The sequence below is a fragment of the Capricornis sumatraensis genome, chromosome 6 (genome assembly GCF_032405125.1).
Source record: "Capricornis sumatraensis isolate serow.1 chromosome 6, serow.2, whole genome shotgun sequence".
Lineage (NCBI taxonomy): Eukaryota > Metazoa > Chordata > Mammalia > Artiodactyla > Bovidae > Capricornis > Capricornis sumatraensis.
This window is the reverse complement of record NC_091074.1, coordinates 70661999-70950356: the sequence shown is the minus strand read 5'-3', so window position 1 is coordinate 70950356 and position 288358 is coordinate 70661999. Positions and strand designations below refer to the sequence as shown.

The 288358-nt window shown below is 43.4% G+C and overlaps 4 protein-coding genes across 7 annotated transcripts; 2 read left to right on the top strand and 2 right to left on the bottom strand.

Annotated features, from left to right (window-relative positions):
* The first annotated feature begins 95224 nt into the window (after window positions 1–95224).
* Window positions 95225–134204, top strand: XPA (XPA, DNA damage recognition and repair factor). The gene is made up of 6 exons (XM_068973775.1): window positions 95225–95398; window positions 102752–102862; window positions 106300–106405; window positions 110006–110171; window positions 111834–111951; window positions 131323–134204. Exons 1-6 carry the CDS (start codon window positions 95227–95229, stop codon window positions 131469–131471), a joined length of 822 nt encoding a protein of 273 aa, XP_068829876.1. The 5' UTR covers window positions 95225–95226; the 3' UTR covers window positions 131472–134204.
* A 285-nt stretch (window positions 134205–134489) lies between these two features.
* NCBP1 (nuclear cap binding protein subunit 1) lies at window positions 134490–170829 on the bottom strand. 3 transcript variants are annotated; one of them, XM_068974484.1, is made up of 23 exons: window positions 170740–170829; window positions 162750–162838; window positions 162099–162199; window positions 160174–160330; window positions 158038–158145; window positions 157564–157685; window positions 156556–156625; window positions 155871–156086; window positions 153015–153112; window positions 152219–152282; window positions 150534–150644; window positions 149758–149822; window positions 148178–148240; window positions 147878–147952; window positions 145888–145991; window positions 143622–143744; window positions 142591–142693; window positions 141686–141779; window positions 140769–140872; window positions 139015–139129; window positions 137641–137769; window positions 136742–136855; window positions 134490–135048 (listed from the first exon to the last, which is right to left on the bottom strand). In XM_068974484.1, the coding sequence occupies exons 1-23, from the start codon at window positions 170771–170773 to the stop codon at window positions 134935–134937; spliced, it is 2373 nt and encodes a 790-aa protein (XP_068830585.1). In that variant the 5' UTR covers window positions 170774–170829; the 3' UTR covers window positions 134490–134934. The 3 variants fall into 3 exon arrangements, with proteins under 3 accessions (XP_068830585.1, XP_068830586.1, XP_068830587.1); XM_068974485.1 differs by lacking the exons at window positions 162750–162838; window positions 170740–170829 and having other exon boundaries at window positions 162070–162141; XM_068974486.1 differs by lacking the exons at window positions 157564–157685; window positions 162099–162199; window positions 162750–162838; window positions 170740–170829 and having other exon boundaries at window positions 160174–160205.
* Window positions 170830–171110: 281 nt separating this feature from the next.
* Window positions 171111–199145, top strand: TSTD2 (thiosulfate sulfurtransferase like domain containing 2). 2 transcript variants are annotated; one of them, XM_068973935.1, is made up of 10 exons: window positions 171111–171262; window positions 176535–176746; window positions 180874–181187; window positions 183240–183360; window positions 188750–188875; window positions 189690–189795; window positions 193302–193420; window positions 193903–194061; window positions 194602–194740; window positions 196509–199145. In XM_068973935.1, exons 2-10 carry the CDS (start codon window positions 176579–176581, stop codon window positions 196796–196798), a joined length of 1542 nt encoding a protein of 513 aa, XP_068830036.1. In that variant the 5' UTR covers window positions 171111–171262; window positions 176535–176578; the 3' UTR covers window positions 196799–199145. The 2 variants fall into 2 exon arrangements, with proteins under 2 accessions (XP_068830036.1, XP_068830037.1); XM_068973936.1 differs by lacking the exon at window positions 171111–171262 and adding an exon at window positions 171381–171387.
* Window positions 199146–199588: 443 nt separating this feature from the next.
* On the bottom strand, window positions 199589–265589 carry TMOD1 (tropomodulin 1). Its single transcript, XM_068974299.1, has 9 exons — window positions 265470–265589; window positions 246030–246186; window positions 237540–237659; window positions 229035–229124; window positions 227976–228106; window positions 226246–226353; window positions 220176–220319; window positions 206442–206586; window positions 199589–199653 (listed from the first exon to the last, which is right to left on the bottom strand). The coding sequence occupies exons 1-9, from the start codon at window positions 265587–265589 to the stop codon at window positions 199589–199591; spliced, it is 1080 nt and encodes a 359-aa protein (XP_068830400.1).
* Window positions 265590–288358: the final 22769 nt, after the last annotated feature.

Below are 288358 nucleotides of genomic sequence, written 5' to 3'. Positions count from 1 at the left end.
TTTTCGTGTTTGTTCTATTTGGAATTTATTTGGCCTCATGGGTCTGTATATTTAGTTTTCAGTACAAATGATTGGAAAGTTTTGGGCCATTGTTTTTAAAACAGATTTATTGAGATAGAATTTGTGTGACATATAATTAAGCCATTTAAAGTGTACAAATAAATGTATGTTATTATCTATGTGTTTGATGCCTATCCATCACTACAAGCAGTTTCAGAGCATTTTCATTATCCCAAAGAGAAGCCCTGTTTTTTAGCTGTCTGCTTCCAAACTCCCTGGCCCCCTCACAATTGGTTTTTATCCCTGTGGGTTTACTTATTTTAGATATTTCATATACATGGAATCATATAATATGTAGTCCTTGGCCATTATTTCTTTAAATATTTTTTCCTGTCCCTTACTCTTTCTTTCTCCTTCAGGTACTCCCATTTGTTTTAAAATTATATTTCAGTATAATTAGTTTCTGTTGTAATCCTCTATAGTATTTTATCTTATGCACTTAAACACATCATTCTAAGATGTCTGTTGGCTCTGCTAGACTGCTAGAGAGGTCCTTGGCACACAAACGTTGAATAAAGTATTTTTATTCTAGATAGTATTATACATGAATGTTTTAACTTTGGTTTTTCAAAGAAAGCTATTCCTCAGGATATTAATAGTTTCTGCAATAGAGGTATTCTTTACATAAATAAACTTGGGAAACACTGGGTAAAACAATATTTGGTATATTTTTCTGTTGGATTTCTCAGAGCCTTTTATTTGATAAAATGCCATGGGTGTGCATGTATCCTCGTCCTGAATTCCCCTCCCACCTCCCTCCCCATCCCATCCCTCTGGGTTGTCCCAATGCACTGGCTTTGAGTGCCCAGCTTCATGCATTGAACTTGCACTGGTCGTCTGTTTCACGTATGGTAATGTAGATGTTTCAATGCTATTCTCTCAAATCATCCCACCCTCGCCTTCTCCCACAGAGTGGGACTGACCTTTTAAGGGGAAGGTTCTTTGGGCTCCATCTGGCCTATACGACTGTGTGTGTGAGATGACTTAGTTCTCCCACAGCTTTCTCCATTTGAACTGTTGTAAGCTTACAGGCCTATGATACTTCAGTCTTCAGTTAATACCTTGGGATTAGGCCTGTCTCTCTCTTCTCATTAACTATTATAATTAAAATACCACTGCCTAGTTCCACTTCCCTCAAAAAGTGCACACATGGGCACTGCAGTGGTTAATTTTACATGTCAACCTGACTGGCCATAGGGTACCCAGGTATTTGGGCAAACATTATTCTGGTATTTCTGTGCTGGTGTTTTTGTAAGAGATAAACATTTAAATGGATAGACTAAGTAGAGCAGATTGCCCTTCCTAATGTGGATGGGCCTCATCCACTCAGTTGAAGGCTTACCTAGAATAAAAAGGCTGACCCTTTCCTGAGCAGGAGAGAATTCTTCCTACCTGACTGCCTTTGAACTGGAACACTGGCTTTTTTCCCCCCTGAATCTAAAGCCTGTCAGCCTTTAAACCAGAGCCACACCATCGGCTCTCTTGGTTCTTAGGTCTTTGGACTTGGACCAGAACTGAACCACTTGGCTCTGCTTCGTCTCCAGCTTGGTGCCTCACCCTGTAGATCTCTGGAAAACCCTGCCTGATACAAGCACTGACATCATGTGGAGTAGTCAGGGATAGGCTATAATTTTTTTGTAATAAGTATGTCCCATGCAATAGCTGGGAGACATTATACTAAGAAGTCATTTATCTGAAATTCGTTTATCTGTGAGTCTTGGGTTTCATCTAGTAACCCTGCCTCCAGATGAAACTGCCCGCTGCAGCACTGCACGACCCAGGAGCTAAGTGACAGACCATGGACGTGTGCTCCAAATCTCCACTGCATTGAACCACCAGGGAGAAAAGTTGACCCTGAGGCTCTGGTTTCAGGGCAGGTGGCCCCTCCCCAGGAGTCTTCACAAAGAACTCCAGTGCTGGCCACTTGAGAGAATAGTCCCCCAGGGGCTCGCTTTGTGGTTTCTGCCCCACTTGCTGGCACTGAAGAGAATTGTTGCCCACTGTGTCAAATATGCCTTCCCCTAGGAGACCCTCAAGACTAATCCCGAGATGCTTGGAACACTGTTTAACCTCAGTCATCTTCAGAAACCCAGGCTCCTCAGGGCGATGGGACTCTAATCCCCATGGTACTCTGAACAGTCTCTAATCTGACTCAACTTCCCACCCCTTCTGGTATGCCCAGACCCTTCCTCTGTGGGTTTGGGAACTCATGGAGTCAGTTACACTCTCCAGTATCCTCAACTTCTTTTTTGACTGTTCACTTCTGTTTCTGTATCAAATGAAAGCTGAGTATCTACTTATGACTGTTTTCTCAACCCTTTCAAGTGGAGGGTGTTTTTCCTCTTAGATACTGGGTACTGAAGAAGAAGGAGAAGGCAATGGCACCCCACTCCAGTACTCTTGCCTAGAAAATCCCATGGATGGAAGAGCCTGGTAGGTTGCAGTCCATGGGGTTGCTTAGAGTCAGACATGACCGAGTGACTTCACTTTCACGTATTGGAGAAGAAAATGGCAACCCACTACAGTGTTCTTGCCTGGAGAATCCCAGGGATGGGGAGCCTGGTGGGCTGCTGCCTATGGGGTCGCACAGAGTCGGACACGACTGAAGTGACTTAGCAGTAGCAGAGGGCCCAGAGGTGAAGGAAGTGGGGTAGGTGAGGTAAGTGTGGTAGACTAGATTTATGTTGTTGATTCTAAATCCAGTTCTTCTCCCTTTTCCTTTAAAACTCCACTCCCTTGAAGTTCACATGAACCCACTCTTTATCCCCATTCACTAGTGTCTTTAGCAATGGCATGCTGTCTTCCTATCTATCCTTTTTCCTGACATCATTCCTGGTGACTTCCACATCCATGTGGATGAGCCATCTAACATGTTGGCCTCTTGGTTTCATGCCTTTCTTTGATTTTTTTTCCTTTGATCTGTCCCACCCTGGTCACTCATTCCTTTGTCACACTCATGACTATATCATCACCCGGAACCTAGACATCCTGCTCTCTGACCACCACCTCCTCTCATTCCAGCTCCCAGAGGGCAATGTTTCTCCACTGTCTCATCAAGACTTCTAATGCACTCCCCCTCCCACTTTTTCACCTCTGTCATTTCCCTTAAGTTCTCTGTCTTCCTTAACCAGCAAGTATTTCTGCATTTGTTGCCATAACTAATCTTTTCAGTTCAGTTCAGTTGCTCAGTCATGTCTGACTCTTTGCGATCCCATGAACTGTAGCACACCAGGCCTCCCTGTCCATCACCAACTCCTGGAGTTCACCCAGACTCATGTCCATTGAGTTGGTGATGCCATCTAACCATCTCATCCTCTGTTGTTCCCTTCTCCCCCTGCCTTCAACCTTTCCCAGCATCAGGGTCTTTTCCAATGAGTCAGCTCTTTGCATCAGGTGACCAAAATATTGGAGTTTCAGCTTCAGCATCAGTCCTTCCAATGAACACCCAGGACTGATTTCCTTTAGGATGGCTGGTTGGATTTCCTTGCAGTCCAAGGGACTCTCAAGAGTCTTCTCTAACACCACAGTTCAAAAGCATCAATTCTTCTGCGCTCAGCTTTCTTTATAGTCCAACTCTCACATCCATATATGACTACTCGAAAAACCATAGCCTTGACTAGACGGACCTTTGTTGACAAATTCTTTTCAAACACTCCTAATTCTCTTACCACACTTCTCTTCATTCTTATTTGCTCTCCTTAAAGCCTACCTCTCTTCCTTCTACATGCTGGAACTCAAGCATAAGAGAAAACACACACCCAAACCAACTGGCCTCACTTTAAATTCATGACAACAGATCTCAAATGATCATTCAATCCTGTTCAGCAATCCTACTACCCTTCTCTAGGTGTTGACTTCCCATCCCCAAAGACAGTTTTTTCACATCTTGACCTCCTTCTTGGTAGGAGCCATCCATTCCACACCCCTCTTCCATCTTTGTCTGATCACCTCATCTCCTATTTCATTGATAAAATAAGAAGCAGCTACAAAGGAACACCCTTATCTTTCCACCACACCTCTTAATCCATCTGAATTTGTGTTTCCTTTCCCTCCTGCCTTCATATTGCTATAGTTGTAGTTTCCTTACTTGTACTTGTGAGCGGAATCCTCTGGCCTCTAGTTTTTTCAGTTCTCCCATCTCTGATGCATCCCCAGTTTCTTTCTCTCCACTCAGCATTTCCAACAAAATTCATACCTGTTCCATCATTTCCACTCTCTGCAGAGCTCTCCCTTTACCCTGTCTTCCTTCAGCTGATGGCCCGTTTCCCTGCTGTCTTCACAGCAGCTGTCCCCACAGACTTGTCTCCTGTCTCTTCTTCCTCACTTCTGTTTTCTGCTCAGCCCTCTGTAGTGGGCTTATCTTCTCTCCAGTCTGCTGTTTTTGATGAGGTCAACAATAACCTCCAGTGGGCACTTCTCTGTCTTCACTTGATCTCTCAACAGCACTTGGTGCAGTAGGCCACTACTTTCTTGAACTACTTTCTTTACTTGGTTACTGGAATATTGGGCTTCCCTGGTGGCTCAGACGGTAAAGAATCTGCCTGCAATGCAGGAGACCTGGGTTTGATTCCTGGGTCAGGAAGATCCCCTGGAGAAGGCAATGGCAACCCACTCCAGCACTCTTGCCTGGAAAATCCCATGGACAGAGGAGCCTGATAGGCTATAGTCCATGTGGTCGCAAAGAGTCGAACACGACTGAATGACTTCACTGGAATATTGTATGCTTTTGGGAGCCCCTCTGTGGTCTGCTTAGCTGGTGATCTCATCTGCTGCTTGACTTCCAAGTGTCAGAGTGCTCAGAGTTTTGGCCATAGTCCTCTTCTCTAGCTACTACTTCTCCGTTGGTGATCTCCTCTGGCCCAGACTTTGAAAACACTCTGTGTAGCCATGTCTCCCCAAACTCTATCTCCAGCTCTGTCTGCCTCTTGGAACGTGACTCAGAAGCATCCAGCCTCATATTGAATACCTCCACTTGGATGTTTAATAGGTGTCTCTATCCTGACTTGTCCCAAATCAAACTCTTGGCTTGATACTCTGACGTGTATCTGTATGACCAAAACTGAGTCACTGAATAATGGTCCCACTGGGAACCAAAAATCATTGATGTGACCTGAAAGGGGTAAATGAGTGAATGAACACACACAGAAACAACTCAAGGTTTTCAGTCTCAGCCAGACTCTTAGTGCCACTTGTTAATCTTTGTACCCACTCCCCCCCAACTTCTTTCAACTTTTACTCATATCCCATTTTTAGTTTCCCATCTTCTTTGTGTAGTCTACTTCATGGAGAAATTGAGATCGTCGAGTGTGATCGTTGCTGTCTTCCTAAGTTCCTGTTTTCACATCCAGCACTGCTCCCTGTATCTCATTCTCAGAGTATCCTTCCTTCTTTTCAAGCTAATGTGTCCACCTATGTTCTGGACCTCTTCTTTTCTAACTCTCTCTACGACCTTGTTCCAACAATTATCTCCTTTCTCTCCTGTATCTGCCTTTCAGCTGGTTTACGAATCTTACCAAATTTCTTCAAAGAGTGGCCTAAAATCACTATTTCTACTTCTTCACTGCTTATTCACTCCTCGACCCACTGTACCCTGTCTACTGCCCCTGCTCTAAGTTTCCCTAAGGATACCAAGAGCCCCAGTAGCCAAACCCATTAGAGACCTTTCGGTTCTTATCTGATTCAACCTGTTCACTGCACTGGACAGTTGAGGAGCCTCTCCTTTTGGTACTATTCCTTTGGCACATACAACACTGAATTTTCCTGCTTCTACTCTAACTTGTCTGCTTTGTGGGCTCCTCCTCCGTCCTTTCCTTAAATTTTTTGTTCTTCAGGATCAGTTCTTGTCTTGTAGCTCTCGTCACTCTACAGACTTTCTTTGGGCAATCTCACTCACTCCTGTGGTTTTAGCTACTGTCCATATGCTGAGGAGGCACTGGAGTACATTAGTAATCCTATGAGGGCAGTTGTGGCATCCTTTCCATTTCAAAGATGATACAGTTGAGGCTTAGAGAAGGGAAGAAGGAAGGTAGGAGGTTAGAAGCAGAGCCGGGTCACAGGTTCTTTCCCCCACACCGGTTGTCTCCCTAGACAGGACATTCTTGGCTTTCCAAGCACTATACGCAGAGGGCAGCCAGGGGCTTAGTTGTGCACACAGAGTGAGACTCCCAGGGGTCCTTCTAGCGCAGTCCTGACCAATCTTCCTGCGTGCTTGGTCTCCAAGCCCCTAGTTCCACTGCTACCCTGACAGCACCTCTGTAAGACAGCAGCCCCCAACCTGCGCTGGTTTTTGGCTCTTCCTTTGTTCTGATCTTGGAAATACCCTTACTTTCCCGTGACACTTCCTATACATTTCAAATGACTAAAGCAAACACTACCCGGCATTCCTGGATGTTTTGTAGCAGGGAGCTTTGAGAATACTTAGTCTCCATCTTTGCCAGTAGCCCCTCTTCCCAGGCTTAGTCTTCATCTCCTCTACCACTCCTGCTCCATCTTGGTGTACTTTCTCCACAGTGAAGGGCAGTTGTGCAGAGAAACCTAAAGGGTTGCCTCTCTTGACCCTAAGGTTGCTGATGAAGCCATTATGGAAAGATTCAGTCTCGAGGCTGAGGAATTTATAGTTGGGGCTTTCTAAACCTGGGAGGGTGCTGGGCAATATCCTGGGAGAGAGTGTGGGCAGGCCCTGGGAGGAGGGCCTCACCCCGGCTGGTCCTCTCTCTAAGACTGTTCCAGGCCTTCGGCTCTTTACTGGCTCCCCGCCCAAGCCTACTCCCGTTGGCCTGGCCTTAAGACCATTGCCACCTGCCCCCAGTGACTCTCTAGCCTCACCTCCTGCTTCAACCGAACGTGTGGTCCGCCTGCTGTTACTGAGACACAGCCTACATTTCCTGCCTCCAGACTCTGCCTCTTGCTGTCTCCTGAGCCCAGATTACCCTTCCCTAATGTCTTGCCCCCAGGTCTTCTCTGTCCTCCAAGGGTCAGGTTCAGTATCATCACCCAGGAAGGTGAGGGCACTCTTTCTCTCCCTTGCTCCTCATAGTCCATCTCTGAGCCTTCCTGTGGCCCTGTTGACCCTACTTAACTGTGGCTGGAGTCTGCATCTGTGTGGTCCTGGGTGACCCTGAACTTGATGGGAGGTGTCCCTTGAGACTGCCCTCCATTTTCTCATCCAACTCTGGGGCTCAGGGCTCAGAGGCAAAGGAGGGAACACAGCTTTGCTCTGAATGGAGGAAAACTTAAGGCTTTCGTGTTCTGGGTCCTGGATGGAGACAAGATAAAGTGTCCTGAAAGACCCTTCAGCCACTGTCATTCCGTGGTCCAGACCATGCTGCTCTTTTAACCAGCAGCATCTTTGACAGCACCTCTGAATCGAGGAGCAAATGATCGGGAGGTCTGTTGATGGTGGAAGAAGTCTCAATAGAAATTTTGAGTATGCAGAGTTTTTGCTTTATATGCTGACTTTACTCCCCAACTCCCATATTAGCACCAGCACCTGGTGTGGGACTTGGAAATAAATGGTTTTTGCATAAATGAATGAATCCTCAAACCCTGGAATTAAGAGGAACTATAAGGATCTTCATATCCACATTTTATGGAGAAATAACTAATAGTAATAGCCTTTTATTGAGAGCTGATTCAGTGGTAGGATCCACGCTGAGTCCTTCACATATATTGATTTTATCCTTTCAGGAGTAATGTGAGCTGAAAGTTATCATCCCTACATTCTTTTTAAGGTTAAATTTTTTTTTTTTGTACAACAAGCTAGCATTGTTTTGTCAGGTAGACGTCTTGGATAATCCATTCAACAAAGATCACTTAGTTCTACTTAATGATGCCTATATCCTTCGTGGGCTGATGGAAATACTGGTGGCCCATAGTTAGGCTGTATTTCCTGATCAGTCAGTGTCAGTTTGAGCAGATGCAGTAAGAGTTAGAACTCTGGTTGACTTTTATGGGTGGCTCCAGTAGAGCTACTGATGACCTATATAACTTTCAGGGGTGCAATAAGGTACATTTGCACAGCTGGTGACTTGCAAAACCAGTTGTGTCCAGAGGCCACTGGCAGACCCTAGGCTATACTGCTTCTCATTGCATGTGCAAAGACAGAAACTTGGCTTGTCCCCCCAGCCCCTAGAGCTACTTTATCCACGGCGCCTTCTTTCCTAGTCTTTCCAAGAGCCCTGCCTGCAAGGACATTATGAAGAGGAAAAAAGAATTTGAAGTGCATTCTAAGAAGCCCCTCTGTTCTCTTGCTGTGGAGGCAGGAGCGTGCACTCAAAGACTCAGCCAGGGAGAAAGACTTGATCTCCTGGGCAGGATCACTTCCCATGGCGACGCCTTCTTGAGTCGAAGCTCTGGTATGAAGTAAGACTCGTTTAAAGCAGTTAAAAGCAGCAATCCCCATTGTGTCGAGTGGTGACAGTATAATCCTCCTTAATGATTTCGTTCCCTCTCCAAACTCCCCTCCATTATGCATCCTTAAAATGTGACTTCAGATGCCTCTGTAGGTTTCTGTAAGTGCAAGGGAATTTGGTGAGAAGGGATGAGGAAAGACCATCTCTGTTACACTCAAACCACTCAGAGGTGCACCACAGGAAACCCTTTCCCCCGCTTTTTTTTTTTGGCTAAGAGCCATGTGTGTTAAAGTTTTCTTTTAAATGAAAACTTTATATATATATTATATATATATAAACTATATATATATATTAGTATGGAATATATTACACCTCCATATCCCTATCACCTAGCTTTAAAATATCAATATATGGCCAATCTTGCTTCATTTATATCCTGTCCACTCTTACCTGCCCCATGCCCCCATTGGATTTTTTTGAAAAAAAAAAAAAAAATCCCAAATATGTTGGAATACATGTATTTATCTCTAAAACATAAAAGGTCTTTTCAAAATTACTTATAAAACCCATCACACTTAAACATGACAATAACAAATATCCAGTCAGTTATCATATATATATATATAATGCATATATTTCAAATGTATAAATGTTCATAGGGCTTCCTGGGTGGCTCAGTGGTAAGGAATCCGCCTGCCAATGAAGGAGACAGGCTGGATCCCAGGTCTGGGAAGATTCTATACGCCATGGGGCAACGAAGCCTGTGCGCCACAACCACTGAGCCTGAGCTCTAGAGCCCGTGAGGTGCAACTACTGCGCCCACGCACCGCAATTACTGAGCCCACGTGCCGCAACTACTGAGCCCATGCGCCGCAACCACTGAGCCCACGCGCCGCAACTACTGAGCCCAGGCACTGCAACTACTGAGCCCACGCGCCGCAACTACTGAAGCCGCGCATCCTAGAGCCAGCGCTCTGGAGCAGGATAAGCCACCCCAATAAGCCTGTGCACTGCAACTAGACAAAAGCCCCTTGAGCAACAAACACCCAGCACAGCCAAAATAATAAATGAATATGTTCAAATAAATAGATATCAGAATCCGGAGATAGTCTGCACATTGAATTTGGTTGATATATCTCCTGAGTTTCTTCCAATAAATAGGGTCCCTTTCTTCCTCTATTAAAAAAAATATATATATTTTGAAATTTAGTTGTTTGTCCTGTAGAACTTTCCGTGTTTTGGATTTTGTGGATTGCATTCTGAGGGGATCATGTATTGTGTTCCTCTGGTCCCTAGGATGAAATCTAGAAGTGTTATCAGGCTTAGGTTTGATTTGGGGACAGGTTTAAAGTTTGTGCCATACACTTCTCGATGCCTCACATCAGGAGGCACATAATGTTTGGTTTTCTCTCTTCTTGGCTTATTAAGAAGATATTGATCAGCAGGCTGAGGTATTTTTAGCCTAATCTGTTATAATGTTCCTCGTTGGGGTTTTGCCTTATGATTTTAGTAGTCACTGATGATTGCTGTTATTTAATCAGGGATTTCAAAATGGTGATATTCTAATTCTGATATTCACTATTTATTAGCTATAATTATTTCATAAAGAAGAGCTTGATCTCATCAACTATTTGGTTATACTGAAGTACAATCCATAAAGGAAAGGCAAGATAAATGTTTGATTCTTTACCGTTACCTATTTCTGGAATTATGAGTTTATTCTTAAGCATCCTCCGAAGGTGATGTGCTACTTAGGTACTATTGTGTTTTAATTACCCTAGAACTTAGTGGCTTAAAACAACAACCATTCAGTTATGTCTCATTATTTTGGTCCAGGATTAGCTGATCGACTTGTCAGCTCTATATGGTACTGAAGTCACTTGGAGGCAGATTCAGCTGTTGGATGGGCTGGTCTGAAGGATGTGTGACGCCTTACTGGGAATGACTGAAAGGCTGAGTTTTGCTGGAATTATCAACCAGGATACCTAAAACTGACTTCACTAAGATGGCAGTCATGCGGCTCCTTACATGGCGGCCTGTGACTTTCAGAGAGTGTTCCCAACAGAAGATTGAGAGTTTTTCCTAACCTCGTTTCAGAGGCACTTTTCTTAACCTAGTTTCAGAAGCTTCACTTCTGCCATATTCTGTAGTTACAAGTGAATAAGTACCAGGACCAGTCCTGTACAAGCACATGAATACCATGAGACAGTTCATGAGACCCTCTTACAAATGCAGGGGGTCCAGTGTCAGACACCCCTCCTCCCCCACCTAGTGTCTTTGAATGCACTTGACTCCTCCCCAGGGAGTCTGGCCATCCTCTTGATTTTGGCTAGGAGCTGGCTGCAAGAGACGCAGCCTTGCTCCAGGTGTCCTTAGTCTCCCTCAAGGTCAGAAGAATATGGACAGCCTCATCATGAACAGAGTCGGTAGTAAGTTACCAAGCTCCTGAAATATTAGTATGCCCATTGCCACCACTGCTAGTATCGTGTAGACTCTGGATTTAGGTGAACACTTTCATCAGTAACATCTTGGAAAACTTGGCCCTGAATGCTTGAGGACTTGAGAAGGGGTCTGTTCTGAGAGCTTGGCCTTCCCTTGATAATGAAGAAGCCGTCAAGCAGGACTTACAAGGATTGTTTTTTTCTTTGTATATATTTTATTGAAGTATGTATATATGTGCTTAGTCTCTCAGCTGTATATAGTTGACTTACAATGTTACAGGTGCACAGCAAAGTGATTCAGTTATACATATACACATATATTGTTTTTGAAATTATTTTCCATTATAGGCTATTATAAGATATTGACTATAGTTCCCTGTGCTAGACAGTAAACCTTTGTTGCTTGTTGCATATCTATTTTTTTTACACTAGAAATTAGCATTCTATTCATACTGAGTCAAACAAGTGAAAGCAAAATGTCATGAATTTTTTAGCTGGGCAAAAATTCATAAGTTTTCTAAAATCACAGGAGTTTTATGAGCAGGACTAAGAGTGCTGGGGCCATGTCTCCAGAGAGATCGCTTTTAATGGTATAAAATATTTCATCCCATGGATGCAACATGCTTTACCAAACGGTTTCTCATTGTTGTAGTTGTTTGCACTTTCTGATGATTTATGAGTAATACTATATGTTTTTGTGTACAAAACCTTATTATTCTATTAAATTCTTCCCTTAAGATAGATTTCCAAGAATAGAATTATTTTTGGCTCTTGATGTATTTTATCGATTTGCTTTTCAAAGAAGTGAACAGTTTATATTCTGACAGCAGTGTGTGTGCCTATTGGCTCTTCTGTAACCTCAACTGCATGGAGAATTATTTTAAAATGTTTTTTGTTAATTTAGTAAGTGTAAAACTAAAGTTAAGTTTTCTTTGAATATTTTCTTTTACTATTCTCTTCTAAATTGTCTGTTTTCCCTCTTTTGTCAGTATTATAAAGGATTAATTTGTTTAATTTATATCAATTTGATATTAGTCACTTAAGTGAAATTTAGATTATTTTTTATTAGTGCCTCCAGTACAGTGTTCTCTAAAGCATTAAAAAAGATCAAAACATTTAACTTCTACCCTTTTCAGAGATGAGCAGCAACAACATATTTCTTGTGTTCTGTACCTACAGGAAATTCCCAAGTAGGATCAATACCTAATTATATTTAAAATAACCAGAGAAAATGCAAAAAAAAAAAAACCCAAAAAACTCCAGAACATTTAGCAATAACTCCTTAAATGTGTAGAACAACCCAGAGGTTGTAAATAGCTTTCACATTTATTATCTCATTTGTTTTTTATATTCAGTCCTGGAGGTAGACTGGGAGGAATTCACAGATGAGAACATTGAGACTCAGAAGTTAAGTCCATGGTGACCCAACTAGTTAATGGCAGATCTGAATAGAATCCAGGCTTTCTGACTTCAAATGAATTTGTTCCTTCATTTGTTTAAAAAGTTATTAGTCATCAATTCAGTTCAGTTCAGTTGCTCAGTCGTGTCCAACTCTTTGCGACCCCATGAATTGCAGCACGCCAGGCCTCCCTGTCCATCACCAACTCCTGGAGTTCACTCAAACTCATGTCCATCAAGTCAGTGATGCCACCCAGCCATCTCATCCTCTGTTGCCCCCTTCTCCTCCTGCCCCCAATCCCTCCCAGCATCAGAGTCTTTTCCAATGGGTCAACTCTTCACGTGAGGTGGCCAGAGTATTGGAGTTTTAGCTTTAGCATCAGTCCTTCCAATGAACACCCAGGACTGATCTCCTTTAGAATAGACTGGTTGGATCTCCTTGCAGTCCATTAGTCATAACTTACCATATTTCAGGAAATAAGCTAGGAGCTGGGGATGCAGCCATAAACAAGAACTCACTCTCTTGGAATATATAGTCTAGCAGGAGAGACGAGCAATTGTCATAAATTAGGAAGCACGGGAAACCTAAACTACCCAGAGAATGGACACTCAGCCCAACCTGGAGGGACAGGAATTAAGGTAGACTTCCTAGAGGAGGTCACGGTTAAAGTATACCCTGAATAATGAGCTACCCAGGATATGAGGGGTGGGGCAGGTTTGATTTAAAGGCCAAGGGAAGTAATGGATTTATCCAGAGGTGATGAAACTTGATTGGATGTGGGTGGTAAGAGAAAAGGATTCATTGAGGATGATGCCCAGGTTTTTAAACTGAGCAACTTGGAGAATGGGGGTAGGGGTGCCACTCACTGAGAAGGGGGGGATAGAGGAGAAAGAACTGGTCTGTGTGTATGTTGATCGTCAATCTCCCCAAATCCTCAGGTATTAATAAGAGCCTTTCCTTTTCTTGGAGGAATCTGTATTCCAATGAGAGAAGCAGAAACATAGAAAATATTTCTGACATAAAGTGAGAGGTGCTGAGTGGTAGAGATCTGTGTGAGGTTTGGGGACTACAGAGGAGGCCAGGGCTGTGGGGCAGGAGAAATCATTCAAGGAGGTTTCCCAGAGGCAGTGATACAAATGTGGAGAAGGCAGGAGGCTTCCATTTAGAAGAGATGTGAGTGAACTAGTGAATTTGGAAGTAGCCGTCTGGCAGCTTCTGTTTGATGAGGTGTAGGTTATGAGTGGGAGTTCTCTTGGAGCTGGAGAGGTTGGCACAGGACTGAGAGGTATGGACTTCATCTCATTGATGATGGGCTAGGATTTAAAAAATCCTTCTTCCACTACTAGAATATAGCTATATCTATTAGAATGTGAGTTACACAGGGGCAGATTGTTCAATAGTGTTTGGCACATTGTAGGTACTCAGGAACTCTTTGTTGAATGAATGCGTGGTTGGAGATATTGAAATATTTGCCTCATCTTCCATATTGGTGGAAATTTCCCAACACCGTCTATTTCTTTTGACTATGTACATTTCAAAATAATGATTAATATAAAATGTATATACCAACTTGAAAGCAGATTTTATTCATATATATTTTTAATTTATTTAAAAATAAAGCTCAAAAGAGTCAGACACTGCTTACTGACTGAACAACAACAAGACTATATTGTATTCTGAAAACAGCAGTTTAAAAGCTAGGTAGGTTTAGTAAGTATTTTCAAGTGTCATTGTTGGAAACATGAATAATACTTAACAACCAGTCAAAAGTTATCAAATATTTTCTTTGTACAGGTGAGAAACTGGGGCCCAGAGAGGGAAAGGGACTTGTCCAAGATCACGCAGCAAGTTAGAAGCAAGCCAAGAATAGTATCTAGATGTTTGACTGTTAGTCCAGCACTTTATTATTCCATGCTATGGTGGCTGGTGTTTTTCTCTGTCCAGAACCTACTTCCTTCACTTCAGGAAACAGATTTCATCCCTCCATCCGCAGGTGTAGGCATTGACCCAGGCTAGGTCAGTCATTGTAAAGAGCATTTCACCTTCTCTGGCCTTAGTTGGTTCAAGGGATAAGGATGTGATCCAAGTTTGACCAATCAGAATCCTTCCCTGGGATTTATGATTGTGGATATGGGAAAGGAAAGGATCTTTTCCTTTCTGGTTGTGAAGTTGTGAGGATATGAGCTCAAAACTAGAATGGATAAGCCTCTGTCATATCAAAAGAATGAAAACAGAAGGAAGACAGAAAGGAGAGGTAGTCCAGATGGGAGCTGAATTACTTATGCTGATTTCCAAAGTGTATCCATCCTGAATTTTTTCTTAGGTCTCTCTTTAAAAAAAAAAAACCGTGATAACATTCTTCCAATAATTACCCTGCTTTTTTTTTTTTTTCTTTTTCTTCTTTTACTAAAGCAAGTTGGACTTGGGTTCCTGTCCCTTTCAGCCAAAGACGCTAACCCAGGATTTTTCAGTAGCAGCAGTATTGACATTTTGGACCAGATAATTCTGTGTTGGGAGGGGTGACTCTGTGCATTCTAGGATGTTTAGCAGCACCCTGGACTCTACCCCACTAGATGCCAGTATCACTCCATCCCAACTGTGGCAACCAAAAGTGTCTCCAGTCATTACCAAATGGCCCCTAAGAGTGAGTGAGTGAAGTTGCTCAGTCATGTCCGACTCTTTGCGACCCTGTGGACTGTAGCCCACCAGGCTCCTCCGTCCATGGGATTCTCCAGGCAAGAATACTGGAGTGGGTTGCCATTTCCTTCTCCAGAGGATCTTCCCAACCCAGGGATTGAACCCAGGTCTCTCACATTGCAGGCAGACGCTTTAACCTCTAAGCCACCAGGGAAGCCCAATGGACCCTAAGAGTTGGGGCAAAATTGCCCCTGGTTGAGAATCACTGGTGTAGTCTAATACTCATGGTGATTATTACTAAAACAAACAGACAAAAAAACCTAACCAACCAACTGAACAAACAAAGCAGATAAGGAAAACTGAAATTCAGTGAGCTGTGGGACTTTTTTCAAAGTGGCAAAGATAAGACTACTAAATCGGGCAAGAGAGATCCAGGAAGTGATACTCCACGGAGATGTCGGTACATGCAAATGTTGGCTCTCATCGCTGTTGGAATAATAACAAACTCCACAAAATGATTTGGGATTTTACACATGACACAGGCAGTAACTCTCTACCTAAGAATTCTCACGCACCTCATGAGATGGTGAGACAAAGTAATGCCAATTAGTTTTATTTCTGTTGTTTTAAATCTTTCTGGTGAATGACTTGGAGTTTGGGTTCAGTGAACTTTTTTCACTGGGTGTCTCCAGAAAGCTCACTGCATGCCCTCCTAAAGCAGATATCCAGGAAGCCAAACATTGCTACAATTAAAATAATAATGATTCATTGCACAATAATGATGTGTCTACTTGAGGTCAGTAAAATACCATGAAGAATGAACTTCATTTTTGCTGAACTACTTTTTGAGGAAGTGCTCTTCAGAGGCGGGATTGTGAGGGAAAGATGATTACAGGAATCAAGAGGTCTGGAAGTGAGCCTGACTCTGCCACTAATGCTGTGTGACAGTATGCAAGTGTCTGCCTCTCTCTGGGCCTCAGTTTCCTTCTCTGTATATTGAGTAGTTGGATCAGACAAATGCTGAGGAACTTTCTAGCACTGAGTTTCAGTGATTCTTGTTGGCAGGCATTATGTCATATCCATTTTGGTTCCTTTATCCCCAACCTAGACCTGGTACAGCACCAGAAACAAAACAGGTACCAAGCAAATGCTAATTAGATACACAGATAAATGAATTAGGTATGAGATAAATGACAAGGACACCCCAGCTTCCACAGATGTATGGAATTAGAAGGGATCTTAGAATTAAAAGGGATCCCTAAGCTTATTTAGTAAAGCCCAGTCAAAGCTAGAACTCTCTACCTTATTTCTGACAGATGGATATACAGTTTCTGTTTAAATGCTTCTAATGACAGGGAATTCAATATCTGCAGAAGTGCTGTTTTTGGATAGATCTAGATATTAGAAAGTTCTTCCTTATCTGGAACCTAAATTAGTCTTATTGTAGCTGTCACTTGCTTCTTTTTTTAAAATTAAGTTTAATTTTAATCTAAGAATATATGCACACAACTTGAAAAGTAAAATAATACTAAAAGTCTTATTATAATAAGAGTCATTTTTGACTCTTCCTCATCCTTTCTCATTCCCCAGGGCTGCCCCCTCCAACATCTTATACTCTGTTTCTCCTGTTACTTATGTCTGCATTTCCGATTGGTATGCTTATACTGTTATTTCTTGATGACATTGTCTGCTGAATTTCTGTTTTAAAGAAGAGGATGTAGCCCTCTTAACTAACCTCCTCTAACTCCCCCTCCCTTTATCCTCTTACTATACTATCACAATATTTGCTTCAATCAGTGTTCAGTGTTTTCAAAAGTGTGACTTCATAAATATTGTTTAATGCTAAGCCAAGTAAAATTCTGTTTCTCTTCTTTGTACTTAATTTTTCCTGCTTTGATTAGTTTTCTATGTACTTTTCTCTCGTGATTCTCTAATATTTCAACTGAACTGTAAAACAGCTATCAACACGTAATTTTAAAAAGTTTTTATTTTTATCAAAGTTATACAGTTACAGGCTAAGAAATGGAAAGTCAGAGGGAAAATGCCTTGCCTAAGGTCACACAGAAGCACCTAGAGGAGCAGAGCCGTTAATGCAGCCCAGCACTTTCCCAGCCACATTTGTGTTTGGAAATGTCACTTTGAGTCCAAACTGGTCAGTGGCAGAATGTGTCCCAAAGATAAGGGGTTCCTGGCATGTGACTCATTTTTAATAGACAGGAATAAATCACTTCTCTGCAAAGCAGGGCTCAGCAACTGGCAGGACTGAGTGGGCTTGTCCAAGAATTGTGAAAGGCCAAGAATGTCTCCACACCCTGTAATCCTGTAAAGAGGGTCTCTACTTTTTAAATTCCTAAACAGTGTTACACAAACCCTCCAGGGGCTTAAACTTGACATACAGACAGGTGAGCAGGGGCAGGTAGGTAATCTCCTCACACCACCTCCCTACCTGCTAGAGAATAGGATGGCTTTAATCCCCACCAGGCAGATCTCTTCTTGCTCCTGTTGAGAACCAGGAGGGAAGGAGTGAGAAATGGCCCCAGGCCTGAAGTCAGATCATTCTTATTTTGCAGAAGTTCTACAATATAGAAAGGAAGCCACGTTCAGAAACAAGCAGAGCAATCCCTGCACAATTAGCACTGTGGAGAGGGCCCCTTTGACCCATGACTGAAGGAGTTGCTTGAGAGCCGCTCCTGAGTCCCTGGAGGTAGCAGGGTCTTCGGCTGTTTTTGCCAGAAACAAGGCCGGAGGACTGGACTCCCTGGACCTGTAGGGCAGCACCACCCGGCAGCGGCACCTGATGGTGCCCTTGCAGCCCCTGAGCTCCCTTACCTGATCTCCGCGTGCTCCCGAGCTTTGCAAGGCCCGTGGTCTCATGATTTGCAGTCACTTGCAACCCTTTGGAACAGCACAGGATTGACTCAGCACCAGCCGTGAGGATGGACAGACTGCCTGCTGAGGGGACTCACACCCAGAACATCCCAGAGCAGGTGTATGGAGCTGAGGGCAGGGCAAGCAGCCTGGCCTAGAAGGTGACAGAGCCTTCCAGCCCACTTTGCTGACTCTGGAGTCTACAGTTTCATTTAGGTTGGGAAAGGCTGGTGGCAGAGGCCACTGAGCTCTGGAGTTGGAAGAAGCCTTTGTGACGTCTCATTAGAGAGAGAAGACTAGGAAGCTTGGAGTGGTCGAGGGCCCTGCCTCAGGCTATCCAGTAGGTCCAGTAATCAGGTGCCTGCTGTATGCTAAGCACCGAAAAAAAATGCTTTCTATCCATCCGCTCTTTTGATCATCCCAGCAAGTCTATGAGTGGGGTACTATTGTTTGTTCTGTTTTTGATGCAGACTGAGGCTCAGAGTGGTGAAGTAACTTGCCAAAGCCATGGGGCTAGAATGAGATGGAGACAGGACTTGAATCCAGGCCTCTCTGCCCCTGAAGCCTGTGCTGTGGACTCTAGTGAGATAACAGGCAGAAAGTATCTACTTTAGATAGAAAGTAGAGCATTCCATTTCCCTCTGTTCCAGTGTTCACATGTTACTCAGCTCTAATTAAAGGAAGAATCTGGGAGGCTGTGGTGGAGCGGGGAGTCAAAAGGTCTTGGGTTCCAAACTCCTGCCATGTGACTTGGGACAGGACCTTTCTTCCCCTCCTGAACCCTCGGTTTCTTCATCTTGGAGGCCATATCATAAAAGTGCCTTCTGTGCTATAAGTGGGGATGGTCATGTGTCATGGACATACTTCTGTCCAGTCCTCAGTGGCAAAAGGGGAAAAGGCCACCAGAGGAGATACTGGGTGGCACAAGGCCTGGCCTCCCAAGAGGCTAGGCTGCTTCTAGCCCACCAGCCAGGCCAACACAAAACCTCAGCTTTTGTTTGACTTGGCTTCTTGCATCTTGTTTAGTCTGCAGAGCAGGCTCTTTATCCTACTGCCTTTGTCACAGGCCATTACTACACACATAATCCCTGGGGGCTTACTGCTTTCTCTAGGAATTCAGGGAGGGCCGCAGAGGGAGCCCAACTCCTGAGAGCCATCTGTCACCCCCCAGCCCCATTCAGAGCAGCCTCAGCTGAGAACCCATGGAATAGTGTGCTCCTGGCTCTGTGACTTTGGGCCACTCTCTCTCCCTCTCTGGGCCTCCATCTACCCATCTGTGCACAGAGAGAATTGGCTCAGATGCCCTGGAAGGGACTTCAACTCCCTGAGGTTCAGAAGTACATTTCTATGTGGTTTTTCCCCTTTGAGGCCTCCCTTATCCCTCTACTGAGCCCTCCCCCAATTCTGAAGCAATTTGTAGCATTTTCACTGATCCCATCCCTGCCCTGAGCCTGGGGCCAATCCCTCTCTCATTCAACTTCCTGCTTGTAAATTGGGGATAATAATACCTGATAACTCACGCTGCTGCTGAGGGGATTAAGTAATTAGTGGTTATTAAGGGATGGAGCAACACAGTGCACTCTTTCCATTTAGGGCACTTTTCCTCCTCTGAGCTCCTGCTGCTGCACAATTTCAGAGTTAGTTGAAAAATCCTGAGTCTGACTTTTTACTCCCACTTTACGGATGGAGAAACTGAGGCCCAGGGGAAGGAGTAAGAGTGTACAGCCGTTCTGCAGCACAGCAAGGACCAGAGCTCGGGGCGCTGGACATTGTCCAGCGTGCCCCTGTCACGCACAGAGGTCGTGGTCCTGGTCTGTGGCGGTGGTCCCTCTCCTGGGATGGAAGGTGAACCAGAAGACTGCCACACCTTTGACCTGGTTCAGAGGGGTTCCGCAGCTTGGTATCAGGGAACAAAATTTGGCTTCAGCCAGTCCTGGGTACCACTCCTGGTATCTTGGCTTACTCAGTGAGCTGGGGCGTGTCACCCCATTCACTCTGAACTGTCAGTTTCTTCATCTGTAAATGGGGATAATGACAACTTCCTCAGAGGTTGTGTCAGGATTGGCCCAGAGCAGGAATTCAGGAAATAAGTATTATGTTATTATGAGGTTGTTTTTGTTGACTGCAGTGATGGCCAGAGCTCACTAGACAGCTGTTCGGCGATGCTTCAGGTGCAGATCCTCACTGGGTGCTCCCGTGGGCGACACCCTGGCTGGGGGCTTCCATGTAAGCAGCTCCTTTGTCCTCACCCTAAGACAGCAAGAGTGTTGTTACCCCATTTGACAGAGTTACACATGGAGCCTCAGAGAGGAAGAGAACTTGTCCAAAGTTGTGTTTGCTTTAGAAGTGAGATATCCTCATCTGTAGTCTCTCTTCTTGCCAGGTCCGGTTCCCTTATCCTTTATTTCCTTTGTGTTCTCCTGTCTTTTCAGTGGAGAAGTACGGGTGATGCCGGCTCATCAGCAGCCCAGGCCCTCAGGCCTCCTCAGGCCCTATCCCCATTAGCACATCTGAACTCAGAGACCAGGCATTTTCTGGGAGACACAACAGGGTACAAGAAGCCACTGGGTCTGACCAGACTCAGTGTGGGAGGGCAATACTGTGACGTACATTTGCCTCAGTCCTGGGTATGGTGTCTCCATAATAATATTGATGATAATATTGGTATTAGCTCCTGTTGCTGAGAACTTACTGGGTGCCATGCACAGTGCTAAGCATTCACTGTATCCTTGAGTTCTGTGTCCCATACTGCTGGAGAGCTGATGTGACCTTGCTCAAGGTCATACAGCTGGTAAGAGGCTGTGTAAACCCAAATCTTTTGCCCCTATAGCCTGTGCACATTACTTTTGCACTCCTACCCTCCTTAGAGCCTGGGGACCTGGGACTGACTCAGACCCAAATCTGGGTCATCTCGGGTTAAATCCACCCTGCAATTGTCCTCTCACCTGGGGTGACAGACATGTACACAGGCAGTCAATTCATCTTTGAAATGGGAATAGTAATGATCACCTTGCAGGGTTTTGGAGATGAAAGCAGAGCACTTTGAAAGTTGCCTGGCATATGGTGAACACATAATAAATGGCAGAGATTATTATTGACATGATGTTGGCTTCCTACGGGGCCCATGGAATAACGGGGGTGTAGGGGGTGTGGGGGGAGGGTTCACGTGCTAATGGGAGAGGGAAGCCAGAGGAAGAGGTCATGTGCTAATAGAGGGGAGCATCCTGTCTCTGATGGTGTGTATAGGTTGCAATCAGGACAGAAGCAAAGCAGGGGGCATGGTCATTGTTTCTGAGGGGGTGCCCTGGGTAGAGAGAGCAGATACAGTCTGGGACTCAGAGGGCAAAGCCAGTGGAGAGAGCTGCAGGATTGAGGCTGGTTTTCAAAGGACCAAAGATGGGAGGGGTTTCCCTGAGCAGTGTTGAGCTCCCCAAAACTGGAGGTGTACAGGCAGAGGCTGGAAGCTAACTGGTGTTGCAGAAGGCCTGTTAGTGGCTGTATCATGTGATTTCTAAGGTCTCAGGACAGAAAAGCTACAGGAAGTCTGATTTTGACTCAGCATAAGCAAGAGCTTTCTAGCAGCGCTATCTGAAGGTGGATGGCACTGCTTCAGGGGACGGTGGTGAGGTTCACGTCCTCGGGAGCACTTGAGCAGAAGCTGGGTAAACACTTGGAAGGAATGTTGTGGCATGGGTTAGTGCCTCAGACAGCAGGTTAGATTAGGTGACTCCTTAGTGATAGGCGATGTGACGCTGGTGGAAAAGAAGGGCCCAGAGTCCAACCTGAGGTCTGTTTCAGATACCAGCATTTGCCAGCTGGGTGACCTTGGGCAAGAGTCTTCACCTCTCTGAGCTTTGGCTTCCTTACCTATAAAATGAAAATTATAATCTCTATCCTGCTTAGCTTCCAGGAATGGAGTGAAGGGTCAGAGATACACAGACAATAAAAAGGCTCTGAGAACTGTGAAGCCACTGTGAATTATTCTTGTGAGCCTGTGGGGGGATAGGAAGATGGGTGGAGGAGGAGGCGAAATGAAGAGGCGTCTGGCCCTGTGCTGGGTGCTGGACTGGAGGAGAAAGGAGTTTGTGGCAGATGGTCCGCTCCTCTCAGAGCCGCAGCAAGTTTGAATCTCTTAGAACAGTGTTGTCTGCTAGAACTTTCTGTCCTGATGGAAATGTTCTGTATTAGCCCTATCTAATCAATAGCCGCTGGCTACAACTAGCTACTGAACCCTTGAAAAGCAGCTAGTGTAACTGAGGGACTAAATTTTAAATTTTACTTGGCTACCATATTGGACTGCTCAGCTCTAAAGGAACCTCCTTCCTTCCATCTTCTCTATTCTTTCATCCTAAGTAGGTGCTGTGGCCCCGCACTCCCTGGGCACTGCAGAGGCCACCAAGGTGAACAAGGCAGGGTGCTGCCCTGAAGAGCTCACGTCTCATTCTGGACAGATTGGCATGTACTGTAGACAGAAACTACAACCCAGGGTGAGGCATATAGCTCTACAGCTGTGTAGGCCTAAGGGGAGGGAGCCACTCACGCAGGGGGTGCTCCAGAGACTGCATATGAAGGATGGCATGGGCATCTGGGCAGGAAAACTTTCCTGTGGAGGGGCAGCATTGGCAAGGGCTTGAAGGCAAGAAAGAGCACAGAATGTTCGGAGAGTGACGGCTGGTATGAGGATGGAGGAGGGCACATGTGGCAGGAATGAAGCCCCAAATTCTCTGTTGCAGTCACCCAAGGTATGCCCAGTGAGCTGATGGGTGGAGGCCGTCAGGGGCAGGCCTGGTGAGGGCCTGGCAGCCTTCAGGACAAGTTAAGGAGGTGGCTTTGGAGGGGGTCCCCTCCCTCTGCCCCTTACTCAGAGTCTCATCTCCCTGCCTGGCTTTGATGAAAGAGCTCAGGGTCCTGCTGTTCACCTTTCACAGAACCCCTGAGAGTCCTCTTGCGAGAACACGCCCTTTTTGCCCTCACTCTACCCACCAAAAACTTGCTCATGACTCAGGCTTCTACATTACCGGGCTGGCCCGTTTCCTCATTTCCCAGGTCCTGGGCCGACAGCCTGGCTGACTTCCTCACTGGAACTCTTGCCCCTAACACTGCCTCACCCCAGTCCAACTTCTTGCAGAAACTAGTAGGAGAAAAGGATTAGCTGTGGCCCAAGTTTAAGGAAAACTTCAGCGTGGGTAGCCTTTGGATGTAGGGCAGCACACATCACTGGCTGCCAGCTCAATACCTGCCTCTTCTTGCTCGCTCGCTCTCTCTTTTTTTCCATTTTTTATTGGAGTATAGTTGATCTACAATGTTGTGTTGGTCTATGCAGTACTGTAAAGTGAACAACTTACACACACACACACACACACACACTCACACTCACACTCACACTCACTCACTCACTCACTCACTCAGATAATAAAACATCTGCCTACAATGCGGGAGACCCGGTTATTCAATCCCTGGGTAGGGAAGATCCCCTGGAGAAGGAAATGGCAACCCACTATTCTTGCCTGGAAAACCCCATGGACGGAGGAGCCTGGTAGGCTACAGTCCATGGGGTCGCAAAGAGTCGGACACAACTGAGCGACTTCACTTTCACTTTTCATATACATATAAAACCACTCTTTTTAGATTCTTGACCTATATAGAGTATAGATCATTATAGCTATTGAATAGAATTTCCTATGCTCTACAGTAGGTCCTTATTACCTATTTTTGCCTCTGGCTCCCTCTTAATAGAAGCCCCATCACACACACAAAGTCACAGCCGTCTGCCCTTGGGAGACTCTGACCTATGCCACATTCAGAGATGAACCTGATTGGTGTCAGGAAAACTCCATTTTACTTGCTATTGTCCCTGCCTCAACTTGCTGGTTGAGGAAAGGCATGAGATCCAGTTTTGGCTGGTGAAGCACAGAAAATACCTGCTGGAGACAGTTTCAGGAGAAACTTACCACCACGGAAGAGATATAGTAAAAGGTGGTCCCTCTACTTCCTTAGGTTGATGTCATGTGGATGTGATATCTGAAAGCAGATATCGTCACCTTGTTTCTGAGCAGAATGGGGAGCTTGAAAGAACCTGAAGACATCATTAAATCCTTGAATCAACTCACCCTGAAGTCCATCCCACGTGAGATAATACATTTCTGTTATTTGCAGCTAAAAGCTTCTTAATCATTTCAGAGAGATGAGGTACACTGGTCAGGACTTTTTCAGCTTCAGTTGATAGAAACTCAGTTCCAACTGACTTGAGCCAAAGAAGGGATGTGATACTGCTTTGCATGATAATATGAGATGGATCCCCATGTGGGCAGAGAAATCCAGTCAGATTACGTGGATTTAGAAAAATGACTTTCTTCTAATGGTCTAGAGCCTATAGTGACTTTGGGAATTATGATTTTCCTTTGGCAAATGATATGTGTGTGTGTGTGTGTTCCAAGCATTACCATTTGGAGGACGATGGGAAGAATGAGTAGACATCTTTATCTCATACTAGTGGAGACACATGGATGAGCACCATCCTTTGAGGGCCCAAGCCCACACCATGATTTGCTGGGGCCCTACATGGCTATTCTAGATTCAGATTCCGGGAGAGATACTGTCAGAGGGTTACTGCGTATTGTGGATCTCCTTGATTCTGGGTTAGTGCCATCCCTGTGGTCAAGGCTGAGCTTTTCCTAGCCGCAGAGGCTCCCCTGGTAAAGGACTGACAAAGTGGTTCCTCTCTCAGAGAAGGGAAAGGGAAGTGGTCTTCAAGGCAAGAAACACAAGGAGACCACTTGTAGAGGGTTGATACTACTATGCTTTGGACTCTTGGAAGAGTTCTATTTGAAGTTTTATGGATGCAATTCCATTGTTCTTCCTGACCTTCAATAGACGCTGTTAGACATGCACTTTGTGGGTGGGCTGTGGGGTGCTAAGGATGGGCTGGGGGTAGCTAGATGGCTTTTCAACAGTTCTCATATGGTGAAGCCCTGCAGTGATAGGTGACCAGAGCAAAGCAGATAGAAGCCCAGCAAGATGCTGAGAGTAGTGGGAAATTGAGATCCCCTGAGATCCATTCCTCAGCCCCTAATAGGCCTCCAAATAATTCCTTTTTAGGCGTCAGGGTTAGGGTGGGGCTCGAGGGTAGACACAAGATCTGAGAAGACAGATCTCCCCACCCAGCAGCTCCTCTGCCCTCTTGCATTCTCCGAAGCCACTTCCCCTTGGGATCTGAGCTGGGGCCCAGGGTCTCCATGAACTGGGTTATCTGTCTCCCACAAGGGGCAGTGATGCCTGTTACTTCCCTTATGCCAAGAGGTTTAGGGACTTATATAACTGTTGAGAAATAAAGCTGATTAAATGATGAGCATTATATTTTGATCCACACCAAGTATGTTTCCAAAATTCCCTTGTAGATACCACCAAGCAAAGTCTGGCAGGTATCTTCCTCATCCAAAGGTTGCTGAAATTGCTTGGTTAGATATGATGCAAGAAACCATTTTCTTTCATGTTGTTGGGTTCCTCTCTAATGCCACCAGTTTGGAAGCTTTCTGGGTGCAAGAGGAGGGGGCTGCTCCTTGATCCTTCTGCCTTAGCCTGGTATTCAAGGCTCTTTTTCATAAACTGGCCTTCTTAGACTTAGCTCCAGCTACTCCCCAGAAGGTGCTCTTTTTTGTTTTTTGTTTTTTTAAGGCAAAGATGTTTTATCCTTGAATCTGGAAAGCCATAGTTACCCTCCTCCCAGTGCTATTCCTTTAATTTATTCCCTTCCACATCCCAGTTTTCCCTTTTCATGTCCAAAGTCTAACAGCTTTTAAAGCCCAGTGGGAATACCGCCTGTACTACATACCCCTGCCAGAGTAGGGACTGAAGGCATCAGAGAGACCTCTGTTCAAATCTCAGCTCCACACTGTTAACCGTGTGACTCCAGACAAGCGCTTCCTCTCCCTGAACTTCATTTTCCTTGTCTGAAAAGTGGAGATATTTACCTCACAATCTAATATCCACCCAGCAGCCAGAGGGGTCCCATGAAAATATAAGTCAACTAATGTCACCTCTCTGCTCAAAATCCCCCTATGGCTCTCGTTCACCTGGAGTAAAAGCCAAGTCCTTGCACCAGCCCTCCGTGCTCTGACTCCCATCTCTGAATCCCTGACTCCTACTTTCCCACCCCAGATTCCTCACAGAGCCTCCAACGTGCCTGGCATTTTCCTGCCTTAGGAACTTTGCACCAGCTCTTCCCTCTGCCTGAAACACCCCTCCCTGTGAATGCTCTCGACCCTTTCTTCACTTCCTTCATGTATTTGCCCAGATGTCGCTTTCAGGGTAAAGACTTCTCTGATCAGCCTATTTGAACTTATAAACTCTCCCCTTCTTGACTTCCCTTCCAATTCCCCTTACTTGCTTTATTCTTCCCATACACATGTCACCTGTAACAATGCATGATTGTCTTATTTGTTATGTCTCCTCCTACTAGGAAGTAATCTTAAGGAAGACAGAGAGTTTTGTCTGTTGAGTTTTCTGATGTATCCTCCAGTGCCCAGAACAGTGCCCTCATAGTATGGTACTCAATAAATATTTGCGGAATGAATGAGCAAATGAGAGAGTGACTGATCTCTGATGGCCTTTGAGCCCCATGAGCCACTGAGAGCTGTCCCTGGTGCTGCCCTGGCCCGGCCTCTTCCTGCCCTTCCTGCAGTTCTGTGCTGACCTTGATTTGTCTGGTCATTCTCAGCTCTTCTGGCCCCATCTGTATTTACTTCCTCAGCTGCTGATCCAGCCAGTCAGAGGGCGGAAGAGGAAAATGCAAGACATAAATCGAAGGGTTTGAGACCCTATGAATTCAGCTCCCGAGGACCCTCAGGATCAAGTCCAAACTCCTTGGCATTTGCTCCAGGGCTCCTCCCTCCTTCAGCCCATCTTGTACTGCTTTCTCCTGGTGCCTGCACTCCCGGTCTCTTTTTGTTCCTTGAACTACGTGTTCTGTTATGTTCCTTGACCACCTGTGGCTCTGGGTTTCATGCTGTTCCCACTCCTCCTGATCTTGTCTGCCCAACTCTCAGTCAGCCTTCAGATTTTGTCGCAAAGACTACTTTCTCCTGAAGGCCTCGTTTGATTCCCAGGTAAGATTTACATTCCCATGAGGCTCTGATCCCCTACTTTGGCAGTAGTTGCTATGCTTGTTATTATTCTTCACTGCTTTCCTTCCCAGTAGACTGTGAAACTGTGAGGGAAGGCTCCAGGTCAGTTTTACCTCCAGTGTATCTTTGGAGCTTAGCACAATGCCTGGGACATAGAAAGGGTTCAGTAAGCCATTGCTGAATGAAAGACTGAAGAGGAAGAAGGAAGCCATAGAGGGCAATCAAGAAAGAACACAGGCTCTGCAATCCAGATGGCCTGGGTTCCAACCCCAGCTCTCTCACCCTCAGTCTGTGTGGCCATGGGTAACTCACCACCCCTCTCTGGGCCTCCATTTCTCATCTCTAAAAATATAGCTAATAATAACATTGTCATTATGGTTGTAGGAAGAATTACATATGATACTGGATAGACACTTGGCACTTTGAAGATGCTGAATAAGTAGCCTTTACGTTAATGATGAAATTATGAAACAGTAGTAATCATCTTCAGTTTCTGTCTGCAGAGTACTTACAAGCTGATTGTTTTGTTTCACTTTTAGAATAGCTCTTGGAGGAAGGAAACTGAGATTAAGAGGTTAAGAGACTTGTTCAAGGTCACCCAGCGTTGTGGGGTAAGGTGGAGACTGGACCAGGCAGCATGATTCTGGAGTCCCTCTTCTAGGACCCTGCCAGTTTCTGCTGTTTTTTTTGGCTACTTGGGCCCAAATCTGGCTAGACTATAAAGAGCAAATATCATGCTCAGTTCACTACAGAATCCCTACCCCCTCATGCAGAATCTGACAGAGAGCAGGTAGTCAGTGAATATTTGTTGAATGAAGAAATACATGAGTTTATCCATGACTCTCTGCTCACCCAGACCCTTCTGACTGCTTAGTTCAGGCAGGACCCCTCTCACTACCTCCCACTGGATTCTTTTGGCAGGCACAAAGGCAGTGTGCCCTCAGAGGAAGCATCCATGGGTGTCACTGGAGCATGTACCTGGCTCCACTGAGAGACAAGTCAAGTGTTCCCTGGAGCCCTGGCCACCTCTTTCCCAGCACCTGCTTGAGTATCCACTCACCTGTGACAACTGGTCAGGGGCAGTGCTAGAGAAGGCATTGTGTGCAGCCAAGTGCCCTGGGGCCCCATGCTTGGCTCTACCCAGGGACTCTGTGGTTGAATGCCATTCCTGAGCCTCATGGGCAGAAGTGGGGTAGCCAGGCCCAGCCTCCTGGGAGACATCTCAGCCTTGGGTCCTTTGTGGTGAGGAAAACCCTGGGCATTGGTGTGGCAGAGTCCTTGCCTACGAAGGGGCAGAGTTTGTAGCGGAAAGTGCATTGGACTTGGAACCTGAGCAGCTGGATGTAGTCTCAGTCCACAGATGACTGTGTGAGCTTGGACAAGTCATTTAGTCTCTCACAAACCTCATTTTTCTCATCTGTGGAGGCACTGATGTGCAGTGGTTACATAGTCCCACATATGAAGACTTGGATTATTTGTACAGAGAAAGGACTCCATAAATGTTAGCCATTATCTGTAAGTGGGATGAAAGTTCCCATGTGGCCACTGTCATGGGAAAGATTGGATATCACAGGAAAGATTGGATATCAAAGTCCCTGTAAAGGGCCCAGTTCCTCTTGCTTATAAACGGCAAAAGGTAATCACAATTTACACTGTCCAAGCCTCAACTCTACTTTAGGAGCAAAAGATTAAGGTGATCTCTGAAGATTTATTGGCAGCAGCTTTTGTGTAGTGAATCATCCATTCATTTCTGTCCATGCTGTGAAGGACTATAGAAATGATGTAGCCCTAGGGCCATACGTTTTAATGATAATGATGACAATAATAATAATGAACATTCACTAAGCACTTATCTATGCCAAGGATTGTGCTGGGTATCATATTTGCTCGTTTAATTGTCATATCATCCCTGTGAGGTGGGCACTAACTTGATCCCTATTTCCAGGTGAGGAAGCTGAGGCACAAACACATAAACAACTTGCTGTATGAGTCTCAACAGGAAACAGAATCAACTGGATGGTTCAGACAGAGAGACTTCAATAAAAGGGCTACTTGCAAGGGACCAGCGATGTTAAGGGAATAAATAAGAGATGTTGAGAGGTACAGAGGCTGGCCACCGTAGGAAGGGGCAAAGCGAGGACCTGGAGTTAATCATGCCCAGAGAGGGCTGGGGCTGTAGGGGAGGTTCCTCAGCAAGAGCAATCAATAGTCTTGGAGGGCTGCAGCCACTGCTGGATAGTAGGGGCCCAAGCTGTGGGAGGAGCATGATGGGAGCGTGCGTGGGCCTTCTCTCTTTTCAACTTCTGATCTCCCGCTAGTTCTCCTGTAGCCAAATCCACTTGGAAGACAGCCAGGAAGAGAACCTGGGAGATGCAGTCTATGCAGACCCCAGAGCAGGACAAAAAAAAAAAAAAGCTGTTGAAATAGGATTAGGGGATAGGAAATGGTGCAAATAGAAACCAATCAGTACATTTGCTTGAAGTCACTCTGCTACTAATATGAAAAAAAAATGCAGTCTAAATGCTCACCTGGTTTCCTGGTGGTCTAGTGGTTAGGATTTGGCATTTTCACTGCTGTGACCCAGGTTCATTCCCATGGTTTGGGAAATGAGGTCCCACAAGCTGCATGCTGCAGCCAAAATTTTTTAAAATATCAGATTGTTTAAAAATAGATAAATGCTTACCGGGAACTGGCAGGTCACATAAGGAAGGCAGGAGGTGACAGTAATTGGCGTCACTCATGCTTTATCCAAGAAGGCCTGAGGCTGTTCAATTCAAGCCATTTTTTTGCCATCTGGAGAGATAGGTCCAGTGTTACGGATCTTCCCATTTTTAAGAGAAGCTGAAAATAGGGATTTCAGTATAATGCCTTCAATTCTTAATTATTGGCAAATAACCCCAGCTTAAAATTATTCTGGTGAATGAATAGAGAAGATGTGATACATGCATACTGCTGCTGCTGCTGCTAAGTCACTTCAGTCGTGTCCGACTCTGTGCGACCCCACAGACGGCAGCCCACCAGGCTCCCCCGTCCCTGGGATTCTCCAGGCAGGAACACTGGAGTGAGTTGCCATTTCCTTCTCCAGTGCATTAAAGTGAAAAGTGAAAGTAAAGTCGCTCAGTCGTGCCCGACTCTTAGCGACCCCATGGACTGCAGCCTACCAGGCTCCTTCGTCCATGGGATTTTCCAGGCAAGAGTACTGGAGTGGGGTGCCATTGCCTTCTCCGATACATGCATACAATGGAATATTATTCAGCAGTGAAAAGACATGGATGAAGCCATGAAAAGATGTGGGGAGGAGGAGCAATGTATATTGCTAAGTGAGAAAAGCGAGTCTTAAAAAGCTACGTACTATATGATTCCAAGCATATGACATTTTAGAAGAGCTAAAACCATACAGACAATGAAAAGACCAGCGGTTGCCAGGAGTTTGGGAGGAAAAGGATGAAAAGGTAAAATGTAAGGGATTTTTGTCATTGGAAAAGACTCTGATGCTGGGAGGGACTGGGGGCAGGAGGAAAAGGGGACGACAGAGGATGAGATGGCTGGATGGCATCACTGACTCGATGGACGTGAGTTTGAGTGAACTCTGGGAGATGGTGATGGACAGGGAGGCCTGGCGTGTTGCGATTCATGGGGTCTCAAAGAGTCGGACACGACTGAGCAACCGAACTGAACTGAACTGAACTGAAGGGATTTTCAGGGCAGTGAAACTATTCTTATGCTGCTGTAATAGTGAATACATGACATTAAATCTGTCACAACCCACAGAACCGTCCAACACAAAGAGTGAACCCTAATATAAATGATGGGCTTTGACTAATAATAACATGTTGACTTATCGTACCACACTGATGCAAGATGTTGACCATAAAGGAAACTGGTGGACAGAAGATGGGGGTAGAAGAGGGAGCATATGGGAGCTCTCAACTTTCCACTCAATTTTCTGTAAACCTAAAGCTGCTCTAAAAGTAAGGGCTATTAATTAAAAAAAAAAAAAACACTGAAAGTGCCCCATGGGCCAAGTGTAACATGTGCCTGCCGGATCCAGCTACCAGCTTGGATGGCTGACCTAATCCAGCACCCTCATTTGACAGATGGGAAAACTGAAGACCAGAGGAGGGAAGGGGCCCTGCCAGTCTGCAAAACACAATGTGCACAAAGATTCCCATCTCAGGATGCTGGGGATCTTCCCAACAAAGAGGGAGAGAGTTCCCCTGGAAAGGTCTGCTGCTTGTGTAAGAAAAGGCAGCTGAGGAGAGAAAGGCCAGTGAAGCGCTCTGGCCAGGCGGTTGGGCTGAAATGCCCCAGCAGGTAGTGAGAGCCTCTGAGAGCCTTGTTGCTCTTAGTGTTTGTTTAGCCAGAGACCAGTCTCCCTCCCAGCTTGGCCTGGATCGGACTCACTGAGTTGGATGCAGAAAAGAGTGGACACTTGTGACTCTTGTATGTGCCTTAGAGCAAGATAAGACTCAGAACAGGAGCTGCTATCTATAGGACCCAACCCTGGAGCGCAGTGACTGTGATGTTAAGATTACATCAAACATTTGAGGAGTGAGGGGCGATTTTCCTGAGCCCCTTTGTATATTTTATCTCCTCTCATTCTTCCCTCCCCATCAGGGCGATGAAGCAGATAGGCTATTATTTTGGTTTTATAGATGAGTAAATAGAAACTAAAGAGATGTTAAGTATGTTCCTCACACTGACATAGTCAGTGAGTGGCCGAGATGGGATTTGAATCCTTGCATTCTTTTTTTTTTTTTTTTTGGCTGTGCCATGTAGGATCTTTGATCTTTGTTCAGCATGTGGGATCTTTTTTAGTTGCAATCTGCAGGATCTTTAGTTGCAGCACATGGGATTTAGTTCCCTAACCAGGGATCGAACCCTGCCCCGCATTAGGAGCTCAGAGTCCTCGCCACCAGGAAGTGCCCTGGGGATGCTTTTAAATATTAAAAATTACCTTTGGGTAAAGACAGAATAGAAACACTGTACTCTAGTTGTTAAATGTATTTGTCATAGGAATAGAGGTTAGCATTCTGAAGCTGCATGTATACGAGAGTTAAATAAGTGAATGAATTGTGGAAAATGGGAGCCGGGTCTCTCATGTCAGAGGAAGAAGTCCCCCATGAGCACAGGGGAAAGACTAGAATGAACTCTGTGGGGATAGAGTTAGAAGTCTCAGTATGAATTCATGTCTATTTTAATATATGTACAGATAGACACAGGAACAAATGTAGATACGTGTGTATGCATGGGTTAGCATACTTCTGCACTGCCTTGCTCTGGCTGCTGAGAGATGGATAGTGACACCCCAGAAGCAATGAACTCAGACCTTGGTTCCTAAGGGTCATTCTCCAATGAAAGGAACCAACCCCCCCCCACCCCCCCGCAGGGAGAAATGGCCAGTTACAGGACTAAGTCTGGGAAAGTACAAGGTAACTCTAATGCCTAAAGTAGTGTCATAAAGTAAGGAAGTATATATACATATTAGAAAAAGATGGAGTATGAAAAGAGGACATAAGCATCAACCTGAAAGAACTTCCAGTGGATTAAGTAAATAATTATAATACTAAGTTATAACCCAGATTATATTAAAGATCCATGAGTCTGTATTGATATAGACAAATAGTTAATAAATAAGGAAGAGGTGCCAAATCTTCACCATAGAAGAATTCCAGATAATTAATCCAGAAGGAATGAGGAAAGTAAAAAGTCACTAGTAGACACCACAGTAGTAACTGCAAGAAACACTGAGTATGGTGAAATTGGTAGGCAAAACTTTAAGGAGAAACAGGACATTTGTATTGCCTCAAGGGACCTCCCCCAAATGTGGTAGTTTTTACATATGTCCACAAATTCTTTGATACTCTTCTCCCAGGAGGTAGAACTTAATTTCTCACCCCTTGAACTGGGTGTGGAGTGTAGGTTGAACTCAGTCTTTCTCATCTCTGAGTAGGATATGGAAAGGGAAAAATTGTAATGTAGAGAAACCTGGCAGATTACACCTTAACCAAGTGCTCAAGTTTAACATCACCATTTATAATATTATGTATATCATACCCTGATATGGGGGCTTCCGTAATAGCTCAGTGGTAAAACGATCCGCCTGCAGTGCAGGAGACACAGGAGACTTGGGTTTGACCTGTGGGTCAGGAAGATTCCTTGGAGGAGGAAATGGCAACCCATGCTAGTGTCCTTGCCTGAAACATTCCATGGACAGAGGAGCCTGGTGGGCTACAGTCCATGAGGTTGCAAAGAGTCAGACACAATATGATGCAATGAGAAGAAAGCTTCATCTTTGTGATATTCTTCCTAAAAACTCATTAGCTCTGTTGTATCCTGAGAAAACATCAGACACTCCTAAATTCATGGCATTCCACAAAATACATGAGTGGTACTCTTCAAAAAATGTCAAGGTCCTGAAAGAAAAAAAGAATCTGTCACAGATTGAGGAGACATGATGACTAAATGTGATGTGTTCCTGTGTATTGGATTTTGGAACAAAAAAAAAGGACACAAGTAGAAAAAGTGGTAAAATCTCGATGAAGTCTGTAGTTATCAGTTAGATACTTTTACAATAGTTATGTAAGATGTTAATATCAGGGAAAGATGCAGTTAATGATGAATGGTGACTCTCGGTTCTGTCTTTTGCAACTCTTACATGAAAGCTTTTCCAAAATAAAAACTTATAAAATAAAATATTTGTTGCACAAAGAAGTTAATAGCCACCACCAAGGAAATCTTGAAGCCAGTGAGAATGTGGGACAGCTTTATAGTTCTAACACATCCTGTTCTAACACAATGCTGACAAACGTAAGCCTTCATTTCTCAGATCTAGTTTATATTATTCCATGTTGATCTTTCTAACAGCCAAGAGAGTGAAGTCAGATGGCATAGATGAGGAAACCGAGACACAGAAAATAGTTCCCACCTTCTCATTGAACAGATGAGGGGGCTCTATCCCAGAAAAAGGGAAGGATTTGTCCCAGTCACAGAGCAGGTTAGAAGGCCAGTCCAGGAGTAAGACTTCTGGCTCCGCTTTCTTAAAACCATCTTGGCTGCTGTTTCAGGGCAGCTGTAGACAAAGCTTAAATGTGGACTATTTGGGAAGGCAAAGCAGAGTAATTCTCATCTTGCCCCCACCCCCTTCTCACCTTTGAGTTAAGCAATAAAGCTGAAAAGATCCTTCAACAAACAAATCCCTCCTCATTATAGAATCCACAGGCACATCAGCTCTTAGGAAACCTGCAAGGCAAGCTCTTTAGGAGGGAGGGCTGTTCAAACATGCCTGTCTAGGTGCCCTCTTTCCTGTTCACTCTCAAGAAGACAGAATGTCTGTTTCAGGAGCAGCAGTTCAGTGAACATCTGGGCTCCCAAGCCCTTGTGGTGGACCTGGCTGGTGCGGGGGTGGGCGTGTAAGCAGTAGGCCTTCAAGGCCAGGATGTACCCTGGCCACGGCACAATCTACAGTTTTCTATTCCAAAGTTGAATTCTTTCTCAATGTCGGAAAATGCTCCAAACTGTTTGTTGTTGATGGAGAAGGGCATTTGTGTAGTCAAACTCACTGGGTGATCGGATAAAGATCATCCCCAGTTCAGAGGATGAGTCTAGAGAAGATGAGCCTCATTTATTCAAAGCAAAAGTCAAGCCTCACTGTCCCTTTTAAACTCTGAGGAAACTGGATTAATAGGAAATGGTGTTGTTCCTGAAATTGGGGTCAGGAACTCTGGGCAAGGCTTGGCTGCACCAAGAGGTGGAGTTGCTTTAGAGAAGAACAATGTTTGTTTGCTTAAGTCACAGAAAGACAGAGAAAAGAACTCAGTTGGGCATCTTATTTGAGAGATGGAGAATGGTTCCTCTATTTGCATAAACAAAATATTAAAGAAACCTATATCTCAGGGGAAAGGAATGCAATCATTCCAGTAATTAACAATTCCCCCAAGAAGTGTGGTTTGCATCATACATGATCTTCTCATTTCGATCCTCTTGGTTCCCGGAAAACAGCGTTTCTTCTCCAGGGCCCCATGGAGGAGAGATGGAGTTGACAAGAAGGCCCTGCATACCTATGATGTCAGAGTCCAAAGTTTCAACTCTTGGCTGATCAGCTTTTAAGATTAGAAAATACATCGTGGCTCAGTGAAAGATTTTGGGTGTTGCTGTCTCACCAACCTGGGTTTGAATCCCAGTCCTACTTGGTAGCTGTGTGGCTGACCTTCGGAGAATTGGCTAGCCTCCTTGCATCTTCAGTTTTTCCTCTTTCAATGGGGATGAAAGCTTCTATTTAACAGTAATGTTGGGAAGGCCCCCCAGAGGGTTGCATCGTGTAGTAGGTGTTCAGGACGTATTCTCCTTGAGTATGTCTTGACCGTCTTCTCTCTAATTTACTCTTGAGTAGTCTTGTTATCTAGGAATATGGGAACTTCTTTCTTCTTTCTTTTTTTAAAAAATAACCGCCATATGGAGCTATGGAAAATTTGATTTTAATGATAACTTTCAAAACATTCAGCAGATTAACTGATACTTTTATTCTGAGCAAGCTGATCACACTCTCTACCTCTCCTTTGTAGCCATTACCATCATTTTAATTGGCTAATTGTGAAATGAATTGTTGAATGATGATCTGTCTTATCAGAATGTCAGTTTTTTAAAAATATGTATTTTAAAATGTATCTGTTTATTTGCTGTGCCGGGGCTTAGTTGCAATATGTGAGGTCTTTAGTTTTGGCACGTGGAGTCTTAGTTGTGGCATGTAGAGATCTAGTTCCCTGACCAGGGATTGAACCCGGGCCCCCTGCATTGGGAGCACGGAGTCTTAGCCATTGGACCACCAGGGAAGCCCCAGAATGTAAGTTTTCTGAAGGCAAGTTTAGTAGGGACAATATCTGTCATGTTTATTATCATCCCTCATAGGACATGCTGGCTGGTGTTCACGTGCAGGCACATGTGTGTACGTGTATATAATCCAATAAGTATTTGCATGAACAAATGAATGAATAACTTTGGAACAAAACTAACAAACAAGAGGAAGATATTTCACAGGATATTATGGAAGATGATAATGCATTAGTTTTTACTTAAGTTTTGACTGAATTGTATATGGCATTTTAGCTATAAATCATGAGATGACTATGGGCATATCACTAGAATTGACAGCTTCAAATCCCAATTTTGTCACTTCCTAGCTGTGTGGCTTTAAGCAAATAGGTCCTTTTGCACCTCTGAGCCTCCAGTGTTCTAGATGCAAAATAGAAAATAATATTTAGCTCTGGGCTTGGCTGTGAGCATTAATATACATGATGCTTTAACATAGTACCTGGAGATCTTACATGTATGATAAAGATAGGACCTTTGAGAGGTAGTGGTTTGTGTGTTAGAGTGCTTGGCTGGGTTCAAATCCCGATTCTATTATTTATTAGTTGTGTTACTTTACACAAATTACTTAACCTCTTGTGTCACATGTTTTCTTGCATACAAAATGGGGATGATAATTATATTGATAATATACCTACCTTTTATGGTCACTGTGAGATTTAAATATAATTATTATAGGTAAAATTCTTGAGTGGTGTTTTATGTGTATGTGTAGATGAGTGTGTATATACACACATATATATTAGGCGTACTACAGGTGTTGTTATTCTTTGGTAGAGTATGTTTACCCTTTGAGGGTACAGTCATTTTCAGAAGCAACCATTTAAGTGATAAAGCTGAGAAACAGAATTTTGGGTAAAAATTTCTTTAGCCCTAAGTGTCAGGAGCCAGGAAGTCAGGCATGACTTGGACACTGTTTTGACTCTCGATGGGCCTCTGGCCAGGCTGAGGAGACAGACATACATATCAGCATTTCAAGAAAGGCCAGCCAGGTCCTTGGAGCAGGAGGCAGGAAGCTTAAATTCTAGTTCCAGCTGTGCTTTGCACTTGCTGTGTGGCCCTGGACAAGTGCCTTTCCCTCTCTGGGCCTTTATGTTGCAGAATTTAAGTTTGGTGTGATCTGCGGAGCTGTCCTGCTTTGTTGGTCCTTGGAACTTATGATTTTTATTCGTTAAGTTGGTGCTGCTTCCAACAGTTTCCATCTCCCGAAGCCTGTGCGGCCTCTGCAGGAAGGTGTGTGAATTCCACCTGCTGAGAGAATTCCAAACTGCCAGCCTCACCTGCCTGCCTTGAGTAAAGGCCTTTCTTGGGAGTCATAGACCTGTTCCCTCCCCTCACTGGCCGTGACAAGGGAGAGCCCAGGCCAGTGTCTGGTCTTAGAACCCTATGTGTACGGTACAGAGGCTGTGCCCAGAGGTCTGCAGGGCTCCTTCCTCCACCTGGTGCTCTCAGATTGTTAGGATGGTAAGAGCTGCTGTCTTCTAGTGCAACATTTCCCAAACTGAGTTTGTATTCTGTGGGATGTGAATAGGATTCAGTAACATAAAAGGTGATGGTGAGGTTCCAGCCTCAAATAGGGGGGCAGAATATTTCGTTAAATTTAAATAAGGATCCTCAGGTCTTAATTACATCTGGAATTTCCTCAAGGAACAGTACAGCAGATAAGACAGAGGTAGTCTCACAGAATAAGAGCACAGGCTGGGTTTTGGATCCTGGTTCTTCTCTTTCTAGCTTTGTGACCATGGGGAAGCTCACGAGCCCTTCTGAGCTGCAGTTTCCTCATTTGTGGTTCAGAGGAAATAAAGTGGAGCCTACCTTTTAGGACTGTTGTGAGGGCAGAATGCAGCATTGTGTGCAGAAGACTCTGCACAGGGCCTGAGACGTGAACAGTCAGTACATCATTCCTGTTGTCCCGTTCAGGGGGCTCTTTTGTGGAGACAGTTCTGAGCGTCTCTCAGGATGCTGGTGTCCCGTGAACACAGTGTGGCGAATGCTGATTGCTCTGCTTCTTTTGTGCTGCGTTGCTCTGTCACCCTGACGTGGGAGGACTCCTGTCAACATCTGCCCTACCTCTTCATCCAGTTGCACTGATCACAAGATCAGCGATAGGGACAGAGTCTGGGCACCCTGTACTGGGTTCTGAAAAGTCAGGTGAGCCCAGGGAAGGATGAGTAGGCAGGTGTGGTGGGAGCAGGGGCATGTGAGGGGAAGTGGTAGAGGAAGAAGGTGGAGAGGTGGGCTTGAGTGAGGACCTGAGGCCAGGATGAGGAGTGTGGACGTTGCCCTGGGCGGCGGGGACTTGTGCTGGGGTGTTTGAGCACAGCTGCTTGCTCCAGTGTGCCCGGAGTGCTGGCATCTATCTGCTCCAGTTGTCACGGCTCCTCTGCCCCAGGGCATCCAGGGCCTGTCTTGGAGGGCAGCAGCAGGAGCAGTGCACTGCATCAGGAGACAGGAGTTACGGGGAGAGCGTTAGCCCCCACTCAGTGCTTGGAACCGGTTGCTTTACCTGTCTGTGTCTCAACCTCCATGTCTGTAAAATGGGAGGAACCATCATTCCTGAGCAGCCTAACCCACAGGGCTGCATACTTTCATTGAGAAAGTATTTCAACCATCCCATTAAGTGGAGATGCTACTATATTCCAGGCCCTGTGTTCAGGCCTACAGAGGGTTAGATGAACAGCATTGATCCCTGCCCTTGGGTGCAGGGTGGGGGCTTATAGTATGCTGGTTACTGTGCAGTGAGATGTGACTATGGTCAAGTTAAACCCTCGAAAGGGCCCTTTGCCCAGTGTGGGGATTGGAAGGCTGTGGGAAGAGGAGGCATTCAAAAAGATTCCCCAGAGGAGGTAGCATCCCTAGTAGTTAGTGGGTGAAGAAGGAAGAAATGAAGTTCTAGGCAGAGGAAACTGAATGAGCAAAGGTGAGGAGATAGGGTATGCCACAGTTTGTATGGGCAAACAAGTAGCAAGTGAAAATATTAGCATATTACGTTTAAAGTGTGGAAGGAGATTAATGGACACTGCTGACAGGAACAGTGCTTGCATTTAAACAGATGCATCATCTAAAGCTAAAGAAGTGAAGCTCAAATAGGATAATTTCAGAAATTAACTAGTATGCTTTTTTTTTTTTTTGGTCTCCCTTGAAATTGTAGCATGGTCCCTTTGGTCTCTATGATAGGTTACATCAGTGGTGTTGGGCAGACTGCGGGTCTTGAATGCCAGGCTGAGGGGTTTGCTGTGCAGTCTGCAGACTAATGGAAGAATTAGCCACAAAAGCCAGGGGATTTAGAATGGAATCCGTGGCATTCTCTGCATGTGCAGGGCTGGCTAGGCGAGGAGGTTCCCAGAAGAAAAACAGAGAGACCTTTGCCCTCCTCCTGCACTTAGGCAAAAAGTAGAATTAGGATAAGGTTGGCTGAGTGATCTGGCTATTGTGCCTGCCCTTTGGGTGTCAGCAGCCAATCTGCCATAGTGCTGGGGGCTTAAGGCTTGCTGCTCAGGAGGCGGGGTGGTGAGCCCCAGCCATTGCCTGGGCTTTGAGGAGCTCCTGCATGCAAATAAGCCTGAGCCAAGGAATTAGTGCTGTTGTTCCCTGGAGCAAAGGGCTTGGAGGTACCTCCCTAGCTGGGGATGCACACTTTCCAGCCTGCTGCCACTGGTGGAGAGTCTCTCAGTCCATTTCTCCAGACTCTTTTGGAGCCTCTGAGCCTGACAGTTGAAATCTTCCATTGTGCGGTCCCTCGGGTGGAGAGAAGCAAGGGCTGGGGGACACAGGGCCTGGGCCAGGGCATGGCTCTGCCTCTAGCCCATTGTGACACCTTGGGCAAGTCTCTTCACCTCTGTGAGCCTCATTTTTCTCATTTCTAGAAGGAGGAACATCCTCCAACGGCACGTATGAGCATTAAATAGTGTGTTTGGAGAGCTTTGCCTTAGTGTGTTTGGAGAGCTTTACAGGGAAAGAGGTGTCATAATTTTATTAAAAGAGGCAGGAAGGGAGAGCAGAGAAACATGGCAATAATTAGAAATGTGAATGCCCCCTTACTATTTAAAAAAAGAATTTATTTACTTATGGCATACTGGGTCTTCGTTGCTTCACAGGCTTTCCTCTAGTTGCAGCGAATGGGGGCTGCTCTCTAGTTACAGTGAGTGGACGTCTCGTTGCAGTGGCTTCTTCTGTTGTGGAGCACGGGTTCTAGGCTCTCGGGCCTCAGTAGTTGTAGTTCATGGGCTCAGTAGTTGTGGCTCCTGCGCTCTAGAGGACAGGCCCAATAGTTACGGCACATGGGCTTAGTTGCTTTATGGCATGTGGGATCCTCCTGGATTGGGGATCTAACCTGTGTCTCTTGCATTGGTAGGCAGATTCTTTTACCACTGAGCCACCAGGTAAACCCACTAAATGCTCCCTTACCATTTGATAATCTTAAATTATGGCAAAGTTTTTAGGAATAGTAAGTATGTTTTCAGCAGGCTTCAGCAATATGTGAACCGTGAACTTCCAGATGTTCAAGCTGGATTTAGAAAAGGCAGAGGGACCAGAGATCAAATTGCCAACATCCGCTGGATCATGGAAAAAGCAAGAGAGTTCCAGAAAAACATCTACTTCTGCTTTATTAGCTATACCAAAGCCTTTGACTGTGTGGATCACAAAAAACTGTGGAAAATTCTTCAAGAGATGGAAATACCAGACCACCTTACCTGCCTCCTGAGAAATCTATAAACAGGTCAAGAAGCAACAGTTAGAACTTGACATGAAACAACGGACTGCTTCCAAATCGTAAAAAGAGTAAGTCAAGGCTGTATATTGTCACATTGCTTCTTTAACTTATATGCAGAGTACATCATGTGAAATGCCAGGCTGGATGAAGCACAAGCTGAAATCAAGATAACCGGGAGAAATATCAGTAACCTCATATATGCAGATGACACCACCTTTATGGCAGAAAGCGAAGAAGAAAAAGAGCCTCTTGATGAAAGTGAAAGAGGAGAGTGAAAAAGCTGGCTTAAAACTCCACATTCAGAAAACTAAGATCATGGCATCTGGTCCCATCACTTCATGGCAAATAGATGGGGAAACAGTGGAAACTGAGAGATTTTCTTTTTTGGGGGGGGCTCCAAAATCACTGCAGATGGTGACTGCAGCCATGAAATTAGAAGACACTTGCTCCTTGAAAGAAAAGTTAGGACCAACCTAGGCAGCGTATTCGGAGAAGGCAATGGCACCCCACTCCAGTACTCTTGCCTGGAAAATCCCATGGATGGAGGAGCCTGGAAGGCTGAAGTCCATGGGGTCACTAGGAGTAGGACACAACTGAGTGACTTCACTTTCGCTTTTCACTTTCACGCATTGGAGAAGGACATGGCAACCCACTCCAGTGTTCTTGCCTGGAGAATCTCAGGGGCCGGGGAGCCTGGTGGGCTGCCGTCTCTGGGGTCGCACAGAGTCGGACACGCCTGAAGCGGCTCAGCAGCAGAGCAGCAGGCCGCATATTGAAAGGCAGAGAGAGATTGCTTTGCCAACTAAGGTCCATAAGGCTGTGGTGTTTCCAGTGGTCGTGTATGGATGTTAAGAGCTGGACTATAAAGAAAGCTGAGCACTGAAGAATTGATGCTTTTGAACTATGGTGTTGGAGAAGACTCTTGAGAGTCCCTTGGACTGCAAGGAGATCCAACCAGTCCATCCTAAAGGAAATCAGTCCTGAATATTCATTGGAAGGACTGATGCTGAAGCTGAAACTCCAATACTTTGGCCACCTGATGCGAATAACTGACTCATTTGGAAAGACCCTGATGCTGGGAAGGATTTAGGGCAGGAGGAGAAGGGGACGACAGAGGATGAGATGGTTGGATGGCATCTCCAATTCGATGGACATGAGTTTGAGTAAGCTGCAGGAGTTGGTGATGGACAGGGAAGCCTGGAGTACTGCAGTTCATGGGGTTGCAAAGAGTTAGACAGGACTGAGTGACTGAACTGAACTGAAGTATGTTTTGGTTGTTTTTTAAATTAACTGTATCACTTAAAGGCTTACACTGAAATATTTATGGACAAAAATAGATGATATTTGAGATATGCTTCAAAATAAGGAAAGGAGAAGACTGAATTGCCAAAGCAATCTTAAGAAAAAAGAACAAAGTTGGAGGAGCCATGGTCCCTGACTTTAGACTGTGATCCCACGAAACTACAGTAATCAAAGCAACATGATACTGGCACAAAAACATGTACGCAGGTCGTGGAGCAGGACAGAGAGCCTGGAATAAACTCAAGCGCCTACGGTCACGTAGTCTATGGCAGAGGAGGCACCAATATGTAATGGGGAAAGACAGCCTCTCAGAATAAGTGGTGCTGGAAAAACTGAACAGCTTCACGTGAGAGAAAGAAATTAGAGCATTTCTTCACACTGCATGTGAGTGAAAGTCAGACTCTTTGCGACCCCATGAACTATATACTCCATGGAATTCTCCAGGCCAGAATCCTGGAGTGGGTTGGGTAGCCTTTCCTTTTTCCAGGGAATATTCCCAAGCCAGGGATTGAACCCAGGTCTCCCACATTAAAGGTGGATTCTTTACCAGCTGAGCACAAGGGAAGCCCTGGGGGCTCAGAGCGTAAAGCATCTGCCTGCGTTGTGCGAGACCCAGGTTCAATCCCTGGGTTGGGAAGATCCCCTGGAGAAGGAAATGACAATCCACTCTGGTAATCTTGCCTGGAAAATCCCATGGACGGAGGAGCCTGGTAGGCTACAGTCCATCGGGTCCCAAAGAGTTGGACATGACTGAGCGACTTCACTTCACAGTGTATACAAAAATAAACTCAATATGGTTTTAAAACCTAAATGTAAGAGCTGAAACCACAAAACTAGAAGGGGGAACATAGGCAGAATACTCTTTGATGTAAATTATAGCAAAATATATTGATCTGTCTCCTAAGGGAAAATAAGAGCAAAAATAAACAGATGGGACCTAATTAGACTTTAAAACTTTTTATTATGGTTTATTACAGAATATTGAATATAGCTTCCTGTGCTATGTAGTGGGACCTTGTTGTTTATCCATCCTATATATAATAGTTTGCATCTGCTAGTCCCAAATTCCCAAGCTGTCCCTCCCCTGCCCCCTGTCTTGGCCACCACTGGTCTGTTCTCTCTGTCTGTGAGTCTGTTTCTGTGTCATAAATAAGTTTATTTGTGTTATAGTTTAGATTTTACATATGAATGATATTGTATGGTATTGGTCTTTCTGACTTACTTCACTTAGTATGATAATCTTGAGGTCCATTATAGCTGAGTAATATCTCAAAAATGACAGAATGACCTCTGTTTGTTTCCAAGGCAAACCATTCAATATCACAGTAATCAAGTCTATGCCCCAACCAGTAACCCTGAAGAAGTTGAAGTTGAATGGTTCTATGAAGACCTACAAGACCTTTTAGAACTAACACCCAAAAAAGATGTCCTTTTCATTATAGGGGACTGGAATGCAAAAGTAGGAAGTCAAGAAATACCTGGAGTAACAGGCAAATTTAGCCTTGGAATACGGAATGAAGCAGGGCAAAGACTAATAGAGTTTTGCCAAGAAAATGCACTGGTCATAGCAAACACTCTCTTCCAACAACGCAAGAGAAGACTCTACACATGGACGTCACCAGATGGTCAACACCAAAATCAGATTGATTATATTGTTTGCAGCCAAAGGTGGAGAAGCTCTATACAGTCAACAAAAACAAGACCAGAAGCTGACTGTGGCTCAGATCATGAACTCCTTATTGCCAAATTCAGACTTAAATTGAAGAAAGTAGGGAAAACCACTAGACCATTCAGGTATGACCTAAATCAAATCCCTTATGGTTATACAGTGGAAGTGAGAAATAGATTTAAGGGACTAGATCTGATAGATAGAGTGCCTGATGAACTATGAATGGAGGTTCGTGACATTGTACAGGAGACAGGGATCAAGACCATCCCCATGGAAAAGAAATGCAGAAAAGCAAAATGGCTGTCTGGGGAGGCCTTACAAATAGCTGTGAAAAGAAGAGAAGCAAAAAGCCAAGGAGAAAAGGAAAGATAGAAGCATCTGAATGCAGAGTTCCAAAGAATAGCAAGAAGAGATAAGAAAGCCTTCTTCAGGGATAGGTGCAAAGAAACAGAGGAAAACAACAGAATGGGAAAGACTAGAGATCTCTTCAAGAAAATTAGAGATACCAAGGGAACATTTCATGCAAAGATGGGCTCAATAAAGGACAGAAATGGTATGGACCTAACAGAAGCAGGAGATATTAAGAAGAGGTGACAAGAATACACAGAAGAACTGTACAAAAAAGGTCTTCAAGACTAAGATAATCAAGATGATGTGATCACTCATCTAGAGCCAGACATCCTGGAATGTGAAGTCGAATGGGCCTTAGAACGCATCACTATGAATAAAGCTAGTGGAGGTGATGGAATTCCAGTTGAGCTCTTTCAAATCCTGAAAGATGATGCTGTGAAAGTGCTGCACTCAATATGCCAGCAAATTTGGAAAACTCAGCAGTGGCCACAGGACTGGAAAAGGTCAGTTTTCATTCCAATGCCAAAGAATGCTCAAACTACCGCACAATTGCACTCATCTCATTCGCTAGTAAAGTAATGCTCAAAATTCTCCAAGCCAGGCTTCAGCAACACGTGAACCATGAACTTGCTGATGTTCAAGCTGGTTTTAGAAAAGGCAGAGGAAACAGAGATCAAATTGCCAACATCCGCTGGATCATGGAAAAAGCAAGAGAGTTCCAGAAAAACATCTATTTCTGCTTTATTGACTATGCCAAAGCCTTTGACTGTGTGGATCACAAAAAACTGTGGCAAATTCTTTAAGAGATAGGAATACCAGTCCACCTGAGCTGCCTCTTGAGAAACCTATGTGCAGATCAGGAAGCAACAGTTAGAACTGGACATGGAACAACAGACTGTTTCCAAATAGGAAAAGGAGTACCTCAAGGCTGTATACTGTCACCCTGCTTATTTAACTTATATGCAGAGTACATCATGAGAAACACTGGGCTGGAAGAAGCACAAGCTGAAATCAAGATTGCCAGGAGAAATATCAATAACCTCAGATATGCAGATGACACCACCCTTATGGCAGAAAGTGAAGAGGAACTAAAAAACCTCTTGATGAAAGTGAAAGAGGAGAGTGAAAAAGTTGGCTTAAAGCTCAACATTCAGAAAACGAAGATCATGGCATCCGGTCCCATCACTTCATGGGAAATAGATGGGGAAACAGTGGAAACAGTGTCAGACTTCATCGTTTTGGGCTCCCAAATCACTGCAGATGGTGACTGCAGCCCTGAAATTAAAAGATGCTTACTCCTTGGAAGAAAAGTTATGACCAACCTAGATAGCATATTGAAAAGCAGAGACATTACTTTGCCAACAAAAGTCTATCTAGTCAAGGCTATGGTTTTTCCAGTGGTCATGTATGAATGTGAGAGTTGGACTGTGAAGAAGGGTGAGCGCCGAAGAATTGATGCTTTTGAACTGTGGTGTTGGAGAAGACTCTTGAGGCTCCCTTGGACTGCAAGGAGATCAAACCAGTCCATTCTGAAGGAGATCAGCCCTGGGATTTCTTTGGAAGGACTGATGTTGAAGCTGAAACTCCAGTATGTTGGCCACCTCATGTGAAGAGTTGACTCATTGGAAAAGACCCTGATGCTGGGAGGGATTGGGGGCAGGAGGAGAAGGGGATGACAGAGGATGAGATGGCTGGATGGCATCACTGACTCGATGGATGTGAGTCTGAGTGAACTCCCGGAGTTGGTGATGGACAGGGAGGCCTGGCATGCTGCGATTCATGGGGTTGCAAAGAGTCGGACACGACTGAGCGACTGAACTGAACTGAATATTCCACTGTGTGGGTGTGTACACACACACACACTCTCTCTCTCTCTCTCTCTCTCTCTCTCTCTCTCTTTCTCTCTCTCTCTCACTTATAGATACATACACCACATCTTTATCCATTCATCCATCAATGGGCATTTAGGTTGTTTCCACGTCTTACCTATTGTAAATAGACCTGTATGAACATAGAGATACATATAGCTTTTCAAATTATAGTTTTGTCTAGATATATGCCCAGTAGTAGAATTGCTGGGTCATATGGCAACTCTGGTGGACTTCCTTGGTGGTTCAGATGGTAAAGCGTCTGCCTACAATGTAGGAAGTAAGTGAAGTTGCTCAGTCATGTCAACTCTTTCCAACCCCATGGACTGTAGCCTACCAGGCTCCTCTATCCATGGGATTTTCCAGGCAAAGTACTGGAGTGGATTGCCATTTCCTTCTCCAGTGGATCTTCCCAACCCAGGGATCGAACCCTGGTCTTCCGCTTTGTAGACAGACGTTTTACCATCTGAGTCACCAGGGAAACCCAGGTTCTATTTCTGGGTTGGGAGGATCCCCTGGAGAAGGAAATGGGAACCCACTCCAGTACTCTTGCCTGAAAAATCCCATGGACAGAGGATCCTGGTAGGCTGCAGTCCATGGGGTCGCAAAGAGTCAAACATGACTGAGCGACTTTGCTTTCACTTTTCACTTTCATGGCAACTCTATTTTTAGTTTTATAAGGAATCTCCATACTTTTCCATAGTGGCTGCACTAATTTGCATTCCAACAACAGTGTATCTGGGTTCGCTTTTCTCTACACCCTCTCCAGCGTTTGTTATTTGCAGACTTTTAAATCATGGCCATTGTGACCAGTGTGAGGGGGTACCTTATTGTAGGGGACCTAGTTAAACTTAAAAGCTTTTGCAAAGCAAAGGAAACCACTGACAACATGAAAAGACTGCCTACTGAAAGGGAGAAAATATTTGCAAAGTTATGATCGATAAGGGGTTAATATCCAAAATCTATAAACAGTTCATACAACTCGATATATAATGTCCCAGTTAAAAATGAGCAGAAGACCTAAACAGACATTTTTCCCAAGAGGTTATACAGGTGGCCAACAGGCACGTGAAAAACTGCTTAAGACTGCTAATCATCAGAGAAGTGCAAATCAAAACCACAATGAGATATCATCTTACACCTCTCAAAATGGCTGTCATTAAAAAGTCTAAAAATAACAAGCACTGGCAAGGATGTAGAGAGAAGGGAACCATAGTACGCTCTTGGTGAGATTATAAATTGGTGCAGCCATTGTTTAAAACAGTATAGAACAACTGTATTTAGCAATTCCACTGCTGAGTATATATCCAAAGAAATTGAAAACACTAACTTGGAAAGGTATGTGCACCCCAGTGTTTATAGCAGCTCTGTTTACAGTGACAAGATATGCAAACAACTGAAGTGCCATCCACTGGATGAAGAATGTGTGGTATATATACTGAAGAGGGGGCTTCCCAGGCGGCTCAGTGGCAAAGAATCGGCCTGCCAGTGCAGAAGGTGCAGGAGACGTGGGCTCCATCTCTGGACTGGGAGGATGCTCTGGAGAAGGAAATGACAACCCGCTCCAGTATTCTTGCCTGGAAAATCCCATGGACAGTGGAGCCTGGAGGGCTACAGTCCATGAAATTACAGAGAGTTAGGAACAACTGAGGATCTGAGCTTTAGTATCCATAATAGAATATTACTCAGCCATTAAAAAGAATGAAATTCTGCCACTTGCAACAATGTGGATGGACCAAGAAAGTATTATACTTAGTGAAATAAGTAAAATAGAGAAATATGAATACTCTGTTATTACTTATATGTGGAATCTAAAAAAACAAAAGAAGTGAATGTGTATAATAAAACAGAGACAAGCCCACAAATATAGAGAACAGACAAGTGGTTCCCAGTGAGGAGAGGGAAGTGGGAGGGGTGAGACAGTAGTTTGTGTCTCTTAAACCCATACCCCTATGTATGCTATAAATAAGCAACAAGGGTATATTGTACAGAACAGGGAAATATAGCCATTATTTGGCAGTAACTTTAAAAGGGGTATAGTCTATAAAAAATTTCAATTACTATGTCATAAACCTGAAACATATAATATTATGAATCAATTAAAAAAAAAAGGGAGGTAGGAAGAAACAGAGAAGAGGATAGGGATGAGGGAGGTGGAAAGAAAGTGACTCCAGAGGAATGACAAGGAGGCTGGAATGTGGTGAAGTACAGGAAGAAGATGAGTCGAGGGAAAAAAGAGGCACCAGAGGGCATGGGGTGGGGAGAAAGTGAGGACAAAGAGCAGAAGCAGTCAGCCCTCCCTTCTCTTTCTCTTCCTGGTCCCTAAGGGTCAAAACGTCTCCAGCCACCTCAGCTGCTGGTTGTGGAAGGTTAGGAGATGGGGAGGCCAAACTCGCCTCCCCAGGGGTCCCATCGTTTCCGAGCAACCAGAAGCAGGTCAGCACTGTGGGGTGGACAGCGCCTGACTGGGCAGGACATTGCACTCACTCCTAGATCCCTCTGTGAGGTGCTGGGTTTCAGCCCCCCAAGTCCAACCTTTAACTCCTCCCTTTTGGGCAGCTTTCTCAGCTGGCTTGGGACCTGATCGAAAGGACCAGGCCAGGGTGGGGCTGGGGCATGATCTCTCCTGGGGCAGGGCCTGACACATGGAGGGACATCTTTCAGGACCACCCCAGGTACCAGGGGTTTCCTAAGAAGTATGAGGGGAAGACCCTTCCTGCAAAGGCTCAGGGTGCTTGGAGAGATACAACAGATGGACATGAAATCCTTGGAGAACAGTAGGAGGGATGTGGACTAAGCTTCAGCATTCCTGGAGGCCTGTTCTTGGAGTCTCACTGAAACTCACCCCTGCCAGTCACCAGCTATGTGACCCTAGGCACTTTCCTCACTTCTCTGGGCCTCAGTTTATACATCTGTAAAATGCACATCATACTCTCTGCCCTGCCCGGCGCTCAGGAGCTGTTTGAACACATCTAGGATGATGGATGTAGAAGCACTTTGTAGACTCTGGCACCCTCTATCCATGTGAGCTCTCACCCCTGGATTCCAGCCTGTGTGGCCAGGGTGTTGAACTGTGTTTCTCTGTTGGGCTGTAGTTTTTATTCAAGGATCACATGAGAAACCTCCACATAAGGGCAGTCCCTTGACCTTCTTAAGTTATTGTTGACATTTTGTCTCTTGTTTTGTTCAGTGTATGAAGACATACTTGCTCTATTATTTTTAGAATATAATATGAGGGAAAGATGTGTGTTTCTTGAAGAACAGATTCCTTCATCAGAAAGTGAAAATTACATAATCTATCCTTATTTTCTATTAGTCTCAGCTACTAGGAAGATGAGAGTAAAATTTAAGCTCAGTAATAACAATATGGGGCTTCCTAGGTGGCTCAGTGGTAAAGAATCCGCCTACCAATGCAGGAGACACAGAAGACATAAGTTCTATCCCTGGGTGAGGAAGATCCCCTGGAGAAGGAAATAGCAACTCACGCCAGTATTCTTGTCTGGAAAATCTCTTGGGCAGAGGAGCCTAGCAGGCTATGGTCCTTGGGGTCGCCAGTGAGTCAGACATAACTTAGCAACTAAACAAATAACAATATAGGTCATTTTTATGCATTTTCTTCCATTTTTTTAAACCTGATTTTAATTTGCTGCTGCTGTTTCAGGTTGAGTTGATGCCAAGCTGATCCAAAGATGAGAACCATGCTAACAAACCCGAAACACTCCATTCCAGTCCTAAAGAGCAACACTGTTGAATAGGGAGATAGCACACATTTCACCATCTTTGTTAGTTTCCTGTGGCTGCTGTAACAAAGTACCACAAACTTGGTGGCTTAAAGCTGTAGAAATTTATTCTTTTATGGTTCTAGAGGCCAGAAGTTTCAAATCAAAGTGTCAGCATGGCTGTGCTTCCTCTGGAGGCCCTAGGAGAGAATCCATTCCTTGCCTCTTCCAGCTTCTGGTTGTTGCCAGCATTCCTTTGCTTGTGACGGCATCACTGCAATCTCTGCCTCTGTCTTCACATCACCTTTCTCTGTGTCTTCTCCTCTTCCGTCTGTGTCAAAACTCCCTCTGCCTCTCAGGAGGATACATGTGTTTATGTGTAGGGTCTGCATAGATAATCCAGGATTAAGCTCCTCCTCTCAAGATCCTTAACTTAATCACATCTTTTGCGATGAAAGGTAGTAGTCATGGGAAATTAGGAAATGGACATATATCCTTGGTACACTGTTGAGCCCACGATTCCATCTGAGAACCCTAGATTCATAGGCTCATCCACTGTCCCTCATTCATTGTGTAACTCAGTGGTTAGGAGCAAAAGCTCTGGAGTCTTTTGGGTTCCCATCATACCTCTGTCATTGGCTGTGGGACCTTGGGAAAATTCCTTGATCTCTCAGCACCTCAGTTTTCTTGCCTCAGAAACTGGATAGTAGCTCTCTTGTAGGGTTTTTATAAGGATTAAACAAAATGCTCTGTAAAAACACACAGCACAGCACCTGGCCCATAGTAATCACTCAATAAATGTTAGCTACTATTACAGTTGATGGTTTTAGGATATGTCTACAACTTCCTTAATATTCCTTCTTTCAAGAGGTGAGGCTTAATTCTCCTCTGGAGTATTGACTGGACCTAATGCCTCACTGACAATGAAGAGAATAAAGCAGAAATAACAATGTGACTTCAAGATCTGGGTCATAAAAGATGCTGTGGCTTGGCCCTTTCTCACTTCTTCAAATCACTCACTCTAGGGAAGCCAGCTTTTATGTCATAAGAACCTTGTGGGAAGGAACTGAGGTCTCTTGACATCGGCCCACAGTAAGTGATTTCAGAAGAGGATCCTCCAGTTCCAGCCCAGCTTTCAGATGACTGCAGCCCTGGTCCATACCTTGATTGAAATCTCACGAGGGACTCTGAGCCAGACTACCCAGCTCTTGGCTCTCTGACCCACAGAAACTCTGAGATAGCAAATGTTGTTTTAAGCCACTGAGCTTTAGGGTAATTTGTCATACAGCAGCAGCTAACTGATAAATTAGTTATTTATTATTTAATCTTTAAACATTAATTACCTATTGCATGCCAGGCAAGGGAGATTATACAGTTGGCAGAATATCTGCTTTTAAAAAACAGTCTAGTGGGGATTGGAGTGGGGCATGGAATATAAAACAGTGTTTGCAATGGAGTGTGCGACAATGCCTGTGTGGTCTGTAGCACAGACAAGGTAGAAAAATGCCTTCTTAAGACAGCATTCTATAGAGGGGGCTGCTGATCTGGCTGGGCCTGGCTGGAATATCAGAATATAGGCTGAAGTTCAGGCAGAATCCAGTCGGTGTACGATCTGCATCTAACTACCCGAAGGGACTTTGAGAAGGATAAAAACCTCAGTAATTTATTAAAATCCCATACTAGAGCTAAATATACACCTATCCCATGATCCAGAAATTCCACTCTTGAATATAAATCAAAGAGAAATGTAGCTCACCCAGAGATGAGATGATTCATAGCAATGTTATTCATAATATCTGTAAACTGGAGGTGTCCTAGTGTCTATAAACAAATTTCAGTATGTTTACGCCATAGAATGTTTCTCAGCAGTGGCAGAGAGCAAACAACTGGTATATGCAATAATGTGAATGAATCTCAAAAACATGCTGAACAAAGAAGCCAGGAATATATCGTATTTATAGGGATGTTGTTGTTCAGTCACGTGGTCATGTCTGACTCTGTGCAACCCCATGGACTGCAGCCCTTCAGGCTTCCCTGTCCATCACCAACTCCTGGCGCTTGCTCAAACTCATGTCCACTGAGTCAGTGACACCCTCCAACCATCTCATCCTCTGTCGTCCCCTTCTCCTCCTGCCTTCAATCTTTCTCAGCATCAGTCTTTTCTAATGAGTCTGCTCTTTGCATCAGGTGGCCAAAGTATTGGAGCTTCAGCATCAGTCCTTCCAATGAATATTCAGGACTGATTTCCTTTAAGATGGACTGGTGGGATCTCCTTGCAGTCCATGGGACTCTCAAGAGTCTTCTCCAGCACCACAGTTCAAAAGCATTGATTCTTCAGCACTCAGCCTTCTTTATAGTCCAACTCTCACATCCATACATGACTACTGGAAAAACCATAGCTTTGACTAGACAGACCTTTGTCAGCACAGTAATCCCTGCTTTTTAATATGCTATCTAGGTTGGTCATAGCTTTTCTTCCAAGGAGCAAGCAAGCGTCTTTTAATTTCATGGCTGCAATCACCATCTGAAGTGATTTTGGAGCCCAAGAAAATAAAATCTCTCACTGTTTCCATTTTTTCCCCATCTATTTGCCATGAAGTGATGGGACCAGATGCCATGATCTTAGTTTTCTGAATGTGGAGTTTTAAGCCAACTTTTTCACTCTCCTCTTTCACTTTCATCAAGAGTCTCTTTAGCTCCTTTTCGTTTTCTGCCATAAGGGTGGTGTCATCTGCATATCTGAGGTTATTGATATTTCTCCCGGCAATCTTGATTCCAGCTTGTGCTCGGCATTTCTCATGATGTACTCTGCATATAAGTTAAGTAAGCAAGGTGACAGTGTATAGCCTTGACATACTTCTTTCCCAATTTGGAACCAGTCCTTTGTTCCACGTCCGGTTCTAACTGTTGCTTGACCTGCATACAGATTTCTCAGGAGGCAGGTATGGTGGTCTGGTATTCCCATCTCTATAAGAATTTTCCAAAGTTTGTTGTGATTCACACAGTCAAAGGTTTTAGCATAGTCAATGAAGCAGAAGTAGATGTTTTCCTGGAATTCTCTTGCTTTTTCTATGAACAGTTCTATGAAGACCTACATGACCTTCTAGAAAAAAAGATGTTCTTTTTATCATAGGGGACTGGAATGTAAAAGTAGTAAGTCAAGAGATACCTGGAGTAACAGGCAAGTTTGGCCTTAGAGTACAATATGGAGCAGGGCCAAGGCTAATAGAGTTTTGCCAAGAGACCACACTGGTCATAGCAAATACCCTCTTCCAACATTTATAAGAATATATAAGCAGAAACCAAAATCAAGATAAAAGACATTTGCAGAACTTTATGCGTTTAATACCTTAAATAAATGGACTACTAAAAAAGAATGAAGCATATTATTAGGGAAGAATTCCATGTATTTTAACATATTTATCGTACATAAGAGTATATGTAGTATACTACAAATCAGTGCTCTCTGACATAAATATTCAGCTCCTTGTCAGAGGGTCTCATTGGCTTAACTGTATGACTAAGACAGCAATTCCTAACTGGTGTACACTGGAGTACCACAAAGGTGTGAACTCAATTTCAGCTACAGTAATTCCGGATGTGGTTGGAATATTGAGCTGGAGAGATTATAGGATCAAGGGTAGCCGGAGTACAGCTCACTGGGAGCGAGAAGTAGGGTCACACACAAGAGCTCTTTGTGGGTATGTTAGGGCTTACAGGGCTTCCTGGGTGGCGCAGTGGTAAAGAATCTCAATCCGTTATGGGTCTGCCTGTTCCACTTTCACACGTCTTTCTCTGAACTTCTGTGCCACTTGCAAGTGGGGGATGTTTTCTTGTCTCGTGGCCTTAATATTTGAAGACCATCTTTAGGCTTATGACAAGAGCTTGCAAGTGCAAGCCTAGGGAAGTGTTCCTAGGGAAGTGTGTTTCCTCTGTCCATTCTTCAAGATCCCGGCACCCTGCTCCATGCCCATATACTGGGTTATGGAATTTCCATTTATCCTGAGGTTACTGGGGAACCGTGGGAAGCTTTTGAGCAGTAAAGAGACACAATTAGATTTCTATTCTTAGAAACTATCATGGCTATCATTAATGGAGCACCTTTGTCCCAGGTGCTTTAGACATGCATGGCCACAAGAGTGCTCTGGCTGCGGGGCGGACAGTGGGTTGGAGGCCATCAGGAGGTGCAGGCAGAGCAGCCAGGGCTGCTGCTGGGGGAGAGTGGGTGAAAGCCTGAACCAAGACAGTGGCCCCCAGTTGGGAGAGGTGTTCAGGTGGCAGGGTTGCCTGGTGACTGCCTCAGAGGAGTGAGGAAGGAGAGGGAATCTGGGAAGGACTCCTGAGGGTCTGACTTAGGTGACTATGGAGAATTTTGGAATGAGTGGCATTGAGGATTCTCAGTATCCTATAAACCCAGCTCCCCAAAGTGGAAGGAGCCCTAGAGACTACCTAGTCTCATTCTATATCACTTACCTCTGATAATTCCCAAGCTGACTGTAGGTAGTCTATGGACATACCATTTTTTATGGTTGGGAGACTATTTTTATTGTATTAGTAAACACTAGCATGTGAGACCCATGGTTTTATAGATTTTATTGCTTAGCAAAAGGCTAAAGAAGCTATTTCAATTTAAAAAGTAAGTTTATAAAAGGAAAAATATTGTCAGTAATACCACACTTATAAGGTGGCACTAGTAGTAAAGAACCTGCCTGTCGATGCAGGAGACGTAAGAGACATGAGTTCAATCCCTGGGTTGGGAAGATCCTCTGGAGGAGGCCACAACAATCCACTCCAGTATTCTTGCCTGGAGAATCCCATGGACAGAGGAACCTGGCAGGCTACAGTCCACAGGGTCACACAGAGTTGGACATGCCTGAAGCAACTTAGCACACACGTACAGAGATATGGTTGAAATTAGGCACAAGTGAAGTTCAGGGAACCTGCCACCACCTGGAACACTAATCTCCATAGGATGCTATGTGGTGAATGCCCATATTTCCCTGTGGGACCCACCTGAACGAAGCCTAGCTGTCCAATCAGCTCTGGCCCATCGGCCCAGGGGAATCCACAGAGACCTCTCTGAAGTTGCCCACAAAGGCAGATCCGGTTTCTCTTGGTTAAGGATTTGATGGTTGCTGTAAGAAGGCAGTGACAATGAACATGCTGTTTCCTGGAGGCCTTCAGGAGCCTCTGGCTCAGGGAGGTGAACTTGTCTTTACCCGCCTGCCCTTTGTGCCGGTCTCTGCCTCGTGCTCAGAAAAGACTGCTACACGCAAGCTGGAGCTTCATGTGTGGATCCAGGGACTTTGTCTCAGGAGGCGCTGTAAGGGATGGCATGCGTGGTGCCCCTGGGACCCCTGAACCACTCACTTGCAGGTGGAGGGCGGCCCTGGGCACCCCGGCCATTGGACAGTGCATTCTTGCCTAGACGAGGCCTTCCCTGATGGGCTGGGCCTCCCTTTGTGCCATTCCCCAGCACAATGCATGTAATCCTGCCGACCTGCCCAGCAGAGGCGGGCAGGCAGGAGCAGCTTGGTTTCCTGTCTTGTTGAATGGCTTGAATGGGTGCTGGGCTGACTGTTAATCCCCCAGCGGCTGACTGTGCTGGCAGGGGGGTAGAGGAGGAAGTAGGGGAGGACAGCCGCTCTCTTGTCTTCTTTCCAGGCAGGAGGCTGGCGCAGCCCTGCCCGGCACAGTTCCACCTACGTTTAAAGGCAAGATGTGAGACCAGCCGTCGGGCTGCTTGCCAGAGCCCGCTTAGAGCACTCTGCCCTTCTCCAGTACTGTACTTGGCCAGAGCTGGGTGAGCTAGGATTACAAGCAGGGAGCTCAGGGTGGAGAAAAGGAGCTTCAAGACCCTAGCACGTCAGAACTGGAAGCAGCCTTAGGGATTCTGCTCCCCCCTCTCTTTTACAGATGGGGAAACTGAGGCCCATACAGGTCAGGGACATGTCTAAGGTCACACAAGAAAGAGACAATAGCTGACTTCAGTCAGGTGGCCTTTCCAGTGGACAGCAGTTGTTTCCTAGGCTGCTTCCTGGAGCATCTGCAACTACTGGGAGGCATTTAGTGCTCCTGACCAAGACTTAAGTGGTCAGATGTGCTGGGAGATGCTGCCTGGGGACCAAGTACATGGAGGAGTGGAGGGCACGACAGGTCCTGCAGGTTGATGTTAATGCCGCCCTTTCCAAATATACTTGGCAGTGCAGTTCTCTTTTTCAGGTAGCACCTTTTCTCACATAGAAGTAGTACCTATTCTAAAGCACACCGTCTGGAAATTCTGCACTAGTCCATGCTATAGACTTTCCAGAAGTGATGATGAAGACGGTGAGGACACCTCTATTTAAACTCTGGAGTTTAATCCATGTGGGAGCCTGTACAATGGGAGGGATCTCCTCTTAGACTGAGACTCACCTGGTGTTTGTTGAACATCTCTTATTAACCAGGGACCTTCCACCACCTTATCTCTGCTGAGCCTCCCAATAACGCCTTTAGAAAGGTAACAGAATCTAGACTTTACGACTGTGAAAACTGAGACACGTGAAACCAAGTTAGTTGCTTAAGGTCACACAGCCAGCAGTCAGTGAAAGCAGGTTTTAAGCCGAGGTCCACCTGCCTTCAATTCAGTGCTCCCGCTCTCTGCTTCCAGTCTTTTGCTGTGCTCCCGTCTCCTTTTCCCCTACAGTCGGATAGTGAGAAGCAAATACATCAGACTCGAAAAGAAAGGAAAAATGCCTAGGTTCATACCCTATTCCACTCTTGATGCATTGTGTGACCTTGGACAGACCTTCTCCCCCGTGCCCCCCCATCTCAGCCCCTCCCCCTACCAGCCCCTGGGACACTCTTCTGCTTCAACATTCCATGACCCATTCCACGACTCTGGTCTCAGGCCCACAAAGGTCATCCTGTGGGGGAGGGTCAGTCCAGGAACGGGTGACAGGAGGCTGAATTCATGTGAGTTCAGGCCAGGCCAGCCGCCTGCCTGAGCAGGCAGAGTGTGTGCCGACTCACTCCTGACAGCCTGTGAGAGCCATGGGAAACTGTCACCCAGGGCTCAGGGATGGAGTCGGCCCTGCACGATGCTGGTTCTCAGGAGCATGACCTGTGACACCCTCACATGTAATGACCTCCTTAATAGGTGATGGAGAAACTTGCAGGACTGGTGAGGGTGGGGCCAGGAAAGGGGCAGGCAGGCATTGTGGCATGCTAGACCTGACCTCAGCTCACTTCTTATAGTCTGTATTTGTCATTACTTAGCCAATTGGTCCACCTTCTTTTGTTTTAAATTAAGGCGATTGTCTTAGTTTAGGTTACCCGAGAAGGAGACTCTAAAACAAAGATTTGACTTAGACTTTGTCAAGACTTTGTCTAAGACTCTAAGGCAAGTGGTTTGTTTGGGATGGGATCTCAGGAAATGCTGCCAGGGAGCCTGAAAGTAATGCAGGGATGGAAAGAACACAGTGAATGACATGCTCTCCAGCAAGTGGCCCTGTGAGCAGCTGGAGCTTGACTGTCCTGCAGGCTCTGGGAATGAGTGTGTATGGCCTCAGGGTTGACCTGTCTGAGGGGCGAGACAGTACCCCCCAACTCGGTGGAGATAGTACCCCCCAGCCACTGGTGAAGAACTACTGCCATGGGGGACTGTTAATTCCCCAGCATATCTGGCCTGTGCTGGGAATGACCAGTAGAGAGAGCCCCCTGGCAGAGTGGGAGGAGCTGTGGGCACGTGGGCGGGGAACAATGTGTTTGCCACAGAGGACTGGTAAGCCAAAGCTGCGACTCCTACACCAGAGAAGGGGTCTGAGTGCCTCCAGAGCTTGCTGGGGGGTAGGGATGGGAGGATGCTGAGTGAGCCAGTTGTCCTGTTGGAGTTTCAGTCTTCTCGTCTAGCAAGTGAGAAGGGAGCCCCTGCCCTGCCTGTCACAGGCCCAAATCATAAATTGTAAAAAGATGATGTGTATATATTGGTCTTAGCTTCACTTGGCTCAGCAGTAAAGAATCCACCTGCCAATGCAGGAGACCTGGGTGCCATCCCTGGGTCAGAAAGATCCCCTGGAAAAGGGAATGGCAACCCACTCCAGTATTCGTGCCTGAAGAATCCCATGGACAAAGGAGCTTGGTGAGGTATAGTCCATGGGGTCCCAAAGAGTCAGACACAACTGAGTGACTAACCACCACCACCACCATATATTCACCTTGCTCCCTGTCTTTCTCATCATCTGCCTGTCCCCATTACCGCACACCAGTTTTCAGTCACTTCAACCGGGATTGTGAGCATTTTGGTCATTCCTACCCTTCCTCCCCCTTAGAAAGCATCCATCCTCCTTAGAAAGGGAAAGGACTTTAGATTTAGAAATTAAGATTTTTAAGTTCAAGAGGAAGCAGAATGATATGGAATCAAGAGGCCAGAAATATTCCTTAATATTGAGGGCCTACCATATGCATAGGCTGAGGGTGCTCAGTGGGGACACAGTTCCCAAAGGAGCTCTGTGTCCATGGTAGAGGGTGCAAGCCCCTTGTCCTCCTGTGGCTTCAGTCTCCCTACCTGTAAAATGGGCCAGGCGGTTCCTGGGGTCCCTTCAAGTGCCATCATTTTTTACTTTAAGTACAAAACCCCCAGTCTTCTCAAGATCTTCAGCTTGGGGTCAGTGGAGGAACTAGAGGCCAGGGCCCCTGTGTGTCTGGAGGTGATGGGTGGAGGCAGGGAAAGATTCACTCTGAGCCCTCCATGGAGACCGCCATCGTGCCTGGCCTCCATCTGCCGTGAGCACCGTGTAAGCTCTGCAAACAGCGGCTGAAGATGGTGGATTTGGGCAGCATTAAGCTGTATTAAGTTGAGCTGTTTCCACAAAGAGTACATTTTAGGATAAACATGGCACCAAAGATACGCTAAGAGGATGTAGCACTTGTATTAATAAGAAGTGGCTTCATGCCATGCACAGCACCTGGTGCAGAGAACTGCTCCCTGACTCCACCCACCCACATGTTGGACTCTCTAAGGAAAAAATTGCACAGCATTTCCTTCTCCTGTTTCTCCTCGAAGAAACACCTCTTGAGGCCCTAGGCACATGATCCAGGCTGAGCCAATCAGAGGACTCCAACCTCCTGGCTACCGTGATTGGTTCAATGATGATCATGTGACCCAAACCAGGCAGATTGGAGTCCTTTTCTTGGAATTTCTTTTAGCTAGTTGGAAAGAATTCTCTCCTGATACGATGGAGGTGTGAACTTCGAGCTTTTGGAAGCCATATCCTCACCGATGGTGAAGCCTGTCTGTGGCAGAATGGAATGAAGCCAACAGTTAGAGATGAGAAGCTGAGAAGAAAGTGTCTTGGTGTCTGAGTCCCTGGTCCCAGACCTCCCTGAGGCCAGCTCTACCCTTGCCCTTATTGGTTACTTAAAATAATAAAATGCCTTCTCTACCTAAGCCTTCTTTGTTAAGAAATAAAACTTTACTTGAGCTTTATTTCTCTCACCCCTAGGCAAGAGAATCTGAAATGAGACTAGCACCTTCCATTTATTGAGCTTATTGCGTGCCAGGAGCTTTTCACTGCATCCACTTGGGTAATCCTGCACACAGCCACGTGGGCCATGATTATAATGCTCGTTTTACAGATGAGGAAGCTGAGATGCAGAGGGTTGAGGGACTTACTGAAGGTCAATCAACTGTTAGTAAGTGGTCAAGCACGGATTCAGACCTAGGTCTGGCTAACACCAAAGGCTGTGTGCTTAGCCCTTTTGCCACAAGACTCTTCCACAACCTTAAGCCTCTCTGGTTTTCATCCCCTGGGCAGCCACCTACAGAACAGTTTCCTTGATTTGACATTTTGTGTCTTGGTTTCTTGGGGAGTGACTGAATTGCAAATAAAATTAGCATCGTAAATAAACTTTCGGTATTGAGGTCTTATGATTGCCCTCAGCAGCTTAAAGTCAGCCTCCATGTTTGATTTCTCCTCACACTTTCACCAAGCTGAGCAAACGCTTTGTAATTAACATCCTCGGGACTGTGACATTTCTGATCCTAGGAAATCCTAGTCTTAAGAACTGTAACCAGTGTTGTTCTCTCCAGAGGCTTAAAGAGGTAAAGTAACTTGCCAGGGTTGCCCAGCTTGTCAGGGCAGAGCAGAAATTGGAGCCCAGTTCTCCATTTAGTTTATTCTTTTTCCAATAAATTTCTGAGTCCTTACATCCCTCAGGCTTCCAAACCCTCTGCCACAAGATGCTTGTGTCCAGACACAGGTGAGTGATACTGATGCTATCACTGGTAGAGGGTGGTGCAGAAAGCCCCACCTTCTTGCTTTTAACCAGCGAGAGCTTGAGTTTCCCTCATTAAAACCTCCCATGGGACCTTAGACAAGCCTGTGGACAGGGAGTTGGGGCAGAGTAGCTGCCTTTCCTTCCAAAAACAGAGGGTTCCCTCAAAGCCAGTGTAGACTGGAGGGGATACAGGAGAGCTCAGGGCTAGCCTTGGCACTGCCAGTGAATCTCTGAGTGACCTTGAATAAGTCCATCAAAAATAGCCACTCTTATCAAGCAGTTTTGAATGTGCAGATGTTCATAGCTATCGAATGAAGTAGGTTCTATAGTCACCCCACCTGACAGTGAATCTGAGGCACAAGGCAATTAATAACACATTCGAGTCAATGTGACCCAACTAGCAAGTGACAGAACTGCGATTAGAAGCCAGGAAGTCTTATTCCAGAGTTCATTCTGTTAGCCACCCCACTGTATCACCTCCCTTTTGAATTGTGAATCAGAGTGGTTGTTTAGTCTCTATGTCACATCTGATTCTTTGTGACCCCATGGGCTCCAGCATGCCAGGCCCCTCTGTCCTTTACTGTCTCCCAAAGTTTGCTCAAATTCACGTCCACTGAGTCAGTGATGCCATCTAATCAACTCTTCCTCTGCTGAAATCAGGATATTTCTGCAATCAAACTATTCCAGTTTTGGCAGAAGGAGGGTACACCAGTCAGTATGATTCTGAGGTTGAAATCACAAATTTTGTATTAAGATAAAACCAGAGTAAATTTATGCAGTCTCCTTCAAAGGAAGCTCACGTGGCTTCTTTCATAAGAAAAAGGAAAAAAGTCCCATTCTCTGCTATTCCATGGATGAGCATTATCTCAGCAGGGTCTTTCCCAGACCTGCAAAGTTAACTGCAGTGTGTGTGAACTCAGAAGGTCCTCTGGCAAGGCAAAGAGAGTTCTCTCTCATTTTACTGATGAGAAAACTGAGACCAGAGTGGGGAAAAATATTTGTGACATGCATGTGTGTATGTATATGTTTGTTTCTGCATACATGTGTAAGAAGGGCCCTAGGTGCTCCCGCAGCCCTGGACCTCAGCTGTGAGAGGAACTCACAGCTGTGATGCTTGGAGGGAAACGTTCCAGCTCACTGCCCGTGTATGGAGTCATTCAGACTTAGCTAAGTACACAGCAGTTAGGAGCCTGTGCTGCAGCAGCTGAAATCAGCGGGCAGCAGAAAAATGTGGGTGTAGCTCCCTTTCCGCTCCTCCCTTCCCCTCTTCTCCCCCACTTCCCACAGGGTGGAACTGCCTGGAACAGGCCCAGCCCAGCCCATGAGCCTGCACATGCAGCATCCAGGAACAACTGCAGGGAGCTCAGGGGCACATGTAGGAACATGCTTATGTACTTATGCGTGTATACAGACATGTATACATGTATGTATACACATGTGTTATACATACATATATGTACCCACATATGTGTGTACTTGCACATGTGTACATACATGACTTTCTAGAAGGAGTATTTGGGAAAGGTATGGGACTCTGGGTTCTGACTCAGCCTCTGAATCTCTGGTGACCTGTGAGCCTTGTTTCTCCATCTGTATAATGGGCATGATGATGTTTTCCTCCCAGGGCTGTTACAAGGATCTGAAAAAAGAAGGCAGGTCTGAGAACTCGACCTGAAGGAGAATGGGAGGCAATTAGCCTAATGCTCACATTTCAAGATAGAGCTGCTGAAGCTCAGAGAGGGACCCAGGGCAAATTAGACACAGACTGGCTAGAACACAGGCCTCCTGACTCACCAAGCACGGCCCTGAAAAGAGCAAGGTGCTGTTTAAGGCAAGTTCTTGCTTTTGCATTTGAGCATCCACGTGGATGTGATTTTGAGACCAGAATGCTTTGTAAACAGCATTTATTAACACAGATTCGCATGTACTGTGCCAAGGTGGGGAGGGTCCTCTTTCTTTGTGAAATATTAGCTCAGATAGGCATACAAAAGACTGTGAATCTGTGCTTAACATATTTGATTTGCTTTCTGCCTACAAGTTCATACTAAGCCCTTGCATGCATGTATGTATACACATATGTTATACATACATATATGTACCCACATATGTGTGTACTTGCACATGTGTACATACATGACTTTCTAGAAGGAGTATTCGGGAAAGGTATGGGACTCTGGGTTCTGACTCAGCCTCTGAATCTCTGGTGACCTGTGAGCCTTGTTTCTCCATCTGTATAATGGGCACGATGATGTTTGCCTCCCAGGGCTGTTACAAGGATCTGAAAAAAGAAGGCAGGTCTGAGAACTCGACCTGAAGGAGACTGGGAGGCAATTAGCCTAATGCTCACATTTCAAGATAGAGCTGCTGAAGCTCAGAGAGGGACCCAGGGCAAATTAGACACAGACTGGCTAGAACACAGGCCTCCTGACTCACCAAGCACGGCCCTGAAAAGAGCAAGGTGCTGTTTAAGGCAAGTTCTTGCTTTTGCATTTGAGCATCCACGTGGATGTGATTTTGAGACCAGAATGCTTTGTAAACAGCATTTATTAACACAGATTCGCATGTACTGTGCCAAGGTGGGGAGGGTCCTCTTTCTTTGTGAAATATTAGCTCAGATAGGCATACAAAAGACTGTGAATCTGTGCTTAACATATTTGATTTGCTTTCTGCCTACAAGTTCATACTAAGCCCTTGCATATCTGTCAGGCTTTTTATTGACATATCAATTCAGCTTTCCCTAAAAGATAAACTCCGAAATAGAGGCAAGGCAGCTGGGTTTAGGGCCAGCTGGAGTGTTTGCCTAAGACCCTGACCCTGGGCTTCCCCATTTGTAAACTGCCAGGCTTATGCTTATTGCTCTTCTCGGCTCCCACCTTCCCTGGCCCCTCAGGTCCGCCCCAGCCTCCACTTCCTCCCTGCGACTCTCAGTTTGCCCTCTTACTGCAGCTTTCCATACATACGCCCAAATGTCTGTCAGCTTGGGTGCCCCTCCCAGCAGGAACCAAACTCCAGTGCCCCTCACAGGACCCAGCCCGCAGTCACTGCTCAGGAAGTGGGAGGGCTCCCAGGTAAACTTGGAGTTGAGGCATGCAGGTCACAGGAGGAAGGAAGATAGTACGTAAAGCCCTGGGAAAGCCAGCATTCCTTTGCCCCTCAGCTCCTGCCACCCAGCCTATGTAGCAGGTGGCAGAGTCTCCTACTAATGATCACATCTGTTTATTTCACATACCATGTGCCAGGCACTTCATATATGTTAATTCTAATAAAGATTGAAGGCAGGAGGAGAAGGGGATGACAGAGGATGAGCTGGTTGGATGGCATCACCAACTCAATGGGCATGACTTTAAGCAAGGTCCAGGAGATGATAAAGGACAGGGAAGCCTGGCGTGCTGCAGTCGATGGGGTTGCAAAGAGTTGGACATGACTGAGTGACTGAACAACAGTCTTAATCAGCTCTGATCCCATTTTCAAGATGGGGACCTGAAGCTCAGAAACCTTCATTTATTTGCTTCAGGGAGAGGAAGTGGGATTGGGCCTCAGGTCTGTCTGATTCCCAAAGCCATGCTTATTCTGTGATATGACAGACGTCTTCCTGATGCTCCCAGGAGACTTGGGACTAGGAGATTACCCTCTGCAGGGATTTTTTCTTGTTATAGAGGTAGGGAGGAGAGACTCTTCCTGGACCCTGCCTCTTCATGGGCTCTCTTTCATCCTCTGATCTCGGTTTTCCTATGAGTACAGTGAGGAAAGGGAGCAGATCCACCAAAATTTATTGACAGTTCTGACAGATCATCCACTTTCATCACTCGAACTTTTAGGAGCAAAGACGGGGAGGCAATGGGGCAAAGGGAGGACCCAGTGGTAACAGCTGTCCTCAGAAGGGGACGGGGAAGGACTCAGGCTGCCTGGGATGGTGACGGTTCACCTTTTTGGTCCATAGCCCATGGAAACTTGGAACCCAGGAAGGCTTGCACATCTGATGAGCTGCAGAATCACCAGGGACACTTGCTAAAATGCAGATTCCTAGGTTCTGCTCCTGGAGGACTGGGGGTGATAGGTTTGGGACAAGAGGAACAGGATTGTGCATTTTTTTCCTGATCATTTCTGTTTCTTTTTAAAAAAATTTTATTGAAGTATAGTTATTTACAATTTTTGTTAATTTCTGCTTTATAGGAAAGTGACTCAGTTGTACACATATATATTCTTTTACATATTCTTTTCCATTATAGTTTATCACAGGATATGGAATATAGTTACCTGTGCTATATACAGTTGGACCTTGTTGTGTATCCATCCTATATATGCTAGTTTACATCTGCTAATCTCAAACTCCCAATCCTTCCCTCCCCTACCTCCTTCCGCCTTGATAACCATAAGATTGTTCTCTGTGTTAGTGAATCTGTTCCTGTTTCGTAGATATGTTCATTTGCATCATATTTTATTTTTTTAATTTTTAAATATTTTTTAACATGGCAGTAAGTTTTTTTAATATAAATTTATTTATTTTAATTGGAGGTTAATTACTTTACAATATTGTATTGGTTTTGGCATACATCAACATGAATCCGCTACAGGTATACACGTGTTCCCCATCCTGAACCCCCCTGCCTCCTCCCTCCCCGTACCATCCCTCTGGGTCGTCTCAGTGCACTAGCCCCAAGCATCCAGTATCATGCATCGAACCTGGACTGGCGACTCATTTCATATATGATATTATATATGTTTCAATGCCATTCTCCCAAATCATCCCACCCTCTCCCTCTCCCACAGAGTCCAAAAGACTGTTCTATACATCTGTGTTTCTTTTGCTGTCTCACATACAGGGTCATCGTTACCATCTTTCTAAATTCCATATATATGCATTAGTATACTGTATTGGTGTTTTTCTTTCTGGCTTACTTCACTCTGTATAATAGGCTCCAGTTTCATCCACCTCATTAGAACTGATTCAAATGTATTCTTTTTAATGGCTGAGTAATACTCCATTGTGTATATGTACCACAGCTTTCTTATCCATTCATCTGTTGCAGTAAGTTTTTACCACAGAAAGATACTTGTTTATTTGTTTATTTTTGGCCACACCATGCAGCATGTGGAATCTTAGTTCCCTAACTAGGGATTGAACCCACAGTCCCTGCACTGAAAGCACAGAGTCTTAACCACTAGACCATGAGGGAAGACCCCCATTTATGTCGTATTTTAGATTCCACATATAAGGGGTGTCATATGGTATCTGTCTTTCTCTTTCTGACTGACTTTGCTTTGTATGATCATCTCTAGGCTCATCCAAGCAACTGCAGGTGACATTATTTCCGTCTTACGGCTGAGTAGTATCCATCGTGTGTGTGAGGGTGTACCTCTTCTTTGTCCATTCATCTGTCAATGGACGTTTAGGTTGTTGGCATGTTGTGGCTATTGTAAATAGTGCTGCTGTGAACATAGAGGTATATGTGTCTTTCCACATTGTTTTTTTGTCTGGGTATACGCCCAGGAGTGAAATTGCTGGATCATATGGCAGCTCTGTTTTTAGTTTTTTGAGGAACCGCCATACTGTTTTCCATGATTGCTCTAATGTACATTCCTACCAACAGTGTGAAAGTGTTCCCTTTCCTCCTCACTCTCTTCAACATCTATTATTTGTAGACTTTAATGACGGCTGTTCTGACCAGTGTGAGATGGCACCTCACTGTAGTTTTGATTTGCATTTCTCTAATAATCTGTGGTAGTGAGCATCTTTTCATGTGTCTAGTGGCCATCTGTATGTCTTCTTTGGAGAAATGTCTGTTTAGATCTTCTGCCCATTTTTCAATTAGATTGTTTGTTTTTGTTATTGAGTTGCATGAGCCCTTTGCATATTTTGGAAGTTAAGGCCTTGTTGGTTGCATTGCAAATATTTTCTCCCAGTTTATAGGCCGTCTTTTTATTCTGTTTATGGTTGCTTTTGCTATACAAAAGCTTGTAAGTTTGATTAGGTCCCATTTGTTAATTTTTGCTTTTATTTCTATTGTCTTGTGGGACTTACCTAAGAAAACACTGGTATAAAAAAAAAAATTGGTATGATTTATGTCAAAGAATGTTTTGCCTGTGTTCTCTTCTAGGAGTTTTGTGGTGTTATGTCTTATATTTATGTCTTTAAGTCATTTTTAGTTTATTTTTGTGTAGGGTGTGAGGAGGTAGTCTAGCTTCATTGATTTACATACTGATCCTGAAGCAGCCAGGTAAACCAGGAATTTTACAACAACTCTTTTAGAGAGAATAAAGGCAAATGAAAGAAAACAACTCAATCCTAGATATATAAATACAAAAGAAAAAATATCAAGAAGCAAAAAGAATCATACTTATATATCTTATACATATATCATATCTTCTTTATCCATTCATCTGTTAATGGACACTTATGCTGCTTCCATATCTTGGCTGTTGCAAATAATGTTGCTGTGAAATTGAGGTGCATGTATTTTTTCAAGTTAGTGTTTTTGTTTTAATATATACCCAGGAGTAGAATTGCCAGATCATATGGTAGTTTTATTTTAGTATTTGAAACTCTGAGGGGTTTTAACTGGAAGGGGGCAAGAAATCTTCTGTGGTCTAGGTAATAAGGCATAGACACAAGTATATATATTTGTGAAAATTCATCAAGCTGTACTCATGTAATGCACTTTACTGAGAATGTATTATACGTCAGTTTTTTGATATTAAAAAATAGTAAATATTGGAAATCTCAATGAACTACAGAATGCTGCCATCAAGCAAACTGTATTCACTCACCAGAATGCAAACTAGAATTTCAGTTATTGACAGATAGCTCCTCCTTGCAATTCAATACACCTGGAAACAAAAAACCCTTATAAATAACTCTTAAGTTAAAGAGAAATCCAAATGGAAATTACATTATTTAGAACTGTATTATAGGAGCGCCATTTCTTAGTTCCTAGTACATAGAAGGAACTTAAATATTTGTTGAATGATCGGATATCAGATCTGTGAGATGTTGCCAAGGTAATACTCAGAAGGAAATTTACACCATTAACCATCCTCACTATTAAAAGGGAAAACTTTAAGGAGTGGAATCACCAAACTTTCAATCCAAGAGGCTAGGAAAACAGTAAAATAAGCCCAGAGAAGTGTAAGGACGAAACTGATATAGGTAAAAGGAGAAATTATTGAAAAAGGAACAACTAAATCAAGCCCCAAAACCCAGGACAAATGATCAACAAAGTGAAAGCCAGTTCTTTGAAAAGCTGATGAAATAGTTTGGTCTTAGGGATAACTAAGGGGGGAAAAAAGACACAAACAACACCAAGAACGAAAATAAGGGCAGGGGTTAAAAGAAGATCTGACTATAGACACAGAAATTTAAAACTGTAGAAAACAAGTAGTGCGGTAACTGGTAAACGGAACTTAAGGATGGGCATGTCCAATGAGCTTCCTGGAGTTTCCTGTCTCACTGAGATTCAAAGTAATAATGGCAGGAGAGGGATGGGGGGCTGGGTGAAATAGGTGAAGGGGGTTAAGAGGAATATTTCCAGTTATAAAATAAACAAGTCATGGGAATGTAATATACATAGGGAATTTAGTCAGTAACATTGTAAATACTTTGTATGGTGTCAGATGATTACTAGACTTATTGTGGCAATCAATTTGTTTTAGATATAAATGCCTAACCACTGTGTTGTACATTTAAAACTAATGTAGTTTTGTATGTCAACTATACTTCAGGTATACAAAAACAAAAAGCAAAATACAAACTGGTTTGCATCAGATGAAGTTCCCTTTATCCACCCTCAATATTAAAAAAAATCAAAACAAAATGGTGGCAGAATCAGGCAAGAAAAGCAGTGCAGTCAGGGGTTATAGTGTGTGTCCTTAAAGGGCAGAAGCACAGGTCCCGATTGGGTGTGCAGGGCCTCCTGGAGACAGCTCAGCCAGTCAGACCTCCCATCCCTGCACTTGTCTCCTCTTTGAACTCAAGAGGGCTGGCACTATGTGCAGAGATCTCTGGGCTGTTCTAGATCTGGCTGTTTCACCTCTAGGATGCTTTGGATGTGTAAGGTTCCCTCTCTCCAGCTGCCCCAGGGCATTTCCTCCTGGGGTGGTCGGGCTCAGTGTATCTCCAGCCAGGCTCACTCAGTGGGAGGTCGGGAGCCGCCGCACCCAGGACCTCCTCCTTCCTCCTGAAAACTGTCTGGGCCAGGGACCCAGGCCAGAGGAATCTAGGGTGGTGAGGATGCTGGTCCCCTGTTGAGAGAGAGCAGCCACATCATCTCCCACAGTTGCGCCCTACTACAGAACCCATTGAATGATTCCTACTGTATGCCCTTCTCTACCCATGCCCACCCTGTCTCTTCCTGACTGAGCCTTGCCAGTGGTGTGTTAGTAAATGTTAACAAAAACTCTCTTTAAAAAAGATACCTGCATAGATATTTGTGCATAAGTTTATATTTTCTCTTTCTCCCAGTTGCTCTGAGGGTGGGCACCAGGTCTGATTTACCTCTGTCCTTCAGGGCCTGGCGTTGAGGAAGCATGTGCCAAGGCCACATGTTAAGCCAGCCCCAGAGGCCTTCCATGACCTGACCCTCCTGTGCACAGCCACCACCCCTCCACTGTGCCCTTCAGCCGGCCCTGTCGGCCACATGGAAACTGTAGGGACAGGTTCTCAGTGGCAGGGCAGCCACTTGGCCTCAGTCTCCCTATGTGTAAAGAGGGGACGGAAAGAAGGAAGTGCAGTGATACTCCTTCCAGTCTCTTTTTCCTAGGCAGATAGTTATGGGCTGTTATTAATATATTTGATCTGGGCATGCTATTTTTTTTTTTTAGTGTCTTATGGTTTCTCAAGTAGTATCATAAGCAATTTTCACATTCCTGTATAGTTTTCAAGTTTTTCACTATTCGTGAATGCATAATGTCATATTTAATTAAAATTCACTTTACCTTTCTTTTGAGAAATTTATACAGTTTTTGTTTTCTGTGTAGAACCAGTTTTACCTGATCATCACCAGCATTGAGCGTTTTCATCTCAGAAAATACATGCACATTTAAACATCACGGACTCTATTATTGTTTAATGCTTTTGTTTTAGTTTCCAGTGTTGTTGGACATTTTTCTATCAACTATCCCAGCACCTCTTTTTTTGTCTTTTAAATTTTTATATGATTTTTAAAGATTACAATCCATTAACAGTTACTGCAAAATCCTGCACTCTTAAATAGAGAGCACAGATCACAAAGCAACTTGATTCTTAGTGTCTTGTGTCATTACCCACACCAGGAGCTCTGGAATGTGTAGACTTTCAATCCAGAGTATGATTCTGAGTGAATACAGCTGTCATTTATACTCTTTTGGACATTTCTCCTGTCAGGCTGTTAAATATTGCTTTTTCCTAGGGTCAGTAGGCCAGCTTCTTGAGTCTTTGTTTGCTTCTACTCAAAAACCAGACACAATAACGACGCTTGTTAGAACTGCCTAGAAGAGAACACACTGGGCATTGGAGCCCAGTTGCTTCATTGTGAAGAAGGTGCCTGTCATGTGGTATAGCCGCCCAGAGGCCTTACAGGTTTGTATCCTAACTCCTAGCTGGCGTCTGCAAGTCTGAGGATGTTGGATCAATGATCCCAAGAAAGAGGAGTGACTGTGTTTGGTTTTGTAAAAAAATCACACTGGGAGGACAAAGGTGGATACCAAAACATTTACATATGCATTCAGCTTGACACTTTATGAAGCCCTTGAAACACGTTATAGATCTTTACAGCACCCGTATGGGGTAATTATTGCTTTAACCCCTTTATGAACTAGGATGCTCAGGCCTGATGAGATTCTCTGACTTACCTGAGATCCCTCAGCTAGTCTGTGGGGCTTGGCCATGGACCTGGGGCTCCGGACCCTTTCTCCCTACCTAGATGCAAGGTCTGCGTGACTTGAGCTCCTGTGTGTCTGCTCCTTCACGTGTTCGCTCATGTTCAGAGTGCAGGATGTGGGGAAATTGCCCTTAAGTATTAATACAACAAGGGAGAACCAAGCAGGTGAGCTCACAAGGTCTTTTGTTTGGGATGGTACCTGTTTATCTAACTGACTCTCCCCAAATTACTAACAATGTCTCTGCAGCCAGGAGACGGGCCACCCTGTACTTGAGACATGGGCGTCTGTTTGAAATTCATAAAGTCATGATTCAGTCCATCCTGGTGCCTTGTGTTGGACAAATTCTAGAAGAGAAGGGTTACTATGGGGAAAGAGTCACTGATGGCATCCTGGGACACGCATAGTAACTGGGATTTCTGACGGCAGGGTGGTCTGTGAGCTTCTGTGGCACATGAAGGATTCCCTGTTAAGTAGCCCTCTATCGGAAAGGCATTAGTCCCAGTGTAGTGAGGACACAGCATACAGTAGGGCATGTGGGCTGTGGTCACATCAGAGGGACTTCTCCCAGACAGCCCAAGCCCACTGGAATCTTGTGTGATCACCTGTGTGACCCTGGGCAAGTCAGTCAACTTGTTTTGCCTACACCCAGGAGACCTGGAAGTGACCAGGAGATTGCCCACCACCCCGCCTCCCCCATAACCAGGGGTAACCAGGGATACAGAGGTGTAAACACTCCAGCTCCCTGCCCTTTACTAGGATGGCCCTGGGGTGTGACTTTCGCCAGAATTCCCTTGAGGGGTGAGCCAATGATGTTTTCTGAGCGGCTTGTTTGATAATGACCTTTGCTGGGCCCCCTTTCCTTTCTGATCCTTCTTCCCCATGTCCTTACCGGTTTGCTCCAGGTCTCTTCCTAGTAAATCGCTTGCACATGACTCCCCCCACCAAGGTTGCTTTTACAGAACCTGATTTAAGGGTCAGCCGTGGAGATGCTGCTGTCTTGGCTGTAAGACAGAACTCAAGCAGGCTCACAGAGACTCCTCTGTTTTTCTGTCACTCACTCTAAAAGGAAATCTGCTAGGGTCTTGAAGGGAGAAGGAATTGGAAAAGGTGTGAACTTTCAGTTATAAGTAAGTACTAGGAATGTAATATACAACATGATTAATACAATTAATATTGCTGTGAAGAGAGTAAATCTTGAGTTCTCATCACAAGGAAAAAATTTTTTCTTTTATTTTGTTTCTCCATGAGATGTTGAATATTCACTAAACTGATTGTGGTAATCATTTCATTATATATGTATGTCAAATCATTACACTGTATACCTTAAACTTACATAGTGCTGTAGATCAATTATATCTCAATAAAGCTGGAAGAAAAATACAAAAAAAGGAAACTGCTAAAAGTTTAGCTTTTCAATAAAGCATTAAGCAAACTTTTTTTTAAAGCTCTTAAAAAATTTACTTTTGTAGCATTTGAAAGGATTTTTCACACACATGGTTTCATTTGAGCCTCATTACATTGCTGATAGAGGAAGAAATTGGTATATCGCCTTTCTCAGATGAGGAAATTGAGGCCCAAATTGATTAAGTGAATTGCCCGAAGTTACCCAGACATACAGGGCAGAACCAGGTGTAGCAGCCCAAGTTTTCTATGCCCTGGTGTGTGTGCCACAGGGCTTTGTTTTCATAGAATTGTGGATGAATTGTTTTCGCTGATTTTTAATAGGGTTTGTTAGCATACTTATAAATCCTTATGTAATGTTCTCAGAGGCTGGCTTAACCCATTATTTTTAAGCAAAAAACCCTTTTAACATAAATTTTCTCATTATAAACATAGTATGTTCTCACTACATAAGATCTAGGATATGCAAAAAAAAAAAGCAATATGAAAAAAATTTTCATAATTCCTATAGAGTGTCTTCTAATTTTCTAGCATTTTCTTCTATTCCTTTCTTTTTTCTATGCATAGTTATTTCTTTATGTGTTAAAAACTTAGAATAATTATTCTTGGTTACTACCATACTTTGCCAATGCATAATCATCTTTACTGATCTGTAAATACCCCTTTCTCTTTTTCTAATCTCCATGCTTTTTTTTTTCACAAGATGAGCTTGGTATATCTGGTGCTAGAAAGTAAAGCAGTGCTCAAAAAAAAAAAAAAAAAATGATGGGGGCAAGTCAAAAGGACACAGGAATCAGCTTGAAGAGGAGCCCATGAGCCAGTCTGGGATAATTTGAGTATCAAAATAATTAAGAAAATAAGAAACAATGAACCATTGAAAAATAGGATTCTGTGAATCTGTGCTGATAATAAATAGATCAATAATAAATGGATGAACACACAGAGAAGAGGAAAGGGCTCTCGCTTACAGTAAAACACCAGCCAGTAAATGTGAATGTTAGGGTTGGAAGATTTTTGTTTTGCAACCGTCATGGTCAAGCTTGGTTGAAATAAGAATCATCATGCTGACACAAGTTTTTCAAGCTGAAATGAAAGGATGCTGCTTAGTAACGTGAAAACAAACGAAAGTATAAAACACACTGGTAGTTCCCAGGAGACCTCCCTATAGTTATCTTCATTCCAGACTTATCTAATCTGTTGTGAGTGAAAACTGATTGACTCTTTTAAATTCTACTGAGCTTAATTATTCATTTATTTCTGGCATCTCTAGCTATAAGGTAAGGGAAACAGTGCTGGATCTATCTAGGTGTAGGGTTGGATGGCCAATCTCCTCTCTGCCCGTTCCTGCTAATTCAAATACCACTCCCCCTGCCCCCCAACCCCGTCAATGTAAACAGCCTTGTTTTTCCAGATAGTATATTCTATTGTTTTATTTGAATAATAGGTAAAAAGAGAGAAGATATTTCATTTTGGATGGTGGTAAACATTTATTAGAAACCTCCCAAGTTGTTTTTAAGTTTCATACAATTTGGAAAGAATAAAGTCCAAGTCAGGGAGACAGAGGTTTGAGAGCTGTGTGTGGATTTAAAGAATGTTTACCCAGCCCAAGTAAGAATTGTTTGCCACTAAAAGATTCCCAGGAGTAGCCACAGGATTGGAAAAGGTCAGTTCTCATTCTAATCCCAAAGAAAGGCAATGCCAAAGAATGCTCAAACTACCGCACAATTGCACTCATCTCACGCGCTAGGAAAATAATGCTCAAAATTCTCCAAGCCAGGCTTCAGCAATATGTGAACCGTGAACTTCCAGATGTTCAAACTGGATTTAGAAGATGCAGAGGAACCAGAGATCAAATTGCCAACATCTGCTTGATCATTGAAAAAGCAAGAGAGTTCCAGAAAAACATCTATTTCTGCTTTATTGACTATGCCAAAGCCATTTTCCACAATAAACTGTGGAAAATTCTTTAAGAGATGGGACTACCAGACCACCTGACCTGCCTCTTGAGAAACCTATATACAGGTCAGGAAGCAACAGTTAGAACTGGACATGGAACAACAGACTGATTCCAAATAGGAAAAGGAGTACGTCAAGGCGGTATACTGTCACCCTGCTTATTTAACTTATATGCAGAGTACATCACGAGAAACACTGGGCTGGAAGAAGCACAAGCTGGAATCAAGATTGCCGGGAGTAATATCAATAACCTCAGATATGCAGATGACACCACCCTTATAGCAGAAAGTGAAGAAAAACTAAAGAGCCTCTTGATGAAAGTGAAAGTGGAGAGTGAAAAAGTTGGCTTAAAGCTCAATATTCAGAAAACTAAGATCATGGCATCCGGTCCCATCACTTTGTGGCAAATAGATGGGGAAACAGGGGAAACAGTGGAAACAGTGACTGACTTTACTTTTTTGGGCTCCAAAATCACTGCAGATGGTGATTGCAGCCATGAAATTAAAAGACACTTACTCCTTGGAAGGAAAGTTATGACCAACCTAGATAGCATATTGAAAAGCAGAGACATTACTTTGTCAACAAAGGTCCATCTAGTCAAGGCTATGGTTTTTCCAGTGGTCATGTATGGATGTGAGAGTTGGACTATAAAGAAACTGAGTGCCGAAGAACTGATGCTTTTGAACTGTGGTGTTGGAGAAGACTCTTGAGAGTCCCTTGGACAGCAAGGAGATCCAACCAGTCCATCCTAAAGGAGATCAGTCCTGAGTGTTCATTGGAAGGACTGATGTTGAAGCTGAAACTCCAGTACTTTGGCTACCTGATACGAAGAGCTGACTCAGTTGAAAAGACCTTGATGTTGGGAAAGATTGAGGGAAGGAGGAGGAGGGGATGACAGAGGATGAGATGGCTGGATGGCATCACTGACTCAATGGACATGTGTTTGGGTGAACTCCAGGAGTTGATGATGGACAGGGAGGCCTGGCGTGCTGTGGTTCATGGGGTCACAAAGAGTCGGACACGACTGAGCAACTGAACTGAAAAGATTCCCTGTGCACTGTCCGCATCCCCATGTCCTGCTGCAGAAGGTCGAGTGGCCTTGCACATAGGCTCATTCCCTGCATTCCTGATCCAGGGGCACACAGGCTGGGGAGCAGCCATTGGGAATTAGGACCAGAGGCTCATGGTTCTTGTCAGGGTAATTCACATACCCCCATACTCTTCCTTAAAAGGCTGAAAAGCAGAAGATTGGGGCTTGCATCCATTTGGAATAGAGCTTTAGAAAAAGAAACAGGGAGGCCAAGGTCTAGCCATCATTAAGACCAGTGACCTCAAATGACATTTACATAGTATATGATGATTTGTCACCTGTGTCTCATCAGTCTGCTAAAGAGAAAAGGGCTATCTCTTGAAGGCTGTTTCACCCTTATCTACGGAGTCATTGGGTAAACTTGGGCAAGTAATTTGTCTTTTCTGGGTCCCAATTTCCTCATCTGTAAAAGTAAATGGTGGCCTAGGTAATGTCTAAGTTGGTCCCTGGCTCTTCCTTTGTAACCCACCTGACAACTCTAAGTAGATAGGGAAAAGAGCATTATTCCCATTTTATAGATTAAAATGACTGGGGTAAAATAAAATAAAATGAAATAAAATGACTGGGATGCACCGAGTGGAAGCGTCCTGGCCAAAGCTGCTGTGTAAGTGGGTTTGAATTCTCTAACTCTTCTGTTGCTTCTATTACACTGAGGACCCCAATGCAGAGTTGTGATTGGAATTTTTGGTAGTCCTTCACCTGTACTCCTGCAAGTGAAGGAACAGTGTGGGTGAAGGCCCAGAATCCTGTCTGTGCAGCCCAGGCACATCTGCTTACCCCTCATGTTCCTTACTTTCTCTTTATGGTTTTAAGAATTGGCTTATTGATGTTACATAACCTTGGTTTTCCATCAACACTGAAAGAAGGGCCCGCAGACAGACAGATCGTCAGAAATAACCCTGGAATGACAAGAATGCAGCCATCTCTCTTAGGCTTGTTGGCAAAAGACGTGCTGACTGATTCTAAGTGCTGAACTCAGAAGCGCCCCCAACAGGCCAGGTAAACAGCAGCGACAGTCCTTCACAAGATGGGAACTGTGCAGCCACACCCCACTCTGCCGTGAGCTTCACCCACGTCATCTCATTTAATCCTCATCGCAGTCCTAGTCTCCACTTTACAGAGGGGAAGACAAAGTCTTCAAAGTTGAGGAGTTTGTCCAGAGAGTCTCCGTATATGGGTTGGAATTGGGGTGGAATCTGAACCAGGTCCATCTGTCTGTCTGTCTGCAAGGATAAGGTCTATTTTTGTTACCCCATGACCACATGCTACCTTCCACATAATTTGGGGGAAATTTACAAATCTGTAGGCGCACACACACAAGATTTAATGTTCATCTGATGAGGAAAATGGTAACTGGTGGGCATGGAAAAGAAGGAGATTTCCCTTTCAGTATTTATCCTTTACCCTTACAGAGTGTTGACCCTGTATGCATGCATTAAGAATTCAAATGAATTAATTAAATTTAACAAAAAGTGATCTGTGTGTTAGTTTCTTGTGGCTGCTGTAACAAATTACCACTGCCTTGGGGGCTTAAAACAGCAGGTGTTTATTCTCTCACAGTTCTAGAGGCCGGAAGTCTGTAGTCAAGGTGTTGCAAGGCCGCACTCTTTTCTGAAGTTCTCAGGAGAATCCATGGCTTGCCTCTTCCAGCTTCTGGTGGCTCCAGGCCTTCCTAAACTCGTGGCCACATCACACCAATCTCTGTGGTCACATTGCTTCTTCCTCCTTTTCTTTGTGTGTCTGTCTTATAAGGATGCATGTGATTGCATGTAGGGCTATCTGAATAATCCAGGATAAATTCCACCTCTCAAGATCCTTAATTTATTCTTGTCTCTTGCTGTACAAGAGGCACCAGGGATTAGAATGTGGACATATATTTTGGGATTCAGCTTTCAATACTTAGGAATTAGGAAGTAAATCTTTAGCCCTTCCTGGCAGAGGTTATTTTCCCCTAGTGTATCCTTTTGGATAAGATGCTGGTGTCTAAACAGTCTAAGCAGTTGTTGTTTTAAAGCTTATCTAGAGTGTTTCTGTGGCTTTCTTGGAGAGTTATATCCCCAAGCTTGGGAGTCAGCCTGGGTGGGTTCTACTATCAGTGCCTCCATTTGCCACCTGGGGGGACCTTTAGGAAAACCAGTAGGCCCATTTTGCCAGATTCATGTTCCTGAAGTACAATTCTGATGACAGTACATCTCTTCCTTTGGACCTTCAGTGGCTCCTCAGTACCTGCCAAATGAACTGCACACCCCTTGCCTTAGCATTCAAAGCCAGATCCCTCCTTCTATCACTCTTTGGTCCTCTGCATCCCTTGACTGTGTATATACCAGGCTTTGAATCACAAGCCTCTCCACTGGTCTCATCCGGCCCAGTGAACAGTGGCTCCTTGTGGGCAGGAAACAAGCATCTTCTGCATGATCAGAGCCAGGAACAAGAAATGGTCTAGGATAAGGGTTCAATGGTGTGTGTTAAGTTGAATTTATGTAAAAATAATAGAATCTATACTAGAAGGACGCTGAGTGGTTGTGTGTTCAAAGTCCTTCCATGGTATAGACAGGGAAACTAAGACCCAAACTGGGAAATTACATCTTCTAGCCCAGGCTTTCAGGAACACTTGAAGGATTAGAATAAAAAATGGAAAGGTTGCATTTGGGAAACTGTATTTATTTGTAATGATGTCAGATGGCAAAGAGCATGCATTTCATGGTGAGGTTTGTCTGTTTTAAAGAAAAATACAAACAATTTGGTTTCTTTCTTACTATTCTCTGGCCATCACCAGCAGATTTCAACCCTAGTCTTACACATGTCCTGGTTAGACTTTTCTTTATGCTTCACTCTAATTTTTTCCTAATGTTTTCTTACTAAATTTAGAGCCTGAACTGCCCCCCTTCCCCCCGACTCAAAGTTTTGAAGTTATTTTTAAGAGTCCCACTTTCCCAGGGAAAACACAGGCAGGCAAATGAAAGCTGCCCCACAGAGCACATCCTCCTAGCTGGTAACACCTCAGAGAGGTGGACCAGTCTTCACCATCATCCGTGTCATTTGGCAGAGCGCATAAAGGGAGACACAGCGAGGCAGGGCAGAACACCCGTGGCCGTTGTGAAAGCCCAAGCCACCTTCCAGTTCTGCCTTTTCTTCTGAATGTGCAGCATCTGTCAGCCACAGGTGAACACCCAGCAACAGAGGGCCCGGCACTGGGGCTCAGACAAGCTGACTGCGGAATTACAAGGATTTTGTAATAAGAACCCATTCATTTTGTCAGGTTGAAAGAAAGAAAGAAAAGAAAGAAAGTGAAGTCGCTCAGTCATGTCTGATTCTTTGTGACCCCCATGGCTCCTCCATCCATGGAATTTTCCAGGCAAGACTACTGGAGTGGGGTGCCACTGCCTTCTCCAGGGGATCTTCTTGATCCAGGAATTGAACCCAGGTCTCCCGCGTTACAGGCAGACACTTCACCATCTGAGCCACCAGTGATTTTATGTTGGGTTGAAATATCTTCTAATGGCACACAGACAAAGACAGCTGTACTTTGGTTTAACAATTTTTTTTAATGTGGGCCATTTTCTTAAGGTCTTTATTGAATTTGTTACAACACTGTTTCTGTTTTATGTTTTGTTTTTTTGGGCCATGAGGCATGCAGGATCTTAGTTCCCAGACCAGGGATTGAACCTGCACCCCCTGCACTGGATTGCCAGAGAAATCCCTGGTGTAACATTTTATATGGCATTTTATGCCTGCCTGAAAGCAGGGGTGCAGGTCTGCACAGTGAGGTGGCAGGGCCAGAGATTAGGGTGCCAGAGTCCAGGGCTGGGATTCTGAGCTCTCACTTACCAACTTTAATTTTGGGGCCCACAAAGCAGAGCTTGTCCCTCTCTATTGTCACAGAGCTTCTATCTGAAGCTCAGGTACATGTCACAATAAACCGCTGAACGTGTCATGTCACCCAGTTCCCACCATCAGGTTGAGTCCCATTCTGTCATTCCCTTGTGGAAGTTGGGCTCTGAGAAGACACCAGAAGACCAGAAGGGACTTGTGAGCTTCATCACATGTTTTGTGCTTTGACGTCCTTTATAAAATGGCTCAGGAATGACATGCACTTCTGAAACTCACCCCTCCCATCCCCCAACACACATACGCACACCCTTTCCTGGCATGCGAAGCGTGCTTAGAAAGGGGAAGAAAAACCCAAACCACAAAACCCCACATTCCTTTTGAGGGCTGTATGTGTACACACCCTAGACCTCTGACCCTCTTTGCATGCTGAACAGGGGTTTTTGAGGCTTTAAGTCAGGAGTCTTGGACTGTTAAGATCCCACTTTACCAGGTCCCAGACTTATGGTTTCAGCATTTCCCCTCTTGGGGGTTCTGTTTCTTCATCTGTGAAATGGGGCTAATAAACCCTGGTCCTGTCTAACCTCCCAGGATTGTAATAAGGATAAAACAGAATAAAAATGGGGTGAAAATTTGGAAGTATGAGGCTTCATTACACTGTTTCAAGTGGAAACAGTCTACTTTCTGTTTCTGAGGTGGTGGGTAGAATTAGGAAAAGGCAGAGGACAGGCTGGAAAACCAACTGAACGTTCCCCAGAGACTCCTGCACTCCTCTCAGCCCTTGCTAGTCCCTTCAGCGCTCATCCAGAAAGCCCTTGTCTTCGTACCAAGCACAGGGTTTCCCTTCACTCTAAAGATGATGAAAGCAGGAAAGAGGACACACGAAATCAAGTGTGTCTAGAACACCATCCACATCCTTTTTTCCTAAGTTCTGATAAAATGTTTATACCGCTGAGAAATGCATTCAGATGAGTACTTTATTTAAAAATCCTATGTCGGAAAGAAAAAAGACATATGGCTAGAATTATCTGAAACAACCATAAAAACTGAAGAAACAAGAAAAGAGTCTAGTAACAATTCCCCATACCTCTGAATCTGGGGGAAATTGCTGTTAATTATAAGGCAGACAGAAATGGATGAAGAAATCTATCAAAAAAAAAAGAGTCTATTAAAGATGGCAGAGAGAGTAGGAAGGCCTGGCATTGTATAATGTAGATTCCAAGGAGTTGTTTACAGTTTCTATTTACAAAAAGGAAAAACACAGAAGTACTAAAAGAATGTGTGTGTGTGTATATATAGGAGGCTATTTCTATAATTTTGGAATGGTGATTGTCTTTCTAAGAATAACTCAAAGACAAAAGCATAAAGAAAAACATAGATTTGACTTATTTTTCTATGTAAAATTAAAATTTTTAATTTATTAAAAAACTGTAAACATCTTCTACATGGCTAGTGGAATTTTTAAATGATGTGGCCATTTTGGTAAATGGTCTAGCAGTTTTTAAATGTAGAATTATCATATGACCCAGAAATTACACTCCTAGGTATATACCCAAGAGATATGAAAATACATGTCCCCACAAAAACTTGCTACTTGAATGTTCATAGCAGCATTATTCATAATGGCTAAAAAATGGAAACCACCCACTTGGCTATCAACTGATAAAAATCTGATCTGCCATACCATACAAGGGGGTATTATTCTGCCATAAAAAGGAATGAAATAGTGATACCTGCTACGACATGGACAAGCCCTGAAAACATGCTGATTTATACTGAAAGCCACCAAAGTCTCTACTTTAAAAAGGGTGAATTTTATGTTATATGAATTTTCCTCAATAAAGATATTATTTTAAAATAAACATAATGGCAAAGCTAATGACAAATAAAAAATTGTAACATTTCACAGAGATGGGTAATATGTGTAACACACGAGTGCTTATATAAAAATTTGAAAATAAAAAGGCCATTAAAATTGGCAAAAACTAAGAAATGCATTTCACAGGAGAAGCAACACTAAAGACCAATAAGCATTTTAATATTTATGCTCATTTTGGAATTTTGATGTTACTGTGATGACTAGACCTGCTGCTAGATGTTATCATTTAGCATGCTAATAGTAAAGTCATATTTTACTATGTCATACTCGGAGAAGGGGTCCTCAAGCTTTTTCAGAACATCAGTGTGTCTATGGCCCAAAAAGAGGTAGGAATCCCTGTACTACAGGAAACAGGTAAAAGAAAGTATGGCATATTTGTAAGAAATAGAAATGCTATATGGCCATTAAAACTGATCTTGTAGGTGGAATGTAGAGGAGTTGGAACTCTCAGACAGTCAGGAGAGTTGAAATTGGTGTGACCATTTTGGAGACTTTTTTTCTTCAAATGCTAAATATGTGCATATCTGTGACCTAGCAGTTACACTCCTAGCCATGTATGCATCAGAAATGTACACATATATTCACCAAAAGACATCTACAGAATGTTCATGTTCTACAGAATATGAACAGCTACAGCAGCCAAAACCTGAAAACATCCCCTGTGTCCACCAACAGCCAAATGGATAGATAAACTGTGATGTATTTATATAAAGGAATATTCTATGGCAGTATGTGTGAATGAAATGTTGCTATATGCAATGACATGAATTAATCTCATTCATCTACTGTGGAGTGAAAGAATACAGATGTAAGAATAAATACTGTGTAATTCTATTATTAATTAGTATATAAATAATGTTAAAGATTTAAAAAAAACAGGCAAAACTCACTAGAAATTAGAAGTTAGGATCATGGCTTCTTTTGCAGGAGACGAGATAGTGTTTAGGAGAACTAGGAGACAGTGAACGGAGAAGGCCACGGCACCCCACTCCAGTACTCTTGCCTGGAAAATCCCATGGATGGAGGAGCCTGGTAGGGTGCAGTCCAAGGGGTCGCTGAGGGTCGGACACGACTGAGCGACTTCACTTTCACTTTTCACTTTCATGCATTGGAGAAGGAAATGGCAACCCACTCCAGTGTTCTTGCCTGGAGAATCCCAGGGACGGGGGAGCCTGGTGGGCTGCCATTTATGGTGTCGCACGGAGTCAAACACAACTGAAGTGACTTAGCAGCAGCAGCAGCCAACAGGAGACAGTGAAAGGTTTTTTGAAATGCTGGTAATGACCTGTTGTTTTATATTCAGTTCAGTTCAGTGGCTCAGTCATGTCCGACTTCTTGTGACCCCGTGGACTGCAGTATGCCAGGCTTCCCTATCCGTCACCAACTCCTGGAGCTTGCTCAAACTCATGTCCATCAAGTCAGTGATGCCATCCAACCATCTCATCCTGTCATCCCCTTCGCTTCCTGCTCTCAATCTTTCCCACTATCAGGGTCTTTTCTAAGGAGTCAGTTCTTCGCATCAGGTAGCCAAAGTATTGGAGCTCCAGCTTCAGTATCAGTCCTTCCAATGAATATTCAGGACTGATTTCCTTTAGGATGGATTGGTTTGACCTCCATACAGTCCAAGGGACTCTCAAGAGTCTTCTCCAACACCACAGTTCCAAAGTATCAGTTCTTCAGTGTGCAGCTTTCTTTATGGTTCAACTCTCACATCCATGCATGACTACTGGAAAAACCATAGCTTTGACTAGAAGGACCTTTGTCGGAAAAGTAATGTCTCTGCTTTTTAATATGCTGTCTAGGTTGGTCATAGCTTTCCTCCAAGAAGCAAGTGTCTTTTAATTTCATGGCTGCAGTCACCATCTACAGTGATTTTGGAGCCCAAGAAAATAAAGTCTCTGTGTCCATTGTTTCCCCATTTATTTGCCATGACGTGATGCGACCAGATGCCATGATCTTACTTTTCTGAATGTTGAGTTTTAAGCTGGCTGTTTCATTCTCTTCTTTCACTTTCATCGAGAGGCTCTTTAGTTCCTCTTTGCTTTCTGCCACAAGGGTGGTATCATCTGTGTATTTGGGGTTATTGATATTAATCCCTGCAATCTTGATTCCAGCCTGTGCTTCATCCAGCCTGGCATTTTGCATGATGTACTCTGCATATAAGTTAAGTAAGCAAGATGACAATATACAGACTTGATGTACTCCTTTCCCCATTTGGAACCAGTCTGTTGTTCCATGACCAGTTCTGTCACTTCTTGACCTGCATACAGATTTCTCAGGAGGCAGGTATGGTGGTCTGGTATTCCCATCTCTTGAAGAATATACAGTTTGTTGTGATCCACACAGTCAAAGGCTTTGGTGTAGTCAATAAAGCGGAAGTAGATGTTTTTCTGGAATTCTCTTGCTATTTCTGTGATCCAATGGATATTGGCAATTTGATTTCTGGTTCCTCTGCCTTTTCTTTTTTTTTCTTTTCTTTTTTTTTTCCTCTGCCTTTTCTAAATCCAGATTGAACATCTGGAAGTTCTTGGTTCATTGGTACTGGATATAAAAGTAGATTCAATATATGAAAACATTTTGAACTTTACACTTATAATTTTTGCATATTTTAGATTTTTATGTTCTACTTGAATCAAAAGTTGCTTAAAAATGACACTGTAGAAAATTTCAATAAAATGGAACGATATTCCTGTCATATTATATTAAAATATAGATTAATACAGGTGAAAATTGTACGTAGGGTATGCAACCATCTTTTCCTTCATGATCATCTCACATATATTTTTGTAAAAGCATAACATATTTCCAGGAGGATATACAAGTGAATGATGGGAGTAATTGCTTCTAGAGAGGGGGACTGGGAAAGAGATTTATTTTTTACTTTGTGCCCTTTGTAATTATGTGTTTATGTTGGCTATTTAATGCACAAATAAATTAATGATAATGCAGATTATTATTTCATTTCTGTGATAATAAAGGTCTGGCACTAGCCTTATCGAAATGATAACCATGTTTACCTCTGGGTGATGGGATTATGGATGGTTTATCTTTATTTTTTTTTAAACATGTCTGTATTTTCTCAGTCTTCTAATGTGAACATAGTTTGGTTTTTTTTTTTTTTGGCTGTGCTGTGCACCTTGTATCTCAGTTCCCCTACAATGAAAGCCTGGAATCCTAACCACTAGGTCACCAAAGAACTCTCAACATGTATTTATTTTGATAATAAGAAAGTCATTAAACTTGTTTTTGTTTGTATTTTAACTGCACCATGTGGCTTGTGGGATCTTAGTTCCCTAATCAGGAGTTGAACCCAGGCCCACAGCAGTAACAAATGCTGAGCTGTAATCACTGGACTGCCAGGGAAGTCCCTAAACTTGTTTTTGCAGTTCAATTTTTTAATCAGTGTTATTGAGATATATTTGCAGACAATCACATGCAGTGATTTTATGTAAACAGTTCAGTGTTACAAAGGTGCACCATCTCCTCATCACTCAATTAAGACACAGAGTTTCCACCTCCTTGAAAGTTCCCCCATGTCCCTTTGCAGTCAGCTCCTCCCACTCCTAAGGAACCAGCCATTGATCTAATTTCTAGCACCATATAGCTAAGTTTTATCTTCTCTAGAAGGTCACAGAAATGGGATTATACAGTATGTAATCTTTTGTGTCTGGCTTCTTTCACTCCGTTTGAGGTTTGAGATTAATCTATGTTTTGTGTGTATCAATAATTCATTACAATTTTTTTAAATGAACAGTAATGTGCTAAGCACTTACTGCTTTCTGATCTGTGGAGTACAACCGCATCTACACAGGAAATAATCCTCCACAGCCTCTCCAGGCACGGCTACTGCATGCCAGCTGCTGACTTACACCCTCCCCGTCCTGGAGGAGAGACAGCAGTAACCCCCTTCCCCCGCCCCTGGCAGCTCCAGTCCCAGGTGAGAGCCACCGGGCTCCTTGCTATTGTTCTGCAAGTGACAGCCTCCGGGGCAAATGGAAAACCATCAACCTGAAGGCTGTCAACTGCAGACAAGAATTCCTTTCTTTGTCAGGCTGGGTGGTCTCTGTGGCTTCAGCATCAACCTGCACAAAAGATGATAAGCATCATGTGTGCTTGTAGAAAAACTTCGCCACCACCCAGCGACTCTAACCACACTCCTTTGTGAGGCTGGGATTAGCCCGTGTGAGGCTTCCCCTGACTGTGTACAAACGTCAAATTGCAGCCCCAGGAGGGCATTCAGAGGTCGTTCAGTCCATTTCTCCCCATGGCAATCCTGACCACCTGCATGCTTCGTGAAATATATGTCCCAGAATCTTAGTCATAGACATCTAGAAGGTCCCTTAGAGATCATCTCGTTCAACCCTCTTGGGCTTCAAAAAAGGATCCAGACTTTCCCAGGGTCACACAAGGACAAGAACCCCTGTCCTAGGATGGGTTTCCCTTCCTTCTGGGGTGCTCGTTCCATTACCCCAAGCTGCTTTTGTTAATAAATGAACCCCCTGCCCAATAGTACAATGTAAAGCATAATTTCTAACTTTTCAACGAAGATGTGTATGAGTGTGTGTGTGAGAGTGTGTGTGTCCGTGTCCCTGTCCCCCACTGGCTTTGCATAGGTAAAGGCTTGCACCTGTGTTGAGTGTGGCAGGCCAACCTCATTTACAGAGTAGTTTGGTGCCCTCTACTGGTTACACCACCACCAACAGCTTACCCTTTCCTGGGCACTTACTGTGCAGAACATTCAGTGTGTGCCATTACTGCTAATTTCAAATTCAAAAAACAGGCCTCCACTAGGCAGTTTTATCCTTATTTTATAGATCAGAAAATAGAGGCTCTTAGAAATCAGATATTCTGCCCAAAGTGTCTGAACCTGAATTCAAACCTAGCCTTGTGGGATCCCAAGTTCCTTCCATGCTTCTTTGTCAACACCACTTGTCACAATCCTGACACTGTGTGTAGCACATTCCCATTAAAACAACCTGTACATCCCTCAAAATCTGCCAGGATGTGGATGTTAACGCCTGTTTACACAGCGGGGAGGCCTGGGCTGCAACATCAATGGCATGTCCAGGGTTCATGTCCAATAGACCCTGTAAACTCACTGCCAGGCTGCTGCCCAGGAGAAGCACACACAGGGTCCACAATGGAACTTCTTCCCAGGGCAGTCTTCATACAGGAGAGGGGTTGGGAGACCGTGTTCCCACCCAGGGAACCTACCTGGATTCCAGGCCCCAAGGGACTCAAAGATAGAGAAAGCACATATTCAATTTGTGGGGAACCCTATCCACTAGATTCCAGAGCCCCTGGTGTGTGTGTGTGTGTGTGTGTGTGTGTGTGTGTGTCTGTCTGTGTGTCTGTGTAATGAGTGAATGGATAGACAGAGTGGCTGAGTGGCAGAGGCTATGCAGGTCAGGGGTGGTCAGGCGGGTGTATTGAACGCTATAAAGAGATTGATTTCAGTTTAATTTGAAGAATCTGTTCCTACCAGTTGCAGCAGTCCACATAAAGAGATGGCTGAATTCGTAGGGTTGGGGTCCAGTTACCAGACATGCAAGCAGAAGAGTTAAGATGACCCCAGCAGAGATGTTGTAGAGGGATTTCCAGCCCCTGTATGATATTTTATTTTTTAAATTAAAAAATATAAACATCAACATGAGTCAGCCATAGGTGTACATATGTCTCCTCCATCAGCATCAAGATTTAGAAATTGGGTGATTTCATGTAAAAATCCCAATTTTTTGGAGAAGGAAATGGCAACCCACTCCAGTATTCTTGCCTGGAGAATCCCAGGGACAGAGGAGCCTGGTGGGCTGCCGTCTATGGGGTTGCACAGAGTTGGACATGACTAAAGCAACTTAGCATTGAAGAATTAATAAATAATATTTTTTAAAAATCCCAATTTTTAGCTCCTCTTTAACAGAGTGGGAAGCCTGGCTTCACTGGGCCTGCTGCAGTCCTTTCACAGATGTCCCTTCATTTCCCTGTTGTCACCCCAGAAATGAGGATGACTGGGATGCCATTTCTCATTGTACATTGCTGTTTTTTAATTATAAAAATAAAACATTGTTTTAGTTTTTTCTTAAAAAAAGGAAAAATAAAAGATCAAGTCATTTGTTTTAAAAAATGGAGCCCAACATATTTATCTGTGAAAGTGAAGAAACTTGAATACATTTAAAAGGCAGGTGCTCATTTTAAAGGTTTACATTTAAAAGGTTGGTTTTCCTTGCCAGCTTGGACCTCAGGACAATTTGAATTTGCTGCCCTAGAGTGTCTTTGGCGTCTCCTTGTTCCTGCTCTGTGGACCTTGGGTCAGATTTTCACCTGATTGCCATTTGGGTCTTCAGCTTCCAAGATGAGGGGCCATTGGAACTGCCGTGAGTGTAGCCCTGGGTCTCGTGGTGTAGGTAAGAAGAAATCCTGCCCAGTGAGGCAGCTGTGAATTTCCACTTAAGTGAGATGATAAAGGCCTGGCAGACCACACTGATGCCTTTGCCCAGGGAAACCCTTCAGAGACGCAGTGCCGTGATCACAACTTTTCTAAAGTGGCCATCCTCCCAGCACTTTCCTCCTAGCCCTTCCCTCCCCAACCCAGCCACATAGATGGTGCTCTGATTCCTGGAGTGTTGTTCAGAAGTGGGAACATACTTCTGTTATGGTCTGAGCAGCTCATTCGGCAGGACAAACCTCTCCCTCAGTTCAGATACCCTGCTTTGATTCTTGTCATCTCAGATCACGTCCTCTCTTTTCATCAGTCACATCACATGTTGACCCCCACTGAGTCTGTGGGACACCAAGACCTTCAGATTGCTTTTTCATGAACCCTTGTCAAGAGAGTTCTACCCCTACCTTAACCGAAAATCATAGACAGTGCCGGTTGAACATGCAGGATATCATCTAATTTCAGCTTCCGCTTACACAGAAAAAATCACTTCATCAAACACACTGACAAAATTGTTGAAGTGAGGAAGTTCACACAAACACACTGAATATTTTACCCATAGTTCTGCTCCTCCAAGAATGGATCTTGATTTTGTAAAACAAAAAAACCCCCAGTACATTAACATTCTTCCTCATTTAATACCATTCATAAGTTTGATTAGTACGATTTCCACATTTTCACGTAGGTTAGTATCACATTTTAGATATTCTGCTTATCAGAGTCACTCATCGTTGTAGAAAACTTAGAAAATACAAAAGCATAAGGGAAACAATTAGAAAACTGGGATATCTATCATATAAAAACTTACAATTCAATAATAAAAAGACAAATAATTCAACTTTAAAATGGGCAAAGATCTTAAATAGACATTTCTCCCAACAAGATATGCAAATGGCTAATATGCACATGAAAAGATAATCCACATAATTAATCTTTAAGGCAATGGAAATCAGTTTCTTGAGAGGAGCATCATTAATTTGTTGCTGTATTCCTGGTCCTCAGCATAAGTCCTCACTTGGAGCATGGGGCCTTAAAGTTGCTGATTGAATGTATGTACAAATGAAAGAATGAGTGAGTGAGTGCATGAACAAAAGAATTGCAGAGAGGGAAATAGTCCAGAAGCAAGAAGAATGCAGGACCAGCCTAGAAGATAGGAAGATAGAGCATAAAGTTCAGTGAAAATTCATGGAAGGTAAGCACCCAAAGGCAGCTGGAACAGATGATGGGGATTAACTGCAGGCTTGGTGTCAGATGCTATTATAGTCCATGGGGTTGCAGAGTCGGACATGACTGAGCAACTGAACTGAACTGGGGTCAAATGATTTTTGAGCAAACGGTTAAAGATGTACTCTTTTCTTGGGGAGGTGCCACACTGTGCAGCTTGTGGGGTCTTAGTTGCTTGATCAGGGATTCAACCCAGGTCCTCAGCAGTGAAAGTATTTGCAGTCCTAAGTACTGGACTGCTAGGAAATTCCCTAAAGCTGTACTTTAGAAAAATGAAACTGTAAGACCAAGTATAAGATGGGTCAGGAGAGACTGGGAGACCAGCCTGGAGGCTGTTCAGGGAAAAGACAATGGGAGCTGAACTAGGCCTGCTGTAGGACCAGAGAAAGGATGGAAGCCAGAGACACTCATCCAATTTCCAAACATTATAAAAACTGTAAAAACAAGTGTGTCTGGTGACAAATAGTTCACTGTTCAATGGGACTCCAACTATTAGAGGAAGTACTTGCCAATAAAATTTAAGTGGTTTGTGGTTTGAAGTTGCAACCACACTTTTTATAAAGGTAATTGAAAGGAAAACAAAAACTCCAATTGGGGGTAGTAAGAAAACAGGGAACCATAAGACTATCACCCCATTATGTCGATTGGAGTTCATCCACATAATGAATGAGCCCTGGGTCACATTCATCCTCCTTTGGCCCTATTTAAGAGTGGCAACAATAACTCTCAAACCAGACTTCAAACAGAGACAGTCCTGTCTGTTTCAAGCCATGAAGTGCATTGCAGGGACCATGTACTAGGGTATTACCCATGTAGAGTATTGCAAGGACCTGGTTTCTGATCCCAGCTCTGAATGAGTACTAGTGGAGAAGTAAGAGGAAGACATTCTGTTAAAAATGTTGAGACTTAAAGTTTAGTGGTTGAGATTATTGATACCGGGGCTGGGCTGTGCCTGGTTGATCTCAGCTCTGTCACTAGATTACAACCTTGAATAAATTATTTAACATCTCTGTACCTTATTATCTCATCTATAAACTGGGATTAGTGAATACAATCATTGAGTAGCTACAAAAATTAATTAATAAATTTTAAATGCTTAGGAGCACCTACTATATACTAAGACCATAGTGTTTACTGTTATTATTATTATTGCAAAAAATAATGGCCAAAACTAGGCAACAGTGGAGTGGGCTGTTCTGAAGTAGAGTGTTCCCTGTTTCCACAGGTGTGTAAATACCAGAGATGAGTTGGTTGTCGGGTTCAGCTTTGGACATTGAGTTTTCAGTGCTGGTGAGGCCTCTGAGTAGGTTTATTCAGCATTATTCGTTCTGTTTATTTAATTCCACAAACATTAAATGAGCAGCTACTCTGTGCAGATGCTGTGCTGGCGATACTGGGATGAACTAGACGGTCCCAACTCTCAAGGACCTGATAATTTAGTTAAGGAGGCAGGTAGGTATCACTTCTTATGTGGAGGAGCCACAATACCAGCACATGTGAGGTTGACAGGAGCCCAAGGAAGGAGACAGGCAGGTTTCTTGGAAAAGGCAGTAAGAAGCAAGGTCCCTTGGCCTACATTCAGGACGTGGGGAATGCAGAGTGGGAAAAGATCTGCCCTTGCTGGTGAGTGGGTGACTAGATTTTGGCTTTCAGCACTGATAATCATCTTTCCTAGTTCCTGTCCTTAGTTGAATTGTTTGGACCCTCCTACTTCTTATTGCTTCTGGAAAGAATATGGTTGTTAGTCTTTAAGATGTTTTCTAAATCCCTTTGCACATACATTTTATTGATCAAGGTTTCAATATGATGGTTTTGCCTCAATCGCTTTATCTTTTGGTTCAGGGAGGTTGAAATCTGAAGTTTTTCCAGAAGGGCATCAGTTACAGACAAAAGAGACCGCATTTCCTGGGTTACTAAAGCAATACAGCTTAGGTCTATAGGATCAGGCTAATTTCTGTGTTCCTGTGTGCTTATCCCAGACAGTTGCCCAACTTGGTGTGCTCCTTACCATGGATGTTCTCCTATTGTAAATTTATGCCAGTGATGTTCAAAGTGACCACATTAAGAGGTAAAGCACAGCAATCAGGGGTAAAAAATGAAAGTTAAAAAGAAAGCCACACATATGTACTATTTACTAGATGATAAAGACAAATATGTTCACATCCTGTCCTCTCAGGCATGACTAACCCCAGTAATGCTCTCAGAGAGGAGGTCTACCAGGAAGTGCTGCCAAGGTTTTCATTCCCCTCCTGGCTCCCATTCCTACCTGCCCGCTCTTTCTCAAGCTCTGTTAGGGCTTTCAGTTCTTCCTGTGCTTTGTTCATTACTCCTCTTTCAGCCAGGATCACAGTTGGTCTGGGAGGTGAGAGGCACAAGCAAGAATACAGATGTAGTCAGAGATTGCTCCTGACACTGAATGGGGTGAGGCAAGAACATATTTACTGCTCTGTTCTCGCTTGCTTTCCTTTTGTGCCCCCACCAAGATGACTCATGCCGTTGTGCTCTGGGCAAGCCCTGCAGCCTTTGTCACTGTGTGGGGTGTGCAGATTGGGGCATGTACTCCTCTTTTCTCTAAAGGAGGAGCCTTGGTTTAGCCTGGTTGCGGCTTCAGCTAACAATTCAGACCCAGTTACACAAAACTTGCTAACAAAGGTCAGGAAGCCCAAGGAGAGGGAGTTACCAGTAAAAGGAAACCCAAAAGGTTGTCAAGAGTTAACAAAATACCAGGACCGATACGGCATCTGAGCTATGGTCCCTGTCCTTCAGGATTCAAGCTTGGAGTGCTTTCTTGGGGAGGAGATTCCAGGGGCTAATTATTCTCAAAAGGTTACCTTGGGAGAGAACAGTTATCTTGTCCCACACAGAAATATTGCAGTCTCAAAGGCTCTTTGTTTGTTCAGTCGCTCAGTTGTGTCTGACTCTTTGTGATCCCATGGACTGCACCACACCAGGCTTCCCTGTCCTTTACCATAGTCTCCCGGAATTTGCTCAAACTCACGTCCACTGAGGCTCTTAGAGCTGCATAGAGTCTGCTGCTGCTGCTGCTGCTGCTAAGTCACTTCAGTCGTGTCCGACTCTGTGTGACCCCATTGATGGCAGCCCACCAGGCTCTGCCATCCCTGGGATTCTCCATGCAAGAACACTGGAGTGGGCTGCCATTTCCTTCTCCAATGCATGAAAGTAAAAAGTGAAAGTGAAGTTGCTTAGTTGTGTCTGACTCTTCGTGACCCCATGGACTGCAGCCTACCAGGCTCCTCTGCCAATGGGATTTTCCAGGCAAGAGTACTGGAGTGGGGTGCCATTGCCTTCTCCAGCATAGTGTCTAGGGGGGTCATTTAGGGTGCTGACTCTCAAAGTGTGCTGCCTATTAGAATCATAGGGGTGGGAGAGAGGGTGCTTTATAAAATCCTAATACCCAGATCACGCCCCTGACCAATGACATCAGACTGCTTTTTCACATTGCTTCCAGGGTGCAGCCAAGTTTGAAAACCTGTGGACCTGACCCTTACTATTAGACCTATGGTTAGTGGAGCTGCAACTCCATTAGGGAGCTCACTAGAAAGGCATAGCTCGAGTCCCACCATGGACCTACTGAATCAGAATCTGCATTTTAAGTGGATCACCAGGTGACTTGTATGTGCTTTACAACTTGAGAAGCAGTTATTCTTCGTCAAACATTGGGCAGTTGGCAACAAGGGGCCCAAATTCTGTCTACTCACTGGAGCTACCCAGTAGCTCTTCCCTTAGAGGAGCCCTCACACTCCACTTTACAGAGTGTGACACCTGGATGGATTCATTAACTTCCATTACCTGCCTGGGCCCGTCAGAATTTGAATTTTTAAAAAACTTATGAAATTTACCATTAGTAACATGTAGTACATTCACAATGTTGTGAAACTGTCACGACAGAACATTTTCATTACCCCCCAAAGGAAACCCCACACTAATTAAGCAGTCACTTCTCATTTCCTTCTCCCCTCAGTCCCTGCCAACCACTAATATGCTTATGTCACTATGGGTTTGCTTATTCCACATGTTTCATGTAAAAGAAATGCGCAACATCCTCAAGGTTCATTCATGTTGTAGCGTGTGTCAGTACTTCCTTTCTATGGCCGAATTATTTTCCTTCTCGGATACGCCACATTTTATCTGTTTATCATTTGACGGACATTTGGGTAGTTTCAATCTTTTGGTTATTGTGAATAGTGCTGCTGTGAGCGTTTGTATGCAAGTTTTTGTGTGAACACCTATTTTCACTTTTTAAGGACTTCAGTTCTTTCTACCCAGGAGTGAAATTGCTGACTTATATGGTAATTCTCTGTGTTTGACTTTTTGAAGGATAGCCAAACCGTTTGCCATCAGCAATGTTGTTTTACATCCCCCCTAGGAGGATGCTAATTTTTCCACATCCCTGCTAACATTTGTTACTTTATTTTCTTTTTTCTCTAAATTCTAGTCATGTAATTGATGTGAAATGGTCTCTCACTTCACTTTTGATCTGATGCTTTTCCATTTCACTAATGATGAATATCTTTTCATTGATGAATATCTTTCCATTTTCATAAATGCTTGTTTAGCCATTTGAGGAAAATATCTATTTAAGTCCTTTGCTCCTTTACACACCGTTGTCTTTTTGTTACTTAGTTGTAAGAATTCCCTTTTTAGATACAGGTATATCGCTTGCTTTTCAAGTTTGCTTTAGGTCATTTTGCACTTATGAAAGACCTTCACTAGTACCCATTTTTGCATTAAAAAAGTTAATTTGTATTTGAGTATAATTGCCTTACAATGTTAGTTTCTGCAAAGTGAATCAGCTGTACATATACATATATCCCATCTGTTTTGGATCTGCTTCCCATTTAGGTCACAGCAGGCATTGAGTAGAGTTCCCTGTACTATACAGTAGCTCGTTAGTTATCATAAGTTATCTGTTTTTACACAGTAGTCTATATTTGTCAATAGCAATCTCCCAGTTCATCCCTCCCTTTTCCCCCTTGGTATCCACGCCTTTGTTCTCTACATGTGTCATATTTGCTTTGCAACAAGCCATTATAGAGGCAGCGCACTTTGAGAGAGTGACACCAAGAAGCTCCCTCCCCTGGATCTACCCTCAGCACCTAGGCATCCAGTCACCAGAGCTGTGAACTGTCTCTGAACATCTGTGCTTTATCTTCATTTATTTTGTGCGTATGCATTCATTAGCAAGATGTGTTCTAAGCTAATTGCTTCTTTGCTTTGTGGCATTTTGGTTTACAAAAGATTTTTTAGGAATGCTCTACTTTTGGATAGGGGACATGGAAACCTTTATATGATTTCTAAGTGTCTTCTCCCATTCTGTGAGTTGTCTTTTCACTTTCTTGATAGTGTCCTCTGATGAACACAAATTTTTAATTTTGATGAAGTTAAATTTAACTGATTTTTCTTTTGCTGCTCATGCTTTTGGTGTCAAATAGAATTTGAGATTTTATCACCTGGACAAGATCAATGGATAGGGAACAATCTGAGGGGAAAGGCAGTAGTGATGGCTTGAGGTTTCTGTCTCCAATTCAACCAGAAAATCTCAGCATTTATATGCTTTATATAAGGTCTTTCAGCTTGAATATATGTATAATTGATAGAACCACTAACTTAACGTTTCTCAAACTTTAATCATTGAATATTAAGGGAAACTGCAGTGTGCCAGCTTGCTCTAAAACCGAGTTCCAAATAGTAAATGTAGTAATTAGAACTTAATGTTTGCTGGCTTTAGTTAAGTTTTATTTGTAATAAAGAAAAGGCATACATTTTAAGAAAATCATGCAATGTTTCTTTTGCTAAATTTGCCACACATTTGGGAAGTTGGGATTTGGCTTAAATTCCAAACCCACTGTCTGCTTGGTGGCAGCTCATCCACACTGAAGAAATATTGTAGGAAAAGATAGCTGAGCTCATACTTACTAGCCTTGGGTACCTGGTGCTACATCTGCATGACGTCACACAGCAAGTGAAAATCCAGGTGTTCTTGGCTGTTTAAACCAAAATCTAAAAAGACTCTGTCCCCCTAGGCCAGGCATTCAGTGTATTCAGACCAATCATCTATTGATCTCTCTTGAATTGGCACTACTGTAACTACTAGCTGCCATCATTTTTGGAAACTTTCTGTGTGTCAGGCATTGTGCTAAAAGGCTACATCTAATCCTCCCAACAACTGTGGAAGTGGTTCCATAATTATCCTCATTTTACTACTGGAGAAACTGAATTCAGGTTAAATAACTTGCTGAAGTCATGCAGACGGCAAGTGTGAGGGATAGGGTTTAACCCAAGTCTGACTCCAGTTCCAAAGAAAGGCAATGCCAAAGAATGTTCAAACTACTGCAAAATTGCACCCATCTCACACACTAGCAAAGGAATGCTCAAAATTCTCCAAGCCAGACTCCAACAGTATGTGAACTGAGAACTTCCAGATGTTCAAGCTGGATTTAGAAAAGGCAAAGGAACCAGAGATCAAATTGCCAACATCTGTTGGATCATAGAAAAAGCAAGAGAGTTCCAGAAAAACATCTACTTTATTGACTATGCTAAAGCCTTTCTGTGGATCACAACAAACTGTGGAACATTCTTAAAGAGATGGGAATACCAGACCACCTTACCTGCCTCCTGAGAAATCTGTATGCAGGTCAAGAAGCAATAGTTAGAAACAGACATGGAACAATGGGCTGGTTCCAAATTGGGAAAGGAATATGTCAAGGCTGTATATTGTCACCTTGCTTATTTAACTTATATGCAGAGTGCATCATGAAAAATGCTGGGCTTGATGAAGCACAGGCTGGAATCAAGATTGCAGGGATTAGTATCAATAACCTCAGATACACAGATGACACCACTCTTATGGCAGAAAGCAAAGAGGAACTAAAGAGACTCTTGATGAAAGTGAAAGTGGAGATTGAAAAAGTTGGCTTAAAGCTCAACATTCAGAAAACTGAGATCATGGCATCTGATCCCATCACATCATGGCAAATAGATGGGGGAAACAATGGAAACAGTGACAGACTTTATTTTCTTGGGCTCCCAAATCACTGCAAATGGTGACTGCAGCCATGAAATCAAAAGACTCTTGCTGCTTGGAAGAAAAGCTATGACCAACCTAGATAGCATATTAAAAAGCAGAGACTTTTTTTGCCAACAAAATACATCTAGTCAAAGCTAAGGTTTTTCCAGTAGTCATGTATGGATATGAGAGTTGGACTATCAAGAAGGCTGAGTGCTGAAGAATTGATGCTTTTGAACTGTGGTGTTGGAGAAGACTCTTGAGAGTCCCTTGGACTGCAAAGAGATCAAACAAGTTGATCCTGAAGGAAATCAGTCCTGAATATCATTGGAAGGACTGATGCTGAAATTGAAACTCCAGTACTTTGGCGACCTGATGCGAAGAACCGACTCATCGGAAAAGACCCTGATGCTGGGAAATATTGAAGGCAGGAGGAGAAGGGAGCGAGAGAGGATGAGATGGTTGGATGGCATCACAGACTCGATGGACATGAGTTTGAGCAAGCTCTGGGAGTTGGTGATGGACAGGGAGGCCTGGGGTGCTGCAGTCCATGGGGCTTACAAACAACCGGACACGACTGAGCAACTGAACTGACTCCAAAGTCCATATTGTGAACTACCAAGCGAAACTATTATTTATTTTAGAGATGACCAGGTTCTGATCATTGATCTCTGCGCTGGCTCTTGCGCTGGATTATATATAAACCAGCAGGTACCTTCCGCGCCAACGCGTGCGCAGACTTCTTCCTCCACCCTTTCCTTCCCCACTTCCTTCTCTAATTGCGCAGTTGCACTCGGCGTAGGAGGCGGTGCTGGCGACTTCGCGAGGGGGAGCCCCGGGCACGCTTTGGACTACCAGTGCGCGTGCGCGTAGCTAGAGCCACGGACCTTTGGGGAGGTTGGAGATGGCCGCCGCCGGGGAAGCTTCGTTGGAGCCGGCGGCTTCAGAACAACCAACGGAGCTGTCTGCCTCAGTGCGGGCGAGCATCGAGCGGAAGCGGCAGCGGGCGCTGATGCTGCGCCAGGCCCGGCTGGCGGCCCGGCCTTACCCGGCGACGGCAGCTGCAACTACTGGAGGTTTGGGCCCTTGGCGGCGCCTGCTTCTTCTCTTCTCTGGGGGACCGGGGGCCGCATCCTGGATGGGGCGTCCCTCCTCTCGCGTCTGAGCGCAGACGCTTGTGCAGGGTAGGGGCGGGTGGAGGGCGTAGGGGAGGGGGGTAGGGAATCCGCTCGTCGGAGATTGTCACTGCGGACTGTCCAAGACCACAAGGCGACCCTGACTCCCAGCCCTGGCCTTTCTTCTCTGCCTTGGGCAGTCCAGCTACCGTCCTTAGTTTGGGGATGCAGCCTCCCTCGCCGTCTGGAGGTGCCAGCCAGTGTCTCAGCTCTCCTCTGCTCTCTTCCTGCAATTGCCACGGGTCCCAGGGGGTGGTCTTTGTGTAAAGCTTTTAGACCTTATAGCACATTTGAGTAGTAGTCCTGCACCAGCTCTTTCATGCATCCACATAACACGGGCTGATACGCAGTGCTTGCTATGTGCTGGGAGCAGACAGACGCTAGCTCCTGGCTTCGTGGGGGTAACAGAGGGGCACCTGTTGTGCTTCACGTTTTTCAGATTGGCTAATTTGATTCAAACAGCTAACCTGGAATTATTTAGGGCAGAGCTTGGTATCCGTATTGTACTGAGATGATAACTGAGGATCAGTAAAGAAAAGGGGGTTTGCTCAGGTTCTTCCCAGTAAGTGCAAAGGCTAATCAGGACTAGAACTCGGGTCGTCTGACCCTGGATTCAGGGCCTTTCCTTGCTCACTAGTTGCCTCTGCTATACCAGGCATTTCTTTCACTCTTAGGATGAAGGGCTGTTCTTGGATTTCACCTTTCCCTTTTCTTAGAGCCGCACTTGGCTGCCTATTTCTTTGCCTATCATGTAATTCTCCAGTGGGGGTCAACTAATCATTTTCGCCAGAGAAGTATAGTTTGGTTGACATGTGGTTCTTCAGTTCACTCCCTCTATAATGTGAAGCACCTGTGTTCCTAAACCTATGTCCATATCTACATGAGCAGTTGAGCTCCGTCAGAACTGTGTCATCTACTACCCCTTCTCATCAGCCAGGGGAAAGGCAGAGTGAAAAGAGCTAGCTGCATGTCTATATTCATTCACACTGACGCTGAATCTGCACATTTTGACCACTTTTAAGCATTCTAGGGTCAGGACAAGATGAAGATTTCTAAATGTGTAAAATGGCTATAGAACAGGGGTGGAAAGTAGAGCATAAAGTGGTATTAAATGTCTGATAATGGAAAGCAAGGCAGCATGAATATCTTGTAAGATTTCTTGGGCTTTACCAAAGAACTGAACTGTGTTGTTGCATTGTAGACAGCCTGTGCTTCGAGTTAGGTGCTGAGATTTTTGTTCTTTGTGATACTTTTATTTCCATAGGTATAGTTTTCATATTCTGTGTGTGCTATGACATATGCCTTAAAAAAGACCGAGAAGAACTTGCTTAGAATGTGTTGCTAAGAGTAGTGCTAAGGTCCTGGGAAATACAAGGCATAGCAGTAGAGAGAAATGGGGCTTTGTTTTTGGCATGATTTAGCATTGCTCAGGATCCTGCTCTAATTATAGTATTAATAACTACAGCTTCCCTTCTTCTTATAACATTCATGAAATCAAAATCATATTCTGAGTCTGGTACATTTTCTATTCAGTAAGTAAATATTCATGGAATGCTAAACTATTTTTCAGAATTATAGAGATAAAAGAGCTCAGGCTAATGCAGGGATATAAGGAGATGAACAGGCGATATAGTAAAATATGAAAATTGCTGTTAACTGTAGAAACAGGCTTATTATACTCTAATCCCTTTATATAATAGAAAAAGAAATCGAGGCCAGGGAAGGGGAGTGATTTAAGCAAAATAATACCTCTTTGTCTTAAAGAATTAGTTATACCATACGTTAATGTAAAATGCACTTATCTGAATTTTACCTGTGTGGGTGCTCATGTCTAATACCATGGTATCAATATACTGTACTGACACTTCCAGAACCTTAGAAATTTCCCTATTGTCACTTCCTAGTCAGTTACTCACCCTCAGAAGTAACTACTCTTCTGACAATTTGATTAGTACCATCTGTTTTTGAACATTGTATAAATGGAATCATACAGTATCTGGCTTCTTTCGCTCAAAGTAATACCTGAGAGATTCATCCTGTTGTTACATGTATTAGTAGTTTGTTCATTTATATGTTCTATAGTACTCTTTTATGTTGTTACATTGTAGTTTTTCCACTTCCCTTTTGATGGAAATTTGGGTTGTTTCCAGTTTGGAGCTATTACAATGAAAACATTTGTGAGCATTTTGATATATGTGTTACGGTGGACATATGCACACATTTCTATTCCGTATATACCTAGAAATGTAATCCTGGCTCCTAGGGGAAATGTATATTTAGCTTTAGTATACGCAGAATACATCATGAGAAATGCTGAGCTGGAAGAAGCACAAGCTGGAATCAAGATTGCCAGGAGTAATATCAATAACCTCAGATATGCAGATGACACCACCCTTATGGCAGAAAGTGAAGAAGAACTAAAGAGCCTTTTGATGAAAGTGAAAGAGGAGAGTGGAAAAGTTGGCTTAAAGCTCAACATTCAGAAAACTAAGATCATGGCATCCGGTCCCATCACTTTGTGGCAAATAGATGGGAAAATAGTGGCTGACTTTATTTTTTGGTGTTCCAAAATCACTGCAGATGGTGATTACAGCCATGAAATTAAAAGAGGCTTACTCCTTGGAAGGAAAGTTATAGCCAACCTAGACAGTATATTAAAAAGCAGAGACATTACTTTGTCAACAAAGGTCCGTCTAGTCAAGGCTATGGTTTTTCCAGTGGCCATGTATGGATGTGAGAGTTGGACTGTGAAGAAAGCTGAGCGCCGAAGAATTGATGCTTTTGAACTATGGTGTTGGAGAAGACTCTTGAGAGTCCCTTGGACCGCAAGGAGATCCAACCAGTCCATCCTAAAGGAGATCATTCCTGGGTGTTCATTGGAAGGACTGATGTTGAAGCTGAAACTCCAATATTTTGGTCACCTGATGTGAAGAGCTGACTCATTTGAAAAGACACTGAGGCTGGGAAAGATTGAGGGCAGGAGGAGAAGGGGATGACAGAGGATAAGATGGTTGGATGGCATCACCAACTCAATGGACATGTGTTTGGGTGAACTCTGGGAGTTGGTGATGGACAGGGAGGCCTGGAATGCTGCAGTTCATGGGGTCACAAAGAGTTGGACACGACTGAGCAACTGAACTGAACCGAGGCATTGCCAAACAATCATTGTATCAATTTAGAATCTTACCAGCAATATATGACAGTCTCAACACCACATCTTCATTTGGTATTGTCAGTCTTTTTCATTTTGAGTATTCTGGTGGGAGTGGTGGTGTTTCATTATGGTTTTAATATGCATTTTCCTAATTTCTAATGATAGACATTTTTCTTGTGGTTACTGGATGTTTTCATGTTCTCATTTGTGAAGTTTCTCTTCAGGTCTTTTGCCTCTTTTTAAGGCTGGTTTTCTCTCACTGAAGTGAAAGTGTGAGCTGCTCAGTTGTGTCAGCTCTTTGCGACCCCTTAACAGCCCACCAGGCTCCTCTGCCCATGGGATTCTCCAGGCAAGACTGCTGGAGTGGGTTGCCATTCCTCTTCTCCAGGGCATCTTCCCAACCCAGGGATCAAACCTGGGTCTCCTGCATTGCAGGAGGATTCTTTACCATCTGAGCCACCAGGGAAGCCTGTTTATAGGATTTCACTGTGTATTCTGGATATGAGTCTTTTGTCAGATATACATATTGCAAATAGCTTCTGCCAATTTTCATCTTGTCTTTTTACTCTCATAATGGTGTCTTTTGATGAATAGAGGTTCTAATAGTTTTTTTTTTCTTTATATATTTTATTGAAGTATAGTTGACTTAAAATGAATGTTTCAGGTGCACAGCAAGGTGGTTCAGTTATACATATACATGTGTTATTTTCCATTATAGGTTATTACAGGGTATTGAGTATAGTTCTCTGTGCTGTACTGTAAACCTTTGTTGCTTGTTGAATATCTTTTTTTTTAATTAGAAATCTAGCATTCTGTTCATACTGAGTCAAGCAAGTGGATTCAAACTGTCATAAACTTTTTAGTTAGGCAAAATTCATGTTTTCTAAAATTATTATACATGCTGTTTATATATTTGTATATAAAAGCTTTTCTACTACACTTGATAAAGGCTTGAGAAAGAACATAAAAAAAGATGGAGAAATTGGAAAATTTGGGAGCACTGAATATGAAATAGAAAATGTGAAACAAACTCTATAAAAGTAAAAGATCACCATGTAGTCCAGTTGTTTTTAAACATGGCTGCTCATTAGGAACATATCTGGAGCTCTGGCGAAGAATAGCGATACCTGGGCATTTGTATTTTTCAAAAAATTCCAAGGTGATTCTGATATGCATCTGGACTTTAAAAAGTGATTACAGGTTTTTCTATTAAATGGTAGTTAGGGTGATATATGGAGAAGGCAATGGCAACCCACTCCATTACTCTTGCCTGGAAAATCCCATGGACAGAGGAGCCTGGTAGGCTGCAGTCCATGGGGTGGTGAAGAGTCAGACACGACTGAGAGACTTCACTTTCACTTTTCACTTTCATGTATTGGAGAAGGAAATGGCAACCCACTCCAGTGTTCTTGCCTGGAGAATCCCAGGGACGGAGGAGGCTGGTGGGCTGCCGTCTGTGGGGTCGCACAGAGTTGGACACGACTGAAGCAACTTCGCAGCAGCAGGGTGATATAGAATTCTATTATTTTTCTGTTGACCAGTCATGATACAACAGTATTGAGTAATAGTTACATAATCACAGTAGTAAAAGATGTTTGTCAGTTTTCACAGTCAATAGCCAGACAAAAAATAAAAGAGAGTTACAGTTACAAGCCATAATGGGAACAAGATTAACTTAACAATATAAAATAATTACATACAACTTGGGAGGTCAAGCAGAGTAATGGAGTAAGTGGAAGTGTGTACATGAACATTTTCATCTGCCTAGCCAGTCTGTCTTTTAATTTTCTTAATTGTTTTGGGTTTATTTTCTGTAGGTCTTTTCCTTCTCTTGTGTTTCCTGCCTAGAAAAGTTTCTTTAGCATTTGTTGTAAAGCTGGTTTGGTGGTGCTGAATTCTCTTAACTTTTGCTTGTTTGGAAAGCTTTTGATTTCTCCATCAAATTTGAATGAGAATCTTGCTGGGTAGAGTATTCTTGGTTGTAGGTTCTCCCCTTTCAACACTTTACGAAGTAGAGGGAACGGCAGGATATAGTTAGAGTTTCTGTTGAGAAATCAGCTGATAACCAGATGGGAGTTCCCCTGTATGTTATTTGTCACTTTTCCCTTGTTCCTTTTAATATTTTATCTTTGTCTTTCATTTTTCTCAGTTTGATTACTGTGTGTCTTGGTGTGTTCCTCCTCGGGTTTATCCTGCCTAGGACTCTGCTTCCTGGACTTGGTTGACTATTTCGTTTCCTATGTTAGGGAAGTTTTCAACTATTATCTCTTCAGATATTTTCTCTGGTCCTTTCTCTCTCTCTCTTCTCCTTCTGGGACCCCTATAATGCGACTGTTGGTGTGTTTAATGTCCCAGAGGTCTCTTAGGCTGTCTTCATTTTTTTTTTTTTTCATTCTTTTTTCTGTAATCTGTTCTGCAGCAGTGATTTCCACTATGTGTCTTCCAGGTCACTTACCCATTTGTCTGCCTCAGTTATTCTGCTGTTGATTCCTTCTAGTGTATCGTTCATGTGTGTTCATTTATTTTTAGTACTTCTGACTCTTTGGTAAACATTCCTTGCATCTTCTCCATTCTTTTTCTGAGATCCTGGATCATCTTAACTATCATTCTGAATTTTTTTCCTGAAAGGTTGCCTATCTCCACTTCATTTAGTTGTTTTTCAGGGGTTTTATATTGTCCCTCCACCTGGGACATAACTCTCTTTTTCATCCCGATTAACTTTTTGTCATGTGATTTTTGTTCTAGCTGCTGTGGGATTGTGGTTCTTCTTCTTCTGATGGTCTTATACATATGTTCCCTGGAGAAGGAAATAGCAATCCACTCCAGAATTCTTGCCTGGAGAATTCAATGAACAGAGGAGCTTGGCAGGCTACAGTCCATGGGATCACAAAGAGTCAGACATGACTGATCGATACTTTCACTTTCTGGTGAATGAGGCTAAGAGGCGTCTGTAAACTTCTGTCTCCTTTTGGCTTCTTTGTCTTTGGACATGGGGTATCTTTTTGGGTGGGTTCTAGTGTTCTCCTGTCCTAGTTGTTCAACAGCTAGTTGAGATTTCGGTGCTTTTGCAGGAGGAGATGTATGCACATCCTTCTACTCCACCATCTTGTTAAAATTTGAAGTCATAATAATTTTCGGTCAAGTTCAATTAAGCAGTTTTTCTTTTATGGTTGATACGTGTATGTCGTGTGTAAGAAGTTTTTGGCTACCTCAAGTTCATAAAGTTATTTTATGTTTTCTTCTAGAAGCTTTATTTTACCTTTTATGTTCAAGATTGTGATCCATTTAAAAATTGTTCCGTGTATATTGTATGCAATAGAGTCAAAGTTCACTTATTGGAATGACCATCTTTTCCTCACTGTTTTGTAGAAGTGCCTTAGTCATAAATCCTAGTATCATTTATTGAAAATACTAACTTTTTCTCACTGAATTGCCTTGGAGCCTTTGCTGTAAGTTAAGCCTTTGCTGTAAATATGTGTAGATCTATTACAGGACTCTATTATACTGGTCTCTCTGTCTTTGTTTCAGTGCTACACTGTCATAGTTACTGAAGCTTTGTAGTAAATCTTTAAATCTGGGTAGTGTAAATTCTCTAGTTTTGCTCAGGATTATCTTGGCTATTCTGTGTTCTTTGTATTTGCATATAAGCATTAGATCAGCTTGTCAGCTCCCATTATTCCTCCCCACCCACAACAGACACATGCAAGCACCTACTCGGGTTTCAAATGGGATCACATTGAATCTTTAGGTGAATTTGGGGAGAAGTGACTTTGATTTCTGTTAGTGGTGTTTTTGAGGTTTTACACATCTATTCCTAGGTATTATTTCTTAATTATAGTTGTAGATTCTTGTGGCTGTCCTCTATTACATAATCATATCATCTGTGAATAAATGCTGATTTACCCTTTTCAGCCTTTATGCTTGTCTTGTTTTCTTGCCATATTACAGTGACTGGGGCCTTCAGTATAATGTTGAATAGAAGTGGTAATAGTGGACATCCTTGTTTGATATATATTAAATTTTTGAAAGTTCCTCTTTATACAAAAGGGAGCATACGGGCTTACCTGGTTCATTTCTTGACGACTTCTTAACCTTTGTAGGCATGGCTAATGTAAAAGCAGCCCCAAAGATAATTGACACAGGAGGAGGCTTCATCCTGGAGGAGGAAGAAGAGGAAGAACATACAGTTGGAAAAGTTATTCATCAACCAGGTAAAGTGGGTTTTCAGAAAACAGATATCTAGATTGGTCATTTTGAATAACATGCATGATTTTTTGCAAACTGATGTTAAAAAATGACACATTTAGTCAGCAAGTTCGCTTTAAAAGAATGGTAAAATTTGGCAGTTTTGGTAGGAGATTAAAAATTAAACAAATTTGGCAGATTCATTTAAAAATGCGGTTTATATGCTTAGAGTTGATGCTCTTGGTCTTATAACAGGTTGATAGAATAAATACTTAAAATTATCTTGATAGGTTGAAATGAGAGTCTTGAAAGCAAGAGATAAAATTTAGCACATTCTTTCTTTATGTTTAGAGGAAAAGTGGTTTCCCCATTTCTCAAGTATTCTTTCAGAGCTTTCTTTTTAACGGCTACATAGTATTCCATCTGATGGCTGTACCATGGCTCATTTAAATGCAGCTCTTTTGTTTCTTTTCTCTATTCTAATAATTATTACTGCAGTGAATATATTTGGAGGTAAACTTTTGTCCAGCTCTCTGATTCACAGCAGTAGGGTAACTGACCCAAAAGTATGTATACTTCTGGTAAAGTTTACATATTTAAAAAAAAGTTAAGTTAACATATATAGAAACAGTAAATAACCTAAAAGCAAATAAACAAGTGGATGTATTTTTCCAAATGAATTAATACATATTGAAGAGGGGCAGGACGGAAGGAACTAGTCCAGATGACTTATGAGCGTAGTATTTGACAGTATATCCTCAGTTTGAGATAGGTGGGGCAAGGGGGAAAACTAAACATTCCTGAACTCATTTTATAGAGTGATGTGAGGGAAGCAATTTTGAAATTATTTTAGACGTATTATTGGCTCAAATAGACGAATGTATTTCTTGATGTTGGGAGCCAGCGTTCTCATTGTGGAAGAAAGGACATGCAAATGTAGAACGGGAGAAGGCAAGAAAGAACCCTATGGGAATGGATCAAAATCGGATAGATTAAAATCGTGGGTATGAACTCATGATTTCTGAAACATGTATATGGGTATGCATATGTATATGTGTAAACTAATAAATGTACTCAGTAAAGTTTCAGGAAACAAAATCAATACACAGAAATCTGTTGCATTTCTGTATACTACTAGTGAACTATCAGAAAGAGAAATTAAGAAAACAGTCCTATTTACAACTGCCTATTTATCAGAAATAATAAAATACCTAGGAATAAATTTAACCAAGGAGGTGAAATACTTGTACACTGAAAACTGTAAGACAAAAATGAAAGAAATGGAAGAAGACACAACTAAATGGAAAGACATTCTATACTCCTGGGTTGGAAGAGCTACTACTGTTAAAATGTCCATAGTACTTAAAGCAATCTACAGAGTCAGTGCAGGCCCGGCCAAAATTCCAATAGCATTTTCCCACAGAAAGAGAAAAAAATTTAAATCCATATGAACAATGAAAGACCCTGAATGGCCACTGAATCTTGAAAAAGAAGGACAGAACTGGAGACCTCATGCTCCCTGATTTCAAATTCTATTTCAGAGCCATCCTAATGAAATAAGTATGATATTGGCATAAAAACAGACACATAGATCAGTGGAACAGAAGAGAGAGCCCAGAAAAAACCTACACTTATGGTCAGTTAATTTATGATAAAGGAGCCAAGAATATACAATAGAGAAAGGACATTAGTAAGTGGAGTTGGGAAAACTGGACAGTCACATGGAAAAGAATGAAACGAGGCCACTGTCTTACATCATACAAAATAATTCAAAATGGATTAAAGATTTAAATGTAAGACAAACCGTAAAACTCCTAGAAGAAAACTTGAAAGGCTCCTTGACATTGCTCTTGCTAATGATATTTTTGGATATGACACCAAAAGCAGAGGCAATAAAGCCAGAACCTTCATAATTGGAAATAAAGCTTTAAATAAATTATAGCTGATATATTTTTAAAAAATTAAAAATAAAACCAGAACAGTTAAACAAGTGGGACTGCATCAAATTAAAAAGCTTCTACATAGCAAAGGAAACCTTCGAAAAGACCACCTACTGAATGAGGGAAAATACTTGCAAATCATACATCTGGTAACTTGGATTTTGTTAGGGTTTGGAGATTAGTGAGATTAAGAAGTGCTAGAATATTAATTGACCTTCTTGTACTGGAAGTAGGTAAGGTGAGGCAGTGATAGCAATATGTTGAACGAATTATGAACAAATGACAACTCCATTTTTCTTTCCACTGCGGCTAGTGGTAGTTCTCAGAGTTGGGGCTTGGCAGTGGCAGTCATCCTAAAGACCTATTAGTGAAACTTTCAGATTTGCTGATAAACAGAAAACAGTTCTATAGGATAAAGATCCTTAGCTAGGTATATGAAAGCTTTTTTAAAAATTCTGCTTTACTTTACCTGGAGTAGTTTCTATAGTGGGTGTTGAGGTTGTATAGCTAAGTACAATCTCTATCCTTCAGAGATTTTCAGTCTAGTAGTGGAGACCAATGAAGAGGAAGCCATTTACTCTGTTGGCAGGAGGTGGAATGGAGGGAGTTTCCCACTTGAAAGTGAATTCTGTATTGTCTCTCTTTTACTTTTGTTTTGCTCTTTACTGTTCTTTTCTGTGTTGTATGTTGAGTCCATCTCCCTTGTGTAAGCAGCTCCCCCATCTTGCTTCCACCTTGGGACTAATCTTTGTTCTCTCAGCATACTGTGGTAGGCTGAATAATGGCCCCCAGCAACGTCCACATTCTAATCACCCTGGAGTCTGTGAATTTATTACCTTACAGAGTGAAAGGCACTTTGCCAATAAAATTAAGGTTAAAGACCTTGAGGTGAGGAGATTATTCTGGGTTATCCAGCCGTAATCACAAGCATCCTTAAAAGTAGGAGAGAGGCAGGAGAGTCTGGGGTAGGTGTGATCATGGAAGAAGTCATAGTGATATGAGAAGCTACAGTTGCTGGTTTTGGAGATGGAGGAAGGGAGTCGTAAGGAATGCAGGTGGCCTCTAACTGGAAATAGCAGGGTGATAGATTGTCCCTCCAAAACCTCTAGAAAGGAGCGCAACTCTGCCAACAACTTGCCTGTAGCCCACTGAGACCTGTGTCAAACGTATAAACTACAGGCTGTGATAAAATAACTTTGTGTTATTTTAGCCACTAAATTTGTAGTAATTTGTTATAGCAGCAATACAGAAGTATTAATAATACAAGTGCTTTACATGTGGTTTGTGTTCAACAATACTGAATGAGTTGATAATTTTTCCCTTTATATTACTTCCTTTCTCATTTCTTTTTTCCCTTAAAGTTTTTGTTAATAAATGGAAGATTACTTAAAGTTTTATGTTGTCTTATGTAAATATATTTGTATCAGTCATAAAATACATTTTGTAAGCTAATACAAATGAAGGAAAATGTATTCTAATTACACACAAAAAGGAAACTTAAGAATGAATTTTCCATTCTTTAGGACCTGTTATGGAATTTGATTATGTTATATGTGAAGAATGTGGTAAAGAGTTCATGGATTCTTACCTTATGAACCACTTTGATTTGGCAACTTGTGATAATTGCAGGTACTTATTTTTATTTCAGAGCATGTTCTAAATTACTGAAGTTTAACGTTTGCATGTAGGTTTAGGGCAAAATACTGATTTGATCCATTTGGATTCAACATTTTCATAATAATTTTGGAAGTTTCCTAAAATTTCTGTGTTTTCCATTTTGCCAAAAAATACAGGAAGCCTGTACTTAGCAGTCATGCCATATCAATAGGAAGGATGGCTCTGGGTCTGCCGTGGATACGTCCTTTTGCTTTTTTCTTTAACCATCTCCTAGTAGCAGGTTCCTAATCCTTCTCTTACCCCACCCCTAAGGATCCATTTGTTTTTTTCTTTCTTTGACCACCATGTAACCACCTTGGTCAGAGGACTGGCACACCTTCAGTGAGAGGAGGAAAATATAACCACTCTCCCGGTACTTAGAACACCTCTTTCCATTCATTTTCTGTTCTGAATTGGCAGGGAAGAGAATAGATGAGGAACAATCAGATTCTTCTGTCATTCCTTTTTTTCTCCTAGCCTTTATTTCTTTTTTTATATCACCACAAATTATCCCTCACTACTCTACTTGGTTCTGTCCCTACTGCTTACCTCAGCCAAGTCCTGTGTTGGTGTCTTTCACAGCTGAAGATCCCACCTTGGATTCTCACTCAGCCTCTTATCTGCTCCCTGTCCCCACTTATATGTTCAGCCCCAGATCAACTGCTCACATGCCTGGTGGACCTGCCCTTTCAGAGTCCCGGCTGCAGACATTGAGAGCCGGCACCATTGACTTGTTGCCAAGTAGAATCTTTAGGAGACAGAATGGGAGATATTTCTGATCTCATGATCAGTAATGGGAAATGTTCTGGTACCCATTGGAATTATGAATCATAAACTCTGTTCCCAGTGTTTATGCATAACAGTGTCATTGATGCACGCAGTGGTTAAGGTCCACAGTGTTATCGCTTTAAGTACAGATAGCGTTCAGGAACTAAGTTACCACATATAACCTTTTTCCATGAGAAAATGGAAGCCAGTGATTATCAACTTAAAGTTACGTAGTAGTCTGCTGGAGCAGGAAACGGCAACCCACTGCAGTATTCTTGCCTGGAAAATTCCATGGACAGAGGAGCCTGCTGTGTTACATGGAGTTGCAAAGAGTTGGATATGACTGAGTGACTGAGCACAGCACATGTCTGGAAAAATATTTGAAAAGTTTAAACATAATTAGGGATATAGCCATCCATTCGGTTTCTTTCCAACATCTTTGACAATTATAGAATTCATACAATGATAGGTTTCCTTCCTTCAGTTTATACTTCCAAATTATTTAGTCATCTTAAAGTTATTCTTGATTTTTAACTGTCCTCCCCCGCCCCTCTCCTGTCCTGTACCTACCTCTTCAGGATTCACTGGTTCAGTAAAGGACAGCTTCACTCTGGTTGTTTCTGTATTCCATGTTTAATTCCAAATCCATTTGGTTCTGTATTTAAGGGCTTAAGCCATATCCTGAATCTGTTCGTTTCTCATTCTCTGTACACTTATGCCTTAGACTGGTCTCCTGCCAGTTTTTACCTGGACCGCCACAGTAGTAGTCTTCTAACTGGCCTCTTCTCCCACTTTTGCACCATTAGTCTCTTCTCCTATAGCCTTTTACTCAAGGCTTTTTAACAGTTCCTAATTCATTCAGATTCAACAGTACATGAATCGTGAACTTCCAGATGTTCAAGCTGGATTTAGAAAAGGCAGAGGAATCTGTATGCAGGTCAAGAAGCAACAGTTAGAACTGTACGTGGAACAACAGACTGGTTCCATATGGTGAAAGGAGTACGGCAAGGCTGTATACTGTGATCTTGCTTATTTAACTTATATGCAGAGTATATCATGCGAAATGCTGGGCTGGATGAAGCACAAGCTGGAATCAAGATTGCTGGGAGAAATATCAATAACCTCAGATACACAGATGACACCACCCTTATGGCAGAAAGTGAAGAGGAACTAAAAAGCCTCTTGATGAAAGTGAAAGAGGAGAGTGAGAAAGTTGACTTAAAACTCAACATTCAGAAAACTGAGATCATGGCATCTGGTCCCATCATTTCATGGCTGATAGATAGGGAAGCAATGGAAACAGTGCCAGACTTTATTTTTGGGGGCTCCAAAATCACTGCAGATGGTGACTGCAGCCATGAAATCAGAAGATGCTTGCTCCTTGGAAGAAAAGCTATGACCAACCTAGACAGCATATTCAAAAGCAGAGATATTACTTTGCCAGCAAAGGTCCGTCTAGTCAAAGCTATGGTTTTTCCAGTAGTCATGTATGGCTATGAGAGTTGGACTATAAAGAAAGCTGAGCATTGAAGAATTGATGCTTTTGAACTGTGGTGTTGGAGAAGACTCTTGAGAGTCCCTTGGACTCAAGGAGATCCAACCAGTCCATCCTAAAGGAAATCAGTCCTGGATATTCATTGGAAGGACTGATGCTGAAGCTGAAATTCCAATACTTTGGTCCCCTGATGAGAATAACTGACTCATTTGAAAAGACCCTGATGCTGGGAAATATTGAAGGCAGAAGGAGAAGGGGATGATAGGGGATGAGATAGTTGGATGGTGTCACTGACTCGATGGACATGAGTTTGAGCAAGCTGCGGGAGTTGGTGATGGACAGGGAAACCTGGTGTGCTGCAGTCCATGGGGTCACAAAGAGTCGGACACAACTGAGCAACTGAACTGAACTGCACTGAATCCATTCAGAATAAAATTGTCTTCACCATCGCTCACAAGACCCCTGCCTATCTCTGACTATCTCCCATCACTCCTCACCATCACTTAACTTGAAGCATTCTGATCACACTGGCCCTCTTGCTTATGAACTCCATTTGCAAAGCATACTCCTATCCTAGAGCTTTTGCATTTACTCTTCTCTCTGCTAGAAATATTTTTTCTCTAGCTATTGGGAATGTTCTCTGACTTCTTAAAGGCCCTGCTCAAGTGTTCCCTCACCAGTGGCCTTCTCTGATTACCCAGTCTCCGGGAATTCCTATTCCTTTACCGTGCTTTGTGTTACAGTACTTTCATCTGTCGTCGTGTTTGCTTATTGATTGTCTTTTCCTAAATAGAATGTAAGTTTCATGAAAACAAGGTTTATTTTATTTCCTTTATCCTGAGTGCCTTGAACAGTACCCAGCATGTAGATGGAGAACGAATGAATGAGAAGAGCTGTGTAATTGTCTGTGTCTCCATTTTTACCTGGGCTTTCAGAAAGAGCCGACTGGAAACTCACCTGTGCTTGGTACAGTTGGACCTTGTGTATTTATATTCCTTATATGCTGACTTTACGCTTTATATTTTCTTAATTATCATTTATATTTGCTATACTCATGTCTTTTCAAATTCCTTGTGGAAAAGAGGAACTTAAGTAAAAAGAAATTCTTAAGAGGTTAAATAACATGGATCTGTTGCTGACTCATGCTTTTTAGAATTAATATTTTTCTGTTGGAATTCTTATGCTGCTAATCTGACCATGACAGTTTTAGGAAAAAGCATTTATATATTTCTTTTGGCATGTATGCCCCTAGGTTTTGGGGCTACTTGAAACTTTATTTACTTTATGTAATGGACTTAATCTGTTTTCAGAGATGCTGATGATAAACACAAGCTTATAACTAAAACAGAAGCAAAACAAGAATACCTTCTGAAAGATTGTGATTTAGAAAAAAGAGAACCAGCGCTTAAATTTATTGTGAAGAAGAATCCTCATCATTCACAGTGGGGTGATATGAAACTCTACTTAAAACTACAGGTCTCTGATAAGTTATATTCAGTCATTTTAAACCTTGGTTTAGGTGATGTTTTAACAACGAGCTAGTTATAATTAGTTTAGTTTTTACTTACCGACTTAAAAAGATCCTGTTGTTTTATTGTTTTGCATGAGTCATAGTCGTACATAATGACATTAAATACATGTTTACTTATTATGTTTTTTGATGTAGCACTTTGGAGCAAATATATTACTGTTGGGTCATGTTAGAAGTACAGTTTGGAAACTAAGGAAAGCTTGAAATAGAGAAGTCAGCCTGTGTTTCCCTTGCCCACCCACCCCCCAAATAAAATCATAAAAAAAAAATTCAGGAATTTCCTAGAATCTAATTCCAGTTTCCTGTATCTATCCCAGAATGTACAGATATCATAATATTCTTTTTCATGCCATTATGTGAAAAATACTGGGAGGCATTGCTTTAGAGCACAGTTTGATTGGAATATACTAGAAAATCCTGTATGTTCTGATAAAGAAGCCATGTGTAAAACCAAACATATACTGAATTTTCGCTAAGTGTTCGACACTGTTGATTAGAAGATTCACTGTTATGTACCATTAAAAATGAAAAAAAAGTACTGGTATTTAAACAAACCCATTGCTCTCTTATCACTTGGTGCTTTTATTTTACTGAACTAGTGTCATTAGACTTACTGTAGTTTTTTCTTTTTCCCTTTTGCTATAAGTCATGCTTGTGTGTACTTAAAAAGGAAATTGCAGGTACCACAGATTTATTAAGGTATTCCTAAACTTCCTTACATGCAGAGTCCAGTTCTTCTGAACCACTTTTTGACTCAGTTGTTAAAATACCTTTAAGTACATTAGTGATGCAGCATTTTCAGGGATGTTTAATTGTGGAAAATGTGGTGTTAGAATTTATGAAGTAACAGTATATATCACTTTGTGTTACGAAATTTCAGTTTGGCTTTATTGATGGACATTTTGGTCCCCTTAACATATTGTGAGAGATACCGAGCAAGTTCTCAGTGTGTATATTATTTCCCTAAATGTAAATAAATATTTGCAAAGAGTATTTTGATGTATGTACTCTTTATAATATTTAATATGTATTATAGATATATAAAATTCAAAGGTTTTAAACTAGAATAAAGACTTTTTAGATCATTCAGCTACCAAAGTTTTTTTTAAAAAATTCATATTTTGAAGACCAAAATTAGTTGAATGGATGTAAACAGTTATTGATTCAGAAGTAGAGTAGCATTGATTGATTTCCTATGATGGGAGATTTTTAGACATTACCTCATATTTAGATCTGCTATGGCTAATTGGTTAGCAATTTTTTTTTTTGGTGATCCTGCCAAAATTCACCAAATCTTTGATTCATGTGAATACAAAAAAGCAATTGCACTCAGAGGGCAGCTTTATTTATATATACACAGGCATCCCTGGTTCTGTTGTGCTTCACAAATATGTAATCTGATTCATCATTTATTTACTGAGGGTTTCATAAGTTTAGATATAGATATTATTAGAGTTTTTTCTTATCAGTATTTAAAATCTTTTAAATTTCAAATAAATATTTGTAAAGTTTTACTTGATCATTCTTTGAGACCTATGGATTTAATAATTATAACTATTTTACAGCAATGAATCACAACTAATTGAAATATGGATTCTGTATTTCAGATTGTGAAGAGGTCTCTTGAAGTTTGGGGTAGTCAGGAAGCATTAGAAGAAGCGAAGGAAGTTCGACAGAAAAATCGAGAAAAAATGAAACAGAAGAAGTTTGATAAAAAAGTAAAAGGTAAGTAGCTGCATTTACATCATGAAGGACTGTGCTCTACTGCTTTGCAAAAAGCCTTTAGCTAAGTTCCTCCAGTTTAAAGATATAATTGAATTTTATTTTTTTTCCATGAATTTAAGAACAAAAGGCTTAAAGTTTGGGTAGGTTGTTGTTTGAGAGTCTTAAGTCCAAATCTCACAATACTGCAATTCTAAAAAAGCATGTAAGCCCTCATCTTAAAATGAATCATAGCTTTGTATAGGAATGGTAGTAGGGTCAGGCATGTGCCTCTGGTTAAGGATTTGGCATCAATTCAGTCTTAAATTATGACCCACAGGGTTATCCAAAGTGAGATTTCTACCAGGAAACCTCTCTAATTGCTTAACGTGAAGGAGCAATGTCTTTTAAGTCTTAGTCATCTAACTTAACAACTAGAAGGTACCTTCTAATGTCAGATAGTCTGTCTAATCATTTTTATTTTTATATGAAAAAAAGACCTGGAAAGGTAGAGTGACTTGTTACATAGTTTCTGGAAAGTTGGGACTGGAGCCAAGATGTTATGACTGCGAGTCTGCGTTCATTCCTCTGACCATACATCTGTCTATCTGTGTTACTCTCCATTCCTTTGTCCATCTGTCTCTGTATTTATTTGTCCATCCATCCATCCATGTATGCATATGTGCGGAAGTCTGTCTATCCATCTGTCCACCAGTGTATCCAATAGTTACTATGTCCCAAGCACTGTGCTGATACAAATGCTGAAATCAGTTTATCAGAGGAGAAAAACTGGTAAAGCCATCATAATGTGATAAATACTGTGATAGTGATGAGCATAGGCTGTTAGAGGAGCGCAAAGAGCACTTGTTGCTGTAGCACAGAAGCCCCAAAGAGAGTCTTGAATAAGTAGGCGTAAATGTTCTTTAGTAACCGTAGAGTCCCACTCTGGTGTCTAGTTTATATAAATAGCATATGTTCTGTGTATGTACAGGGTTATACATATACTAAATCGATCCATTTAAAATGAGTGTCTTAGGGGGGCGGTCCTAAGATGGCAGAGGAATAGGACGGGAAGACCACTTTCTCCCTCACAAATTCCTCAAAAGAACATTTCAACGCTGAGCAAACTCCACAAAACAACTTCTGTAGGCTGGCAGAGGACATCAGGCAACCAGAAAAGCAGACCATTGTCTTCGAAAACAGGTAGGAAAAAAATACAAACGACAAAAAAGGAGACTAAGGACGTGGGGAGGGAGCTCCGTCCCGGGAAGGGAAGCCCCTCCCGGGAAGGGAATTTTAAGAAGAGAGGTTTCCAAACACCAGGAAACTCTCCCTGCCGAGTCTGTGGCGAGCCTTGGAAACACAGAGGGCAACATAACAGGAAAGGAAAAATAAAGAAATAATTAAAACCAAGAGATTACAAGCTCAACAGTAACTCCCCCAGTGGAAAAGCAGCACAGACGCCTGCATCTGCCACTAGGAAGTGGGGGCAGGGCAGGGAAGTGCGGGAGGCGTGTGCTGCAGTGCTTTGTAAGAATCAGGCAGGAACGCCCCATGCGCAACCAGAACGATCTAACTTGGGCTAGCAAACCAGACTGGGGGATAGCTACCGCACGAAAAGCTCGAACATAAGACACCGCGAGGACCAAGCACAGAACAAAGGACGGAACGGAAAAAGCCGGCTGCAGACCATCCCCCGCCGGGGACAGGCAGCCAGAGCCGTAAGGGCTGGAAAGGGGCAATTGCAGACCCGGAGAGACTTCACTTACCAAACTGCAAGCAGGCTTCCTTGCTAAGACTTCTGGGCGTACTGGACAGTCACCATCTGCCTCACAAGGGGCGCCAGCGGTCCACCCAGAAAACTGAGCAGCAGAGGCAGAAAAGGCGACAAGTTGCAGCGATCGCGCTCGCCAAACTCCTGAGCTACTTGGACCCAGAAAGGGCACAAAACGCAGTCCCAACCGAATCTGTGCCTCTGAGGGCTGCCTGAGTGCCGAACCTGAGCGGCTTAGACCGGGAAAGTGCACGCAGCCTAGAGCCGGCCGCAGACGGTTCCCGGCTGAGCATCGTAGAGCCGGAGTGGTTTGTACGCCGCGAGAAGGGACAGGTCCAGCGGGGCTGAGACACTGTGTGCACACGACAGCGCTATTTGTTTGCAGCATCCCCCCTCCCCACAGAGTGACTGAACTAGTGAGCCTAAAAAACCAGCATAAAGAAGTTAAACAGAGGGAACCACCTTGGAAGTGACCCCACACTGCCCACAACATCAGAGAAGGGCCAGATATATTTTTACTATTTTTAAAACCATTCCTTTTTTTTTTTTCTAACTTTTTTTTTAAATAGTTAAGTCTTCTATTTCTCCTCTAATTTTTACTTCTATAACCTATTATTACTATTCAAAAAAAAAGACTTTTTTTTTTTTTAAGGCAAACACCATATATAGTCTTTGGGTGGTTATTGGTTTTTTTCTTTTTATTTTTTAATAATAATTCTTGTGGCTTTTTTTTCCTTTCTTTTCTTTTTTTTCTTTCTTCCTTCTTCCTTCTGCTGCTTTTCTTTAATATTGTATTTTTGAATATCCAACCTCTACTCTAGATTTTTAATCTTTGCTCTTTGGTTTTTGTTGTCAATTTTGTACATTTAAAAATCCAAACTTCACTACCCAATTTTACCTAAGAGTGAGATTACTGGCTTGACCACTCCCTCCTCCTTTGGACTCTCCTTTTTCTCCACCAGGTGGCCTCTGTCTCTTTTCTCCCCCATCTCTTCTCTATCCAACTCTGTGAATCTCTGTGTGTTCAAGATGGTGGAGAACACCTAAGGAACTGGTTATTGGCAGGATTTGTCTCTCTCCTTCTCATTCCTCTCTCTTATCCTCCTGGCCACCTCTGTCTACTTCCTCCCCTCTCCTCTTCCCTGTATAACTCCGTAAATACCTCTGAGCGGTCCAGACTATGGAACGCACATAAGGAAGTGACTACTGGCTAGCTTGCTCTCTCCTCTTTTGATCTCACTGCATCTCATTCCAGTCACCTCTAACTACCCCCTCCCTCTTCTTTTCTCCTTGTAACTCAGTGAACCTCTCTGAGTGTCCCTCAGTGTGGAGAAACTTTTCATCTTTAACCTAGATGTTTTATCATTGGTGCTGTATAGATGGAGAAGTCTAGAGGCTACTGTAAAAATAAAACTGAAAACCAGAAGCAGGAGGCTTAAGTCCAAAGCCTGAAAACATCAGAGAATTCCTGAATTCAGGGAACATTAAGCAATAGGAGCTCATCAAATGCCTCCATACCTACACTGAAACCAAGCTCCACCCAAGGACCAACAAGTTCCAGAACAAGACATACCACGCAAATTCTCCAGCAACACAGGAACACACCTCTGAGCTTCAATATACAGGCAGCTCAAAGTTACTCCAAAACCTTTGACATCTCATAACCCATTACTGGTCACTCCACTACACTCCAGAGAGAAGAAACCCAGCTCCACCCACCAGAACTCCAACACAAGCCTCCCTAACCAGGAAACAGACAAGCCACTGATACAACCCCACCCACAGTGAGGAAGCTCCGTAATAAAAAGAACTCCACAAATTACCAGAATATAAAAAGGCCACCCCAAACGCTGCAATATAATCAAGATGAAGAGACAGAGGAATACTCAGCAGGTAAAGGAACAGGAGAGCTGCCCACCAAACCAAACAAAAGAGGAAGAGGTAGGGAATCTACCTGAGAAAGAATTCTGAATATTGATAGTGAAAATGATCCAAAATCTTGAAATCAAAATGGAATCACAGATAAATAGCCTAGAGACAAGGATTGAGAAGATGCAAGAAAGGTTTAACAAGGACCTAGAAGAAATAAAAAAGAGTCAATATATAATGAATAACGCAATAAATGAGATCAGAAACACTCTGGAGGCAACAAATAGCAGAATAACGGAGGCAGAAGAAAGGATTAGTGAAATAGAAGATAGAATGGTAGAAATAAATGAATCAGAGAGGAAACAAGAAAAATGAATTAAAAGAAATGAGGACAATCTCAGAGACCTCCAGGACAATATGAAACGCTCCAACATTCGAATTATAGGAGTCCCAGAAGAAGAAGACAAAAAGAAAGACCTTGAGAAAATCCTTGAGGAGATAATAGTTGAAAACTTCCCTAAAATGGGGAAGGAAATAATCACCCAAGTCCAAGAAACACAGAGAGTTCCAAATAGGATAAACCCAAGGTGAAACACCCCAAGACACATATTAATCAAATTAACAAAGATCAAACACAAGGAACAAATATTAAAAGCAGCAAGGGAAAAACAACAAATAACACACAAGGGGATTCCCATAAGGATAACAGCTGATCTTTCAATAGAAACTCTTCAGGCCAGGAGGGAATGGCAAGACATACTTAAAGTGATGAAAGACAATAACCTACATTCCAGATTACTGTACCCAGCAAGGATCTCATTCAAATACGAAGGAGAAATCAAAAGCTTTACAGACAAGCTAAAGCTGAGAGAATTCAGCACCACCAAACCAGCTCTCCAAAAAATTCTAAAGGATATTCTCTAGACAGGAAACACAAAAAGGGTGTATAAACCCGAACCCAAAACAATAAAGTAAATGGTAACAGGATCATACTTATCAATAATTAACTTAAACATAAATGGGTTGAATGCCCCAACCAAAAGACAAAGACTGGCTGAATGGATACAAAAACAAGACCCCTCTATATGCTGCTTACAAGAGACCCACCTCAAAACAAGGGACACATACAGACTGAAAGTGAAGGGCTGGAAAAAGATATACCATGCAAATAGAGACCAAAAGAAAGCAGGAGTGGCAATACTCATATCCGATAAAATAGACTTTAAAACAAAGGCTGTGAAAAGAGACAAAGAAGGCCACTACATAATGATCAAAGGATCAATCCAAGAAGAAGATATAACAATTATAAATATATATGCACCCAATATAGGAGCACCGCAATATGTAAGACAAATGCTAACAAGTATGAAAGGGGAAATCAACAATAACACAATAATAGTGGGAGACTTTAGTACCCCACTCACACCTATGGACAGATCAACTAAACAGAAAATCAACAAAGAAACGCAAACTTTAAATGATACAATAGACCAGTTAGACCTAATTGATATCTATAGGACATTTCACCCCAAAACAATGAATTTCACCTTTTTCTCAAGTGCTCATGGAACATTCTCCAGGATAGATCACATCCTGGGCCATAAATCTAAACTTGATAAATTCAAAAAAATCGAAATCATTCCAAGCATCTTTTCTGACCATAATGCATTAAGATTAGATCTCAATTACAGGAGAAAAACTATTAAAAATTCCAACATATGGAGGCTGAACAACACACTGCTGAATAACCAACAAATCACAGAAGAAATCAAAAAAGAAATCAAAATATGCATAGAAACTAATGAAAATGAAAACACAACAACCCAAAACCTGTGGGACACTATAAAAGCAGTGCTAAGAGGAAAGTTCATAGCACTACAGGCATACCTCAAGAAACAAGAAAAAAGTCAAATAAATAACCTAACTCTACACCTAAAGCAACTAGAAAAGGAAGAATTGGAGAACCCCAGGGTTAGTAGGAGGAAAGAAATCTTAAAAATTAGGGCAGAAATAAATGCAAAAGAAACAAAAGAGACCATAGCAAAAATCAACAAAGCCAAAAGCTGGTTCTTTGAAAGGATAAATAAAATTGACAAACCATTAGCCAGATTCATCAAGAAGCAAAGAGAGAAAAATCAAATCAATAAAATTAGAAATGAAAATGGAGAGATCACAACAGACAACACAGAAATACAAAGGATCATAAGAGACTACTATCAGCAGTTATATGCCAATAAAATGGACAATGTGGAAGAAATGGACAAATTCTTAGAAAAGTACAATTTTCCAAAACTGAACCAGGAAGAAATAGAAAATCTTAACAGACCCATCACAAGCACGGAAATTGAAACTGTAATCAGAAATATTCCAGCAAACAAAAGCCCAGGTCCAGATGGCTTCACAGCTGAATTCTACCAAAAATTTTGAGAAGAGCTAACACCTATCCTACTCAAACTCTTCCAGAAAACTGCAGAGGAAGGTAAACTACCAAACTCATTCTATGAGGCCACCATCACCCTAATACCAAAACCTGACAAAGATACTACAAAAAAAGAAAACTACAGGCCAATATCACTGATGAACATAGATGCAAAAATCCTCAACAAAATTCTAGCAATCAGAATCCAACAACACATTAAAAAGATCATACACCATGACCAAGTGGGCTTTATCCCAGGGATGCAAGGATTCTTCAATATCCGCAAATCAATCAGTGTAATTCACCACATTAACAAATTGAAAAATAAAAGCCATATGATTATCTCAATAGATGCAGAAAAGGCCTTTGACAAAATTCAACATCCATTTATGATAAAAACTCTCCAGAAAGCAGGAATAGAAGGAACATACTTCAACATAATAAAAGCTATATATGACAAACCCACAGCAAACATTATCCTCAATGGTGAAAAACTGAAAGCATTTCCCCTAAAGTCAGGAACAAGACAAGGGTGCCCACTTTCACCGCTACTATTCAACATAGTTTTGGAAGTTTTGGCTGCAGCAGTCAGAGCAGAAAAAGAAATAAAAGGAATCCAAATTGGAAAAGAAGAAGTAAAACTTTCACTGTTTGCAGATGACATGATCCTCTACATAGAAAACCCTAAAGACTCCACCAGAAAATTACTAGAGCCAATCAATGAATATAGTAAAGTTGCAGGATATAAAATCAACACACAGAAATCCCTTGCATTCCTATACACTAATAATGAGAAAGTAGAAAAAGAAATTAAGGAAACAATTCCATTCACCATTGCAACAAAAAGAATAAAATACTTAGGAATATATCTACCTAAAGAAACTAAAGACCTATATATAGAAACTATAAAACACTGATGAAAGAAATCAAAGAGGACACTAATAGATGGAGAAATATACCATGTTCATGGATCGGAAGAATCAATATAGTGAAAATGAGTATACTACCCAAAGCAATTTACAAATTCAATGCAATCCCTATTAAGCTACCAGCCATATTTTTCACAGAACTAGAACAAATAATTTCAAGATTTGTATGGAAATACAAAAAACCTCGAATAGCCAAAGCAATCTTGAGAAAGAAGAATGGAACTGGAGGAATCAACCTGCCTGACTTCAGGCTCTACTACAAAGCCACAGTCATCAAGACAGTATGGTACTGGCACAAAGACAGAAATATAGATCAATGGAACAAAATAGAAAGCCCAGAGATAAATCCACACACATATGGACACCTTATCTTTGACAAAGGAGGCAAGAATATACAATGGAGTAAAGACAATCTCTTTAACAAGTGGTGCTGGGAAAACTGGTCAACCACTTGTAAAAGAATGAAACTAGATCACTTTCTAACACCGCACACAAAAATAAACTCAAAATGGATTAAAGATCTAAATGTAAGACCAGAAACTATAAAACTCCTAGAGGAGAATATAGGCAAAACACTCTCAGACATAAATCACAGCAGGATCCTCTATGATCCACCTCCCAGAATACTGGAAATAAAAGCAAAAATAAACAAATGGGATCTAATTAAAAGCTTCTGCACAACAAAGGAAAATATAAGCAAAGTGAAAAGACAGCCTTCTGAATGGGAGAAAATAATAGCAAATGAAGCAACTGACAAACAACTAATCTCAAAAATATACAAGCAACTTATGCAGCTCAATTCCAGAAAAATAAACGACCCAATCAAAAAATGGGCCAAAGAACTAAATAGACATTTCTCCAAAGAAGACATACGGATGGCTAACAAACACATGAAAAGATGCTCAACATCACTCATTATTAGAGAAATGCAAATCAAAACCACAATGAGGTACCACTTCACACCAGTCAGAATGGCTGCGATCCAAAAATCTGCAAGCAATAAATGCTGGAGAGGGTGTGGAGAAAAGGGAACCCTCCTACACTGTTGGTGGGAATGCAAACTAGTACAGCCACTTTGGAGAACAGTGTGGAGATTCCTTAAAAAATTGCAAATAGAACTGCCTTATGACCCAGCAATCCCACTGCTGGGCATACACACCGAGGAAACCAGAATTGAAAGAGACACATGTACCCCAATGTTCATTGCAGCACTGTTTATAATAGCCAGGACATGGAAACAACCTCGATGTCCATCAGCAGATGAATGTATAAGAAAACTGTGGTACATATACACAATGGAGTATTACTCAGCCGTTAAAAAGAATACATTTGAATCAGTTTTGATGAGATGGATGAAACTGGAGCCGATTATACAGAGTGAAGTAAGCCAGAAAGAAAAACACCAATACAGTATACTAACACATATATATGGAATTTAGAAAGATGGCAATGACGACCCTGTATGCAAGACAGCAAAAAAGACACAGATGTGTATAACAGACTTTTGGACTCAGAGGGAGAGGGAGAGGGTGGGATGATTTGGGAGAATGGCATTGTAACATGTATACTATCATGTAAGAATCGAATTGGCAGTCTATGTCCAATGGAGGATACAGCATGCTTGGGGCTGGTGCACGGTGATGACCCAGAGAGATGTTATGAGGAGGGAGGTGGGAGGGGGGTTCATGTTTGGGAACACATGTATACCCGTGGTGGATTCATGTCAATGTATGGCAAAACCAATACAGTATTGTAAAGTAAAATAAAAATAAAAATTAAAAAAAAATAAAATAAAATGAGTGTCTTAGCCATCATAGGTAATTTTGCTTATTTTTTAGGATTTAGAAGAGGTTTTGGAGGGTGAATGAAGATAGCTGAAATGTCTTAAACAAAAGAGCCAAAAAAAAAAAAAAGGTCAGCCTACTTTGTTTCTTCTTATTGTGAGGTACTGCTTTCCACCTTTTCAGTATAAGAGTAATTCATGTGCAATACAGAGAAGTTAGAAAACTACAAAGAACTTATAGCCCATAATTACACTACCCAGAGACAGTCATCAGTAACAGTTTAATGTCTGTTTTTCCAGTTCTTTTTTATGCATAGGCCCTTAAATTTTTTTTTATAAAAATGGAAGCACTATTGGACATTTATGAAGTTCATAAAGTTTATCTATCCTTTATCTCTGTATCTCAGTTTCTTCAACTATAAAAATGATAATACCACCCACCATATAAAAGTTTTTGTAAGGAATCAATGAGACATTATATGTAAGTTGCTTAGATGAGAACTAGGGCAGAGTGATATCCCGTAGGTAATATAACTATGAGATATTATGCCTGTTATAAGAACGTGGCAGCTCTGCATGTGCTGCTTTAGAAGAGCACTCTTTACAGAAGTTTCACTTTTTCCCCAATAGATATTATATAATGGAGGCAGGTAAAAAATTCACTTGTATATCCTTGGACTTACTCACATATTTGTCAGTTATTACTTTATTCTTTAATTATGGGACGGGGAGAAGAGTTTGGTGTGTTTCAAGTTTCCAATTTGACATTCTTAATTTTGATTACAAATGAAAATTTTGATATATAAATTGATCAACAGTGAAGAATAAAAATCAAAGTTGAATTTAAAAGAAGTTTATTAAGACAGATAATCTCATGATAAATACATCTTTATATAAATTATAGTTACTTAACATGCTTCCTGAATCAGAGAGTAAGCACATTTTCATGGCTTTGTAGAGGGGCTTCCGACAGCAGCCTGTGCCGTGGAAGAGGATTTCATCGCAGGATCATCCCCACATTAGCCACTGCTGTACCACAGTCTTCTGAAACACCTGTGGGGCTGATTGAGAGGATTTGGAAAGGCTTCTTTTGAAATTGGTTCTTTTCTTTAATCTCTTCCATGTTTTACCCCAAGCCTTCCTCTCTTCCAGCATCAGGGAATCCCCTGATGGGAGGGGTAAGGTACCTTAAGGGGTGTGAAAGAGGAGGGCATATTTATAGACTAATCATATATCAGCCTAAAGGCTTTTGTTAACTCCAGCTCCTTGAATCTTCTCAGCTCTTCCCTTTCAGCTGCCTCTTTAAACCACTTCCCTATGATCTTTTGGCATAGACAATAATATACAGATAAAGGAATTAAGAACTTGTACCTTCAGAGTAAAATACTTTTTGAAAAGGGTCTGTCTACAATTTTACTTAGATACTGTTTCTGTAGTTTGGTCAAGATGTTCACTAAAGGTGGCTGAATTCTGATAATTTGACTGACAACAAAAGGCATCTGTTTAATTTCTTTATTTTTTTAATAAAACAGTTCTATTAAGATAGTCACACCTACTAAATAGCATGAATAGAACATTTCTTTCAAGATTTACACAGCCTAGATAATTTTTAAAATAAGTATAAACTCAAATATAATTGGCTATATTTCTCACTATGTTAAATTTCTGCTATTAACCACCAGATGAACTACTGTGCATTTTCCTCCTCCTTGAAGAGTTTGAATTTTCCCTGAAGTTTTTCCTGGAGCTCTTAAGACTGATTTCTTAAGTTTATTCCTTAAGTGCTTACTAGAAGGGTGTGTTTTCCAAGACCCTGTTACAAATCTAAGAATGTTTTTCTGTTTCTCTTGCATTTGAAAGCCTGAGTTCTCTCTGAGTTGTATAAGCATTATTCCATTGTCTTCTGGTGTTTAATGTGTAGAGGTCAATGCTGTGCCTTCTTTAATTATGGCTTCTTCTTGTTGATTTGCTTTAGAGGTTGGTGGATATGTTCCTGTCCTCCTGACTAGGCCACAGAGGGCTGAGAGTGGAGTAGACACTGTAGAGATTAGAAGCAAGGAGCTTACTATGCAGTTTGCTCAGAAGGCTCAGGACAGAGAGGAATAAAAGCAAGTCTAAAAGTTTTCTTAGTTGAAAGAAATTGGAACCTGGTTCCTCTTGGTCTTCTGATTTTGATCCACAAAGAAGCTGACACAAAGTTTACTTCTTTATAGAAAGGTAAGAGATTACATTTACCTGCTTTAGAATATGGTCTTCTAATTTAGCAATTTGAGAAAGACTTGATCTTACAAGAAAAGAAAATTATAGATAGTATATAAGGGGTGTGTGGTGTGTGTATGTATGCCTGTATAAATTTAGATAAAGTGAAACAGAATTTTCTCGTTGGCAAATTCAAATTGTTCAAATTCACATTGACTGTCTTAGATCTGACAAGGCAGAAAGAGAAATGATGGCATCACTGGTGCTTAGTTTAATTAGATTTTTATAAAGGCAACGTATGTTGGCCTTGATATTGGATGGAAACTTTGAACTTGTGCAAATACACAGAACATTCTGGGTTTGCATGGCTCCTTTCCACACATAAGGTGGTTGTAAAGTTTCTTTAAAGTTATACTCAGCTGTCTCTTAATACTGGTAGAGGTTAGCCTTCTTTAAAAAAAAAACAAAAACCGGAATGATTAATTTTCATCGTTTGTTAGTGTGCACTTTTTTCCCCCAAAAGAGATGGGTAAGAAAATCCCATCTAGGGGCTCCTTCTCAGTTTGTGAACATTTTACATTCTGGGCCTGTGGTTATATTTATGGGTATTTTGGGGCTTCTCTCAGGAGAGTTTGAAGGACACAGTTGCCTATCCTTGGTTTCTGGAGGACAAAATAAGATGAAAGCTTCTTACGTTTTGTTATTCCCTTGCAATTTCTCCCCCTCTAGTTACCAGTGGGCACCCTGTGTCAAAACTTCCTGCCCTCCCATCAGGTATTTAGCTGTACGTGGTCTCCCTCCACTAATTCTTTTATTTTAAGTCTACCTCATAAGCATTGCTGGGCTTCTTTGAATACAGGCTGCCTCTTTTGCAAAATTAAGATATTAAGCTGGATGAAGTACAAATTTTAGAGTGGTATAAAATATATTTTTCACTGAAACAAGCATTTAGGGGAAAACGTCTTTGGGTAAAAAATAGAAGCAGTCTCTGAAGGTAATCAGTAGCAGCAATGATGGTTACCATGAACGTTTTTGTAACCTTCCAACAGAAGTAGTCCACAGTTTGTTGTGTTGTGAAATTCTAGGCCAGGGGGACCAGGAGGTGGGAACATGGCAAACTGCTGCTCTCTTTGCCAGTCTCAGGCTTGCAGGCCTGGTTGGCACATCCCTTTCCACGCCCAAGGTTTCCCTAGCTCTCCTGAGGCCTCAGTTCAGTTCAGTCGCTCAGTCGTCTCCAACTCTTTGTGACCCCATGAATCGCAGCATGCCAGGCCTCCCTGTCCATCACCATCTCCCGGAGTTCACCCAGACCCACTTCCATTGAGTCCGTGATGCCGTCCAGCCATCTCATCCTGGATCGTCCCATTCTGCTTCTGCCCCCAATCCCTCCCAGCATCAGAGTCTTTTCCAGTGAGCCAACTCTTCTCATGAGATGTCCAAAGTACTGGAGCTTCAGCTTTAGCATCATTCCTTCCAAAGAAATCCCAGGGTTGATTTCCTTCAGAATGGACTGATTGGATCTCCTTGCAGTCCAAGGGACCCTCAAGAGTCTTCTCCAACACCACAGTTCAAACGCATCAATTCTTCGGCACTCAGCCTTCTTCACAGTCCAGCTCTCACATCCATACATGACCACAAGAAAAACCATAGCCTTGACTAGACGGACCTTAGTCGGCAAGGTAATGTCTGCTTTTGAATATACTATCTAGGTTGGTCATAACTTTTCTTCCGAGGAGTAAGCGTCTTTTAATTTCGTGGCTGCAGTCACCATCTGCAGTGATTTTGGAGCCCAAAACAATAAAGTCTGGCACTGTTTCTACTGTTTCCCCATCTATTTCCCATGAAGTGATGGGACCAGATGCCATGATCTTCGTTTTCTGAACGTTGAGCTTTAAGCCAACTTTTTCACTCTCCTCTTTCACTTTCGTCAAGAGGCTTTTTAGTTCCTCGTCACTTTCTGCCATAAGGGTGGTGTCATCTGCATATCTGAGGTTATTGATATTTTTCCCAGCAATCTTGATTCCAGCTTGTGTTTCTTCCAGTCCAGCGTTTCTCATGATGTACTCTGCATATAAGTTAAATAAGCAGGGTGACAATATACAGCCTTGACATACTCCTTTTCCTATTTGGAAGCAGTCTGTTGTTCCATGTCCAGTTCGAACTGTTGCTTCCTGACCTGCATACAGGTTTCTCAAGAGGCAGGTCAGGTGATCTGGTATTCCCATCTCTTTCAGAATTTTCCACAGTTTATTGTGATCCACACAGTCAAAGGCTTTGGCATAGTCAATAAAGCAGAAATAGATGTTTTTCTGGAACTCTCTTGCTTTTTCGATGGTCAAGCGGATGTTGGCAATTTGATCTCTGGTTCCTCTGCCTTTTCTAAAACCAGCTTAAACATCAGGGAGTTCACAGTTCACGTATTGCTGAAGTCTGGCTTGGAGAATTTTGAGCATTACTTTACTAGCATGTGAGATGAGTGCAATTGTGCGGTAGTTTGAGCATTCTTTGGCATTGCCTTTCTTTGGGATTGGAATGAAAACTGACCTTTTCCAGTCCTGTGGCCACTGCTGAGTTTTCCAAACTTGCTGGCATATTGAGTGCAGCACTTTCACAGAATCATCTTTTAGGATTTGAAACAGCTCAACTGGAATTCCATCACCTCCACTCGCTTTGTTCGTAGTGATGCTTTCTAAGGCCCACTTGACTTCACATTCCAAGATGTCTGGCTCTAGATTAGTGATCACATCATCATGATTATCTGGGTCGTGAAGATCTTTTTTGTACAGTTCTTCTGTGTATTCTTGCCACCTCTTCTTAATATCTTCTGCTTCTGTTAGGTCCATACCATTTCTGTCCTTTATTGAGCCCATCTTTGCATGAAATGTTCCCTTGGTATCTCTAATTTTCTTGAAGAGATCTCTAGTCTTTCCCATTCTGTTGTTTTCCTCTATTTAATTTGCATTGATCGCTGAGGAAGGCTTTCTTATCTGTCCTTGCTATTCTTTGGAACTCTGCATTCAGATGCTTATGTTTTCCTTTTCTCCTTTGCTTTTCGCTTCTCTTCTTTTCACAGCTATTTGTAAGGCCTCCCCAGACAGCCATTTTGCTTTTTTGCATTTCTTTTCCATGGGGATGGTCTTGATCCCTGTCTCCTAGCAAGCCTTTTCTCACTTTTCTGTGGCCTCTGACCTTACTACCCTTTTTTCAGTCTCAGCAGTAGTAGCTGACCTCTACTTTCCCAAGTTTTAAGTTGCTTAAATGAAGTAATGTGAAAAACTATTACTAATCTGTAATCAAACAAATGTTTTATTTCACCAGATGTTGACATTTTTCCACTTGCTTTTTTCTCTTTCGTTCACACACATATTTTGGTGAACCATTTAAGAGTTATTTGCAGGCATTGTGATTCTTAATACTTCAGCATTTATCTACTATAACTGAGGACATTTTTCTACTGACCAAAAAATACCACGCTCAAACTGTACATTATAACAGTTACCCAGTATATAATCTATATCGTCTTTCTCCAGGTATTCCAGTGTCCCTTATAGCTTTTCAGTTGTTGGATCCAGGGGCCTATCAAGGATGATGCATATCCAGAGTCTCTTTTTTCCCTCAGCCTTTTTCTTTTATGATAATTTTTGAAGAGTCCAGGCTACCCATTTCCTGAAATGTCCCTCCATTTGGTTTATTAGCAGTTTGTTTCCGCATGATTATCTTTGGATCAGTCACCTCAGGAGACACATGGTATCACTTAACTAAGGCAGTATCTGCCAGATTTCCCCATTATAAAGGTACCCTTTCCCCTGTATAATTAATAGAAAATCTGTGGGGTGACTCTTAACACTATGTGAATATCTCATTCCTTAAGTTTCATTCAGTGGTTTTAGCACACAGGTTGAATCTTGTCTGAGTCAGTTATTATTAGGGTAAATATAAATGGTGACTTTCTGTTTCTGTTATTTCCACCGTTATTATTTGGTTTCTTTTGGAAAGAAGAGCTTTTTTTTTAGTAGCAGTTGGAACCATGGATTCTTATTCTCAAGTCAGTGTCACAGTCTGTCCATTCCTTGTTGTTTAGTCACTTAAGTTGTGTCTGACTCTGCGACATCAGGGACTGCAGCACGCCAGGCTCCTCTGTCCTCCACTGTCTCTAGGAGTTTGCTCAAATTCGTGTCCATTGAGTCAGTGATACTGTCTAACCATCTTATCCTCTGCCAGCCCCTTCTCCTTTTGCCTTCAGTCTTTGCCAGTATTAGGGTCTTTTGCAATGAGCTGGCTCTTCATGTCAGGTGGCCAAAGTATTGCAGCTTCAGCAATAATCCTTCCAGAGAATATTCAGGGTTGATTTCCTTTAGGATTGATTGATTGGCTCTCCTTGCAGTCCAAGGGGCTCTCAAGAGTCTTCTCCAGCACCACAGTTTGAAAGCATCAGTTCTTTGGTGCTCAGCCTTCTTTATGGTTTGCTCTCATATCTGTATGTGATTACTGAGAAAACCATAGCTTTGACTATACAAACCTTTGTTGGCAAAATGATGTCTCTGCTTTTTAATATGCTATATAGGTTTGTCTCCATCCACAGTGATTTTGGAACCCGTGAAATGAAATCTGTCATTTCTTCCACTGTCCCCCCTTCTGTTTGCCATGAACGGATGGGACTGGATGCCATGATCTTAGTGTTTTTAATGTTGTGTTTCAAGCCAGCTTTTTCACTCTTTTGCCCTCAAGAGGCTGTTTAGTTCCTCTTCACATTCTGCAATTAGAGTGGTATCATCTGCCTATCTGAGTTTGTTATTTCTCTTGGCAATCTTGATTCCAGCTTGTGATTCATCCAGCCTGGCATTTCACATGATGTACTCTGCATATAAATTAAACAAGCAGGGTGACAGTATATGGCCTTGTACTCCTTTCCATTATTCATCTTAATGCCCAAATTTGGCCAGTGGACGTCCCTTCAATCTAGCTCCTGTCTTTTAAAAAATGTTTTTATTTGGAAATGATTTCAAACTTAAATAAAATTGCAAGGATAAGAATGGTACAAGGGACACCCATATATTCTTCACCTAGATTTACCTAATGTTGACACTTTATGCCATTTGCATTCTTTTTGCACATTTCTTTTTATGAACCGTTTAAGAGTAGATTATGTATATTGCCAGCCTTTTTTATCCCTAAATACTAAAAATGCAAATTTCCTAAGAATAGGAAGATTCTTACAAAAATATAGTATCTATATTTTTATTTAGTCATCCTTATTCCAGTTTTGTTAGTTGACCCAATTATGTCCTGTGTAGTTTATTCATTCTAGTATAAAATCTAGTCTAGGACCAGGTATTGGCTTTAGGTACCAAGTCTTTCTAAATTTCTTTATTCTGGAATATTTTCATAGCCTTTATCATTTATGACACTGGCATTTTTGAAGAAGTCTTTCCCCTTCCTCTATCTTTTTTACAGTAATATTTTTCACGTGGGGTTTTTCTGATGTTTCCTGATGGTCAGATTCAGGTTATTCATTTCAGGTTGGATAGTATATAACTGATGTGACTTTACCAGAGTATCACGTCTGGAGGCATGTGATATCCATCTGCCCTTAGTGGTGATGTATTTATTTTTTATTTGATAGGCAAAAGTCCTGTAAGACCATGTAAGTACCTGCTTCTGTTCAACACTCCCCTTAAGTTTAGCATCCATCCATGGGTGGTTCTTGCCTGAACCTAGGATGATGGTTGCAAAAACTGTTTTCTAACTTCAGCACTCATTCCACATTTAACACATTGCAAGTCAGCCCTGATAGCATCCTCTCCCCTACTTATTTGTTACTGGTGTGGATTCATTAATTCCTGTTCTTCTCAGTGGCTTTTGTTTAATTTCTGTCCTTAATTATTTTGGTGCTCAAATTGCCTCAGATTTGGGCCAACAGAACTATCTCCAGACCAGCTCTTGTGTCCTTTTGGCATGTCTTCATCATTCTTTGAGCACATCTTTCTAACTCAAAACACGCATATATGTATCCGTTGAGTTTAGTCACTCCGTCGTGTCTGACTCTTTGCAGTGTCCATTCAGTCAATGATGCCGTCCAACCATCTCATCCTGTCATCCCCTTTCCCTCCTGCCTTCAATCTTTCCCAGCATCAGGGTCTTCTCCAGTGAGTCAGCTCTTCACATCAGGTGGCCAGTATACATATACATTATATACCTGTAAGGTATGAGTTCACACCCAGTTCTAATCCAAAATTTAGGGTTTATTCTGGTTTTCTCCCTTTCCTTACTTGTAACTCCTTTCTCTGACAGTCAGAATCCTGATTTCCATTATTGTTTTTAATATGTGTAGTTATTTGATTGGTGCTCCTGAATGTAACTAATTTCCCTTCGTGTGCTGCCTCCTCTTCAGGAGACCTTCCTTACTTGCCCTGGGCTCTGCCCACCCTACCACAGATGCTCGCTTTGCTTGCTGCTCCTCATGGCTTTAGGACTAGATTTTTCAGGTGGAGAAAGAAGTGGCAAGAAATGAGACAGCAGGTTTCTATTAAATTTTTTTATTACTTCCTTTCTAGCACAAGTTTTTTCAGGAATGCCTAGTAAATATTAAAGACAGGCTTTGTTTTTGTTATTATAGACCTTGATAGGTTAGCTGAAGAGTGGGAAGAAAAGCCATAAAGTCAGAATAAAACATTATGTTCAGTTGTGACAATTATGGATAGTAAGGTAGATTTTGTTCTCTCAAGTTCACAGAATGCTCAAATGGGCAGAGGTTAGCTTAGTGATTGGCATGCAGTCACATTTTGAGAGATTTTCTTCATTGGGTAGTAAAGGAAAAGTGGCCAGAATACATCACAACAAAGCTGAAAAGTAGGTACTGGAACTTGAAGAAACATCTTCTTGTCATTATCCGAAACCATGAGGCATCTGTGCAGTTCTGGTTAGCATACTGTTTATTTTTTATTTTAAAAATATCTCACTTTTAAAATAAGGTTCTTCAGAATATGGGAGGATATAGGAATAAAGATGAGAGTTTAGAACATGATAGATATAAACTATCTAGAAGTGTATACACTGAAGCTTGAAAGCGGCCGGAAATAGAGTGCTTTTCATACTGGAAGTGTATGAAAAGGCAGCACAGCCTAGTGGTTAAGAACATGGACTGAGCTGGACTGTGCCTCTGCCTGTTTGACCTTAGGCACAACTTATGTAACCTCTCTGTGCGCTAGTTTTCTCATCTGTAAAATTGGGATGATAGTTGTACTTATGACACAGTGTTGTGAGGATTGAATGTGTTTAAATACTTAGAATAGTGCCTGATACATAGCCTTATTTGTTTGCTTATCCATATGTTACAGTAAAGGCTAAACATAAAAAGATTCAAGTGGTATTTTGATACTACTTATAGTAAAATGGATTAAAGAAAATGTATGATTACTTGGTATACTTTGATTTTTAAGGCTGAGATTATAGAAGGTAATGATCATACTCTCCCTTAGGTAGGGCAGCCAACAAGACAATGCTGGATCATTGGTCAGAGTAGAAGAAATTTGCTTTTTATTCATTAAACTAGAAACTGAGATGTTATTAGCTTATTTTCTAATGAACACAAAGCATTTGGTTTCCTCAGGTAACATGCAGTGTGAACTTTAGAATGTCCTGGTTGCTTTTCAGAACATCCAACACAATTCTTTCCTTTGTGAAAAGGCTGTTTTGTATGACGTAGTAGGAAAAGTTCTCAACTTTGGAATACATGACCTGGGTTCCCCTGCTATTCATATCTTTGTTCAGTTTTCCTACCTGCAAAATAAAATGAAGTAAAACAACTCTGTAGTTCTTTCCAGCTCTTAATAGCCAGTGATTCTTTTCTTTGTTGTACTTTGTAACAATTACTAGCAGTTTGTCTCCTAAAATACTGCTGTCTTCTATAAAATAAAGAATTCAGTAGATATTAAGGTCAGTTGCAGAAGCAGCTTTTCTAAGATGAAACATCAGCAGAGTGGCTGGGTTCTTGGTTTTCTAGTTTTCTTGCAGAGTTTGACTTGCCTCTTAGAGAAGTAGCTCCTGACTGTAAGGAACTTAAATCATTATCCTCAGTCATCCCAGTTGATTCCCCTCTCATTCTTTGGCATCCTGTTTTCCATAGTCAGCTGCTTAAACTATTCTTTGCATGTCTTCTGAATCTAGTTTCTTGCTGTTCTTCTAATCCACTTACCCCATTTCTGAACCTCCTGTTTCAAACTAAAACCAACAGTGACTTGAAAGATTCCACAGACCAAACTAGTGAGCTAAGAAAGTAGGCTTGCCAAAACTGTATCATTAGTTTTGACTTGTTATAAAATTAAGGCATAAACCATATTTAGTTAAACACAGCTGAAAAGCAATGGATTTTTAATTCAGCTGAATAGCACCACTGAACAACTGGCTTTTATTTTTTCCTTAGAATTACGGCGAGCAGTAAGAAGCAGTGTATGGAAAAAGCAAACAGTTGCTCATCAACATGAGTATGGGGCGGAAGAAAACCTAGAGGATGACATGTACCGGAAGACTTGTACTGTGTGTGGCCATGAACTGACATATGAGAAAATGTGATGTTTAGTTAAGTGACCTGTTCTACAGTGTGGAAATTTAGATTGGTCCTGTTCAAAATTCACCAAAATGTAAAGTCTTCATAAATGAATGAAACACTTGTATAAATAATGCTCCAATAATTATGTATGATGTTATGGCTTAACAGCAAGTTTCAGTTAAGGTCCAGCAGGTCTGGTGGGCAAAACACTAAGTGTGTGACCATTTTTTTCTATAATAAGGGTGGGAGCTGAGCAATAGAATGGGTTTTAAAGTGTTAGCTTAGAGCTAAAACTGAGAAATAAGCGACCAAGCCAAACCCTGGATTGAAGTAGAAGGAAGAGCTTTTAGCAGTAAAGGCAAAAGCTGGCCGAGCTGGATTCATATCCCAGGAACCAGCAGGGATGGTGGTAGACTGCTGCACCCCAGACCCTGGGCCAGGTCTTCTAGACCATGTCTGTCTCTAAGGGTATGAGGGAGCTTTGCTGGGACAAGTTTTCTGTATCCTTAGGGTTTATGATAGATCTTAGGATCATTGTCTGGATATGCCTTTTCAAATCAGGGTAAAATAGAAAAACAGCTAAACTGTTGATCAAAGGTAATAACTTGTTAACATTCACTGTGCATTTTCTGTATGTAATGCAAACACTATGCAAAGTGCCTTACAGGTATTCTCATGTAATCCTGGGAGGGAAAACAGCTTGCTTCTATGTTTATGTAGCACTTCTAAAGGAATGGTAACCTACAACCTGACATCACCCCAGACATTTGGATCAAGTTTAAATAGTCAAATATTACCCTATCTTGTCAAAAGGATTACAGGGTAGTTACCTGGTAAGAGCAATTGATCCCAAGTGCTTGATTAACAGGGTGCATGCATTCTTTTTTTTTTGATAAAAACAAATTCAAGATAACTTCAAGTTGTTCTTTGACAGGACTTTTTATCTTACTGCAACAAATAGGAAGTTTTTATACATTTTCATGTTTTTCTTCAGATCAGCTCTTGGAGATTATGCTTGAAGAAGGGCAAAAGTCAAAACAAGTCAAAGCCAAAGACTTGAAACTGTCATTACTAACTGTTCTCTATATAAGTATTCAATACTGAAATGGTTAATACGTTTTTCGAATATTGATTTTTTTCATGTGCTATGCTGAATATTACAGCTCAGTAAAAATAGATTCTGAATGGGCAGCAAGACCTTCTTTGGACAAAATAAAAAGCTTCCGGCAAGTAACTAGGGGTTCAGGCTGCTGACAACTGCATTGGGAGATAAGGAACCCTTGAACCACCACATGGACATAGTTTTAGATTCCATTTACTAGCTGTGGACCTTGGGTAAGTTACTCAGTGGGCTTGTTTATCTGTCACATAGACATAATAAAAAATCTAATGACTGTCATGATTAAATATGGCAAATCTATAGCAAATGACACGTAAGTTATTAATGAGCATGTATTATCGAGACCAGTATAGCTACGACTTGTCTAGTTGAGGTGGGCTTCCAGTCAATCACTCTTTACCTTCATCAATCTAAGACAGTTCTGGTGTCCAGATATCACTGACAGCCATATATGCTCTACTCAGGTCGCCAAGTTCTGTCCTCATCTTTCATTTTCAGATATAACTGAATTGTTAATAAGTCATAGAAATCACTGCTAAGTACTTTCCAGGAAAAGCAAGCAAACTTTATCTTCATTTGAACTGCTTTCTGAGTAACTCCTGTGAGCTTTAGAGTCAAGGAAAACAAAAATTATGTTTACTTGGACAAAAGCATGTTAAATGGCATCAGTGCAGTTTAAGAGCATATTGATTTATTGCAAGGTACGATGTACAGTGTGACGTGCTGTTCTTATCTCTGTGAGCTTCATTTGTGGGGAGAGCGATTGTTGAATGTTTGTTTCTTCAGAATTCAATCTCTGGTTTGGTTTTTCCATATACCTAGTTTGCCAGACTGGGTAAGAGCAGGGTCACATTAGTGAGCAGTTGTTAGAAGCACGTGAAGAGAGGGTCTAAGAGGAAGGAGGTGGATCAAGTAAAAGTATAAGAAGCCACACTTTGCAATACATTATGAAAGGATTACAAAGCAGCCTAGGGTCAGAATTACCAGAGCCTTAAATGGTTATCCTTTAGCTTCTTGAGGACAGGAGCCATTTCTAACTAATTACATAGTTTGTGGGAAGGAGAACAGTATAAACAAAAGAACACTTAGCTAAGCGCTTGGCTTTTAGTTCCCTGCCAGTAACTTGCCATGCAGCTTTAATCTTGTGATTCTTTGTCTTAAATGGTATGGTGTTTTAAAATCCTAGGAATTTCCATCTACTGAGTAGACTATATTCTGTAGCCACTAAGTATATGGTAAACCAAAGAGACCCCATATATTATGCACCATAAACTTATGTACTAAGTTTAAAAAAAACACCTATATTGTATAAATGAACAAAGCTACTTCAGTTGTGGGATTATTGCTAAATTTTTTCAAAGGTTCAATGAAATAAAAACTAAAAATGCTAGAAATCTGGAATGTCAGATAACCCCTTGTTATTTTACAATGTACTTTTCTTATCTTAGTTAAGCCTCAACACCATATAGGAAACAGGTTTAGGAATTAGTTACTCGGACCTGATTCCACAGAAATAAAATCCAAACCTACATCTAACACTAGGCATTAGTCAGTCTAGCTACTTTTAAGTCACACTTTAACACGAAATTCACTATATGAGCTTGGACAGATCTGTCTCAGGTTTGAGATCAGATATTCTAAGATGATAATTCCAAAACTTGTCTGCATATTGCAATTACCTGGGAGCCTTAAGAACTACCAGATATGTCTGTGTTTGAAAGACTGTGGTTTAATATTAATTTAAAAATAACTAACTTTAGAGTCCCAGGTGATTTATGTTCAGATTTAGGAATTGCTACTCTAGTAACTTTTTAAATAGTATCTTAAAAATACTACAGTAATTAAAAGTATTTTGAAGAGAAAATTTCAGATGGAGGTATTTTACAAAGAAATCACTAAAGTAGACTGAGATGATAAATCATGAAATACCAAAGTTTAAAAAACATTTTTAGTTTTATTTCAGCCATGTTAGGTTACCCATGAGCTGCGAAAAGCTATGCTACTTGATAATAAATTCATCAGTTCTATATACTACTTGGTAAATAAGCTTGACCCTCTAGTGTTTCACATACCTCAAATTAGTTATCTTTTGTGCCTTAAGGAGAAAAAAATATCAGAGAAAAGTTGTATTTGTCACATATATGATACATCCTATGCATTATCACATTACTGTCATTAGGGAATATCTGCTTTTTAGGGGAAACTAAGGGTAATCAATACCATATTTCTTCACTGTCCTCTCTCTGTTTCTTTTAGAAAGTGACAGGATGCTACAAGAAAGCAAGCATTCAAACAATCAAAAATAAGACAGATTATTTTGAGATCTTAAAAAAAAATCTTGACAGGAAAGGGAAAAAAAATGACCCTTAGGCCTGCAGGGCACAGAACTGCTGGAACACAGCCAGGATGTGGGGGTCTAACTCAGCAGTGAAGAGCAGGTTCTCCAGGGTCACCATGTACTGGTGGATTGTCTGGTGATGCTGCAGACACAGAAAAGGGGGAAATGTTTAGGTTAGGAAAGGGAGTACACAAGCAATCTCCCAAACATTCCCCTAAAGCCTACCCACGTTGTGGAGTGATGCGAAAGAGTAGAGAAAAAAGCGGTTTAGCTGCTAGGAATAATAACCCTGGAAAGCCCAAATATGGAGAAAATGTAGGGGGAAACGAAAAAGAAAAAAACGATGGTCAATAATTTAAAAATTCAGTTCTGGTCTGTTTCTATGCAATTTATAATTCATGGCAGTGGCAGCACCACCTGCTACTATTCTAGATGAGTTCAGCTGGTTCTTTCCCCTAATTGAAACTGAAGTCGCTCAGTCGTGTCCAATTCTTTGTGACCTCATGGACTATAGCCTACCAGGCTCCTCAGTCCATGGAATTTTCCAGGCAGGAGTACTGGAGTGGGTTGCCATTTCCTTCTCCAGGGGATCTTCCCAACCCAGGGATTGAACCCGGGTCTCCTGCACTGCAGGCAGACGCTTTAACCTCTGAGCCACCAGGGAAGCCCTTCCCCTAATTAGGACAGAGTATATAGTATGACTTTTTAAAAGTTGCCCAGACAAGGGATGCACTATGAAGAAATTTTGGAAATCATTCCATTTTTTGGTTAGGGCATTAAGCAAAGAGATGTGTTAAGAAAAAAATATTTAACCTATTTATATTTCAGAATTACCCAGTGATCTGTTAAGTATTCCACAAAACAGGAAACCCAAACCTCACTGTTTTTTATCTTTTAAAATAGAGGTTATCTGTCTTACTGAAAATCAGTGACTTACTGAGCCTAACTGGAAAAGATTGTCAGAAAATCAAAGTCTCTTCTATATGTACATATATAAACTTTAATATACTCAGATTCCTATAGGATCAGGGTGTTGACAATAAATAAGCCTCCAACAAAAAATTTACTCTAGATTTTTCAAGGAACTTTTTTCTCCCTTTAAGCCTTCTGCTTTAATCACTCTTGTCTAGAACAAACCGATAAGGATTTGCTTGGGGTGTTGGTGTCTGAAGATACCACTCTACTTCAAATCTAACTTAAATCTAACAGAGTATGTGTTGCGGTCTGCTTTCTGTAACAACCTCAGGGAACTTACTAATAGTGCCTCCAGAAGCACTGTTATCATTTGAGCTTTGGATTTAAAGAGGTTCTTAAAATCTTATTACTCTTCCCTTAGCATTTTTCTATTTTGTGTCACAGCTAGGCTCTCCAACAAAAAGAATGGCAATTAGGAGTCTGAGTGATATAGAGCCAATTTTAAGCCTAAATATTCTGATGAGCAATGGTAGGAACAAATGGACACTAACTAAAGGGCTTACAGGTACCATATAACCTAACAACTTTGATGCTTTTTTAAAACAGAGAATCCCTGTGGCTGAGGATGTGCTGTGTTTAGTGGCTTGGTCGTGTCCGACTCTTTGCGACCCCACCAGGCTCCTCTGTCCATGGGATTTCTCAGGCAAGAATACTGGAGTGGGTTGCTATTTCCTTCTCCAGGGATCAAACCTGGGTCTCCTACAATGCAGGCAGACTCTTTACTGACTGAGCCACCACTGCTTAAGTCATGTCATTTTGCAGCTCTATTACTTACAGACTGCATTCTAACTGAGCTAGGAGAGAATTCCCATGGCTGAGAACAGTGATGTTTATTATCCTAATCAAAGTTTTCCACAAACCTGTAGGAAGATCTGCTGGAGCCTCTCTATACAGTTCTTATACCATGGTGTTAACACACTGGTCCCATCAGTCTCACAGCGTACCAAGTGCTCGGTCAGGATCATGATAAAACGCTGGAAATAGGGTACAAAGTTCCAGAGGTGTTCGTAAAAATTCTTATACTTCAGAAACAATCACACTTTTGACCAAGAGACCTCAAAGGTATTGCTTGTTTCACCCTATCTTTGTGGTGTGAACCCCTGACTTTCATGATTCGATAAACACTGAAGTGTGAAAGGCAGACCAGTGATAACATGTGTTGTTTAGTCTTTGGTCCCTAAGTTGTTTTTGACTTTTTGCAACCCCATGGACTGTAGCCCACCAGGCTCCACTGTCAACGGGATTTCCTGGGCAAGAATACCGGAGTGGGTTGCCCTTTTCTTCTCCAGGGGCTCTTCCCTTTCCAAGGGGTCAAACCCACATCTCCTGCATTGGCAGGAAGACTTCTTTACCACTGAGACACCTGGGAAGCCTGATGAGGTGAGTAGCACATCATTTTTGACAATACAAAAATAACCTAACCTTTAATATTTAGATTACTTATGCTAGTAATTTTTCTTAGACGCGGCTTTAAGGACATAATCAGAAATGTTAACAGGAATGTATACACAAAAATCTTCAGGATGGAAAGCAATCATCTAAACAGATCTACAAGTACTTAATAACAGCATCCCCCGTTTTTTTAAGCAAGAAGAAATATACATGGTAACTAACAACAGAATTACCTCCGATTAGTGAACTTTTATTTCCTATGTAAATTTTTATACATTTAAGACCTTACTCATAATGATTAAAAACTTTTAAAACTAAAGAAATAAACTGTTTTTTTTGAACCTATCAATGTCCCAAGTCACGATACCTGAAATATGACAAGGAAGAGATTCTTTTGTTCACTCTGAGCAGACTCCACTTTTTCCTGCAGTCTTTCTATTTGTTCTTCAAGAGCCCCATCTTTCCTGTCACTGCTTCTGTCATCATCATCACTTCGCTACAGAATGCCAAGGAACAAAAGGAAACAACCATTTAGAATTCCAGGGTAGTAAACCCCAACAAGCAGACCTGAGGATTTTACTGTGTCTGGTCAAATACTATCTGAAGACTTCTATTCCACAAGAAAAGAACCAAACATACAGGCAAACAAACATCCGAAGTCCAGTAAGTGCTTATCTAGGCCAGGGAAATTCAGTGGCACTTGTCCTGGGTAATGGCATTGGGCTTCCTATATAGCAGAATGACTTATGCCTTTTACAGGACAGTCCACTCAAGGAGGAAATGTATGTCATAGTCTTCATTCAAAATGAAAACAGCTTTGTAAAATGTACAGTTGATTATTGTTATTTACAATGGTGGTTTTATGAAATTGCTGTAAACTCTGAACACTGAACTGTTGCTCCTAGGAGAAATATAGGGCTAGGGTCTTGGGAACCTCTCATCACAAAACTTTAACATAAATTTGCACTGCCCTCACAATAGCCACACGTGACTACTGAGCACTTAAATGTGGTTAGTGTGACTAAGGAACTGAATTTTACATTGTATTCAAATTTTATTAAAGTTACATGTGGTTAGTGGTTATCATATGGACACCACATATCTAGAGAACAGGGTGGTGTGAAGTCAAGTCTCTGGAGTAGGTTCACGTATAAAATCGGGATGATGCCATTTACCTTAACAGTGACTTAGGTTTGTGTAAGTCATCAAACCTGCTTTTACCTTTTTCTGGTAAATGTGTGTAACACTGGAAAACTGTCATGAAGAACAACAGTACTATCTGCTCAATCTCAGGAATACATCCAGCTCACTGCTGCCCCAGATGGCTATAATACTAAACATATTAATAATACGAGGAGTATTTTATGGGCCCGGAAAAGACTGTCTCCTCTTGCCCTGCTCCCTCCCCACCCCCGTACCAGGGAAGGGGTGAACACCATGAGTCTTCTCTTTCCCTCTTGAATCAGAAACTTTTATAGAAACACCAGTGTCCTCCTTCCTTCTCCTTTGGGAAGGCAACAGGATGGTAAACTATGGAAAAAGTAAGCTTTGTGGCTTGCTTAACAGGTTCACCATGCAGGAAAACGACAGAGAGCAGCAGGCACCAGTCCTTCCCCTTCCTCCATTTCTACAAACAGCTCTGCATGATTTGGTCTCAAAAAGCTCCCATCAAGGCAATGAATATTCTCAATGATTTCTTATATTATTTTCTTTGACTATTTATAGTCGACACAAGGCTTACCCGTTTGTGTTGCCTTGCGAGTTTTTCTTTAGCCTCTTCTAGCTCTTTCTGGATCTTGAGTACGTGTTTGTTCATCTTACGAATTGTGGAGTGCAAGATTTCCCAAACAAACAATCTTAAAGTAATAAGGCATTTGGTTACTGTATGTTAAACTATACTTAAAGAAAATAAGACCTCTTAACTTTTGTAATCTACACATACTTAAGGTCTGATATAGCCTTCTATTCTTTAGGCAGAATAAGGTATATTTCTCCAGCAATATAATTTTTCTTGCACAATCAATCATGCACACGATCTAGCTCTACCCCTTAGATCCAGATGAGCTTCCTGAAGGCAATACTGGGTCCTTGTCATTTTTCTTATTTCCATCCCCTACTAGACACACATAGAATGTATGTATACATAGTCAGTGAAATGGCAAACCAGAAAAAACACCCTAGAAACAAAAATACATTTTTCTCTCTTTTGAATGTAAACACTATTTATTGTAGTTTTTTTGAAATGGAAACCTAATCTGAGGCTCATTCACATGCTTTATACTAGCACAAACTCAGCCAATTCTCTTGGAACATGAAAGAACCTCATTAGTTGATAATAGCTATCAACTGCTGGGCCTTTAGGAATGAGATACTTATGTCAACTACTTTTTCAAACTACTCAAGTACCAGGATCACCTGTAGGTGCTTTAAATGTTTATTGCATAAATATCAGTGTGTTTAAGTAGCTTCTTAACTTCTTTTTGTGTCTATAACATCATGTCTCCTAACCCCAGGATATACAGCACAGAAGAGTACTTCCTTCTACAAGTTTTAATCTGGATGATGACAGTTTAAGTGGAATATTATAAAACAAGGTCTAGAATGTTAGCAAACAGGTTAAAGGAGCAGAGTACTTTAACTCTGCATCAGTCAGCTGGTCAGAAAGGCTTTGCAGAGTTAGAGTTGCAGACGTAAACCACTAAGGATGATGGCTAACACATACTTGAGTGGTTTTCTGAGATGCTGCACATCTGAGAATATCCTTCTGTTGCTCTCATTTCTGAGTGCCAACTTGGCTGGTATGATAATCTTAGACCACACTCCTTCACCCTAAAGATTGAGCTTAGAGCCCTAAGCCAATAACAAAGACAGTGAAGAGGATAAAGGTTGTGATGGATATTTATGTCTTTGCAAGTTAATGGGTTTCCTATTTTGTGTCAACTCCTGTTGTCCTAGCCCTGATCAGGTATAAAGCCTGTGGACTCTGCTTCATGTCTAAGAACCAAACTTAACGAAGTCTTTTTCCTTTAGGGGGAATGAGTCGAGAGAGAATTTTCTGTGTATTATATCTAGGATTTTTATGACTAAGGTGAGACCTCCTTCCCCCAGTGGCATTCAGGTGCCCACCAGGCTTTCCTCAGTCCCTCCATAATGTGTACTTAATCTACAATGGACTGATTTCTGCCAGTTCTTAGTGTGAACTCCTGCCCTGTCTCATTGTCTAGTTGAGATCCTGACATACAGCCTGATCTCTTTGCCCAACAGTTTGGATCCTTTGTAAGCATTTCTACTTTTAAGTCCTAATTCAACTTATATGTGTGTCCCTAAGAGACACTGCAACCAGACTGGTTGTGTGTACTTCCGTTGTGCAAGAAACCCTGCCGAGTCCAGAGTGGACCACTATGATACTAGTATTAACCTGGTCTGAACCAGAATTTGGAGCTCATGTATAAGAATTCTTAGAGAATAGGAACTTTGTAAAATAACCCATTTTACCTAGTAAAGTCACGAGATAATTCTGAAGAGAAGATCCAATTTGCTACTGCAGCACAGTCAACAATCTGCGTACGAATCATCTTATCTACTAGTACAGCAATCATCTATAGTCACAGGAAAGAAGTTATTCAGGTAAGTCACAGTTATATGTAGGCCACAATAATCCCACTGCTACAAAAGTTAAAATAGGATGGCTGTGAACATTCAGTAGCTATGGAACTGAACAATTTGACCATTAGGTCTCAAGATTTGTTTTCCCTTCTGCTTGGCTCTGGTACTTTTTGTAAGAATATAACAACAACACAAAAACTGAGCAAAAAGAAACTCTGGATGTTAATACTTAAGACATACTGACCAGAGATTTAGTAACACATCTTTTGTTACCTGGATGTTATTGACTGTAGATATTTCAGTATTCATTTATATAATAAACTGCTGGCCACAAGCGTTAGTTAGTGCAAAAATATCCTGGTTAATAATGTGTCAAAGTTAATCCTAAAGTTTTATCATGAAAAATGTCTTAAATATACTCCAAAATTTATTTTAATGCCTCTTTATAACACATGGTATTAAAACAGTACAGTAGTATATTGAGATTTGAGAAATCTGGGGCCTGTTTAAAAATAGAAACTGGATAGATTAAAGAACTATCTCCTACCCAATTGGAGAACCTTCCAAGAAATAAGCATTCTTACTTAAAATGTGTTGAGATATTATAATATCAAACCAAATCATAACACTTGCTCTTTAGAGAATGACTCAAGCATCATTACTTTCACAGCACTAAAATTATAGATTTAAAAACTGTTTGAAGGGCACAGCCAAATTTCATGTTCTACAAACTAAAACAATGATATCAAGTGCCTTCTTTTTATACCTATACAATCAGCATCTCAACATATCTAATTAGTTTTTACCTGTGGATGGTTCCGCCAGACCTCAAACATGACTCTTAGAACATGTAATTTTCCTTCATCACTTTCAGCTAGGGTTTTGAAGACTTCATGAAACCTTTTCATGGTTGGTGGGGGTGGGGGCAGAAATAGCACATATAAACTTATTGAGGATCTTAATATTTTCAAAGCTTTACAACGTTACTCAATTTCCAGTGCAGTATATACATACAGAATAAGCAAACATGATTAACCATTAACAAATATAAAAGGTATGATTAGGAATTCAGTTTGTATGGCATTTGTCTCAAAAGCTTAGAATTACAAAATACTATCTATCAATCCAAGGACTCTAGTTTACTGTGTACTTAAGGATAGATGGGGGCTAAGGAATAGTCTCCTAACACAAGTATAGTATTCTGCCTGCATCTTCTGTGGGAGCCCTGCAAGTCTCATAGACTTAGAAGTTGAGATGGGGTGAGGAGTCTAGTTTCTCTGCCTGACTGGGAAGAATACCTGTATGTTCTTTCTTCATTTAGACTGTATGATGAGTTAAAAAGTTCTGTCTTTAGATGTCAACCTTTGGGTGGCTCCCAAAAATGCAGCTGGCTCTCAATTCTGCTCACCTTCTTTTTAGGAAGATCCTTGGACAAGGTGGGAACTTTTTGACTGTCCTATGGACCCAGGTGTTTGTTTCTCTACAGGTTTATGTGAAAAAATGTACACTTTTTATATAGGTGCAAACCACAGACAGGAGCCATAGGATGGGGATTTTAGCTACCACAAACCAAAACCCATTGTATCAAATTATATGATACTATTAAGATCTTTATATTCAATAATCTTAAGGCAGAAACTACTACACCCTGGTATTCACCCAGCAAAGTTTTAAACCCTCAAGAGAGCATGTGTGTTCTGGTTGTACTTACTTTGCAAGAGCACTGAAGGAGTGGCTGAACGACTTGGCTGCTAAGTGTAGCAAAGTCTGTACAAAGACCTCAATTTTCAGTGGGTTAAAGCTGAATCCTTCATCTGAGCAACAGTCCACAGTAAAGAGAATTAGGAAGATTAAGTATAGCAATTCTTTGGTCCCTAACCTGTATTGCTAAACACATGGCACACTCATATCCAAATACTAAGTCCCACATTCAAGCAATGTCTCAAGAGTACTAACAGACAGTAAAAGACCCTCACTGATTAACTGCATATACTCAAAATATAAAACTAAGCATGACCTTAATTCTGAAGTTTTTGGGGATTGTTTCCCAAATTCTTCTATATGATCCATTTCTTTTTACAAATACCACATAGATTTCTTTGTTCTTATCTCTCTACATGGTGGCAAGATAAATAGTAAAAGAGAAAAATACAGTAAGCCCTTTACACTTTAGGTCCATGTCCTAAGATGTCTGACAATGTCTAAATTTAACATTCTGAATTATACTTTCTAAATATATTCTAACATAATACAAATTTCTTAGGAAAATCTAAACAAAATCTGAGTAATAATCTAAACACCATTAATATTTCAAGTCATTTTTCTCTGCACATCATTATGTACAGATCTAACAAAATTTTCCTCCTAAATGGTTACCCCGTTGTCCCAGTAGACTTTATCTGTTTCACTAATTTGTCTTTTTTTGTTTGAGTTATTGTAGTTTCCAAGATGTTTTAATAGATGACAAAGCAAGTCCCTCTCATGCCTTTTTGTCTTATCTTTCGTTGATGATAAACTTACAGTTCAATTTGGAGAGAACATCCAACTTTATAATACACCAAGTCTTCCTGTGCATGAACCTCTCTAGAGTGAAAGCAGGCAATGCTTAAGGGAACAGATACCTGTGTTCTGGGGAATAACTGACAGGCTGTCAGGCTAAACAAATACACTGTATGAGAATTATGTTTCTACTTAAACCTGGCCCATACATAGTTCCATTCAACAAATATTTAATTCCCTTACCATCATCATCATCCTGATTAGGATTAGGGACGTCTTTGAGAATGCTGAAGATTTCATCATTGGTTGCTTTACTTTTAAAGGCAACAGCTAAACAGAGGGCAACCGAATGTCCAGGAAGAGAGTCTAAGCACAGAATGCAAAGAGTTAAATAACTGAAAAACTTTTTAAAAATTACTTTCTTTAACAACAGAGTACTCTCCATCCTAAGGTCAATATTTATTCTGTATAAAGATAATCACATATGAAAGTTTCATTCAATATGTCAATGGCTTTTCACCTAAAATAAGGCATAATAGGTTTCTTGTCTCAACACTTCCTTAAGAACATGGAGATAATTAAAATTCAGAGTGTGAGGCAGGTATGGATCTTCCTCAGGAAACACAGCTGCAACTCTCCTTTGATGGTCTCAAATCCCTAGGCCGCTAAGCTGAAAGGCTGAGAATCAATGTATTTCTCTTTCATTTTGGTCAATGATCCTCCTTTTCCCTAATACAGTGGAAACTAAGTTTGGGCTTGAACAAGGTGCAGGCTGCCAACTTAAGACAGACTCTTTGCTTTTCTCTTTTGCTGAATCCACATTCGTGAATCTGCATAAGCCAGATGCTTGTGTGCTGTGACTCCACATGGTTACTGTTGGTTAGTATCTGTCAGGTCCTTACTGTATACAATCTGTGCTAATACATGTTGTACGGCATCACCAGAGCAACTGGAAATCTACTTTTAATGTAAGGTAGACAAAGAGGTAGCAAAAAAAGGCAATTCTGATACAGAATATGAGTTACTAAGCACTCGTAATGAATAAAGTCAGTTCCAACAATTCACATGTGCTCTGTACTTTTCTTGAAAGTGGGAGAGAAAGGGAAGAAAAATCCTCCACCATCAACAAGTCTACATTCTAGATAAGGAACCAAGATACTCACATAAAAAGTAGCCAGAGAGTAGCACGAAACTGGCTTGCTAAAGGTTAAGAAAATATTTACAAGAGTGGAGCTTGGGCTAGATCCTGAAGAGAGAACAGGAATCAGAGAACAGAAAGGGATAATGGTACAAACAAAGGTAAAACCAAGAATGAGAAGCATGGAAAAAACAAAGTGGGCTTGGCTGGAGTGGAAATGACAAATCGTCAAGTAGAAACAACAGTTTAGGTGAGCCTTAAACGCTAGGCTGGAGGCTGAGTTATTTCTGTGGGGAAAAAAGAAAGCTCAGTGTTCAACAGAAGTCTGAACTCTTTGATATCAAAGACTGTATCTTATGGTTCTCTGAGCCAGTACAAAGCAGAAATCAAAATGTGGCACTTCTAAGTACCACATCAAGCTCTGCTTTTTGCAGAAAACACAGTGATCAAGAACAAAGCTGCTCAGTATTTAAGTCTGGGCTTTACCTCTTTGAAGCCATTCCCTCATTGTAAAACTGGTGTTAAAAACATACCTATTTCTCAAGAGTTGTTTTAAGGAATAAGTGACACAGTAACAGAGCAAACGGAATATGCAGCACTGGAACCGAGTTCTGTTTCAAGGAAAACAGGTGTAGTCTGAAGTGCAGGTGGAGAAGCAGGGGTGCAGTATGAGAAAGCAAGGGAGAGGAGTGAGTTTTAAGATACAAAGAACTGCTACACAACACGAAGCGGAAGGCTCACAGAGGAGCTGAGTACAGTGCCATGGAAAAAGACTAACGGCAACTCCACACCTGCCTCCACCACTGCTCACCGGTGCACAACCTTCCCCTCCAGTAAGTGTAAAGCACAGTATGGCATATCAAATTAAACAGTCCCTTTGATTTACAGTGCAAATCTCAGTAGTGGCGTGACCAAAAAGTAAGAAAAGTATGTTTAAGAATTTACTTCTAGACTAGAGGCACACTGCAGGTAAAACACAGCCTCTATGTGCACCTACGTTCCCACGCCTGTACTGTGAGCAGATGATAAATCGATTCATGTAATCAGAATTGCCATGACAAACACATACTTTCATTTTAGTAAGTTCTGGCTATAAATTCATCTTGCTATACTTAACAACACTTAAAATGTCATGAATAAAACATTATAAACAATATTAAAAACAGTTACAAGACAGTAGTAACTAAGGAAATCACAGTAAATGTTTAAAATTATGACAGGGCAAATAAAACAACAGAGGCTGGTGAGAAATCACCTTTCAAACAGAGAAAATATAAACCCAAGAAGAGAAATAATTCACTTTCTCCACCTTAGATAATTGACTTAATATTTGCATTAGTACCTTTGAAAAACAGAGGATTCATTACTTACTGCTACTTTCATCTCCATACTTGTAAATGCAGGTTGGGTTTGCAGGACATAGAGCTGAGAAGGTAGGAGGGACAAAATCTAATATACGCTGATGGTAAGACAACCTACAATATAAATAAAAGCCTCAGAAAATACCATTCATCAGTTTCATTCTTTGGTAATATCCCACTTTACTCAGAAGATCAACACCCTGCACTCAGCTGACAACCAAGAAGTAAAGGGGCAACAAGTCGTTTTAACTCCTGTCTGGGCCAGCACACCAGAACTCACGTCTTCTTCAGAACTTTCTGGTTTGTACTGAGATGTGGGCCAGTGGGTCCACAAGCCTGATGGCCAAGGATGTGAGGTGGTGATGGTAGGGTGGGATGAGGTGAAGGAAACAGTTTGTATGGTTGGGAGATTGGTTATATTGTAATAGATGAATACTTATCAAGACAGTGGGAGACAAGTTTCTTAATGTCTGCCAAGGTATTTAGAAATCATGGCAAAGGGGAAGGCTAGGAAGAAAAATGATATGTTGGGTTGGAACTGGAAAGACACACACATCTAGGTGGATATAAAAACAGATTTATGTATGTATGGGTATATGTGTGCATGAAGATATTCACTATGCTTGTCCATCTAGAGGGCGGAAAACCAGTAACACCCTATAGCAATAAACACATCAAGTGTCCAGACCTTGCTACTTAAATACCATGCTCCACTAAAAGAAACTCCGCCTCTTTGAATGAATAGATGATTCCAGGAAGGGGGCCAGGAAACATAAGAAGAGCCCAGAACATCTGTGCCAGAAATAAGAAAATGCTCAATGAATGGAGGGAGAACATTAAAGAAAGGAAAAAAAGACACAGAAGGCACAAAGGACTCCCAGTGGACAAATCAGGGGCAATTTAAGCATCAAATTAGTAATGACAGTAATGAATTATAATCCACTGAATGAAATAGTCTCTACTGATATACAAACATAGGAATTAATAAACAGGTAAAAAAGGAAAGCTCTTTCTTACAGTAGAAAGCAAACTAATAAATGTAGAAAGAATAACAGAAAAAGGGAATCATCACCTGAGGATCATCATAGTGGTGGCAAATAAAAGTACGAGTTGCAGTGGAGATCTGATGTAAGACGGGAGTGTTACCTCAGGATATTTCCCACAAAATATTAATCAACTACAAAGGGAAAAATGGGGAGTTTCAGGTTGAGAAGCCTGACGTGGCCATATAATTAAGATTAACATCTTTAGTGGTGGACAATGCGAGACTTGAGTCATGAGGATGCACCAAGGCGACACAACAAAGTAAGGCCCGCATTCTTTAAAACTGACAATGATGTGAACAAGAAAGAATAGCAGTTCAAGGTGAAGGAATCAGAAGAAAATGACAATTAAATGCTATACATGCTCCTGGATAGAATTCCGGACCAGAAAGGAAAAAAATACTGTTGGGATGGTTGGCAAAATTTCAGCAGCATCTGTGATTGTATAGTGGTATTACTGTATCAGCTCAGATCCTGATCTGGAGGGCTGTGTGCTGGTCATGGAGAAGTTTTTTTTTTTGTATGGGGGAAACATACCACCGACTATTAAAGGATGATCAGACATCATATCTGCAACTTGTTTTCAAAAAGTTCAGAAAAAGATCAATATAAAGGGTAGATATTATACAGAGAGGGAAAAAGCACTAGACATTAGAACAAATGTAGTAAAATGTTAACTAGGGGATCTAGATGAACATGATACAGAGTTCTACTGTGGCAACTTTCCTAAAATTTGAAATTATTTCGAAGTATATTTGACAAAAATGAACTTTTGGACTTAATTCACATAGAATCCAGACGGCATAGCTGCCCTAATTTCTCAGCCTAAATCTGAAAGGGAAGAAAGATAGGTACCTGGATTTTAAAAATGATATTCTGGACATACATTCAGAGAAGGGAAACCTCCCCCACAGAAATGAGACCACCTAAGCTAAGGAGAAAACACAAAGAACTTACCTCATACATTTTTCTAGAACTTCTCTTACAAACTTTGGTTTGGGACTTTCTGGATCTTGAGTAAGACAATCTGACCTAATGACAAAATATAGTTTTACAAGTTCTTACACATAATCTGCACCTATATCTACCTTGTATTAAGCTGCAAATAGTTCCCTTCTACCTAGATTATTTCATTTATATATATATATAAAACGAAATCTTTCAGATCACAAAAAAGATGGCTTTTATATTATAGTTTTAAATATTACTTTTGAAAATGGTAAATTGTAGAGAAAAGACAGAGATAACATTACTTACCAATCCTCCCAGCTCCAACGGAATTGGAAGTTACTTAGATGATGGGAAAACCAATTAATAAACCTACACAAAGGGTGGGGGATGGAAAAGGATGAATGGTTGCAGTTTATAATAGGAATTCACATAATTCTTCAGACAAAGACGACCCTATTTTCACCCTACCTACAGCTGTTACTTTCTCCTGCCACCTACCCTCTGTGCAAATCCTGAAACTCATCTATTTCAAAAAAATAACAGTCCCCATCTCACTCCTCCTAACAGTGCTATCCTTTTCAAGAGAGTAACAGATACAACTCAAGTGCCTGTTTTATATCAAGAACCTTATATATGTTTATATTATATAATGTCTCACAGTAACTGCTGAGGGATGTATTATTCCATTTAACTGACAGTGAAACAGAGCTGTGAGGTGCAAAAAAAAGATCAAAAACATTTTATAAATGCAAGAGCCAAAGCGCAGGCTTTCATTATCATACCAGGCCCTTTCTACCACAAACAACAAAACGTACCATCAAAGCCCCTTTATCTCTTAAAAGACACCCCTGATCTAACTAGACAGGGATCACTTTAGTATACTACATAATACTGTGAAATTTGTTTAAGAGCCCAGTAAATACTTGCTGAATGAATGGCATAGTTGGAATGCCCAGAGCAACCGGCAGTTTATTAATTAGACTGGGAAAAACCTCAGCAGACACCTTAAAGCATATCCCTTATGTCCCTATAATTTCAATCATTAAAACTACTCAAGATAATAGGTCAACACACAGGGTAGCCTTTTCTGATAGTTTTCAAATATTGCATTTCAACAATGGACATGACAGATTATGGAAAATATGCACTATCTGTTCTGAGCTAATCTGGGAAAGTGACAGAGTAAGAGAGCATGTTAGCTAACAGAGGCAGGAAGATTTCACCCAAAAGACAATAGTGGGCATGCCAATCAACACAGCTATAAAAATCCAATATGGTCTTTTGTATAAACCAAGTCTTGAAGTTGTAGTTATAGAGAAGTTAATTATTTTAGAAACAGACACTATCTATAAACAAATACATAATATATAAACATAATAAATACACGCGATTAGACTCTGCTTCTACATATGAATTAGCATAAAGTCTATTTTAAAAGCTTACCTACCTAATTACAAAGGGAAAGTGTAACCATACCAAAGCACCAAACAAATAAGCAATGAAATTAAAGAAAACTTCAGCATGGGTATCATTTCACATTGAAAATTAAGACTAGAAAGTGAAATGCTATATTACAACAAGTATGAGCTTTATTATATATAGGATTATTTGGAGGAGGCAAGAAAGAAAAACCAACTTGGAAATTCTTAAAAGGGCAAAAATTTTTCTGATCAAATACTTTTATAAAGTACAGGGAGTAGAAGCTGCTAACACTATAGAAATAAGGCAGGGACTTCCCTGGTAGTACAGTGGCTAAGACTCCACGTTCCCAATTTAGGGGACGTGGGTTCGATTCTTGGTCAGGGAACTGCATCTCACATGCAGCAGCTAAAACCCACTGCAGCCAAATATTTAAAAAAAAAAAAAAAGAGGGGGCAATACTATACCTGTCTACACATGTAGTATTCATCGTGTCCAAACGCATATATAACATTTCAGTTGCCTGTGCAAGCTGTGAATTTCAGGATAAGGAAACTATACTCTCTTTGAAAATAAATCTGTAATAGAAAAAACGAATAACATTTCCTAGAAGTCCATGAAATGGCTAGTAATTTTCAAGTAACTGCTCTTTGAGGTATCAATGATATACAATAACACCTGACCTGTATACACCTGTGAAATCAAGATAATAAACATTTACATCACCTCCAAAATTGCTACATTCTCCTTATAATCCATCCTCCCTTCTTCCCATTTATGCCCCCAAGCAAATCTTGGTCTGTTGTCACTACATTATTTGCATTTTCTAGGATTCTGTGTAAATGGGGTCATATACTATCCATTCATATTTGTTTGGCATCTTTTATTCAACATATATTTTGCAATTCACTCATGTTGATGCCTGCATTGAAAATGTGTTTTTTTTTTTTCAACCTGAGTAGTATTCCATTGTATAATTGTAACAAAATTTGCTTATCCATTCATGTATTGATGGATACTTGGACAGTTTCCAGTTTGCGGTTGTTACACATAAAGTTATTAACATTAATACTCTTAGTCAACAAAGAGTAGAGTGGCTGATTGTATGGTATATGTGATTTTTAACTTTTAAAGAAATGCCAAACTGTTTTCATGAAGTGATTTAAACCCACCAGCAGAAATATTTAATAATCTTGTAAAGCCAGGCCAAACAGAGGACGTTAAAAAACAAAGGAAAGGATACAACTTGGGGTAGAGAGCCAGGCTGAAGTTTGCACAGTTCAATGAGAAGTGTTGTGTACATCACATCGATATGAGGCGGTGCTGGAAGCTGAAACAGCTCTGCAAAGATCACCTACAAGGGAATCACAAGTCAGCACTCAATTCAACAGCGATCCATGCACTTCTACTATTTAGAAAGACCTCAGTGTTCTAAATTTTGTGATATTCATAATTTTGAAAAGTAACTTTTTAACCTTAAAAACTATGCTCTCTAAAACACAAAGACCTATGATTGAATACCATAATAAAGATTTCTTATCTCTGTAACTCAATCAATAAGAATATGCAAAAATTAATGCTTAGCTGCTATTTCCAGAGAATTAAATTTCAACTTTGAAAGTATCAGAGTTAGTTCAGGGAGGTAGTTTACTAGGGACTCATAGAGCCATCAGAATTTCAGCTCTATAAGAAATAAAAGCCCTTTGTAGACTCTGAGGATGGGATCAGAAGATAGTTAAGTCATTCTGCACAGTTACTACCTTTTTGGTAGTCCCAGACATTTTGGCCATGCTCTTGTTCAGAGACTTGTTTTCATCCTCCATATATAATTTGTGGGCCACATACCTAGACTTCTAAAGCCTAGTTTGCATTCCTCCTCCTCACTCCCATCTCCCACACTTTTGTATGAATTTCTAAACATTTTGCAGATTTTAAAATGTGACTTACGTTTTGCACTTCAACTGACATGTCAATGAGTGAAATCCAGTAGCCTAAGCATGCTCTCAAGTTTTGTAAAGACAGAACAGATGCACTGTTTATCTACAGTGCACAGATGCACTACACCACTGTTCACACTGGTAGAGTATGAATAAAAAGTGAATTAAAGAAGACACTGTAATTATGTTCACACTGAGGGTTTTAACATAAAGGAATAATATAATTGACAGTTTGACTCATGTATCAAGTGAAAATACTGTTTTTGGGGAAATAAATTTCTATAAGGTGTTCAACTGTATGAGTTAATATGGAATCAAAAGCATTATCTATTCTTTTCACTTCCAAAACAATTGGCTCTTTTGATTTCTAAGAATAAATAAGGATTCGTATTTCCCTACCCTTGTGATACAGTAAATAATATACTAGTCCAGAGTATGCTAGTAGTAAGAAACCAGATAAACACAGTTAAAAAATGGGTTATCTGCCTAAAGATTATTATAATGTATTTAAGCCGCTTATACATATGTTCCCTGGAGAAGGAAGTAGCAACCCACTCCAGTATTCTTGCTTGGAAAATTCCATGCACAGAGGAGGCCTGGAAGGCTATAGTCCATGGGGTCACTAAGAGTTGGACACAACTGAGCACAGACATGCGCACGCACACACACATCTGTTAAGTGGCCAATGTACTGCTAGAGTTAGAGGTAACTTACAGTATCCATGATAACTATCCATGAATGAAGACATACTAAATCAATAAATTATAGGCAACTCAAAATTTTGTTTGGTTATTGGGCTTAACCTTCTCTTTTCTCTTGACTAACATGGTTAACAGAGCTCCAAAACTGAAAGCACTTTCCTCTTTTCTCTGTTAATCTTCATTATCTGACAAGCAGCAAGAACAATAACAAAAGGCCAAAAGCAGACTGCACTTTACAGTCAACAGAAAGATTCTGAGACTTTGAAACAAGCTCCATCTGGAATGCATACCTCAACTATGTGGTAGTTCAAGGGGATCTTGTTCTTCCCAGGATAACTCACTAGCTGTGCAGCACTAGAAAAAGTGTAATTTAAGTTCAGTGAGTATACACAGATATATGAAAAACCAAATAAGCAGTTTCAAAAGCAGTGTGTGTAGATATAAAGGAAATATTTTCTGAAATGTTCTAGATTTCAGTTACTTCATCTAACTACAGCACAAATTCTACCCTAAGGGAAACTCTTTAATGTATATCCAAAACTCCTTGAAAGATCAGAAAGAATGTAAATAACAGTAAGGAAGTACATTCAGATCTACTAACTTAAATAGTTTTATATGGTAGACTATCCCCAAAATGCTATATTCCTTTCCATCTTAAAATCCAAACTAAAACTTTCCAAGGTTTTAGAAAACATTAAAAATAAACTTCCAAAGCTTGATGTCTAACTGCTAAGAAACAGAGCAAAACCATTAGTATTCATTTATTCCTGCAACATTCATCCCCAAAATAGCTTGTCACTCAAATTAATTTATCCAGAACATATGGAAAATATCCACATAAAAGAGCAGGCATCATATGCATAACACTATAAAGCACTACAGTACTATATAGCATCCAGAAAAGTACTATTTGAAGCTGAAGTGCTGCCAGAAAGCAAGTCAAGTGTTTTCGGAATTGGTTGTAGTGAGCCGGAAACCAGGAAGAGGAAGACTTTCTTACTCTTAACATATATTTTGCTCTTTCTAAATCATCAAGATTACTACTTTTTTGCCACACTAGTAAAAGTACCATGAAAAGCATCTTACCAAGTCTTCCTTTCCTTCCAATGGGACTTAATGATGCAGTGAAGATTCTCTTCTATTACAAATCTTTCCACTGAATGACTCCCTGGCATTACAGGACCCTGGAATCAAAATGACAGCTATATACTACAGGGCCAGACAAAATAGTTTTCCTTTCTTTAACAAAATATATGAGAGCTTATTATGTTCCAATACTTTTTATATTGGATTCTGAGAATAAAAGTTCACAAGCGTGAAAGCTCTGTATTTCAACAAATTTTACTTCTGTGTTCACCTACCTACAAGAGAACTAGAACATCAGTTATAGTTTTTCTTCTTCTACCTGACACTACTGTCTCTGCCCACCTCAGGTCTTAAATGACTAACTAAATCATTAACTTAAATGCAAACTAAATAATTTTTTGTATATTGTTAGTCCTTGATTTATTTTTTTACACAATGAGACTGGATTACTTCCATAAAAAACATGGAGAGGGGGCTTCCATGGTGGCTTGATGGTAAAGAATCCACCTGCCAACGCATGGGACATGCGTTCGAGCCCCGATTCAGGAAGATCCCACGTGCCGCAGAGCAACTAAGACCACAACTACTGTTGTGCACCACAACTACTGAGCCCAAGCACTAGAGCCCAGGGGCGGCGACTACTGAGTCTATGTGCTGCAGCTACTGAACCCTGCATGCCCTGGAATCTGTGTTTCGCAACAGGAGAAGCCACTGCAATGCAAAGCCCAAGCACTGCAGCAGAGGAGCCCCCACTTACCGCAACTAGAGAAAAGCTTGCACAGCAACAAGATTAAGCACAGCCAAAAATAAAATAAATTAAAAATAAAACTGGAAAAAAAACAAACACATGGAGGGGGGGAAATTTTTATTTAAAACACTATGTAGACATAAAAAATCACATATATGTTGAAAGATATCCACACTGTTTTTTTTTTTTTTTTTTAAAACACACACATGGAGGGGGGGAGATTTTATTTAAAACACTATGTAGATATAAAAAAAAATCACATATATGTTGAAAGATATCCACACTGTGTTGTTTTTAAAAAGGTTAAAGAACACTATCTATGTATTGTTTAATTTTTAAAAATATGCATAGCAAACAGGTTCAATGCGTTTATTTTTATTTCCTTTTTTGGTGACCACTGTAGACTTTTAATGGTGAGTTTTACTTTACCTTATAATTTCTAATCAAAAAAGAAAAACAAACTTCTTTTTGAAAGACCAGAACTAAACAACCAAATCCTCTTAAGATATCTTGTATATTTATGCTCTTCTGGCAAAGGATGATGGGCACATCACAGAGGCAATTACAAACAGTACAGGAGAGGCAGATTTTGATGTCCTATTCTAATGTTCCCTTTGCACAAATAAATACCTAATCACAAAGATTCTAATAGTTTTATTGTAAAGTAGACTTCCAATTACATACACCTAATTAGACCATTACATAAAGTTGACTAAAAGCATTTTATTATATATGGAATACTGCAAGTGGGTAGCAAGTTGATAACTCTGTATTTATAACCGATTACCCTGGGTCAGGAAGATCTCCTGGAAATGGCAATCCACTCCAGTATTCTTGCCTGAAGAATTCCATGGACAGATGAGCCTGGCAGCGCTACAGTCCATGGGGTTGCAAAGAGTCAGACATGACTTGAGCAACTGACTAACCCATTACCCAACAACTATTAACTCTAAGATAGAATATACATACACTAAAATTTCACTGATCAAAAGCAACTTTCCATAGAATAGAAGAGAGAGGCAGGGGAAGAAAACTCAAATTTGACCTTAGGTGGTAATATGGGTTCTTACGCCAGTGGTTCTCAACCAGGGGCAATTTTGCCCCTAAAGGAACATCTGGCAATCTCTGGAGACATTTTTGGCTGTCACAACTGACACGCTACTGGCACCTAAAAGGCAGAGGCCAGGGAGAATTCTAGGCATCAAACAATTCATAAGACAGCCTCACAACTAAGGATTCCACAGCCCAAAACATCAATTGTGCTGAGGCTGAGGAACTCTGCTCTATGCTGACTGGAACGTACAAGCAACAGGTGTGACAGAGAGCCTTGTGGGCTACAGTCCACGAGGTTATGAAGAGTCAGGCACGACTACACCACCACTACCACATGGCACTTTAGTTAGGCGAGTTTCTATTCAGCACCAATCCAGTGATCACTATGCTTGCTGCTTGGGTGTTAAAGTTAACACAGTCATTTAAACACAAAGGCATAAAGTAAAGCATAGTTAAAATGTAAATTTTTATACTAAATGTTATTATCAAAATTATACATTTTTTAATCTGCTAAAGGATAAAGGCTATCAACAACTTGACCTCATAATAAAAATATATATATATTTAAGAACTATAAAGTCAGTTTATACTTATCTTTGGGATTTTTAAACACTACTGAGCACTTACCATGTGTCATATATCATTCTGTATACCTTATGTGTGTATATTAACAATTTAATCCTCATTACAACTTTGTGAGCTATATACTAATTATTATTCTATTTAGGAAACTAAGGTAAATAACTCACTCAAGATCGCACAGCTGAGATATGCCTAAATCGGGATTAAAACCCAAACCAACCTGGCTCTTGAACCTATACTTTTTGATTGTACACCACGCTGTCTCTTCATTTATACAAGCTAAATATGATTTCTTACATAATGAGGTGACTCCATTCACTGAATTAGACGTTAACCTCACTGCCACTGACCCTCTCAGACAACAAATGACTCAAAATTGAAATGTCCTGCAGGCATAATTCTAACAAGATGAAACCGTAAGTACAACATAACACAGGCCCTTTGAAAGAAACCTTTGCTGACCATGCACATACCTCAGGATCATCTGTGTAATCAAACATTCTGAAGATGACCCTTGGCATTGGGTACACCGAGTCTTCTGTGTGAGGAGGTGGTGTGAATGGAGGCAGGTTGTGCTGCAGTGCTTCACACAGGATGCTGTCAAAGGCAAGATAAGGTCTTAGGATGTGCCGCTCCTGCCAGCGATCCTTTTTCAATTTCTGAATCTGGGCCCAGAGGCAATCTAAATACTAAAGACAGATTAATTTTTAACAATTAATAGATATTTGGAGGCTAGGTGAAATAACATTTTGACTAGACAAAACCAAAAATCTACTACTTTCTAAAATACAGGGTACAAAAGCAAGCTAACTTACTAAACACATTACAAAAGAATAGTGCTATGTTTCTGTACACGTTTTAATTACTTTACAAAGTCTGTCTGGGGCTGTTATACCTTATTTTTTCCAATTGGGCATTTAAGTAAAAAATACATCAACTCTATGATATCTGGAATCCCAGAGAATAGGGAATGTTCTAAGGACATTCTAATATTTATTAAAAATACACTATATGCCTAGGGCTATGAGGAGCTAAACCCCTGATATGAAGTGTGAAAACATAGCTATGGTATACAAATGGGATGACTGGGTATGTCAGAGATTAAGAATCTACTCTGACTGTGCTTGTATCTATCACAAGAGACTAAAGTCAATTTACCTCTTCTTGCGGATGTGGTTTCTCTGCGGTCCATACTTGTAACATGGGTACATGAGTCTTTTGGCGTCTTCTAAGAGTTAAAATGAAAATCTACATTTAGGTTTTTAAAAACATGAAAAGATGTTCAGTTGCTTTCATAATTAAGAAAATGCAAATTACAGGAGTGTAACATTTTAACCTGCCAAATTGTCAGATGGCAGAATCGTTGATAATGTATTGTATTGCCAAAATGTAGGCAAATACAGTTTTGAAAACACTGCTGGCAGAAGGCTAACTGATAAATAATCAATCACTTTAGAAGAGATCTGGAAGAGTAAAATCTCTTTGGAAGGCAATCTGACTAAACAATCTATCAAAATTAGAACTGTTAAGACACTTCAACCTAGTAATGCCATTTCTAAAAATTCACATAACCCACAAACACATTTGCACATGTACACAAAGACATACGTACAAAGATATTCACTGAAACGCAATTTAAAATAGCCAAAGACTTGCAATAGGCTCAATGTCTACCAACAGGAAACGAATTAAAGAAATTATGGTACATTAAATGAGTCAAATACTGTACAGCTGTTAAAAGAATGAGGTAGAGCTAAATATTTTACACAACAAATCCAAACTGTATTAAGGGGGGAAAAGGAAGTGTGCATAGAAGAACAATCTGTATACTGAAGCATCACTTGTATAAAAGGAGAGAAGGATATATTCAAATGTTAGAACATTCACACTCTTATTTTCATTCTTCTTTTGCAAACATGTATATATTATTAAATATAAAACTACAACTTTTGAAAAATATAAAACATTTAAAAAATACTGAAGGTAGCTTAGTGTAATAAGAAAGCAAATTTTTATCTTTAGACTTCTTCAGCTTTATTTGTAACTATGTAGATATTAACAATATCCAAAGAGGTACCTATTAATAGAAAACCAAACTTAAAACAGAATTCCCTGGGCAAAACCTTAAGGGGACACAAAACCATTACCATGCTGCTGTGCCCTTACTTAAGATAGCTTTCAGTGCTGGCAAAGATTCGGTCCATCTCTGCATCTTTCTTTTCATACAACTCCTTTCCAACCCAGGGCAAGGACGACAGAAATGCATACACGTACCAATCCCGTCGCACCTGAAGAAGTTTTTAAAAGGTGCCTTTAAGATAGGTGCTAGTGAAGTTTCATTCACATCATATTTATTCCTGAATGAAATCCTATGGACACTATTTATAGGGCTAATGAAGACGTCGGCTCATTCAGAGCATTTTCAGATATATTAATCTTATTAGGCAGAATCATTTAACTAATATACATATGTCATGAGGATCGACCATTATGCCAGTTGGCTTACCTTTCAGATATTAAGAATTTATAATGTAATATCTATTAATCTGTTTTTTTTTTTTTTTTTTTTTTGCTAAAGGGCTATTAGTGAAAAACTCCTCATACCATATGAATGAAATCCAGCACAAAGGGTTTTCTTACCTGAGGCACATCTTCTTCCTGAGTTACACTTACAAAATTTTCAAACATAGCAACCATTGATGGGGCAGCAATGACATGACAGTTCACAAGATCAGACAGAAAACGGACCTATTGGGGAAAGCAATTTCTATTAAGTCCAAATGTCCTTTATAATATTTATAAAACAAGCATTTTTCCCAAGGACCAAATCTAGGCCACTACCTGTTTTTTAAGGAACTTGTAAATTAAGAATGGTGTTTTAGACATTTAAAGGCTTGGAAAAAAACAAAATAATATTTTGATTCATACAAATTATATGAAATTAAATTTCAGTGTCCACAAATCAATTATTACACAGCCATGCTCATTTGTTTACATGTAGTCTTTGGCTGCTTTTGTGCTCCAATAGCAGAGCTGAGGAGTTGTTAAAGAGACTATATGAAGGACAGGAATCTGCATGTACAGCTTTACATTTATACTAGCCTAGGAAGTCAAAGTGAAAGTCACTCAGTTGTGTCTGACTCTTAGCAACCCCATGGACTATACAGTCTATGGAATTCTTTAGGCCAGAATACTGGAGTGGGTAACCTTTCCCTTCTCCAGGGCATCTTCCCAACCCAGGGATAGAACCCAGGTCTCCCATATTGCAGGCAGATTCTTTACCAGCTGAGCTACAAGGGAAGTCTACTACACTAGAACCTAAACTGTAATATTCTAGCTACTGCAACCAATAATTTTTGTTTGGTTGAGAAAAATTTTCACTGGACCACAGAAATGGAAACAAACAGAAATTTATTGGGTGTCCTTTGTGTGCCACCGCTAAGCACTATTAAAGTCTCTGTCAAACGGGAGCTCATAGACTAGTGGGACGTGCACAATCTTGACCCAAAAGGATGACTCCTATACTAGAAGATAAAGAAAAAGTGCTCTAGAAACAGGGATAAAGGGAGTAAGGGAAAACATCATAAAGTAGGTAACAATCAAACTAGGTCATGAAGAATCAGTAAAGTATCCTCAACTGGAGAGGCTTCTAAACAGAGAGGTTCAAACACAAGGTGTGTTCAGGGACCCACAGGTAATTCTGACAGAGCTGGGAATATATGGAAGGCAAAGAGAAACAGACAGGGGCAACCATGATGGGTCAAGCTAATGAAGTTTGAACTTAATCTTATAGCCTAATCAGTGTCCAACTCTTTCGACTGTATACTCAGTAGAAAAGAATTTGATCACGTACCTTCAACACGCATATATATTTATTCCTAATATACAGAGGCCCACTGTCTACACATATTAATACGGCTGTCAGTCTAAATGTTACATGTTAATAAGGCTTAATTCCATTTCCATTTAGGAAGGCATGAACTATACTAGAGGCCCTGGAGACAAAGAAGGGACAAATTGGAGAGAAATTTATGAGGTAGAACTGACAGGGCTTGGGGACTGCTTAGAGTATGGCAAAGGGAAGACAAAAATCAATGTTCAGGTTTTTGGGTAGCTATCCAGTAAATACCAGCCACTTGTGTGGGTTGGGGTGAGGACTGAGAAAAGGAGGTATGAATAATGTATTAATTTAGGGATAAACATTCAGGCAAGTTTCCTTAGGGCTATCTAGGAAGCATCTGCAACATAGGTCTGGAGCTCAGGAGAAACGCTGAAGCAGGAGTTAAAACTATAGTGGGGAGGGGGAGGGTCATCAAAATAAAGGTAGTTTACAAAGCTATGAGAATGGGAATGCTTTAAAAGAGAATATTTGAAAAAAAGTGAAGTGAGGACAGAATTCTGAGAAACACAGAAATTTAAAAGGGGCAGAGGAAGCTGACCCAGAAAAAGGAGCCTGAGAAATAAAACACAGGTGGCAGCAGGAGGTTGTGAAGAAAGTGGTACAGCAGAAACCAAGAGCTAAGAAGTGTAAAGCATCATTTATTATAAGGAGGTCAATCTGGATTTAAAGTTAAAAGAAGCCGTATCATTGGATTTGGTAATGAGCTCTGTATCTTTAAGAATGGTTTCAAGAGGGCAGCTGTTATGGTGAGTGGAGAACTGTATTTCAAGAGAAAAGATAAATTATTTGGTTGCAGCTCACCTCTCTCCTCCATTCCGACACTAAGTTCATAATATACCAGAAACCTCCCAAAAGTCAAAAGGCCAAAAACTTACCAAATATACAGCTTCATTAAAATTGTTTGATTTCAATGATTCTTTCAGTTGGCGAATCATGGCTTCTACAAATTCTCCACCGAAGTTGTAATTCCTGGCATTCAGTAGTCCAACTAATGTTGTATAAATGGTCAACTTCTCAGGTAAAAGACGTGCACTGATTTCAGAAGCCAGTACGACAAGAAGATCCAAACACAACAGCATTACGTTGCTGAATTTTATACTATATAATTTTTTAATCATTTTATTAACTTTAGAAAAGCATTACATTTAACTATTATTTTTAAAACTACTTCGAAAAAGGCATAAATATTGAGGAGAGTTGTAGACAGAGCTACCTCAATTTTTTCACTTTGATTCTACCAGTTAATCCTAGAGTTAAAAGAAAATAAAACACTCTAACTGTGAAGTCATCAAATTAAAATAGATAAAACTCTAGACTAGCTTTTCTTCCAATATGCTTAGTGGAATTGAATAGCAGATTTACAGAAAATGGTTTCTGTAGTAAAATACCTAAGAATTGTTGAATGAAACAAATTTTTTTTTAATACAGAATCATTAAGGGGGAGACAGAGCAATCAACATTCTAAACTCAGCTGACCAAATGTCATGGGATCAGAATTCCACTTTGAGAAACACTATTCTAGTTCCTTAGAAAAACTTCAGAACTAATGCCAGTTCCTATTAAACTGTTGAATTTTTAACACAATACTCTAATAGAGTAAGATTTCTTCACATCTCAATTTGCTTACTCAAGTGTGTTAATTTTCATTAAAATTATTTGAAAAGTAGAGGATCACAGTAATAAATTTTTGAAAAAAAGCAAATGTTGATCCCTAATTTAGGCAGCCTTTAGCAATTAGCTCAAAAAGAAAAGCGAATGGGAACTCATGATCATTCAGATTCTCTTAACATTTTTTGCATTTTCCCAAGGTTCCTAGCAGTGTTAGGGACAATTCAGGCCATCTCAAAGTCATGGCTTCCAGAGTTTAAACATGAATCTACTCCATTCCCATAAATGTTTTCAGAACAGAAAGAATCTATGGATAACTATAGTCAAGTTATTTTTCTTAGCAGTTTCCTAGTGTGAGGACATGTCTTTCTGAATATTAATCGATTCCTTCAAAAAACTGTATCTGAATTTATTTATACTTTATGAGAAGTTAAAAATCGACCTATAGTTTCAATCTGTGGGTATACTTGTATATTTAAAAACTGAGTTGGAGGCAATTTAAGACAAAAACATTGTTTTAAAATAACTGAAATAACAACGAAGTCACTTTCATAATGAAGACTCTTTTATCCAGAAATCATAGCCACTTCTCTGCAAAGCATACAGTTTAGAGTAATCAATGTCTACTTAAGTGATAAGAAGTCTGGATTGCTAATTCCACTGTTGGGAGAGACCGTTTCATGATCTCACATGAGACTTTCCCACACTAATGTCCTTACAAATTAAGTGCTGATACTCATTCTAGCTAACCTAACTCAGAGAAAGATTATGCCTATTATGTCACAGCTCCAAAAGCATCTTCAGCCTTCTAGAAGGGCTAGTACTTGAGTGACTGACTAGTTCTCAAATTTGTTTGATATTACTGATTACAAATATAAATTAAACTCTAATATATACATTTAATTGTATGTGCTTAAAAGAAGATTGCTAAATGTGAAGTTGTCTGCTTTCTCACTTAAAAAGCAGTCAACTCAAATGAGTCTAAGGATTCAAGAAACAAAAAAAATGCTCAATTTTCATGCTATTTATCTCTAAGAGTTCACCAAAGGGCCAAAGATCATTTCATCTGACAAATTCCCCATGGAATGAAACCAGATGATATGGAACATAAACACATCTTCCGAACATTCCCAAGCATTTAAGAGTAGATAATACATTATCACCTGGATTCATAAATCTTTTGTATACATACACTGTACAAAGAAGCCTTAAGATCTTGCTCTTGTAATTAGGAAGATCAGCTTCCAAAACACCAGCCAAGCCTTCTAGGTTGCTCTCCAAAGAGCAGGCACTCTGTAGAGGATAGGATAGCATATTAAATATCTGTCAGGTACCCAGCAATTAGTGCATTAAAATTTTCCAGGTGATGATAAAAAAGTTACACATAAGGCACTCTGACAGTTTAGTATAAATAAATTCAGGTTGTTATTATTCTTTAGAAAACCCTGTAAAGAAAACAAATGAAATTTAAAAAGCAGCGTAACAAGTATTAGAAGTGGGAGGACATCCCAGGCTCTGCCTACTGATATTTTGTAACGAATTCACTCATTATATGACTGGGCAAACTACCTCAAGTATCCAAATGGTCTTCATTTGCAAATTGAGCAGACTGCTTTCTAAGGTCTCCTCTAAGACTTAAATTCTATGAAAATTACTAAAAACATTTAACTCTTAACTATCTGCGTTACAAAGCTTTTATTATGCACCTACTTTGGGATGTAGATGCATGGCCATACAAAATTTGACCACAAGTTAGACCATCAAGTTTTCAGATGCAGAATTAATCAAGCACAGTCAATTAACACTCTAAGCCCATCACAACCTGTACCTATTTTGATCGTACCTTTTCTCCTACTTTGCATATTAAAGATTCCAAGTGATCTTCAGTTTCATTTGCATCAGAGGTCTTTCTCCTTTTGTGAGGTTGTCCCCCTGTTTCAAGAATGTAAAAAAGTGAACATTACAGGATGAATCTATTACCAAAAACTTTAACTTTTTAGTGCTATAATCTCTTTCCTACCTGAAGCCCTACTGTTTACACACAGCAGAAGTGCTTAGTAACTCAGACAAGGCCAGATACAATCAATAAACAAGGCTAGACACAACCAACAGACTCTATACCCTGGGGCATCATAACTCCAAGAGGCATTATTTAAGTTCTGTGAGAATACTGTCCCCACAGAACTATGCAATGCAGCAGCCCTGTCCACTTCTTGGATAGGTAGCAAAGGTGCCATATCATGCTAGTCACTAGCAGTGAGAAAACTCCCTATAACACTCATGTATGGCTGTTCCCATTCTTTAAGGGCTTGAGTTGTTTAATCATCCTCAGTCGCTCGTTCCTAAAACCTGTCAGTGTCAGTAGTACTCATTATTCTAATAATGAAAATTATGTAAACTGATGTAATATGGGTATAAAAACCAAGCTGAACATTTGCAAAGACTTGATGAGGGGGTAAGCTTTTGTTTAAAACCAAAAGAAGAAGAAACTTCAAATGATGGGAAAGGAAGCATAAAATATTAGGACTAGTTTTACAAAAGTTTCTGAGCTCTTAAGTCTTCAGTGAACAGTTTTGGTTCTATAGACCATAGAGGCACTAGGGTCTGGTTTATCCCAAACAAAGAGAATTACAATCGGCAGACATACTCAAAAAAATGTCCTGAGCATGATATCGAATAACTGGTGAGGAAGAAAGTACATGATTGTCATCCTTAAGTACTGGACGATCAATCATTTAGTCTTGGTGTTAGTGATCTCTTACCATTTTGTCTAAAACCTCATACTCTTACCTCACATCCTTTTGTAGAATAACGTAAGGCTGAAAAAATTTCAAATACTAGTGTTAAATATGAAAGATGATGCTGTTGCTACACACAGTGTTGGTCACTCTCCCAATATAATTCAATTTTCACTTCCACCAATTAAATTATTAGGACAACAAGCAAGCAATAATCTGTAACTCTACCAGGGATCAGTATTAATAATGAAAATCTGCAGATATAGGGGCACCCAGGACCAAGTTATATTTTTAATCTCCAGACTTGTACAGCCAGAGGAACTGAACCATTTTTAGAGTTCACAACTACTTACTTGCCACTGGAACATCTGACAGTGAAAAAAACCCCAATGATTTCCATAAAACACAGCACCTGGCTATTATAACATGGAGTGTTAAAAGCTTTTTCAATGTCTGACATGATCTTCAGGTACCTACCACCTGAACACAAGCTGATTAAAAGAAGCAAAAGGCAAAGGAGAAAAGGAAAGATATATCTGTCTGAATGCAGTGTTCCAAAGAATAGCAAGTAGAGAGAAGAAAGCCTTCCAAAGTGATCAATGCAAAGAAACAGAGGAAAACAATAGAATGGGAAAGACTAGAGATCTCTTCAAGAAAATTAGAGATGCCAAGGGAACATTTCATGCAAAAATGGGCACAATAAAGGACAGAAACGGTATGGACGTAACAGAAGTAGAAGATATTAAGAAGAGGTGGCAAGAATACACAGAACTATACAAAAAAGATCTTAATGGCCCAGATAACCACCATGGTGTGATCACTCACCTAGAGCCAGACATCCTGGAATGCAAAGTCAAGTGGGCCTTAGGAAACATCACTACAAACAAAGCTAGTGGAAGTGATGAAATTCCAGCTGAGTTATTTCAAATCCTAAAAGATGATGGTGTGAAAGTGCTGCACTCAATATGCCAGCAAATTTGGAAAACTCAGCAGTGGCCACAGGACTGGAAAAGGTCAGTTTTCATTCCAATTCCAAAGAAAGGCAATGCCAAAGAATGTTTAAACTACTGCACAACTGCACTCATCTCACATGCTAGCAAAATAATGCTCCAAGCTAGTCTTCAACAGTACGTGAACCAAGAACTTCCAGAAGTTCAAGCTAGATTTAGAAAAGGCAGAGGAACCAGAGATCAAATTGCCAACATTCGTTGAGTCATAGAAAAAGCAAGGGAATTCTAGAAAAACATCTACTTCTGCTTTATTGACTTTGGGTGGATCACAACAAACTGTGGAAAATTCTTAAAGAGATGGGAATACCAGATCACCTTACCTGCCTCCTGAGAAATCTGTATGCAGGTCAGGAAGCAACAGTTAGAACTGGACTGGAACAACAGACTGGTTCCAAATTGCAAAAAGAGTATGTCAAGGCTGTATACTGTCACCCTGCTCACTTAACTTATATGCAGAGTACATCATGCAAAATGCCAGGCTGAATGAAGCACAAGCTGGAATCAATATTGCCAGGATTAATATCAATAATTTCAGATACACAGATGACACCACCCTTATGCCAGAAAGCAAAAAAGAACTAAAGAGCCTCTTGATGAAAGTGAAAGAAGAGACTGAAAAAGTTGGCTTAAAGCTCAACATTCAGAAAACTAAGATCACGGCATCCGGTCCCATCACCTCATGGCAAATACATGGGGAAACAACGGAAACAGTGAGAGACTTTATTTTCTTGGGCTCCAAAATCACTGCAGATGGTGACTGCAGCCATGAAATCAAAAGACACTTGCTCCTTGGAAGAAAAGCTATGACAAACCTAGACAGCATATTAAAAAGCAGGGACATTACTTTGACAACAAAGGTCCATCTAGTCAAAGTTATGGTTTTTCCAGTAGTCACGTCTGGATGTGAGAGTTGGACTATAAAGCTGAAGAACTGATGCTTTTGAACTGTGGTGTTGGAGAAGACTCTTGAGAGTCCCTTGGACTGCAAGGAGATTCAACCAGTCCATCCTAAAGGAAATCAGTCCTGAATATTCGTTGGAAGATTGATGTTGAAGCTGAAACCCCAGTACTTTGGCCACCTGATGTGAAGAACTGACTCATCAGAAAAGACACTGATGCTGGGAAAGATTGAAGGCAGGAGGAAAAGGGAAAGACAGAGGATGAGATGGCTGGATGGCATCACTGACTCAATGGATATGAGTTTGAGCAAGCTCCGAGAGTTGGTGATGGACAGAGAAGCCTGGCATGCTGCGTTCCATGGGGTCGCAGAGAGTCGGACAGGACTGAGTGACTGAACTGAACTGATTACCATCTAAATGGAATCAGTGTTATAAAAGGCCACAGGGTGAAACGCTGTGTGCTTTGACTCCCCAACCCCTCACTGATCATTAGGATCTAGTTTAAGTAATCACCGAGTATAATTTAGAAGGGATAAAGAGAAAAAAAAAAAAAAGCATGCAACATAACTGTTGCAACATATTCCTGAAGATAACTGTCTGTATAAAGATGTGGACATGTGCAGTATCACGGTATCAGTGACCCTGAGTCTCTAGTATACATCAAGCTGAAGGCACAGAATCTGCATAAAGGTTCCACCACCCAAAGAGCCAAACCCGACACAAAAGGACTTCTATTTTCAGAATTCATTCACTGAAAAAAATTGCATATTTGAAGGAACATTTACATAAGCTATCAGCCAGGACATTAAAATAGCCGTATCCAAGAGCAATGGTTCTCAACTAGGTTGGATTTTGTCCCCCAGGAGCCACCTGGCAATCTCTGGAGACATTTTTAGCTGTCACATGGGGGGGAGTGCTACTGGCCTCCAGTGGGCAGAGGCCAGGGATTCTACTAAACATACCACAGTTCAGAGAACTCCCACCAACAAAGAATAATCCAGCGCAAAATGGCAGCAGTGCTGATGTCGAGTAACTGTGTTCTAGGAAGCAGAATATACTAAACGTTCTTCAGAATCAGATTCCAGTAAGGTTAGGAGAATGCAGATGCTAAAAAATGACTGAATCAGAACAGTTTTTTTTTTCCCCCCTTTTAAACCTTAACCATTGTTCATTTCTTTCTGGCCCATCTACTTTGCTAACTCACATCCCACCTCCACACCATCTCTAAATTAACCATCCAGCTGGCCTGTTTTCAAATCAGTTTAGAATCATACCCCAGGCTTTAAAGCAGCCTCCTAGGCACTCTTGTAAGACTGAACAGAAGAAGATACTGCCGTGGGGAGAGAAGGCAGGATTTTTGAAGAAAAACTAGAAAATACAAATATTCAGTCCTATCTCTGAACTGCAACACTTCTTTCCTCTCTTCTTCCCACTTTTAGTACGTTTGGAGAATAAGAGGCAGAAAGTGTTAAGAAGCAGAAGATGCCTGACTCTCAACTGATACTGGAGAGACTATAAGGGGGAGGGGGACTTAACAGACACCATGTGAACTCACACACAGTAATAGGATACTGAACTCAAGAGAACGTGGGCAAGATCACAGGCAAGGAGAATAAAACTTAATGAATAAAATTTGTGGAATCAGCTGAATATTTTCACCTATCCTCAAGAAAATATACCTAAGGTAGTTCACAAAAGAAGAACAGATTTTATATTAACAAGTACCTAAGTAGAAGTTTTACAATGGAAATTAAAGTTACACATTAGCACTTCATTCTGACACCCTTGGTTAGTATAGAAGAGAGAAGGAATTCTCTATTAAAACCCATCAGAAAAAATCTTAATAAGCCAAATAATTTTCCCCCCTGTAAGGTGATCCTAATTCTATATGGATACATTATACTACATTATTTTATATCCTTATTTAGAATTTACATGCATTACAAAAAATTTTAGACCCACAAAGTGGAAACAAAAACCAACTAATGTGAAAGAGAAAGTGAAAAAAACCAACAAGAGAAAAGGGAAAAGTAAAGGTATAAAAGTCACTTCTGAAACAAACTATACTCTTCCTCAGAGTAACAAACCCCTGCACTTCTATTTATTTTTTCTATAGTTAAGCATCAATTAAAAAAAAGAGTTACATTCTAAAAGGTAAGGATCTAATACTAAGTAGCTTAAAAGGGACTAACATGGGGTTCTGGGCCAAGGTTATGGACAATATAAATACTGTCTTACAAGAATAAAACAATACATTGAACAGCTACTGTATGCATATCCAGAATAATTGAAAAGCTTCAGATATTCTTAAAAAGAGTCTAAGGAAGGAGTCAGTTTTAGCACTGGACCAGTATCCACACACATTTATTTCCATTTTCATTGTCTATAAATCTATCCCCAGGTGAGCTTCATGGGTATAGCCTTGGATCCTGGACTCTGAAGTCTCAACAGGTACAGTTTTAAGTCATATCTGTGAGCTGACCCTCCCTTACCTCTCTGACCTCATCTCCTACAACTCTCCCCCTTTCTCACTCTACTACAGCAACACTGGCCTTCTTGCTGTTTGAAGATGACAGGACTATTCTAGCCTTAAGGCCTTGGCATTCAAGGTTCCCTTTGCTTAGACTACTGCTTTCCCCACTTTTTAATTAATCAAATGTAAATACACCCTCACCTCCTGCAGGTTTTTGATCAGATGCCATTCTCAGTGAGGCCTTCACTGACAAACCAATACAAAACAGCAACTCCTCCCTGACAAGAGCCCTACCCTCTTTAACTGGTTTTATTTTTCTCCACCATACTTAACACCATATGATACACTATATTTACTTGATTGTTCTCTGCCTGTATAAGTGAGACTGCACCTTTTATCAGCGACTGCTGTACTGCCAGGAGTTAGAACTGTGCCTGGCACTGTTAAATATTTGTTGAATAAATTATTGTGTCTAGTCAAGCACACACAGAGTCATGGAAGTCAGGGACTGGTAAGAGCTGACAATAATCCAGAAATGCTTAGATGCATCTATTTAACACAATAATTTGGCCTATTTTAAAATAGCCTTCTATAATACTTAAGTTTTCAAAATTTCTGGTTTTAGAAAAATTTAGTAGGCATTTAACCAAAAGAAAGTTATCTAAAATATGTGACTCAGATCACCATTTAGAATAAACCCTAGCTGATGATTACCCAAATTGTGGCAATTTACGAAAGCTCCAGACTTGGTGTAGTATCTAAGAGGGGTTATAAACTGCCCTTCAACTACTAAATTATTTATAGTAAATGCTGCTTAATTAACTCCTTATTTTGTTTTGTCTTTATTTATTCTGAGATTTCTGCACCAAATGGACAGTGATTTAGCTGCCAGAAGCTAACTCCTAAGAACGTTATACCAGCATCCCAATAACCAAAGCAAAAGTTGTTTTTCTACAAATTTACATCCAATTCTCCAGGATGCCCCTTGGAAAGATTTTCTCTCCCTTTAGGGATACCCTAGAAAGGAGATGATGAAAGAGTAGAGAAAACATGAGAAGAACAAAGACAATGGGAAGAACTTTAAAAGACCCAAGTTCTCCAAATCCCAAGCGATGACTTCCAGGAGATTAAGTTAACAAATCAGATACAAAGAACACGAAAACTATTTTCTGTGCCCTGTATGTACATTATGTTGTGTTTAATAAAAATCAAAGATACAGCATAGGAATACCTGTGTAATGTAACTCTCGACTTGCTTTCACTGGTATCTGGGCACTGCTAATGCTGTCTCCATGTTAATTACACTAAAACTGTAGACCTCAGGTGTGAGGTGAGCAGGCTGGGGTAGAATATCCTCCCAAGCCAAGCTCTAGGAGAAATCTAATACACTATTAAAACTAAGTGGGGGACATCCCTGGTGGTCCAGTGATTAAGACTGAGTGCTTCCTCTGCAGGGGGCATAGGTTCAACCCCTAACCCTAAGATCCTTATACCACAGCCAAAAAAAGAGAAAGCAACAAAACCCAAACCAACAAACCAAACAAAAAACCTTAAATTAGTGGGATTCTACTCCTACCCCTAAGTTACCCAACATTCAAGGAGAGAAAAATGTCAGTGGAGAAAATTAATTCAATTTTTTTTGTTCTGTACTTTTTCTTAGAGTCACCATCTGCCAATGATTATCAGCTCTTAAGCATTATCAGGTGATAAAATACACATCTTCATGAGCAATTAGTTACATGTGTTACCTCTCACAAAACCAAAAGGTTTGTATCATTATTTCTAAGTTACAGAGTAAGGTTTAAAGAGGTAATATAACCCAGGCAAGATCACAAAGTAAACAGCAGGGTCTGGCTTTGAAAAGTCCTCTGATTCCAAAGTCTGGCCTCTTAACCACCAAACTACACTCTTCTCGAAGAACAATACCCTAAACTATTAGTAACAATAACTGTTAGGTTTTCTGTTTGTTGGATGTGTGTTCTTGACTGATTTTTGCAAGATAAATATCTTTTCTATTTTTAGCTAGCAAAATTATTCTTGGTTTTTATTACGATGGCAACTCCATGATCCCCATGAGCGCAACCATCCAAATGGTTGATCGAAATCTCTAGGAGCTCTCCAGTTAGTCTTCCGACACTCTTTATTACACGAGGGAAATATGCTTACAGTCAACTCAAAATGTAACACAACAATCTACGTACATCTCTTTCTTAAGAGACCTCTTGGGTTTGGATAAGACACCGATTTCTTTCCCTATCGCTTGGAAGAAGGCAAGACGACGGATGACGGGTACAGGAGAAAACTCAGATCGGGATTCAGCAGATCTCTCATCTTTTGAGAGTCCTTTTTAAGTGCAATTTGAGGGTCAAAACGAGACACTGGGTTGAATGGGTCCCTAAGAAGCGGAGGCACAGACACAGGTGTAATTCCCTGCTCGGCGATGCTAAGAGCCAAATTTTGAAGAGTTCCTAGGGACCGGGGTCCACCAGGCCTCCCCGTGGCCAACGACTGAGGAACTGGGACCGGGGGAAGCAGGGGCTTTCCCAAAGTTGCCCGGCCGCACTCCCGCCGTGCCACCCCCCTTCTCTACGCGGCTCCCTGAACGCTCCCAGAAGAAGGGCTTCCCGTCCCTTCTCTCGAGACCCGAACACCAGGGAAGCCAAACCTCCGCCCACCTGAGCGCGGCCTCGGCGGCCGGGCTCAGGGCACTCACCATCGTTCTCGTCGCTGTGCCGCCGCCGCGACATGCCGCACGCTGGTGCTCCGCGGAGCTGAGACACCGGTCACGAAGCGCGGCAGGAACCGTCAGGCCGCCGGCCGGCGGGAGGACAGCGGCGATGCGCGCGGAGGGCCCGGCGCGCAGGCGCTGTCGGTCGCGGCGGCTCCCGGAAGCACAAGGCAGGATGGCTGGATGGCTCCGCGAGCTCGGATCCAGGAGAGCCGGCTCTGGAAGCTCACCAGGCCGGTGGCTTCTGTCCAGCACGCAGCGACCCTCTCGGGTTACCTCCGCCTCTTGGCTGCTTCCTTCGCCCGCCTTCGCTGAAAGCCCTTCCGGGGCCACGCGGAGAGCACCGCCTCTTCCGCCAGGCCGAACCCCGCAGGCCGCGAGCCACGCCCGGAGGCGGGTCGTCTAGGAGCGACCCTCTAGTCCTCACCTCCACTTCAGCCCCTCTCTCGGGGCCTCCGCGGGGTTTTCCCGGCGGCCCTTTCGCCAACGGCCTAACTTCCGGAGCGAGGTGCGGTACGGCGTTCCTTCCTAAATACAGAAGGGGGCTGGGAGTGCGGGGGCGGCGAGCGGTGGCAATTGCTAGGCGGAGACTGCTCGGTGAAGAGAGATCTGAGAAAGGATCAGGACGGGCGGGTACGTGCTCATCTTTCTCCCACTTCCCGGCCTTTGCCGGCTGGGGAAGGCTGGGCGGAGAGATTAGGCCAAGCCCGGTGCGCGGGGTGAGGCCGGGGTGCGAGGCGGCTCCAGCGTCCCGGGGACAGAAGGACCCTCCGAAGCGTGAGCCAGCTACTCCAGGGTTACTCTCTGGCCGTCATCTGATCTCTCGATCCTCTGACTTGTGGTTTAGGAAAGAACGAGTGATTGCTTTAGTAACGTTTTCAATACTTATCGTGTACCTCCATATGTGTATTTGAATATCCCTCGCTCTGACATCTCTGGTGAGCGCTACAGCTGCGTATCTAACTGCCTGGTCCTTAGCCATATGAAATTTTCACATTTCTGAAATGGAACTTTTGTTTCACTCTCCTGGCCTAATCTGTTCTTCCTTCAATTCAGTCGCTCAGTCGTGTCTGACTCTGCGATCCCATGAATCGCAGCACGTCAGGCCTCCCTGTCCATTACCAACTCCCGGAGTTTACTTAAACTCATGTCCATCGAGTCGGTGATGCCATCCAGCCATCTCATCCTCTGTCGTCCCCTTCTCCTCCTGCCCCCAATCTCTCCCAGCATCAGGGTCTTTCCAACGAGTCAATTCTTCGCATGAGGTGGCCAAAGTATTGGAGTTTCAGCTTTAGCATCAGTCCTTCCAATGAACACCCAGGACTGATCTCCTTTAGGATGGACTGGTTGGATCTTCTTGCAGTCCAAGGGACTCTCAAGACTCTTCTCCAACACCACAGTTCAAAAGCATCAATTCTTCAGCGCTCAGCTTTCTTCACAGTCCAGCTCTCACATCCATACATGACTACTGGAAAACCATAGCCTTGACTAGATGGACCTTTGTTGGCAAAGTAATGTCTCTGCTTTTGAATATGCTATCTAGGTTGGTCATAATTTTCCTTCCAAGGAGTATGCTGTTGTTCCGTGTCCAGTTCTGTTTAAATTTCATGGCTGCAATCACCATCTGCAGTGATTTTGGAGCCCCCCAAAGTAAAGTCTGTCACTGTTTCCACTGTTTCCCCATCTATTTCCCATGAAGTGATGGGACCAGATGCCATGATCTTTGTTTTCTGAATGTTGAGCTTTAAGCCAACTTTTTCACTCTCCTCTTTCACTTTCATCAAGAGGTTCTTTAGTTCCTCGTCACTTTCTGCCATAAGGGTGGTGTCATCTGCATATCTGAGGTTATTGATATTTCTCCTGGCAATCTTGATTCCAGCTTGTGCTTCTTCCAGCCCAGCGTTTCTCATGATGTACTCTGCATATAAGTTAAATAAGCAGGGTGACAATATACAGCCTTGACATACTCCTTTTCCTATTTGGAAGCAGTCTGTTGTTCCATGTCCAGTTCAAACTGTTGCTTCCTGACCTGCATATAGGTTTCTCAAGAGGCAGGTCAGGTGGGCTGGTATTCCCATCTCTTTCAGAATTTTCCACAGTTTATTGTGATCCACACAGTCAAAGGCTTTGGCATAGTCAATAAAGCAGAAGTAGATGTTTTTCTGGAACTCTTTTGCTTTTTCGATGATCCAGCAGATGTTGGCAATTTGATCTCTGGTTCCTCTGCCTTTTCTAAAACCAGCTTGAACATCTGGAAGTTCACGGTTCATGCACTGCTGAAGCCTGGCTTGGAGAATTTTGAGCATTACTTTACTAGCATGTGAGATGAGTGCAATTGTGCGGTAGTTTGAGCATTCTTTGGCATTGCCTTTCTTTGGGATTGGAATGAAAACTGACCTTTTCCAGTCCTGTGACCACTGCTGAGTTTTCCAAACTTGCTGGCATATTGAGTGCAGCACTTTCACAGCATCATCTTTCAGGATTTGAAACAGCTCAACTGGAATTCCATCACCTCCACTCGCTTTGTTCGTAGTGATGCTTTCTAAGGCCCACTTGACTTCACATTCCAGGATGTCTGGCTCTAGGTGAGTGATCACACCATCGTGATTATCTGGGTCGTGAAGCTCTTTTTTGTACAGTTCTTCTGTGTATTCTTGCCACCTCTTCTTAGTATCTTCCGCTTCTGTTACCATATCATTTCTGTCCTTTATCGAGCCCATCTTTGCATGAAATGTTCCCTTGGTATCTCTAATTTTCTTGAAGAGATCTCTAGTCTTTCCCATTCTGTTGTTTTCCTCTATTTCTTTGCATTGATCGCTGAGGAAGGCTTTCTTATCTGTCCTTGCTATTCTTTGGAACTCTGCATTCAGATGCTTATATCTTTCCTTTTCTCCTTTGCTTTTCGCTTCTCTTCTTTTCATAGCTATTTGTAAGGCCTCTTCACACAGCCATTTTGCTTTTTTGCATTTCTTTTCCATGGGGATGGTCTTGATCCCTGTCTCCTGTACAATGTCACAAACCTCTGTCCATAGTTCATCAGGCACTCTGTCTATCAGATCTAGTCCCTTAAATCTATTTCTCACTTCCACTGTATAATCATAAAGGATTTGATTTAAGTCATACCTGAATGTTCTTCCTTCAGTCTTACCAATTTCAGTAAATAGCACCATCCGTTCTACTGCTTAATGCAAAAACATGGATAGGAGTCATTCTTAGGTCCTTTTCCTAAAGAACAATCTACCGGGAAACCCTGCTGGCTCTACCTTCAGAACAGATCAGAATCAGCTCACGTTACTCCTTTGTTGACAGCTCTCCAATGACTTTCTATTGTAAACTCCATAACTTCTACAGGGTTTTACTCTCGTCACTGTATTCCAACCACTCTGACTTCCTGCACCTGCAGTAAGTCAAGCTGGTTACCACCTGAGGAATTTATACTATTTCCTTTGCCTGAAGAATCTGCTCCTAAATCTGCATGGATGGCTCCTTGTCTCAGTTCAAACATCGGGCCCTTAGTGAAGTCTGCCCTGGCCACCCAATCACTCTTACTTCGTTCGACAAATATATTATATATGTCATGTGCCAGGCAGTTTTCTGGATGCAGAGGTGAACAAAAGAAAACTCCTGCTTTCTTAGTGATGATGACTCATTCAGGAACCAGCAAACAGTGCAATCAGGTAGTGAGTAAAAGCTGGAGAAGATGAGATTAGGGAGGTGGTAGATGGGGCTTTGTAAGGACCTTGGACTTTATCCTGGTACATTTAGAAGCTTTTGGAGGGCGATCTGACTTATTTTTTAATCGTTTCCTCTGAGACTTCCTTGTTGATCCAGTGCTTAAGAATCCACCTGCCATTGAGGGGACATGGGTTCCATCACTGGTCCGGGAAGATATCATATGCGCGTGGGGCAACTAAATCCTGTGTAAGTTTACTGAGCTCTGAGATCTAGAGCCCGGCCAGCCACAACTACTGAAGCCTGGGGGCTTAGAGCCTATGCTCCACAATAAGAGAAGCCACCACAAGGAGAAGCCCCTGCACCACAGCTAGAGAAAGTCTGCGTCCAGCAACAAAGACCTAGCACAGCTAAAAGTAAAATAAATAAAAAAATTTTAAAGTTACCTCTGTGGCTTCTACAGGAACAGGGAAGTCGGGCAACTGTAGTAATTCAGTCAAATGATGGCTTGAAGGAGGCTGGTAGTGAAGGTGATGCATTGTGGTCTGATGTGATTGTATTTCAAAAGCAGAGTTGATAAGCTTTTCAGTCATCTGAAAAAATAAGGAAATGAGAATCCCAAAGTTTTTGTCTGAGTAACAGGAAGAATAGAATTGTTGTTTACTGAGGTAAGGAAGACTGAGGAGGAGCAAGAATTTGGTTTTAACAGTTGCATTTGAACAGCTTCCTAGCCCTCACCACAGTCCTGCAGGGTAGATACTGTCATCCCCATTTTACGCTTTTGGGAACTAGAACTCAGAGAAGGTAAATATCCTGCCCAGGTTCACTTACTTGCACCCAGCTGCACCACAGTCCAAAGCACATACTTTCCCTAGTCTTTCTTGTTATTCTTAACACTTATCACTTGTAACATTTGCTTTACAAAAGAATGCATCATGTTGGTGTACCATGTTCCTTTTGACAAGATTTGGCCACGGTAGCAGTCTGTATATTTCTTTTGGCTCATTTCTTTGAGCTTCCCTGGTAGCCCAGCTGGTAAAGAATCCTCCTGCAATGCGGGAGACCTAGGTTCCATCCCTGGGTTGGGAAGATCCCCTGAAGAAGGGAATGGCTACCCACTCCAGTATTCTGGCCTGGAGAATTCCATGGACTGTATGGTCCACGGGGTCGCAAAGAGTCAGACATGACTGAGTGATACAAAGTGTAAGTTTGACTCATTAAAATGAGGCTCTCTAGATAGTTATCTCTTCTAAGGAAGGGAATTTGACCAGCTCAAAAATTAGGGGACAAAAGAGAAAAGTATTTATAATTAAAGGTACTGCTGCTGCTAAGTCACTTCAGTCATGTCCGACCTTGTGCGACCCCATAGATGGCAGCCCACCAGGCTCCGCCATCCCTAGGATTCTCCAGCCAAGAACACTGGAGTGGGTTGCCATTTCCTTCTCCAGGGCATGAAAGTGAAAAGTGAAAGTGAAGTCGCTCAGTCGTGTCTGACTCTTCACCACCCCATGGACTGTAGCCTACCAGGCTCCTCTGTCCATGGGATTTTCCAGGCAAGAGTACTGGAGTGGGTTGCCATTGCCTTCTCTGAATTAAAGGTACTAACACACAGCTTGGTTGATTTTGGTTGCACCTGATACTTTTTTTTTTTGGTGTGTTTTCCCCTAAATGTTGGCATGGCTTACCCTCTAATTCAGGTTTCTGCTGAAATGCTTCTGCCTCAGAAAGACCTGGACTACCCTCTGAGTTCTAAAGAGTCCTTCCATCACTCTTGTCTCCTTACCTTGCTTATTTGTCTTCAGAGCCCTTTCTACCATCTGACTTTTTTTAAAAAAAGCAGTTTGATTCATTTGTTTCCCTCCTCTCTCTCCCCACTGGAAAGTAAGCTCTAAGAAAGAAGAGACCTTCTCTGTTTCTTTCACTACTTCATCTTCAGAGCTTAGAACAGTGCAGGGCATAGAGTTGGTGCTAAATAAATATTTCTTAGATGGACAAGTAAATGAATGGATAGCTTGGGCTACCGGGCCATGCTCATTTGGATGACTGATTTACTTCAAGTAGTAATCAAAGACTTGGATGTCGTTGTTTTTCCCTTGCTTACTTCCTAGGTGATAGCAGAAAGGAACCTACCCCACAGCTGGAGCCAAACCAGATGCCTTCTTCCACTTCACCAGACCAAGGAGATGATGACCTGGGGGCCTGTGTTTTAAGGTTTTCAGACCTGGATTTGAAAGACACAAGTCTTATCAATCCCAGTAGCAGCCTCAAAGCAGAGTTAGATGTCAGTACCAAGAAGAAATACTCATTTGCAAAGAAAAAGGTAAAATTGCTGTTGATGTTTCAGGATCATGTAGGTACCGTTAATGCAGATATGTCCAGAAGTAACTCATCGAGGTTGTCCTCCAGGGAGTGGAGCGCTGGTGGGACACCAGGCTGCTGCCACACTCACGGTAAGTTCTAGTCAGGTCTGGCCACATTTGGCACTTGTGACATTTGCTTTACAAAAGAAAGACTGCATCATGGTGGGTACTGTGTCCAGTGATTAACCAGTTCTTAGTTAATCTTAGTTTAGTGCCAAGCGAAGGAGGATCATAGGAAGGTATGGCTCGGAAACACCTAATTTACGGTGGAGTACTTGACAGATTCTAGATAGATGGGTTCGATTCCTTTTCCCACCTGGGGTTATGGGAAGAGTCCCAGGAGCCTCAGTCATAAGAGAACAGACAGGTGTCAGGGCAGCTGCTGTCTCAGACCCCGGGTCCGGCCCAGCTGGCGGGGCCCGGTTGGCAGGGAGAAGGAACAGAGTGGCTTGGAATGCTGCAGGCCACCAAGAATTGGCTTACAGTGTGGTAGATGGATGCTGCTCCTCTGGGCCTTGACTAAACCCTTCTCCTGACTGAAGAAATATAGTTGAGACTTAGTTTTCTTACCTCCTTCCTTGAAAATGAAACCCAAAGGATACAGATGTTTTGTTGCTGTTGTTATTTTGCAGTAATTTCAAACCTAGAGAAAAGCTGCCAGAATTCTACAGACAGTCCCTTTTGCCCAGCAGCTCCATTCGTGTCTCATCAGTGGCCTCAAATGGCTTTTATAGATCCACTCTGAGGTCACGTGTTTAGTTGTTATGTCTCAAAAGTCTTCAATCTGGACCACTGTTTCATTGTTTTTCCCTGAAATCAGGACCATGACTTTTTAGACGGTGATAGTAACGTGTAGGACATCTCTCATGATTTTTCACTCGTTTCTTTGTGATTAGATTCAAGTTATGGTTTTTGTTAACAAGACTGCCCCACAAGAGACACTGTGTTCGTTCATCTGGCTGCTTTCTGTCAGGCAGTCACAGTGCCAATTTGTCCTGTTACTGGCGATGTTAAACTTGGGTACCCAATTAAGGAAGTGCCTTGTCATATTTCTTTGCTTTAAAATTATTCTTTTTTCCCTTTTAGTTATTCAGTATTTGAGGGAAAATAGTCTGAGACTATGTAAATAGTAAATAGCCTATTTCACAATGAACTTTCATCTACTAGTTTTAGATCCATTGGTGTTTCTTTGCTTCAGTTGACTATTACTGTGATGATTTCTAAATGGTGACTTTCTGATTGCTTCATTCCTTCTATATTTCTTACTTGGCAGTCTTCTGTAAGGACGAGCTTTCTTTGCTCCCAATTTATTTGTATCAGTATGTACTCAAGAATTCCATTTTATTCAGTGGGCAATAATCCATTATCATCATTTTTTATTTTGATTGTCAGATCATCTCAGATTTGGCTGGGATTCTGGCTAGTATCTATGTCTTTTTGACTTGCCCCCATCATTCTTTGAGCATTTCCTTACTTTCTGATTTAACAAGATGTTTCAGGGTCATATTGTTCTTTCTCTGTCTCATCCCTGGAGTCAGACATTTCTTCAAGGAACACTAGTGGAAAACCAAAGCCAAGGGGCTAGATAAACTCCCTTCTACTAAGGTGCTGCTTCTCTCAGGACATCTGGTGGACAGAGCTAAGAATAGATGGTGGATAGAGCTAAGAATCTATCTAGACGAAAAACACATACATTTCTAAATATCATACTTTTATATTTACTTTCATATCAGTATAAACCAGATGAGTTCATACTCACAGAACCTTCAGTTCTGTTCCCATATCACCAGGTTTATGTTTATAACTTCCCTATATGATGAAGTTTGATGGCAAACCTAGCTCTCTTTAGTCCCAGTATGTATACTTAATTGCTTATTCCCCTGTACGCAGTCAGTCTCCCCACTCTGCCAAGCTGCCTCCTCCATCAGCGCCTGCCTTCCCCACACAGGCCTCACCCGCTCTTAGCTACCTTCCTAGCTCTGGCCTACCTCTCTCTCCTGAGCAGACCCTGCATGGGCCCTGACTGCTGCTGAATCCTCAATGCCTTGTTCAGAAGGCCCTAAAAGACCAGTGGCAGGCCACATTCACACTGGGCCTCCCACCTCACTCAGGCCTGCCTGAAGACTTTTGATGAAGGAAGAAGGGAGGAAAGAAGAAAAAAAAATTCAGATTATATACTGCATTTTTTAAGGATCATGACTTCTTGAGGCCTCAATGATGCTAATGAGGCTTTGGATGCAATACCTTACATTTGTATATAAACTAATAGTCATAGTAATTATTGATGTACAGTAATTGCCAGCTGAAATAATTGTGTAGTACTCAGGCTGTTCCTTGTAAAAAGTATTCTCCTTCTTTCCTTCTAAGTGTTTCCTTCATAGTACCCTCAATTAGAGAACAAGATTTGAAGTTCTAAGTATAATACAAAGAAGCAGTGAAGTTGACATACTGCTCTTTTTTTTTTTTGGCCTAGACAGAATGATCAACTGCACGAGAGGCTAAAAAGTGCCCTCCAGTGTAATTTCAGACTACCCCATCCTGCTTCAGTCTGGGACAATCCAGATATGGTTGTGTACAGATTGAGGAAGATCTAAAATGATGCTCCATATCTATAATTATTATTCTTCAGAGTGCCTAATTTTGGATGCTTTACAGTAGTCTTCAGATGCATTGAGAAAATTGTTTAAATATTACATTAATATAAATTCTTATTTATATATTTTAAATAATTTTAAACTATATATATAAGCACTATGTGTGTATGTGTGTATGTATATGTATATATGTAAAAATATTAATACCTTTCTAGAAACCAAGAGGGAAAATATCTTGAAAGACTGATAATCATAGATGCCATAAACTGTACCATAATGTATAAACTTCAATTTTGACATCAAAAAACACCATAAACAAAGTTGAAAAACAAATGACAAGCAGAGAAACAAATTTGAATAACTATGATCAATAAAAGGTCACTAAAACTACTTACAAATCAATAAGATAAATGCCACAGTAGAAAAATAGGCAACAGGTGTGAATAGTCAAACTAGAACATAGAATCATTATGAAAAATATTCAACCTTGCTGCTAATCAAAGATTGGAAAATAAAAACAGGGTATTTGGTTTTTATTTGGGTCAAAATTGAAAATACTGACTACAAAAAATACTGATAAAATGCTGTGAATAAAATGGAATCCTCATGCACTGCTGCTGAATGTGTAAATTGGTAATGATTTTTCAGGTAGTCATTACTTAATCACAGTTTAAAATGTATGCTTCTTCACCTCCAAAATTTTCTTCTAAATATTTATTCTAAATAGATGGTTAAAGAAGTATACAAAGATTTATGCTGACATGCTCCTTCACTATTGCTTACAATTGCAAATATTGGAAACCAAAAAAGCTCATTCATTTAGAATTAGTTAAAAGAATTATGGTACATTTATAATTTTCTCTTCTGTTTAATTTTTTTTAACAATTTGCCTAAATCCTCTTTATAATAACAATAAAGTTATCTTCCAAAAACCAGATCAAAACATTTGGTACATTTCTTTCCATGCTTTTCAATATATTTAAAAAAATTTTATTTATTTGGCTGCACTGGGTCTTAGTTGGGACATGCGGGATTTTCACTGTGGCTTGTGGCTCTAGAGCACACAGGTTCAGTGGGCTCAGTTGTCCCATGGCCCATGGGACCTTAGTACCTGGACCAAGGATCAGACCAGGGTTCCCTACACAGGAAGGTGGCTTCTCAGCCACTGGATCACCAGGAAGTCCCTCAATGTACTTTTTTATGTAATTGAGATTACATGATATAAGGAAATTTTATTCAATTTTTTCCATTTAACATTATACCATAAATATTTCCCCATGTAGTTTGAAACTAGCTGCTTAATATTCCATAGTAAGTATATTCCATAATTTCTTTGACCATTTCCTTTTTGGAGGAAGTTCAATCTCAGGAAGTTCTGCAGAATTGTAGGACCTAAAGCTAGAAACTCCTATGGAAAAAATTTCACTGAGACTTTCATTCTAACCTAAAACCTAAGGTTATTTACTAGTGACATATTTGAAATGTAATTGCAGGCATTTGCCCTTTTCGTTAAAACTAAAGAAGTTCCAGCACCTCCTTGTGAATGTAAAGAAAAATGGTGGAAATGCTGTCAGCAACTATTTACAGACCCAACCAGCATCCACAGACACGTGGCAACACAACATGCTGATGAGATTTGCCATGAGACTGCTTCTGTTTTAAGGCAGCTGGCTGTGACATCAAGCACCTCCAAGAGTCTTGAGTCTGCAGACAAAAGGAACCCTTTCAAAGAGGACCTTGCCCGTAACCAAGAAGTGTCTACTTGGCTCCCTGATATAAGCTGCTTTAACCCTGATGAGCTGATAAGGTAAGAATTTCATTCTGTACCTTTTGTTTCATAGAAAAATGTTTTTCTAGTTGGAATGAGATACCACCCGTCCACTAAAATGGCAGATCCTTAAGGCACAGAATTTCTCTACTGCCTAAGCTAGGGCGATAAACATGTTCTGTGTGTCATAGAAGACCACAGCCTATGCAGTAGCGTATACCCATGCAGCTGGCAGTGCACTCTAGGTATCTGGGAAGCCATCCTATGTCTTTACTTCTCTCGGGAGAGGTAAAGAACAGAAAATGGTATTTCCAAAGAGAAGTCGGAAGGCCCAGAGATGTTCATGATTAGAAAGTGTCAGCTTAGAAAGGGGTTTTTATTACCAGATGCGGTTTTCTGAGCTGAATATGTTTTAGAAAGTAAATTAACTTTTAGAACTAAGGCATAGGGTTAGAAGTTTAGATCTGCCTTTGAAAACCTCACCGCATCATAATATTATGTTAATTGTAGAGGACAGATTTCTGACTTTAAGGAATTCCTAAACTATTCAGTGAATAGAAAATGCCCACATTTGATACACTTTTGTCACTGGTTTTAATACCAGTTCCTTTTGCTTATCAGAAAGAAGGGAAAGAAAGAGAACTGAACTTGGAGTTAGACTTGAGCTAGTCATTAAATTCTTCATACCTTTACATCCGTACCTCTAAAACTGGAAATGATGCCTGCTCTGCCTACCTCACAGAAGTGCTCTAAGAATTATATAAAATGATGATGGTAAGAGCTCACATGAACTGTAAAGTGCTATACAAATGTGGTCTCTTCATTTCTATATGGACCTGCTTTTTAGAAAAACAAAGAAAAAGGATACACAAAACATTTAGCAGATGGTATAAGACAAGCTATGCAGTTATCAGTTAAAATTGTGTGGCTCAGACGATATAGGAATTTAGAGAGAGGAAAACAGATACACTAATAGACAAGCGCGTGTTAGACGAGACTGGGCCCTGAAATAAGAGGGCACTGATGAGAGAGTCACAGAGCTCAGAGCTGGGAGGGACCTGAATTACCATCTATGACCGCATTCTCTAAAATATCTCTACAGCACTAGCTCTGGAGGGTGCTCTCAGGTATTGAAAAGAGGTGCTAAAGACAATTAAATTGGGGAGACATTAGGTCAAAATGTTTGTTTTTTACGGAGCTTCCCAGAGCCTTCAATATATGAGGGGCTTTCACTGTGACTTTCAAAGAGGGAGATACTGTCTGCAGGATTTCTCAGACAGGTGATTTCATGGAACAGCTTCAGAGCACACTTTGAGAAAGCAGTTTATGTCACTCCTCTGGTTTTACAGTTGAGGAAATCAAGGCTCAGGGATAAGACACCCACCCAGGGCCCATGAGTGAGTGAGTGAGCGAAGTCGCTCAGTCGTGTCCAACTCTTTGCGACCCCATGGACTGTAGCCCACCAGGCTCCTCCGTCCATGGAATTCTCCAGGCAAGAATACTGGAGTGGGTTGCCATTTCCTTCTCCATGGCTAGTTAGTTAAAGGCAGCACCGTGCAGTGGGAAGAGTGTGGATTCTAGTGTCAGAAGACTAGTGTTCCGTCTTGACCGTCACTTTGCATCTATTTCATGCCGGATGAACTGGGCTCAGTTCACTGAGCTATAAAATGGTGATGATGATAACCTGTCTCAGGGGTAAGAGGATTACATGAAAAAATGAAAGTGAAACCATTTTGTACAGAGAGATTCAAAACAGATACTGCCTTTTCTTAGAGGATAAGCCAGAATGGACTCAAATTTAAAAAGGAGTTATTAATACCTGTTTCATGGATATGATGATTAAACAAGGAAATCAAAGTAAGCTCACTTTTTAGAAAGGAAGGAGTTTGGTGCAGGTATTGTCTTCTTTAGAGCAAATACAGACCAGAGTTGCTTCTCAACCCAGGAGAAGAATGATAGTTAGGAGCCAGGGCAGGCACGAGTCGCTCCAGTAGGCCTTCCCTCTTGACTGTGCCTGAATCTGCTTTATGAATTGCAGCCTCTTCATGCTAGTGACTCATTTGCTCTTTCCCCATGGTTTTCTTTTTATAGTGGCCAGGGCAACGATGAAGGGGAGGTGCTACTTTATTACTGCTACTGTGACCTAAAGGATCCTGACTGGGTCTGTGCCTGGCAAACAGCTCTGTGTCAGCACCTGCACCTCACGGGCAAGGTAACACTTTCTCCCTTATCACTTATCCTTCACAGGGCTTATCGCCTCCACCTTGGTTTGCTTGTTACAAAAAGGATTCACCAGTTGGTTCTTAGAAATTAGCCAAATCCTGCTAAGCATTTAAATAGAATACTAAATAGCTATTAACATGATGTTTTCTGTTGGTGGGAATATAAGTTGGTACAGCCACTGTGGAAAACAGTGTAGAGAGTCTTCATAAAACTAGAAATAGAATTACCATACGATCTAGCAGTCCCATTCCTTACAATAATATATATCCAGACAAAACTAATCCAAAAGATACATGCAGCCTTGCATTCATAGCAGCACTATTCACAATAGCCATCAACAGATGAATGGATAAAGATGTGGTACGTACACATATACATATACTGAGATACTACTCAGACATTAGAAAAGAATGAAATGACGCTATTTGCACCAACATGGATACAACTAGAAATTATTACAGTCAGTGAAGTCAGACAAATACTGTGTGATATCACTTATATGTGGAATATAAAATATGATATAAATGAGCCTATCTATGAAATAGACTCATGGACATAGAGAACACTTGTGGTTGCTAAGGGGGAAGAGGTTGGGGGAGGGATGGAGTGAGAGGTTGGGGTTAGCAGATGTAAGGTATTATGCATGGAATGGATAAATAACCAAGTCCTACAGTATAGCACAGAGAACTACAGTCAGTATCCTATGATAAACCATAATGGAAAAGAATATTAAACATATATATATATAACTGAATCACTCTGCTGTACAGTAGAAACTGGTACAACATTGTAAATCAACTACACTTCAGTTAAAAAGAAAATGGTGTTTTATAAGACTATATAAAGGCATAGACCAAGGATTAGCAAACTTTAGAGCCACATACACATAGTAAATACTTCAGACTGCACAAAACTACTCAACCTTGGCATTTTAATATGAAAACAACCATAGACAATATGTAAAAGAATGGGTATGGTCAGGGGTTTCCCTGCTGGCTCAGTAAAGAATCTGCCTACAGTGTGGGAGACCAGGGTTCGCTCTCTGGATTGGGAAGATAACTGGAGAAGGAAATGGCAGCCCACTCCAGCATTCTTGCCTAGAGAATCCCATGGACAGACAAGCCTGGTGGGCTACAGTCCACGGGGCCACAAAGAGTCGGACGTGACTGAGTGACTGAGCACAGCACATGTTCCAGTAAAACTATGTAAAAGTGGGCATTATATTCTGATTCTTTGCCTGATAGCTCAGTTCATAAAGAATCTGCCTGAAGGATCGACCCTGGTTCGATTCCTGGGTTGGGAAGATCCCCTGGAGAAGGGAAAGGCTACCCACTCCAGTATTCTGGCCTGAAGAATTCCATGGACATACAGGTGTGATACCAAGTTGCTTCTTAATTTTCCTAGAACATGTCAGTCCTTTACCATTTTGTGGTTTTGTTTCCTTTCTCTCTTGAATTCAAGAGGACAGGAGCTTTGTCCTAACCGACTGATGTACTGTCAGTGCTAGAAGGGCTTCAAATATAGCAGACAGTAAATATTTGGAGAAGGTTGAATGAAAAATGAATGTTTGGAATGAAACCACAAGCATGTGTATAAAAAGATGACAGGTAGTAAATATCAAAATGTTGGTCATGATTATCTCTACATGATAGGATTATGGATTTTAAAAAAATCTTTGATAATTACATATATATTTTTTCCCTCTGGTTATGACACTAACCTTTCCTACACTTGTCCCAGGGTTTTATTCCCTGAGGCAATCACTGGATCGGTGACATTTTTCACACCCATGTTTTCTTGCAGATAGTGACTGAAAGTTGCATTTACTTCATCAGTTCATCACCAAGTCCTGACATTTCTGCCTCTAACATATCCTTTGATCCTCCGTTTCCACCTCCTTAGACCTAGCCCCACCCTCTCTTACCTCATTCATTTCAGTAGCTTCCGGACTACTCTCCATTCTTCCATCTTTGCCCCCATTTAATCATTTTCTACACAGTAGCCAGAATGATCTTAAAAAGTAAATGAAATCCTCTCCCTCCCTCCTCACAATCTTTCAGTGTCTGTGCAGTGTATTTAGAGTAAAACCCAGATCCTTAACGTGCCCTTAAGTTTCCTGCATACTTTGGCCCCCTTCCACCTTTTCTACTTATCTGATGCCATTCTTTACTCATTGCTGCTGCTGCTGCTAAGTCGCTTCAGTCATATCTGACTCTGCAACCGCACAGACGGCAGCCCACCAGGCTCCTCCGTCCCTGGGATTCTTCAGGCAAGCAGACTGGAGTGGGTTGCCATTTCCTTCTCCCTTTACTCATTACACTCCAGCAAAATAGCCTTTCAGTTTCTTGGAGCCCACACATTTTTTTTGGTGCCTTTGGTCCTTTTTACAAGAAAACTTTCTTCAAGGAACTTTCCCACACCCACTCATTTCTCCTAATTCTTACTCAGTCTCCACTTCTCAGTTTTAATGACACTTCGTCAAAGACATCTTTCCAGACCTTTAATCTAATTCACTTTTCCGGATATACTATTTCACTGCATCTTGTAGTTATTTTTCATAGCACTTGTCAGTTTGTGACTTTTATCTTAATATCTGTGACCTTCCTTAGTTTGTAAGTTCCCAAAGGGCAAAAACTATGTATTTTTTACTCACTATGTCTGCAATTCCTGGCAAAATTGCTGGTGCATTGTGAAAAAAAAAAAAAAAAGAACATTTGTGGCTTATATACATATATCATCATCTATCTTTAGAGAACACCTTGAAAGATGGAACAGAAACCTGAGTGCACAAACAGGCAATCAATCTCTGTAGTTTGGGGCAAGGTGAACTGGCAGTGAGGGTCTCTGTCCACAAGGTGGCAGCACCTGCCTGGCTCTTAGGTTTAAATTCTAAGGCTTCAGGGACACATGCCAAGTTCTCAAGTTTCGTGTCGGTAGGAGATTTGGAAGAATGTTGGCATTTGTAGGGAAAGGGGAGAACTTGAAAATTCTAGAATTATGGAAAGAAGCTTCTGACCCCTTGCTATATACTTCTTACTGCCTCAAGAAATTTGAGCAGATGCGTTAGCGGCTTTAGAAGGAAAATTATAAGAGATGGACCCCAAAAGATCTGGTATTGAATCCCACATCTACCACCTCCCAACTCTGCCCTTGGGTAAATTACTTGATTTCTCTTAAATTACTTGATTTCTCTAAGCTTCTGTTTCCTTTCCTGTCAAGTGGGAATTATATCTACCTTTCAGGATTATAATATAAAGACAGAAACTTTATAATATAAAGGTGCTCATTAAATGCTAACTGTTGCTCTTCATCTCTGAGATATAAGGCTTTCCTCACCTAGCAGCTACTTTGAAGGTTTCATTTGAGGAATCCTTCAACAGGAGTTGAAAGTCTAATGCATGGCTTTTAGAGGTTGACCATCCTCAGTATTCAGGGAGTGCACATACTTATATTTTATTTGGGTTCTGGGATTAAAATAACATAGGAAAGAGTCTTCTGGCTTACCCAAAAGACAGTTACACAGAAGCCCGTACCTCTTCATCATATTTGCCCCTGTCAAAGACAGTTTTGGGGTAGATTTCTGGTTAATGCTGGCTGAGCTCTATTTTTCTATGTTGTCCCTTAAAAAAATGAATTGGTAATAGGTGCAGTAGCCTGTACAGCAGAGATGGCATATGCTTCCTGCTTCCCTGTCAGCCCAGATCAGGCTCACTAGACTGCATCTCTCTCAAGGAGCCTAGATGTGACTCAGAATCATGGAACTTTGGAGAGCTACTGCCAGTGAGTAGGCCCTGGCTTGTGAAATGAATCCCATTTCTATCCATGCTCTAAAGAATTGAGCCAAGTGAGACAACAAGCAAGTACCTTCTCTAGGCCCTAATAAAAGGGGAGCCTTTAAAAGTTTTCAAATTCTAATGCACTGGTAGGTATCATTGTTATAATTATTATATAAGTAGCAATGTAATAACATAGAACTTTGCTCTAAATTACTTCTCTTTCCAGAGAATACCATGATACACAGTGTTGCATTTTAGAAAGCTATGCTATGCTAGGTCACTTCAGTCGTGTCCGACTCTGCGACCCCATAGATAGCAGCCCACGAGGCTGAGGCTCCCCTGTCCCTGGAATTCTCCAGGCAAGAACACTGGAGTGGGTTGCCATTTCCTTCTCCAATTCGTGAAAGTGAAAGGGAAGTCGCTCAGTCGTGTCCAACCCTCAGCGACCCCATGGACTACAGCCTACCAGGCTCCTCCGTCCATGGGATTTTCCAGGCAAGAGTACTGGAGTGGGGTGCCATTGCTAGCTCTTCTAAAGATGATCCATCTTTAAACTTATCAGAAGGGTTTTGTGGTACCAGAACAAGGAACTTTGCAGGGCCCCCAGAGCATTGCCTCTTACGGTATGGGCCTTAATCCAGGCTTTAATGTCCCCCAACCAGTGAAGCATTTCAGAGAACAGAGGGTTTGAGAAGCCAGAAAGCCTCAGGTTTGGATTCTCATTTGCTCAGCAAATACACATCAAATGTCTGTTGTGGGCAGGTACTACTCTAGACACTGAGATGCAACAAAGAACAAAACAGACACAAGCTCCTCCCAGTAGGTGGGTTTGCAGTGGTGGGCTTACCTGCCCCCCGCCCCCCACCCCACCAACCATGCAGAGGGTGCTCGTGTGCATTCCCGGCCCTCAGATGTGCTCTGTGCTTTAGGACTTGAGGAATATCTCCTCAGCAGTTTTTCATTATTGGTTCTTCTTCATCTCTCTTATCAAGATGAAGAAATTGAGGTTCAGAAAAGAGAATTTTCTCAGGGCCACTTGGCAAGTTTAGTGGCAAAGTTGCATCCTGATTCTAGATCTGCTGCCCTGAATTTAGGTTAAGCCTTGGCCACTGGAACATCATAGCAAATGGGGCTTTCCAGTTGTTTTATCCATTTTATTCTCTGGTTCAGCATATGTTAACTGAGCACCTCAGCTGAGCTACGGGCAGTGCCATTTCAGAAAATTGCAGGCATCTTTGTGTGGCAACACTCTGGTGTCCATAGCAGTGTTTCTGCTTTTCCTGTTAAGTTCACCAATACACATGAACCTGTTCTGCCCTGCAGAAATCCGAACTGAGCTACAAATAAGCGCTTCCCCGGTGGCTCAGTGGTAAATAGTCTGCCTACCAACGCAGTCGGACACGACTGAGCGACTGAACTGAACTGAACCAATGCAGGAGATGCAGGTTCGATCCCAGGGTTGGGACGATCCCCTGGAGGAGGGCTTGGCAACCCACTCCAGTATTCTTGCCTGGGAAATCCCATGGAGTCAGACACAACTTGCCAACCAAAACAAAGAAACACGGACGGCTGCATTCCCCTTTTCACTGTATTGTGTCTCAGGTTCGAATTGCTATGGAAGGAATCAATGGGACTGTTGGTGGAAGCAGACTGGCCACCAGACTGTATGTCAGTGCCATGCTTTCCTGCCCTCTGTTTAAGGATTACCTGTGTAAGGATGATTTTAAGGTAAGAGAGATTGAAAATAAAATGGACTGAGAGCCATTTGCTTCTGCTTTAGTGCCTCTTCCCACTCCAGGCTATGAAGAAGATCACCATAAAGAAGGAAGCCGTGCTGGACAGAATACCACTTCCCCTCTAGGTCTTGAGGCAGCTCAGTAGAAAGAGTATGCTCCTTCCATCTTCCAAGTTGCCACCACGTGATCATGGGCCTTTTTATATAGAGTAAGGACGTTACAGCTTACACACACTAAACTCAAACTTAGCCATATTTGCTCACTTGAGAGACCACCTATTTCAGGGGATCACTGCGTGTTTAGTAAACCTGGTGGGATCAGATCAGCACTCGTACCACAGCGGGAATGAAGCTGTTGCTCTCTGAAGGAGAGACTTTATGCTTTAGTGTCATGGGTTACAGAGGTGGTGGCAAATACCTTGCTAGTACGTGTTAGTGTTGGTGATGATGGTATGAAAAGAAAAGGTTGTGACTCCTGAAAAAAGCTTGGATGCAATCTTACATATACAAATTGCTCGGTGGTATTTCAGTTTTATAGTCAAATACTTACTGCTATAGAAACACCGTTTAAATTTGACATTTCTACACATGGTAGATACGCAGTAAAGAAGTGCCAAATATAAGGTTACATCTGTTGTGTAATAATAGGGTAGCTGAAGTATTAAGAAACCTCAAATTAGGAACAGCTCTTTCAGTGGGAGAAGGGAGTTAGAGCATAGAATGTTACAGATAATTCAACTTAATAAATATCTTATACCTGGAGATGGGAAAGAAAGACTGTAATCTGTTTTGTTTCTCATTGGCTAGACCAGCAAAGGAGGAGCTTGCTGTTTTCCAGAATTGCGTGTTGGTGTGTTTGAAGAAATTGTGCCCATGGGGATCAGTCCCAATAAGATCTCCTATAAGAAGCCTGGTATGCTTGCTTTAAGAAACATTTTCCTTTTCTTCATAGGGACAAATCTTAATATAGGGACAAACCTTAATATAGAGACAAATGTGAAAGCTAGACATTCTGATCAGCAAGGGTTGTAATGAATTCTGTCTTCAGAATAGCTGTGGGGTGGCTGACACTTGCGTTATTCAGTGCTCAAGTTGGCTCTTCTCTTTGGTGCTCTGGTATTTGGAGACTCACTGCTTAGAATGACCTGGCTTAGTTATTCTCTTGGTGATGGTTTAGAAAGAAGTTGTTTTCTCTTTCCAAAGATAGCAATTTGGGAAGAGTATAATTATTACTTGTAAATAGTTCATCAAATGGATAAGACATACAGACTTCTTGCTACAGAGAGCTAGCAGCTTCCAACACTAAAGCAGTTTGTTTGCAAGTGCTGTAGAATGTTCTCTCTCCCCCTTCACTCATGGGTACCATAGGTGGTTGAAAGACATTTGTTTGGCTGGGGTTTTTGGTTTTAATTTTTACTATGAAAAATTTCAAACATTTTAAAAAGTAGAAAAAATATTACAGTGAACGCTCATGTTCCTATCCTGCAGCTTCAACAATTACAGATTCAAGGCCAACTTTCATCAGTCCCCACTCCCTTCCCCCAACCTAGATTATTTAGAAGAGAATCCTGATGTCATATCATTTCATTCCTATTTTAGTAGATCCTGCTAAAAAAATAAAGGATTTTTAAAAAATAAATAATTATAAAACCATCATATCCAAAACATTTTAATAGTAATTACTTAATATTATTGAATATCCAGCCAGGGCTTAAAATTCCCAGTTATCTCATAATTTTTAAAGTTTGTTTCTATCTGGATTCAAGTAAGGTCTTCTCATTGTGACTGAGCCTTTTAAGTCCCTTTTAACCTAGAGCCTCCATCTTTTATTTTCCCATGCAATGTATTTTTTGAAGGAATTAGAAAATTTTGCTTGTAGTATTTCCCACAGTCAGGATAATGCTGACTGCATCTCTATGTAATGTTCCTCTGTCTTTCCTGTGAATTCTAGTCACATTTATGGTAGTGCTGTCTAACAGGAATATTATGTGAGCCACGATGGAATTTTACATTTCCAGTAGGCACATGTTAAAAAGTAAAAGGAAACAAGTGAAATTAATTTCAGTAATACCCTTTATTTAATGCAGTGTAGCCAAAATATTATTTCAACTTGTATCCAGTGTAAAAAATTATTAATAAGATATTTTAGGGGCTTCCCTGGTGGCTCAGTGGTAAAGAATCTGCCTGCCAATGCAGGAGACACGAGTGTCCCACCTGGCTGCAGAGCAACTAAGCCAGTGTGCCACAACTATTGAGCCTATGCTCCAGAGCCAGGGAACTGCAGCTGCTGAGCCCACGTGCCGCAACGACTGAAGCTGGCGTGCCCTAGAGCCTGTGCTCTGGAGCAACAGAAATCACAAGAAGCCTGCACGCCGCACCTAGAGAGTAGCCACTGCTCACCACAGCTAGAGCAAAGTCCACGCGGCAACACAGACCAGCACTGCCAAAAAGAAATACAAACTGTAACAACAAAGAGAGATGGTACTTTCTTCTTTTGTGGTATACTAAGTCCTTGAAATTCTGCACGTGTCACCCTTATTACGGAGAAGGCAATGGCACCCCACTCCAGTACTCTTGCCTGGAAAATCTCATGGACGGAGGAGCCTGGTAGGCTACAGTCCATGGGGTCTCGAAGAGTCAGACACGACTGAGCGACTTCTCTTTCACTTTTCACTTTCATGCACTGGAGAAGGAAATGGCAACCCACTCCAGTGTTCTTGCCTGGAGAATCCCAGAGATGGGGAAGCCTGGTGGGCTCCCGTCTATGGGGTCACACAGAGTCCGACACAACTGAAGCAACTTAGCAGCAGCAGCACCCTTATTACAGCACATCTCAAACCACATTTCCAGTGCCCGTTAGCCACATGTTGGCTAGTGGCTACCATATTAGACAGCTCACATCTAGAGGCTTGATCAGATTCAGGTTTGATTACCATTTTTCTTTTCTTTCCTTTTTCCCCCAAGTCTACTTCATAGGTAGTATTGTCTCCTTTCATCAGGAAACAGGTCTGGCTGGCTCTATGTTCATTTTTTAATATGTAAATATTTAAAAAGGATAAGAGTTAAACCAGAGGGAAATGGGAGTAAGATACAAGCATCTGGGGAAGGAGACACATGTATGAGGACAGAAGGCCCCAAAGTCTGCTTAGTGTCCTCACCTTGGCAGGAGGACCTCGCCGGCACTACAGGACCTCGCCGTGGAGGTGAGGGGAGAATGGGCTCCAGGTAGTGCTGTGCGGCCTTCATTTGAGCTGCGTTGTTTGAAAGCACTTCTTCTAAGCAGGTCTATGTGAGTCAGTGATCAGGCCTCCACAGGGCCAGGAGAGTAGCCACAGTAATAGCAGCAGCAGGAACAGGTTGGGTTCCCTGCAGCTCCCTGTAAGGGGAAGGCTCAGCAGATTTCCATGCTTGTCATCACAGTTTTGAACCTCCCTTTCCACCCCACTGTTTTGGTGACTGTGTAATTATGTGCCAATCACATATAAAATCCAGCCTTGTTACATTCTTCCCTGCAGTCCTCAGATGGGCAGGCAGGAATCTAGCTCTGGGTCTCTAACCCCATCTGGTGCCCAGCAGCTTCACGGGGCTGTCGGGATCCATCATGAGTGGTAACTGACGCACTGGAGCCCCCACCCATGAGGTGTGGTTGCTCCCCTGCCAGATTCACCAAAAGTTCTTCACAAGCTACTGAGATGTCTGGACCCCTAAAGGTATAGGAATATTTCTCCCCTGGAGCGTAGAGAAGGCAAAAGGCCCCAGCAGACAGGTTCTTTGCTTTTCATCTCCTTGTATTTTACTTCATCTCCTTTCTCTCCTTCTTCTAGCCTTTCATCTTTTCTCTCTTGCTTCTTTCTCAAATTTCATTCCTGCTGTCAACCCCTTTTCTCCTTTACTCACGCACACAAACTTAAGACACATTCTTCTCTGTTTTTTTTTTTAGAGACTTATTCAGACTTTGTTCCATAACCATATGCTCACACCTGCCTGAGGTTCTTAACCTTGGACTTGATGTTGGTATAGAACAGTTTCTAAAGCCTATAGTCAAGCATATACATGTCCAGGCCCCTCCATATACAGGAACAATTGAACACTGGCCGTAACATGGACCAGCAAACCCATATGGCAGTCTACATCTCTACAGTCTGGCTTTTATCATTGGGTTAGGCCAAGTATGAGAATGCAGAATTCTTTGGCTAATTATTTCTAAACTGCCAGGTCTCTACAGCACTCATCTTAGGAGGGAGAATGAGGACATGGAATTACTAAATTCTGTCATTATGTTGATCAGATAGCATTATTTTCAGACACAATTCTAACTATGAAGAGGAAATGTTTAGGTGGGGAGGAACAAATGGAAATCATTGAGCTGGGCCCTGTGTGATTTGGTTTTATTTTAACCAATTTTTTGTTTGGTTTTAGGAATCCATTTATCCCCAGGTGAATTTCATAAAGAAGTAGAAAAGTTTCTGTCTCAGGCAAATCAAGAAGAAAGTGATACTATCCTATTGGACTGCAGAAACTTCTATGAAAGCAAAATAGTAAGTAAGAAAACCACAACTGAGTTTCTGCAGCACAGCATGTTTCTGAAGGGGACACTGTGTGCCCACCTGTGGCCTAGTCAGTGGCTCTCCTCCCGCTGCTAGCAGAGAAAACCTGAGCCTTTGAACCCAGAATCTGGTGAGAAAGGCTAAGAAAATACGGATTAAAGACATCTTGCACAAAATGAACTGTCTCCTATATGCCTACCCCTAGACACATGTCAGGATCTTGTCAAGTTTGCCTTGGGCAACCTCTCCAGTTCCCCAAGGTCTCTGAATGGGTAACACACAGCCCACCCAGCCTTGTTTCTAAGTTTTAGCTCTTGAAGTTTGAAAGGTCAGAGTATGGGATGAAAACGGCAGCGAGCAAGTGCTTCCTTGCCAAGGCAGGGCTGAGGAGTGGTGGTTGACACAGAAAGAATCTTTGTTCTTACCAGGTATGTTTTTCTGATAATTTTATTTCTGCTGCTTCTATATTGTAGGGACGATTCCAGGGCTGCTTAGCCCCAGACATCAGGAAATTTAGTTATTTCCCTAGCTACGTTGATGAAAATCTAGAACTTTTCAAAGAGAAGCGGGTGCTGATGTATTGCACTGGGGGCATCCGTTGTGAGCGGGGTTCAGCCTACCTGAAAACCAAGGTGAGTTTGCAACCTTAGGGCACTGCAGGCATGGAGGCGAAGGAAGCTCCCACCCCCAGCCAGCAGGATTTATTGTCCCCTTGTATGGTTCCAGCATAGAGTTTCTAAGTATAAAGTCTGAAGTTCTTAAATCTCAAGATGTGAAAAGCACTCATCAGTCTTAGAGACTCATCAAGTACAAAAGGGAAAGATTAATTGACATCTCCCTTTTCCTAATCCTTTTGCTTGATCCTGAGAAGAGCAAATTCAGTAACATTACATGTCCCAACAGGTGTCTACCTATATTTAGGGAGCCACAAAAATAGTTGGGCTTCCCAAGATCTCAAGAGTGAAGGCCCTGACTGCTGTCCTCAGCCATCCCCCTAGCGGGCAAGGTCTGGCCAGTTGGTTCCTCGCCCCCCTTGGTCAGCAGTTCTTCTGTGTCCCACAAGGGAACCAGGACCCCCATTCTGGCGTTCCTACCACGTGTCGCTTCTCTGTGGAGCTTCCTACTGGTCTCTGCTAGTCTCCTCAAATTTCCTCTTGTGTTTCCACACACAGGGAGTGTGCAAGGAAGTGTTCCAGCTCAAGGGTGGCATCCACAAGTACCTGGAAGAGTTTCCTGATGGTTTTTACAAAGGGAAGTTGTTTGTTTTTGATGAGCGTTATGCCTTATCCTTCAACAATGGCATAGTGTCAGGTAGGTCAGCACTGGCTCAGAACCGCAACTCCTGAGCAGGCACACCCTCTGATTAACCTTCTGGAAGGCAGGCCAGTACTGATTACGTGACGAATAAAGCAAGGGAAAAGGACTGCCCAGCACCACCGTTTCCCACCAGAGCTGGGGATGCGGTGGTGGAGCAGGCAGAACCCTGACCGTTAGGAGGCCTGGGCGAGGATCTGACTCTGTTGATTACTAGTTGAACAAGTCCTTTAAAATGGGAATAACCTCACTCACTCTGTCCACTTGCTAAGAGTTGAACCAATAGGCTAAATCTAGGGTCTTAACCTGGAGTTGGTAATATTGTACTAAAGGGGCCTATAAATTTGGACTGGAAAATAACTTCATCTTTGGTTTCATAACCCCTCACTAAATATAGCACTTCAATTATGAATGTAAGAAGCAAATCAGGTGTATTGGTGTATTGGATGTACTTGTGACTTTGTCATCAATAGAAATCACAGTATTTTCATTATTACAGCTGCTGTGAATATTTCAAAATAGCATTTACGTGCATCATTGCTTCAAAATGGAAAGTTATTAGGCCCATCACTAAATCTTATTATTTTGTGTGTTAAATACCATACTGTATCCCAGACTTTGAAGAATATTGTTATTTTGTATTTCTGTATAGTTGGTTTCTTTTGTGATCTTATGTATTTTATTTTCTGCATTCATGGCACAAATAAAAGAACCCCTGGTTAGATGGTGTGTGGACACATGTGTTATGCATGTTTAGAGTGGTGGGTGGGGCATTCCAGGGTGGGAGCTGAGCCCAGGGCCAGAGGCAGAGTGGCTGCAGGAAGCCTGTGGTGAGACTGTAGTTTGGAGTCCACAATGACATGTGGTACCAGATGAAAGCAGTCAGGAGGAGGAAGATGAAATTAATCTTTAAGCAAATAGATCTTCATTCTGGATGCCACTGTTCTGAATGGGAAAGGTCATAAGCAGACAACCCTAGTGACTGTCAGAATTTTTTAGAGCTTCTTTGACCAGGGACTGAGATTGAATTAATACCTGGATAATAAATAAGATGGGAGTTTATTTCCTCTCCCCTTTCTTCTTGATCTTTTTATTCATTTTAATGGTCTTATTTTGTCTCTCTTATTGGAAGCAACTTCAGGTCTCTGATGGTGCTAGAGGGAGAAAAAAGGGGGGAGAGAGGGCCCCAAGGTAGCTTAGATAAGCTGGGTAAGGAGACTTGAAGAATGATGTTAGCAGTGGTAATAGGAAGTCAGCAGGGAAAAGGGGCTGAGAAAGTAGATACATGAGCTTTAGGACTTGTGTGGCTGAGTGTGCCCTGGCAAGAGCAGATCCACAGGCCTGGGGAGACGGGTGTGGACTGCAGAATTTCGATGTGCAGTCACCTGTATTCAGGCGTGTTGTGTCTTGGTGCAAAAGGGAATGGTGTTAAGGAAAAAAGCCAACAAAGGGTGTTGGCCAGCTTGGGACTAGTTAATGAAACAGAAAAACGTTACTACCTGTTTTCTAAATGGGGAAAAGAAAAATGGGTCCATGAATGCTAGAATCAAAAGACAAATCCCAGAAGCAACCTAACCCAAAAAAGTGGGGACGGGTGGGGGAACCTTGTTGGTTAGAAGACAAGAGATTTACACTGTTTAGAAACCTTCCCCAGGCCCGAAAGGATACATTAGATGCTGATGAGCAAAGGGCTAGGTTTAGGAACTGGTGTGTGTACACGCATGTGTGCTTGTGTTCTTATAACAAGGCTTTTCTTTCTTCTCAGAATGTTCCTACTGTGGGGTCCCATGGGACCACTATAAACTCTGCTGCACTCCCCAGTGCCGCCAGCTCGTCCTGACCTGCCCTGCCTGCCAAGAACGAGGATTCACAGCCTGTTGTGCCACGTGTCAAGACAAAGGGAACAGACAGGCTGCAAGCCCAGCCCAGAGCAGCTTTAAAGAGGAATGCGAGTGTACAGCCCGACGGCCACGTGTACCGAGGGAGCTCTCACAGCGGGGGCCTCTCGCAGCAGGAGCCTCTTCCCTCGAGCCCGGGGCCCAGGCTGGATGTTGATGGGAGCGGCCCCTCTGTGTTCCCCCAGGCCTTCACACAGCTAGGTCTGGGGCCGCCACGTATTGGAGAACATTAGGGCTGCACTAACAAAGACACAGGGACCTTCAGAGCTGCCAGAGCCACCATGGTCAGCTAGTCACCATGTTAGCACCTGTCCTCCACAAGAGAAGGGAAGAGGAATTTGGGTGCTGACCTCTTACCAGAGACATTCTGGCTCAGAAGGTGCTAGAGCACAGAAAAAGGTGAGCTTTGTGGGATCCCAAAGTTCCTAAGGCAGAGAGCCTTGAACCTGGTGACCTGACCTGCCCCTTCTGCACAGGGCTGGCAGTAGTCATTTTATCAGCACACCTGTCTGTCCTGATGGCAAAAATGAAAGCTGTGTCGCCCTAGAAGTGGACTTTTCAGAACCGGGTCTCTTAGGTCGATCCACCATCCACCCCTACCCTCCTCTTTTCCCTGCTAGCCTCAGAGCACTGGACCAGGATCTGCCAACTGCAGCACATGCCCCACCTCTTTCTGTAAATAAAGTTTTATTGGACTAGCCACAGCCATTCACTTACATATGATCTTTGACAGAATTAAGCATTTACAAGAAAGACATGGCCTGCAAAGCCTACAGTGTTTACAGGTGTACCTCGGAGATGCAGATTCAGTTCCAAACCACCACATCAAAATGAGTTACACGAACTTTTTAGTGTCTTATTATATATAAAAGGTATGCTTACATTATGCTGTAGACTATTAAGTGTACAATAGCATTGTGTCTAAAGAAACAATGTATATCACCTAATTAAAATTCTGTATTGCTAAAAAATGCTGTCATCTGACAATGTGGGGTTGTCACAAACCTTTAATTTGTAAAAAAAGCATAGTAAAGCAAGATATGCCTGAACTATCTGGCCCTTTACAGAAAAAAAAAAAAAAAAAACCTTGCCACCTCTAGTCTAGACGAACAGCTCATCTGGTGGAGAGGAGGCAGTCTTAAAGATATGGCCATCTTCACTTTTTATGGATTTGAGAGATTTCCCTGTAATAGTTTCTGCTTCTCTCAGCATCCACACTGCTAGCTCTTAAGCATCTTTGAGAGTACCACATTATGAGCTCGATGACACTGACATCTGGGTGGCAGTTTTTAGGTAAACACCTCAGAACATAAGACATCCTGCGTGAGGTTACTGAGCACTGCTGTGGTGGTTTCCCAGCCTCTGGCCAACACGTCAGGCACAAGACCCAAGAAACACATGCACAGCCATCCATAGACCAACAGATTTAATAGTATATTGCAGTTTCCAGTGATGCAGAATACAGCTGCAATTGTGTTTCAAGGAGAAGCCGAGTGGGGCTGGCTGTCCCTGCAGCACGGAGCCACTCCTGGGCCCATCTGCAGTCTCAGCAGACACTCCTCCATGGTGGTGAGCCCTGGCTCCATCTCTGGTTACCCTGTACTGTCCACATCATTACAGTTCAGTGTGCAAGACTTTTTTCATCAAAAGCCTCTCTGCTCAGTGCTCCTCAGCTTGGTCTATGTTCGTCTGCTCTTTGGCCTGTCCTTTGTTCTAAGATTTGCTGAATCACTCATAAAAATAACTCCCCAAGCAACAGAAATACTAGTTTAACTGGCACTGTGGTATATTAAAAGGCACAAGGGCAGTGTGGCTTAACATTTTTGCTGGATCCCAGGAGATGCACGTGATGTTAAAAAGGGATCTGGCTGAGATGCCAAAATTACATATTCAGAATTCACCATCTTGGGTGGTTTGGCCAGGTTTCCTAATTCTCAAATATCTAGATTTTCTTCACCATTGCCCTTGAGAGGCTTCACTGACAGGCGAGATCAGCGGTGACTTGTCTAATAAGTGATGTGACGGTGCCTGAAGTCTGTAAGCATAAGCCATGATGGACTGGAAATTCATCTCAATAGTGATTCACCTCACCTAAGGCACTGGCCTACTACTGACTGTGCAATTATGAGTGTTTTCAAGTATTTGGCCGTAGGTTTTCACATCCATTGTAAGGCTGGTGTTCGGTAAGGAAACAATTCTTCTGACTCCAGTACTGTAAATAAATCCCAGATGTTGATAAAGAACACCCAGGGAAATGCTTGTTGCCTGGAATTGGTTTTTGTTTTTTCAAAAAGGATGATTTTTAAAATGAATTTTCATTACTGGCTTTTTCTTTCATTCCCTGGTAACCAGCAAAAGGATCATTCTTTGATTGCTGGCAAAGCTCTGTGGGCTTGTCTTTCTTGAGGTTAAAAAAAAAAAAAAACTTCTTGATCCAGAAATCAATTTAGCAACTTTAATCTTGAGGTTCTTAAAATTTAAAGGAGGACTAATAAAGAATGATGATCTGTTTGTTAAAGAGCTAAGATAAAATTTGTAATAAAATATTTTATAATGCTTTTCAACCATGTGGAAGAGGGTGCTGTTTGTTCATGTTACACATTTTAAATAGACCGGAAACACCACATACCAAGGTCACTGAAACTGGACTTCTGGGGTTAAGTCACTGCTGCTCTAACATCGTTTTCAGTAAGATCTGCCGGTTCAGGGGCTTCTTAGTTTTTAAATAATAAACAGACTGAATTTCTGTGACTAAAGAAAAACTTCACATTAACCATAGTTTATAAAATTTTCAGCTACAACCACTAGCTAACCTAAAACCTTAGTGCATGAAGAACTGAACCACAACAGGGTTTGTGCTGGCATTCTGCCTTCTGGTTCCCACCGCAGAGCACAGCTTATCAGTAGAACACGTCCAGTTCAAAGGCGTGGTCGGCGCCCGCACACACTAGACGCCGCTCCGGCACTTGGGAATGATGGGCCCGGTCAGGTCTGCCAGCCTCCTCTTCCTCACTGGAAAGGAATGGAGATGAGACGTGAGCAGCTGTCCCTGGGCCCCAGAACCACCACCGTGGCTTGGAAAGCGCCGGGAAGCTTCTTGACAACTTTGCTGAGCACACTCTGAAGTCTGTTTTTAAAGGACAGCTTGTGAGCCTTTACTGAGAGGAGGGCCTGTAGTGGTGTAGATTCGTTCAAAAAGCACTTGTGAAGCGCTGGCCACACAAGTGTAAAACCCACTTTATCCAACTCTACTGTCATCCTTTGTATACAGAGGCCGCATGGTTGAAGATCCTTACTCCAGGTCAGATAGAGGTTAAGTTCAGTCCATCTTAATGAAATCTTAACCTGCTGGTAAGGTTTCCCTCGGCCCTTCCTCAGAGTTCTTGGCCTGCCTGTGTAAACAACAGCATCTGCCCTGAAGATTACGCTGCATTATCTGTATCCCCTTATGGTTAACCTTGACATTTTCCCAGAGGCAAGACAATATCAAGTCCAAACACTGTTCACATAGCAAGGGAGTTAAATGTCGCAAAGAGGAAAGCATTAGCCAGGGGGTTGCAGGCAGAGTCACTAGCTTATGAGATGGCGGTGATGGTGGGGGCCAGGGGGAAGGGTCCCCTTGTTGTAATAAGGGAGAGTGTTTGAAACAAAACAGTGTCTGCAGATGAAAACCAAGCAGCAAGTCACATCAGCTACAAGAGAAAAGCAGGTCAAAGGCTGTAGAGCCAGTGGGTGGCAGTCAAGGGGGCTGCAGGTGTGGCAGAGACAGGATGCTACTGTGAGAGGGAAAAAGTTTGTCTACACAGACACCTTCTAGTTCCCGAGCTAAACAAATTTAGATCTCAGATGGATGCTTACAAGCTGTAACAAGAACCGAATCGGCCTGTGTGTGACACTGAGTATATAAAGCAGAACCACCCAGGAAGGTGTGTTACTCTGGTTGTGGCTAGGAGCTGGTGGGGAGACACACAGTTTGCCCCATCTGGGGCCTAGAGTTCAGCTTTTGCCTGGGCTGCTCCTCTCCCCTGCACCTCCCTGGAAAGAGCAATGAACGCAAATCGGCGGGCTGTCTCCCGGAGAGAAGACAGTGTGTCTGGCCAGATTCCTGGAGACCATCAGAATGTGTAACAGCTTGGGGGGAGACGTGGGGGGAACCACCACCAAAGCCCAAAGAGCAGAAGAGGTTTGCCCAGAGTGATGAGAGGGTTTACACAAACCAGGCTTGGCAGCATCTCCACGTTAGCTGAGTAAGCATTACACCCCATTTACACTCAGCCCCTCACTGGAGCCCCTCCAACAATTCCAGAGTGTCAGTGCAGTCACCACTGCCATGCCATGGATGAGGGAATTACGGCAGGGAACAAAACAACAGAGCTGGCACCAGACGGAACCAAGGCTGTGACTCATCTTAAGCCTCGGTCCAGCGCCTCCCTCGGTACAATCAGGCCCTGTCTATGCAGGCTGTACACATACACGTCTCATCTGGGTCTCACAAGGGGACAGCTCCCTTCCCCTGGAGAAGAGAAGGGAGCCAGGGTTCCTGAGGGCAAGGTACCAGAGCCGGGACTAGAACCTGAGGCCCCAGTCTGTGGCTTGAGGTAAGAAAGGAACCCCATGGGGTCTCCCCCAACATGCCCTCAGTAAGTATGCTGGGCTGCATATGCACAGGGTTCCCCAGGCACTGGCTTCTACAGGAACTGGATGCGGAGAAAAGAAAGGCACCACTTTGGTATTATTTTCCCCCATATTAATAATGAAGAAACTTGAGGCCAAGAGAGGAAAAGTATCTTGCCTCAAGTCATAGTGAATAAAAGACACAACTGGGAGCAGATGCCAGGTCTTCCTTCAAATCAACCTGCTTTTTCCTTCCATTAAAGCAGACTCCTCTACATTGCTTATCATTACAACTGCCAGAGACTCCTTCACTGTCAGAGCCTTCCAGCATCTCAAGTCATCAGGACCAATCCCCATCAGCATCTTACACTCCCTCCACCACTTGCCAAGCTTTATACCTCCATCATGCCTTTGGGGCATGTCTTATATACATTTATACGCAGTAGCAATGACAAGAGTGCTGTGATGTGTCAAGCACAAGGATCAGAAATAAAGATTAACAGGGGACTAAGATAAATCTACAAGAAATTAGATAAAATATTACAAGTACGCTGGTAGAGCTCATCAAGTATGAGAGGCCCAGTGAACAAAGTGGTCAGATCTTCCAAGGATGGTGGGTAAGTTGTCCATTGAATCTTAAACAATAAAGGGGTAGATGGTGGGAACGTGCAGGGAGCATTAGGAGTAATAGTTCCCCAAAGGGCAGCTTTTGCCTAGGTCACTGGGAGACACTCAGCCTTCCTGGACTGGTTGATACCAATATGGCAAGGCGGTGGCTTATTGGGGTGTCAGGAGATGAATCTGGCAGGGCCTCACCTGGAGTGGAGGCGGACAGCACAGGTTCTGGGGCCAGAACGACTACCAGATCCGGTCCCACTTCCGCCCACTGACAGCAGGTAACTTAACTACTTCTCTAGGCCCCATCTCCTTACCGCAGGATGGGGATGACAACAGTACCTGCCTCACCTGGTTTTTGGGAATGTTATACGAGTTAGTAAGATTGAAGGGTTTAGGGCAGTGCTTGGCACACAGTAATGGCCATGTAAGTATCAGCTATGATTGCAAAGGGACCTGTAAGCCACGTCAAGGAGTTTAACCTGAGAGCAGTGGGAACATAAGAAGGGTTCTAAGCAGAGTGGTGGGATAAGCTTTGGGATGAGCACTATGAGAGATGCCGGCCCTAGAGGAGCTGCAGGGGCCCGGGGACACCACAGAATGCTGGGTATGGGTGATGAGGGCTGGACCAGGGCCCAGGAGACATGGATGGTGAGGAGGTGGCTGGCCAGGTTGGGGAAGCACAGACAGAGGGGCCGATTTCTGGCTTGAAATGGTGAGGAAAGTAGTGCTCTTTCCCAAGATGATAAAACTGATTTGGGAGGCACATGTGTGTGCTGTGTCTTGGGTGCCTGTTGGGTCTACCTTGAGGAAACAGTAGAGGAGTGACTTTCCCAGAAACGGATGTTTTCTGCTTTCAAACATGTTACTCTCTCCCCACCCCACCCTCTCCAAAAACATACAACTGTCTTAACCTGGAGGCTGCAATTCAGATTTCATTACGGGATGAGAGCGTCAGTGGCAGAGTTACAGGACCCTGAGCAGCAGCCTGGCTGTCAGCTATAAACAGTGCGGAGACAGGAGTCGTCTGAGGTACCACCTTGGGAAAGCAGAGATGGGGATCTTTGGCTCCTTCCTGACGCCTTGCTCTCTCCCATGGAACACTGCTAAGAGCCCAGGGCGGGAAGGACCAAAGACACGCCAGTCAGGATGGGTCCTGGGCAGGCTGCTTGTCTGCAGAGCCACTGGCTGACCTGTGGGCTTGAGGACTACATGTCTCCCGAGGAGCCCACCTGCCTTGCAGGCAAGCAAAGCCTAGGCCCTGCAGACCTGGCCCATGGCCAGGAGCCAGCTCAGAGGTTGGTCAGAGAGAGAAGGAAGCCAGAGAGGCCTGTTCCCTTCCATCTAGAGCTTGCTCCCTGCCGCCGAACTGCAGCAGCAGACGAGTCACAACCGCCGTGGCTGGGCTCTAATGACAAACGGGTTTAGCTGGGAAACGCAAAAGCCTGTTGGCTTCATCAGAGCATCAGAAGCAGGATGAAAAAAACATGTTGCAAAGAGAGTCAGAATTTCTTTTAGAGAAGGACACTGATGCACCATCAGAATTGGAAGTGTTTCTTTCACAAAAAGTTAGCAGACAGGCACAATTTGCTCTTAAAGTTAAAATTCCTACTTCACCAACTGGTACTCTGTTGTGTGCAGTCACTTAGATCATTCTGCTCTAATTCCTTCTGTGGGAAAACCCAACGGAACCGCTGCACAGGTCTCGGGGGGAACCCACTTTAATACCCTGTCATTCCCGCCTAGGAAACGGCCACTGTCCCACTACCCACCTGATTTCCTCACCAAAGTCCTGAGCTCAGCACTAAAGGCCTTTGGCTCACAGCCTCCCATACCTACCCCTCAGCCCCATTCCCGTGAACAACCCATGTGCCTGGTCATCGTCCCTGCCTTTGCCCATGCTGTTCCCTCTGCTTGCAAGGCCCTTCCCTTCCTTCTCTGTGGCCTCCCGCTTCTCCTCTTACAGTTCCTCCCTCCTTTCAGAACCTCCTGTCTCTCCTATCCTGCATACTGGGTCCTATCACCCTGCCTTTGCCAGCAACCCCACCAGGAACTCCTGCCAACCTCCCTCTTCTTCACAAGGCTGACTCAAGCCCACCCCCACCAGGAGGCATGGCTTAACTGGCCTCTATCCTCACAAATTATTTGCTTGTTTTGTCTGCATACAGTTTGTAGGCCTTCCTGAATCTAGGGATCTGACTTTGAGTCTTTTTCTCCACTAAGAGGTTGTAAAGGTTTTTGAATCAGGGAACTGGCTTTCTGCTACCGCTTACGTCACCTCGCACAGCCCTGGGCACCCAAAAGGTGCTAACAAAGTACTCACTGTAACTAAGGTGTGACACTGTAACTAAAAAAGGTGTGACTTGACCGAGCCACTGCCTAGAAGTGCAGTCCCTCCCAGGCCTCAGTTCCTCCAGAAGAGGACGGAAGGAGGAGCCTGAAGTCCCGTCCAGCAATGGCACGCAAGGCTCCTGCCATGACCTCACCAAGTCCCTGGTGATAGGAACTGGGCCTGGATTTTGGAACACAGACTCTCAGGACATAGTGTCCTCAAGGGCCATTTCCTCTAGCCTTCAGCTGATACCGGGGACCCCCTACAGCACTCCTGACTCATCTGGAAACTTCTAATCCTAGAAAGAAGTACTCCAAGCCATCTTGCCACTGGAAGACCAAAGCTCAATTAGCCCTGAGACAGGCACTGAGGAACACATAAGACGTTTAATCTGAGATTTAAAAAAAAAAAAAAAAAGTGAGGTTCCTGCATATCAGAATAGAACTCAAGGCTTTTTAGTGCTGGTTCTGCAGCCAGATCACAACTGAGCCAACAGAGTCTAGGTTATGGGCCGTCCTCAGCAATTCAGTGTAGCTATCACTGAGAAGGGGGGTGACAGAGGATGAGATAGTTGAATCGACTCAATGGACATGAGTTTGAGCAAACTCCAGGAGATAGTGAAGGACATGGAAGCCTGGCATGCTGCAGTCCATCGGGTCGCAAAGGGTCAGACACAACTAAGCAATTTAACAATAACCTCTGTTACACCATGATAATTATAATTCTTAGTGGTTTGTGTTTGCTCATGTTTTATTGCAAATAAGGACACTTCACAAACCAGGACACTTAGTGTGGGTTTTTGTTTGATGGACTTTTCTAGATCTGCAGCTCTAGAAAAAAGTAACAGCTGGGGTAAGAAATGAATAAATAGCTTCTTAAGAACATGAACCTATCACCTTCAACACCCAGTGCACTATAGGTCTTTGACAAATGTTTGTTGAATTGAGTAGCTCTGTGGCTATCTAAGCACAGGTTCTGTGAGTACCTGCCTCGTGCATACACACCTACACACTCACCCCCATTCTTCTAGGCCTTTCGTGTATTAACCTAGCTTCGGATTCATCACCAGGAAGTGACACACCTGAACTCTGAGACGTGCTTTAGTGTTAAGCTCCTTGCATTTTAGTGAGTGTCAGAAACAAAAACTAAACAAAAAGAAACACATTTAGAGCAGGTTCAAATTTGATGAAAAACTCACTGAACACATCATCCTTTAAAAACAGTTAGCTCATAATTCAATCTCAGAAAGCAGCTTTCTTCTTTTTAAAAAATTCATTGTTTCCTTCTAAGAATAGTATAACTTGCTTTGTCTTCCTCCTGCCTTTGAGTCTAGGTAACCAGTTGAATATAATGATAAATTAAGTTAACAGGCCCACTCCTTTTCTTGTTTTTTCTTTTCTCCCCCCTCTTATTTTCCTATAGCCTCATCAAACATACTCCTCTTTGGATACTATCAAGTTCTTCAAGCAGGCAGCAGGAAAACACAGGAGAAACAACTACCCACAGAGCTTGAGAACAATTAGCATCTGGAACTAAGTGGGTGATTGGTCTTTCTTTTTGCTCAACTAACTTGTATTTCTATTCAGTATTTACTAAGAAAGAGTGTGACATTTTCTTTTTATTTTTTTAGTAAAAAATACAAACTATGCCTGTAACTGAGATAAAATGAATGTAACCTGTTATACTTTACTATGAAGTCAACATTTTCAACCTTTACTTTAAAAGCAATATGAAATCGCCCAGGCTTCAGGTGTGGGTAGTAAGGCTGATTGTTTGCTTTGGGATCTGGGGCTTGGGCCAGACTGTATGATTTGGAGAGGATTCTGGGCTTGGACACGACTGAGCAACTGAACTGAACTGAACTGAACTGGGCTCCAAAAAAGGTATCAGAAGAGGAAGAGACTCAGTGTTGGCTTTCTGCCGCCTACGTTTCACTCACTAGGCTAACAGGCTGAGGGTGCGCTCTGGGCCCAGTCCTGTGCTGAGCTGAGCTACCTTTGGGGAGGAGGGCCTGGCCTCGGCGTCTGCAGGCAGGGCTCTGGCAGTCTGGGGAAGGTTCCGGGGGGGAAGCAAGACGCAAACACCGAAAACAAGAGTATGGGATTAGTATGAAAACCGAGAGTCAGGCCCAGGAAGAGGCCTGCCTTGGGCAAAGCAACAGTGGAGTTTTCCCTGCCATATCTCCTCCGACCGGTACGAAGAATGACAGGCGGCGGCTAGGGGGCTTAGGTCCACTCACCAAGGTCGTTGTTGTTCATCATGGCGTTGGACGCTCGCAGCCGGGGTCCCTGCTGGGTGAAGTGGTAGCCGAATTTGAGGAGCGTAGCATTTTTTTCCAACATGCTCACAATCTCCATTTCCACTTTGTTGCCCAGAGGCTGGCTCTTTGATTTAAAAAAGAAAGAAAAAACAGTCACTTCTTGCTCACTTGTGCGGCACCTAAATCTTCTCTACCCGCAGAAACCCTTAGCGCTGGGCTGGGATTTTAGTACCTCCCTGCCCGAGCCCACTCCAAGAGCAGGACAACCGGAAGCCGGAAGTGTAGAGAAGTTGAAAGGTCAGGCAGCCAGGAGCCAATGAGCTGGGATTCAAGCCTAGTGTTGCTGAAGGCCAAGAAGAGATCTTTCCGCTGCCCCACAGCAGCCTTCTTGGACTATCTGAGCAGGAAAGGACTTTCATATCGTTTAGTCTCAAGGAGATTTAAAAATCCCACAACCCAGGCTATCCCTCATACTAATTAAATCACTGGCTGCGGTACTTGGTACTCGGTACTCGGGCGTCCATGGTTTTTAAAACTCCCCAGGTGATTTCAAGGCAAAGTCAGGTTGGCTAACCAACCCTAGAGATTTGTAAATCTCTTCAATTTACAAATGAAGAAACAGGCCCAGGGAGGGAAGAGGATTTGTCTAAGGTCACACAAAAGATTGGGACTGCTACAGTTAGCTTCCTAGGGCCTCACTCTGATTATGCTAGTTCTCCAACCCCAGATCCATAGTGATCATCCGACAAAGATAGGAAAACATGACAATACACAGTGTTGGGAAGGATACGATGTGGATATCCATCCTTCTTGTTTATAATAGTGGGAATAAAAGGGAAACAAACATTCATCAAGAGGCAGTTTCTCAAATAAAAGATGGTTAAGCTTTACAGTAGAACATGGGCAGCTGTACAATAACAATGTGACTGTTTGGGCCCAAGCCTGGAAAGATGCTGTGACACAATCTTGAATAGACGAAGCCTAGTGACAAGATGGGTTGTACTTATTACGTAAAGTTAACTATATTTCCCACACATATACATATGCCAAAGTATGGTGATAAGCTTACTTAAAGAGATCTCTTTTCAAGAAGAGTTTTTGTTTTCTTTTTGTATTGAGTTTTCTGTTACCATGTATAATAAGATATTAAAGAGTAAACATAATCTTAAAAAGGTTTAAAAAGACACAGAAGGAAAGCTAACATAGTATTATTTAATGATTAAAGACATTCCCCCTCAAAACAAGAACAAACCAAACAATGTCCACTTTCACCAACATTGTCTGGGAGGACAATTAAGTAAGAAAAAGAAAGAAAAGTCGCCATATAGAGAAGGAAGAAGCAAAACTATTTCTATTTGCAGGTGACACAGTACTGTATCTAGAAAAGCCTAAGGAATCCACAAAAAGCAATTATTAGAGCTGATCACCACGTTCAGCAAGCTGTTCAAAACCCATCTGTGTTTCTACACACCAGCAATGAACCACCACCTCAAAGTGAAATTAAGGCAATAATTTCATTTACAATAACATTAAAACACTTAGGAATAAATTCAATAAAGAAACAAAGACTTGCATGCTGAAAACTATAAAAGAGCATTGTACATTAAGGAGAACCTGAATAAATGTAAAAACATCCTATATCCATGGATCAGAAGACTTAATACAGCTAAGAGGGCAATACTCCCAAACTGACCTAGAGAAGCAGCAAACACACACAGAAGCGCCACCGATGACTCCTCACGGCTGATAACTGCTGCCATTTATTGAGAGTTTACTATGTTCCCAATGCCCTGTGCCCAACCTGTAGGGTCTCAGTTCATTCAATAACCATACTGGATAAGCCCTGCCTTCTCTGCAGCCTGGCACTCAGGCCCTGCACAGTTCTGTCCTTGCCTTCCTTGAAAGTGAAAGTGAAGTCGCTCAGTCGTGTCCGACTCTTTGCGACCCCGTGGACTGTAGCCTATCAGGGTCCTCTGTCCATGAGATTCTCCAGGCAAGAATACTGGAGTGGGTTGCCATTTCCTTCTCCAGGGGATCTTCCCGACCCAGGGATTGAACCCGGGTCTCCTGCATTGGAGTCAGACGCTTTAACCTCTGAGCCACCAGGGAAGCCCTTCGCCTTCCTTTCCTCTCTCAATCTGTCCTCAGGCTGGTTACCCCAGGGGTGGAGAGTCTGGGACCTAATGCCTGATGCAGGCAGAGGTCCATTCTAAAGGTTCGTGTGTCCTCTTGCCTCCATGTGGAATGCTCCTACCCTCCCTCACCCTCCTGGTGATGTGTCATAGTGCTTTAATTTGTTGTTGTTCAGTTGCTCATACGTGTCTGACTCTTTGCGACCCCATAGACTGCAGCACACCAGGCTTCCCTGTCTTTCACCATCTCCCAGAGTTTGCTCAAACTCATTTCCATTGAGTCGGTGATGCCATCCAACTATCTCATCCTCTGTCATCCCCTTTTCCTCCTGCCTTCTTCTTTCCCAGCATCAATGTTTTAATAGCTACCAGAAATGCCCCCCTCCCTGATGAGGCCTTCCTGATCTTTACCTCGGGAAACCATCTTTCCCTACTTGACACTCAAGCGTTGTTATGTCCCTCTCTACTCCCAGCCCAGTCAATCTGCATTATTGGGTCACCTGCCTTCATAACTGTCTCTCCCACTAGACCTGTGTTGTTCAGTAGAGCAGTCACCAGCTGCATGGGGCTCTTTAAATCTTTTTTTAATGACATAACATTAGTTTCAGACATATAGTATAATGATTTGATATTTATATACACTGTGAAATGATTACTACACTAAGTCTAGTTAACATCCATCCCCATACATAGTTACATACATAGTTTCTTATTATGAGAACTTTTAAGATTTAGTCTTGGGAGTTCCCTGGTGGCCCGGTGATTAGGATTCTGGATTTTCACTGCTATGGCCCAGGTTTAGTCCCTGATTAGGAAACTGAGATCCCACAAACCACACAACAACAAAAAAAAGTACTATCTTAGAAACCTTTAAACATGCAATATAATATTATTAACTATAATCATCATACATTATACCTCCATGCATTACTTTTTTAAAATTAATTAATTTATTTTACTTTACAATACTGTGTTGGTTTTGCCATACATTGACTTGAATCTACCATGGGTGTACATGTGTTCCTCCATCCTGAACCCCCTCCCACCTTATTAATGGAAGTTTGTACCTTTTGACATCTTTCACCCATTTCACCCACCCCTTACCCGCTGCCTCTAGCAACCACCAATCTGTTCTCTGTTACCTTTTTTTTTTCTTAGATTCCACAGATGAGAGGATATGGTATCTATATTTCTCTGAATTCACTTCACACAATATCCTCTAGGTCCATCCACACTGTCACTAATGGCAAAAATTCATTCTTTTTACGACTAAATAATATCCTATTGGATATGCCACATTTACTTTATCTATTCACCCAGCAACGCACACTTTGGTTGTTTCCATGTTTCGGCTATTGTAAATACTGGTGTAGTGAATGGGGATACATATCTTTTCAAATTAGTGTTTTCATTTTCTTTGGATAAACACCCAGAAGTGAAATTGCTGGATTGTATGATGGTTCTACTTTTAATTTTTTGAGGAACAGCCATACTATTTTCCATAGTGGCTGCACCAATTGTAATTGCCACCAATGGTGCCCAAGGGTTCCCTTTCTCCATATCCTCTCCAAAACTTGTTAATTCTTATCTTTTTGATAATAGCCATTCTAACAGGTGTGAGGTGATAGCTCATTGTGGTTTGATTTGTATTTCCCTGATGATTAGTGATTTTGTGCAACTCTTTATGTACCTGTTGGTCATCTGTATGTCTTCCATGGGAAACTATCCAGATTCTCTGCTCATTTTTGATTAAAAAAAATTTAAATAAATTTTCTATGGAATCTAAAAACATACAAAGGAATATATATAGTAAAATAGAAAACAAACTAGTGGTTACCAGAGGGGATAGAGAAGTGGGGAGTGGCAGTATATAGATAGGGGATTAAGAGCTACAAACCACCGCATATAAAATAGATAAGCAATAAGGACATCTTGTAGAGCATAGGGAATTATAGATATTATCTTGTAATAACTTATAATGGGATATAATATGTAAAAATTCTGAATCACAGTACATCTGAAACTATAATATTGTAAAGCAACTATACTTCAACTAAAAGTTAAATAAAATTTAAAATTCAGTTCTAGTCTCAGAGTCCCTGGAGAAAGGAAGGGCTTGAGAAAGGTAGTAAGTAGAAAGCTTCTTAAGATGTATGCACATTTTCTATTTAATGCACATTTCTATTTCAAGTGTGCAAGAGCCACTGGCTAGTGGTTGCCATATTGGTGCAGATACAGAACACTTCCATCAACAAAAAATTCTGTTGGATGGTTGCTAACCTAGACCGTGAGCCCTTAGAGAGCACATAGTACCCTGTGTCTCTAGGGCAAGGTCAAGGCATTGAACTGAATTGAGAAGATACATCAGCCCAATATCCAAAAGGACAAGTGTGGAACTGCAGTTGAGACTCTTGATAGAGAACTCCTCCCAGGTATCCTGAGTTTACTGGAGCTTGTGTGGGTTCAGACAGAGCCGGAATTACAGACTAGGGCAGGCAGAGGGAGGATAGTAAGATTCCACCAGCCCCTCTGGCAAGGCTTCTGATAGTGCTGGGAAGAGCTCAGGCCTGTCCTCGAAGGACCCAGCACAGTCCTGGGCTCTGGCCGGCTTGATCTGGCAGATGATACAGACTGTCTGAGACCCAAGTAAGGAACTGGCATGTCCCCTGCCCACCCCACTAAGCAGGAAGCCTGGTCTCTCCTTGCTGTCACTTGTCAGGCAAGCTCTGCTAGAAAGCAGGATGGACTAGTCTTTAAAGCACCAGTGTCCCAAGTGGAGGGACTGCCAATGACTGCAGGGGCCGCTTCGGCAAAGCTGACACATCGTGCTGCCTGGTTGAGAGCACGAAGCACTCAGATGCAAACTGCCCCTTTCGACTGCCCCACCTTCCCTAGAAGATCGGCAGGGCAGGCAAGAATAGGCAACCCTGGACTTGGGGATGAGTAAACTGAGGCTGTGTGTATATGGAAGCCAGGCTGTGCTTTCTCTGCTTAAATGAGAGCCAAGGCTAGAGCTGAAGCTGGAGCTGGAAGGACTTCAGAGGATGCTCCAGCATCACCTTCTCCAACAGCCCTGGAATACATGCAGACACGTCAGGTGTGTGCCAGAGGGTACATTAGATAATCACAGCCTGTCTGCCTGGAGTGTTAATCTCTGACCCAAACCACATTTTTACATTAAAATAGAAAATGTGCATACATCTTAAGAAGTTTCCTACTTACTACCTTCTGAAGCCCTTCCTTTCTCCAGGGACTCTGAGACTAGAAGAATGTCAATCACTTCATAGATGAGAGAGGGGGCCTTGTGGACAGAGTCAGGACTAAGACTCTGGTCTCTTATTATCTTGTGATCATTATGTCCTAGGCATGGCATAAGCACTTTACATAAGCTAAGTCAATTTCTCTTCCCTACAAACCAATGGAATATGTAGTATGTCTCTTATAAACAAGAGACAAGATAAGCAGAGATATTAAGAAATTTCCCTCCAATCACAGAGCTAGTCAGTTGCAGAAAGGATTTGCACAGTTTACCCCAGAGCCTGGCTAGTTCCCACTTCAGTTGAGTGCCTCTGAAAGAGCTCATAAGGTAGACTTGGCTTGGCATGCAGATTGCCATCTAACCATCAACAGTGGCTGGCGAGGCAGTGGACTGCTTGTCCCTGGAGGTGTGTGAAGAGATGGCAGACTGCATCCCATCAGGGTCTCCTAGATGTTGCTGGGGGAGGCTTAGGCTCCGTGACCTTTAAGGCCTCCAGAGCCTGCACTGAGTCTATCACTAGCTTGCTTGGGATGGCATAACAAATTAAGAGGTGACCTTGACAGTGTGTATAAGACACTTAGGAGCCTCTTGTGGGGAGACTGAAGTGGAGCAGCAGACTCTGGCAGTAGGGCCAGGGAGAGGGCATTGGGAAGAACTCTTGCCCCACTTCAGACATGCTTGAAAACGTGTGAGTAAATATAATCTCATTATTAACAATTCTAATGATACTAAAGCAGATGAAGTAAATTAAAAGTCTCTCTTCACATCATTTATACTCATTCCTACCCACTTTCCACAGAAGAAACTACCATGGCCAACAGGATGTGTTCCTATGGATTTTTTTTTTCTATGCAATATGTAACAAAAATATACAGATTTTTCTTATTTTTCATTTTTTCCCTTAATGGATTCATACTGTACTTATTGTTCTGTAACTTATCTTTTTCATTTAATGTTTTCTGGAATCTTTCCAGGTCAGCACATGGAGAACTACCTCATTCTTTCTAACTGCTTCATGGGATGCCCTAGTAGAGACAGATAATTTGCTTCCAGTTTTCCCTGTCATACACAATGCAGGAGTGGGCTTTGCTGGAGAGGGAGGAGTATTCTTCAGGCTGGATGTGGAGATATAGTATTGGTGGGTTAAAACGATAGGCATATTTTGAATTAAATGTGTGACTGCCCTGCCCAAAGGACACAAACACTGATGTGCCCTTCAGGGGTGTATGACACCTCTTGCTCCCTCAGCCTTCACTCTGACCATGTATTATCAATCTGAGGAGAAGATGATCAGATTCACTACTTAATGAAACAACCATCCAACAACTCAGGTGCAACTGAGCTGTGACCTGGAGCTGGACAGAGGTGCCATGGACACCGAGAAGCTCACTTGATACATTCCATGGGGCTGGTTATGGCCTTTTCTTTAATCCAGAAAATATGGACAACTGAGAACACTTGAAGAAACAACGGAAAGGAGCCTTGGGAATTATCTAATCCAACTTCAGAGTCCCACATCCTGGCTGATATTAACATTCCCTCCTTTATTACAGCTGCCAGATTGTTTTGTTCCACTTACACACCCCCCTGGGGATGGGAGTACACCACTCTTTGCCTGCTCCATCCTTGGGTTGCTCCGCTGGTTAGAAAGGCCCTTCTGGTCAAACTGCGGCAATGAAAAAGGATAGAAATGATTCTCACTCTGCCAATTAAAACATGCCTGCAGGACTGCCCTGGTGGTCCAGTGGTTAAGAATTAGCCCACCAATGCAGGGGACATGGGTTTGATCCCTGGTCTGGGAAGATCCCCCATGCTGCAGAGCAATGAAGCCCATGCACTGCAACTACTGAGCCAGGGCTCTCTAAAGCCTGTGCTCCACAGTAAGAAGACACTGCAATGAGAAGCCCACACACCACAACAAAGAGTAGCCCGAGTGCAGCAACAAAGACCCAATGCAGCCAGAAAAAAAAGGCTGCAAGGTCTTTGACACTCCTCCCTTCAAAAGGTAGAGCCTAATTCCTCTCCCCTTGAGGGTGGCTTTGCTTAATGACTCATTTCTAACAGACAGAACATGGCAGAAGTGACTGTGTAACCTCCAAGGTTGGCTCATTAAAGGCATTTTTGGCTTGGCTTTCTTCTTTCCCTGCCTTGGATCGCTAGCTCAGGGAGAAGTTAGCTGCCATACCATGGGGACACTCAAGCAGCCCTATGGAGAGGTCCACATGGCAAGTAGCTGAGGCTTCCTGCCAACAGCTATGGAAGAAGCCACTTGGAAGCAGTTCCTCCAGCATTGGTCAAGCCTTGACTGTAATCTCATTAGAGACTGGGCTAAATCTATGCAGTCAAATTGCTTCTGGATTCCTGACTCAGAAATTGTGAGCTAAATGCGTGTTCATGTTGTTTTAAGTGGCTAAGTTTTTTGGGGGAAGGGAGCATACTTTGTTACACAGCTGTAGATAACTGATAGACTCACAGACAATGTTGACCAAAAAAAGCCAGACACAGAAAGATTCCATTTATATGAAGTTTAAGAACAGGCAAAACTCGTCTCTGATGACAGGAATTAAAATATTCATGCATTTGCAGGGTGCTGATTGGCAAAGGGGCCTGAGGGAGTCTGCTGGGGTGCTGAAGTGTTCCGCATCTTGAACTTGGTGGTAATCACACAGCTACACATAAATTCGTAAATCCACTGAGTTGTCTACTCAAGATGCATTTGCTTCAGTATATAAAAGTTAACTTCAGTAAAAAATAAACTCAAGTAGGAAAGGAAGAGAGGGAATAAGAGAGGAAAAGAAAGTGGTTAAAAGTTGTTCCTTGCATAAGCTAGAATCTCTCGGATGTCGGTCCTCCCCACTCAACCCTTCCACCACTGACTGGGCCTAATTAACAATAGAAACATTTCCCCCCTTGATTGAGAAAAGACTATATGTCAGGTATATGAGGCATAGCCCTATTAGGCGAGTAGGAGTATTATTCCCATTTTACATGTAAGGAAACTGAGGCATGGATACAATAAGTGACTTCCCCCCATTACACAGAAAGAACATGACACAGCTGGGGCTTAGCCAGGACTCAATCCCTTGCTTGACTTCAAATGTCAGAGATTTGAAGCCAGGGGGCCCCTGGGCCAGCCTGTCTCCTGCCTAGCTTTTCCAAACACAGCCTGCAGTGGGGCCCTGACATGGTGTGAGGTGGTCACTGTCACAGATCTTTATTCTGGTTTATTCCAATCTGCATAGGAAAAGGGTTTTCTCTATCACTTCCACTGACTTCATCTCATCTCTCCCTTAGAGTGAGGGCAGTAAAAGAACATAATTGACATTTAGAGGAAGGGACAGTGACACACACCTGTCCTCTCAAGGAGGCTGAATACTTCCAGACTGAATTACTTCAATACAAAATGAGACTACAGACTCAAAAACTATGCACAGACGGAGAGCTGCTGCTTAGAAGCTAAAACTATAAGGAACAAAACAAAACACAGTTGGTCTTGCTCTCTTACTTTTCAAGAGTGTGTTTTCCTTATATCTTGCAAAACCAAAAGCTATATTCAGCCTCATTTAAAAAGCTGCCCTGAGTGTGGAATCTAAAATTAATGGGTGTCACCATGTGTGAAAACCTTCAGGATCCTATTCTAGCATAGCTGTTGTTTTCTAAATTTATTTCCACTAGGAAAACAATCCAATCTGAAAAACAAGAAAACATGATCCACTTCCTTTAGCTTTTTTTCAAAATATTAAGCATACTCTCGCTGTCAAATATTGGAATGAAATGCGAGACACCCAGCGAAATCCCCCTAGACTTTGCACATGTCTTCATGTGGAGAGGGAGCCTATTTTCAGGCCTTGTCTCTGCTGAGGGGCAGGGAGAGTGTCCCATGCCCAAGTGTCCTGGGAAGGGCCTGCTGGAGGGAGCTCTGTGGGAGAGGGGAGTGGATCAAGAGGGGTGAAGAGCTGCTGCTTGGGACATGGTTGGCTTGGGATGGATGGGCCTGCAGGTACCCCATGTGTCCTGCCTGCCTCCTGCACGCTGGAGGAGGGTCTCTCCTGTCTGTTCATTAATGCAGCCTGTTTGGAAGCTGGGTGCTTCAGTTCTAGCCTGGTTCTGAGCCTAACCTGATTCGTGACATTGGGCATGTCCCATCCCTTCTCAAATCCTTGGTTTCCCCCTCTGCAAAAGGGAGGCTGGACTAGGCATGTCTCAGCGCCCTCAGCTGCAGCCAGCCCCCTGCACCTCCTGCTGCCCCAGGGTGACTCCAGGCAGCAAGAGCATGGATGTAAAAGAGAGCCTGGCTGAGTCAACAAGCAGCCTCAGAGTCCTATCCTGAGTCTGTGTTCTGAACCAGCCTGCAAGGCTCTGTGTCACCCTGGGCAGAAGTCCCCGAGTCCCTCTCCTTGGCCTTATAAGGAGAAGGGAGGACTCTGACACAGGTTACAGGCACAGGGCTGAGGAGAAAGCTGTGGCCTCTGGGGACCTCGGTGACTAACAAGAACGAGGAATAAATCCAGCGCCACTCATCACCTCCTCTTGGCCACACTCCCCCAGAGCCCACACCTCCTGGGGCACTGAGAGAGGCATGGGTGGCCTTCCCCTAGCCCGAGCAAGCAGAGCCCCCTTCTCGAGTCCCGTTTCAGCCCCCCATGTCCCCCACCAGGTCTCAGTCCAGTCTCTAGACTCAGGCTCCCAGGAGTACCTCCTCACGGTCCCCCTGCATGTGGGTGGTCAAAACCCCCTCTGGTCTCCAAGCCCTGATGCCCTCTTCCTGCCCCCAACCCTCTCCCATCCAGCTGGGAACCATCTTTGCAGAGCATGACTGTGATGGGTGCTGATGACAGCCCACAGGCCACTTCCCCTCGAACTACCCACTCCCAGCCCTTCGGGCTCCCCCCAGCTCCCTTTCTGGCTTTCCTCAGGCGGTCCCATTAGTCGATTCTGAACTGACTCTACAGCTGTCCTCTCTCCTTCTCTTTGTTCATGTGGTTCCCTACACTGGGGATGCCATGGCCTCCACTTTATCCTCTGACATACTGTCCACCCTAGGGTTTATCTCAAATTCCACCTCCTCCAAGAAGCCCTCCCTGATACCTGCTCCTGACTGAAAATTTTCCCCACAGTACCCCACTGTGTGTGGCTTGCTAGACCACCTGGCTGGATGATCAACTGCACACTTGTCTGTCATCTCATCCAGTGTGGAATCTCAAGAGAACAGAGCCAGTATTCACACACAGAGGCCAACACAGCCCTGGGTACAGCAGGCACTTACTAAACCCTGAGATAAAACAAAGGGAGACACTCCTAGGTTGGGGTGGGAGCAGGTGGTGACCAGTGCTCTGGCCTGGCACCAGAGGAAAGGGACAGCTGAGAAGAACCAAGACCTGCACAAAACTACAGTAGATTCAAGAACCCAGACAGGCACAGTTCATGGACTTCAGAGTCACATAGACCTGGATTCTAACCTTGCCTCTCTTACTTCCTATATGACCTCAGGCAGGTTACATAGCCTGCCTGGGCCTCAGTTTCTTCATCTACAATAGTAGGGTAGGCTGTGACATCCACCCAGAGAGTCTTTGCCAGCATTAAATGAGATAATGGATACATGGTACCTGCTCAGTATATTAACTCTTAGAATAATGTGTGAACTCCCTAGGTCACCTTCAGAGTAAATATAAAAGTGAACAACTTCATAGTATTCACCTCTTAGCTCCTTAGAAGTAGAGATTCTTATTATTCCCATTTTACAAATGAGGCAACTGAGGCTCAGGGAAGTGGATGTCCTTGCACGGATGTTTAGCTGGGGTGAGGGTGATGGTCGGCTCGGGCTCTGTCTCCGGCGGGGAAGCACTGGGAGGGGAAGTGGGCAGCTTGCTCCCTGTAAGCTGCCACCACAATGACCTGAAGCGAATGCTCTGGGTCATCTTTGGCCGACATTCTGCCCCAGGAATCAGGTTTCAGCTGACGCTGCGTAGATCCTGACTCCCTGCCCGGGTAGGCCTGGTGTCACATGAGTAGCCAATCCCAGGGCTTGGCCTAAGGCTACTGCCAGGCATGTTACATGCCTTTGTTCCATCTGATCTGCCCCCTCTGCCTGCAATAGAGCAGGGTCAGCAATGGAAGAAAGGATGGAAGCAATGGGGGCTGGGAATGGGTGCTACAGCAGCAGGCTACTGGCATGTGAGGGATGGAAAGAATTTAATGCAGCAAATTCACATGACACGGCTGCTGCAGGCTCATATGGCCTCTCTTTATGAATTAGAGAAAAGTGCCTTCTTTGGATGAATAAAGTCCTGTACGAAGTTTTAAATAGTAGATTATGAGTTGGGTTTTGTCCCGTCTCCTCATTAGACAGTGAACAACATATACAACCATCCAGGGCAGCCCTGTTTATCAAGTGCCACTGCAGGACCAAGTTCTGAACTGGGTATTAAGATATGGAGATGACTTAGACACAGCCCCCGCTTCTGAGAAGCTCACAAGAAAGCCAAAGTGCTAGGAGAACCAGGGAAGGAGCTCTTAAACTCTCTCCGTGGGGAGGCTCAGAGGCCCTGTGGCAGGCTGAAGGGAGAAAGCAGTTAAATGCTGGCTCTTGCGGGGGGTGGGGGGGGGGCGGGGGGGAAACAAAGGTTGGATTTGTAGTGTTTGCCAATATCCACAGTGTAAATACTCTCACTAGGAGCAACTTCAAGGTACCAGTGTGCCATCACTCAAGTGGAGTTGGGAAGGGACATTTACAGTTAGCTCCAGCAAGGTGGTTCAGGCTGGCTCTAGGACCAGTGGGAGAAGGAGCGACTGCAGCCCAATCAGAAGGAAGAGGAGGATTTCTCTAGGCAGAGAAGGGGTCAAGGCAGGGGAGGACGTTCCTGGGGAGAGAAAAGTATAGCTCTAAGTCATGGAGCCATGAAAGCAAGTAGGGAGCAAACTGTGAAGAGTTGTGAAGGTTTAAGATTGGGAGAAGTGTTAGTCGCTCAGTCATGTCCGAACTGGAGTTCACTGAGCTCCTCTGTCCATGGAATTCTCCAGGCTAGAATACTGGAATGGGTAGCCATTCTGTTCGCCAGGGGATCTTCCCAACCCAGGGATCGAACCTGGGTATCTCACATTGCAGGCAGATCTTTACCATCTGAGCCACCAGGGAAGGCACCGCCGAAGTCTTCTGGAAGCTGGTGATGCTTAACCTCTTGACGCAGGTCACCTGCCTATATGAGTCGTTAAGCTGTGGATTTAACTTCTATGCACTTTTCTATATATTTGTAGTATTTTTTTAATGAGGATAAAAAGTAGAGATAATCTCATTCAGGGACAACCACTGTATACAGCTTTGTTCTATTTCATCCAATCTTTTTCCTATACACACATTTATATGACCATTCAGCAAACATTTTTATGTAGGGAAAAAAAGCAGGTTCTCTATCAAACCATAAAGAAGAAAGCATTTTAGCACTAGAAGTGACATGCTCTACTGGAAAAGAGTGGGCTTCAGAGTCAGAGACCTGCATTCAAATCCTGCTTCTGAAAGTGCTCACTTGGCAGCCCTGAGAAAGCTGCTAGCCTTTAGCTTCTCTGGGCCGTTTTCTTTTCTGAAAACTGAGACTGATAACACTCACATCCTGCAGGGCAGTTGGGAAGATCAGAGATGATGTGTATAAGATGCACAGCACATGGCCTGGCCCACAGAGAACCCTCAACACATGCAACAGACATGATACTGTTATTAGTATCATCTTAGAAAGTTAGAACTGAAAAGGTTGCCCTGAAAATAAATGACTGAACTATGGAAGTTATAGAGAAATGATAACCCTGTAAGGAAAAAGGCAAACTAGAATTTGCCCAGGGAATAACCTTGATGGTATTCAAAAGCCCACTGAGTGGTGTGGGTGGGGTGATGGGTAAAAATGGTGTTGTTTTGCCTAGTGAAGAAGGCTCTAGCGGTTTATAAGATCTGTGCATAAGATATACCCTATATGCAGCAGAGAACAGAATTAAGCTCAACAAACAGGACTTATAGGGAGCTGACTTCTACTGGATATAAGAAAGGATATTCTCACTAAAAATGAAAGGGGTGATCTCAATAAAGAGTGAGCCTCCCCTCATTAGGGGTACCCAAGCAGAAGCTGGTGGAGCACTTGGTGGGAATGATGAAGAAGGAACTGTGAGCATGTAGAGGGTATGGACTGGATGACCTTGGAGGGCTCTTTAAAGCTGGGCTCTGGAGCTTTCATAAGCAGCAGCAGCTGTTCTGTCCAGTCCCTACAGCAGCAAATGAAAAAATGCAGAACTGCAAGCATCAAGTGAAGGACACAAGGAGGCCCTTGCCCACCTCACCTGGTTATCGATCTTCAGTTCCACCAGAGAAGTGTTGTATGGAAGTGCTTCCACTAAACGCAGGATCCCAGCTCCGGAAATGAAGTTGGATTCCACGTTCAGCGTCTTCAACACCTTGTTCACCTTGAGCATCTCGGCAAGGGCCTTGGACCATAGGAGTAAAGGTAGGGTACCGTGAATTACCTGATCAAGGCTGGAACCCCTGTGGGTAGAACCTAAAATATTGAGGGAGCGTTGCTGGGAGTGAGAGTCCTTCACACACAGTCAGGGGCCAGCAAGAAGATCTCCTCAACTTCCTTCACCAAGCACCATTCTGTGTCTCTCCTCTCCTCTGGCTTGCTGTGGCTCCAGACCCCAGCTGGAGAGTTTCAGCTCCTTAACCTGCATCCAAATCTTCTATTACCTGGTTCCTCCACCCTGATCAGCCTCAACTCCAGCTGCCCCTCTTGGTGGTGCTACCCTCAGTTCCCCCAGCACCCAGCACTCTCCCTCTACTCTGCCTTTCCTCATCCTTCCCTATCACCTGGAATGCCCTTCCCTTCTGCTTCACTTGTCCAAACCCTGTCCATCCTTCCAGGCCATTCTCAATGCCCCTTTATCTAAGAGTCTTTCCCTAGCTTGCTGTGCCTGCCCTCTTGAACCTCACAGACTTTATCCATAACCTCCCTCATGGAACTTGTGTTCCTGTGTTTAGAGTCGTTTTTATAGAGGTTTTGTCTCCTCCATTAGCCTATATACTCTTGGTGGGCTGTTGGTGCACCTCATTCACCCCAAGGGAGCCTCCCACCCACGCAGTGCTCAGCACACAATAGGTTCTCAGTCACTGGTCACTGGACTAGTGGAGTCCCAAGTTCCCTATATTGCTTTCAACTTGTCTTTTCTGTGACCCTGTTGGAATTCTATGGAGCTGTCATTCTCTTTGAACAGCAGAGAGGGGAGCCTGGGAAGCCATCCCACTGGGCAAGTGACCAGGGCAAATCGGAAGACAGAAGCTCAGGTGGCCCCAGCACGTTGGAGGACTTCAGCCAGGGGGTGTAGATGACAATCAGAGCCTCTGGAGGAAATGAAGTAATTAGCAGGTGGTGGAAACGATGTGTCATGGAGGAAAGGAGACACCAGCAGCTGATGAGCCAGGATGTAAGATCAGTGGGTCCTGGTTGTCTGAAATGACGATCTGGTCCAGGAATGCCCTTCCCACTGGCCCTGCCTGCTGAAGCCTTTGCAAGGCTCAGCTCCTAGGATGCCTTCAGAGCCCCAATCCTCAGCTCCCCTGCTTTCGTGTACTCCAGGATGACATGTCAGCGTCCTCTCCAACCCTGCGTAGGTTGGACCCTCCTGAGGGGATGGACCCAGTCTGTGCCCACCCACAACATCCCTCTTGCTCCCCAAGAAAGGTGTGGCCTGATAATCAAAATACTTGACAGCTAGTATGTAAGTATAGCAGGCTGATCCAGGTAGACATACTAGTGACTGAGCTGGCCCTATAGGCAGTGTCATACCAGGTGTCAACTCTGTCTGCCAGACCAGAGTAAAGAAATGGGCAGGAGAAGAGCTGGGGCAGGCAGTGCGGACACTAATGGAGCTCCGGTAGCTTGTTACCAATTGTCCCAGAAGTATTTTCATCTTCAACAATGGGTATCCTGGTGTGAAGGGTATGACATCAGCTGTTGACCTGGCACAGGGTCAAGTCCCCGTAAATACTTGTGGAGCCGAGCTGACTGCCAGCACAGATGGGCTTGGTTTCTGAGCCAGCGACAGCAGTGGACAGAGCATGTGACTGCCAGCTGTGTCTCTGTGGGCACACTCAGGATCCACTGGAGATATCCTGAGGTCAGAGAACATCTAACCAGAGGTTCTCCACTGGCAGCAGTGAGAGACTATGAGCTATTTCTATCATTTCAAAAACAACCAAGGAAATGTCCTATGTATTTTAAAAATGAGAAAATAATTGATTGCCATGAATGGACTTCAAAGTAAGGAAATCTATCAGGATGAAGAAGGATAGTGTGGGCTCAATTATCCAAGAAGACATTCTCATTCTTAATGAGAATGTGCCTAATAACAGAGCATCAAACTATATGAAGCAAAAACTAATAGAATTGCAAAGAGAGAGAGAGAGATGAATCCACTATCATATCTGGAGACTTCCATACACCTCTGTGGATATGGACACCTCTAGCAGGTCAAAGACAAGGAAAGATATAACTGAACACAACACCACCATCAATCAACTAGATATAATTGCCATCTATAGACTATTTCATCCAACAATAGCAGAATACACATTCTTCTCATGCACATTGGAACATTCACCAAAATAGACCACATTCTGGGCCACAAAACACACTATAACAAATTTAAAAGAACAGAAATCATACAATGTCTGTTCTCAGACCATAATGGAATCAAACTAGAAATTCAATCACAAAAAGATAAGTAGAAAACTCCCCTAATACATGGAGATTAAGCAACACACTTCTAAATAACAGATGGATAAAAGGAGAAATCTCAACATAAATTAAAAAGTATTTTCAATTATGACTAAGCGGGATATTCCATCACATCAACAAGCTAAAAGAGAAAAAAACAGTCATTTCAATAGATGCAAAACAAGCATTTGACAAAATCCAACATCCATGGATGATAAAGTCTCAGTAGGTTTGGAACAGAGAGCAATTCCCTCAAATTGATTAAGATTATCTACAAAAAAAACCCCTTACAGTTAACTTCATACTTAGTGGTAAGAAATTTGAAACTATTTCTAAGATTAGGTACAAGGCAAATATACCCCCTCAGCCCTCTTTTTCAACATTGTAACAGAAGTTCTGTCCAATGCACTAAGGCAAGAAAAGGAAATTAAAAACATATAAATTGGGAAGATGAAATAAAACTGTCTTTGTTTGCAAAGATGAGATGGTTGGATGGCATCACCAATTCGATGGATGTGAATTTGAGCAGGCTTCAGGAGTTGGTGATGGATGGGGAAGCCTGGTGTGCTGTAGTCCATGGGGTTGCAAAGAGTCGGACACAACTGAGCAACTGAACTGCACTTGTTTGCAAATAACATTATTGGTTACACAGAAAATACAAAATAACTGACAAAGAAAACTCCTGGAACTAATAAGCAATTATAGCAAGGTTGCAGGATATGGTTAATAAAGAAAAGTCAACTGCTTTCCCATAGATAGCAATGAACAAGTGGAATTTAAAATTTAAAGTACAATACCATTTTTGTTATTACCCCAAACAATGAAATACTTAGGTATAAAGCTAACAAAATATGTACAAGATCTATATGAGCTAAACTACAAAACTCTGTTGTATGAAATTAAAGAAGAACTAAATAAATGGAGATATATTCCATGTACAGGAAACCTCAATATTGTCAAGATATCAGTTCTTTCCATTTTGATATAGCTTCAATGTAATCCCGGTTGAAATTCCAGCAAGTTATTTTGTGGATATCAACAAAACTGATTGCTACTAAATGTTTACTTGCCATGGCTGGTAGGCTAATTCATGTACCTTTTAACCTGCTATGAGTATTGTAATAATCATATTGTACTGTTATTCTTTATCTGTCTACTTTGGACCATTACATTCATGAAAGTGGGAGCTGTGACTATCTTGGTCACAGTTGTATTTTCAGAGCCTAATTCAGTGCTGGACATAAACACTCCATAAATATGCCTTGAATATTTTAAAAAAAGGACTTGATGGCTACTTTATAATAAACACAATTTAATCTAATCAGAGATCAAATTTCCAACATTCTTTGGATCTTAGAAAAAGCAAGAGAATTTCAGAAAAACATCTACTTCTGCTTTACTGATTGCGCTAAAGCCTTTGACTGTATGGATCACAACAAACTGTGGAAAATTCTTCAAGAGATGGGAATACCAGACCACCTTACCTGCCTCCCGAGAAGTCTGTATGCAGGTCAAGAAGCAACAGATAGAACCAGACATGGGACAACTGAAAGTTCTAAATTAGGAAAGGAGATCATCAAGGCTGCATATTGTCACCCTGCTTAGTTTACTTATATGTAGAGTACATCATGAGAAACGCTGGGCTGGATGAAGCACAAACGAAACAAGATTACAAGGAGAGATATCAATAACCTCAGATATGCAGATGACACCATTCTTATGGCAGAAAGTGAAGAAGAACTAAAGAGCTCTTGATGAAAGTGAAAGAGGAGAGTGAAAAAGCTGGCTTAAAACTCAACATTCAAGAAATGAAGATCATGGCATCCAGTCCCATCAGTTCAGTTCAGTTCAGTCGCTCAGTCATGTCCGACTCTTTGCAACCCCATGAACCGCAGCACACCAGGCCTCCCTGTCAATCACCAACTCCCGGAGTTCACCCAAACCCATGTCAATTGAGTCGGTGATGCCATCCAACCATCTCATCCTCTGTCATCCCCTTCTCTTCCTGCCCTCAATCTTTCCCAGCATCAGGGTCTTTTCCAATGAGTCAGGTTTTTGTATCAGGTGGCCAAAGTACTGGAGTTTCAGCTTCAGCATCAGTCCTTCCAATGAACACCCAGGATTGATCTCCTTTAGGATGGACTGGTTGGATCTCCTTGTAGTCCAAGGGACTCTCAAGAGTCTTCTCCAACACCCCAGTTCAAAAGCATCAATTCTTCAGCACTCAACCTTCTTTATAGTCTAACTCCCACATCCATACATGACTACTGGAAACACCCTAGCCCTGACTAGATGGACCTTTGTCGGCAAAGTGATGTCTCTGCTTTTTAATACGTTGTCTAGGTTGGTCATAACTTTCCTTCCAAGGAGTAAATGTCTTTTAATTTCATGGCTGCAATCACCATATGCAGTGATTTTGGAACCCAGAAAAATAAAGTCAGCCACTGTTTTCACTGTTTCCAGTCCCATCACATCATGGCAAATAGATAGGGAAACAGTGGAAACAGTGACAGGCTTTATTTTTAGGGGCTCCAAAATTACTGCAGATGGTGACTGCAACCATGAAATTAAAAGACACTTGCTCCTTGGAAGAAAAGCTATGACCAACCTAGACAGCATATTAAAAAGCAGAGACATTACTTTGCTGACAAAGATCCTTCTAGTCAAAGCTATGGTTTCTCCAGTGGTCATGTGTGGATGTGAGAATTGGACTATAAAGAAAGCTGAGTGCAGAAGAATTGGTGCTTTTGAAGTGTGGTGTTGGAGAAGACTCTTGAGAGTCCCTTGGACAGCAAGGAGATCAAACCAGTCAATCCTAAAGGAAATCAGTCCTGAATATTTATTGGAAAGACTGATGCTGAAGTTGAAACTCCAATATGTTGGCCATCTGATATGAAGAACTGACTGAATGGAAAAGACTCTGATCCTGGGAAAGATTGAAGGCAGGAAGAGAAGGGGACGACAGAGGATGAGATGGTTGGATGGCATCACCGACTTGATGGACTTGAGTTTGAGCAGGCTCTGGGAGTTGGTGATGAACAGAGAAGCCTTGCGTGCTGCAGTCCAAGGAGTCACAAAGAGTCAGACATGACTGAGCAACTGAAATGAACTGAACTGAATCTAACCTGAATTATTTTTAAGACACAGGAAAGATCAAATAAAATTGAACACTGGAAACCACCAATGAAGACAATAGTTTTAGATATGGAGAAACTGAGGACCAGGGAGAGGCAGGCCCTTGTCTACACACTGAGTGGAGACAGAGATCCAACTTTAAGGTCCATGTGACTTGCATTTAAACCTCAACTCCACTTCTCACTTGCTGTGAAACTTTGGATAAAGCGAGTTGTCTGAGCTCCTTCTACCCTACGTTCTTCATCTGTAAAGTGGGGAGCCCTGCACTTCTGGGATCTGGGATGATTGTGGAGATTAACTAGGATAATTATGTACAGATGGTGCCTGGCTAATGGCTGTTCTGTCTACACTCCCTCCTGGCTCCTAGCCCTGTGTCTTTCACCACATCACAGCTCACCACAAGGGTCCTTCATCAGTGGCACATGGCCAGTCCTGAGGCCACAAATGTCAACTTTCCTGTTTCTATGCCTCCCACTCTCAACGCAACAGAACAGAAAGGTACATACAAATGCCACAGGGTCATTGCTCCGTGTTCCCACGATGCTGAACTTCTTCACATACGAGTTCTCTTTGAGGGCTTCTGCATATGCCTTGAGAGTGGGTATGGGGATATTCTGCAGAGAGAAAGCCAAGCAGTGACCAGCAGTCCTGCCAGGGGCAGGCAAGGCAAAGAGATGGTGCAGTAATTCTCTCACAACTGATGCAACCTGATGCCCAGCATGTCCCTGACCAAAGAGCTGAATGGGCAAAGGGTTCCTGCTTTGCCCTAGATGGCTGAGAATTGGAGAGAACTTTCTGGTAAACAGATTGAGAGAGTCTTCCCTGAACATTTCAGGTGGCACCTGTAGTTTTCTCTTTGTACATGCAGAGACCGAAGGAGCAGGAAAACATCAAGGCAAAGGTGCAGGAGAGTGTTGTGCCGAGAGCTCAGGCCTGTGGGTGTGTGCAACAGGCAATGTTGCTGACTTGCTGTGTGACTCTGGGGGAGTCTCTGCCCCTCTCTGAGTTTGTTTCTGTAAACGAAGGTGGGGCATTGCCCTAGACAATCTTTAAGAGACATCTGTCCCAAAGGGTCTCAGCCCTAGTACACATTGGAGGTGCTAGGGAACTTTCATAAAATGCTGATGCTCAGGCCTGCCCGGGACCAATAAAATCAGAATCTCTGTGGGGAGAGGGACTGGGCATTGGCATTTATTATTTTGTTAATCTCAAGTGAATACCACTGACCTAGTCCAACTGCCTCACATGCAGAGGAGAAACGGGCCAGCCCTTGCCTGAGGCCCCACGGTGAAGGCACAGGGCCGTGGCCAGGTCCCCCCATCCCACACTTCTCTGAGCCCATAGACGTGGCCAGGGTGCACAGTTCTGAATTGTGCCAGTGTCTCCCACGGCACACATGGCAGATAGTGGAGGTGCCCGAATGGATCTCGCATTTCAGAGCGTCACTTTAGCCCCCATGGGAGCAAAGCGCAGGGAGGCCAGGTGGAGGAGACACGGCAGTTGCAGGTTTCCAATCTGATTATGCCAGGAGGCTGGCAGCCACTTAAAAGAAAGTGGAGAAGAAAGGAAAAGGGAGCTGGGAAGTGAGGGGCCCACTTCTTAGCTTACATCCACCCCCTCTGAGAACTAATCTCTCTGGCTCCCGGGCTGAGCAGGTGAGCAGGCAGCTGGGCCTGCTTCTGCATTCCTCCCACAGCCTGTCCAGGCGTCCCCGCTCTGCCTGGTGGTCACACAGGAAGGGTCCAAAGAGATGTGGGCCAACACCCTAGAGCATGACTTTGGACGCTGGGCCAATGGTTCCCATCTAGGGTTGCAGAATGAGGCTGAATACGTGCATGAGGTGCAGGTTCAGGGTTAGGCCCCTCCCCAGGCTTGGGTTACCCCATGAACCTGGTGGGCACCAGGCTTTTCCAGCCTTGAGATCCCTGTAGCCATATGTGTCTGACTCATGATTTATCTCTGAGAAACTCTCAGTGTTGTGGATAAGGTGGTGGGTTTCCAGAGTCGAAGCTGGGTTGGCTGTGGTGAACATCTGGGTCTGATGTCAGGCCCCAAAGGAAACCGAGATGATGGGCTGTGCTGGTTTATACTGTCCTCCTTCCCCAAAGTTTTGCCTCTATTCCTGACCCAGGACACTGCTGTCTGTGTGCAGTCTGGTCTGGGCTGTCTGGTTCTGAGTGGACTCGGCTTCCCCCACATTCCCACAACGGGGGAAGCAGAGTGAAGGGGGCCTCACCCGGATGTTGTTGAGGTTGACCTCTTCAAGTTTCGGGTCATTGTTCTTTATCCTCTCCAGTGTTTCTTCCACATCGGTGGCATTTGGTTCTTCGTCAGGCACAGGCTTGTACTGTGTAGGTTTGATCACACCTAGAGTGACCGACAACAGGGAGATGGCTCACAGAGATGGGGTGTCATTTCCCCTCAACACAGGACATCAGAAGGAAGTGGCGGTCGAGCTCAGGGACATGGAAGGCTGGGCCTCTCGGGGGCTACTGAGGGGAGGGTAGGAGGAGGATGGTGAGGGATTGGGCCAGGAGTCTGGGCCCTACTTGGATAATGCCTCTGCCAACTTGCAAGAACTAGGGGAATTCACTAAACTGTCTGAAGCTCGGTGTCCTCACAGTAGAGTGTGAACAGTCGTTCTAACCAGTGGGTTCCTGTGAGGATAAAATGAAGACTGGATGGGAAATAAACATGTAGGCCTTCCAGAGGAAAGGGTAATTGTGCTTTGGGCGCCTTTATTTCTCTTTGTGGCCAAACTGCCAGCTTGGAACAATGTAGTGGAGCAATTCAGACAATGCAATGTTGGCACAGGAAAGGACAAGACTTGTGGAGCAAGAGAGGCACCCAGAGACAGACCCGTGTGGACACATGGACATTTATGATCCAGGTGGAGCCCCAAGCCAGAGGCAAGAGGACAGACTTCGCAAGGAGCGGTGCTGGGACAATGGAATATTGATATACGAGAGTGAAAGCTTGATCTCATTTCACACCGCACACAAACACGAACTCCAGGAGGATTACAAAGTGGAGTATAAGAAGTAAATCTCTAAAACTTACAGAAGAAAATAAAGGAGGCTGTTCTGATAATATTGGGATGGGGACGGCCTTTGTAATCAAGTCACAAGGATCCCAGGAGAGTAAAAAGAAGAGGTGGGCAGTTTTAGCTAGTAGAATTTGAAATCTTCTGCAATGAGATTGCAGAGAGTGAGAGGAGGTAGGTAGCAAGACTCTGGAGGAGCCCTCACTTCCGAGATGCCCTCGCAGTGGGGCAGGGAGCGGGGCCAGTACTCACTGTTGAGTCCCTCCTTGTTCACGATGGAGCTGCTGCCCAAGGCCTGGTAGTACTGCTGGTTGCTCATGAGCGTGTGCATGCCGAGGATAGCTGCGGGGACACAAGGGCCCGTGACGCGCCTCTCAGACAGATAGCTTCCCAGGCACAGACATTCCATGCCCCAGAAAGTTTTGCTCACAGAAATGGCAAGAAACACTTTGGTTTTATTCTTGCCTCTATTGATGTGACTGTCCAATCTCTATCCCCAGCCTAGGTGTCTCTAGTTCCTGGCCTCAGATTCCTAGGTGTCCCCCTGACCTGTCCAACCCAACTTGGCCAAAACAGAACTCCTCTTTCTCATCTTCTTATCCTGGCTGTCCCCTGGGGTGGAACCTCAGTCACATGGCACCCTTCCCCTCAAATCCTCACCCTCCTGTACAGGATCCCTCATTTGTCCCATCTCCCACTCCGTCACCTCTGTCCTGGTCGGGGCCCTATCAGTTCTCGCCAGTGATTCCAGCTGTGGATTCACTGGTATGCTGGCTCCGGTCTCTTCTGACCCTCCCCCAGCAGCGTACAGCACAGAGCAGTCAGAAAGATCTCTCTGGAAATGCAAGCCTGACCGTACCCTTCTCCTGATCAGTCATTCTTTCATCCATTCATTTGTTCGGCATTTACTGAGTGCCAGCATCATGTGTCTGGCTCCGGGCTGGGGTGGGGTGGGGGTGGGGATAGCGAGGAATAAGAGAGACAGGGCCTCTGCCATGTAGCCTACAATCTGCAGGGAACTAGAGACTAAGCAAGTCACAACTGAAAACATAAGTGCAGAGTATGCTGAGTGTTGTAAAGAGAAAGTTCAATGTGTTCTGGGAGAAGAGGACAGAGGGATGGGAGCGATGAGACGCTGGCAGAGTGAAAAGAAGGTAGAATATTTTGGACAGAGGGATGGTGGGTAGGAAGCCACAGGCCAGGGAGAGAGGGGGAAACTGAAGATGGATGGAGGTGAAGCTGGACCTGCGGCAGAGGGCACCATGCCCTCACCAGCTGCTTCTGTGGGGCTAGAGAGCACACCGTCCAGGAGTGACCCTCAATCACTGTGCACCCGAATCACTGGGAATCTTTTGAAACTCCTGATGCCCTGACTACCCCAGACCAAGGAAACCACAATCCCCAGGGCTGGGGCCAAGCATCTGCCTTTTTAAAAGCTCCGCGTAATAACACAGCATTGTAAATCAATCAAAACTATACTTCAATAAAAATGTAAAAAGCTCTCCAGGTTTCAGCGGGCAGCCAAGGTTGAGAACACTGCCTGATGTCATCCCCCTGAATCTTTACAACAATGCTTTGGAGTAGATTTGATTCAAATAGGCCAGGTCACACCCTACAGGGCCTTCTAGGTCGAGATAAGAAGTTCAGATATTTTTGTCTAGGTGTGGCCTGAACTGGGAGTGAGATGGTCTGACTCAGGTTCCTGTTACTCAGGCTGAATGCGGAGCATTGACCACAGAGGGCAGGGACAGGCTTGTGGGACTGTGAGGCTGGTGCAGTGTTCACTTGGGAGGATGACGTCTTGTGACCCCAAAGCCTGGCTTCACCCATCCTCCCTGGGCTGGCCCTGCTTCAGTAGCCTTTTCCCTCGCCCAGACCTTTCTGTTCTGGCAACACCAACGGCCACTGCTCAGTGGCTGCTCCTGCTTCTGCCAACGCCACCCATTTGCTGGCGAGCTTCTTTCCATCTATACTACCTACCGCTGAAATGCAGCTCACCCCCGCACTGGAGAGTTTTGAGATTTAGCAAATAAAATTACAGGATACCCAGTTAAGCTGTAATTTCAGATAAACAATTAATAATGTTCTGATATGAGTGTGCCCCATTCAGCATTTGAGCACTTTTTCTGTGAGAAACTTGTTTATCTTAAATTCAAATCCAACTGAACATCCAGTATCTGATCTAACAACTCTTCCTCCCCATCCTTTAAGTCTGGAATAATGCTTCCTTCCCGGAAGTCCTCCTGGATTCCTCCTTCCCTCTAGCTCTCTCACAGCACCTGGTGTCCCTGTCACGGTCATAGTCAACAGAGTTAGCGCTATCTGGGTATATGTGTTCCTCCCCTACTAGACTGTGGGCTTCCAGAGATCAGGGAAGAGTATTCTCTGTCTTGGACCTCTTTCAGAAGATGATATTTGGTAAACATTTGTTCATTAAAAAGAAAAAAAAAACTCCCCCGGCCATTTCATTAGATGCAATTTCTAGTTAAAGAGACAACATGGGAAGCTTTAGTGAAGAGTCAAGAGACCCAAGTTCCAGTCCTGACTCTGCCCCTGATGCTGCTGTGTCCTTGGATAAGTCCACTCCCCTTTCTGGGTTTCAGATTCTCCTGTACAATGAGGGGTAAGACTAGACCACTGGTTCTCAATCATGGCTACACATACAAATGACCCAGGAACTTTACAACACCACCAGTGGTCCTCCTGGACAAACTGATCTAATCCCTGGAGATGTATTTTTAATCTCCGTGGATGATTTCTGATGCTCATTGGGAGCTAAGAACCACAAGACAAGATGATCTGAAAGTCCCTTCTGTTTCTCACATTCTATGAGTCTTCTCTGCTAAAATTAGACCTGCCTGCTCATCGTTAAGAACTGGTAAGGAGAGAAGCTTCTGCACTGTTTTGAGCTCTGTGGGCCTTAATTTAGGCTGCATCTCCGTGGGCAGAGGGAGCTGAGGCTTGATTCAGCAGCAGGTGCATCAGATCACCTGGAGTCACCTTCTGGGATGGGCTCTTCCAGCTCCACCCAGACAGCGGCTCTGATGGTGGTTCTGAGCTGCTTCTGGGTTTTAGGGTTGGAAAAACAGTTTGCAAATGTTGCTGGGAATCATAGGAAAGATGTAACCTCAGATGGCTTCTCTTAGAGTGTATAGAGTGGTGGGAAAATGGAAAATGCATTTTGTGCTTGAATGATAGCTCTTCATAGTGGTCCAGAAAGAGGGGGCCGAGGCAGGAAGGTTGCAGGGAAGGGCTGGGGGACAGAGGAAGGAGACCTGGACCCTGGACTGAGCCTTGGCACTAATTTGCTGAGTAACCCTGTCCAGATGACTTCCACTTTTTGTGTCTCAGTGTATTCACCTCTAAAATGGATCATGTTTGAGGGATGATCTCATACCTTCTCATGGGCCTTAACAGCCACATGACAATTTCTCACCGTCTCACAGTGTTTGATTTTTACGAGCAGCATCCAGGACAGGTACTGTCAACCCCCATTTTCCTAGCAGGCTCAAGAGGGTAATGGTTGGTCAAAGACCATTTGGTGAAGACCCTCCTGGCTTCTAAGTTAATGTCCTCACCTATACCTCCACATACCAGGTCACCAACTGGTCTAAAGTTCTAAAATTTCCCCTCGACCTCAGAATTCTAAAGACAGACGACACATATTCTAGGAGGTAATGTATATCAATAGCAGCCATAAGAAGAAATAAAACAACTTTGCAATTCAGAGGAGATTAACGTTCCAAGAAGGTGAGAGGGAGGAGGATTGGAGGGGGAGGGGCCAAGTAAAATCTCCACCACTGAGCAGACTGCCCGGTGGCTCCGAAGCCGGTATTCCCTTCTCCAGACCCGAGGACCAAACCATGACTTTCTCCTCGCTTGGTTTTGCACACTCCATGTCACCAGGAGTGAGTGACAGAAAAACAGCACATCAGCATTGCCTGCTGCTTCATTCTTTGTAGATACGGGCAGGGCTGAATTTAGCACAGGGGAATGTGATTTCTTACCAAAAAAAAAGAAGTCTAGATCTTCCTCAAAACTCAAAAAGGCCTATTTTTGAACTCTGAAAAAGAACATCGAGTTCTCTTTCTTCACTCTGCCTTGGCAGGGTTCACTCAGTTGGTGATTTGACTCAGGACACAGAGAGACAGCAGCACACATCCTTGGCTCCCTCAGCTGCCAAGTGCACAGGCTGACTCGGGCAGAAGGCCGGAAGGTATTTCCTGCATCCTAGGAGCAGGTGAAGGAAGCTGGCTCTGGCCCAGGACCTCAGAGCAGTTGAACCAACTACTTCTGAATAAGCCACACCCTGACCCTTGTAGTGTCGGGGGAGAAGAGATACCTAAGGACTTCAAAGTACAGCAGAAGCTGGGTGGTCTGACTAAGACTGCCTCTGATCGTCCTAGGAGCTGGGGGCACCAACTGCCCTGGGGTGGCCTGGGGGTTCTGAAGGGTAAGTTCGCTGCTAAGTCACTTTAGTCGTGTCCGACTCTGTGCGATCCCATAGACGGCAGCCCACCAAGCTCCGCCGACCCTGGGATTCTCCTGGCAAGAGTACTGGAGTGGGTTGCTATTTCCTTCTCCAATGCATGAAAGTGAAAAGTGAAAGTCAAGTCACTCAGTTGTGTCCAACTCTTAGCGACACCATGGACCGCAGCCTACCAGGCTCCTCCGCCTATGGGATTTTCCAGGCAAGAGTACTGGAGTGGGGTGCCATTGCCCTACCCTCAATTCCTTCTTGGGTCCTGCCCTGCCTGAAAGTTCCCCAAAGGTGAGTCAAGGTCATGCCCCTGACTGGGGAGGGGAGGCAGTGATCATGCACTTGCTTGCAGCTGACTCCCAGTGGCCTCGGAGCTACAACTCAAGGCCACGTGCCACGAGTTAGCACGGTCGGGGGCCAGCACATTGCTCATCACCTATGAGGACACCGCATGTTGATATTTGTATGTCTCTGTTCTGTCCTCTTCACCACATCCTGGGGCCCCCAGGTCAGGGACTGAATCTGATTCATCCCAGCAGTATACGCTGACTCGTGAGTGAATGCACAGATGAGAAAACAAAGAGTGAGTGAGAGTTCACAGGTCTGGCTCATGTGACACACCTACTGGATGTCCCCTTACACGTTCCTGTCACAGCCAGGTATCAAGCCTGCCGCACGTGCACCTGTAGAGCAACGGCTCAGAGGGGCTGCCTCATCCCCAGCTCAGAGCCTCTTTCCCACTGGGATCCATCTCCTGGCCTAGCTCACCTCTGCTCTTCCTCCTTTCGGTTCAGCTTTGGTCCCCACCTCATCTTATGGCCCCACCACCTGACGAGTCCTCTCCTGCACTCGGCCCTTTCTCCCTAGGACACTTGCTCCCACCTGTCCCTGCATGTTGGCCTCGGGGTTTATTAAACTTCAGCTCTGCACAGGCAGGAACCAGGCTGCTTTCTTATGGTTAGTCCACTGCAATTGGAAGCTTAGTTAACAGAAATGCTCTGCCCGAGAATCGAGTTGCAGGGCGCAGGGAGGACCTGCAGACCCTGTGCCCAGCACGCCCTCCTCTTCATTCCCTAATGCATCATCCACTCGGGGCTCCAGCTACCACCAGCAACACCCCTAGCACTCCAACAAGATGTCCCACCTCCAGCGACTCTTAAATTGATTCCTGGCTGGGCAGCTCTCCTTGGTCCTTGCAGGCACCCAGCTCTCTTTTCTGGAGCCTCAGACCAAAAGCCCACACTCATCTCATCATCTCAGCCTCTAGTCCTCTGATCCAGCTCTAGGAGGAGCTGGTCTTTCAGAAACACATCTCAGACACAGGCCACCTTGGCCCTTGGCCGCCTGTCCCCTCCATCCCCTCAGCCTCCCAACACCACCACCTCTCTACCCAAATCCTTGCTTTCATCTGGCCTCTCCCAACACTCCCCAGCCCAGGCCTCAATGCTTTAGTGTGACATCTAGAGCCTTTCCTAATTCCTATCCTCGCCCCGGCCAACTCTGAGATTCAGCCATGCACCCTTCTCCCCACTCTGTGTCCACCTCCCTACCCTGGAAGGCTTTATCCAGGATGTACTGGGTGGTGATTTGTGAGCAGACCCTAGAACCAAGCTGCCGGAGTTCAAACCCATGGGCAAGGATAACCTCACTATGCTGACTTTCTCTATCTGTAAAATGGGGCCTTCAATAAAACTCACTTCATAGGATCACTGTGGTCAGTAAATGCAGCAAGGTGTGGAAAGCAATGCCCACAGCAGCGAGGACATAGTTAGTGGTCAACGAATGTTCCACACCTTCTTCCATGGCCACCTTTCAAAGATAGCTGACATGCACCAATAGGCATCCAAGGCTAGCCAGTTAATGCTGGTGTCGCCCTGCAGCTCCCGCTCTCCTTTCTGGGCGTTGGAAGTGTGTGGCATCATGAACAGATACTAGGAATCAGCCATGCCAGCAAAAAGAAAGAGGAATAGTTTTAAGAAATCAAGACAGAAACTTAGCATGATATTGCAGTTCTATTTTGGCATAGGAACTGCCGGTTCTGACAGTGGAGTCATTTGATAATACCTCTGAACTGCCTAATGAGGAGCATGACGTCATAAGGGTGATCAGAGGAGAAGGACCAGGACAAAAACAGTGGCTGGGGTGAGCCAGTGTGGAGATGCTGGATAACTGTGCCCCCCACCCACTGCCCAGGTGCACAGATGAACTGGAACGCAAGCAAACTCTGAGTTGGGAAGACAGTTTGGTCCTAATACCGGAGCCTAATGTGGGATCTAATGTGACAGGTATGGGTTTTGATGAGCAAAGCAGTTGAGTATCCTGACCTAAGTGCTGCATTTCCAGGGTCACACCCTCACTGCTGTGTACTTCATAGTGAAAGTGAACACCTTTCTCTCTCAGCCCTGACACCCTTCAAGCCACTGCCCTTTGCCTTTTCCCAAATGTTCCGCCTCCCCAGGAAAGGCTATCTGGGTTGAGGGTCTACACATTGGCTCCCCTTGTTCACTCCTCGGGTTGCTGCAACCTGGCTCTGGTTCCCCGTCCCCCTCTCCCCTAAGAATGTCATCATACTGGTACACAACACGCACAAAAAGCTGGAGGATGCGAAAAGCGTAAGACACTGCAGCCACCTGAGTCCCCTGGCAACAGCAGCCTCACTGGCCTCTGGCATTGCCTCTGAATCTCCCGGCAGGCCCTGAACACTCATACTTTCTTGCTAGCTCTTGTATTAGGCTCTGCCCATCTTGATTTGGCCTTGGGTTCCCAGCCCATTCGTGGTATCCATGGTGGTTACCTTCATCCTATTTCCACTCTTCTCCCAAAGACTTCTCCCCCAGCCAGGGCCCTAGCCTCCAGAGCCACAGACCCCACTCCCACCAGGCCTTCCACCCTAGAGCTTGCCGATACTAATGACACCCACCTCCCTATCTCCAGTGTGGACCCTGGAAGAACTCGAGGACTTTCATATACACCTGCCCCCCTGTGGGTGGCCATTGGCCTTATTTCCTGTATACTTGTCCCTCTCTCACTGTTACAGCTGAATTTTGTCCCTCCAAAATTAAACTGATTATGTTCTGCTTTGTCCCTCTACTATGTTGAATAAGGTAATTTCTAGCCCCTTAGAATTTGTAACTGTTTTCAGAGATAAGGTCTCTAAAGAAGTGATTAAATGACAATGAGGCTGTTAAGGTGGGCCCTAATGCAATCTGCCTGGTGTACTTACGAGAATGAGATTAGGACACACAACGGGACCCCAGGGGACACATGCACAGAGTGACAGAGAGAGACGGTCATCTGCAAGCATGGGAGAGAGGGCTCAGAGGGAACCAACCCTGTGGACCCCTTGGTCTTGGACAGCTAACCTCCAGAACTATTGAAAAAACACAGTTCTGTTGTTTAAGTCATTAGCCTGTGGTATCTTGTTAGGGCAGCCTGGGCAGACTAGGGCACCCACCTTCACTAACAACACCAACTTAGTCTCTGGAGAAGTGGGCTCCTCCCCTGAACTCACAGTTGACCCCGTCTTTCCTCTCCCCTTCCTACTTGCCTTGAGTCTCTCTCTATCCCATCCACCCTCCTGTCATTATCTGGGTGAGGGTTAGTAGCCCCCCAAGACTGCTGAATTAAAAGACCGGCTACCCCACTGGGCCAGGGAGCACAGCATGACGGTGGGCACGCTACAGCCAGAGCCTGACCCCCGTGACAAAGGGATACCAACAAGTGGGGCAGGGACCAGACAGTCATAAGGCGACAAGAGCAGGTGGTGAAGGCCTCTGGATGCCAGGCCACCTTCTGGAGTTTTCGGGGCTGTTTGTGAAGATCACATGGAAACACACATGAAGATGGAGGGTGCTGTATGAATATGAGATATGGGGTGATAGGCTCCAAGTCCAGCTCTCTGAACTGTGCAAAGTGGTAAAATCAGATGACCTGTTCCAGGCATCTGTGAGCCCCCTGGACCGGAGATGCCGGCAGCCCTCTGTCTCCTCCCCTCTCGTCTTTCTTCCCAGGAGGCCTGGGCAGGGTTTGATGCAATGGCTGGTGAAGGGCTTAGGCTGCTCTCACATTCCTCTGGGATGGGCTCCGAGGTGGAAAGGGTTTGGGTGTTTTTATCTCTATTTCACTCATTTCGGTTCTTGATAATAGGTTTCCATCTCCTCTAGTCCTTTTTAGAAACAGAGAGGGTATTTACGTTGAAATACATCACTCAAGGCTCCCCTGCTGATGCAGGTCAAATGCTTTAGAGGACATGGGGAAGCGTCAGGAATGCCTCCTACCTGCGATGTCACAGAGTTCCGCATCCGAGGCATTCGCCAGGGCCTCCTCCAGCTCTGGCTCCAGTGTCACACTTTCCAGCACGGGGTCCATCGGCTTCTGCTTGGGGACCCAGACCTTTCCTGAAAACACATGAGATGCCAGTTACACGGAGTGCCACTGCACTGGGGCAGCCTCTGGCGATGACCCCAGGTGGGCCATCCAGAATCCTGTGGATCCCTCCATGCCAAGATATCCTGAAAACGTCTCTCTCTGGGGACCCAGTGCCAAACTGGCTCAGAGAAAGGGAATCAGAGATCTCCAACAAAGCACCCCTTATGTTTAAAAAGAAGAACTTTAGAACTTGGTCAGAGGAGACTGCTCACTATTGAAAACACTGGTCATTAATTTTAACAATCAGTAAGCAGAAAAAAAATGCAAAAGAAAAATATAATCGAATGCCAGGGTCTGGAACGCTCTAAACAAGGGTTCTGGTATGAGAGAAAAACTTAGAAACATTTCTAAAACAAATACATGCACTCAGATTAGTAAAAGAGGAATAGGGAGAAACCTGGGACACTATATTTTTAAAGTGTCAGACTCATAACTGAATGAGAGAGCAAAGAGGCACACACGGGGATGGTTGGCGGCTGCAGAGTGCACCAAGATGGCCTTTTGAAGAAATTATGGGGCATCCACACAATGGCGATCCCACAAAAGGATGACAGAGAGCTCTACTCACTAAGAAAGGAAAACGCCCAAGACAACATGTGTGAAAAAGTGAGAGGTTAACAGGCAGGAAGGCCAGGGGTCTCCAAATGGAGGAAATTGGCTGCTAGTCTATTAAAATTCTCTGTTGCTATGATGACACCTGGTTCCACCCGAACTTAACTTTTCTCAAACCTTGAGCTAACCAATGCATTTTTCTTCTGGAAATGTTTTCCTTAAGCTATGTTAATGAAAACTATGTATTTGCTTTGGAATTTGCCTTTCTTCAAAATGGTTCCACCAAAGACTAACTTTTGGCTGACAATGGCTCAAAAAACCCGTATTCATATCAATTGTTTTATGGCTGGGGGATGACACACCTCGTGCCCTCCTATCTCAAAAATGAACATTGTGGGAGAGGGGCCTGGTGAAACTCCGTCAGCCTTGAGGTGTCTTTCTAATCTGATTAATAACTTTCCAACAGACATAAAACACCTTGCTAAAACTGGCAGGGGGGCACTCTCTGTCCCCCTTCTGATGTCTATGTCAGAAGGTTTCTCTGTCCCTTTTCATACTTTAATAAAACTCTGCTACACAAAATTTCTTGAGAGATCAAGCCTGGTCCCTGGTCCCGAAGCTAAATCTTCTTCTTCGGAGATCAATAATCCAACACCGTTCACTGTAAGCTATCAAAAGCAAGCTTACAGAATAGCATAGATTATTTAATTATGGTTATAAAAAACTGCATGTGTGCATGCTAAGTTGCTCAGTTGTGTCTGACTCTGTGTGACCTTATGTACCCACCAGGCTCCTCTGTCCATGGGATTCTGCACGCAAGAATACTGCAGTGGGTTGCCACGCAATCCTCAAGAGGATCTTCCCGACCCAGGGATTGAACCCACAGCTCTTATGTCTCCTGCATTGGCAGGCAGTTTCTTTACCACTAGTGCCACCTGGGAAGCCTGAAAAATTCCATACACATACACACACACACACACATATATCTTTATTCATGCAACATGTTTATTGAGTTGCAATCAACCCTGAATATTCATTGGAAGGACTGATGCTGAAGCTGAAGCTCCAACACTTTGGCCACCAGATGTGAAGAGCTGATTCACTGGAAAAACTCTGATGCTGGGAAAGACTGAGGGCAAGAGGAGAAGGGGGAGACAGAGGATGAGATGGTTGGATGGCATCACTGACTCAACGGACATGAGTTTGAGCAAACTCCGGGAGACAGTGAAGGACAGGGAAGCCTGGCATGCTGCAGTTCATGGGCTTGCAAAGAGTCAGACACAACTTAGTGACTGAACTACAATTAACAATTTATTGAGTCCTTTCTATGTTCTAGGTACCTTTCTTGGCACTAGGTGGACAGCAGGGAACAGTTTACAGTTTAGTGAAAGAGGACAGGTAATAAGCAAACATGTAAAGATATCAGATAGCACTAAGCATCACAAAGGAAAATAAAGTCAAGCAAAAGATTAGGAAGTTCCAGGCTGGGGTGTGGGTGAGGTGGACTCTGCTCTTTGGGATAGGGTGTTTCAGGGAAGATGATCTGTGTGCTGGAATCCGACAGAGTGGGGAAATGAGACCCTCAGATCAGTGATAAGATGAGGATGCCCACTTTCACTGCTCCTACCCAACTGTGTACATAAAGTTCTAGTCAAACTGAATGGACAAGAAATAAATGGTATCCAGACTGGAAAGGCAATGACACCCCACTCCAGTACTCTTGCCTGGAATATCCCATGGATGGAGGAGCCTGGTAGGCTGCAGTCCATGGGGTCGCTAAGAGTCAGACACGACTGAGCGACTTCACTTTGACTTTTCACTTTCATGCACTGGAGAAGGAAATGGCAACCCACTCCAGTGTTCCTGCCTGGAGAATCCTAGGGATGGGGGAGCCTGGTGGGCTGCCATCTATGGGGTCACACAGAGTCAGACACAACTGAAGCGACTTAGCAGACTGGAAAGGAAAAAGTAAACTTATCTCTGTTCCCAGACGATATGATCTTATATGTAGAAAACCCTAAAGATTCCACACACAAAAAAACAGGGTACAAGATTAACATACAAAACTAAGCTGTGTTTCTATACACCAGCAATGAAAAATCTTAAAGGGAAATTAGAAAAATAATTTCATCTACAATAGCATCCTAAAGAACAAAATACTTAGGAATAAATTTAACCAAAGAGGTGAAGGATTTGTACAATCTCCTGCATTGGCAGGCAGAGTCTTTTATTGAGCTACTTGGAAAGCCCACAAAACACTGCTGAAAAAAATTTAAAAAGACCTAAACAAGCAAAAAGGAATCCCAATTTTAAAGATTGGAAGGCAATATTAAAATGGTAATACTGCCCAAAATAACCCACAGCTTCAAAGCCATCTTTATCAAAATCTCAATGGTCTTTTTTTTTTTTTTTGCAGAAATAGAAAAGCCAAACCTCAAATTCATATGATTGTAAGGGACTCCAATCAGTCAAAAAATCTTGATAAAAACAAAGTTGGAGGATTCAGACTTCCTGATTTCAGAACTTACTATAAGATTAAGCAATGTGGCACTAACATAAGAACAGACATACAACACAATGAGGTAGAATTGAGAGTCCAGAAATAAACCCATACATCTTAAGCAAACTGACTTTTGATGAACTTGTCAAATCCATTAAATGGGGAAAAATAGTTTCTTCAAGAAATGGTTCTGGGACAACTGGATCTCTATCTCACACCATACACAAAAACCCAACTGGAAACAGATCAATGACTGAAGTATAATAGTTAAAACTATAAAATTCTTAGAAGAGCACATAAACATAAATCTTCATGACCTTAGATCTGGCAAAGTATTCCTAGATATGACAAAAAAGAATAAGCAACTAGAGAAAAATTGATCAATTGAATTTAAAATTTAAAACCTTTGTGCATCAAAGGGCATCATCAAGAAAGTAGAAAGACAACATATAGAAGAAGAAAAAATATTCAAAAATCATGTACTTTTAGTATTCGGAATACATAAAGAACTTAACAACTCAACTACCAAAAGAAAAACAACCTATTTAAAAATGAGCTAAGGGCTTATAGACATTTCTCCAAAGAGGATATACAATTGCCTCTCGGTATCTGAGGGGGATTGGGTGCTCGAGTCACATATAAAATGGCATAATATTTGCATATACACACATCCTTCTGTATACTTTAAATCATCTCTAGATTATTTATACCTACTACAATGTAAATACAATGTAAAAAGTTGCAAGTGTGAGACAAATTCAAGTTTTGCTTTTTTAAAATTTGTGGAATTAAAAACAACATTTCTGATTCATGGTTGGTTGAATCCAGGATACAGAACCTACAGATATGGAGGGTCAGTTGTACAGATGGGCAGCAAGCACGTGACAAGATGCTCAACAACATTGGTCATTAGGGAAATGCAAATCAGAATTAGAATGAGAGACCTTCTCACAATCGTGATAATGACTATAACAAAAATCAAAAGTTAAAATGGAAACTAACAAGTGTTGGCAAGAATGTGGAGAAACTGACCCTCATATATTGCTGGTGGGAATGTGAAACGGTGCCGTTGCTTTGGAAAATAGTTTGGTACTTCTTCAAAAAATTAAATGTAGAATTACATATGATCTAGCAATTTCACTCCTAGATATATACCCCAAAGAACTGAAAACAGTTATTCAGGCAAATACTTATACAGGAATGCTCATAGAAGCACTAATCACAGTAGCCAAAAACTACCAAAATGTTTATCAATGGATGAATGGACAGACTGTGGAATATCATTCAGTAATAAAAGGGAATGAATGAGTCTTGAAAACAATATTCTAAGTGAAAGAAGCCAGACACACAAAGTCACATATTTTATGATATAATTTAGGGGAGATATCCAGAATAGGTAAATCTATAGAAACAGATTGGTGATTGCCAGGGGTAGGGGACAGGGGGCATGGAGAATAACAGCTTATTGGGTACAGGGTTTTATTTTGGATGAAAATGTTTTAGATCTAGATAGAGATGGTAGTCACACAACATTGTGTATATACTAAATGCTACTAAATTGTTCACTTTAAAATAGTTAATGTTATGTGAATTTAATAATTAAAAAAAAAAAACAAAAACTGCTCACTTTGGCTATTGACTGAGAATAACCTGAAATGGGGCCAGGATGGAAGCCAAGAGATGGCTGATGGTTAGGAGTCTCCTGCAAAAGTCTAGATGACAGATGATAGTGACTTGGACCACAGATGAAGAGGGATGGGAAGTGCAAAGAGAAATGTCCACAAGGATATTCACTAAAATAGGACCAGAGGACCATCTCTCAGTGGAGAGAATTACTTTTTTTATTACTTAAAATGTTTACAGCAAAGATCAGTTACCTATATAAGCAGAACAGGCAAAAAATCATCTGGGAGAAGATGTATAATAACTTTCACCAGAGGTGGATCTGGGAAAGGGCAAAAAGGGCGAAAAAGAAAACAAACTGTGAAAACAGCTGATGCAGTGACTAGGATGAACATTCAGTAAATATTTAAGACTTTAGTTTATTACACTACTGTAGCAGGTGCCTCCATAGAGGTGGTGACTCAGATATCACAAGACTCAGACTTCTTCCCTTCCTTCATCTTACTAGTTGGGATATGGCTATGATGACTGGAGTTTCAGCAGCCAAAAGAACCATGAGGACAAAGATGTATTGCAAGGATGGCAGAATGAAAAACTGGAAAAGCTCTTGATTCCTAACCCCAAGAAAGATGTCTTACCAACCTTGGAATGCCTAGCCCTGCAGCTCTACTAAGTAAAAGAAAACTAAATATTCATCTTCAGTTTCTTTCATTTTACTTGTTTCTCTAGCACATGGAGCCAAATCTGCATAATGAAAATAACCTGCTTGGAACTTTGTTCTGATTCCCCCACTTGAATGAGAGTGAAGGAAAATCCAAATTCCTCAAGATTTTGCACCAGTTTATGGCCCCTACTACATCCTGCTAGATCTTGTAGTGACTGATATGCGATTTCCCCTCAGCCTAGGCTCCCTCTAGGCCTGGTGTGGGGCAGGTGCTCAGCGGGGCTGGGCTGAATGGCCCTGAGTCTGCCTTTTACAGCTGGAATGTCTCCTTCCACACTCTCTCTGTTGAGACCCGCACTTATTCAATATACATGGACTCCAACAATCATCATGTAAATATTTTATGATGACGATGATGCTGGTGGCGATGATGTTAGTGATGATAAACCTTTTAGGCTTGTCATTATTGTAAAAATAGAATAAATTATAGCTACCCTCCTTGGGTCAGCCTGGCCTTTGATGAAGGCACTCAGGCTCTGGGAGTCTGGAGAGCTGTTCCCGGCTCAGGGCCAGGTCAGCATTCTGCGAAGGGGCAGCAAGATTGGTTGGTGCGCAGCCCAGATTCCCTCCCCATCCCCCATCTCCTCCCCTGGGAGGGGGAGGGCTACACAAGGGAGCAGATGGCAGCAATGACTCACCAAATGTCCACCCAGGCCTGTTCTTGACACTCACAGTCTTGCTTTCCCCAGTTTTCAGATGTGTAGGTGGGCTAATGGGAGTTTTAAGACCCCTCGAAATCCAGAGATTTTTTTAAATCTTTACCTGCTGCACCTGAAATCACTCTTCAAGGCAAAAGTACCTTGCTTAAAACAAGCTTGCACCTATACTCTCAGCCAGGCACACCTAGGCTTTATGGTCCAGGCTCCCTTCCCCTGCCTCCCACTCCAGGATGCCTCAGATCACACAATTTTTCCAAAGCTCTGTGATCCAGATGTCTCCTGGGCTTCCCTGACCTTCCAAGTTTTTGGTAAAATCTGGACTGAGCTCCAACTGCAAGCACTGGGTGGCTTGACATCCTCCCTGCAATGTCCATCACTCCCTGCTCTTTCATTTTATTATTTATCAGGCAGTTACTCTGTGTACTGGACTGTGCTAACACAACAGGGCATGCCTGCTCAGTTGCTCTGTTGACATAGGGACAAAGCCACAGACAGGGACCCTTGGCTCACCATGCTGACATCCTTAGGGGGATGACAATGGAAGAGGCAAAAAATAAAGAATTACCCAATTAATTAATTAGAATTAATGCTTTCATTCAACAGCTATTTACTGGGTGCCTACAATGTGCTAGGGTTTGTGAGGTACAGGAATATAACAATGAACTAGACAGATGTGGTACTAGTACCCATGGAGCTTATATTCTAAGGAAAAAGTCTACAAGGTCCATTATGCATGTAATCAATTTGAACGCATTACTTTTCACTTTCATGCATTGGAGAAGAAAATGGCAACCCACTCCAGTGTTCTTGCCTGGAGAATCCCAGGAACAGAGGAGCCTAGTGGGCTGCCGTCTATGGGGTCGCACAGAGTCGGACACAACTGAAGTGACTTAGCAGCAGCAGCAGCTTTCATTCAGCACCTCTCTCTTGAGCCCTGCTGGGTGCTGCAGGAACTGTGTGAGCAAAAGTGTCTGAGTGCCTGCCTCATGGAGCTTACAGGCCGGTGTGAATAAATTGTTCTGAAGAACACACAAAGGCTTCTGAGATGGAGACTAACTGAGGGGGAGTTGAATGGATGGAATGTGCTAACCAGTAGGGACAGGAAAGGCTTTCCTGAAAGAGGAGACAGTACAGTTGAGACCAAGAGGGTAATAATAGCTGATACTGATATTGCATTCATGATGGGCCAGGTGCTGTGCTAAGTGCTATATATATATATATATATATATATAAACTCAATCTTTAGAACACCCTCAGGAGGCTGGTAATAATATTCTTTTCATCACCCCCATTTCACAAATGAGGGAACGGAGGCACAGCAGGTTTAAAAATGTACTTGAGGGAATTCCCTGGCAGTCCAGTGGTTAAGACTCAGCTTCCACCACAGGAGGTGCAGGTTCCATCCCTGGTCGGGGACTAATAATATCCCACAAGCCTTGCAGTGCGGCCAACAAACAAATGTACTCAAGTTCACACAGCTAGTAAGGGGTAGTGCCAAGATTGCAGCCAGAGTAGACCCAGCTCCAGTCTATGCTTCTAACCATCACATCTCTTACAGAAGAGGGGAGCCAGCCCTGAAGAAAGCATGGAGCCAGACAGAGGACCTGCATTCCAGGCAGAAGGCATCTGTGCAAAGGTCCTAAGGTGGACAAAAGCTGGGAGTGTCTGGGAAACAGAAAGAGGCCTGTGGGGGCAGCAGGGCAGTGAGCAAGGATGAGCACGATCCCAGAGGACAGGAGGAGGGTTTGGAGTGTAGGGGAAGTTCTGGAAGGGTTGGGTAGTCGGGGTGCCTCTCTGTTCCCCGATTCTGGATGGTGTGCCTTAGGCTGGGGCAGAGAGTCACAGGGGACAGATGAAGGAAGGGGAGCTGCAGCTGCCAGAGAGAGGGGCTGTGGGGAAAGAGCAGGGACAGTTAGGTAGGGAGAGGGTATCTCTTGTTTCTGGTTGGAGGGCACAGACTTTGTCTGGCCTCATGTCCTGGTATCATTTTAATAGTTCCTTCCTTCCCTTTCAACTGTATCAGGTTTGGATGAAGAGTAATCAGGACACCCTAGTTAGAGGGGACTTAGGGGGACGTGTTTCGGGCCTGGTTGAGCCCCAAACTTCGCTAAATCTACCTCACACATTGATGCTTTTGGAGCTGGGCTGTAACTTTGGGCCAGGCAGGGATGAAGGCAAGGCGGCCCAGTCACATCTGGCCCAACGCAGGGCCTGGCTTACAGCTGGCACTCAGTGATGCATGGAGGGGTGACGTACTCAAAAGCACAACATTGTCCAGTACCTCGCTTCTCCCCTGTGTAGGGGACCAGATCTTCTCGGTCCTTAAACTCCTTTGCTTGCTTTTCCAAGTGATCCAAGAGCTCCTCCCTTCTAAAGGGGCCTGTGGGCGCCTTGGTGGTCTGATCCTTCTGCCTCAGGCCCGCGGGCAGCAGTGCATTCTACAGTGGTGGTTGCGGGGCGGGTGCAGAGAGAGAGAGAAAGAGAGAGAGAAAGAGAGAGAGCGGTCAGCTGCCGAAGACTCGCATTTCTCCAGAAACTCCTCACTGAACCACGGGAGTGCCATCTAAGTTGTTCATTCACAGGTAAGGAAACTAACACCCTGGGAGGGGCAGGGACTCGCCGAGGTCATGGAGAGACACATGAGGTCACAGCAGACAGGGGCCGAGCTCGGCTAGGACTCAGGTCTCTTAACCAAACCCGTTCCCAGTCTGGAACATTTTATAAAGGCATGAGGGCGAGGGTCAGCTGGCCAGGGGCCAGGCACAGCAGGGGGCTGCCAGAGCATCTGCTGAGGGGGAAATAGGATGACATTAGGGTTTGGATGCATGAGGGTATTTCCAGCCGCTATGTAGAAAGTAGCTGGGGAGAGAAGCAGCCTGGAGGGGGCAGAATGAGTTAGGACCTTGGATGCAGAATCAGGGAGGAAGAGGCAGGCCCCCCAAAACAAGCAGAGAAAGCTGGGCAGGATGGCAGGAAGGGCCAGGCAGGCTGTCAGGCTGCAGGCCCCAGTTGGCCCTACCCGCTGCTTCCTACCCTCCTGACCATCGTGCTCATGCACGCTGGCTGTTAAATATTTTGAACGTTGCCCTTGGAGATGGGTCTCTCAAGAAAGATATCGTCAACCAATCCCCGTGATTTCTTCTTCAAACATGGGCAGGCTTCTAGGTGTGGGCTCACTACGAAAGCAGGCTCCTAATCAGGGTGGATTTGAATCACACGGGTTTCACTTTAACTCAGTAATGCAGAGATCCAAAGACACTCATGGCTGGAAAGGATGCTCAGAGATCAGCAGCCACTGCATACGCACTCCCTTCAGGAGGAAACTGAGGCCAAGGGCAGAGAAAGGCTTGCGCAAATCTAAAACTCAAATCAGGCTCCTTCTTCAGACTTGAGGGAAGAGGGAAATCTTCTGGTCAGATCAGTGCTCTCCCCCGCCCCCGTTCATTCAGGGAGGTCGGGAGGATCCCACGAAGGGTGATGTGAGCAGAGTCTCACCTCACTTCTTGCTGCACTCCCACACTGGATAAATCAGACAGCCATTCAATGTCCCATCTCTGTACCATTCGGTAAGAACATGCATCTCTTCAGTCACCCACTCACACTCCAAATCCTTTCCTAAATGCCCCCTCTGAGAGGAGAATGCTGTCCGGTACATGAAGAGAGCTCTGGGCCTGGCACATGGGGGGATAAAGCTTGGGAGGCAAATACTACTGTTTGGCTGCAGTCTGATATTTTTTTTACAGGATAGTTTACCACTGTGCCATTTCCATAAGAGCAGTGGGTGCGAGATCAGGACACTGAGTGTGAACCCAACTCTGGGTCGAGCAGGGCCTGGTACAGACATCAGTATCAGTATATACTGGGGCTCAGAGAGTGGGGTGTTGTCCACGCAAATGGACTTAGGCCACAAGTCAGGAAGGACACCTGGGAATTGGAGAGGACATTATGAAAGAATGGCCAGTAGGTAGAAAACTGAGCCTTGACTGGTTTGTGGGTGATCGCCAAGAATGTAAGTGGTGCCACAGATGCCCCAGTTTTCCCTGAGCAGCAGTCCTTAGACACTTTCCATGTGATGATGGTCCATGGATGAGCCATGTCCCAGGTGAGATAAGACTTCCTGTGGCTACCTGTGTGTGTCCACTCAGAGTAACTACATCTACTATAGCTCAGCTGAGGGGACAGCCTGCCTGTCCTGCAAACGTCCATCTGTGATTACCCGTGATGAGCAACCAAATTCTTTGTGACATGCTGGCACCTCACAGTTGACCCCACCCCAGGCATAAGCCCTCACTTGGAGTAACGATATCTTCAGCACTGTGATCTTGGGCAAGTCAACTAACCTCTTTGTTCCTCCATTTCCACAGTTGTAAAACATGAATGATAGCCACTCTCTCAGAACTGTTAAGAACACTCAATCAGATAATGCAGAAGAGTGCTTAGCACACAGTGCCTGACACAGTGAGCGCACAAATTACCGCTGATTATTGTTGCTGCTCTATGATCAGATAAAATACATTTTGCCAGGAGGTAGGCTACCCAGATATGTAGGCTGGACAGGGGATGTGTTATCCAAATATGTCTTAGAATTCAAAAAATGAATATATGCAAATATAAAATGAATTAAGCACGTGAAGCAAGTGGTTCTCAATGATCCCCACAAGGGAAGACCTGACAGATTCTTGTTACCATGAAGGATTTTGATGGTGGTGAGGTGCTGGGGTGCATTCTAGCCTCCGAAAGTATCAGTATTGTGGTGGTAAAAACCCACGAGGTTGTAACTGAGGGGAAAGGCGTTTGCAAACTTATATCTCTTTTTGAGTATATCTGATAGAGGCCAGTGATTTGAAGTAGAGTTTTTTCAAAATTTTGGTTTTTGGTATCTACACGAGATAATGGATGTTCACTAAACTGACCACAATGTATGTAAGTCAAGTCATTATGCTGCACACCTTAAACTTCTATGCTGCTGTATGTCAATTATATCTCAATAAAACTGGGATGGGAAAAGTAGGGTTTTCAACCTCGGCACAGGAGAGATTTGGGGCTGGATGGTTCCTTGTCAGGGGAGCCGTTCTGTGCATCCTTGCTGTTTAGCAGCATCTCTGTCCTCTGCCTAACATGCCGCTAGCACGTCTCCAGGTTGTGACAACCAAAATATCTCCACACATCCCCAGATGTCCCCTGTGGGGGGCAAAGTCACCCCTGATTAAGAACCACTGTGTTAAACCTGAAACCCTTATCATTACAATACGGGAGTAAAGATGCTTTTCATGTGTTTTAAAAATATTACTTATGTGGCATGTTAAAATGTAGTTTTATTTATCTTCATTGAAAGCAGTTGATTTTTAAAAAACAAAAACATAACAGGCTTTTTCTAACAATTCTCTGCTTATTGAATCTTTAAAGTAAATACTGGGAGCATTATCCTTGTTAGGAGTTTATTTTCATTCCATTAAATGGTACGTTTAGTGAAATATAACATGATTTTCAACTAAAACCATAGCCAGTTGCATATTTTAAAACTCTTATTTATCATTTTAACTTGTTTTCAAAAACAGCATATGATAGAAAAAATAGCATGTGAATTCACCTGATATACAAAAATTAACTCAAAATAAATCAAAGACCTAAATGTAAGAGCTAAAACTATAAAACTTTTGAAAGAAAACAGGCATAAATCTCTGTGACCTGGATTAAGCAATGGTTTCTTAGATATGATTCTGAAACAAAAAGCAACAAAAGAAAAAATAAATTTGACTTCACCAAAATTGAACATGTTTGTGCTTCAAAGGAAACTAAGAACTAAAAAGACAATCCACCGTTTGGTAGAAAGTTATTACAAATCATATATCTGAGAATGATCTAGTATGCAGAATACATAAAGACCTCTTAACTTAAAATATAAGACAAACAACAGAATTTAAAAGTGGGCAACAGATTTGAATAGACATTTCTTCAAAGAAGATATAAAAAATAAGCACATGAAAAGCTTCTCAACATCATTAACAAGAAAACACAAATCAAACCCAGAATGAGCTAGTACACGTCACACCCTTTTGCCCATAAAAGAGATGGGTAAAAACAAGTGTTGGTGAGACTGTGAAGACATTGAAACGTCCATACACTGTGGTCCAGTTCAGTCACTCAGTCGTGTCCGACTCTTTGTGACCCCATGAATCGCAGCACGCCAGGCCTCCCTGTCCATCACCAACTCCCAGAGTTCACTCAGATTCATGTCTATCAAGTTGGTGATGCCATCCAGCCATCTCATCCTCTGTCGTGCCCTTCTCCTCCTGCCCCCAATCCCTCCCAGCATCAGAGTCTTTTCCAGTGAGTCAACTCTTCACATGAGGTGGCCAAAGTATTGGAGTTTCAGCTTTAGCATCAGTCCTTCCAATGAAGGGAAATGTAAAAAGTGTATCCCCTTTGGAAAACAGTCTGGTAGTTTCTCAACAGATTAAAAACAGAGTTATCGTTATGAGATAGCAATTCCACTTCTAGGTAAACCCAAGAGAAATAAAAGAATATGTTCACACAAAAACTTATACATGAATGTTCATAGTAACCTTAGTTATAATAGCCCCAAAGTAGAAACAACTCAAATCTCTATCAATGATGAGTGGATAAAGAAAATGTGGTCTATCCCTACAACAGAATACTGTTTTACAATAAAGAGAAATGAAGTGCTGGTGCATGCTACATCATAGATGAAACCTTGAAAACATCATACGTAGTGAAAGAAGCCAGTAGTAACAAAGGACTACATGGTGTCTGACTCCACTAATATGCACTGTCCAGAACATCAAATCTATAGAGACAGACAGTAGATTATTGGTTGCCTAGAGAGCAGGAAGTAAAGTGAATGTTGTTCAGTCATGTCCAACTCTTTGCAACCCTATGAACTATACAGTCCATAGTATTCTCCAGGCTAGAATACTAGAGTGGGTAGCCTTTTCCTTCTCCAGGGATGGAACCCAGGTCTCCCACATTGCAGGTGGATTCTTTACCAGCTGAGCCACAAGAGAAGCTCAGGAATACTGGAGTGGGTAGCCTATCCCTTCTCTAGCAGATCTTCCTGATCCAGGAATCGAACCTGCATTGCAAGGGTCTCCTGCATTGCAAGCGGATTCTTTACCACCTGAGCTATCAAGGAAGCCCCAGAGCTGAGGAGGATGGTGAGAAATGCAAAATGACAGCTATCAGGAACAGGATTCTTTCTGAGGTGATGCTAAGTTGCTTCAGTCATGTCTGACTCTGTGTGACCCCATAAATGGCAGCCCATCAGGCTCCCCCGTCCCTAGGATTCTCCAGGCAAGAACACTGGAGTGGCTTGCCATTTCCTTCTCCAATGCATGAAAGTGAAAAGTGAAAGTGAAGTCGCTCAGTCATGTCCGACTCCCAGCGACCCCATGAACTGCAGCCTACCAGGCTCCTCCATCCATGGGATTTGCCAGGCAAGAGTACTGGAGTGGGTTGATGAAAATGTTCTAAAATTGACTATGGTGATTGTTGTATATCTCTGTGAATATACTAAGAAACACTGAATTGTATACTTTAAATGAGTGAATTTTATGGCATGAGAATTATATCTCAAAAAAGGTGGTTTTTTTTTAATGTTACTGAAGGAAAAATTTAAAAAATGGCCAATGCAATACATTAAGTGCCCATAGAATGCTAAGAACACAGGCTCTTTGTGAGTCAGTGGCCAAAAATGACTGGGCAGGCTAGAGCTGGCCAGATTTAACGTGGCGTTTTGTTTTAAAGAGTGAGGAGCCACATTATGTAAACTAGTCATGGAGGCGTTATATGGGTTAGAAATTATTGCCTTAGATCTCTTATAACTATTAGAACCTAAAACTGACTCTCAGACCCAGCCATTTAATGGTAAAGAAAGAGTTTCCACAACATTTTGTCATCACCTTTAACCAGGAGAATATTTGCTGAACATGTTTGTGTAGAAATGTATCTTTTCTTAAATTCCTTACTCATTTTACAAACACTTATAGGGTGAGTATTACAAAGCCAGGTAGTGTGCTAAGACACAGGGCCAGGGCCCGACCAGGGACTCCGTAATCTGGAGTAACTGAGTAAACAGGGAAAGCAGGCTAAAAGGAGAGAAAAGTCTCAATTACAGCATGTATGCAAAACAATGAATTATTTTAGCTTTTAAGGTTAATCAAGATGCTAAAGTGGGGTCCACTTTACTGAATAGCAAAGAATAGTTGATAACTAGCCTCTACATTGCTGTAAAAGTCATTTGCGTCCATGGTGCCTGTGGGTAAGTGGAAGCATCTAACCTTTAAGGCACTTAAGTCTTGTTTTCCTAATCTTAACGTCTGCACAGCGTAAACTTGCTGGGCATGTGCTTTCTTTACAGTTAGTTCAAAGGGAGGCAGCCGTCTGCTTCTCCAGGACAGATGTCACTTCTGCATGAAGGAATCCGTATCTACTTGCACACATCACACGTACACACATCTTCACTCCGAAGACCAGTGGATTAGGGTGAGATTGGCTTTGGGAGATAGCTTTGGGGTATACGACTCTGAGCATGCCTGCAAGGTCCTTACTTACAATTAGAAATTTACTCATGTGAGGAGGCCAGTGGGTAATGTATGGGTGATGTCTCTGTTATCTCCAAACAGGAAAGTTGGTGGTGTTGTTTTGTTTTGTTTTTTTAATTTGGCCAAGCCATGTGGCATGTGGGATCTTAGCTCCCGGACCAAGGGTCAAACCTGCATCCCTTGAATTGAAAGCAGAGCGTCTTAACCACTGGACTGCCAGGGCAGTCCCTAGTGTTGGTTTTAAGGAGGAAGAATTTCTAGGTACTCTTTGATCTTAGCCAAAATATAAAATTATAGCTGTTATACACTTGGGAGCGAGGAGGACTGTGGCACACTGGAGATTTCAATGCCTCCACATTACCCAGCTCTAGCTAAGAATTGCCGTGGGTGGTGTTATTAGATCTGCTGATCTTTATGTGAAAGCTCTTGATTTTTAAATATTGACACATGATCCAAATATTTTAAAAACAATGTTCAGACCAAATAAAACACAGCTGGAGGCCAGTCTTAGCCCATAGGTTGCCATTTTGCCATGTCTGATCTGAGTTCCTATCAGACTGAAATTCCAGACAGAGGAAGTTAAGATACTCATTCATTTATCCCTCAAATGTTTGCTGAATATCTTGCTCATTTCAGGCTCTGGGCTAGAGGAAGAAAGAGGCAGATACATCTTTTTTTTTTTTAATCCAGAGGTTTAAAAAATTGTTTTTAATAATCATAAGAGGTAAAACTAAGCAATCTCTTCCTGTACTTTCCTAGTTGTAGTTTTTTAAATGGCAATTTTCTTTTAAATGTTGTAAATTTAAAAGCTGGATGTACAGCTTGATAGGTTAGTATCTTTATTTAGTTTTCTCACCCAAGCTCTGGAATCCAGCTGCCCAAAGCATGATGGAAACTTTGACAAATCCTCAACTGCACTGTTAGGAGCTCTAACACCCTGTGAACAGGTGCAGTAAAGGCCAAATATTAAGTATCTGCACAATTATCACTGCTATAGATAGTTGGGGCTACATGAGGAGCTATCTCGGCTATAGCCACTGCAGGTTGGTTAGCAGAGTACATGTGCACCATGCATACACACAAAGGCAACACATATGCACGTGCATGCACACGCACACACACACTCAATGTGTTAAAAGGATCTCAGGTTGGCAGCTCAGAGCTGCAAAGCCTGGAAGAGAGCCCCTGAACCAACTCTCTCATCTCCAGTTGGGTAAACTGAGGCATGGGAAACTGAAGTCACTTGCCCAAAGTCACACACCTCGTTAGTCACACATCCAGGAAGGCTGACTGATATATAGGTGACATGTACATAACTAGTATCTCAAGGATCAGTATGGCTGTCTTCAGACTGGTGGTTCAGCATATATACAATGTCTTTCAACCCGATTCTTCACAGCGTATCTCATGACACAAGGCAGGGCCAAACCTGTCCCTCCTGGTGTTCTTATCCTCCTTTTCTGCCTCATGTTCAAGGAAGATGTTCCATTTCCCTGCTGTTGGGGGACATCCTGAGACAATGAATGAGTGATCACACTCCACAGGGGCTCTCAGATGGGGAGACACACACAAGTGTGAGCAGCTTCCTTCACCTGGGGCTTCCTGCAGGAGGTGGTCCCTGAGCTGAATGAGTCCCAGGGCACAGGCAGGAAACAGCCAGGTGAAGAGGAGAGAGAAGAGGGAGGTTACCAGGGGACAGAAAGCACAGCACAGAGGCTTGGCAGAATGAGAGCGCCTGACTTGTCAGGGGAAGGAGCCTGAGGCTACAGGGTTCAGAATCATCTTTGTCCCGCAGGCACCAGCCTAGTTCAAGCCGTGGTATTTACTGCTGAGAGCATCAGGGTAGCCTCAGGCTGGCTTGTGTACCTGACCTGGCTGGCTTGTGTACCACACCCACTTGTGTAGCTGACCAGCTACACAGTCACAGATACTCAGCACCTCCACTAACCCACAGAATCATTATCAAATTCATCAGCCTGGCATGGAGAGCTTTTTCCTGATGTGACCTCAATGAACTCCAGCCTCCCCATCTTCTCGCTTTAAGTATTCCATGTTCCAGCCACTCCAGGCTGCTCCGCATTCCGCAGCCTCGCCCCACACCGTCACCCTGCCAGGGCATCACTCAAGCTACGCCCTCTGCCTGGAACTCCACCCCTCCTCCCCCACTGCACTCATCCCTCAAAGCCCTTCTCTCGGGCACCGTGTCCAGCCTTTGCAGTGCTCCCCACACCACTCTGGTGATTCTCTTTCCAACCGCCCGGAGGCATCTTGCCAGTTCTTATATAATGCTCCTTCTAATTTGTCTTGGAGCACATTTATGCCATATCCCTCTCCCCAAAGAGACTGAATGCCCCTCGAAGGCCAGCTGAGATATATCCTAGTCTTCTCTGAATCCCCAATCCCAAGTAATAGGTGCTAATGTGTTTTGAATTGTCCAGAATCACACAGCACTGATGCTCCAGCAGGGAAAAGATGGTATTTCTTAGACGCCCTTCAGGTCAGCATCACACCTGCTACCCTGAGATGTTTGCTGGTCTACCCAACTGCTGCCCCGTGCAGCTCTGGGGAAGGGGAAACATTATGAAAGGTGCTAGAGTTGGGGTGCCCACCATGGGGCCAGAATTTACTGATGGAGATTTTGGGAAATGCCAAACTAGAGAGTAAGACCTTTGTAATGTTTCCTTCAGGGATCTGGATTGGTTAAATTCCTATCAGCTCCTCCATCTTCCCCTCAGAACTTTCGGCAGAGCAGAACATCAGGCCATAAAACTGGCAAACTCACAGCGACAGACTTCAAATAGTCCCCAATATCATGTCTCCCCTCTCCAGTAATAAAAGCACTCCACGCTTGGCTGAACAATGGCCACCATGGTAAAAGACTACATTTCCCAGGCTCCCTTGTGGCTAGGTTGAGTCACAGTATGAGAATGTCCAGTGGCAATTTCCAGTAACTTTCCTTAAAAGATACTTGAAAAATGGCTTTTTTTCCTTTTCTCCCCACCTCCCACCCTTTCCCTCTATTCTAATGTCTGGATTGTAGTGATTATGGCCACCACTTTGGACCATGAGAATGGGGGCTACACCTTAGCGATGGAAGGAAGATGAGCTGAATGATCCTTGGGACTCTGGGAAGTCTGGGGAGCTAAGCTCTGTATCTGGCCTAGACTTCCCACCTCTGGACTTACTTGAGAGATGAATAAAACACTGCTTGGTGGTGGTTTAGTCTCTTAAGTCGTGCCCAGCTCTTGCAAGCCCATGGGTTGTAGCCTACCAGGCTCCTCTGTCCATAGGATTTTCCAGGCAAGAATACTGGAGTGGGTTGCCATTTCCTTCTCCAGGGGATATTCCAGACCCAGGGATCAAATCCAGGTCTCCTGCAATGCAAGCAAATTCTTTACTGACTGAACTACCTCTGCTTCAATTATGTTATTTTGAATCTCTATTACTTATAGACAAACTACATTCTAACTGACAACCTGGGTTCTCATCCCAGGCCTTTGAGGCCACACACAGGGCACTGGTGCTCTTGGACCTTGAATCCCCTTTCTGTAAAATGGTCAAAATCATCTTTTGAAACTTCAGAATAAAAGTTTGAACTCTATATTAGAAGCAGATTATGGCAATCAGTTTTGTCACCACAGGGCATAACTGTTCACTTCCATTCAACTGAAAAGACACCGCATTATGGGGAAGCCCTGTGAGCGCAGCAGCATCTGACTGTGCAGACTGTGTGCTGCACAGCTCCAAGGGCACTATATGTCCTCTGGTTTGTATGAACAGTGGTTCCTGGAGCTACGCAGTGCACAACTTGCACAACTGTACCTGGCTGCCCTGTGTCTGTGGTGGTACAATGCGGCTCTAAATTGCAAAAACCCTACATATGCATGTTCAATAAACATGTATTAAGCACCTATTATGTTCCAGACACTGGGCTAGGTACTTTTCCATCTGTCATGTGAACAGTCAGAATTGGAAACTGGGAGGTCTAAAGTCCAATTAAATGCCAAAACTTGGTATATATATTGGTCTGTATATTTGAATGAGCTGGCCAACACTTTCAGATAGGAAACTTGCACATAAAAATTCAGATGTCCAGTCTTTCTTGCAAACTTAGATGATGGGACCGTACTGGAGAGCATCTGGTGGAGTGGAATAGCAGGTGCCCTCTAGCCAAACGCAAACTCTCCCGTCTGCCTCAGTCCCCACCACTCCCTACTGTCTCTGACACAGAGGTCCACAAACAGTTAACAGTCATTGGCTCTGCTGTTGCTTTTATTCCTTGAGGGTGAAGTGGTAAATGAAAACTTCCTTACGTCCATCTCTCTTTTCAAGAGCAGAAAAGTAAGAAACGACCCAAGATGGCCAAGTGCCTCAAGAAAACTGGCCCAGCTTCCTTCCTTCATTATATTACCTACCTGATGTTGTGGGGGCTTGTCTGCTGCCTCTTGAGTAGAAAGTGAGGGAGTGAGAGAGATGGGGAAGAAACTGGGGGAGTGGGAAGGCAGGGTTAAAACTTTACCATGACTTTTCTTTAAGGGTAATCTGAATCAAATTAAGCAACATTTTTATATTTGTTAAATTTGGATAATGGGAACACAGGCATATTCTGTACCCTACTATATGTTTAACATATTTCCTATTAAAAACATCAAAATGAAAAGGGAAATGGCTCAGTGGGGCCCTCTTTGGTGGGGCAGGTGCTTCACTGGGAGCTTAGAGGGGGAGGGTCAGGAAGGGTTCCCAAGGGAGGGGTGGAGAGGTTGGGCCTTGAGAAATGGGAGGATTCTGACTTGAGAATAAACGGTTCCAGATCCAAGAAGTCACCCAGAAGCAGAAGCGAGGAGGAGGGGATTCTGGAGGCCTACCTGGAGGAAGGTGGCGGGGTGCAGAGCAGGGTGGGGAGGTGGTCAGGGTGCCAGAAGACCGAGGGTGGGCTGGGGACACACCGACACCTGGCCTCACTCGCCCTGACCCCACCAGGCCCACCCTTGGCTCCGTGCACGGCCGGCAGTGTTTCTAAGGATGTGTGCCTATTTTTAGAGCAGAGATTTATTTCTTTCCATTTCAACTGTTTACTTCTGTCCTGGGCTTGTGAATCTGCCGGCTTGTGTTACAAGGGAGAACCACAGCCCTGTGGACCAGACATGGCTGCTTCCTGCATGGCCAAGAGTGTCTTCTGGTTTATGGGACAGGATGCGGGCCACAAATAGGGAGGGTTTATGATTTTGTGGACTGTAGTTGGAAGTCATGCAGTGTGATCAGAAGTCCCAGGATTCTGTCCCGGTGCAGTGGCTGATTTGCAGTGTGACCCTGAACAAGTCCCTTCCCTTCCCTGGGTTTCAGGCTGCTGTTGTTATATTGATTTCTCATCACCAAAGTGGCGATAATACTCCTAACCTCAGGAGTAATGATTCGATGAGATACAGAAAGCACCAGGTGAATGACATGTGTGCAGGAGAAACTCTGTAAACCAGGGTTTCTTTTACCCGTGCTGTGTTCGTACAGGCAGGGATTGAGGTGGGGCTTAGATCATCTCTAAGGGTCCCTCTAATTCTGAGATCCTACAGTTCTAGAGGTTTTCTCCTCCATCATTTCTCCCTGCAATTCATGGTCCCAGAATTCTTAACACATTATGGGCTGGGGGAGGCAGGTCTGTTGCCTACCGGCTATGTGATTTCGGGCATCCGTTTCCTTTTCTTAGGGTGGTTTTAACCCCAACCTGCAAGGATCAATCCCACAGAATCCTCATGGAGATTTTATGAGACAAGGCCCATAAAACACAGGTCAGCACCTGACACGTAAGATGATCTCAACAGAGAATCGTTGTAGTGTTAAAATTATTGTTGCTGGCAGGGGCCTGTTGTTTTCTACTGTTGTTTTTATAATGTGTCACAGATTCCCAACTGCAGACTTCAGAATCAATTTGAAGGATCCAATTTCTTTATAAGTCTGGGATTATCTCTGCCTTCTTTCATGCAAATATTTTGATCCTCTTACTGAGACACTAAAAAATATTACTCCTTTTCCTCAAAGCCTCATTAACAAGTAACATGTATAGTTAAATTTTTTAGGCTGGTAGTTTTTGTTTTTTTTCTTTTTTTAAGATTTGTATTTATGTGAAAATAATGTAACAACTTCAAAAGAAACTGAATTAGAAAAAATAATTTGCTGGTAATTCCCAACTTTGTTCTCCAATTTGCCTTCCAGGCTCATCCCACACGCCTTCACTGGAGGTGGTAGTTAACAGCACAGGCTACTGTGTCTGACTGTCTGGGCTGGAGTCCCAATTCCTGGGCAAGCTACTTCATTGCTCTAAGCCTCAGTTTCCCCATCTTTAAAATGACTGTGTGTGTGTTAGTCATTCAGTTGTATCCAACTCTTTGCGACCCCATGGACTGTAGCCTGTCAGGCTCCTCTGTCCATGGAATTTCCCAGCAAGAATACTGGAGTGAGTTGCCATTTCCTCCTCCAGGGACCTTCCTGACCCAGGGATTGAACCTGGGTCTCCTATATTGCAGGCAGTTTCTTTACTGTGTGAGCCACCAGGAAAATGGGGCTGATAACCAAAACTTTCGGAAGACTAAAGAAGATAATCCATGCAGGGCTCTGTCATAGTAAATGTTGACTATCTATTGATGCTCTAAGAACTCATACACTGTACCCTGACAGGTCACGGTGTGACCTGTCATTCTCAAACATCGCTATACATTGCCCATTTTCCCCACTGTCTGGTATGGCTGAGCAGCTGGCTCAGCTTCAGAGCGGCATCCACTTAACTCCACAGAGACAAGAAAGGGCAGGTCCTCTTGGGGAATCAGTCAACAGCGGATACTTTTAGCACATGGAGCATTCCTCTCCCGTGGGAGTCCAAGTGCAACAATCTCATGATAAGCTCGAGTTTTTCCAGGCTGCAGACTAAGAAAGTTTTGAGGACTACTTCTTCTTTTTTTTTTTTTTTACTGTGCACAAGTTTGGAATCTTCTGCTGCAAACAAAGCAGCTTTCCAATTCTCCGTACTCTACTGTGTCACATGACACTGAGGCTTAACAGTTGCATCACTGCAAACCTAACCCCCTCCAACACTACCTGTTAACTGAATTCAGGTCATAAGACTGTGAAGAACTGTGCATAAAATCAGAGATGCTTAGAGCTGGAGGAGGTGTCAGAGGGCATCTAGGCCAACTGTGTCCATTTTGCAGACTGGGAAACTGAGATCCAGAGAGGGAAAAGCACTTGCCTAAATTGGGAGCAGAGTCAGGATTAAGGATCTCTGCATCTCAGGTTGTTTCTAGGAGGAAAAGGGGACAGTCTTTCATACAGTACACTCCCCAGCTATAAAGCCAGAGCACATGCATGGCTCAAGCTCTCTTCCTGAGGACTCCAGTGAAGCCTTTTAGTGTCAGGGCTAAGAGTGGACTCAGAGCTGTGTCATGGTTCTGCCACCGCCTCACTGCAGTTTCTTGGACAAGTTACTTGACCTCTCAGTTTTCTCATCTGCAAAATGGGATGACAACAATGCCTGTACCACAGGATTAAGATGACAGTTGAATGGATTAATATTTTCAAAATGCAAGAACAGTGTCTGCATATAAAAAGTGCCCTCTAAGCGCTTGTTGAACTAAAATTAAAACAGGAGGGGTATAGCATATAAGAGAGAGGACAGTGGGCCCAGACATGTGACCAGTGCAAGTTCCCTCCTCTCTCTGGGCTCGGGTTCTGCTCTGTGAGTTGGAGGGCTAGACACCCGCTGGTCTCTGCGTCCCCTCCAGGCCAGTGGCCCGGAGGCCTCTTGAGGTCTGCATACCTTTGGCCTCTCCCTGCGCTGTGATTTCAGAACATGGGAGGAGGTCAGGTGAAACTCAAGCTGGAATGTCTGTGCTCTCAGCAGGAATGGAGCCCCACGAGACCTTTTCAAAGCTCCCATCCTGACTTGCAAATCAGGTAATAGAGGCACCTCAGTGAAGGGCCAATTGTGAGGTGGAGACAAAAACCCCAGTGGTCTTGGTTATCTCCTAACCTTGCTCTGATTTCTCTTCTCTTTTTCTTGAACTTAGAGAGAAAGTGGTCTTTGAAAATGTCCACTTGAAACCACAATGGTATGAGGATCCCAGGTCTCGGATTGCCAACCCTACTCCAAAATTCAAGTGTATTTGAACCTTCCTCCTGCCAGAGGGGGAGGTGGCACACTTTGGGGCCTGCTTGAAACCTGAGTCTTCCACGCCCTGGTCCTGTGATACAGGGCGAGACAGTCAGCTCTCTGTGCCCCAGGCTCTCCATCCCGCCTGTGTTCACAGGCATACCTTCCTGTTAACCACCTGCAAGAAGGGCTCAGGTGTGTAAGGGCACAGAGGCCCTGGGAATTTGCTTCTGGGGCCAGATACTTTGATATTAGGAGTGGGGCCATTTGCCAGTTTGGAAAATGGAGCTCCAAGCTGAGGCTCAAACAGTTCTCAGGGGCTCTACTCTGAGAGGGTTCCTCTATCTGCCTAGTCCAAGGTCTGATGTCTGGCTCTGAACCTTGTCATCATGCATCCAATTTGCAGCCACAGCCTAATCCTAACTCATTTCCATCCAGGGACTCAGGGCAACTCCAACAGCCTGGAAAGCCAGAGGCAGAAGGCTTTGGGGGCTTCTTGGGGAACCTGTGCTTTACCCTGGGAGCAGCAAAGATTCTTCAAGATGGTGGAAGGGTTGCAGAGAAGGGCAGGGCCCTTGTTTATCTTTAGGGAAGATCTCTGTCAGCAAACCCACCCACTCTCTGTCCTCGGAACTCCCTGGGCTGCTGAGAGAAGTCCACAGTCTTTAGTCTGCCTTACACCTCCCTCTCTCCCCATGTCTAGCCCCCTTCCAGGCTCAGCTAGCCCTCCACCGGAACCCCACCTACACTCCCCACCACCGACTGCTCTCTGTGCCTGAGCCTCTGCTTGTGGCCTTCGCTCAACATACAATTGTTTTTATTCATGGCTTAGAAGAATCCAGGGCCCAGTTTCAGTATCACCTGCTCTGTAAAGCCTCCTACCGAAAGGATTCATCCTTTCCCTGAGCTCCTTGTGTGCTCCCACTTGGGGTGTGGCTTATTGCGCCCGCTCCCCTCTGGACTGAGCACCTGAGGTCAACTCCAGTGGCCTCGCCTCGGGGACCATCTCCTCCTGGTTGGGTGTAGGTGTGGGCAAGGGGTTGTGGGCAGAGGATACATTTCTGGAGGGGTTTGTCACTCTGTGGGGCCTAAAACCCAGGACCCCTAGACAAGGATTCTGGGTTATCTTAAAGAAGACATTTAATCAAATCTGGAGGTAGGACCAGTTTATAAGCTCATGGAAACGTAGTCCTGAATGGGGCCAATGAGGCTCCATCATTCCATGGACTGGGACAATAAGGTCTGAAGGACAGCAACTGGCTCAAGGTGATGTGAATGTGAGAGACACAGCCAGGGTTGCCCCTGGAACATCTAACCTCTTGTCTTGCATCTTCTCTGCTAACCTACACTCCCTGTACACGAGCTGTGGTTACTGGAGGGTTAGTGAAATGGTACAATAGTATTTACTGTATGGATCACTGTTAAACTAGGTTTGAAGAGTGACAGCTTTTTTAAAAAAGACATGAAATATCCCATTTTTAATGAAAATATATCAAATGGAAAATTTACTTAATTCAGTGATATTCATTCTGTACCTTCTCTGAACTGGCCATCGGCCAGGGTGCCAAGGATATACAGATACAACGATAGTATAGCAGGCCACCTTGGAGTCCCTCCCTTGGTTCTGTCACAGCTCCGTGGTGACTGGCCAAACCACAGATGTGACCAGTGAGCTTCCTGTCTTGGGATGCCATAACCTGGCTGCAGAGGCAAATTCTGAGCTTAAACACATTTATAGGTACTACTTATGAAACGCAAAGATAAGGACATCAAACCAGTGGAAGTAGATCTTTGTATATTAGTTGTTTAGTTGTGTCTGACTCTCTGCGACCCCATGGACTACAGCCTGTCAGGCTCCTCTATCCATGGAATACTCCAGGCAAGAATATCAAAGTGGGTTGCCATGCCCTTCTCCAGGTTATCTTCCCAAACCAGGGGTCGGAGCCATGTCTCCCACGCTGCATGCAGATTCTTAACCATCTGAGCCACCAGGGAAGCCCTTTACTTCTCAGTTAAGTCATTCCATGACAGACATTCCCTACTGTCCTGAAGCAGCTGGCTTGACGGAATGGTGGATAGGGCTTTTGAAAACTCAGTTCCAGTGCGGCCAGGTGGTGAAACCCTGCAGGGCTGGGGCAGGGGTCGCTCTGAGTCTGAACATGCTCTGATTCAGTGTCCAGTATGTGGTGCTGCTTCTCCATGACCAGGACTCACGGGTCCAGGAGTCAAGGGTCGGCACAGGGATCCAGAAATTGCCAACATCCTCTGGATCATAGAAAAAGCAAGAGAATTTCAGAAAAACATCTACTTCTGCTTCACTGACTACACCAAAGACTTTGACTGTGTGGATCACAACAAACTGGAAAATTCTTAGAGATGGGAATACCAGACCACTTTACCTGCCTCCTAAGAAACCTGTATGCAGGTCAAGAAGCAACAGTCAGAACCAGACGTGGAACAATGGACTGGTTCCAAACTGGGAAAGGAGTACATCAAGGCTGTATATTGTCACCCTGTTTATTTAACTTCTATGCAGAGTACATCATGCGAAATGCCAAGTTGGATGAAGCACAAGCTGGGAGAAATATCAATAACCTCAGATATGTAGATGACACCACCCTAATGGCAGAAAGTGAAGAAGAACTAAAGAGCCTCTTGATGAATGTGAAAGAGAAGAGTGAAAAAGCTGACTTAAAACTCAACATTCAAAAAATGAAGATCATGGGATCTGGTCCCATCACTTCATGGCAAATAGATGAGCAAACAATGGAAACAGTGACAGACTATTTTCTTGGGCTCCAAAATCACTGAAGATGGTGACTATAGCCATGAAATTAAAAGATGCTTGTTCCTGGGAAGAAAAGCTATGACGAACCTAGACAGCATATTAAAAAGCAGAGACATTATTTTGCCAACAAAGGTCCATCTAGTTAAAGCTATGGCTTTTCCAGTAGTCATGTATGGATGTGACAGTTGGACCATAAAGAAGGCTGAACGCTGAAGAATTGGTGCTTTTTAACTGTGGTGTTGGAGAAGACTCTTGAGAGTACCTTGGACTGCAAGAAGATCATCCTAATTATTCATCAGAAGGACTGATGCTGAAGCTGAAGCTCTGATACTTTGGCCACCTGATGTGAAGAGCCAACTCATTTGAAAAGACACTGATGCTGGGAAAGATTGAAGGCAGGAGGAGAAGGGGATGACAGAGGATGAGATGGTTGGATGGCATCATTGACTCAATGGACATGAGTTTGAGCAAGCTCCAGGAGGTGGTGAAGCACAGGGAAGCCTGGCATGCTGTAGCTCATGGGGTCGCGAAGAGTCAGACATGACTGAGACTAAAAAAACAATGACCCACTCACTATCACAACTGGTACCCCTAGTGACCCACTGGCAAAAGTTTTGCTTCCTGTTCCTGTGACCTTATGCTCTGCTGGCCTCAAGGTCTTAGTTCCAAAGAGAGGAATACTTCTACTAGGAGACACAGCAACGATTCCATTGGATTGGAAGTTAAAACTGCCATTTTGGGGGCTTCTTATGCCTCTGAATGAATAGGCAGAAAGGGAATTTCTGTACTGGCTGGGGTGATGTGTGTTGATTACTGAGGGGAAAATTAGGCTGCTGCTCCAGAAGGGTGGTAAAGAAGGGCATCCCCCTGAAATACAAGGGATTACTTGTATTTCTATAGGGCTTTCTCAGTATTACAAGGCCCAGGAATTAAAGCCAATGGAAAACTATAGTAACTCAATCCAGGCAGGACTACTAATGGTCCAGGCCCTTTAGGAGTAGATTCATTCCATCAGGCAAAGACTCACAGCCAGCTAAGGTGCTTGCTGAAGGCAAAGGGAGCAGAGAATGGGTAGTAAGAAGGCAGTTATAAATACCAGCTATGACCATGTGACCAGTTAGACAAACGAGGACAATATTGTTATGAGTATTTCCTCTGTATTTTTATGAACATGTTTGTGTATGTGTGAGTCTATGTATGTGTGTATGCATTAAGTAAATATCTTTGTTTTCTTCCCTCTATTATTCTCTTAATATGTAACAAAGAATGTACTGATTTTATACGGTGGCATTTAAGTATTGTTAATTTTATATCATAGTATTAAGTTTCAGGCTATCAAGGAGAAAAGTAAACATTACTGAAGGACTTTACTTCTTCTTCTGGAAGGTACCCAGGATATTTGTATCACATTAGGCAGAATTATGACCTTATTATTGTCCTATATGGAGATAAGTATGGTTTAAAAAGATGTGTATGGGTGCCAAGTTGACCACAAGTGGACATGTGATGATTAATTTTATGCATCAACTTGACAGGGTCACAGACTGCCCAAACATTTAGCTAAGCATTATTCTGAATATGTCTGTGAAGGTATTTCTAGATGACATTAACATCTGAATTGGTAGACTGAGTAAAGCAGATGGCCCTCCCTAAGGTGGGTGGGCCCCATCCAATCAGTTGAAGGTCTGAATACATATACAACAAAAAGGCTGAAACTCCTACCAGTAAGAGGGAATTTCTTTCTGCCTGACCTTTTTGAGTTGGGTAATTGCTTTTCTTTTGTTTTCTTGCCTTTGGACTTGATCTGAAACACTGGCTCTTCCTGGGTCTTGAGCCTGCTAGCTACTGGACTGAAACTATACCATCAGCTCTCCTGGTTCTCAGGCCTTTCGACTCAGGCTAGAACAACACTTTCAGTTGTCCTGGGTCTCCAGGTTGCCAACTGCAGATCCTGGAACTTGTCAGCCTCAATCATCATGGAAGCCAATTACTTACAATAAATTTCTTTATATCTAAATCTATATATCTATACTATTTGTTCTTTTAGAGAATCATGACTAGCACAACACACATACACGCACACACACCCCCCCACAAAGGCGAGACCACTCTAGGGCTATTGCCACAGAAGGAATGGTGAAATGGTGCCCCAGGCAGTTAGCCTGCCCCTCCCCCAGGCAGCAAGAGTCACCGTGCTGCGTGTGTGACAATGTGTCCCTTTCGGTGCCTACTCACATCAGGGTCCAGCTCATCCAGCTCGTTTTCCAGGGTCCTTAGCTCCTCTTCTGTTAGGGCTCCAAGGATTTCATCTTCATCCAGGTCGCGGTATTTCTCTAGTTCTCGTCTGTACGACATTGTGAAAGAGCTTTCTGTGCTGACCTACTGGAAAGAGAAAAACCTTAGAAAGATCCTTCTTGGATTCATTCTCAGAGCAAGTAGATGCTTGTCACTCACAAGGAGGCCTGGGCATGTTTTATGAATTGTCAGGATAATAATTACTATAATGGAATCCTGAATTAAGTTGGATTAATTCTCTAATAAACTGTGCAAGGTTAAAGTCCTGAGGGCATGCGGCTCAACAAAATGTAATTGTTGTAATTGGCAAGGCCATTAGTTACAAGTAATAGATGATTATAAATGGCCTATGAGTGCCTGAAAACTGTTTCATTCTTCAAGTAGTTCAAATATTTTCTGTACAACTCTCCACCCCATATATCCTTATGGAAAACATGCTGGACATTCTGCCAAGGCCTATCTTAAAAGCAGGGTGAACATCAGTGGTCCATTGAGTACCTGCTGTATGCAGGCTCTTCTACAACATCTCATTCAATCCTCGTGAAGAACAGCTGACGCTAATAGCTAAATTGTTAAAAAAAATTTTTAATTGTTAATAGGGAGAAGACTCTTGAGAGTCCCTTGGACGGCAAGGAGATCCAACCAGTCCATTCTGAAGGAGATCAGCCCTGGGATTTCTTTGGAAGGAATGATGCTAACGCTGAAACTCCAGTGCTTTGGCCACCTCATGCGAAGAGTTGACTCATTGGAAAAGACTCTGATGCTGGGAGGGATTGGGGGCAGGAGGAGAAAGGGATGACAGAGGATGAGATGGCTGGATGGCATCACTGACTCGATGGACCTGAGTCTGAGTGAACTCTGGGAGTTGGTGATGGACAGGGAGGCCTGGCGTGCTGCGATTCATGGGGTCACAGAGTCGGACACAACTGAGTGACTGAACTGAACTGAATAGCTAACTTATACTACCATACACCAAGCTGTGATTAAGTGATTCCCAAGGACATCCTATTAATAATTTAACCTCTGTGGCAGGCATTCATTCCCATCTTGTAGATGAGGATGCTGAGTTTAGAGAGGTTGCTGCTGCTGTTGCTAAGTCGCTTCAGTCGTGTCCGACTCTGTGCGACCCCATAGACGGCAGCCCACCAGGCTCCTCCGTCCTTGGGATTCTCCAGGCAAGAACACTGGAGTGGGCTGCCGTTTCCTTCTCCAATGCATGAAAGTGAAAAGTGAAAGTGAAGTCACTCAGTAGTGTCTGACTCGTAGCGACCCCATGGACTGGCAGCCTACCAGGCTCCTCTGCCCATGGGGTTTTCCAGGCAAGAGTACTAGAGTGGGGTGCCACTTCCTTCTCCTTAGAGAGGTTGAGGGACTCACCAATCACACTCCCGAGAGGCAGAAGGATCACCATTTGAACCAGATCTGCTGTGTTCCAAGCCGGCACCGTTCTAGCCACTGCATCCACACCTTTTCACAGACCCCCTAACTTCATGGCCAGAGGGAGACCTCCTTGTCCAGAGCTTTCATTTCACCTCTGAGGGAGCTGGCTCAGAGAGGAAGTCACTAACGGGAGGGAGGGGGTCTGGGAAAAGGGGGTCCAGGGCTGCCACTTGCCAGCTGTCCTCCTTGCTAGAGACGCCTACTGCTCATTCCCCATGGCACAGAGGTACCTGCCACCCGTGTCTGGATCCCGTCTCTGCTACTTCCATAACTAGGACACTGTCACACTTGAGAACTCATTCAATCCTGGTGCCACACCCTGTAAATTGAGTCTTTTAACTAAAACCATTTTGTCAACAAAGAAGCTGAGGGATGGCTTAGGCCTTGACTCGGAATCCCTGTCACCGGACCCCAGTGCTTCCATTGCACCACACCGCCTCTCACCTAACACTGAATTGTGTCCCCTCCAAGTTCTTCTGTTGAAATTCTAACCTCCCCACCTCAGTAACCCAATACCATGATCCAAGTAAGAATGTGACAGTACTTGGAAAGAGGGGTGTTGCAGATGTAATTAAAGTTCAGTGAGGTCATGCCAGAGAAGGGTGGGCCCCTAACTCAATAGGACTGGTGTCCTTATGAAAAAGGGAAATGGAAACAGACAGGCACACAGGAAGAGCATCACGTGAAGATGAAGGCAGAAACGGAGGTGATGCTTCTACAAGCGGAGGAATACCAAAGATTCCAGCAAGCCACCAGAACCTGGGGAGAAGCCTGGAACAGACCCTCAGCCCTTGGAAGGAACCAATCCTGCCAACACCTTGATCTTGGATGTCTGGCCTCTGGAACTTTAAGACAATAAATCTCTGCTTTTTAAATCAGTCAGAGTGCAGTACTTTATTATGGCAACCATAGCAACTAATACCATCAGCATCAGCTTTCTTGCAGCAGTTTGTGGTTTCAGACCCCAGTGCAAACAAATACAAACAAAACCCATGGCTCATCTGTGAAATGATTGATGGAATTTTCCAGAGTAGAGAAAAACAAAACCTAGGAAAAGAACCAACTTATCAATCAAAAAGCTGGGAGAAATTGTTGATCTAAAACAAAGTAATTAAAAATAAACAAAAACCAAAGTTGACTCAGCTACCAGAAGCAGCCTCCATTTCAGGAAGAAAGCAGAGATCCATGCTATTAGTGCAAGCCTGTGCCTGTGTGGGGCTATTTGTAGGAGAAGCCAGTGTGTGTGACAGCTGGCTTGATAAGAAAGGACTTGATTCCCAAATACAGAAAAGGCCAGTGCTATCCCTTTTTCTAAGCATGGCTCAGCTTGACCTGATGTCTTCCTCTGACCAGACCCCAAGACTGCAGTGTTCAGACTATAAATGGGCCCCCCCACCCCTTGATTCATTTCTATTTGTTTCCAAAGAAAGCACAAGCAACCGACAATGGTATAGATGAAAAAGAAAAACAACCCTTCCTGAAGGCTCTCAGAGAATGGCCTAATTTGGATTTTCCTGAGTAGGGAGCCAGGAGAGGCCCTGTGATTTCCATCTCAGGGCCAAGAGGACCCTAGTGGAGGGCTCAGATGCTTCCCGACCATCACAGAGACATCTCCAAACTAGCCTCTCTCAGATGGGCTGCAAAACACATTTCTGGTGCTCAGACAGATCCTGGGTTGTACACAGTTGCACGGGACTCTGGACTCCTCCTGACTTCTCAAAACTGTCAGTGTGCTTGCTACAACAGAGGTCTGTCACCACGATGGTGAGGCTGCAAGCAGAGCTACCCTGACCTCTGGGCCAGGAAACTACATCTCTGAGAAACCTTTCCTGGAATCGGAACCTCACGGAACAAAGTTTGGGAAACACAGCCTTGGATTCACCTCTGGTTCACATGAGGGACAAGAAGGGACTGGGGGAGAGGACCAGCTGAGACAGGTTTGGGACCCTGGGAGCTGCCCATGCTTGACTCCTTAGCCAGTTGACTCATTTTCCTAGATGCTTTGCACTAAAATCCTTAGAAAAAGTCATGGACGGACCCTGGAGAAGGGACAAACTGGGACAAGGGAACAGACAGGGGAGAGAGGAATCCATGTCAAAGCAGACAGGGGAGAAAGGAGCTGGGAAGAGGCGAGAAGACATGTAGGTGGCAACTAGGGGCCTGCCAAAGGCGGGGTGGGGCTGGCTGGCAGGCACCTTCAGAGATGCCCTCCTGAGGGCTGCAGTCTTTAAAGTTCCTGGAGAAGTCTCCGTCTTAGTGCACACAGGAAAATTACTGTCTCACTTACACACTCAGAGGTGCCAATGAATTTAAAAATCATATTTCAAAGGATGTAAAAGGCCCTTTCTAATGTCAAGTGTCCCGTGAACAGAGTGACAAGGTATTTCATTAAATAAGCTGAGAGGAACGGCGAACTCCTAAGGTAAACTATGAAGCTGTCGGCTTCAAGCCACACTCATCCACTTGGCTCCCAGGGGTGGTTTCTCTAAAGTGAGATTCTTCTCCTGTGTTCAGTGACGTGTGGAAACTGGAGGTCAGAGAGACACAAGGTGGGAGGGAGGTGAAAACACCATGTTAACAAGAGCCCACTGAAAGCTCGGCTTTAAATGATGGCTTGGAAGAGAGGGTATTTTATAGCTGTTAGTAAAAGCCTCTGTTTCCTACTAAAAGAGGTGTCACAGATGGACACAGTCTGAGATTCACAGGACTTTGGCCAGAGTGCCAGCTGAGGAGGTAACTCTCTGGGGTGGCCCTCGATAAATCCCTCCTCTCCCCTGGGCCTCTGTTTGCTCATCTGTAAAGTGAGTATAAATGGACCAGGAAGTTCTGTTTGCAACCTAGCCCCCAGGGGTGGTGTTTACCCTGTTCTCAGGGGAGACCTCAGGTTCCAAGAAGTTTCTCCAGACCCCTGCAAGGGGGTTAAGTGGGAAAGACTAAGCAAGGGTGCTTCCCCAGTACTGCCTGATTTATTGGGGGTTCCATAGAAGATTGCTCTTGACAACAGGATTCACCTACTAAAATAAAAGGTTGATATCCACTGGACTGAGTTTCTTCATCTGCACAGTGAGGGGACCACAGTACTCAAGCTCTGAGTCAGGGAAGCCCCTGGAGTACCCATAGGTGCTATGATGATTAGCCTGCAGCAAGCAGGTAAGGGGCAAAAGCCTGGGGCTGGGGCATGGTTAGCATGGGCACTGCACCTATCAGACACATTATTGCGAGGCTCCCATAGCTACTGCCACTGCTGGGGCTGCTCCCTTCCCCCGCTGCATCCCCTACACTCTCATCAGACTGCCATGCCCTCAGGTAAGGAGCTGTGTCTTATCCTTATGGTCCTGGTGCCTAGCCCTGCACCTGGGGATGGTGTTAGTTGGGCACGAGTACATCTGGGCTTTGATCTAGTGTCTTGGGAACTTGGAGCAAGTCCCTCTCTTCTTGGGTCCTCTGCTTCCCCATCTTTAAAGTGGAAAGATCTCGGAGGGCTGGGAACCCGAGAGGAGAGGGATGGGCAGGAAGGGGTGATGCTGCTGCCTGCCTTACAGATGGGCTCCTGAGCAAGAGCTGGTGAGAAAAAGAAAAGGACAGTTCGACCAATTTAAAACACATTTAAAAACATTAGTCTTCCAAACCCTGTGTATTTTTACATGAATGGCATGTCTGGCCTCCCAGCTTCTCAATGACAGGAACTTTAAGCTGCTGCTAAATATGCAAAAAAGAGAATTTACCACCTGTGCCAGGGAGTAAAAGTAGGCAGGGTGGACAGTAAAAATGAGTGGGTCAAGCACTGAGGCCATCCCTCAGGAAGCTTCAGGAATGGAAGCTCTGGAAGCAGTCCCTGGAGTACCAACAGATCTTTCCCAAGAGGTGGGCACAGTCACATCTGCTGATGGCTCCTCCAGCATCTGCCCCGGGGGACACTTGGCCAGGAGGTGCCGGAGCCGCATCTTGATTTACAGACCACACTTCCCCGAGGTCGGGAAGAGCTGAGTCACAAGTTTAAATGAATATTTTCCAGTTATACCATCTTGTTATTTCAGCCACAGGAAAGGGAGGTGGATTTACAAAAACAAAGCTGATTTCTCACAGCCTCTCCCCTCTGTTTTTGTCTCGTCTTCTCTTTGGGAAGACATTTTGGCCACACGGGATTTACGCCCGTCATCCCTCCGCCTCTCCCTTCCATTGGGTCCCCTGTCCCTCCCGCGAGAGCAGTCTCCCCACTGCTCTCCTCCCCAGGGCACCTCTGGGGGCAGCAATGCTTTACACCACATGACCCCTCACCTCTCCTGATGACTGGACAGAGTAGATGCTGGGTTCAAAGACAGCTGATTCATTGGCTAGTCAATGACCTATGTGGTGGCTTGGATTTAAAAAAAAAAAAAAAGAGTTGGATGAATGAGCTCCTTCATTTCCTGGCATTTTGTACTGGTTCCTGAGACTGCCCTAACAAATGGAGGGGCCTCAACAGAAGAAATTCACTGTTTCTCAGCTTAGGAGCTGGAAGTCCAGAATCTAGGTGTGGTGGGGTTGGTTCCTTCTAGAAGCTCTGAGGGAGAATCTAGTGAGTTGAGAGATGGGCAACATGGTGTCCCCAGAAGAGTCCCATCCCTGCTCCTTGGGCCTGGATGGCTGCCGCTCATGCTGGATTCCCATCAGACCCTCATCCCACCACCATCCGTACGAGGCCCAGCCCCTCCTCATGCTCCCTCGCTGCACTCAGGCTGAGTCCCTGCTCCTTGCAGCCTAACAAGTACGTGACTGTCTCCATCTGCCTCCTTCCTTTCTCCCCACTCCTTCTCAGGCTCCCTGATGACAGGTTCTTCTTGGCCTGCCTGTTCTCCTGGCTACTGCCCTCTGCTTACATCTCACACCCTCCCTGGGGGCTATCTCCGAGGTGGGGGGGTCAGTGTCCAGTGATAAGCTGATGGCCTTCCCATGGTCTCTCCAGCCTGGGCTCTGCTGGGCACATCTCCCGGAGCCCCTCTGGCTCCATGAGCTCAGCCCTGAGTGTGGCCACCTTCCCACCACCACCACCTCACCCTGCTGCCATCAGCCACCCAGGCCAGACACCTGGGAGCCAGCCCAAAACCCTCCCCTCGCCTGCCCAAGCTCTGGTAGGTCCCCACACCTGTCAATCCTCTCTCTCATTGACTCTTTTGAATGTTACAGTTTTTGCTGTTGCTGTCGTTTGATTGTGGTAAAATGCATAACACAAAATTAATGTAACCATTTTAAGCGTACAGTTAGTTCTATAGGATTAAATACATTCACGCTGTTGTACAACCGTCACCACCACCCATCTCCAGAACGTTTTCATCTTCCCCGATGGAAACTCTGTCCCCCTTGAAGCCCTAAGCCCCTCCCCTCCCCAGCCTCTGCAGCCCCCATTTTGCTCTCGGCCTCTGCGCATCTGACTACTCTAAGAGACTCGTCTGAGCGGAATCGCGCACTCGTCCTTTGGTGACCGACTCGCTTCTCTCCATCCTTCTGCGCGTCTGTCGCTCCTCTCCCTCTCTCCCTCGTCATGGCGCCTGCCCGTTTTGCATCCATGTTATCAGTTCTCCTACCTTCTGTCCACATGTCCCTCAGCCTCCAAACGGTGCTTGTGAAAGCCAGTTCTGACGCTGCTCCTGAGTTGAAGCCTCCTTGAACAGTCCCCATTATGACAGATGCAGGGCCAGCTCCCCAGCCTGGGGCCTGAGGCGCTCGGAGACCCGGTGGGCTCTGCGCCGCCCCAGCTTCCAATCCCCACCACCCCTCCCTGAGCACCCTGACATTCTGGGTCCGCTCAGCCTGGATGCCCTCTCTCCACCTCCATACTGGAGAGCCGAGGCCTCCTGCTGTGCTTCCATGCCCCGTGGAGGAGACCTTGGCCCCCATACCCTCCAGCCCCCCGGCTGGACTGGGCGGGCGTGGCGCCCCACCTAACCAGCATCTTGTGCACAGGTCAGACCGCAGATGCCGTTATTGCAGGTCAGTCGGGGATACAGATGTCTGGAGCTGGGGAACACCTGAATTCTAGCCCAGGCCAGTGACTGCAAAGGGAAGAAAGTCAACTGAAGAAAGTCAGCTTGACTGGATGGGGGGGGGGGGGCGGGGGGGTAGGCTGTGGAAGAGGTAGACAAGTGGGTATTGGCTGCGGCAGGGCTTGCCTTCCTCAATGTCTACATTTTGGAACAGCGTCATAAAACACGAGGCAACAATTACAGCAAAACAGTTCCAAAGGGCAGATTAACTTTGCAGATCAATAGAACAAAGCCAAAACACCACTCTCATGCCTGCAGTCTCATGTCCCCTTGCAAGGCAAGACACGCGTGCCTCGGTGTGCTGTCACCTGTGATTGGGTCCAGAGAGACAGGGAGAGGGAGAGTGCTAGGCCGAGAGAGCCCAGTCTCCTGCGTGACAGCCTGGCTGTTCACCTCGCCCTGAGGAGGGACTCTCCCAGCCAGGGCTGGCTGAGGAATCCACCGAGTCCAGCGCAAAACAGGACTGTGGCGGCCTGAGTTCAGACAGGGAGAAACTGCCGTTAAAAGTACCAAGACATGAAGTTTTCCCTTCCTCTCATGGTCTCTGTCCCGATCTATCACACTGTCCTTAACACTTATGATTGGATATCGTGATGTACACAGGTGCCTGGGTGCTGTGACTCAGTGCATGCAGGCCAAGCCCTCTGGCTGCCAGCTTCCCTCCCCTGGCCCAGGTGGGACACACACGCTCTGCCCTGGTAGGGCACCCACCAGTCGGGCCAGGGATCTCCCCTTCCAGTGGGGCCATTGTCCAATACGCAGAGATGGGTGATCCCCATGGTACCCCAACTTCTGCACCAGGACACTAAATGCCTGGATCCAGGGATGACAAAAAGGCTGTCTTGCAGAGCTGCCAGCTGAATGCACCCGGGGCAAGAGCCCCGGTAGCAGCTGGGTGGGGGTGGCGAGGGGGAGGCTGTTTGGATCTGGGGGTGTCAGGAGGCCAGGCAGCTGGAGTCTAAGAACCCGTCCCTAGGGAGAAAATAGGCAGCAGGAGACGGGACCTCCTGTGAGCTCAGACTCAAAGCCCCCGTGTGTGCTCCATTGTCCCCAGGGCTTCACTTAAAAATATACATCCAAAAGTAAAATAAAGAATTTCAAGAAAATGACTGCTGAGCACAGGGTACTTCTGAGAGCAGGGGTCCATATAGCTGTACAAACTGCAACCCGTTCCTAGCCCTCTTCCCAGGACACCTCCCTCCCCCAAGGCCCCAGGGCTAGACTCAGTCTTGGCTCACCTAGGAGTGTCCTTTCCTTCCCGAGTATCTTCCAACTGATTGGAATCTCCAGTCCCTGGAGTCCACAGGAAGTTAGATACATTGCACAGTGGCAGAGGGACATTGGGATAGGATCAGGGGCCTTGCCTACCAGTCCTGACTGTGGCTGAGGGCTTGCTGTGTGGCCTCAAGTACGTTGCTATACCTCTCTGGATCTGTTTCCACAACCTAATTCACTGTTTACTGAGCACCCACTTTGTGCAGGGCATAGAGGGCTTTCTTGGGAGAGACAGAAGTTAATAGGAGAGTTCCGATCCTCAGGAAGCTTACAATTAAGTCGGGAGGATAAGACCCACATAGAAATTCCTGAAGTGGTATCACATACATCCTCTCTTCACCCGCCACCCTCAGCAGGAGGCTGAGCTAATGATAGGTGAAAGCATGGACTAGGGGTCATGCAGTCCTGGGCTGCCCTGCCTCTAACTGGCTGGGCAGACTCGGGCATGGCACTCAGTGCCTCTGAGCTTCATGGATTCATTTGTATGGTGAGGGCACAAACTGATTTCTTTCTTCTTTCTCAGTCCCACAGAGCTCCAGCCCAATAAGCCTACCCAACAAGTGTTAGAAGGATGGTCATGGCTGGGCAATCATGAGGAAGGTTTGGGGCTTCTCCAGAGACTGTCCATTCAACATAAATCAATGTGGGACCCCAGAGCCACGGTGTGACCTCAGTTGCATTAGTAAAGTTACGGTGGGCAAAGTAAGTGCATGATGGTCTTTCTCAGCTTCAGGCTAGAGCTCAGCTCTGGGCCCCAACTCTTGCACTGGGGGTGTGTGATTTCTTTCTTTTTTAATAAGGCATTGGCTATATACAGTCAAGTGGGCAAGTCTTAGGAGCACAGCTCCCTGAATCTTCCCATATGCATACACCTATGACAACACCACTCAGATGAAGGTACAGACCATTTCTAGCCCAACAGAAGGCTTTCTCATCCCCATCCCAGTTCATCACCCTCAAAGGTAACTAGCATTTGAACTTTTAACACCATCTAATAAACTGGCTTTGACTATTTTCAAACATCATATAAATGGACACATACATTGGTTATGTTCTTGTGTCTGGCTCCTTTCACTCAGCATTATATCTGAGATTCATTCATGCTGTGTGTTAGAGCGGCAGGTCATTCTTTTTTCATTGGTGTGTAGCATTCCATTACCTGACTCATATAATTTATTTACTCTACTGTCAATGGACATTTACGTTATTTCCAGTATTTGGTAATTATAAGTAGTGCTATGAATGTCTTTTGGTAGAAATAGTCACTTATTTCTGAGTATGTACCTAGAGTAGAGTTTCTGGATCACAGCATAGGCATATGCTTAGTTTCAGGAGATACTGTCAAACAGTTTCCCAAAGTAACTGTATAATTTTACATCCCCACCAACAGTGTTTGAGAAACCCCAGTTGCTCCACATCCTTGCCAACTCTTGGTATTGTCAGTAAGTTTCCATTTTAGCCATTACAGGGGTGGGCGGCTGTGTCTCATTGTGCATTTCCCCGATGATGAAGGATGTCAGCTGAGCACGTTTCATATGATTATTGGCCACATGGGTGACCACTCCTGTGAAGTGGGCCTTTTCTCTTGAGTATTTCTAGCTAAGTCCAGAGAAGGGGGGCAGGGTGTCATATGAAGAACAGCTGAAGGACAGAGGGAACATGGTCGCACTCAGCAAACTTCTAATGGACTGACCTGCGGAGGAAGGAACAAAAGTGGTCTATGGATCTCAGCACTCAGGAGACAGAGATTTAAAACTGAGGTGACCAGGCATGGATTTCTGATCAGCACAAGAAACTGTCTAAAAATAAAAAATGCCCGAGGAGGAGCTGGGCTGATTCAGGAGGTGGTGAGCGCTTGTTATGCCAGGCATGTGAGCAGAGAGCCTAGAGCCCTAAACGTGGTTTTCCAGGGAGGGTTGAGACCTTGACTGATGGCGGGTTTGGGGAATTGACAAGATGAGATTATAAGGCCCCTCAAGACCTGGTTCTGTTATGAAAGATATGTTTGGGCCACTGAGTAGAGAACATGGGGACTCAGAGATGATCAGTTCTCTTTGAAAGACTTGTTTTCTGGTTTGTTTGCCTTATTCTCCCTGGCTGATCTCATTCTCTTACTCACAAGGGGCCTTCTGAAAAAAAGCAGGGCAACAAAACACAGCATTTGACTCCATCACTCTCTGCAGTGGCTATGAGCCAGATCCCAGTTCACATGGAGCCTCAAAGGTCCAAACGTCAAAGTGGTCAACAGGTTTAAATTAGAAAAGTGCGTGTATGTGTGTGTGCACCATTCGTTCTGCACCTCCTGAGGTCATCACTGTGTCTGAGTCACCGCATGAGTCACTGTAAGCAACAGTGTTTCAGGAAAAGATGCTGAACCCACTGCCCTGTCCCAGCTGGCCAGTCCACCTGCCCTGCAAATCCTGCCATACTCCACACTGTAGTTCCTTCCTCCTACCTCTCTGAAACTGCCCTGCCTCAGGCCACCACAATCTCTCACCAGCCTCATGCCCTAACCCTAACCCATGACATCTTTCTCCATATCAGCTGAAAGGGTACTAGCAAGCTAAATAGCTAACACCAAGGGAAGGGGCCATCAGGGTTCTGCCATCAGAAGCATCATGCTATTGTACCCCATCTACCTTAAGCCTGAAAGCTACTTGAAGAAACATCCTTGTCTCCCATGGTCCATCACAGAGTCCTGCCTCTCTCAGGGGCTGAAATCAGGTTTGTTGAATAAGTGAATGAATGGATGCCTGGCATTATTACTGGCATTGGCAGCCATAAAACAAAAGCCTTGGTGGAATTAAAAGTTGCCTTGTAGAAAAGCTTGCGAACTCACTCCTACTCTCACTCTCCATTTCACACCTATGAACCTTGTCACCTTGCCTTACAGCAGCAGTTAACAGACGTACAGCTTTATGAAGCACATTTTTGTATTTTCTAAAAAGTCAAGATGAAAAAGTAGCATGGGGAATGCCAAAAGGCAAGCTGTGGGGGGAAATACTTGTTGTACATTGAATAAGGGCTAACTTTTTTAATAGACAAGAGTTCCTAAATTGTAAGAAAAAGAATAGCCCAGCAAAAATATGGGAAGAGGGAAAAAACAGGCAATTCACATAAAAAGAAACAGAAATGGCTAATAAACCTATGAGCAGAGAATGAAATTCACCCATAATAAGAGAAAAGTAAATCGAGAAATGAGACATCAGTTTTCCTCTATCAGATCAACAAAGGTAAGAAGTGCCTTGAATGTTGGGTGATGGGTAGATGGATGGAGGAAAGAATGGAGAGAGCAGAGGAAAGAAAAAGGGAAGGCTGGAGAAAGGGAGCGATGGAGACACTGATGCATAAATGGCTCCAGGGAAACAGGGAAGGAAGACACAAATTCTGGTTGAAAGAAAGACAAATAAGGAAGACTTCATAATTTGGGACCATTTGAGTTATATCTAAAGGATGAGTTAGATTTAGTGAGAATCCCTGGTGTTCACAAGATGTGGAGATCAACATTCTCACACAGAATAGAAGGATGCTTTGGTACACTGTATATCAGGACGGATTAAGCCACATCTACCCAAATGCATACATGCTTTAACACAGCAATTCCACTTCTAGGAATTTATTCTGCTAGTGTAATCACTGAATTGTACAAAGGTATACATACAAATTATCTGGTTATTATCTGAAAGTGTCAGTCACTCAGCTGTGTCTGACTCTTTGTGACCTCATGGACTGTAGCTTGCCAGGCTTCTCTGTCCATGGGGATTCTCCAGGCAAGAATACTGGGGTGGGTTGCCTTTCACTTCTCCAGAGGATCTTCCTGACCCAGAGAGTGAACCCAGGTCTCCTGTATTGCAGGCCAGTTCTTCACCATGTGAGGCAGAGAATAATCAGAATAACTGGAGAATCTGGTTATTATCTATATTATCCCCAAATTGGAAACCACATAAAAATTCATCAATAGGGCAAATGAATTATAGTGCAGATGTACAATAGGATGCTACTAACACCATCCTTGAGGCTACCATTGCCTGTTATGTCAAGGTACCTTCTAATTACAAGCATTATTCTATATGTACCACAAGCTTGGCACAGTGCCAAACCCTTTATGTGGATTATCTCATGCAATCCTAATTAAGTCTGTGAATTAGGTACTTTTTAACTCCCATTTTCGTTGAAGAAATGGAAAAGCAGTAATCTGACTGCAGCAGTTTCCTGGGGCTGCCATAACAAACAACCACAAACTGGATGGCTTTGAACTCCAGAAATTCACCCTGCTGCAGTTCAGAAGGCCAGAAACTGGAAATTGAGACATGGGCAGGGTTGGCTTCCTCCGGAGGCTCCCAGGGAGACTCTGCTCCATGCTCCTCTAGCGTCTGGTGATGACCAGCAACCTTGGGCATTCCCTAGCTTGTACCTGCATCCCTCCAGTTTCTGCCTCCGTGGTCACACAGCCTTCTTCCCTGGGTCAGTCCACTCTATGTCTCATAAAGACCCCAGTCATTGCAGTTAGGGCCCTCCCCAACCCAGCATGACCTCATCTTAACTCATTACATATGCAAAGGCTCTATTTCCGAAGGTCACCTTCTGAGGTTCTGGATGGACATGACTTTTCAGGGGACAGTACCTAACCTCCTAAAGTGGCCTAGGTAACAAGGCTCATAAGTAGCAGAGCCAGGACTTGAATCCAGACAGGCAACCTGTACTCATCACCACTGCTCCAAGCCGCCTTCTCATAAGAGCACATACTCTCATTAGAGTACTCACATACTCTCATGTGCTCTCATAAGAGCACCTACTTTTCTAATATGAATAATGTTCCAGATGCTGGCTTAAGCATTTTACCTATAATAACTGAGTCCCCACAACAACCCCACTTCAATCATGTGTGAACTGAGATCCCCACAGTAACCCTACATTATAGATAGGGAAACTGAGGCACACAGGGTTAACAGTTACCCGAGTTTACACAGCCAGTAACTGACAGAACTTAGATTTGAATCCAGGAAGGTATGTTTATAACCACTATGCAAAACTACCTCCCAAGACTCAGAACCAGGGCTAAGAAAACAGTTCTTTCTCCTGAAGGACTGGTGTTTTTCAATCAGACATGACGTGGCCCCTAATTCATCTCTTCTCCCTTTCCCCTTTGGCCATCATGATTTATCTCAGAGCTGATTGGAATGTCCATCTTCAGCTAGGACATGAAGTAACTCCTCTCCTTACTCTGTGCTGTGCATTGTGAAAGGCCTTCAGAGTGACCCATGCATCCACAGAAACGACATGCAAACTGTTGTGTGCATGGGTATATTCATTTTTCTGGAGCAAGGGTCCATGACTCCCACCAGATTCTCAGAGTTTCATGATCCTAATTTTCAAGTTTTCTGCCATCTCCCCTCCTCTCTCCCTTTCTTCTGTTTTTACCAATTATGTGGCTGCTGTGGGTTTACTTTAAGCAATCTCATAGCCTTTTAATGGTGTAAGTGAAATGCAATAGAAAAACCATAAACAAATGTACTCAATGCTGCCATTCATTCTGACTTTTTAAGTTTTCTTGGATTTGCGAGGAGGAAGTCCGCCTTCCTGGCTCCTCTCTTTCTTGTCTTTTAATGGTTCTTAGGCAGGAGTCGGGTTCCCACCCCTGCATGGGCCAGGTGCTCACGCTGGATTCATGGATAGCAAACGTGTAAGCGATGTGCACTGAGAAAACCCAATCAGACACAGGAGCCTGGAGTTCTGGCACTCAGGGGGGAATCAAGGTTGACCAGGAACTAGGTAGCTTGACATAAAAGTCATTTCTGAATCTAAATTTCTCTGAAGAGGAAAGGAGAAGGCAGGAAGATAGAAGGTGGAAATAACCCACAGCTGCAAGTCTGACCCTTCCAGCAGCCTGCCATTCCTGGGGCTTTTTCCCTGCCAGTGTGCTCAGGACACGTGACCCCACCATGTGCCCCAGCCACCTGGCCACAAGGCCCTTACCCAATCCCCTGCCCCCTTGCTAGTCTCCGCCCCCTGAACATCGAATTACCCGGGCTTCCCACATGCCCCACTGCATACCACACGCCCTGGCCTTGTCATGCCCCTCACGCCCCCTATGTGACAAAAACAAAACCAACCAACCAAACAAAACAGAAAGAGCCCTGGATTTTTGATTCGGATCAAAGTTTAAATTAATTCATTTGTAGATTTTAATAAAAGCACTCTCCTAATGCAATGGCCCATCAAGTTGGACCATACAGAAAGCTGATGCCTTTGACCCAAGAATTGATGCCTTTGAATTGTGGTGTTTGAGAAGATGCTTGAGAGTCCCTTGGACAGCAAGGAGGTCAAACCAGTCAATCCTAAAGGAAATCAGTCCTGAATATTCATTGGAAGGACTGATGCTGAAGCGCCAATACTTTAGCCACCAGATGCAAAGGGCTGACTCATTGGAAAAGACCCTGATGATGAGAAAGATTGAGGGCAGGAGAAGAGGGCATCAGAGAATGAGATGGTTGAATAGTATCACTGAATCAATGGACAAGGGTTTGAACGAACTCTGGAAGATTGTGAAAGACAAGGAGGTCTGGCATGCTGCAGTCCATGGGGTTGCAAAGAGTCTGACACAACTTAGCAACCAAACAACAAAAAAATGCAATCACCAAGGGAAAACTGAGAGAAGTCATGGGCACCTTGGTGCCCAAGGTTTCGTGTCAGAGTATGCAGGACGACCCTCACATTATGGAACGTGCATTAGTCCTTATTAGGAATCATTAAGCTTATTATTTAAGAAGCTTATTAGAAACTTAGAGTCTCAGGCCCCCTCCTGGGCCTACTGAGGCAGAATCTGCATTAACAACATCCTAAGTGTCAGACTTTATTTTGGGGGGCTCCAAAATCACTGCAGATGGTGACTGCAGCCATGAAATTAAAAGACGCTTACTCCTTGGAAGAAAAGTTATGACCAACCTAGACAGCATATTCAAAAGCAGAGACATTACTTTGCCAACAAAGGTCCGTCTAGTCAAGGCTATGGTTTTTCCTGTGGTCATGTATGGATGTGAGAGTTGGACTGTGAAGAAGGCTGAGCGCCAAAGAATTGATGCTTTTGAACTGTGGTGTTAGAGAAGACTCTTGAGATTCCCTTAGACTGCAAGAAGATCCAAGCAGTCCATTCTGAAGGAGATCAGCCCTGGGATTTCTTTGGAAGGAATGGTGCTAAAGCTGAAACTCCAGTACTTTGCCCACCTCATGCGATGAGTTGACTCATTGGAAAAGACTCTGATGCTGGGAGGGATTGGGGGCAGGAGGAAAAGGGGACGACAGAGGATGAGATGGCTGGATGGCATCACTGACTCGATAGACCTGAGTCTGAGTGAACTCCGGGACTTGGTGATGGACAGGGAGGCCTGGCGTGCTGCGATTCATGGGGTTGCAAAGAGTCGGACACGACTGAGCGACTGAACTGAAGAGATTCTAATGCTAGAGACGCACTAGTGCAGAACATAAGGACCCCGATTTCTCGTTTACTAAACCCTGGAGAGCACTTGGGTTTTCTCCAGGGAGAGCACACCCCCACTGGATTACCTGGAATGATTCCTATTGGGGTTCACTGGGCTATCTACAAAAAGGGGTCATTATACCAGCCCTTCCTCCCTTTCCAGGATTACTGTGAGTTTCCAGTGAGATCATGGGTTCATTCCATTTATTGTGAGAAGGCTGAAAGAGGTTGCAGAGTTGGTGGGGAGCAGAACAGGTGCAGTTTCTGCCCTCAGGGAGCCGACATGGTGGTGGGATGGGGAAACACGTAGCTGTAGTTGTGTAAACGTCACGGTTACACAGGACTTTCATTTGCTTATTCTTTTACATATTCACTCATTCAGTGACCTGCCATCGATTAAAACATAAAACACTAGCACTCTGCCCAGGGTTGAGCTCTGAGTTTGACACTGGGGAAGCAGAAATAAATGAGCCATAAACTCTTGCCTTCAAGGACCTATCAATCTGGTCAGATATAAGGATGGAAGTAGCTGATTACACTTAGAACTCACCATAGCTGTGGCTGTGGGAGCACAGGTGAAGCAACAAGTTTGCTGGGAAAGATTGTGGGCAAGAGGAGACGGGGGTGACAGAGGGTGAAATGGCTGGACGGCATCACCGACTCAATGGACATGAGTTTGAGCAAACTCTGGGAGATGGTGAAGGACAGGGAAACCTAGCTTGCAGGAGTTCGTGGGATGGCAAAGAGTCAGAAGTGACTTAGCGAATGAACAGCCCAAGTTTGCCATGCAGATAAGGAAAAGGACAGCATTCCATGCAGAAAGAATAGCAGGGGCAGAGGCAGCAAGGCAGCAAGTCACATATGTTTGCACCATGACCAGAAGGTGCAGAGAACTGGGAGGAGTGTCAGGAGATGGCTTTGGAGTAGCAGCTTGGAGTCAGATCTTTGATAGTCCTGGTGATCAATGCCAAGGAATCTGGCAGGAAGTGGGGAGTCCCTAAATGGAGAGGAATAACACTGTCTAAGCTACGTTTTATTAATACAAAGATCTTTACACAACAGCATGAGAAGAAAACACTGGGGCAGAAAGACTCTTAAGAGGCTCTGACATTAGCTCAGGGGAGAGATGGCAAAGTATTTGACTGGGGTAGTGATTATGGGGACAGACGTGAAAAGAAGAGATACTAAGTAAGGTAGACTGACAGGACTGTTGACCAAATGAATGGGGTGGTGACAGGTAGGGAGGTTTCTGGCTCAGAGCCTGGGCGAACGACGTTACTGTTAACCAAGAGGTGGGAACACAGGAAGAAGACTGGGTGCTGAGGCTGAGTCAGGCCTGTTGGGTGTGCAGTGCGTTTGGGACACCCTCTGGCTTTGTCCAATGGCTGGAGTCATAGATGCCTAGAGGTGAGAAGAATGGTCCAGGCTGGGCACATGAGTTTGGGAGTTTGAGTGTTGAGTGGGTGGTAGGAGCCCTGGGAGTGAATAGGACAGGAGGAGGGTATGGGGTGAAAAGGAGCAAGGTGGAGAGTGGCACTAAGATCCAAGAGAAGGCAGAGATGAGCCCAGGACGGCTGAGTGAGGCTCAAGGCCCTTCTGCTCATCACCCACTAGAAGTATCTCCCGGAAATGGACCTCTCTAGAAGCCCCAGAGTGAGTCGGGGGCCAGGGCTGGGGCCCTGAGAAGAGCCAAGACAGAGACAGGTCTGTTTTTCTCCAAGAGGAAAACAAAAGGATGTAAGAAAAGGAGAAACAAAAGAAATGCTCGAGCTTGTTTAGTTTCTCAGATGAGAAATGATCTGGATCCAGCACATCCTAACATTGAAGAAAAACTCCCAGGCTGTCCTAGGTTGACTTCAGTGAGCTCACTCTTTCCTATTGTTAAAAGCAGAGCGTCTGGTCTTATTGTGCTTAATCAAAGGAGGATTTTACACAACAAAACAAGAAACGGGAAATGGTTCCCCAATCCTGCCATGTGATTCATGTTATTCCATACAGACCATTTGTGGCTTTAAACTGGTAATAGCTCCTAGTGGCCAAATAATTGATCACTTGGTGTTCTGGCTTTAAGCAAAAAGTGAAATGGCCTCTTTAGAAATGTTGGCAGCCTGGCTGGCCCATTAGTACAACCGAAAAATCAAAACATTGCCTGGAAAAGGCCATTACGACTGGGCTCAGCAGGAGTCATCAATAGATGATGTCATTTCAGAAATAAGCCAGCCAAGGTCACAAGGCCTCTGGCAGCATCAAACGACCCTTCATGGCCCATCACCACCCCCCTTCACAGATACGAAAGTCTCCCAAGGGGACACCAGGTTTTGAGCCAGGACTGGCTTCATTTTACCCTTTCTTCGCTCAGCCCGAATCTAGAGGAATGCTATGTTTGAGAGCCTGTGCCATTCAGCAGGTGGTGAAGGAAGGCCCTCAGCCTCCCATGCACAGTCCCTCAGACACTCTCCTCTCCCTCTTCCCCTCTCCGGGGTCTGTGGTCTGGCTCAGCCTCTTCTCACACTCCTCAGCCTGGAAACCCCTCCTGTCAGCTCCTACTGCCTTCTCCTCCAAGCTTTTAGAAGATCTGTGGGCTCTGTCTCCACACCCTCAGCTCCCATTAGCTTCTTCCTCCTCTCACCAGCATTAACAGCATCGCAGGTACCAAGCACAGGACCAGGGGCTTTCCCTGCATCATCCCCCAGACACCAATCCCCACAGAAACTCATGTGAAATGGATGCTCTTATTATCCCCATTGTATGGAGAAGGAAATGGGCTCAGACAGGTTGGGCCACTGACTTCAGTAAAGCAGTGGCAGATCCCGTTTTTGAACCCTCAGCAATGCCCTGGCCAAAGTCACCCTCAATGCCTGCCAATCATGGTGGCCCTTTCCCAGCCCTCATCCTGTCTCTCTGCACCAACTGGCACTGCCAATCTCTCTCCTCGCTTGGCTCTTGGGAGTCAGTTTCGCCTTGCTCTTTCCTTCCTCTTCACAGAGTGGGTTCCCCTGAATTTTATCCCTGGCACTTCACTTTTCTCATGAGAGAAAATCTTCCAGGGAAACTCTGAATCCAGTGGAGACATCATGCCCACTTGCTCAAGGTCACTCTAAGTCAGTGGCAGGCAGGGTGTCCTAACATCCAGGTCAGCCTGTTACTCACAGCTGCCACTACCTACTCCTAGTTGTGCTTTTTGCTGAGCAGCAGGAAGCAGCCCAACCCCAGAGAAGGGAGAAAGTGTGAGACCCTGATAAGGTGGGGCAGAGGCTATTTTTAGACAACACAGGCTTTCCACTTAAACTCAGGAGTCAACATCTTCTAAATGGTGGATCTGCAAGGCTGGTTCATTAAGTAGAATTAACACATCAGAGTGACAGCACTCTTTGCTCTCACTCTCTGCCTACTTGATGTGTTGCTGCAATTGAGGAGAACCTTACTATTTGTCTCCATTTCTTCTTCATTCTATCTGTGAGGCTTTAAGATGGTTTTAGAAAAAAAAAAAAAAGATCCAAAGTAAAGGAGAAACAAAAATGAAACTTCCAGATGAGGGTGGTGTTGTCTGAGTAAGAGAAAGTCCTAAACAATAGCAGACCAAGGAAGGGGGAGCATTGGTGGGGTGCTTGCGGATCCCCAAGGCCTGCCTGAGAAGCAAGTGTGAGAAAAGAGTGAGAAAGGCTGGTGGAGACTGTCTGGCACGCCCACTAGTGTGTGACCTTGAGCAGGGGGCCCTGCGTCCCTTCCCCAGAAACAACATGGGAGGTTTCCAGGTGCCCCCGCGGAGTGCCTAGAACCTGGGTTAGGGTCTGGTTTTGTGATTCGGACAAGGAAAAGCTTAGGCCAGGTCATCTCCAAGGGTCTGAGAGGGCCAAGGTCAAGGCTAGAAGAGATGGGGAGGGGGAGGAGGTGTGTGTAGGGCTCCGGACAGCATCATAAGCTTCATACAGATGTGAAAACAGAGGGCAGAGAGCATCGGGACTGGAGCCTCTAGCCCTGCCCAGTTCACTTGGGCCTATAGCTGTTTGACTCACAAGCTCCTTTGCGAAGGTGATGGCTGCCACCCAGCAGAGATGCCCATAATTACCGTGGAGCGTGCTTCCTGGGTGTATATGGCCCAGGCTTTCCGAGGGTCCTACTAGGTCTAGTATATGATCCGAGTCAGAGGGAGCGGCAGAGTCGCTGGTCTCTGCAGCCCCTCCGGATGTGCGCGTCTGTGCCCCCAGGGTCCCAGGCCTGGAGCTGGTGAACAGGTGGGGGGAGAACCGGCGGTCAAGAGCGCTCCCTACTGCTTTCGGCCCAGCCACCAGCTCCAGCGCGGAGCCAAACCCTGCCCCCACAAATGGGGAAATCGAGGCCCAGAGAGGGAGGAGGCTTATCAAGTCCACCCAGTGGGTTGACGATACCCGGGGCGGGGGTAGGGGGACTTCTGCCTTCAGGCTCTCCCCCTCTTCTTTCCGCCTCCGAGCGAAAGGCGAGTTACCGTGGGGCTTTAAACCTTGTCTTTTCCCGCAGTTTGGGAAACTTTTCCTGCCGCAACCAGGAGCAGCGCGAGCCCAAGTATCAAGTCCACCTGAGCGCGTAGGCGCCCCACTCCCACCTGCACAGCCTCGGTAGCCTTACCCAGGCTGCGCCTGAGTGCCGGCTCGGCTGCACCTGTACCCGCTGAGCGCCCGGGGCGCCGCGCGCTGGCCCCGCCATGACCCCAGACCTCCGGAGCTCCCAGGTCCTTCTCCCATTTACAGATGCGGCGCCAGGGTCCAGAGAGAAGGGCGCCCTAGCCGGGGCCACGCGCGCCGAGTGGAGGGGACGCGAGCGCCCAGGTCCGGACCCAGACACCCGGCTCCCCAGCCCCAGAGGCAACCCCAGGCGGCGGCTATTTATAGAGGGAGCCACGCTCAGTCCCTCTTGGCGGCTGCGGCGGCGACAGCTGAATATTTTGCCCAGATATGGCTGGGGCCCCGGCGCGGGGGCAGGGAACCCCGTGAGCACGAGGGGGACCCCTGGCCAGTAGGACGCTTACCGAGCCGTGGAGCCGCGGGGGCCGGCGGACGGGCGCGGGCGGCGGTTGGGCGAGCGCAGGCGGCCGGCGGACGGGCGCGGGCGAGCGGAGCGCGGGGCTGGACGAGCTCCCGGGCGGCCGCGAGCGGGCGGGCGCAGTGGGCTCCGGGGGTAGGAGCCAGGGGCGGGCCCGGCTCTGCGTTGTCACCGCGCCCCGCCCCACCCGCGCAGCTCTCCCTCCTTAGCTCTCCCTCCACTCGGGGGCGCCGGGGCGCAGCGCACAGTCCCCCGCCGGGTAGGGACGTCCGCTGGGAAAGCGCGGGGCAAGGGCTCCAGCCGCCCGGAAGATGGGCTTCTTGACCAAGTGGGTGCACGTCACCTCCTGTCTTCGTCTCGGTTTCCCTACTTGTACCAGGTAGTTGTCTACTAAAAGGTGGGCGGATTTCACTTCTGCTGGGTCTAAGACCTAAGAATCGGTAGGTCCTCGGATGGAGCAAAGCCAGCCAAGCGGTTGCCACACCTTTACCTGCTTTAATTGAAGCAACGACCCATCCCCGTCTCATCAGTAACCCAGCTGAGTCTTGTTTGAGCCCAAGCTTTAGTCACGAACAATTTGTGAACACGTAGTTCCATCAGAGGCACATGGTTAAAATAACAACCACCCAAAAAAGCCCCACCTGTTCTTTCTTCCAGTTTTTTTGAGATGTAATTGACATACAGCACTGTATCTTTAAGGTGTACAGCATAATGGTTTGATTTATAAACATAATAAATTTATTATCACGAGTTTAGTGAACATCCATCATCTCACATAGATATAAAACAAAAAATTTTTTCTTGTAATGAGAAATCAGGATTTACTCTTAAAAAGTTTCATGTGTTAAGTATATTTATCCTGTACATTTTATCCTTAGTACATATCTTACAACTGGAAGTTTGTACCTTTTGACTGCTCATCCAAGCCCTGCTCCCAAAACAAAAAATGTGATCTTTTTTTCCTAGAGTTTGTTTTTGATGTATAATTGACCTACAACATGTTAATTCCTTTTGGACAACATAGTGGTTAGATATTTCTATATATTTCAAACTGATCACAAGTCCAGTGATAATGTCACCATACAAAGACATTACATAGTTACTGACTAAATTCCCCACATTGTACATTTCATACTTTGTTAATTTATTTTGCAGCTGGAAGCTTATACTTCTTAATCTCCCTCATCTATTTCTCTCCTCCCTCTATCCTGCACCTCTCTGGCAACCACCTGTTTGTTCTGTTTATAACTCTGTTCCTGTTTTATATTTGTTCATTTGTTTCGCTTTTTTAGATTTCACATACAAGTGAAATCAATAAAAGATTTGTCTCAGTTATTTTGCTTAGCACAATACCCTCTAAATCCATTCATGTTGTTGCAAATGGTAAGATTTCATTCTTTTAATGGCTGAGTAATGTTCTATTGTGTGTATGTGTATATATATATATATATATATATACACCACATCTTCTTTATCCATTCATCTATTGATGGGCACTTAGGTTGCTTCTGTATCTTGGCTAGGGGTGCATGTATCTTTTCAAATTAGCGTTTTTGTTTTCTTTGTATAAATCCCGAGGGAATTTGCTGGATTGT

What these genes read in the sequence shown, in the direction of transcription:
- XPA (XM_068973775.1), top strand. Translation starts at nt 95,227, where the DNA reads ATGGCCGCCGCCGGGGAAGCTTCGTTGGAGCCGGCGGCTTCAGAACAA. An exon ending in GCAACTTGTGATAATTGCAG is followed by an intron (nt 106,406 to 110,005) that starts GTACTTATTTTT and finishes ATCTGTTTTCAG; the next exon opens with AGATGCTGATGATAAACACA. An exon ending in GTTTGATAAAAAAGTAAAAG is followed by an intron (nt 111,952 to 131,322) that starts GTAAGTAGCTGC and finishes TTTTTTCCTTAG; the next exon opens with AATTACGGCGAGCAGTAAGA.
- TSTD2 (XM_068973935.1), top strand. Translation starts at nt 176,579, where the DNA reads ATGCCTTCTTCCACTTCACCAGACCAAGGAGATGATGACCTGGGGGCC. An exon ending in ACCTGCACCTCACGGGCAAG is followed by an intron (nt 183,361 to 188,749) that starts GTAACACTTTCT and finishes ATTGTGTCTCAG; the next exon opens with GTTCGAATTGCTATGGAAGG. An exon ending in CAACAATGGCATAGTGTCAG is followed by an intron (nt 194,741 to 196,508) that starts GTAGGTCAGCAC and finishes CTTTCTTCTCAG; the next exon opens with AATGTTCCTACTGTGGGGTC.
- TMOD1 (XM_068974299.1), bottom strand. Translation starts at nt 265,589, where the DNA reads ATGTCGTACAGACGAGAACTAGAGAAATACCGCGACCTGGATGAAGAT. An exon ending in GAACAAGGAGGGACTCAACA is followed by an intron (nt 228,107 to 229,034) that starts GTGAGTACTGGC and finishes CGGTCACTCTAG; the next exon opens with GTGTGATCAAACCTACACAG. An exon ending in GCAATGACCCTGTGGCATTT is followed by an intron (nt 220,320 to 226,245) that starts GTATGTACCTTT and finishes CTATGGTCCAAG; the next exon opens with GCCCTTGCCGAGATGCTCAA.
- NCBP1 (XM_068974484.1), bottom strand. Translation starts at nt 170,773, where the DNA reads ATGTCGCGGCGGCGGCACAGCGACGAGAACGATG. An exon ending in AGGAAGAAGATGTGCCTCAG is followed by an intron (nt 157,686 to 158,037) that starts GTAAGAAAACCC and finishes AAACTTCTTCAG; the next exon opens with GTGCGACGGGATTGGTACGT. An exon ending in TGGAAGGAAAGGAAGACTTG is followed by an intron (nt 152,283 to 153,014) that starts GTAAGATGCTTT and finishes CACTTTTTCTAG; the next exon opens with TGCTGCACAGCTAGTGAGTT.